This window comes from Cherax quadricarinatus, chromosome 62 (genome assembly GCF_038502225.1).
Source record: "Cherax quadricarinatus isolate ZL_2023a chromosome 62, ASM3850222v1, whole genome shotgun sequence".
NCBI lineage: Eukaryota > Metazoa > Arthropoda > Malacostraca > Decapoda > Parastacidae > Cherax > Cherax quadricarinatus.
In genome coordinates, this window is record NC_091353.1 from 9,945,389 (window position 1) to 10,233,746 (window position 288,358).

Sequence of the window (288,358 nt, forward strand, 5' to 3'; positions counted from 1 at the left end):
ATGACACTCTTCAGGTCACTTGTTCTATCTAGGCTGGAATATTGCTGCACACTAACAGCACCTTTCAAGGCAGGTGAAATTGCCGACCTAGAAAATGTACAGAGAACTTTCACGGCACGCATAACGGAGATAAAACACCTCAATTACTGGGAGCGCTTGAGGTTCCTAAACCTGTATTCCCTGGAACGCAGGAGGGAGAGATACATGATTATATACACCTGGAAAATCCTAGAGGGACTAGTACCGAACTTGCACACGAAAATCACTCACTACGAAAGCAAAAGACTTGGCAGACGATGCACCATCCCCCCCAATGAAAAGCAGGGGTGTCACTAGCACGTTAAGAGACCATACAATAAGTGTCAGGGGCCCGAGACTGTTCAACTGCCTCCCAGCACACATAAGGGGGATTACCAACAGACCCCTGGCAGTCTTCAAGCTGGCACTGGACAAGCACCTAAAGTCAGTTCCTGATCAGCCGGGCTGTGGCTCGTACGTTGGTTTGCGTGCAGCCAGCAGCAACAGCCTGGTTGATCAGGCGCTGATCCACCAGGAGGCCTGGTCACAGACCGGGCCGCGGGGGCGTTGACCCCCGGAACTCTCTCCAGGTAAACTCCAGGTAATATATATATATATATATATATATATATATATATATATATATATATATATGTGTGTGTGTGTGTGTATATATATATATATATATATATATATATATATATATATATATATATATATATATATATATATATATATATATATATATATATATATATATATGGTAGTAGGTTGGTAGACAGCAACCACCCAGGGAGGTACTACCGTCCTGCCAAGTGAGTGTAAAACGAAATCCTGTAATTGTTTTACATGATGGTAGGATTGCTGGTGTCCTGTTTTTCTGTCTCATAAATATGCAAGATTACAGGTACGTCTTGCTACTTCTACTTACACTTAGGTCACACTACACATACATGTACACATTTATTTATACACACTCATCTGTGTTTTCTTTGATTTTATCTTAATAGTTCTTGGTCTTATTACTTTTCCTTTTATATCCATGGGGAAGTGGAATAAGAATCTTTCCTCCGTAAACCATGCGAGTTGTAAAAGTCAACTAAAATGCCGGGAACAATGGGCTAGTAACCCCTTTTCCTGTAACAGTTACTAAAAAGAATAAGAAAATTGTCAAAGTGGGAAGTCTGAATGTGCCTGGATGTTGTGCGAATGGGGTAATATTCCATGGAGCGGAGAAGTGCCGCTGTTGCCTTACTTGACATAGATCATGTATCTGATTCATGCGGAGGTCGGTTCCAGTTTTTTTCGATCCATCTAGAGGAGTGTTCACCAGTGCTGAGGAAAGTTTGGAGGGCTTCTGTGCAGGGGTTTGAATGAGCTTGCCTGAGCATATTAACCCCAATTAGGATATTTCTTTCAGTAACACGATCTCTGATGCTTGGAATATCAAGTTCTTTTTGCATATTTAAAATTTTGGCAGTACGAGGGCATCCTAAAATGATCCTCATTGCTTCGTTCTGCAGTTTTTCCAGCCCTCCAAGCTTCCAGTCAGACACAAGAGCAAGTAGTGGCGCAGCATAATCAACCAATGATCTAATATAAGCAAGATACATCATTTTCACAATTTTAACATTAGCACCATACCTGGGGTGAAACCCTGCCACAACTCTAAGTGCTCTTAGTCGTTCTTTGTATTGGCGACAAAGTCTTGTTACAACAGGTCCAAGTAGTGGAACCTCAAAGCCTAGATACCTGTATCTGCTTACATATTCTAGAAGAGACCCATCATGCAATTGGATCTGACGAACTGTGCCTCTCTGTCGAGGAGGACGCCTATTGAGTATCTTTGTTTTATCAGTAGAGATTATCAACCCCAGGTCCTGACATGAGGCTAGTACATGATTAAGAATGTTTTGGGTGTTGGAGAATCCGGTGGTGTGAATCATTATATCATCAGCAAAACTAATCACATAATGATGGGGCTGACTAGGCATAGCATTAAGTAATGCATTAATTAGAATATTGAACAGTGTGGGACTGAGCACACCTCCCTGTGGGGTTCCTAATTCAAAGTCTTTAGTTACACTTCTATGTCCCTGGAACAACACAGACGATTTTCTGTTTGATAGGTAGCCTTTAATCCAGCGGAGAAGCCATCCTCCAACATCCATTCTGGCAAGTTCACTAATGATTACATGTCGGTTGGCTACATCGAAAGCGGATTTAAGGTCAAGGAAGGTAGTGTATGAGCTGTCAGTGTGCAGGGTGAGAAAGGTGGCTATGCAATGATGCACGCTCCTTCCATGCATGAAACCATGTAACCGGGGAGACAAAAAATGTTTGATTCTGTACATGAGACGATTAAGAATCATTCTCTCAAATGTTTTACACAAGCAGCTAGTAAGAGATATTGGGCGAAATGCATTTTGTTGATTGGGCTTAGGAATTGGAATGATGAGGCTGTTGGTCCATGATTGAGGGAGCTCCCCAGTTACATAGCTCATGTTATATAATTCAAGTAATGGATTACCTGGTACTCGACACAGCAATTTGAGTATGTTGTATTCCAAACTACCATTCCTCCATTTCCCCCCAAACTACTTCTTAAATCACAACCAAAATTTCGCCTTGAAGCCTTAAGCTGTATTGATAACTTAGTCACACAGCACACACTCTCGCAGATTATTTACGCTGATGGTTCTGTTCACCAATCCACTGGTGCAGCTGGTAGTGCTGCTGTTGTCGTACAGAGTGATGGCTCTCTTAAAGAAATTGGAGCACGCATCAATAATTGGGCCTCTACCCTTCAGACAGAACTGTTTGCCATACTCCTTGAATTGAAATGCATCTATGTATCAAAGATTGACAGTTTAATTGTAACTGATTCTCTGTCATCCATAAATGCTCTCAACTCATTAAGCATAAATTGTGGCATGCTTGTGTCAGAAGCCAGACACAGGTATGGTAGGATTGTGGACAGTGGAGTCAGAGTGCACATGCTGTGGATTCCATCTCACATTGGTCTTCAGATGCATGATAGAACTGATAAATTGGCTAAGCTGTATGCTTTCAAAGAGGGAGTAGATTACAATCTTGGGTTGTCAGGTAGTAGTTTGAGAACAATAATACGAAAAGAACTTCAACTGAATTTTATGGACTTAAGGCTCAGAGAGATTGACACCAGTGAGTCCATCTATCATCACTCTATCATGCAGGAGGAGCCACATGTCTATGGTGCATCCAACAAAATAAGCAGACTCTTGGATGTCACTACTGCCCGGCTCCGGCTGGGTTACAAGTATCTTTGGCAGGTTAAATCACCACCACCAGATGTAGACCAAACGAAATGTAAACTTTGCCAGATGGACTATTGTCACACCTTGCGTCATTATGTACTGGAGTGTGATAAAATTAATGAATTTAGAAACAACTCACTCAGAAATGTTCAAGAAATGGCAAAGTATTTTATCCACAGTGGTATATTGCAGACCATTCTGGAGAAATACCCTGACTTTGCTAGCTGTAAATAAAGCATTACCACATGTGTGCATGTGTGTGTGTGTGTGTGTGTGTGTGTGTGTGTGTGTGTGTGTGTGTGTGTGTGTGTGTGTGTGTGTGTGTGTGTGTTTGTGTGTGAGTGTGTATGTGTATGAGTGTGTGTGTGTGTTTACCTGGAGTTTACCTGGAGAGAGTTTCGGGGGTCAACGCCCCCGCGGCCCGGTCTGTGACCAGGCCTCCTGGTGGATCAGCGCCTGATCAACCAGGCTGTTGCTGCTGGCTGCACGCAATTGCTGCTGGCTGCAGTGTATGAGTGTGTGTGTGTGTGTGTATGAGTGTGTGTGCGTGTGTGTATGAGTTTGTGTATGTGTGTGTGTGTGTGTGTGTGTGTGTGTGTGTGTGTGTGTGTGTGTGTGTGTGTGTGTGTGTGTGTGTGTGTGTGTGTGTGTGTGTGTATGTGTGTGTGTGTGTGTATGAATTTGTATGTGTGTGTGTGTGTGTGTGTGTGTGTGTGTGTGTGTGTGTGTGTGTGTGTCAACAATCAATATTTGCACCAATAACTCACTACAGTTGTGACCGGGTGTGGAAGTGTGAATTGCTCATTACACTATAATTTGTTCATGATTGTAGCCATGTATAAACGTAAGTAACCATTCTTACAGTATTCATTACCTTTGTAACTTGTGAGTTCATTACCTTGTACCTAGTTCAGCCATCCAAACTTTGGGAGCCCAGTCCCTGGATCCATTACGTACCTCTGTAATCTGTAAATACCTTTGTAACTTGTCATGATTTTGACTAGACCTACCTGGAGTTCATTACCTTTGTAAATTGTGAGTTCATTACCTTTGTAAATTGTGAATTCATTACCTCTGTAACTTGCTCAGCTATAAAAACTTTGGAGTCCAGTCCCTGGACCAATTATGTACCTCTGTAATCTTTTGACTACCGCCCACAGGATGGGTATGGGGTGCATAATAAACATATTAAACTAAAACTGTTGTGCGAATGATAAGAAAGAGATGATTGTGGATGTTATGAATGAGAAGAAACTAGATGTCCTGGCTTTAAGTGAAACAAAGCTGAAGGGGGTGGGAGAGTTTCAGTGGAGAGGAATAAATGGGATTAGGTCAGGGGGTTTCTAATAGAGTTAGAGCTAAAGAAGGAGTAGCAATAATGTTGAAGGATAAGTTATGGCAGGAAAAGAGGGACTATAAATGTGTTAATTCAAGGATTATGTGGAGTAAAATAAAGGTTGGATGTGAAAAGTGGGTTATAATAAGCGTGTATGCACCTGGAGAAGAGAGAAGTGTAGAGGAGAGAGAGAGATTTTGGGAAATGTTGAGTGAATGCGTGGGAAGTTTTGAATCTAGTGTGAGAGTAATGGTGGTTGGGGATTTCAATACTAAAGTGGGCAAAAATAGTATTAGGTAAATTTGGGGTGCCAGGGGTAAATGTAAATGGGGAGCCTTTAATTGAGCTATGTGTAGAAAGAGGTTTGGTAATAAGTAATATATATTTTATGAAAAAGAGGATAAATAAATATACAAGGTATGATATAGCAAGTAATGAAAGTAGTTTGTTAGGTTATGTATTGGTGGATAAAAGGTTGATGGGTAGGCTCCAGGATGTACATGTTTATAGAGGGGCAACTGATATATCGGATCATTATTTAGTTGTAGCTACAGTTAGAGTAAGAGGTAGATGGGACAAGAGGAAAATGGCAACAACAAGTAAGAGGGAGGTGAAAGTGTATAAACTAAGGGAGGAGGTAATTCGGGTGAAATATAAGCAACTATTGGCAGAAAGGTGGACTGGTGCAAGTATGAGTAGTGGCGGGGTTGAAGAGGGTTGGAATAGGTTTAAAAAATGCAGTATTAGAATGTGGGGCAGAAGTTTGTGGTTATAGGAGGGTGGGTGCAGGAGGAAAGAGGAGTGATTGGTGGAATGATGAAGTAAAGGGTGTGATAAAAGAGAAAAAGGTAGCTTACGAGAGGTTTTTACAAAGCAGAAGTGTTATAAGAAGAGTAGAGTATATGGAGAGTAAAAGAAAGGTGAAGAGAGTGGTGAGAGAGTGCAAAAGGAGAGCAGATGATAGAGTGGGAGAGGCACTGTCAAGAAATTTTAATGAAAATAAGAAAAAATTTTGGAGTGAGATAAACAAGTTAAGAAAGCCTAGAGAATGAATGATTTGTCAGTTAAAAATAGAGTAGAGGAGTTAGTAGATGAGGAGATGGAGGTATTGGGTAGATGGCGAGAATATTTTGAGGAACTTTTAAATGTCGACGAAGAAAGGGAGGCGGTAATTTCATGCACTGGCCAGGGAGGTATACCATCTTTTAGGAGTGAAGAAGAGCAGGATGTGAGTGTGGTGGAGGTACGTGAGGCATTACGTAGAATGAAAGGAGGTAAAACAGCTGGAACTGACGGGATCATGACAGAAATGTTAAAAGCAGGGGGGGATATAGTGTTGGAATGGTTGGTATTTTTGCTTAATAAATGTATGAAAGAGGGGAAGGTACCTAGGGATTGGCAGACAGCGTGTATAGTCCCTTTATATAAAGGGAAGGGGGACAAAAGAGATTGTAAAAATTATAGAGGAATAAGTTTACTGAGTATACCAGGAAAAGTGTACGGTAGGGTTATAATTGGAAGAATTAGAGGTAAGACAGAATGTAGGATTGCGGATGAGCAAGGAGGCTTCAGAGTGGGTAGAGGATGTGTAGATCAAGTGTTTACATTGAAGCATATATGTGAACAGTATTTAGATAAAGGTAGGGAAGTTTTTATTGCATTTATGGATTTAGAAAAGACATATGATAGAGTGGATAGAGGAGCTATGTGGCAGATGTTACAAGTTTATGGAATAGGTGGTAAGTTACTAAATGCTGTAAAGAGTTTTTATGAGGATAGTGAGGCTCAGGTTAGGGTGTGTAGAGGGGAGGGAGACTACTTCCCGGTAAAAGTAGGTCTTAGACACAGATGTGTAATGTCACCATGGTTGTTTAATATATTTATAGATGGGGTTGTAAAAAAAGTAAATGCTAGGGTGTTCGGGAGAGGGGTGGGATTTAATTATGGGGAATCAAATACAAAATGGGAATTGAAACAGTTACTTTTTGCTGATGATACTGTGCTTATGGGAGATTCTAAAGAAAATTTGCATAGGTTAGTGGACGAGTTTGGGAGTGTGTTTAAAGGTAGAAAGTTGAAAGTGGACACAGAAAAGAGTAAGGTGATGAGGATATCAAATGATTTAGATGAAGAAAAATTGGATATCAAACTGGGGAAGAATATGGAAGAAGTGAATGTTTTCAGATACTTGGGAGTTGACGTGTCAGCGGATGGATTTATGAAGGATGAGGTTAATCATAGAACTGATGAAGGAAAAAAGGCGAGTGGTGCATTGAGGTATATGTGGAGTCAAAAAACGTTATCTATGGAGGCAAAGAAGGGAATGTATGAAAGTATAGTAGTACCAATACTCTTATATGGGTGTGAAGCTTGGGTTGTGAATGCTGCAGCGAGGAGACGGTTGGAGGCAGTGGAGATGTCCTGTCTAAGGGCAATGTGTGGTGTAAATATTATGCACAAAATTCGGAGTGTGGAAATTAGGAGGTGTGGAGTTACTAAAAGTATTAGTCAGAGGGCTGAAGAGGGGTTGTTGAGGTGGTTTGGTCATTTAGAGAGAATAGATCAAAGCAGAATGACATGGAGAGCGTATAAATATGTAGGGGAAGGAAGGCGGGGTAGGGGTTGTCCTCAAAAAGGTTGAAGGGAGGGGGTAAATGAGGTTTTGTGGGCGAGGGGCTTGGACTTCCAGCAATCATCACACTCACAGAAACCTGGCTTAAGCCTGATATAACAGGTTTCTATACCATTCCTGGCTACAAGGGCATACACAACTGTAGAACAGACCAATTCGAATGCATCAATAAATCTTGCACAAGGGACGAACATGGAGAATAGTATATCATAGCCAAATTTAAATCAAAAGACCTGCAAAAATCCCTCAGAGTTATAAACATCTACAGAGTACCACAGTCAAACATTTATCACTTTAGTGAAAAACTAGGAAACATGATTACTGATGCACACATGAATAAAGACCACCTATTACTGGAGTTTACCTGGAGAGAGTTTCGGGGGTCAACGCCCCCGCGGCCCGGTCTGTGACCAGGCCTCCTGGTGGATCAGCGCCTGATCAACCAGGCTGTTGCTGCTGGCTGCACGCAAACCAACGTACGAGCCACAGCCCGGCTGATCAGGAACTGACTTTAGGTGCTTGTCCAGTGCCAGCTTGAAGACTGCCAGGGGTCTGTTGGTAATCCCCCTTATGTGTGCTGGGAGGCAGTTGAACAGTCTCGGGCCCCTGACACTTATTGTATGGTCTCTTAACGAGCTAGTGACACCCCTGCTTTTCATTGGGGGGATGGTGCATCGTCTGCCAAGTCTTTTGCTTTCGTAGTGAGTGATTTTCGTGTGCAAGTTCGGTACTAGTCCCTCTAGGATTTTCCAGGCGTATATAATCATGTATCTCTCCCTCCTGCGTTCCAGGGAATACAGGTTTAGGAACCTCAAGCGCTCCCAGTAATTGAGGTGTTTTATCTCCGTTATGCGCGCCGTGAAAGTTCTCTGTACATTTTCTAGGTCGGCAATTTCACCTGCCTTGAAAGGTGCTGTTAGAGTGCAGCAATATTCCAGCCTAGATAGAACAAGTGACCTGAAGAGTGTCATCATGGGCTTGGCCTCCCTAGTTTTGAAGGTTCTCATTATCCATCCTGTCATTTTTCTAGCAGATGCGATTGATACAATGTTATGGTCCTTGAAGGTGAGATCCTCCGACATAATCACTCCCAGGTCTTTGACGTTGGTGTTTCGCTCTATTTTGTGGCCAGAATTTGTTTTGTACTCTGATGAAGATTTAATTTCCTCATGTTTACCATATCTGAGTAATTGAAATTTCTCATCGTTGAACTTCATATTGTTTTCTGCAGCCCACTGAAAGATTTGGTTGATGTCCGCCTGGAGCCTTGCAGTGTCTGCAATGGAAGACACTGTCATGCAGATTCGGGTGTCATCTGCAAAGGAAGACACGGTGCTGTGGCTGACATCCTTGTCTATGTCGGATATGAGGATGAGGAACAAGATGGGAGCTAGTACTGTGCCTTGTGGAACAGAGCTTTTCACCGTAGCTGCCTCGGACTTTACTCTGTTGACGACTACTCTCTGTGTTCTGTTAGTGAGGAAATTATAGATCCATCGACCGACTTTTCCTGTTATTCCTTTAGCGCGCATTTTGTGCGCTATTACACCATGGTCACACTTGTCGAAGGCTTTTGCAAAGTCTGTATATATTACATCTGCATTCTTTTTGTCTTCTAGTGCATTTAGGACCTTGTCGTAGTGATCCAGTAGTTGAGACAGACAGGAGCGACCTGTTCTAAACCCATGTTGCCCTGGGTTGTGTAACTGATGGGTTTCTAGATGGGTGGTGATCTTGCTTCTTAGGACCCTTTCAAAGATTTTTATGATATGGGATGTTAGTGCTATTGGTCTGTAGTTCTTTGCTGTTGCTTTACTGCCCCCTTTGTGGAGTGGGGCTATGTCTGTTGTTTTTAGTAACTGAGGGACGACCCCCGTGTCCATGCTCCCTCTCCATAGGATGGAAAAGGCTCGTGATAGGGGCTTCTTGCAGTTCTTGATGAACACAGAGTTCCATGAGTCTGGCCCTGGGGCAGAGTGCATGGGCATGTCATTTATCGCCTGTTCGAAGTCATTTGGCGTCAGGATAACATCGGATAGGCTTGTGTTAATCAAATTTTGTGGCTCTCTCATAAAAAATTCATTTTGATCTTCGACTCTCAGTCTGGTTAGCGGCTTGCTAAAAACTGAGTCATATTGGGACTTGAGTAGCTCACTCATTTCCTTGCTGTCATCTGTGTAGGACCCATCTTGTTTAAGTAGAGGCCCAATACTGGGCGTTGTTCTCGATTTTGATTTGGCATAGGAGAAGAAATACTTTGGGTTTCTTTCGATTTCATTTATAGCTTTTAGTTCTTCCCGCGATTCCTGACTCCTAAAGGATTCTTTTAGCTTAAGTTCGATTCTTGCTATTTCTCTGACCAGTGTCTCCCTGCGCATTTCAGATATATTGACCTCTTTTAGCCGCTCTGTTATTCTTTTCCGTCGCCTGTAAAGGGAGCGCCTGTCTCTTTCTATTTTACATCTACTCCTCCTTTTTCTTAGAAGAATAAGCCTTGTGCATACATCGAGTGCCACCGAGTTAATCTGTTCTAGGCATAAGTTTGGGTCTGTGTTGCTTAGTATATCTTCCCAGCTTATATCGGTTAGGACTTGGTTTACTTGGTCCCACTTTATGTTTTTGTTATTGAAGTTGAATTTGGTGAATGCTCCCTCGTGACTAGTCTCATTTTGTCGGTCTGGGGCTCCACGCATACATGTCTGAACCTCAATTATGTTGTGATCTGAGTATATTGTTTTTGATATGGTGACATTTCTTATCAGATCATCATTGTTAGTGAATATGAGGTCTAGTGTATTCTCCAGTCTAGTAGGCTCTATTATTTGCTGGTTTAAATTTAATTTTGTGCAGAGATTTAAAAGCTCGTGTGAGTGTGAGTTTTCATCAGAGCTGCCTCCTGGTGTTATTACTGCAACAATATTATTTGCTATATTCCTCCATTTTAGGTGCCTTAACAGGTGATTTCAACATAAACATACTACACGACCAGGACCCACAAGTAACCGCATTCACAAACACAATGAGTAACTGCCTGTTGCTACCAACAATATCTAAACCTACAAGAATCACCGAGACAAGCATCTCCTTAATAGACCACATCTGGACAAACACAATATCCCCTTTAAATCAGGCATAATCACAGACAACACTACAGACCACTACCCAACCTTTCTCATAACTAATCTGGGCAAACTACCACAAGACATTACTAAAGTAACCTTCAGACTACGTAACGAGACAGCAGTTAACAACTTTATAGCAGCTATGAATAACATCGATTGGGAAAATGAGCTCGAAACATATACAGATATGAATGAATGTATAAACAATTTTCTAAGAAAAAGCCCAAAGCCTCTATAACAGACATTGCCCCAGAAAAACTAAACAGATCACAGCAAAGAGACTGAATAATCCCTGACTAACACCAAGCATCCTTAAATCCATTAACACAAAGCACAAATATGAAAAACAGTATAGAATGGGTCAGATAACTAGAGAACAGTCTAAGCGTTACTTGTCAGCACTTACCAGCCTGATAAGAAGGTCTATAAAATTGTATTATGAAAATAGATTACATAAATCAAAGGTGATATGAAAAAAACCTGGAAAAAACTATCTGAAATTCTTAGAACTAAAAAGTTATCCAAAAACAAAGCAAACTAACAAAATCAGATGAACCACTACTCACTCCAACTGAAACAGCGAACAGACTTAATGTTTTCTTCTCCACCATAGGAAAAAATCTAATAAACAAAATACCAAGCGCAAACACCCGTCCATCAGACTACCTCACAGGTACCTACCCAAATACGCTATTCCTAGCTCCAACCAACCCCATTGAAGTTACACCCATCATAAACACCCTTAAAAACAAGGCAGGAGACATAAACAACTTGCCTGCTTTTATGTACAAAAAAGCTTCTCAAGTATTGTCACCAATTACTGCAACGCTCTTTAACAAATCCATTGAATCATCTACCTTCCCAACAATCCTCAAAATAGTGAGGGTCACCCCGATCCATAAAGGAGGTGACCAAGCTGACTTGAATAACTATAGACCAATATCTAACTTACCACTGCTCTCTAAAATCTTTGAAAAATTAATTCATAGACGGATCTATTCCTACCTCGTTTCACACAACATATTAAACCCTTGTCAGTTTGGATTCAGGAATAATAAAAGCACAAATGATGCTATCATACACATGCTAGAACTAATATATACCACACTTGAAGAGAAAGAAGTCCCGCTGGGCATTTTCATTGATTTACGTAAAGCTCTCGATACAGTCGACCATGAACTGCTGTACTCCAAATTAATGCACTATGGTATCAGAGGCCACTTCCTCAACTACCTAAAGTCATACCTTAGTAACAGAACTCAATATGTGTATGCAAATGGTGCAAACTCTTCCACCCAACCAATCACAGTAGGAGTCCCACAAGGAAGCGTCCTTGGACCACTCCTCTTTCTCATCTACATCAATGATCTACCGAATGCATCACAGCTACTCAAATCCATATTATTTGCAGATGACACTACATAGGTCTTCTCCCACCCAAACCCAGTCATACTAGCAAACACAGTCAATGCTGAATTGCAGAAAATATCTGCCTGGATGATGACTAACAAACTTACCTTGAATACTGTTAAAAGCTATTTCATTCAGTTTGGAAACAAAGCTGCAAATGATCCAATTAACATAACGCTAAATGGATCATCAGTCACAAGACTCACAGAGGGAAAATTCCTAGGTATCCACCTTGACAGTAGCCTTAAGTTCCGAACACACATACAACAAATCACCAAGAAAATCTCCAAGACTGTAGGCATACTATCAAAGATAAGGTACTGTGTTCCACAATCAGCTCTCCTGGCACTGTACCATTCACTCATATACCCTTATCTTACATATGGAATTTGTGCATGGGGATCAACAACATCCAATCACCTAAAACCCCTAATAACCCAGCAAAAGGCAGCAGTAAGAATGATAACAAATTCCCACTCCTGCCAGCATACTCCACCAATTTTCAAAAGTCTGAATCTGCTCACCATTAAGAACATTCATACTTATTCATGTACCTACTACATACACAGAACAATACACACAAATATAAACTCTCCACTCAAACTTTTCCTCACCAACCTAAACAGGACACATGACCACAACACAAGACACAGATCTCTTTTTGATATACCTCGTGTCCATATCACACTGTGTAAAAACTGTAAGCACATAAAGGGCCCCAAAATATGGAATTCATTACCAGAAGATATTAAAGTAACCCAGTCTGAAATTCAATTTAAGACTCTTCTCAAAAGCCACTTAATCACCCTAGACTAAATACTAAATACTCAGTACACACTTACTCACTTATGTTCTCCCACATCATAACTTCAACAATCACATTGAACATTTCATCCATTGTTGACACGAATATAATTGAATCATTGTTTTCACAAAAAGTATTTTCGAATATATAAATATATCTTTTGTCTTATACAAATTAGATTCACTTATAATTACTATTCTACTGTACAACCATGATATAATTAATATCCTACTGTACAACTATGATATAATTAATAATCTACTGTATAACTATGATATAATTAATATCCTACTGTACAACTATGATATAATTAATAATCTACTGTATAACTATGATATAATTAATATCCTACTGTACAACTATGATATAATTAATGTTCTACTGTATAACTATGATATAATTAATATCCTACTGTACAACTATGATATAATTAATGTTCTACTGTACAACTATGATATAATTAATGTTCTACTGTATAACTATGATATAATTAATATCCTACTGTACAACTATGATATAATTAATGTTCTACTGTACAACTATGATATAATTAATATCCTACTGTACAACTATGATATAATTAATGTTCTACTGTACAACTATGATATAATTAATATCCTACTGTATAACTATGATATAATTAATAATCTACTGTACAACTATGATATAATTAATAATCTACTGTACAACTATGATATAATTAATGTTCTACTGTACAACTATGATATAATTAATAATCTACTGTACAACTATGATATAATTAATAATCTACTGTACAACTATGATATAATTAATAATCTACTGTATAACTATGATATAATTAATAATCTACTGTACAACTATGATATAATTAATAATCTACTGTACAACTATGATATAATTAATAATCTACTGTACAACTATGATATAATTAATAATCTACTGTACAACTATGATATAATTAATAATCTACTGTACAACTATGATATAATTAATAATCTACTGTACAACTATGATATAATTAATAATCTACTGTATAACTATGATATAATTAATAATCTACTGTATAACTATGACATAATTCTTAGTGTTAAGTAGACTGTAAGTCAATAATGTTAAGTTGGACCATAATACCTAGGCATAATAGAGGCTCTTTACATTACAACCCACTATTGTATATACACAATCTCAATGTACTGTTTGCAAAGACATAAAATAAATAAATAAATAAATAAAGCGTGCAAGAGCGTGTTAGATAGGAGTGAATGGAGACGAATGGTATTTGGGACCTGACGAGCTGTTGGAGTGTGAGCAGGGTAATATTTAGTGAAGGGATTCAGGGAAACCGGTTATTTTTATATAGCCAGACTTGAGTCCTGGAAATGGGAAGTACAATGTCTGCACTTTAAAGGAAGGGTTTGGGATATTGGCAGTTTGGAGGGATATATTGTGTATCTTTATATGTATATGCTTCTAAACTGTTGTATTCTGAGCACCTCTGCAAAAACAGTGATTATGTGTGAGTGAGATGAAAGTGTTGAATGATGATGAAAGTATTTTTGGGGATTTTCTTTCTCTTTGGGTCACCCTGCCTCGGTGGGAGACGGCCGACTTGTTAAATATATATATATATATATATATATATATATATATATATATATATATATATATATATATATATATATATATATATATATATATATATATATATATATATATATATATATATATATATATATATATATATATATATATATATACATAATACTATATGATCACTCTGCAGCATTTATTTTGCATGCACTGAGATAGATGAGGCTGGGCTTGTGGAACCCCGGGATACCTTCCTCAGCTCTCATTATAACAGACATTTGCTTATTTGTTTATCCACTTACAATGTTGTTAGTAAGGCAAATAAGTGAAGCTTATTTTTTAGGTATCAAAGTATTCTTGACTAGTGGTAAAGAGGTGACACGCAGCCTCATGACCCTCTGAGTAGTTGACAGGATTGAAACCCAGTTACTTATCCATGACATGTCACTCATGTGAAGTGAGTCCATGTCCATATAAATGTCCATGAATGGATGTCGGAAATGAGATAGACCTGCCTAGCATGGGCCAGTAGCCCTACTGCAGTGCTCCTCCTATCTGCTTTGTTGTCATATCATAGCGCAGCGATAGCGTCTCCGGCTCACAGCCGCAAGCACCAGGTTCGAATCCTGGGCAGGGAGACGTAAACGGTATAACCTCTTAAACAACTGCTAAACTTTGATCACCTAGTAGTAAATAGTCCCTGGACCTATTATGTACAAATGTAATGTTGAGGTACAGTCCCTGAACCTATTATGTATCTGTATAATGTTGAGGTACAGTCCCTGGACCTATTATGTACCTTTGTTATGTTGAGGTAGTCCCTGGACACATTATGTACCTCTGTAATGTGCCCCCTGGCCTGGTGGCTATAGCTCTCTCTTCACACGCTGATTGTCCGGGCACGATTCCCGACAAGGATAGAAACATTGGGCGTGCTTCCTTACACCGGTTATCTATGTTTACCCATCAGTAATAATGAGTACCTGGGTGTTAGTGGACTGGTGTGGGTCGCATCCTGGGTGTTAGTGGACTGGTGTGGGTCGCATCCTGGGTGTTAGTGGACTGGTGTGGGTCGCATCCTGGGTGTTAGTGGACTGGTGTGGGTCGCATCCTGGGTGTTAGTGGACTGGTGTGGGTCGCATCCTGGGTGTTAGTGGACTGGTGTGGGTCGCATCCTGGGTGTTAGTGGACTGGTGTGGGTCGCATCCTGGGTGTTAGTGGACTGGTGTGGGTCGCATCCTGGGTGTTAGTGGACTGGTGTGGGTCGCATCCTGGGTGTTAGTGGACTGGTGTGGGTCGCATCCTGGGTGTTAGTGGACTGGTGTGGGTCGCATCCTGGGTGTTAGTGGACTGGTGTGGGTCGCATCCTGGGTGTTAGTGGACTGGTGTGGGTAGCATCCTGGGTGTTAGTGGACTGGTGTGGGTCGCATCCTGGGTGTTAGTGGACTGGTGTGTGTCGCATCCTGGGTGTTAGTGGACTGGTGTGGGTCGCATCCTGGGACAAAACTGACCGAATTTGTGGGGAATGCTCAACATAACAAGCCACTTTCTATATAGTAGTATGTCATTGATGTCAGCTATGGTCTGTATACCTTGTACATGTACTTGTAGTAAATAAAGATTATTATTAACTACGACAACCTGTAATGTGTTCCGCATTATAAAACTGTTTCCCTTAGAGTAAAGTAATAGAAAACGAAGTTACATAGATAAGAGAAAACTATTAATTTAGGTGTAACTATATTTTTTAACTCGACTAATTCTGGAGTCCCCCACTTTTTTTTTTTTTTAATATCACCACTGTATCGCCTTGTTAACAGCCTCACTCACTACAAAGACCATTTGCTTATAACCTCGCTCTTCATGGTACTCTGCCTTAACAAAAAAAAAAAAACTGAAAGATAGGCTACAAATCATCCAGAACAAATAAAAAAAGGCACAATACCGTGACTGAAACAATACACAAATAACCCACACATATGAGACAGGAGCTTACGACGTTTCGGTCCAACTTAGACCATTTACAAAGTCACACTAACAAAAGGGGAGAAGGAGTAAATCAACTGAAGCTAAATTAAGTTTATAAAATTGCTCACAACCAGTGCCCCCAGTATCTTACTAACAACTTTGTTAAGGCCGGGAACCAATGCAATTATAGAACTGAGTAAGGGAGAACAACTTTGTAGTACCCACAGTCAGTGGTCAGGCTTCAGACATTTTATTGTACAGCAATAAAGGAGTGGAACGGACTGCCTGCACATGTCAAAGCCTGTCATAGCATGAGCCAGTTACACAGAACCCACAGGCACAACACCAGACACAAACATCTCTACGACATTCCCCGTGTCCGACTAAACCTTTACAAAAATTCAATGTATGTCAAAGGCCCTAAAATCTGGAACACCCTACCTGAGAACTCTAGAACTGCAGACACATTCATCACCTTCAAAACTACCATTAGAAAACATCTTATCTCCCTGATACACCCCATCAACTAACTACACGAATACCACCTGGTGGTTCACACTTACACTCACTCACCCATTTGACCATAAACAGAAATATTAATCTCAGTCTTAAAATAATGAATCCTGTGATACTCCAATACTGAAACTATGTACTGTGCCAAAACAAAAGCATTCACATTGCTAAACTCACAAACAAGTATTTAGTCACTTAGCCATAATACCAACTTACCTCATAATTTGTAATATTTTAAAATTAAGAATTAAACTAAGTCTGCCCGAAATGCCTAGCCATGCTAGGTGTTCTAGTGGTACACTCTGTAATCATTATTTTACTACATGTAAACCACACAATAACCAAATTCTGTAAACTCAGCATTGTAATCCTTATAGAGAATAAAGTTTTTAATTTGAATTTGAATTTAGAAGAAAGGAGCTTACGACGACGTTTCGGTCCGACTTGGACCCAAACGGGTTATTTGTGTATCGTTCTAGTCATGGTATTGTGCCTGTTTTGTTATTTATGAGCCAGTTCATCAAGACATCTAAAATGTGTCTCATGAATGTGGCCACAGAAAGAGAGGAGAGTGATTTCTTGTATATCTAACACAGGCGTCGCTAGGGTTGGTGTCACCCGGGGTGGCATCTTTGATGCTACCCGGGGTGGCATCTTTGGTGCTACCCGGGGTGGCATCTTTGATGCTACCCGGGGTGGCATCTTTGGTGCTACCCGGGGTGGCATCTTTGGTGTCACCCGGGGTGGCATCTTTGGTGTCACCTGGGGTGGCATCTTTGGTGTCACCCGGGGCAGCATCTTCGGTGTCACCCGGGGTGGCATCTTTGGTGTCACCCGGGGTGGCATCCTTGGTGTAACCCGGGGTGGCATCTTTGGTGTCACCCCGATTTGACCTTGAGTACAGGTAACATCTTAATGAATCTGATCTAACATTTCCTTGCCTTCAATCCTGCAAAATCATCTATCACATCATCAAAATCAATGATTTTCCCTATATAGGCCTATTTGTACTCTAATTCTATAATAGGCTATATAGAAACGAAGGATTTTTTCTCTTATGTTGCTGCAGCACGGTTTTGGTCATTAGTGTTACCTTCTATAGAGGCTTCATGGTGTCACCCCCTTAATGGTGTCACCCGGGGGGCCCCCCCCTTACGACGCTACTGATTGTAACATACATGTACAGTGATCTGATAACATCTTTATTATTATTATTATTATTCTTATTATTATTATTATTATTATTATTATTATTATTATTATTATTATTATTATTATTATTATGTAAGCAAATCACCTGCAGGAGGCTTACACGGCCTTGCCTAAATTATTACCTGCAAGTAATTTTTGTGAGGTAAGTGGGACTTAGTATGTCACTGAACTATCACTCCTTCGACTGCCCACTTTACCACTCTCACGAAAAGTTAGACCTGACATTAAATTAATTATTATAATATTAAAACCAGCTACTCTGGTAGTTAAGGTTATGTAGACTGTATGTTATTTTGGTTTACTTGCTGGGTACACAAAATATTCATATTAACACTTGCGATTTAATTACTGCAGATGGATCACACTACAACACCTGCCTAACATCTATACCCTACATTGGCCAGCTAGTGATCTAAATGCATAGGTTAATGGTGCACTTCCCTGTGAGTGATGTCTACATTTATTTTCCGCCATACACACGTAGTTCTTGAGGTCCGCAAATTACCTGGCCTAATTCTTCAGTAGGGAACATTAACACTGGTTCCTATTACAAATCCAGGCCAAAACACCTCATTATGACCTCAATAATGCCGGATTATTAGACGATTGTAACAATCAGTATACACACATTAAATTCAATATGGCGTCTCCCCCCCCCCAGCATCACTTAGCAGCTGCTCTCCACCCCCCCTCACTCGAAATTTCTCGAAAGGTTCAAATCAGCATCACATTTTATTCCACAATTATTATTATACTCAAATTTACCCATGCTGAATTTAGGAAAATCCAAAATTTTCCACAGTATCTTATTTTACCTTACCCCTAGTATATCTTCTTTCATTGTAACTACTTTTAACATAGTTAAGACAGTTTTAAACATAATTAATACTTATGACAAGGACCCCAATGGAAATAAGTGTCACTGACTTTTTTTAGGGGTTATCCTTGTGGATAATCTACACATACATGTAGGTATGTATGATAATCTACGCAACTGTATTTATGTGTACCTGTACTTGAATAAACTTACTGTGATTTTTGGAGTGAAGTTCTAGAGTGTAAGCAACAGTAAATTGTAATTTTGGAGTGTAAGCGACTCACCATTGAAGTTCTAGAATGTAAGCAATTGTTCAGTGTGGTTCTGGAGTGTAAGCGACCCAACACCAGTTAGGTTCTGGAGTGTAAGCGACCCTACTAGTATGGTTCAGGAATGTAAATGACCCACAAGTGTGGTTCTGGAGTGTAAGCGACCCACCACCGGTGAGGTTCTGGAGAGAAAGTTACATACCAGTGAGGTTCTGGAGTATAAGCGACCCACCACTGAGGTTCTGGAATGCAAGTGACCCATCACTGGAGTTCTGGAGTGCAAGCAACCCATCACTGAGGTTCTGGAGTGTAAGCGACCCTACTAGTATGATTCAGGAATGTAAATGACCCACAAGTGTGGTTCTGGAGTGTAAGCGACCCAACACCAGTTAGGTTCTGGAGTGTAAGCGACCCAACACCAGTTAGGTTCTGGAGTGTAAGCGACCCTACTAGTATGGTTCAGGAATGTAAATGACCCACAAGTGTGGTTCTGGAGTGTAAGCGACCCAACACCAGTTAGGTTCTGGAGTGTAAACGACCCACCACCAGTGAGGTTCTGGAGTGTAACATACCAGTGAGGTTCTGGAGTATAAGCGACCCACCACTGAGGTTCTGGAATGCAAGCGACCCATCACTGGAGTTCTGGAGTGTAAGCAACCCATCACTGAGGTTCTGGAGTGTAAGCGACCCATCACTGAGGTTCTGGAGCGTAAGCAACCCATCACTGAGGTTCTGGAGCGTAAGTGACCCATCACTGAGGTTCTGGAGTGTTAGCAACCCATCACTGAGGTTCTGGAGTGTAAGCGACCCATCACTGGGGTTCTGGAGTGTAAACGACCCATCACAGGTTCTGGAGTGTAAGCGACCCATCACTGAGGTTCTGGAGTGTAAGGGACCCATTACTGGGGTTCTGGAGAGTAAGCGACCCATCACTGAGGTTCTGGAGTGTAAGCAACCCATCACTGAGATTCTGGACTGTAAGCGACCCATCACTGAGGTTCTGGAGTGTAAGCGACCGATCACTGAGGTTCTGGAGTGTAAACGACCCATCACTGAGGTTCTGGAGTGTAAGCGACCCATCACTGAGGTTCTGGAGTGTAAGCGACCCATCACTGAGGTTCTGGAGTGTAAGCGACCCATCACTGAGGTTCTGGAGTGTAAGCGACCCATCACGGGTTTTGGAGTGTAAGCGACCCATCACTGAGGTTCTGGAGTGTAAGCGACCCATCACTGAGGTTCTGGAGTGTAAGCGACCCATCACTGAGGTTCTGGAGTGTAAGCAACCCATCACTGAGGTTCTGGAGTGTAAGCGACCCATCACTGAGGTTCTGGAGTGTAAGCGACCCATCACTGAGGTTCTGGAGTGTAAGCGACCCATCACAGAGGTTCTGGAGTGTAAGCGACCCATCACTAAGGTTCTGGAGTGTAAGCGACCCATCACTGAGGTTCTGGAGTGTAAGCAACCCATCACTGAGGTTCTGGAGTGTAAGCGACCCATCACTGAGGTTCTGGAGTGTAAGCGAGCCATCACTGAGCTTCTGGAGTGTAAGCGTCCCATCAGTGAGGTTCTGGCGTGTAAGCGACCCATCACTGAGGTTCTGGAGTGTAAGCGACCCATCACTGGGGTTCTGGAGTGTAAGTGACCCATCACTGGGGTTCTGAAGTGTAAGCGACCCATCAGTGAGGTTCTGGAGTGTAAGCGATCCATCACTGAGGTTCTGTAGTGTAAGCAACCCATCACTGAGGTTCTGGAGTGTAAGCGAGCCATCCCTGAGGATCTGGAGTGTAAGCGAAACATCACTGAGGATCTGGAGTGTAAGCGACCCATCATTGTGGTTCTCGAGTGTAAGCGACCCATCACTGAGGTTCTGGAGTGTAAGCGACCAATCACTGAGGTTCTGGAGTGTAAGCGACCCATCACTGAGGCTCTGGAGTGTAAGCGACCCACCACTCAGGTTCTGGAGTGTAAGCAACCCATCACTGAGGTTCTGGAGTGTAAGTGACCCATCACTGAGGTTCTGGAGTGTAAGTGACCCATCACTGAGGTTCTGGAGTGTAAGCGACCCATCACTGAGGTTCTGGAGTGTAATCGACCCATCACTGAGGTTCTGGAGTGTAAGCGACCCATCACTGAGGTTCTGGAGTGTAAGTGACCCATCACTGAGGTTCTGGAGGGTAAGCGAGCCATCACTGAGGTTCTGGAGTGTAAGCGACCCATCACTGAGGTTCTGGAGTGTAAGCGACCCATCACTGAGGTTCTGGAGTGTAAGCGACCCATCACTGAGGTTCTGGAGTATAAGCGACCCATCACTGAGGTTCTGGAGTGTAAGTGACCCATCAATGAGGTTCTGGAGTGTAAGCGACCCATCACTGGGGTTTTGGAGTGTAAGCGACCCATCACTGAGGTTCTGGAGTGTAAGCGACCCATCACTGAGGTTCTGGAGTGTAAGCGACCCATCACTGAGGTTCTGGAGTGTAAGCGACCCATCACTGAGGTTCTGGAGTGTAAGCGACCCATCACTGAGGTTCTGGAGTGTAAGCGACCCATCACTGAGGTTCTGGAGTGTAAGCGAGCCATCACTGAGGTTCTGGAGTGTAAGCGAGCCATCACTGAGATTCTGGAGTGTAAGCGACCCATCACTGAGGTTCTGGAGTGTAAGCGACCCATCACTGAGGTTCTGGAGTGTAAGCGACCCATCACTGAGGTTCTGGAGTGTAAGTGACCCATCACTGAGGTTCTGGAGTGTAAGAGACCCATCACTGAGGTTCTGGAGTGTAAGCGACCCATCACTGAGGTTCTGGAGTGTAAGCGACCCATCACTGAGGTTCTGGAGTGTAAGCGACCCATCACTGAGGTTCTGGAGTGTAAGCGACCCATCACTGAGGTTCTGGAGTGTAAGCGACCCATCACTGAGGTTCTGGAGTGTAAGCGACCCATCACTGAGGTTCTGGAGTGTAAGCGAGCCATCACTGGGGTTCTGGAGTGTAAGCGAGCCATCAGTGAGGTTCTGGAGTGTAAGCGACCCATCACTGGGGTTCTGGAGTGTAAGCGACCCATCACTGAGGTTCTGGAGTGTAAGCGACCCATCACTGGGGTTCTGGAGTGTAAGCGAGCCATCACTGAGGTTCTGGAGTGTAAGCGACCCATCACTGAGGGTCTGGAGTGTAAGCTACCCATCACTGAGGTTCTGGAGTGTAAGCGACCCATCACTGGGGTTCTGGAGTGTAAGCGAGCCATCACTGAGGTTCTGGAGTGTAAGCGACCCATCACTGGGGTTCTGGAGTTTAAGCGACCCATCACTGAGGTTCTGGAGTGTAAGCGAGCCATCACTGAGGTTCTGGAGTGTAAGCGACCCATCACTGGGGTTCTGGAGTGTAAGTGACCCATCACTGAGGTTCTGGAGTGTAAGCGAGCCATCACTGAGGTTCTGGAGTGTAAGCGACCCATCACTGAGGTTCTGGAGTGTAAGTGACCCATCACTGAGGTTCTGGAGTGTAAGCGACCCATCACTGAGGTTCTGAAGTGTAAGCGACCCATCACTGAGGTTCTGGAGTGTAAGCGACCCATCACTGAGGTTTTGGAGTGTAAGCGACCCATCACTGAGGTTCTGGAGTGTAAGCGACCCATCACTGAGGTTCTGGAGTGTAAGCGACCCATCACTGAGGTTCTGGAGTGTAAGCGACCCATCACTGAGGTTCTGGAGTGTAAGCGAACTATCACTGAGGTTCTGGAGTGTAAGCGACCCATCACTGAGGTTCTGGAGTGTAAGCGACCCATCACTGAGGTTCTGGAGTGTAAGCGAACTATCACTGAGGTTCTGTAGTGTAAGCAACCCATCACTGAGGTTCTGGAGTGTAAGCGAGCCATCCCTGAGGATCTGGAGTGTAAGCGACCCATCACTGAGGATCTGGAGTGTAAGCAACCCATCATTGTGGTTCTGGAGTGTAAGCGACCCATCACTGAGGTTCTGGAGTGTAAGCAACCCATCACTGAGGTTCTGGAGTGTAAGCGACCCATCACTGAGGTTCTGGAGTGCAAGCGAGCCATCACTGAGGTTCTGGAGTGTAAGCGACCCATCACTGAGGATATGGATTGTAAGCGACCCATCAATGAGGTTCTGGAGTGTAAGCGACCAATCACTGAGGTTCTGGAGTGTAAGCGACCCATCACTGAGGTTCTGGAGTGTAAGCGACCCACCACTGAGGTTCTGGAGTGTAAGCAACCCGTCACTGAGGTTCTGGAGTGTAAGTGACCCATCACTGAGGTTCTGGAGTGTAAGTGACCCATCACTGAGGTTCTGGAGTGTAAGCGACCCATCACTGAGGTTCTGGAGTGTAAGTGTCCCATCAGTGAGGTTCTGGAGTGTAAGCGACCCATCACTGAGGTTTTGGAGTGTAAGCGACCCATCACTGAGGTTCTGGAGTGTAAGCGACCCATCACTGAGGTTCTGGAGTGTAAGCGACCCATCACTGAGGTTCTGGAGTGTAAGCGACCCATCACTGAGGTTCTGGAGTGTAAGTGACCCATCACTGAGGTTCTGGAGTGTAAGCGACCCATCACTGAGGTTCTGGAGTGTAAGCGACCCATCACTGAGGTTCTGGAGTGTAAGCGACCCATCACTGAGGTTCTGGAGTGTAAGCGACCCATCACTGAGGTTCTGGAGTGTAAGCGACCCATCACTGAGGTTCTGGAGTGTAAGCGACCCATCACTGAGGTTCTGGAGTGTAAGTGACCCATCACTGAGGTTCTGGAGTGTAAGCGACCCATCACTGGGGTTTTGGAGTGTAAGCGACCCATCACTGGGGTTCTGGAGTGTAAGCGACCCATCACTGAGGTTCTGGAGTGTAAGCGACCCATCACTGAGGTTCTGGAGTGTAAGCGACCCATCACTGAGGTTCTGGAGTGTAAGCGACCCATCACTGAGGTTCTGGAGTGTAAGCGACCCATCACTGAGGTTCTGGTGTGTAAGCGACCCATCACTGAGGTTCTGGAGTGTAAGCGACCCATCACTGAGGTTCTGGAGTGTAAGCGAGCCATCACTGAGATTCTGGAGTGTAAGCGACCCATCACTGAGGTTCTGGAGTGTAAGCGACCCATCACTGAGGTTCTGGAGTGTAAGCGACCCATCACTGAGGTTCTGGAGTGTAAGCGACCCATCACTGAGGTTCTGGAGTGTAAGCGAGCCATCAGTGAGGTTCTGGAGTGTAAGCGACCCATCACTGAGGTTCTGGAGTGTAAGTGACCCATCACTGAGGTTCTGGAGTGTAAGCAAGCCATCAGTGAGGTTCTGGAGTGTAAGTGACCCATCACTGAGGTTCTGGAGTGTAAGCGACCCATCACTGAGGTTCTGGATTGTAAGCGACCTATCACTGAGGTTCTGGAGTGTAAGCAACCCATCACTGAGGTTCTGGAGTGTAAGCGACCCATCACTGAGGTTCTGGAGTGTAAGCGACCCATCACTGAGGTTCTGGAGTGTAAGCGACCCATCACTGAGGTTCTGGAGTGTAAGCGACCCATCGCTGAGGTTCTGGAGTGTAAGCGATCCATCACTGAGGTTCTGGAGTGTAAGCGACCCATCACTGAGGTTCTGGAGTGTAAGCGACCCATCACTGAGGTTCTGGAGTGTAAGCGACCCATCACTGAGGTTCTGGAGTGTAAGCGACCCATCACTGAGGTTCTGGAGTGTAAGCGACCCATCACTGAGGTTCTGGAGTGTAAGCAACCCATCACTGAGGTTCTGGAGTGTAAGCGACCCATCACTGAGGTTCTGGAGTGTAAGCGACCCATCACTGAGGTTCTGGAGTGTAAGCGAGCCATCACTGAGGTTCTGGAGTGTAAGCGACCCATCACTGAGGTTCTGGAGTGTAAGCGAGCCATCACTGAGGTTCTGGAGTGTAAGCGACCCATCACTGAGGTTCTGGAGTGTAAGCGACCTATCACTGAGGTTCTGGAGTGTAAGCAACCCATCACTGAGGTTCTGGAGTGTAAGCGACCCATCACTGAGGTTCTGGAGTGTAAGCGAGCCATCACTGAGGTTCTGGAGTGTAAGCGACCCATCACTGAGGTTCTGGAGTGTAAGCGACCCATCACTGAGGTTCTGGAGTGTAAGTGATCCATCACTGAGGTTCTGGAGTGTAAGCGACCCATCACTGAGCCCATCACTGAGGTTCTGGAGTGTAAGCGACCCATCACTGAGGTTCTGGAGTGTAAGCGACCCATCACTGAGGTTCTGGAGTGTAAGCGACCCATCACTGAGGTTCTGGAGTGTAAGCGACCCATCACTGAGGTTCTGGAGTGTAAGCGACCCATCACTGAGGTTCTGGAGTGTAAGCGACCCATCACTGAGGTTCTGGAGTGTAAGCGACCCATCACTGAGGTTCTGGAGTGTAAGCGACCCATCACTGAGGTTCTGGAGTGTAAGCGACCCATCACTGAGGTTCTGGAGTGTAAGCGACCCATCACTGAGGTTTTGGAGTGTAAGCGACCCATCACTGAGGTTCTGGAGTGTAAGCGACCCATCACTGAGGTTCTGGAGTGTAAGCGACCCATCACTGAGGTTTTGGAGTGTAAGCGACCCATCGCTGAGGTTCTGGAGTGTAAGCGACCCATCACTGAGGTTCTGGAGTGTAAGCGACCCATCACTGAGGTTTTGGAGTGTAAGCGACCCATCACTGAGGCTCTGGAGTGTAAGCGACCCATCACTGAGGTTCTGGAGTGTAAGCGAGCCATCAGTGTGTGTGACGGAGCTGCCGCCACTCTCACCAGTTATGTCGTGAGTTTTAAGTTTTAAGGTGAGTTTTGGTGTATATTGTGTATGGTGGGGTGGTGAGTGAACCTCCGGGAGGGGGTTCAGGGCGGGGTTCAGGGTGGTTGGGGTTCGGTTAGGGTTGTTAGGGCTCTATCAGGGGTTTGTTTTTGTATCATATTGACTTTTTTCGACAGGTGGGTTATTGGTGATTGAGGTTGATATTGCTGGACAGGTTGTGTAATGGGGTTATTATGGGGGTGGTGGGGTGTGTGGGGTAGCGGTGGGGTTTTACCCTTACCTGGTAGGGGTTTATGGGGGGTGGTAGGGGGTTATGGGGTATTATAAGGTCCCCAGTGGCAGTAAGTCACCAGAACTGACCTTTGTCTTGGGTTATTATACACGGGGATATGTATGTATGTTCCCGTGTATGATAATTATACGCATGTTTACCTAGGCCTAAATATACCTCCATACTTATTAGACTAGGTTGACTAGGCCTACCTCCGAAATCCGTCACTTGGACTGACCTTTTTATTGGGTTATTATATACGGGGATATATATGTATGTTCACGTGTATAGTTATTGTACATATGACTACCTGGACCTAAATATACCTAAATATTAAGTTGACTAGAGCTACAGTGGAGGTATGTCACTTGGGCTGACCATTTTTTGGTTATCCAGGGTAATTAACATATATGTTTCTGTGTATGATAATTGTACTTATGTGTCCTGTACCTAAATAAACTTACATACTTATTAGGCTAAGTTGACTAGGCCTACAGTGGAAATAAGTCACATTTTACTTTTTTTGGGTTATCCTGGTGGATGATTTACAGACATATTAAACTATGTATGATAATTGTACTAATGTTGCTGTAGGTAAGTATATTGTATAATATATGAACCACACATTGTTAAGTCTTGCAAGGAAATAATTTTTTTTTTCCACGTACATACTTGCTAGGTTAAGTTGACAAGGCCTATGGTGGAATTAAGTCAAATTGTTTGACTCTTTTTTGGGTTATCCCAAGTAAGTTTATTTAAGCACAGGTATACATAAATACAATAATAATACATAGTATAAATCACTCACCATAACCCAGTAGGCGTGCATGTGTGTGTTAGGAGTGAATGGAGACAAATGATTTTTATGACTTAACGTGCTGTTGGAGTGTGAGCAGGGTAATACTTATGAAGGGAACGTGCTGTTGGAGTGTGAGCAGGGTAATACTTATGAAGGGATTCAGTGGAACCGGCAGGCCGGACTTGAGTCCTGGAGATGGGAAGTGCAGTGTCTGCACTCTGAAGGAGTGGTGTTAATGTTGCAGTTTTATAACTGTAGTGTAAGTGCACCTCAGGCGAGACAGTGATGGAGTGAATGATAATAATAATAATATAATAATAACTTTATTTACTACCAGTACATGTACAAGGTGTACAGACCATAGTTGACATCAGTGACATACTACTATATAGAAAGTCACTTGTTATGCTGAGCATTTCCCACAAATTAGGTCAATTTTGCCCCAGGATGCGACCCACACCAGTCCACTAACACCCAGGATGCGACCCACACCAGTCCACTAACACCCAGGATGCGACCCACACCAGTCCACTAACACCCAAGATGCGACCCACACCAGTCCACTAACACCCAGGTACCTATTATACTCATGGGTGAACATAGACAACTGATGTAAGGAAACACGTCCAATGTTTCTACACTTGCCAGGAATCGAACCCCTGACACTCAGTGTGTGAAGTGAGAGCTTTAGCCACCAGACCAGGGGGCACCACGATGGTGAAAGTGTTTCTTCTTTTTTGGGTCACTCTGCCTTGGTGGGTAACAGTCAATGTGCTAATAAAAAAAGGTCAGACAAAGTGACTTATTCCCCTGTAGAAACAGACATGATATTAAAATTAAGCACATTACCAGCTAGATGACCTCTGTATTGTGATGAGATTTTGAGAAACTTAATTTTTTTTTTTTTTTGGGGTGGGGGGATGATATATTTTTGCTTATATTTTCAGATGATTTAGTTAAGAGTAGCAAAGTTTGAGTGAGTGAATGAGTGAGGTGTTTAAGTGGATGGATGACAGAGTTGTGAGGATAGAGGAGTGTGAGAGATAATATATGTAAGGATAGATTAACTACTGTGGTATAATGTCCATCTCCTTGTAATGATTGAATTTATTGTTTATATGCCCTTAATATTGTAATATACAGGCGGGCACCACTTACGCAGCAGGAGGTTAGGTTCCGGGCTACTGTGGGGTCCTGCTCTTACAACAGCTATTGCTGTAAATCAGAAATCACTGTAAATTGATACATGGCCTTTATTTTTTTTTTTAATTTCAAATGCATATAAAAGCCTCATAACAGGTTCACAGTATCATATATTGAGTGAGCAATAGAGCTAAGCCTTAAAAAATGCATATCCAGTACACACTGTTTATGATCCTGTATAAGCAGTTAATAGTTATTGCTACTGTAGTCTTAAATTTGTCTTTAACTTGCCCAAAATACTCTTCATAACTATGGACTCTTTGTGTGAACAGTTAAATGTTACCCTTCTCTGTTACAAACATTGTCTCGTGCTGCAATAGGTAAATAAATAAATCTTTAATATTAACGGATTCTACTAAATGTTTTATTGCCTTTCAGAATGGAAGAGCGCCGTGTGGCAGAATATTTTGTGGTGGCAGGACTGCCATCCAAGCTACTGCCACTCGCAGACTTCTCATGTGATGGTGCCACGCTCAAATCCACACACAATCTTCCACCCATCACTGATATTTCTGTCATCAACCGCTCTCTAGGAGAAATTGTGCCAGATGGTAAATCCGAAGTTTTTTTTTGTCTTGCTTTAAGATATGATTTTGTTTGGATTTTTAACCCCGAAGGGTTAGCCACCCAGGATGACTCAGGAGAGGCAGTGCATCATCAAGGACTGTCTGTCTTATTTCCATTGTGGTCCTTCAATCTTGTCCCCCAGGATGCCACTCACACTAGTCCACTAACAACCAGGTACCTATTTTCTGCTTGATGAACAGGGACAGCAGGTGTCTTAAGGAAACACGTCTTAATGTCTCCACCCGTACTGAGGGTGGAGACAGTGTGGGAACTGAGTGCGCTTGTGAACTTTCAGTGACCACCACCAGCTGTTTTTGAATTTGTATGATTTGTATTCATTAGGTGATTAAGAATCCCAAGTTTAACATGGTCTTCCTTACCTCTGAAAGTTCTAGAGCAAAAGTTAAAATTACCCTGCAATTTTTGACCCTTTCACTTTTGTATTTTATGAAGTATCGAAACTGTGTCAGGCGTTCAACACAATAATAATAATAATCTTTATTTTTACAAGTACTTGCGAGCGCATCCATGTTTGAGTTTTTCCAAATACGAGCAGTCGATGGGTCAATTTTTTGCTCCCATACGCGAGCAAACTTTCCATAAGCGAGCAGACCTCAAGGCAGGTGCCTTGACGCTGGTGAGGGGCTCTTGTTCTTGATCTAGGGAACTGTATTTCATTTGTTTGTTGGACTATCTTATTGAAACTTGGGCAATGTATGATGGAAAGATGCTTCTTAATGTAATAATAATAATAATAATAATACAGTGGTCCCTCAATTATCGTCCATAATCCGTTCCTGGAAGTGGGACTATTATTGAAATAGACAATTTTCGAATCAATTTTCCCCATAAGAAATAATGTAAATACAATTAATCTGTTCCTGACACCCAGAAGTATTAAAACAAAATTTTTTTTACATGAAATATAGATGTAGTACATAAACAAAACAATGGCACATGATGAATGAAACATTAACAGCATAACACTTACCTTTATTGGCGATTCTTCTTAGTGTATGGAAGACTGGAGAAGGAGACAGATTGAATTACTGTTTGGAAGGGGAATCCCCTTCCATCAACACCTCAGGTACCAAGTACTTTTCTGGGGTTACTTCTCTTCTCTGTTTCTTAATGCCACTAGGACCAGCTTGAGAGTCACTGGAGTCCTGTCTCGCAAAAAAACTGTCCAGAGAGCTCTGTTTCTGGTGTCTCTTTAAAACTTCCCTAAAATGGGCCAAGACCCTGTCACTGTACAAGTTGCCGATATGGCTTGCAACATCCTTCTCAGGGTGATGTTTCTCCATAAATCTTTCCATCTTACCCCATATTTCAAAAATCTCCTTAATTTCTGAAAAAGGCACCTTCTTCCATCTCTCTTCCTCCTCCTCTGCAGCAAGATTCTGAGCTGCAATCTGTTGCTCTTCCTGCTGAAGCTCTTGCAGCTCCTCAGTGGTTAGCTCTTCGTTGTGGTCCTCCACCAACTCTTCCACATCCTCCAAACTCACATTCAACCCCATGGAACTCCCCAATGCCACAATAGATTTCACAACTCATATAGGCTCATCAGGGTCAGCCACAAACCCTTCAAAATCCCTCTTGTGGACACAATCTGGCCACAATTTTCTCCAAGCAACAACAGCTTCCTTGATTTCCTTTTTCTTTGCCACAATGGAAGATATGGTTGTATGGGGTTTGTTATACATCCTGGCCAGTTCGGCCACACGTACGCCACATTCATATTGTTCAGTGATGTTTTTCTTAAATTCAGTTGTATTTCTCACCTTCTTTACCAAAGGCTTGGCACTAGGAGCTTTCTTTGGAGCCATGGTAGCTTATTTAGCACTTGCAAGCACTAAAATGAATGGAATACAGTGGACCCCCGCATAACAATCACCTCCGAATGCGACCAATTATGTAAGTGTATTTATGTAAGTGCGTTTGTACGTGTATGTTTGGGGGTCTGAAATGGACTAATCTACTTCACAATATTCCTTATGGGAACAAATTCGGTCAGTGCTGGCACCTGAACATACTTCTGGAGTGAAAAAATATCGTTAACCGGGGGTCCACTGTATTATGAAATATTTCGTATGAACACGTGAGGAGACCGTCGCTCACTGGTAAACAATGGTACACTGGCTGGGAAGGGATGCCGAGGCTGCTCAGAGCCGTGAGTACGTGTCCCGTATGAAAGACGATTAGCGAATTAACGTACCATTTGCGAGCCAATGTTTAGACGAAATAACGGGACTATTTCCGAAATGGACGACTTTCACGCTGGACGATTATTGAGGGACCACTGTATGTATAATAATAATACATCTTCTTTCTTTCTTTCAACACACCGGCCGTATCCCACCGAGGCGGGGTGGCCCAAAAGGAAAAACAAAAGCTTCTCCTTTTAAATTTAGTAATATATACAGGAGAAGGGGTTACTAGACCCTTGCTCCTGGCATTTTAGTCGCCTCTTACAACACGCATGGCTTACGGAGGAAGAATTCTGTTCCACTTCCCCATGGAGGAATAATAATACATATAATAATAATACTACATATATAATAATGTACTATAATAATAATTATAATAATAGACGACTTCAAAAGGCCCTCACTAGATGGCAGTGTTTACCACAACAAAGAGGGAGAGGTTGTGGCCGCCTCTACCTGTTACATTATGACATAATTTATGCATTCTGGGGTATATATCAGGTTTCTATGTTATTTATATTGTTTATTATTTCATATTAGATGAACTTTGATAGATGAATAAGCCTTACAGTTGATAGCAAAATATTCAAGGAGTATTTTGTCCTGTCTCCAGACAAACTCTCGTCGGCCGCCGCCGCTGCCACATATATAATGAAATATTTTATTCATTCTAGAGTATATATCAGGTTTCTATGTTATTTATATTGTTTGTTATGTCATAATAGATGAACTGTGATAGATAAATAAGCCCTAGAGTTGATATTAGCAAAATTATTGAAGTACAGAATTCCACTGGAACGGATTAATTGCATTTCAATTAATTTAAATTAGGAAAATTGATTCTTCAAATGAGCAAATTCAGTTGTGAGCAAGGTCATGGAACGGATTAAACTCGCAAGTAGAGGTTCCACTGTACGTGATACAACTTATACAGAGTGCCAGAGGCTCAATACTTCTTGCACTCGCCATAATTCTTTAAAGGAGGAGGATTTGTAAGTCTTTCCAAACCACAGATTGCTACAGCAGTCAGGTAGTGCAAGTGATAATATAACATGCAGAGTTTATTCGCAGTAGCTGTCTATGGTTTGGAAAGATTTACGGTAATTCTTTGCTAAGGAATTGCTGGATTTTTTAAAATGCAGCATTATAGCAAGATTTCCTTGTATCTTTTTTTATTGTAGTTTATTGCAACTTGGTGCTGGCGATGTTGAAATAGAATCCTTTATGCTGTTTTATTGACATCGTTTTGTTAGACTTTAAAATGTTAATGCACTCTATTCTTTTATAGGATACACGTGTATAGAGTTAACACCAAGTGGTCTGCTGGCGAACCTCAATCATGGAGCTTTACGTGCCCCGGAGATGTTCCTCTGTTACAGAAGAGGGCGTGACAAACAGCCTCTGGTGGACATAGGGTAAGCTGTATGAGAGGCTGTACAACACACAAATAACCCGCACATAGGAGAGAGAAGCTTATGATGACTTCAGTTCGACTTGGACCATTTACAAAGTTACACTTTGTAAATGGTCCAAGTTGGGCAAAATGTCATCATAAACTTCTCTCTCTCCTGTGTGTAGGTTATTTGTGTGTTGTTCCAGTCACAGCATTGTGCCTTTTTGTTCTTTAGAGTCTGTACAAGATAAACAGCAGTAAGATAAGGTTTTATTTGAATTTTTTAACCCTGGATTTAAGTGCCATATGACCCTTGTGGGTTTAGTGCTTATCTATTACTGTAATAATAATAATAATTATCCCTGGAGGATTAGTCACCTGGATTAACCCAAGACAGTCGGCATGTCACCTCCATGGGGAAGTGGAACAGAATTCTTCCTCCGTAAGCCATGCGTGTTGTAAGAGGCGACTAAAATGCCGGGAGCAAGGGGCTAGTAACCCCTTCTCCTGTATATATTACTAAATTTAAAAAGAGAAACTTTAGTTTTTTCTTTTGGGCCACCCTGCCTCGGTGGGATACGGCTGGTATGTTGAAAGAAAGAAAGAAGTCGGCATGTCATCAAGGACTGTTTGTCTTATTTCCATTGTGGTCCTTCAGTATTGTCCCCCAGGATGCCACCCCACACCAGTCGACAAATTCCCAGGTACCTACTTGCTTGCTGGGTGAACGGGGACAGCAGGTGTAAGGAAACACGCCCAATGTTTCCACCCAGCTGGGGATTGAACCACAGACACTGAGTGTCCGTGATTCAATCCCAGTGTCAGGCACACTCATCTTGTGCCTGGTAGGCACACGATGGCTGTAGGATTACGTGATCTTAAAGAAAGAGGAGCCTGTTTAAATCAACAGTGATTAGCATGCATGGAAATGATACTCTTGTTATCTTTTTCACCAGAATCCTCATTGTATCTTTTCTTTGTAATACATGTACTAAATACACAAACAACCAGAACATAGAAAGAATCCTTAAGATGACATTTCGATTCAACTAGTCACACTAAAACATGAAGGCAAGAAAGCCATCGCTGCCCTCTTCTCCTCGCAAGGGAGGTTCCTTGACACTGGTGAGGGGCTCTTGATCTAGGGAATTGGATCTGTGCTCCAGTTCCCCGAATTAAGCCTGAATACCTTCTTTCTCCCCCCCACATGCGCTCTATAATCCTACAGGTTTAGAGCTCCCCCATAATTATAATATCTCCCCTCTTCTCATATGTACCGGCTCCATTACCTTCGTGTGTTAGTGTAAATAGTTAATGGTCCGAGTTGGACCAAAAAGTTGTCGTAAAATTTCTTTCTCCTACGTGCAAGTTGTTTGTGTGTTGTTCCAGTTATGGTACTGTGCTTTTGTGTTCTTTATGTGATAATAATGTTTTTTGTTTTGCTTACTGATTCATCTTGATGTTGCTACGTTCCTGGAGGGAAATGGTGACTTGAGTTTGACCAGTCATGTAATATGCATATACGTACGTACTTATGATGGACCATTGACAGGATTTGAGGATTGTTTCTGCCTTCTAAGCCTGGCTTGAGGCCAAGCTCTTTTGTTGCTTTCCTGTTTAACCAGGCTGTTGCTGTTGGCAGCCAGAAGTTTGATAAGTAACAAAACAGTGCATGCACTGTTTTATTACCTATGAAGTCTGGATAACTCGTAATGTAATATTCTTAATTATGAAAATTTGAGGAGTGCACTCTGCTGTTTTGGGGTGAATGATGATGACAGTGTTTCTTCTTTTTTGGGTCATCCTACCCTGGTGGGAGACAGCCTATTTGTTGGAAAAAAAAAATAGTACAGTGGTACTTCGAATTTCAGCTGAAATTCGTTCCAGAAGACTGTTCGAGTGCCATTACTGAACTAATTTGTTCCCATAAGGAATAATGTAAATTAGATTAGTCCATTTCAGACCCCCAAAAATACACTTATAAAAGCACTTACAAAAATACACTTACATAATTGTTATAGTTGGGAGCTGTTTGAAATTTGAAGTACTACTGTATTTTGGTTTAAATTGTTTTAAATACCACTGCCTTCATTTTTCAGTGTGTTGTATGAGGGCCGGGAACGTGTAATGGCAGACTCACAGGTTGTGGAGTTTACACATGGGGGACGCAGTGCAAATATCAACCCTTCCGGCCAAACTACGTACATGACTTACAGGTATTATGGGGATATCTCTGGCAAGACAGTGATGGAGTGAGCGATGATGAAAGTTTTTTGTTTTTGGGGGGGTGTCACCCTACCTTGGTGGGAAATAGGCCATGTGTTAATGCTTAAACTGTCCAAAAGTAGATCTACGTTCACATGCGTAGCGCTCCGACCTTGATTTTCCCCATTTGAAAGAGTGTAAAAAAAAACGTAGATCTACGTTTGGACAGTTTAAGGGCTATTAAAAAAAAAAAATCTTGGCCACTCCCTGCCATCCAGGTCATATGCAAGTCTGTATGTGTATACATGTACAGGTGCTAATTGACTTACGGTGGGGGTTACATTCCGACAAATCCATCATCAGTCAAAAATGTAAGTCAAAAATATTGTAAGTTGAATGTGATTATGATATGCTAAATAATAAGTAAATAATTACTGTCACTGAATAAATAAATAAACAAATAATTAATGTAACTAATATCAGCATTGAAAAGTAAATAAAAGAATATAAGTTATGGACTTTCCATCTTCATGTTGGGTAATTATCTTAAGTTTCATCTCCAAAGTACTTTTGCACCATTGTAAAGTTGAATCATCATAAGTTGAACCATCGTAAGTTGAATCATCGTAAGTTGAACCATCGTAAGTTGAACCATCGTAAGTTGAACCATCGTAAGTTGAACCATCGTAAGTTGAACCATCGTAAGTCGAACCATTGTAAGTCGAACCATCAAAAAGTCGAACCATTGTAAAGTTGAACCATCATAAGTCGAACCTTTGTAAGTTGAACCATCCTAAGTTGAACCATCGTAAGTTGAACCACCGTAAGTTGAACCATAATAAGTCGAACCATCGTAAAGTTGAACCATCGTAAAGTCGAACCGTTGTAAGTCAAACCATCATAAAGTTGAACCGTTGTAAAGTTGAACCATCTTAGAGTCGAACCATCGTAAAGTTGAACCATCATAGAGTCAAACCATCGTAAAGTCGAACCATCGTAAAGTCGAACCATCGTAAAGTCAAACCATCATAAAGTTGAACCATTGTAAAATTGAACCATCGTAAGTTGAACCATTGTAAGATGAACCATTGTAAGTCGAACCATCGTAAAGTCAAACCATCGTAAAGTCAAACCATCGTAAAGTCGAACCATTGTAAGTCGAACCATCGTAAAGTCAAACCATCGTAAAGTCAAACCATCGTAAAGTCGAACCATCGTAAAGTCGAATCATCGTAAAGTCGAACCAGCGTAAAGTCGAACCATCGTAAAGTCAAACCAGCATAAAGTTGAACCATTGTAAAGTCAAACCAGCATAAAGTCAAACCATCTCTGTCTGACAAAAATATATACATCTGTTTTTACCTGTGTTTCAATATTTTGTAGAAATAGCTTTTCACTTTACACTGATCAGAGTTGATGATAGTATCTTAATCCAAGAATATAGTGCATAGCTATAATTCTGGAGGTTTATTTCTGTAGCCATTAAGGTGTAAGGTCAGAATTAAGTTTTTCATTAAGGTGTAAAGTCAGAATTAAATTTTTCATTGAAGCGTAAGGTCAGAATTAAATTTTTCATTGAAGCGTGAGGTCAGAATTAAATTTTTCATTGAAGTGTAAAGTCAGAATTAAATTTTTCATTAAAGGTTAGTCAGCATCATTGATACAACAAGGAAATTTTCAGTGACAATCTTGGCTAACTTTTTGAATGTAGGTGTGAATGCCACCGTAATGGAACATTATGCTTACATTACTTTTAAAGAGCTTTTGGTTTGATATATATTGTTGCACTCTTAGTTGTCTGTGGCAAGAGTTTATCATCTCAGGACACAGTGCCCCTCAAGCACATATATCATTGTTGAATAATCATCTCACTTCGCACAGACGGGCAAGTGACAACGCAGCGTGCAATGAACTGGTGGTGTCTGATGTGTGTGTTGTCATGACTAACCGGGGCGACCAAGCACCTCACTCGTACTGCACTATTGACCGCAACCTCAATAAAGGAACTATGGTCAGTATGGCATAGTTGTCCTCTTGTTAATCTGCATGCAATTTTCAACTGCACAAAGGATTAGGGTTTTGCAATGTATGTGTCAGGTGTTATACTGGAGAAATGTATGCAGGTATCAGGCCCTTACTTTACTGAGTTAGGTAGCACCTCATTGGATGGTCTGTCACCTTCTCTGAGTGAGGTGTCACCTCTCTGTATAACATTTAAAATGTGCTTCTCTTGCCTCTTCTTCCTATTCTCCTGAAAATGTGTGTGTAGAAGCACATGAAAGCACTCAGGTTTTATTTCCTATTTTCACTCTGGTATTTTTACATATCTGTGGTCAGCGTTGTATTGTGATTTCTTTCAAAATATGTACAATAATAAATGCAGGATAGGGAATATTTAAAGGTGAACAATGGGATATAATTGAAATTTATTTTGAATAAAAAGGCACAATACCGTGACTGTAACAACACACAAATAACCTGCACATAGGGTAATGATACTTACGCCGACATTTCGTAACTAGCTAACCCTTAAGCCGTCCAAATGTAGATCTACGTTGACGTGCGTAGCACTCCGATCATAGATCTACTTTTTTTTTACATAAAGCATGTAAAATCAGACGTAGATCTACGTCTGGAACACTACGCACGTAACCTTAGATCTATGTTTGGATAGTTTAGGGGTTAATGGTCGAAGTTGGACCGAAACATTGTCATGTCATTCTCCTACATGCGGGTTATATTTGTAATGCAATTTATTCTGAGTGTTTTTTAATTTATAACAAAAGGACTGAATACTACCAAGTTTAGAAAGGAGAATAAATAACAGTGATTAACTAAAGTGAAATACATACATGTATAATTTGCAAACATGAAGTGAAGTTATCTTTAACTTAAGGAAATCAAAATACAATTGTAAACAAACCATGGAACAGGTGGAGTTTGAACCCTAGAGTTTTACAACTCGCTCCCTCTGGGTGCAAACTCTGTCCGTTACTGGTTTGTCATCTTTATTTAGTGGAGGCAGACCATTAAGTCCATGCTAAGACTTTTAAATGGATGAAAATATAGTGTGCAAGTTTCTAGAGAGATTCACTTCTTTGAAATTCATGTATCTCAGTTATTTGATAGACAATTGCAAAAACTGATAAGTGGAAATAAAGATAGCAGTAGCAGAGAATTCTTTTTAATGTTTCACCCCAGGTTGGGCTTTATTAAGCCATGGGCAAAACATTGTATTAGAAGTTTCTCTGTTATGAGTGTCTTTAGTTCATCTGAAGTATTTGTTAAAGCTACTCTGTATTATTGACATTAGCAACTGTAATCTTCTGTATTCCAGGTTGGGTCAGACATCTATGTGTGCTACAAGAAGTCTATGAATCGATTAAACTACATAGCTTACATGGCTGGTGTGCTTGACTACTATCCATTTCACCATCGTCCTGGCTTCCCCATCCCCACTGACCTGGCACTCTTCTGCCTTCCCATGGGTGCCACACTAGAGTCATGGCCTGAACTGGCCATCAAGCCTCAGCCCGTCTTCTCCACCTTCGTGCTGACCGTCACAGCTGGAGAAGGCAACACGGAGGCCGTGGAAAAAGTTTACGGGGCAGCTGTGACCTTTTATGAGAGATACCCCCATAGCGCCCTGACTCAGGAGCAGAGGGAAACCCTTAAATTGAATGAGCACTTTGGCAGACACAATGTAGTCCACACCAACAAGTGCATATGCATCCTTTCCCGCTGGCCTTTCTTCGATACTTTTGACAAATTTTTAAGATATCTTCATACTATGGCCAACTCAGGACCCCACACTGTACCCATTGAAAGGTGAGTTTCTTCAAGAATCCTTCCTCGGTAAGCCACTAACGTAAAATGCCAGGAGCAACGGGTTGGTAGCCCCTTCTCCTGTGTACATTACTTAATTTAAAAAGAAAGACTTGAATTTTTCTTGTTAGGTCACCTTGCCACGGTGGGATGCTGCCAGAATGTTGAAAAAAATATTCTTTAATAAAAAGAAAGGCACAATGCTATGCAGTAGCGGCTCGTAGTGACAGTAATACCTATACAGTGGACCCCCGCATAACGATCACCTCCCAATGCGACCAATTATGTAAGTGTATTTATGTAAGTGCGTTTGTACGTGTATGTTTGGGGGTCTGAAATGGACTAATCTACTTCACAATATTCCTTATGGGAACAAATTCGGTCAGTACTGGCACCTGAACATACTTCTGGAATGAAAAAATATCGTTAACCGGGGGTCCACTGTACTATCGTACCGTATCAAGCTTCTATTTTTAATAATTTTTTTTATCTCGTTTCAACAAAAAAAATAAAAATTCAGTTATAAATACATTGCAAACAACATACAACAGATTTTTCCTTTAATATACAGTACGCATTTGCCAGTTGGAAATTATTTTACTGTAAGGTTGATGAAGTCATATGTCTGGCAGTGAGCATCTTGGGGGACTGCAGCTCTGCAGCTCCTGTGGACGAGCCGCCACTGATGCTATAACTGAAACCGTACACAAATAACCCTTACATAGGAGAGAGAAACTTGCGACAACATTTTTGTCCAACTTGGACCGAGTCAAACCAAAATGTCATAATAAGTTCCTCTCTCCTATGTGGCTCTATTTTTGTGTGTTGATCTTTATTGTATATTGGGATTAAGTCTCTCAAAAAGCTGTCTTGGAGGGATTGCCCTGATGCAGGTGAAGAGCTCTTGATCCAAGAAATTGGAACTCCTTTATTTTATGAAACCCCTCAAGGGAAGGTTCTTGACACTGGTGAGGGGCTCTTGATCTAGGGAATTGGATCTGAGCTCCAGCTCCCTAAATTAAGCCTGAATGCCTTCCATCCCCCCCTCCCCACAGGCTCTGTATAATCCTATAGGTTTAGTGCTTCCCATGATTATAATATGTAATATTTTATGCAACTCAAACCTAATTACCCTTCATTCTACAGGCACTACAACCCTCATGGGTTTAGTACTGCCTCGCAATGATGAAAATCTATTAAGAATGTTCATTCCATACAACCATATTGCTTGGTCACTTGTTATACAGTCAGTTGTCTTATATAGTGCATCTAAATACAAGCGGGCCCTGCTTATACAGAAGGTTAGATTCTGGGCTACTGCTGTTATGTGAAACATAGCCTGATAACATGATAATACTATCATATATTAAGTGAGCAATAGAGCTAGGCCTAAAAATTGCATATACAGTACACTACTTTTTTTATTATTAACACATTGGCTGTCTCCCACCGAGGCAGGGTGGCCCAAAAAAGAAACTTTTACCATCATTCACTCCATCACTGTGTTGCCAGAGGCGCACTTACTCTACAGTTAAAAAACTGCAACGTTAACACCCCTCCTTTACACACACTACTTACCATAAAATATTTTCATTCTTAGCTTATAGTGAGTAGTGAATATATTGTAGGAAGTTTGAATAAATGAAGAATGGGTAAAGCACTGTAAAGTGAAGTGGTGTAAAGCAGGGCCCTCCTGTAGAGTCAGCTCTTGGATAAAGCTCCTGTATATACAGTCAGCTCTTTTATAAAGCTCCTTTACATTCAGTCAGCTTTTGAATAAAGCTCTTCTGTATACAGTCAGCTGTCTTGTATACCTCCTCTATATCCTGTAATTTTTTGTAAATTCCGTTGAAAAAGTACGTCCAGAATTAAATACTATGAGAGTTCTTCCATATGGTGTACTATGAGAGTTCTTCCACATGGTGTACTATGAGAGTTCTTCCACATGGTGTACTATGAGAGTTCTTTCACATGGTGTACTATGAGAGTTCTTCCACATGGTGTACTATGAGAGTTCTTCCACATGGTGTACTATGAGAGTTCTTCCACATGGTGTACTATGCTAGTTCTTCCACATGGTAAACTAGGACAGTTCTTCCACATGGTGTACTATGAGAGTTCTTCCACATGGTGTACCATAACATTGTATCAATCGCATCTACTAGAAAAATGACAGGATGGATAATGAGAACCTTCAAAACTAGGGATGCCAAGCCCATGATGACACTCTTCAAGTCACTTGTTCTCTCTAGGCTGGAATATTGCTGCACACTAACAGCACCTTTCAAGGCAGGTGAAATTGCTGACCTAGAAAAATGCACAGAGAACCTTCACGGCACGCAGAACGGAGATAAAACACCTCAGTTACTGGGAGCGCTTGTAGTTCCTGAACCTGTACTCCCTGGAACACAGGCGGGAGAGATACATGATTATATACACCGGGAAAATCCTAGAGGGACTAGTACCGAACTTGCACACGAAAATCACTCACAACGAAAGCAAAAGACTCGGGAGAAGATGCAACATCCCCCAATGAAAAGCAGGGGTGTCACTAGCACGTTAAGAGACAATACAATAAGTGTCAGGGGCCTGAGACTGTTCAACTGCCTCCCAGCATACATAAGGGGGATTACCAATAGACCCCTGGCTGTCTTCAAGCAGGCACTGGACAAGCACCTGACCAGCTGGGCTGTGGCTCATATGTTGGATTGTGTGCAGCCAGCAGTAACAGCCTGGTTATTACAAAAAAAGTAATTTTTTGAGTAGCAGTTTACTAATTTTGTAATACAGAGTTCGGGATATATATACACACAAAATAATTTATCATTTTACTAGCATATAAAACAATCTTTGGTCTAGGGGTATATATATATATATATATATATATATATATATATATATATATATATATATATATATATATATATATATATATATATATATATATATATATATATATATATATATATATATATATATATATATATATATATATATATATATATATATATATATATATATATATATATATATATATATATATATATATATATATATATATATATATATATATATATATATATATATATATATATATATACACATATATATACACATATATACACATATACACACACACACACACACACACACACACACACACACACACACACACACACACACACACACACACACACACACACACACACACACACACAATGGATCAGAGAATACCTGACAGGGAGGCAACAACGAGTCATGGTACGTGACGAGGTGTCAGAGTGGGCGCTTGTGACAAGCGGGGTTCCACAGGGGTCAGTCCTAGGACCTGTGCTGTTCTTGGTATATGTGAACGACATAACGGAAGGGATAGACTCAGAAGTGTCCTTGTTTGCAGATGATGTGAAGTTAATGAGAAGAATCAAATCAGATGAGGATCAGGCAGGACTACAAAGAGACCTGGACAGGCTGCAAGCCTGGTCCAGCAACTGGCTCCTTGAGTTTAACCCTGCCAAATGCAAAGTCATGAAGATTGGGGAAGGGCAAAGAAGACCGCAGACACAATATAGTTTAGATGGCCAAAGACTGCAAACCTCACTCAAGGAAAAAGATCTGGGGGTGAGTATAACACCGAGCATATCTCCTGAGGCGCACATAAATCAGATAACTGCTGCAGCATATGGGCGCCTGGCAAACCTACGGATAGCGTTCCGATACCTCAGTAAGGAGTCGTTAAAGACCCTGTATACCATTTACGTCAGGCCCATACTGGAGTATGCAGCACCAGTTTGGAATCCACACCTAGTCAAGCACGTCAAGAAATTAGAGAAAGTGCAAAGGTTTGCAACAAGACTAGTCCCAGAGCTACGGGGATTGTCCTACGAAGAAAGGTTGAGGGAAATCGGCCTGACGACACTGGAGGCCAGGAGAGTCAGGGGAGACATGATAACGACATATAAAATACTGCGCGGAATAGACAAGGTGGACAAAGACAGGATGTTCCAGAGATGGGACACAGACACAAGAGGTCACAATTGGAAGTTGAAGACTCAGATGAATCGAAGGGATGTTAGGAAGTATTTCTTCAGTCATAGAGTAGTCAAGTCATGGAATAGTCTAGAAAGTGAAGTAGTGGAGGCGGGAACCATACATAGTTTTCAGGCGAGGTATGATAAAGCTCATGTAGCAGGGAGAGAGAGGACCTAGTAGCAATCAGTGAAGAGGCGGGGCCAGGAGCTATGACTCGACCCCTGCAACCACAAATAGGTGAGTACACACACACACACACACACACGAGTTCTATGACATGGTGACAGCAGTAAGACAAGAGAGAGAGGGGTGGGTGGATTGCATTTTCTTGGACTGCAAGAAGGCTTTTGACACAGTACCACACAAGAGATTAGTGCAAAAACTGGAGGACCAAGCAGGGATAACAGGGAAGGCACTGCAATGGATCAGGGAATACTTGTCAGGAAGACAGCAGCGAGTAATGGTACGTGGCGAGGTGTCAGAGTGGGCACCTGTGACCAGTGGGGTCCCACAGGGGTCAGTCCTAGGACCAGTGCTGTTTCTGGTATTTGTGAACGACATGACGGAAGGAATAAACTCCGAGGTGTCCCTGTTTGCAGATGACGTGAAGTTGATGAGAAGAGTTCATTCGATCGAAGACCAGGCAGAACTACAAAGGGATCTGGACAGGCTGCAGAACTGGTCCAGCAACTGGCTCCTGGAGTTCAATCCCACCAAGTGCAAAGTCATGAGGATTGGGGAAGGGCAAAGAAGACCGCAGACGGAGTACAGTCTAAGGGGCCAGAGACTACAAACATCACTCAAGGAAAAAGATCTTGGGGTGAGTATAACACCAGGCACATCTCCTGAAGCGCACATCAACCAAATAACTGCCGCAGCATATGGGCACCTGGCAAACCTCAGAACAGCATTCCGACATCTTAATAAGGAGTCGTTCAGGACCCTGTACACCGTGTACGTTAGGCCCATATTAGAGTATGCGGCACCAGTTTGGAACCCATACCTAGCCAAGCATGTAAAGAAACTAGAGAAAGTGCAAAGGTTTGCAACAAGACTAGTCCCAGGGTTAAGAGGTATGTCCTATGAGGAGAGGTTAAGGGAAATCAACCTGACAACACTGGAGGACAGGAGAGATAGGGGGGACATGATAATGACTTACAAAATACTGAGAGGAATTGACAAGGTGGACAAAGACAGGATGTTCCAGAGACTGGACACAGCAACACGGGGACACAGTTGGAAGCTGAAGACACAGATGAATCAAAGGGATGTTAGGAAGTATTTCTTCAGCCACAGAGTAGTCAGGAAGTGGAATAGTTTGGGAAGCGATGTAGTGGAGGCAGGATCCATACATAGCTTTAAGCAGAGGTACGATAAAGCTCATGGTTCAGGGAGAGTGACCTAGTAGCGACCAGTGAAGAGGCGGGGCCAGGAGCTTGGACTCGACCCCTGCAACCTCAACTAGGTGAGTACAACTAGGTGAGTACACACACACACACACACACACACACACACACACACACACACACACACACACACACACACACACACACACACACACACACACACACACACACACACACACACACACACAGTGGACCCCCGGTTTACGATATTATTTCATTCCAGAAGTATGTTCAGGTGCCAGTACTGAACGAATTTGTTCCCGTAAGGAATATTGTGAATTAGATTAGTCCATTTCAGACCCCCAAACATACACGTACAAACGCACTTACATAAATACACTTACATAATTGGTCGCATTGAGAGGTGATCGTAAAACGGGGGTCCACTTTATAATTACCTTTGTACATCTATAAATCTTAAAATAATAAATTATAATTTCATTGAACATTAAAATGGTATGAAATACCGACAGATTGTTAGGTAAGACACATATGCAACAGTTAGGTATCTTTATTTCGAAACGTTTCGCCTACACAGTAGGCTTCTTCAGTCGAGTACAGAAAGGTTGATAGAAGCAGAAGATACTTGAAGACGATGTAATCAGTCCATCACCCTTAAAGTTTTGAGGTGGTCAGTCCCTCAGTCTGGAGAAGAGCATTGTTCCGTTGTCTGAAACAATATGAAGTTGAAGTGACAGAATGGGGCCTTTATATAGTGCCAGGAGGTGAGACGTAGGTTGCTTTGGGAGGGCAGGTCCTTCTCAAACCCAGCCGTTCTCACTAGTAGAGGTTGTCGAAGTGGTCTGTACCAAGATACCCTTGTGTTGCAGTGTCTGACAGAATGAACATTAAAATGGTATGAAATACCGACAGATTGTTAGGTAAGACACATATGCAACAGTTAGGTATCTTTATTTCGAAACGTTTCGCCTACACAGTAGGCTTCTTCAGTCGAGTACAGAAAGGTTGATAGAAGCAGAAGATACTTGAAGACGATGTAATCAGTCCATCACCCTTAAAGTTTTGAGGTGGTCAGTCCCTCAGTCTGGAGAAGAGCATTGTTCCGTTGTCTGAAACAATATGAAGTTGAAGTGACAGAATGGGGCCTTTATATAGTGCCAGGAGGTGAGACGTAGGTTGCTTTGGGAGGGCAGGTCCTTCTCAAACCCAGCCGTTCTCACTAGTAGAGGTTGTCGAAGTGGTCTGTACCAAGATACCCTTGTGTTGCAGTGTCTGACAGAATGAACATTAAAATGGTATGAAATACCGACAGATTGTTAGGTAAGACACATATGCAACAGTTAGGTATCTTTATTTCGAAACGTTTCGCCTACACAGTAGGCTTCTTCAGTCGAGTACAGAAAGGTTGATAGAAGCAGAAGATACTTGAAGACGATGTAATCAGTCCATCACCCTTAAAGTTTTGAGGTGGTCAGTCCCTCAGTCTGGAGAAGAGCATTGTTCCGTTGTCTGAAACAATATGAAGTTGAAGTGACAGAATGGGGCCTTTATATAGTGCCAGGAGGTGAGACGTAGGTTGCTTTGGGAGGGCAGGTCCTTCTCAAACCCAGCCGTTCTCACTAGTAGAGGTTGTCGAAGTGGTCTGTACCAAGATACCCTTGTGTTGCAGTGTCTGACAGAATGAACATTAAAATGGTATGAAATACCGACAGATTGTTAGGTAAGACACATATGCAACAGTTAGGTATCTTAGGGTATCTTGGTACAGACCACTTCGACAACCTCTACTAGTGAGAACGGCTGGGTTTGAGAAGGACCTGCCCTCCCAAAGCAACCTACGTCTCACCTCCTGGCACTATATAAAGGCCCCATTCTGTCACTTCAACTTCATATTGTTTCAGACAACGGAACAATGCTCTTCTCCAGACTGAGGGACTGACCACCTCAAAACTTTAAGGGTGATGGACTGATTACATCGTCTTCAAGTATCTTCTGCTTCTATCAACCTTTCTGTACTCGACTGAAGAAGCCTACTGTGTAGGCGAAACGTTTCGAAATAAAGATACCTAACTGTTGCATATGTGTCTTACCTAACAATCTGTCGGTATTTCATACCATTTTAATGTTCATTCTGTCAGACACTGCAACACAAGGGTATCTTGGTACAGACCACTTCGACAACCTCTACTAGTGAGAACGGCTGGGTTTGAGAAGGACCTGCCCTCCCAAAGCAACCTACGTCTCACCTCCTGGCACTATATAAAGGCCCTATTCTGTCACTTCAACTTCATATTGTTTCAGACAACGGAACAATGCTCTTCTCCAGACTGAGGGACTGACCACCTCAAAACTTTAAGGGTGATGGACTGATTACATCGTCTTCAAGTATCTTCTACTTCTATCAACCTTTCTGTACTCGACTGAAGAAGCCTACTGTGTAGGCGAAACGTTTCGAAATAAAGATACCTAACTGTTGCATATGTGTCTTACCTAACAATCTGTCGGTATTTCATACCATTTTAATGTTCATTCTGTCAGACACTCCAACACAAGGGTATCTTGGTACAGACCACTTCGACAACCTCTACTAGTGAGAACGGCTGGGTTTGAGAAGGACCTGCCCTCCCAAAGCAACCTACGTCTCACCTCCTGGCACTATATAAAGGCCCCATTCTGTCACTTCAACTTCATATTGTTTCAGACAACGGAACAATGCTCTTCTCCAGACTGAGGGACTGACCACCTCAAAACTTTAAGGGTGATGGACTGATTACATCGTCTTCAAGTATCTTCTGCTTCTATCAACCTTTCTGTACTCGACTGAAGAAGCCTACTGTGTAGGCGAAACGTTTCGAAATAAAGATACCTAACTGTTGCATATGTGTCTTACCTATAATTTCATTCATGACCCTACCATAAACAGTGTACATTCCTGACACCACTGTGTCACAGTAATTGATAAAATAATAAATTATAAGTAACATCTCTATACATATACATCATACACTGGATCACACGACACTTCATCCTACCACACAGGGTACAGTCCTTCTTCAGTATCACCCCTGTGTCTTTCTCTCTATACATATACATTACATGGCAGTTCATCCTACCACACAGGGTACAGTCCTTCTTCAGTATCACCCCTGTGTCTTTCTCTCTATACATATACATTACATGGCAGTTCATCCTACCACACAGGGTACAGTCCTTCCTCAGTATCATCCCTGCGTCTTTCTCTCTATACATATACATTACATGGCAGTTCATCCTACCACACAGGGTACAGTCCTTCTTCAGTATCACCCCTGTGTCTTTCTCTCTATACATATACATTACATGGCAGTTCATCCTACCACACAGGGTACAGTCCTTCTTCAGTATCACCCCTGCGTCTTTCTCTCTATACATATACATTACACGGCAGTTCATCCTACCACACAGGGTACAGTCCTTCCTCAGTATCATCCCTGCGTCTTTCTCTCTATACATATACATTACATGGCACTTCATCCTACCACACAGGGTACAGTCCTTCTTCAGTATCACCCCTGTGTCTTTCTCTCTATACATATACAGTACATTACACGGCAGTTCATCGTACCACACAGGGTACAGTCCTTCCTCAGTATCATCCCTGTGTTTCTCCTCAGAAACCAACAAGTCACTGACACCCAGTGTCACACGACACTACAGTCTCTCAGTGTTACACTACGCCCTTTTCTTACATTAGTGCCACACTCTGCCTCTTCCTCCAGTGTCACACTACGATCCCATCCTTTCTTCAGTGTCACACTCCGACCCTATCTTCTTTTAGTGTCACACTGCTCCGTCACGACTTGCTGCAGGTGGTCAGGTGAATACTGTCTCTTGCCAGTATACCGTAAAATGGTCAAATAAGTACCATCCACTGCCAGTAGATCTGTACCATAAGGTGGTCAGGTAAGTACTACTAAAGACCAGTAGGTATACACCGTAAGATGGTCAGGCGAATACTGTTTCCACTACCAGTAGTTCAGACCAGTAGGTATATACCGTAAGATGGTCAGGCGAATGCTGTTTCCACTGCCAGTAGATCCAAGACCAGTAGGTATACACCATCAGATGGTCAGGCGAATACTGGCTACTGCCTCAGACCAGTTGGTATACACCGTAAGGTGGTCTGGTGAATACTGCTTCCAAGGCCGGCTCAGCAGTCCCCACATTGGGTCTGATGACGTACCCAGTGGTACTGCCAGCCGGCAGGTTAACAATCCAACCACTTGTTTGGCAGGGGCCATCACACTGGTTGATCAGGCTCTGATCCACCAGGAGGCCTGGTCACAGACCGGGCTGCAGGGACGTTGACCCCCGGAACTCTCTCCAGGTAAACTCCAGGTAAACTATGACAGTTCTTCCACATGGCGTTCAATTTTTAATGTATTTTTTCAACTACATTTATAAAACTCAAATTGTATAGGGAAGTTTTACAAGTGAGCTGACTATATGATCGAGGTGTATAAATGGAAAACAGGAATAAATAAAGGGGATGTAAATAGCGTGCTGAAAATTTCCAGCCAAGACAGGACTCGCAACAATGGTTTCAAGTTGGAAAAATTCAGATTCAGAAAGGATATAGGAAAGCACTGGTTTGGTAATAGAGTTGTGGATGAGTGGAACAAACTCCCGAGTACAGTTATTCAGGCTAAAACGTTGTGTAGTTTTAAAAATAGGTTAGATAAATACATGAGTGGGTGTGGGTGAGTGTGAGTTGGACCTGACTAACTTGTGCTGCTGGGTCTGGTACAGTGCTCCATCCTTGAGTGGAGATGATCAGACTGGGTGGCTCATTGGGCTAATCCGGGGGTGGGTCATTGGTCTAATCTGGGGGGGGGGGACATGGACCTGCTCCGCATGGGTCAGTGGACCTGTTGCAGTGTTCCTTCTTTCTTATGTTCTTATATAAGGGAGCTTTATAAGTAAGCTGACTATATAGGGAAGCTTTATAGGCTGACTATATAGGGGAGCTTTATAAGTAAGTTGACTATATAGGGGAGCTTTATAAGTAAGCTGATTATGTAGGGGAGCTTTATAAGTTGACTATATAGGGGAGCTTTATAAGTAAGCATACTATATGGGAAGCTTTATAAGTGAGCTGACTATATAGAGCTTTATAAGTGTGCTGAATATATAGGGGAGCTTTATAAGTGAGCTGAATATATAGGGGAGCTTTATAAGTGAGCTTACTATGTAGGGGAGCTTTATATGTGAGCTGACTACATAAGGGAGCTTTGTAAGTAAGCTGACTGTATAGCAGAATTTTATAAGTAAGCTGACTGTATAGAGGAGCTTTTTAAGTAAGCTGACTATATAGAGGAGCTTTATAAGCTGACTATATAGGGGAGCTCTATAAGTAAACTGACTATATAGGGGAGCTTTATAAGTAAGCTAACGCTTGCTAATACGTCACATTGTTTTCAGATACATCTACCACTTCTTGGAGTGTGTTCCATTTCCCAGTGCTCGGAGACCCAGAATCCTCATCCAGCTGGACGCCAAAGAACGTATATCTCTGGCACAGCCCGAAGATTCTCCCATATGCTTAAGGTAGTGTGCCGAGTCATCTGTTCGTCCTCTCACTGCTGCTCTGCGGAGGACCTGTTGCATAATCTGTGGCATACAGGGGTCTCCCTCACTCTGTGTGAAATGGTTTTTTCAGAATTTTCATTGATGTAAATCCCCATTTCATCTGCAGGGTCATGTGCAATCAGTATTGTTTGTAAAAGATTTTGAAAATTCTTATTATGCAGAATTGTGTGTTGATGGCTGGAAATAACTTACTGTATTTTCTGGCATATAAGGCACATTTTTTCATCACATAAAGTCTTGGAAAATCAGCCTGCACCTTATATGCTCAAGGTCAGAGTCAAGGGTAGACTTTGGGTTATGCTTTCAAAAATGAAAATTTTTATTTCCTTGCGAAGCTTACAGTGTGTGGTTTACATATTATAAAATATTAATTACAAAGAAGGCCACTAGCATGCCTAGGCATTTTGGGCAGACTAATCCTAATTCTTACTCTATACTGACACAAGTTCTTGAGCAGTACACTTTAATATAAATTATTGCATGCTGATATAAAAGTTAGGTAACTGAAGTGATTAACATTAATTAGAGTGATAATAGTGAGGTAGTACAGAACATAATAATATTAGAATTAGTAAATTTAGTAATGACTATGTGCTCATATGTCAGAAAATATAGTATCATTGGTGCCATGGGCCCAGTATATACTGGCTCTCCTCACTTAATGACCAAGTTTCATTATTAAGTGACAGAACTCAGAATACACCAGCTAACCCCTTTACAGTGAACTTCTATTGTACTTTTTCTGTTCTTTCCTCCTCCTCCTCTTCTTCCTCTTCCAAGTGCTGGTGCACTTCCAAGTCTGTAAAATCTTCATTGGTTAGCTCTCCCTCGACCAAAGTTCTTGTACAGTGTACCATAGTGACTGGTCAGAGAGCTGGTCGTAATTCCATGCTGTGGTTAAACAGGTAGGTCATTAAGTGAGGAGTGTCTGTATCTACTGCACAATACTGAGGATGCCTGTATCTTGTTGTAATAATGTTGTGTGATGGGTGAGTAACTTAAGCATGGTTCTTTACACCTGTTACCCCAGTTCAAATAGCAGTAAATAGGTACCTGGGTGTTACCCACCTTACACCTGTTGTCCCAGTTCAAATAGTAAATAGGTACTTGGGTGTTAGTCAACTTGTGGATGATATTCCTGTGGGGAGGAGAGATAATATTCTTTAAGTAAAGCTTAGGTTGTAAATGAGTTGAGGCAGACTAGCAGTTTGTAGTCTGTAAATGCAACGTTGATTTTTTACAATACTATATATAAAATGAATGACTTCGAGAGTGTATAAATCTGTAGTGGAGGGAAGATAGGGTAGGGGTCGGCCTAGGAAAGGTTGGAGGGTAAAGAAGGTTTTGTGTGCAAGGGGCTTGGACTTCCAGCAAGCAAGTGTGAGAGTGTTAGATAGGAGCGAATGGAGACAAATGGTTTTGAGGATTTGACATGCTGTTGGAGTGTGAGCAAGGTAACATTTATGAAGGGATTCAGGGAAACCGGCAGGCCAGACTTGAGTCCTGGAGATGGGAAGTACAGTGTCTACACTGAAGGAGGGGTGTTAACCCCTTGACTGTCACAACCCCCAATCCTAAGGTGTCTCCTGGTGTCGCAAAATTTAACCCTCTGACTGTCGCGGCCGTATATATACGTCTTACGAGGTACTGTGTTTGACGTATATATACTCATAAATTCTAGCGGCTTCAAATCAAGCAGGAGAAAGCTGGTAGGCCCACATGTGAGAGAATGGGTCTGTGTGGTCAGTGTGCACCATTTAAAAAAAAAAATCCTGGAGCACGCAGTGCATAATGAGAAAAAAAAAACTCCGACCGTTTTTTTTTAATTAAAATGCCGACTTTGTGGTCTATTTTCATATAGTATTTATGGCTGTATTCTCGTTTTCTTGGTCTCATTTGATAGAATGGGAAACATATTATAGAAATAGAGGTGATTTTGATTGATTTTACTATAAAAAGAACCTAGAAATGGAGCTCAAAGTAGGGGAAATGTTTGATTTTTGCCAATGTTCAAAAGTAAACAAATGATGCCATTGTCCAATAAATGTCCAACTAGCCATTCTAATATGCAGTCATGAATGGGTTGATGTTATTTATACAATTATTACAGTATTGCAGTAGTCTGCATAATAGTAAGTCTTCTATTTTTTGTTTGAATAAAAATTCAAAATAGAAAGCAAGAGTAATATCAGAGGGGCCTGGAGATATGACTGATGAACAAAGAAAATGTTATTTTAGAGCCAGGAATGTCTGCATTGTTCGTTCTGGACCTTATTTTGAAATTGTCATATTTTTTAGTTTTTGTGAAATTGGCCAAATTGCAAATTTCTGACCACATTATTAGGTAGTTGAAATCGGTAAATGGGCAGTTTCTTGTACTCAATCGATAGAACAAATGGGGTTCTAAAGAAATAGCTATGAGTTTGGGTGACTGGAACAATGGAATTAGCCGAAAATAGGGCTCAAAGTGGGCGAAATCGCCGATTTGTAAACAGCGCCGAGGTCGCTAACTTCGCGAGAGCGTAATTCCATCAGTTTTCCATCAAATTTCGTTTTTTTTGGTGTCATTACAATCGGGAAAAGATTCTCTATCATTTCAAAAGAAAAAATGATTTTTTTTTTAAATTTTGCGACACCAGGAGACACCTCAGGATTGGGGGTTGCGACAGTCAAAGGGTTAATTAAAAAAAACGGTCGGAGTTTTTTTTTTCTCATGCACTACGTGCTCCAGGATTTTTTTTATATGGTGCACACTGACCAAACAGACCCATTCTCTCACATGTGGACCTACCAGCTTTCTCCTGCTTGATTTGAAGCCGCTAGAATTTATGAGTATATATACGTCAAACACTGTACCTCGTAAGACATATATATACGGCTGCGACAGTCAAAGGGTTAATGTTGCAGTTTTATAACTGTAGTGTAAAGCACCCTTCTGGCAAGACAGTGATGGAGTGAATGATGGTGAAAGTTTTTCTTTTTCGGGTCACCCTGCCTTGGTGGGCCACCCTGCCTTGGTGGGCCACCCTGCCTTGGTGGGCCACCCTGCTTTGGTGGGCCACCCTGCCTTGGTGGGCTGCCCTGCCTTGGTGGGCCGCCCTGCCTTGGTGGGCCACCCTGCCTTGGTGGGTCACCCTGCCTTGGTGGACCACCCTGCCTTGGTGGACCACCCTGCCTTGGTGGGCCACCCTGCCTTGGTGGGCCACCCTGCCTTGGTGGGCCACCCTGCCTTGGTGGGCCACCCTGCCTTGGTGGGCCACCCTGCCTTGGTGGACCACTCTGCCTTGGTGGACCACCCTGCCTTGGTGGACCACTCTGCCTTGGTGGGCCACCCTGCCTTGGTGGGCCACCCTGCCTTGGTGGGCCACCCTGCCTTGGTGGACCACCCTACCTTGGTGGACCACCCTGCCTTGGTGGACCACCCTGCCTTGGTGGGCCACCCTGCTTTGGTGGGCCACCCTGCTTTGGTGGGCCACCCTGCCTTGGTGGGCCACCCTGCCTTGGTGGGCCACCCTGCCTTGGTGGGCCACCCTGCCTTGGTGGGCCACCCTGCCTTGGTGGGATGCCCTGCCTTGGTGGGCCACCCTGCCTTGGTGGGCCACCCTGTCTTGGTGGGCCACCCTGCCTTGGTGGGCCACCCTGCCTTGGTGGGCCACCCTGCCTTGGTGGGCCACCCTGCCTTGGTGGGCCACCCTGCCTTGGTGGACCACCCTGCCTTGGTGGGCCACCCTGCCTTGGTGGACCACCCTGCCTTGGTGGGCCACCCTGCCTTGGTGGGCCACCCTGCCTTGGTGGACCACCCTGCCTTGGTGGACCACCCTGCCTTGGTGGGCCACCCTGCCTAGGTTGGCCACCCTGCCTTGGTGGGCCACCCTGCCTTGGTGGGCCACCCTGCCTTGGTGGGCCACCCTGCCTTGGTGGGCCACCCTGCCTTGGTGGACCACCCTGCCTTGGTGGACCACCCTGCCTTGGTGGGCCACCCTGCCTTGGTGGGCCACCCTGCCTTGGTGGGCCACCCTGCCTTGGTGGGCCACCCTGCCTTGGTGGACCACCCTGCCTTGGTGGGCCACCCTGCCTTGGTGGGCCACCCTGCCTTGGTGGGCCACCCTGCCTTGGTGGGCCACCCTGCCTTGGTGGGCCACCCTGCCTTGGTGGACCACCCTGCCTTGGTGGACCACCCTGCCTTGGTGGACCACCCTGCCTTGGTGGACCACCCTGCCTTGGTGGGCCACCCTGCCTTGGTGGACCACCCTGCCTTGGTGGGCCACCCTGCCTTGGTGGACCACCCTGCCTTGGTGGACCACCCTGCCTTGGTGGACCACCCTGCCTTGGTGGACCACCCTGCCTTGGTGGGCCACCCTGCCTTGGTGGGCCACCCTGCCTTGGTGGGCCACCCTGCCTTGGTGGACCACCCTGCCTTGGTGGACCACCCTGCCTTGGTGGACCACCCTGCCTTGGTGGACCACCCTGCCTTGGTGGGCCACCCTGCCTTGGTGGACCACCCTGCCTTTTTGGACCACCCTGCCTTGGTGGGCCACCCTGCCTTGGTGGGCCACCCTGCCTTGGTGGGAGATGGCAGATGTGTTAATAGTAAAATAAAAAATATAAAATGACAGGCCTTTTAATTAGTGAGACTTGATTTATGAAGTACCACCAGCACCTACATCAAGGGAATCCCCCTTGATGTAGGTGAAAGGCTCTTGATCCAAGGGATTTAGGTTATCCTTCTCTTACTCAGGTCAGACTTGATTATCTTCAGTCCCTAGAGCTCTGTGATCCTTAGGGGTTTAGTGCTTCCTCATGAATATGCTGTAATAGTATAATTTAATGTAATAATGTATACTATAATGGGCAAAATAACCACTGTGAAAAAATAGTGAAACTAAGAAGTACTTTTGTGATTTCTCACATTATCAGTGTGAGAAATCACAAAAGCACTTGGAAATTTACTATTGTTTCACAGTGGTTATTTTGTATTGTGATATCACCTGTTTACTGTGATCCTGTTGTATATTATGTGTAATGCATATATATAATTGTACTGTAATATTCACAGCGGAGCCAAGTTCCACCAGTTAGTGATGAACCTGCGTCCAGAGGGCTGTCTGACAGTGCTGCTCTTTGCTCTCACCGAACAGAAAATCCTCTTGCATTCTCTCAGACCAGACGTTCTCACTGCAGTCTCTGAGGCCATCAGTATGGTGCGTACCTCACTCACTCACCCTGGCCGCTGTTCTTCCCAGCTGAGCTGGCGATAATTAGTGCCACTTGTAGATTGCTGATGTTATTAATGTGTCTTCCAGGGGAAGAAAATCGGGTGATGTGAGTCTTGACCATTACATGACCCACTGAGTGAGTTGTTAAGTGTGTTTTAATATTGTGTAATTGCTGGTGTGTAACCATGACTCAAGGAACACTTGTGCCTGTGACAGAACACTTGGTTCTCCTCACTGCTGGTGTGTAACCATGACTCAAGGAACACTTGTGCCTGTGACAGAACACTTGGTTCTCCTCGCTGCTGGTGTGTAACCTTGACTCAAGGAACACTTGTGCCTGTGACAGAACACTTGGTTCTCCTCACTGCTGGTGTGTAACCATGACTCAAGGAACACTTGTGCCTGTGACAGAGCACTTGGTTCTCCTCGCTGCTGGTGTGTAACCTTGACTCAAGGAACACTTGTGCCTGTGACAGAGCACTTGGTTCTCCTCACTGCTGGTGTGTAACCATGACTCAAGGAACACTTGTGCCTGTGACAGAACACTTGGTTCTCCTCGCTGCTGGTGTGTAACCATGACTCAAGGAACACTTGTGCCTGTGACAGAACACTTGGTTCTCCTCACTGCTGGTGTGTAACCATGACTCAAGGAACACTTGTGCCTGTGACAGAACACTTGGTTCTCCTCACTGCTGGTGTGTAACCATGACTCAAGGAACACTTGTGCCTGTGACAGAACACTTGGTTCTCCTCACTGCTGGTGTGTAACCATGACTCAAGGAACACTTGTGCCTGTGACAGAACACTTGGTTCTCCTCGCTGCTGGTGTGTAACCATGACTCAAGGAACACTTGTGCCTGTGACAGAACACTTGGTTCTCCTCGCTGCTGGTGTGTAACCATGACTCAAGGAACACTTGTGCCTGTGACAGAACACTTGGTTCTCCTCACTGCTGGTGTGTAACCATGACTCAAGGAACACTTGTGCCTGTGACAGAACACTTGGTTCTCCTCGCTGCTGGTGTGTAACCATGACTCAAGGAACACTTGTGCCTGTGACAGAACACTTGGTTCTCCTCGCTGCTGGTGTGTAACCATGACTCAAGAAATACACTCGTAGCTTGGAAGGTAGGAAGGAAGATACACTCTTACCTTGCCTATTTTGAACAGTTTCTCTCATTATTTGAAGGCATTGTTAGACTGCCTGTGCTTCAGCACTTCACAGCTTTAATGACTGTTCCATTTCTTTTATCCTAAATGTAAAATAGATTACAAATAGGCCCTTCAAGGGAGTGCCTTAATGCTGGTGAAGGGCTCTTGATTCAAGGAATTGGAGCTGACCTTCTGGATTAAGCCTCATGACCTTCCACTCTTCAGATATTACAAATTTAACAGTTCTTCATGACTATAATAATTCTAGATAGTAATAATGGTAGAATTACCAACAAAATGTTAGGTAAATGTTAAATATGCAATTAATGTGACATATTATTGTGGCAACATTTTGCTCTCCAGGAGCTTTATCAAGCTGTAACAGCTTGACAGATCTCCTGGAGAGTGAAACGTTCTCACAATAAAATATCGTATTACAGTCTCTCCTCACTTAACGACGGAGTTCTGTTCTTAAGACCATTCCGGTAAACTAATTTGTCACTAAGTAAGCAGCATACTATAATGGTAGTGGGTTTGTGTCAACCATCTTTGATGTTGTTTTAATGTCACCTTTGCACCATATATAACATTTTTAGTATATTTTTAAATGATTATATAGTAGTGTACTGTATATTGTAATAAACAGAATAGAGGAAATCAGCTCAAATATACATTATTTAGGTATTAATAATGGTCAGAGAGCCTGTTGTAAGTCCAAGTCGTCGATAAACGAGTACGTTGCTAAGTGAGGAGAGGCTGTAGTTGCATGTGTCCATTTACCTTAACAATAATTATACTGTTCTGTAGTTTATTGTATAAGTTGCTGAAGCTTTGTAAATTACAGTTAACTTTGCTATTTGTTGTTTTGTTTTCTTTCCAGATAATCTTCCCGTTCCACTGGCAGTGCCCATACATCCCACTGTGTCCGCTGGGCCTCTCAGACTTCCTCAATGCCCCCATACCTTTCCTCCTGGGTCTGGACTCCAGATTCTTCGACCTTTATGACCCTCCCCCAGACGTGATTTGCATAGATCTTGACACGGGAGCCATGTCTGTGTGAGTCATTCACTGTCGTTCATATCTTACTCTAATAAGAACCTTCCAGGAGAGAGAGAGGTTGGAAGTCAAATATTTCCTAACATGTGTCCCAGTGTGGTAGGGTCAATAATTTATCCTATTATAATAGAATTCTTAACATTTTTAATAACTTTTTAATAAATTCTCGTTCCATCACTATCTTGCCAGAGGTATGCAGAACTATAGTTCAAAAACTGTAACATATATCCACCTCTCCTTCAGAGTGCAGGCACTGTACTTCCCACCTCCAGGACTCTTAAGTCCAGCTGACTAGACATATGCTATCAGATCTTTAGAAGAGCACATACACATTCAACAGTTAATAATAAAAATAATGTATTTACAATAAATTGGAGCTTAATGTTTGTCGTAGGCATATGATTGAATTTATTATGCGATGTAATATTTACAATAAATTAGTTCCTGTGTTTGTCATGGGCATATGAATGAATTTATGTTTACCTTGTACAGACCTGATGACAAAAAGCACCTTGTCACCAAGATCCTTCCCAATCGTGCGGCTCGTATCCTCCGAGCATCACTAGAGAGCCTCTGCGAGAGAATCATCAAGTTTGAGAAATTACGACAGCAACATTTAAAGTCACAAAAAATTGAGCCGGACAGCAGTATCGATTCGGATTTCAAAATGAAGAGAAAAGAGGTACTGTTTAAAAAAAAAATGAGTACATTAAGTTCTTGTTAAAGTTCACTGTTACAGTTATTCCTTGATTAAACCATGGTTCGATTTACTATATTTCAACTCTGTAATGGGGCAATAGCAATTACAGTAGGACCCCAGTATCCGTGGGTCCGGTATCCATGGTTTCAGTTATCCGCGGTGTACCGTGGCCCACAAATAACCCTTAATTTTGCTTAATAATGGTTTCAAAGTAGTGACGAAAATTCTTCAAAGACTAAGAGAAGCTGTAACATGCTTCACATCAGTGAAAAAATGATAATTCTCCACTTATTGTGCACAATTTATCAATTAAACTTAATAATAGGTATGTACAGGACTTAATATCTGCAGTTTTGGTATCCACGGTAGGTCCTTGGACCATATCCCCCGTAGATACAGGGGTCCTACTGTACTTTGAAGGTCAAACTTAAGATAATTACCCAGCATGAAGGCAACAAGTCCATAACTTTTATTCGTTTATTAACTTTTCAGTACTGATATTGAGTTTATTTACTTACTCAGTGACAGTAGTTATTGATTTGCTTATTTATTTAGCATATTCATATTCTTTTTTTTTTTTTTTTTTTTTTCAACAAGTCGGCCGTCTCCCACCGAGGCAGGGTGACCCAAAAAAGAAAGAAAATCCCCAAAAATAAAATACTTTCATCATCATTCAACACTTTCACCACACTCGCACATTATCACTGTTTTTGCAGAGGTGCTCAGAATACAACAGTTTAGAAGCATACACATATAAAGATACACAACATATCCCTCCAAACTGCCAATATCCCAAACCCCTCCTTTAAAGTGCAGGCATTGTACTTCCCATTTCCAGGACTCAAGTCCGACTATATGAAAATAACCAGTTTCCCTGAATCCCTTCACTAAATATTACCTTGCTCACACTCCAACAGATCGTCAGGTCCCAAGTACCATTCGTCTCCATTCACTCCTATCTAACATGCTCACGCACGCTTGCTGGAAGTCCAAGCCCCTTGCCCACAAAACCTCCTTTACCCCCTCTCTCCAACCCTTTCGAGGACGACCCCTACCCCGCCTTCCTTCCCATATAGATTTATATGCTTTCCATGTCATTCTACTTTGATCCATTCTCTCTAAATGACCAAACCACCTCAACAACTCCTCTTCTGCACTCTGACTAATACTTTTATTAACTCCACACCTTTTCCTAATTTCCACACTCCGAATTTTCTGCATAATATTTACACCACACATTGCCCTTAAACAGGACATCTCCACTGCCTCCAACCGTCTCCTCGCTGCTGCATTTACCACCCAAGCTTCACACCCATATAAGAGTGTTGGTACTACTATACTTTCATACATTCCCTTCTTTGCCTCCATAGATAACATTTTTTGACTCCACATATACCTCAACGCACCACTCACCTTTTTTCCCTCATCAATTCTATGATTAACCTCATCCTTCATAAATCCATCCGCCGACATGTCAACTCCCAAGTATCTGAAAACATTCACTTCTTCCATACTACTCCTCCCCAATTTGATATCCAATTTTTCTTTATCTAAATCATTTGACACCCTCATCACCTTACTCTTTTCTATGTTCACTTTCAACTTTCTACCTTTACACACATTCCCAAACTCATCCACTAACCTTTGCAATTTTTCTTTAGAATCTCCCATAAGCACAGTATCACCAGCAAAAAGTAACTGTGTCAATTCCCATTTTGAATTTGATTCCCCAAAATTTAATCCCACCCCTCTCCCGAACACCCTAGCATTTACTTCTTTTACAACCCCATCTATAAATATATTAAACAACCATGGTGACATTACACATCCTTGTGTAAGACCTACTTTTACCGGGAAGTATTCTCCCTCTCTTCTACACACCCTAACCTGAGCCTCACTATCCTCATAAAAACTCTTTACAGCATTTAATAACTTACCACCTATTCCATATACTTGCAACATCTGCCACATTGCTCCTCTATCCACTCTATCATATTCATATTCATATTCGACTTACAATATTTTTGACTTACAATGGATTCGTCAAACGTAGCTCCTTCATAAGTCGAGGATCACTTGTAGTTCTGAGGGAGTATATATTTAAAAAGTCATCTATAACATAACTGGTAAACCATTTAATGTGCATAGTATATTTTACACAAGCAACTTATGACAACGTTTTGCTCTGACTTGGACCATTGATTAGTTAATGGTCCACGTCAGACAGAAACGTCGCCATGAGTTTTTTCTTCTATGTGCGGGTTATTTGTGTTTTGTTCCAGTCACGGTGTTGTGCCTTTTATTGTTCTTCAATATGATATACCCATGCTGGCTACCATCATACTTCTTGTGGCTGGTGAAGGGCTCTTGATTGAAATAATTGGAGCTACTTGCCCATTCCTTGGATGAAATCTGATTACCTTTGATTTCTTAGGTACAGTGTGATACTACAGATTGAACACTTCCCAAGAATATAATAATAATGTCTTCTATATGCTTTTGACTTTCTCCATCAACTTTTCCTTATTATATATTGTACATTTTTGACTATTTTTGTCTGTTTTTGAAAGTTTAATACATTATAAATTAGACACATTGACTCTAGGCTGAGGGACTGATTACCTCAAACTCCTTTTAATCTTCAACTATTCTCTGTATTGGACTGATGAAGCCACTGTGTGGCAAAACATTTCCACAATAAAGATACCCAAGTGTTGTATGTGTGTCTAATCTATCAGCTTGTCAGTTCTCCGAACCATTTATCTACATTCACTACTTTATAGTTATTCTTCTGGGTCTGTATCTTCTTATTTTGCCAGTGGATTTTCACTTCACTGTCAATCATATATGATTAAATACTCATCTCTTCTGGTGGCAATATAACAGTCACTTCCATGTAGGTCCTTATCGTACTCACATTGTATAACTTTCACCTCACTTTTTGCCTATATATACTGTGTTTTTAAACACTGTGTGTTAGAAGTGATCAAGGTCCCAGGACCAAAACTTTTCTAATAAATATGTCCTAGTGTTTGTTTGTGTGCCTTGCTGAACTAACTTGTCAGTAACTACTACCAAGATTTATACCAATTCTCCAGGGTCTTTCTTCACTCAGGTTTACTGGTTGATTTCTTTTAAGCATATCTAAAGTTTATCCAGCTTTTATCACTGAGGCTTCACTATATGTATTTCACTTGCCTCACAACCCTTCTGTTTAAAGTCATACACTGTAAAAGACTCTGTGGGAATTGGCTCTTACCATAGAAAATGGGAAAATTGTTTATTAACCTCAATGGAAATAAGTCACTGACTTTTTTGGGTTATCCCAGGTTCTCTACACATGCTGCTATGTATGATAATCTATGTAACTGTATTTGTGTATACCTAAATAAACTTACTAAAGAAGTGTGGGTAATGGTTGTGAACCTTGTTGCAGCAACAACTTGATGTGGAGATCCAGGAAGCATTCCTGCGCTTCACTGCTACAATCTTGAAGGGCTACAGTGCATACTTACTGCCAATCGTCTCTGCTAAAGCTGGCGCTGCATGCGATACTTCCTCATTATTTGATCTTGATGGTAAGGAAGATGCTGCTTTTGTTTCAGCACCCTTCAGTGAGGAGGGGTTGGAGGCTGATGAGAGGCTCTTGATCCAAGGAACTAGAGCTACCCTCTCTTGGATCAAAGCTGATTACCTCCCATTACCCCTAGTTCTATATGACCATTATAGTATTTTGTGCTTCCCATTCAATGTAAATCACTCAGTAATTTAGTAACAGTCATGATACTTTTTCTCTTGTGGATGCTTCCCATCCTAGAGGTTATACATCTGCTGTACTTTATCTCCACTTGTTTCATATTAGGACAGTATTCCACAAATTAGCTAGACTATTGAGAATTTATGCCATTCCATGTTTAAGGTAATGAGCACAAACTAACCCACTTGCCCTTATGAATTTGAATTTAATGTACTCTAAAAAAATCTTTGATCTCTGTTTCAGCTTTAAGACAAGTCCCTTCAACTCTCTCTCTCCTCCCTTCCTAATCTATAATTGGGTTGGGTAGCATTGAAAATGAGTTGGGTAGCACCAGCAATGGGTTGGTGATGGGAAGTACAGTGCTGGCACTCTGAAGGGGGGTGTTAATGTTGCAGTTTTATAACTGTAGTGTAAGCATGCCTCTTGCAAGACAGTGATGGAGCGAATGATTAAAATTAAAATTAAAATTCTTAATTTCTCTATTGGTATTATAAAATATTATTGCATATTATAAATTATTTATTACAAGGAAGGCCACTATTATGCCTAGGTATTTCGGGCAGAATAATACTATTTCTTACTCTATATTGACACAGGTTATGGATCATACTGGTATTAAGGTGAAGTTGCTGTAGTGATTAACTAGATTTACAAAAGTGAGGTAGTTCAAAACAGTTAAAAAGTTAATAATTAGTTTATCAATTAATGGGAATGTTCTGGTCTTGGGATGATACAGTTTCTATAATGGAGTGTCTTAGACCGACTTGTGACTAGCTTAAGAATTATGTAGCAAAAGCTATATTCAGAATTTTATGTTAACTGTCATTAGTGTAAATTAGGGGGAGTCACAGATATCAAATAAGCGTATTTTGTTTGGGATATGTGCAAGCTATGGTAGTTTTCATGTGGTTAGCTACCAGTGGGGTGTGTTAGCTACTGGTGGGGTGTGTTAGCTACTGGTGGGGTGTGTTAGCTACTGGTGGGGTGTGTTAGCTACTGGTGGGGTGTGTTAGCTACTGGTGGGGTGTGTTAGCTACTGGTGGGGTGTGTTAGCTACCGGTGGGGTGTGTTAGCTACCGGTGGGGTGTGTTAGCTACCGGTGGGGTGTGTTAGCTACCGGTGGGGTGTGTTAGCTAACGGTGGTGTGTATTAGCTACCTGTGGGGTGTGTATTAGCTACCTGTGGGGTGTGTTAGCTACCTGTGGGGTGTGTTAGCTACCGGTGGGGTGTGTTAGCTACCGGTGGGGTGTATTAGCTACCGGTGGGGTGTGTTAGCTACCGGTGGAGTGTGTTAGCTACCGGTGGGGTGTATTAGCTACCGGTGGGGTGTGTTAGGAAGATAAGGTGTTTTTTAACATTGCTTTTGACAATGGTGGTTGAGTCAGCAGTTCTAAAGTTTTCAGGCAGGGAGTTCCAGATTTTAGGCCCTTTTATGTATGTACATTGAATTTTTGTATAAATTTAGCCAGACACGGGGAATGTCATAGAGATGTTTGTGTCTAGTATAATGCCTATTGGTCTTGTCACAACTATCAAGAAAGTGTTTTAGTTCAGGGTTAATATTGGAATTTATAGTTGTGTAAATGTAGATTGCAGAATAGTAAGTGTGGATGTTCTGAACAGTGAGTAAGTTTAGGTCTTTGGAGAGTGGGGGGGGGGGGTTGCCTAGCATTGGATTGTGTGATAATTCTTACTGCGGCTTTTTGTTGGGTTATTATTGGCTTTAAGTGGGTAATTACTGTTGATCCCCAAGCACAAATGGTATATGTGAGGTAGAGATAGATGTGTGAATAGTAGTAGTGCTGATTGTGGTACGTAGTAACGTATCTTAGAGAGGATCCCAACAGTTTTGGATACTTTTTTTTATGTGTTGGATATGGGTGCTGAAATTCAGGGTGCTGTCTAGGTGTAGGCCCAGGAATTTGTCCTCATTATGCTTAGCAGTAGGGGCACTGTCAGTCTTAATGTTGAGTTGTGCAACACCTGCTCTGTTACCAAACAGAATATAGAAGGTTTTGTCAGTGTTAAGTGTAAGCTTATTGGCAGTCATCCAGGTTGATATTTTCAGGAGCTCTTCATTAACTATGGTGTTGAGTGAGGCAAGATTTGGGTGGGAGATGACATAAGTTGTGTCGTCATCAAAGATAATTGGTTTCAGGTGTTGTGATATGTTGGGAAGATCACTGATGTATAAGAGGAAGATCAGGGGACCAAGGACACTTACCTGAGGTACTCCAGTATCAAGTGGCCATGATGATGAGGTTGTGTCCTTAATGGAGACGTTGATAAATTAGACACGTGCAACTCTCGGGTATCTTTATTGAGAAAACGTTTCACCACACAGTGGCTTCATCAGTCCATACAAAGGAGAAACGTGAAGAACAAGAGGAGAATGAGGTAATCAGTCCCTCACCCTTGAGTCAATGTGGTCAGTCCATCAATCTTAAATAGAATACAGCATATGTGCAGAGAGTAGCTTGTATACCGTAGGCAGGAGAGGTGCAGCAGTCATAGGTGGTGTCACATTTGTCCAATGTGGAAGTAGGTCGTGCCCATTCATCTACAATCCTGTCAGATACTGCAACTTCTTGGGATCTTAATACTTGGGAATTCTTCGCTTGCCTAACCCTTGGGCACGACCTACTTCCACATTGGACAAATGTGACACCACCTATGACTGCTGCACCTCTCCTGCCTACGGTATATAAGCTACTTCTCCGCACATATGCTGTAGTCTATTCAAGATTGATGGACTGACCACATCGACTCAAGGTTGAGGGACTGATTACCTCATTCTCCTCCTGTTCTTCACGTTTCTCCTTTGTATGGACTGATGAAGCCACTGTGGCGTGAAACGTTTCTTCAGTAAAGATAGCCGAGAGTTGCACATGTCTAATTTATCAACGTGTCGGTTCTCTGAACCATTCATCTTAATGGCGATGTATTGATGCCTGTTAGTAAGGTAGGATTTGAAATGTGTAAGTGCATGGCCTCTTATACCATAATGGTCAAGTTTGTGGAGTAGGATGCTGTGGTCTACTGTGTCAAAAGCTTTTCTTAGGTCAATAAACAGTCCTAATAGATATTCCTTATTTTCTAGTGCAGTGTAGAGCAGGTCTAGCATTTTTACTATTGCATCATTTGTGCTTTTGTTTTTCCTGAAGCCAAATTGGAAGGGGTTGAGTATGCTTTGTGCTGTTATAAATGAATAGTCTCTTGTGCACTAGTTTCTCGAAGATTTTGGATAGTAACAGCAAGTTTGATATTGGCTTGTAGTTATTTACATCTCTGGGGTCACCTTCCACCTAGTGTCGGGAAGGTGCTAGTTTCTTGGGATTTGTTAAAAAGTAATGAAATAGCAGGCGAAAGGGCATGAGCTGCTCACTTGTACAATAATGGTGGGACTTGAGATAGATTCCCTGATTTATTTTTAAGTGACTTGATAATCAAAGTGACTTTGGTGGGTTTGGTATGTGTAAGATAGACAGAGGATGGGAAATTTCCATTTAAGTAGTCACTTGCTCGGGCATTGGTACCTGGGATTTTACTGGCAAGGTTTGATCCTATGGTTGAGAAGAAGTCATTTATCTTGTTGACTGTATCAATAGGCTGTAATTGTGATTTATTTGATTTAGTTAGAACAGTATCCCTGTTTTTTTTTCAGTTTGTGGTTGCCTAGAATCTGAGAGAGTGTTTTCCAGGTCTTTATGTCTCCTCTTGTATTAGTGAATCTGCTGGAATAGAGTAATTGCTTGGCCTTTCTTATCAGTTTGGTGAGAACTGGTGCATAGTGTTTAACAATATCTTTGTGTATTAAACCCTTCCTATATTGCTTTTCATACTGATGTTTCTTATCATTATAGACCTTAGTTTGCTGTTAGTTAGCCATGGGCATCCTGGCCGTTTATTCGTAATCTGTTTTATTTTTATAGGACAATGTTTGTTATATAGTCTAAGTAATTTTTTAAGAAATTTGTCAATCCAGTCATCGATACCATTGGCATTGGAGAATTCTGTAAGCCAGCCAACTGTCTGTAGCTCTATTGTGAAGTTACTTATTGAGGCCTCATCATGAAGTCTAAAAGAAATTTTGTTGTATTCAAGCAGTTGTTTACCAATGTTTGTTAAGAGGAAGGTGGGGCAAAGGCGTCGCTAGAGTTGGTGTCACCTGGGGCGGAATCTCTGGTGTCACCCCCATGAAATTCAAGGGTGGGGGGATGGGGGGGTTAAACTCCAGTTATGTCACTACTGTATGACCAGTGACAAACGTTTAACAATGAGAACGTTTAACCCTTTCAGGGTCGAAAGGCCCTCTCCCAGACTTGTTCTCAGGGTCGCCAAATTTTCAAAAGAAAAAAAAATTATTTTTTCTTATGAAAAGATAGAGAATCTTTTCCCAATCATAATGACACCGAAAATATGAAATTTGATGGAAAACTTATGGAATTATGCTCTCGCAAAGGTAGCGGTCTCGACGATGTTTACGCATCGACGATTTTGCCCACTTTGAGCCCTATTTTCGGCCAATTCCAGTGTACTAGTCGAAAAAAATCATAACTATTTCGCTAGAACTCCATTTTTTTTCTATTGAATGTGTACAAGAAACCACCCATTTACTGATTTCAACTATCCAATAAAGTGGTCAGAATTTAGCAATTTTGCCAATTTCACACAAATTTCAAAAGATGCCAATTTCCAAATAGGGTCCAGAATAAACAAGAAAGACATTCCTGGCACTAAAATAACATTTCCTCTGTTCATTAGTCACGTCCCCAGGCCCCTCTTACATTCTTTTGCTTTCCACTTTGAATTTTTATTCTCACAAAAAATAGAAGATTTACTGTGATGCAGACTACTGCATTAGTGTAGAAATGGTATAAATAATATCAGCGCACTTGTGAAAGAATATTAGACTCACCAGTTGACGTGTATTGGACGCGTAGCATGATTTGTTTACTTTTGAACTTTGGCAAAAATTGAAGATTTCTGCTTCTTTGAGCTCAATTTCAAGGTACTTTTCATTGTAAACCCAATCAAAATCATGTCAATTTCTGTAATATGTTTCCCATTCTATAAAATGAGACCAGGAAAACTAGAATACCATCATAAATACCATACAAAAATACAGTGCAAAGTCGCTGTTTTAAACCAAAAACACTGTCAAAGTTTTTTTTTTTCTCATTACGCACTGTGTGCTGCAGGATTTTTTTATACTGCACACACTGACCACATAGACCCATTCTTTCATATGTAGGCCTACCATCTTTCTCTCGCTAGATTTGAGGGCGCTAGAATTTAGGCGTACTAGTACATCAATAACCCTGGTGTGTAAGTCGTACTGGTACGTCAGAAACTCTGAAAGGGTTAAGGGCAATAAACTGAACAGGAGAATATTTCTGAACTTTATTAATGATGAAATAAATAATCGTAATAATATTGAGGAAACATAAACTCAAATACCACTTTGGGTACAGGTAACAGATCGTACATTTATTCATCTTCAACAATGCAAAAAAAAAAAAAAATAAAAAAACTTGAAAAATAAAGAAAAACATTGCAATATCAGAGAAACACTAGTTCCGATTTGACCTCAAGTGCAGATAACATCTCAGTGAATCTGATCTTACATTTGACCTTGAGTACAGGTATTATCTCAGTGAATCTGATCTTACATTTGACCTTGAGTACAGGTAACATCTTGGTGAATCTGATCTTACATTTGACCTTGAGTACAGGTAACATCTTGGTGAATCTGATCTTACATTTGATCTTGAGTACAGGTAGTATCTCAGTGAATCTGATCTTACATTTCCTTGTCTTCAATTATACAAAATTATCTATCACATCATCAAAATCGATGATTTTCCCTATATAGGCTTGTTTGTGCTATGTTAATATATAATAGGCTATATAAAAACGAAGGCTTCTTCTCTTATGTTGGTGCAGCACTGTTTTGGGCATTAGTGTCACCTTTTTTAGAGGCTCTATTGTGTCACCCCCTAAATGGTGTCACCCGGGGTGGCCCGCCCCCCCGCCCCCTCCTTACGACGCCTCTGAGGTGGGGTAGTGGTCAGTAGTGCTGTCTGTGATTATTCCTGATTTAAGGGGGGATAGTATATTGGTCTATATATGGTCAGTTATGGTTGCAGTTGTCTCTGTCAGCCTGGTTGGTTTAGTTGTAGATGGTATGAGGAGTGTGCTGTTCATATTGTTGATGAAATCTGTTACTGGTTGGTTATGTTAGGCCAAGGTTGATGTTGAAGTCTCCAGCTAAGAGTAGGTGGTGCTTGTTCAGTTGGTTGTTTATTATTAGTGTCTTTAATTTATCACTAAAATTTGGGATGTTTGTATGTGGCATCTGGTAAATGGTACCTACTAGGGATGTATCAGATGTGAAAATTTAAGATATCCGTGGATGCGGATGTGTATTAGGATGTCTTGCTTACTTATTCTGCGGATGCGGATATCTGCTTATACTAAGATGTGGATGCAGATTGTGGATGTCACATCTTGACATCCGTGCGAAATGTGGATGCAGATGCGGATTTTGCAAGGTAGTCATAAAACACCAGATTTTGTTTTTTTACCATATGGCAAATATTTTTATTACATAATGCTCGTGCATATCATTGCATATCAATGAGGAATAAAAGTTTCGCTGCTTTATCCTGTATTGTGGAGCAGCTTCAGCCATCAGTCTCATGAATCCAATGTCCTCAACATGGCTGAAGGGTAAATCATCCATAACTAGTATTTCTGTGACACATTTATCCAGTTTCTTTGATTTAGGGTTGGAAGCATCCCACAGTTTTGCACTCTGGAAATATTCTCCCACATTCCTTTGCTTTAAGTCTGCCTTTACTTTTTGCATAGGAGTCTTTTCTGTCTTTGGTTTCTCCTTTGACTGCCTTTTTTCTTCTGCTTCTAATTCTTCAAACTGTTCTTTATGTATTGATGTTAAATGGTTCTTCAAAGATGTTCCACATCCCTTTCGTGAATAATCTTTTTTGCACAAAAGACACTGCACCACATCATTTGATTGTTGCAGGAAACAGTTCCACACTTTACTAGTTTTTGAAGCCATTGTATATTACTTGTAGACAAAGAGAGGAGCTTACGACGACGTTTACAAAGTCACACTAACAAAAAAAGAGAGTAGGAGCGACTATATATAGGCCAGCAGACAGGGACGGGAGCAAGAGAGGTAGTAGTGGAGGTAGTAGTAGTGGTAGTAGTAGTAGTAGAGTCAGTCAAATACTAAGAAAGAGGAGCACTGCAAATAAGCATGAGAATAGTAGTGATGTCGTCATCACTACTATTCTCATGCTTATTTGTATTTAACACTATTTCAGCAATTTCACCATCACTCAAGGAATGCACAACAGGTGGAGTTATGATAAATGGTTTTGAAAACCAACAAGTTGAAGAATTAAGACACTAGTGCAACATATGGGAATCTTTATTGAAGAAACATTTCGCCACACAGTAGCTTCATCAGTCCAGTACAATGAAGTCACTGTGTGGCAAAACGTTTCTTCAATAAAGATTCCCACATGATGCACAGGTGGAGTTATGAAGAGATGACTGACGCTCCACACATAGGAAAGAAGGAACACTGCAGCAGGCCTACCAACCCATGCAAGGCAGGTCCAATTCTCCCACCTTGGGTAGTTTCAAATTTAGGTTGGATTAATACACGAGTGAGAGGGGTTGGATTTGAGTGGGACTTGCACGTGAGTAAATAGAAAGAAGAAACACTGCATCAGGCCTGTTGGCCCATACTATGTAGGTCCTTCACAGTCCATCCCACTAACAGAATATTTGCCCAACCCAATTTTCAGTGCTACCCAAGCAATAAGCTTTGATAATTCTACTCATGTACAAGTCCCACTCAAATCCAACCCCTCTCACTCATGTGTTCATCCAACCTAATATGTTTATCAAACACTATTTACCCCCCCTTTTATTAATTCCTGTTCTCCATTTATACACCTCCACAGTGTGTGTGACTGTGTGTTACTCTGTGTGTGAGTCTCACACACACAGTCGCACATGGCACACATGGCACATGGAAATAGGGTAGTTGACGAGTGGGACAGTCTGCCTAGTAGGGCTAAAGCCTTGGGTAGTTTCAAATTTAGGATGGATAAATACATGAGTGAGAGATGTTGGATTTGAGTGGGACTTGCACATGAGTAAATAGAATTATCAAAGCTTATTTCTTGGGTAGCATTGAAAATTGGGTTGGGCAAATATTCTATTAGTGGTATGGATTCTGAAGGACCTGCCTAGTATGGGCCAACAGGCCTAGTGCAGTGTTCCTCCTTTCTTATGTCCTCTCTCTCTGCACAGGTCATTAAGTTATAAGATTTGAAGCTAGCAATATAAATTTGTGAAGCTTAGCATAAGAACAAGTATGTTGGAAATAAACATGCAAGCTCTGTAATTTAGGTTATAATATCCGACACATACTCTTTGTTTGGGGCGGATGCAGATGCAGATGCAGATGTTTATTTAATCGTGATTCCGGATGCGAATATCTCGTTTAGAAACATGGGGATGCGGATGTAAGAAATTGTGCAGATGTTCCGCGGATGTGGATACGGATATCCGATACATCCCTTGTACCTACTGTAATAGGAGTCTTAAGGTTTTTTGCAGTAAAATTTGAAAAAATATATTCTCCGTATTCATCACTAAAGCAAGTGGTGTTATAACAAGATAGTTCGTTAGAGTAATAGATTGCAATACCTCCCCCAACTTGGTGTAGTCTGCAGTTATGGATTGCTGTGTATCCCGGTAGTGGTGATGAAAGCTTTTCTTTTTTGGGCCGCCCTGCCTTGGTGGGAAATAGCTGATGTGTTAATAAAAAAATAAAGCATTAACCCTTTCAGGGTCAAGAGGCTCTCTCCTAAACCTGTTCTCAGGGTCAAAAATTTTTCAGAAAAAAAAATGATTTTTCTTATGAAAAGATAGAGAATGTTTTCCTGATCATAATGACACCAAAAGTATGAAATTTGGTGGAAAACTTAGGGAATTATGCTCTCGCGAAGTTAGCGGTCTCGACGATGTTTACGCATTGGCGATTTCGCCCACTTTGAGCCCTATTTTCAGTCAATTCCAATGTACTAGTCGACAAAAATCATAGCTATTTTGCTTGAACTCCATTTTCTCTATCGAATGAGTAAAAGAAACCACCCATTTACCAATTTCAACTATCCTATAAGGTGGTCAGAAATTAGCAATTTTGCCAATTTCACACAAGTTTCAAAAGATGCCAATTTCCAAATAGGGTCCAGAATAAACAAGACAGACATTCCTGGCACTAAAATAACATTTTCTCTGTTCATTAATCATGTTCCCATGCCCCTCTTACATTTCTTTTGCTTTCCACTTTGAATTTTTATTCTCACAAAAAATAAAAATGTTATGCAGACCACTGCATTAGTGTAGAAATGGTATAAATAATATCAGCGCACTTGTGAAAGAATATTAGACTCGCCAGTTGACGCTTATTGGACGCGTGGCATAATTTGTTCACTTTTGAACTTTGGCAAAAATCGAACATTTCTGCTACTTTGAGCTCAATTTCAAGGTACTTTTTATTGTGAAACCAATCAAAATCATCTCAATTTCTGTAATATGTCTTCCATTCTATAAAATGAGACCCGGAAAACTGGAATACAACCATAAATACTATATGAAAATACAGTGGACCCCCCGTTAACGATTTTAATCCGTGCAAGAGGGGTAATTGTTATGCGAAATAATCGCTATGTGAATGAATTTTCCCCATAAGAAATAATGGAAATCAAATTAATCCGTGCAAGACACCCAAAAGTATGAAAAAAAAAATTTTACCACATGAAATATACATTTTCCCACACACAAAGAGAAGGATACATGCACAATAGTAGAGTAGTACATGCACAGTATATATTGTGCATGTACTAGTCTACTAAATGAAGAATAAATGACACTTACCTTTATTGAAGATGCAGCAATGACTGATGAGACACTGTGTCCTGGGAGTGCCTTTTCCTCCTGAGTACTGTAGGTCCTGTTTGGCATTTTCTTCCAGAACAGGCCTTATCACACTGTGTATGCCACTACGATTCTTAAATCTCTCAAACCAACCTTTGCTGGCTTTAAATTCACCAATATGAGCACTAGTTCCAGGCATTTTTCCCTGTTCACCTGGGTGTTAGTCGACTTGTGTGGGTTGCATCCTGGGAGACAAGATTAAGGACCCCAATGGAAATAAGTTAGACAGTCTTCGATGACACTGACTTTTTTGGGTTATCCTGCGTGGCAAATCCTCTGGGGTTAATTGTTTCTTGGTATTCTCAATAAGCCACACCAACAACGGTGCTACAGCAGCAGCAGCAGCAGCAGCTGACAGTGCAGCAGCAGCAGCAGCTGTACCACCAATAGTAGCGATGGTTGATTGGGGTTTATTATACAACCTGGCCAGCTCGGAGACATGCACTCCACTTTCATACTTATCAATGATCTTTTTCTTCATCTCTATTGTAATTCTCACCCTTATTGCTGTAGGGTTGGCACTAGAAGCTTTCTTGGGGCCCATGGTCACTTATTTTCCAGAAAAAGCACCGAAAACACTGTAATAATACGAAATATTCCGATTGTATGCTTGGATGTTACCGCGGAGGCTGGCTGGTAAACAATGCCACCGGCGGAACATGTGAGCGTGGCTCAGGCCGCGTCTCGGACGAAAATCGGTAAGCGGGTTTTTAAGCGGTATGTGAGGCAAAATTTTTGCGATTAAAGTAAGCGGTATGCGAAATAATCGCTATGTGATGCCATCGTTATGCGGGGGTCCACTGTACAGTGCAAAGTCGCTGTTTTAAACCAAAAACACTGTCAAAGTTTTTTTTTTCTCATTACGTACTGTGTGCTGCAGGATTTTTTTATACTGCACACACTGACCACATAGACCCATTCTTTCATATGTAGGCCTACCATCTTTCTCTCGCTAGATTTGAGGGCGCTAGAATTTAGGCGTACTAGTACGTCAATAACCCTGGTGTGTAAGTCGTACTGGTACGTCAGAAACTCTGAAAGGGTTAAGGGCCATAAACTGAACAGGAGAATATTTCTGAACTTTATTAATGATAAAATAAATAATCGTAGTAATATTGAGGAAACATAAACTCAGATACCACTTTGGGTACAGGTAACAGATCGTACATTTATTCATCTTCAACAATGCAAAAAAAAAAAAAAATAAAAAAAATAAACTTGAAAAATAAAGAAAAACATTGCAATATCAGAGAAACACTAGTTCCGATTTGACCTCAAGTGCAGATAACATCTCAGTGAATCTGATCTTACATTTGACCTTGAGTACAGGTATTATCTCAGTGAATCTGATCTTACATTTGACCTTGAGTACAGGTAACATCTTGGTGAGTCTGATCTTACATTTGACCTTGAGTACAGGTAACATCTCACGGAAACCCTGAAAGAGTTAAAAATGGCTTGAGTGACGTTAAAAGTAGATTGGGCAAATATTTTTATAAGTGGGTTTGAGTTTGAGAAGGACTTACCCAGTATGGGCCAGTAGGCTTGATGCAATGTTCCTCCATTCTTATGTTCTTATGTTTTTAAAAGAAGACAGAGAAGCTTTTCTATAATTTGGGAAGAGGGAACTGTAAACCACATTTCAGTCCATCTTAGACCATTATCAAGCCTAGGATGAACCCGAATGCAAGCTTAATTTTTTATTATCAAATTTTAGGCCAGGTGTAAGTTGTACTAGCCATTATATTGTGACTTCTATTCCTCATACACAGTAATACCTTGCTGTATGTGGGGTTGTTGTGAGCTAGTTTATGCTTTCACGTGATGACCCGGTTTCAGTCAGTGTTCCGTGTTTGTTTTATATTGGCTCCTGTGTGATCAGTGCAATTTGGAACACGTGAGTATGAGGCAATACAGTACACTTTGAGATTACTGCAGCTTCTGATGTAGGAGGGCCCTGCTTATACAGTAGGTTAGATTCCAGGTTAATGCTTTAAAGTGAAAATTGGTGTAAAGTGAAACAGCTTTTATCACTTTCAAATGCATATAAAAGCCTGATAAGATATATTAAGTGAGTAATAGAGCTAGGCCTAAAAATTGCATATACACTACACACATTACTTACCTTAAAATATTTTCATCCTTAGCTTATAGTTAGTGGTGAATATATTTATTGTAGGAAGTCTGAATAAATGAATAGATATAACTAAAAACCACAGTATAGCAAAGTGCTGTAAAATGGGGCCCTCCTCTATATACACCATTCTCCTGGAATCCATCTATTGTATAAAGTGAGAGGGATACCCATTGTGGAATAGGGAGCAGGAATTATTGTTGTGTAGTGGTATTTTGTTATGCAATGGCAAAAACTTAACCAGTGTTATTTTGTAAATTATATTCTAATCTATAGTGATTTTTCTTAGTGTTTTCATAATGCAATTAAAAATATTTTTGTACTGCAATTAAAAATATTTTTGTTTTGCAGCTTTTGTAAAATCCAGAGACAAGAAGTACCACAAATTTTATCAGCTGTTGGTGAATACACAGATGTTCAGCAAGTTTATAGAAGAACGCTCGTTTGTGTCGGATAAGGATGCATCCCTGGCATTCTTCGATGACTGTGCCGAGAAGGTTAGGGACGAGGGTACAGAAAGTCACCAACTTAAAAGCACATTAAGGACCTCCTAAATGGTGTATAATATTCATAATAGAGGAAGTCTTCAACTTACAAACACGTTGAGGACCTTCTGTATTGTGTATAATAATGATGATATACACCATAATGATATAATGGTATTGTACACATTACAAAAGATTCTCAACATACACAAATAACTTGCACATAGGAGAGAGGAGCTAACAACGATGTTTCAGTCCGACTTGGACCATTTACAAAGTCATGCTAACAAAAAGAAGAGAGGGAGGGAATATACACAGGCCAGCAGACAGGGATGGGAGAAGAGAGGCAGTAGGTAGTGCAGGTTATTTGTGTATTGTTCCAGTCATGGTATTGCGCATTTTTGTTATTCTAAACATGTTTGGAAGTTGAGGACTTACTGTACTTTAACCCTTAAACTGTCCAAACGTAGATCTATGTTCACTCGAGTAGTGCTCCAAATGTAGATCTACGTTCACTCGAGTAGTGCTCCAAATGTAGATCTTCATTCCATTTAACATGCAATCATATGTAAAAGAATAGTAGATCTACGTTCAGACCAGAATGCGAGTGAACATAGATCTACGTTTGGACAGTTTAAGGGTTAATTGCTGAAATACGTTTCTGTTGCACATTTCTTTCATCACAGATCATATATAGGGTGAACAGAAACAAGTTTTTATCACTTTATCACACTTCTTTCATCACAGATCATAGACTAGGTAGACAAAGATAACTAACCTTTAATCCAGAGATGCAACAATAACAAGGGGCATGGATGGAAATAACACATCCATAACAATAAATGTTGATAATCATAACCATAATTTTCAAAGTGGTGGAGTGGTAAGCCAGTGGAAGGCCTCAGTCAGATGACCAAAAGCTCCAGCTGCAGGTCATAAAATGACTTAAGACCAGCATCAGGAAACACTTGTCCTGTTTCTTGACAAACCTTACCTAACCTAACCTAACATGTGCACATGAGCCAGAGGATTACTAGAGAGTATTTCTTCAGTGTAAATGAGGTAAATAAGTGGAATTGGTTATACAGTGGCAAAGTGGTAGCAAACTCCATAAGAGAGATTCAAAAACTATGATAAGACTTGACGACTTCAGTTAGTCGGAAGTTTGGAATTAAGTAAGTTTTTATTCAGATACAGGTACACATAAATACATAGATTATCATACATAGCAGCATGTGTGTAGATTATCTAGGATAACCCAAAAAAAGTCAGACCAGAAGCTGGAGCTTATCCCCATCCCCTGAATACTTAAATTAGCAGCTAGATAAATACAGGTACACATCATATATTCGTTACACAGCGCTCACTTTAGAGCATTTCGCTAATATGGCGCTTTTCAATTATATTTGCATTTATTATTTTTGGTGCTTGCTTTGCTCTTAAGATGGTTTTTGGCAATTTTAAAAATTTTTGGATTAATTGTTTTTTCTTTTGTATATTTTTTTATTCCTTGTGCTATTGCACACTTAGTAAATGATAGTGTAAACAATATTTTTAAGTTTTAAAAAGACAGATTTGCATTAATGTGACAGTCTGGAACCTTTTATTTTTTTTTTTTTTTTTTTCTTTTTTCAACAAGTCGGCCGTCTCCCACCGAGGCAGGGTGACCCAAAAAAGAAAGAAAATCCCCAGAAAGAAAATACTTTCATCATCATTCAACACTTTCACCACACTCACACATTATCACTGCTTTTGCAGAGGTGCTCAGAATACAACAGCTTAGAAGCATATACGTATAAAGATACACAACATATCCCTCCAAACTGCCAATATCCCAAACCCCTCCTTTAAAGTGCAGACATTGTACTTCCCATTTCCAGGACTCAAGTCCGACTATATGAACATAACCGGTTTCCCTGAATCCCTTCACTAAATATTACCCTGCTCACACTCCAACAGATCGTCAGGTCCCAAGTATCATTCGCCTCCATTCACTCCTATCTAACACGCTCATGCACGCTTGCTGGAAATCCAAGCCCCTAGCCCACAAAACATCCTTTACCCCCTCTTTCCAACCCTTTCGAGGACGACCCCTACCCCTCCTTCCTTTCCCTATAGATTTATATGCTTTCCATGTCATTCTACTTTGATCCATTCTCTCTAAATGACCAAACCACCTCAACAACCCCTCTTCTGCCCTCTGACTAATGCTTTTATTAACTCCACACCTTCTCCTAATTTCCATACTCCGAATTTTCTGCATAATATTTACACCACACATTGCCCTTAGACAGGACATCTCCACTGCCTCCAACCGTCTCCTCGCTGCTGCATTTACCACCCAAGCTTCACATCCATATAAGAGTGTTGGTACTACTATACTTTCATACATTCCCTTCTTTGCCTCTATAGATAACGTTTTTTGACTCCACATATACCTCAACGCACCACTCGCCTTTTTTCCCTCATCAATTCTATGATTAACCTCATCCTTCATAAATCCATCCGCCGACACGTCAACTCCCAAGTATCTTAAAACATTCACTTCTTCCATACTCCTCCTCCCCAATTTGATATCCAATTTTTCTTTATCTAAATCATTTGATACCCTCATCACCTTACTCTTTTCTATGTTCACTTTCAACTTTCTACCTTTACACACATTCTCAAACTCATCCACTAACCTTTGCAATTTTTCTTTAGAATCTCCCATAAGCACAGTATCATCAGCAAAAAGCAACTGTCAATTCCCATTTTGAATTTGATTCCCCATAATTTAATCCCACCCCTCTCCCAAACACCCTAGCATTTACTTCCTACCTTTATCTAAATACTGTTCACATATATGCTTCAATGTAAACACTTGATCTACACATCCCCTACCCACTCTGAAGCCTCCCTGCTCATCCGCAATCCTACATTCTGTCTTACCTCTAATTCTTTCAATTATAACCCTACCATATACTTTTCCTGGTATACTCAGTAAACTTATTCCTCTATAATTTTTACAATCTCTTTTGTCCCTTTTCCCTTTATATAAAGGGACTATACATGCTCTCCACCAATCCCTAGGTACCTTCCCCTCTTTCATACATTTATTAAACAAAAGTACCAACCACTCCAACACTATATCCCCCCCTGCTTTTAACATTTCTGTCATGATCCCATCAGTTGCAGCTGCTTTACCCCCTTTCATTCTACGTAATGCCTCACGTACCTCCACCACACTTACATTCTGCTCTTCTTCACTCCTAAAAGATGGTATACCTCCCTGGCCAGTGCATGAAATTACTGCCTCCCTTTCTTCCTCAACATTTAAAAGTTCTTCAAAATATTCTCTCCATCTACCTAATACCTCCCTCTCCCCATCTACTAACTCCCCTACTCTGTTTTTGACTGACAAATCCATACTTTCCCTAGGCTTTCTTAACTTGTTTAACTCACTCCAAAATTTTTTCTTATTTTCATTAAAATTTCTTGACAGTGCCTCTCCCACTCTTTCATCTGCTCTCCTTTTGCATTCTCTCACCACTCTCTTCACCTTTCTTTTACTCTTCATATACTCTGCTCTTCTTATAACACTTATGCTTTGTAAAAACCTCTCGTAAGCTACGTTTTTCTCTTTTATCACACCCTTTACTTCATCATTCCACCAATCACTCCTCTTTCCTCCTGCCCCCACCCTCCTATAACCACAAACTTCTGCCCCACATTCTAATACTGCATTTTTAAAACTATTCCAACCCTCTTCAACCCCCCCACTACTCATCTTTGCACTAGCCCACCTTTCTGCCAATAGTCGCTTATATCTCGCCCGAACTTCCTCCTCCCTTAGTTTATACACTTTCACCTCCCTCTTACTTGTTGTTGCCACCTTCCTCTTTTCCCATCTACCTCTTACTCTAACTGTAGCTACAACTAAATAATGATCCGATATATCAGTTGCCCCTCTATAAACATGTACATCCTGGAGCCTACCCATCAACCTTTTATCCACCAATACATAATCTAACAAACTACTTTCATTACGTGCTACATCATACCTTGTATATTTATTTATCTTCTTTTTCATAAAATATGTATTACTTATTACCAAATTTCTTTCTACACATAGCTCAATTAAAGGCTCCCCATTTACATTTACCCCTGGCACCCCAAATTTACCTACTACTCCCTCTATAACATTTTTACCCACTTTAGCATTGAAATCCCCAACCACCATTACTCTCACACTTGATTCAAAACTCCCCACGCATTCACTCAACATTTCCCAGAATCTCTCTCTCTCCTCTACACTTCTCTCTTCTCCAGGTCTGGAACCTAACCCACCATATTAGTGAGGTATGCCTGTAATAATAATATTAATAATAATAATAAATATTGTGATGCTCACATGGAGTGTTTGCTTTCAAATTTTATTATTCACTAGCATCTTGGTAGGCAAACAATGCTACTAAATTTCTGCCATATTTGATATCTATAGTGAACAAATGTAAACAGTTGAAACAGAGTGCTTGGGATTTAAACGCAGAGTTCAAATCCATCCTGAGCGATGGACTAGCTCTCTGAGGATGCCTAAACAGTGATTCAAAACCTAAGCACTTGATTTGATTGTTGGAATAGCTAGTAAATGTTTGAATATGTGAATTAGAAATCTCCATCTTTTTAGCTATATTAATCGTGTGTGTACTCCAAGAGGTGTGTATCTCTGTGTGGATATATTCTGAGATGTGTGTTTCTCAGTATATACAGTAGGGCCCCACTTATACGGCGGGTTAGGTTCCAGGCTGTCGCCGGAAAGCAGACATCACCGGAAGGCAGAACTCCATTTTTTTCCATTTATAAATGCATATAAATGCCAGACAACAAGTTTACACTAAATTATATTAAGTTAGTAATAGAACCAGGCATTAAAAACACACAAAGTAAAATACAGTCACAGTAAATTCATTACTTATCTTAAAGTATTTGTAATCTTAATGTAGGGAGAGAGGTGAGTAGTACTTATTTGTAGGAAGTCAGGTGCAGGTAGCCCAGGTGTAGGTACCACTGGCTCCCCGTCTCATACTTAATATACGATATTTAAAACATCCCAGTGAGGTAAAATGCACATACAGTACACTCATTATTTACCTTAAAATATGTGTAGTCTTAATATAGGAAGAGAGGTGAGTAGTATTTATTTGTATAAAGTCAGTGTAGGTAGCCGGTAGGTGTAGCCCGCCTGGGCTACACCTACCGGCTACCTACACTGTGGCCCAGAGCCATATTATTAATAGCGACATGCCTTGTTCACTGAATTTAATCATTTCTAACAGCTACCTTTAGATGCCATCATAAACGAAGGTAGAAGTAATGAATAATTCATGCCGAAAATTGTAAACAAAAGCGGAGTGAGGGAGTGGCTGGGCCAAACGCAGATTCATGCACGTTTTCTCTGATGGCTGAACAGAGAAAACGTAATGTTGTCCCTCCATCCGGCTACCACACAGCTCCACAAGTATTATTATCAGAGCACACATAAAATATGCAATAAATGCCTGGTGGCCTGGTGGTTAACGCTCTCGCTTCACACGGTGAGGGCCTTGGTTCGATTCCCAGCCAGAGTAGAAACATTGGACGTGTTTCTTTCCACCTGTTGTCTATGTTCCCCATCAGTAAAATGGGTACCTGGTGTTAGTCGACTGGTGTGGGGGTGACATCCTGGGACACTGAGATACTGACCTAAGGAGGCCTGGTCACAGACCGGGCCGCGGGGGCGTTGACCCCCGGAACTCTCTCCAGGTAAACTCCAGGTAAACAACAAGTTTACACTAATATTAAGTTAGCAATAGAAATAGGCATTAAAAACACAATAAAAGGTAAGATACACACAGAGTACACTTATTACTTACCTTAAAATATTAATATTAATGTGTGAGAGGTGAGTGGCAGGGTGTTTATTGAATAAAATCAGAATGGCACACCATCATCCTCTAACTTGGCACTTAAAACAAGAGGCTTACAACTTCTCTTTTTATCACAGCTAACCTTAGACGCCATCGTCAATAAGAGGCAACTAGTTAACGAAAGAGTAAACGAGAGAGAGAACGAGATACAGAGTTGAGACAGTGTAAGAACACAAACTGAACAGGTAGTGGACGATCACTTGGTCAGGCAAAATAAATGCGTATTAATATGTGTCTACTTTTAGTTCATTCACGTCCATTTGTAAGAGTTTGTAAAACATTTACCTCAATAATTTTTTTTTTTATAATAATAATTACCTCACAATACAAATACTCTTACATTGTGTACAAGTTGTACAAGTTAGTTCAGAATAAACAAACAGCAACACACCATTTTTAGAGTGAATGAAGATAATAATATTAATAATAATAATAATAATATTATTATTATTATTAATATTAATAATAATATTGTTATTGTTTGGAGGGATATGTTGTTTATCTTTTTACGTATATGCTTCTAAGCTGTTGTATTCTGAGCACCTCTGCAAAAGCAGTGATAATGTGTGTGGTGAAAGTGTTGAATGATGATGAAAGTATTTTCTTTTTGGGGATTTTCTTTCTTTTTTGGGTCACCCTGCCTCGGTGGGAGACGACCGACTTGTTGAAAAAAAAAAAAAAAAAAAAAATAATAATAATAATTATTATTATTATTTATTATAAAAAGCACTAAACCCAGAAGGGTCGTGAATTGCTATACATAGAGTAAAGGCATATGAAAAGAATATTTTTCTACAGTTACCCCCCAGTGTTTGACTAGAGAAAACATAATTCTTCCGACACTACCTACACAGCTGCTTTGTAAACAAATCTCATATTTACATCAATTTTTATTCTGAGTGTATGTATCATGTTTATATGCTATGTAATGGGTTTCATATATAATTTTGAGGAAAATATCATAGATGGATTAATGAAAATGCCTATATTGATGTAAAATAAGACATTTAGTGTGCCCAAGAGTGATTATTATTACGTAGTATTGGCGTCATGAGTAGAGAGAGACTTAGCGATTTTAATGTGTACCTGCACACCAGCACAGTGTGTAAGTATATTTAGGTACAGGTACACATAAGTATAATTATCAGAGTACATATAAAATATGCAGTAACTTTAAAACACTTGAAATTTTGGAAAGTTTCCTAACATAATAGATGTGGTCACGGAAAATGTAAACAAACCGGGTGGGGGCGCCGTATTTGAAAGACCGCTTGCTGTATAGCAAATTTTGGTCACAATTTGACATCGCCGTATTAGCGGAACGCCGTAAGGCGAAACGCCGTAAAGCGGGGCCTTACTGTATAAGTCAAAGAGTTTTCTTCAGTCCCAATTTTAGGGTTTAAAGTATGTTTTTGGTTGGTTGTGCACAAGTGGTAGTGATCCTTGATGACTGTCATGTAATCACTTGGTTTTAAACCCAGTAATCTTCTCAGGTTGTTGATGATGACACCAGCGTGCGTTTGCTGGAGGTGGAATTGGCCCAGAGTGAGCACACACTGTTTCTCCCACCACCAGAACCTCTCTACCTTCCTGAAGGCATCACCTACACCTACTCTGTAAGAATATAATAATGGTGTACAATACTGACAAGTTGATCAGTTAGACACATGTGCAACAGTTAGGTATCTTTATTCCAAAATTTTTCAGAATAAAGGTACCTAACTGTTGCCAACTTGTCTTGCATTTGTCTGTTACCTGCAACTGTAGTTGCGTTCCCACACATGAGCACAAGATGCTTAGTAACCAGACAAAATTAAATGATAATAAAAGGGAAAATGATGAGGCAAAAGCCTAAAAAAAATTTGTCTTGTAATGACAGATGGAGTAATTTAAAAAAATGACAAGAGAAACCTAATACAGTGGACCCCCGGTTAACGATTTTTTTTCACTCCAGAAGTATGTTCAGGTGCCAGTACTGACCGAATTTGTTCCCATAAGAAATATTGTGAAGTAGATTAGTCCATTTCAGACCCCCAAACATACACGTACAAACGCACTTACATAAATACACTTACATAATTGGTCGCATTCGGAGGTAATCGTTATGCGGGGGTCCACTGTACACTCGTGTCTAATTGAAATTAAACTGGTAAACCATATTTTGACTGAGATATTTGATGGGAACTACAATACAAACTTAAGAAATTAATATTCAAGAGACAACAGTAAAAATTCATAATATTCAAAAGAAGAACGTTATGGTAGTCCATGCATGCAATCCATTATTCAAGTCAACTCTTAGTTTTGGAATTACAAATACAAATTTCTTTTTTGCAGTATACAGGTAATGTAGTTTACATGTAATAAAATATTGGTAAGAACAAAAGAAAACCATTAGCATGCAGTGCATTTTGGGCAGACTAATAAAAAATTGGGTTTCAAGACTTTATTTAACCCTTAAACTGTCCAGCCGTAGATCTACGTTCACGTGCGTAGTACTCCGACCTTTATTTTCTCCATTTGAAAGCATGTAAAAAAAGTAGATCTATGTTCGGAGCACTACGCACGTAAACATAGATCTACGTTTGGACAGTTTAAGGGTTAAATGCTGAGTTTTTGATAGGCAATTACAGCTATATTATTTTACTAGTTTTTTTGGTTCAGTGTTTTTGTGCTGATTTTTTGTTTTTATTTTACCTAATTTTTCAGGGTTTCCCCAAGCTTAAACCCGAGTTATTTCCCATGGGTGAACCCAAGCCTGTGCTGCCCCCTCAGGTTAAAGCCCCACAGATGACCCCGGCCTCTCCTCTGGCACGTCGCACCAAGCAAGAGGTCAAGACAGATCAGAGACTGGCCTCCAGATATTCACAGACACCCATCCTGTGGGCCAAGTGTTTGCTCTCCACCTGTTACAGGTGAGTACTTAAGGTTTTTATTTTTTGAAATAGCAGCAGTCTCCTACCAAGGCTGGGTGACCCCAAAAGAAGAAACACTTTCATGAGGTTTTTCTTCCTTTTACATTTAGCAATTTATGCAGGAGAAGGGGTTACTAGCCCTCTTGTTCTTGGGAGAAGGGGTTACTAGCCCTCTTGTTCTTGGGTGAAGGGGTTACTAGCCCTCTTGTTCTTGGGTGAAGGGGTTACTAGCCCTCTTGTTCTTGGGAGAAGGGGTTACTAGCCCTCTTGTTCTTGGGAGAAGGGGTTACTAGCCCTCTTGTTCTTGGGAGAAGGGGTTACTAGCCCTCTTGTTCTTGGGAGAAGGGGTTACTAGCCCTTTTGTTCTTGGGAGAAGGGGTTACTAGCCCTCTTGTTCTTGGGAGAAGGGGTTACTAGCCCTCTTGTTCTTGGGAGAAGGGGTTACTAGCCCTCTTGTTCTTGGGAGAAGGGGTTACTAGCCCTCTTGTTCTTGGGAGAAGGGGTTACTAGCCCTCTTGTTCTTGGGAGAAAGGGTTACTAGCCCTCTTGTTCTTGGGAGAAGGGGTTACTAGCCCTCTTGTTCTTGGGAGAAGGGGTTACTAGCCCTCTTGTTCTTGGGAGAAGGGGTTACTAGCCCTCTTGTTCTTGGGAGAAGGGGTTACTAGCCCTCTTGTTCTTGGGAGAAGGGGTTACTAGCCCTCTTGTTCTTGGGTGAAGGGGTTACTAGCCCTCTTGTTCTTGGGAGAAGGGATTACTAGCTCTCTTGTTCTTGGAAGAAGGGATTACTAGCCCTCTTGTTCTTGGGAGAAGGGGTTACTAGCCCTCTTGTTCTTGGGAGAAGGGGTTACTAGCCCTCTTGTTCTTGGGTGAAGGGGTTACTAGCCCTCTTGTTCTTGGGAGAAAGGGTTACTAGCCCTCTTGTTTTTGGGAGAAAGGGTTACTAGCCCTCTTGTTCTTGGGTGAAGGGGTTACTTACCCTCTTGTTCTTGGGAGAAGAAACCATATCACAGGCAGGGTTAGAACCTGCGATCAGAGAGTCTCAAAACTCCAGACAGACACTTTAGCCACTGGGCCAGCTAGCCACAATAAGATTCATCCAACTAGGCATATTTATACACTGTAGGAAGGTTAGCATAGGCACCATTGTGACCACAAATGCAAGTTTTTACAGACAAATTTCCAACTAGCGTGGCCATGACGAACTCTAGCTCAAATCCCCCTCAAAGCCATCAACATGCCAACCTTCCTATGGTGTATAAATATACCTAGTTAGATGAATCTTATTGTGGCTAGCTGGCCCAGTGGGTAATTCGTCGGTCTTGAGTTTTGAGACTCTGGTCCTGGGTTCTAACTCCGCCTGTGGTGTGGTTTGTTTGCAATTGTGTCATTACAATTTCATGAGTCTTGGGAGAAGAGGTTACTAGCTCTCTTTTTCTTGAGAAGAGTTACTAGCCCTCTTGTTCTTGGGAGAAGGGGTTACTAGCCCTCTTGTTTTTGGGAGAAGGGGTTACTAGCCCTCTTGTTCTTGGGAAAAGGGGTTACTAGCCCTCTTGTTCTTGGGAGAAAGGGTTACTAGCCCTCTTGTTCTTGGGAGAATGGGTTACTAGCCCTCTTGTTCTTGATTACTAGCCCCCATGTTCCTCGGAGAAGGAGTTATTAGCCCCCTTGTTCCTGGGAGAAGAGATTGCTAGCCCCTTGTTCTTGGGAGATGGGGGTTACTAGCCCCAATGTTCCTGTGAGAAGGGGTTGCTAGCCCTCTTGCTCCTGGGAGAAAGGGTTACTAGCCCCCTTGCTCCTGGTAGAAGAGGTTACTAGCCCCCTTGCTCCTGGGAGAAAGGGTTACTACCCCTCTTGTTTTTGAGTGAAGGGGATAATAGCCCCCTTGTTCCTGGGAGAAGGGGTTACTAGCCCCCTTGCTCCTGGGAGAAGGGGTTACTAGCCCTCTTGTTCTTGGGTGAAGGGGTTAATAGCCCCCTTGTTCCTGGAAGGAGGGGTTACCAGCTGTTGCTCCCAGCATTTTAGTCACCTCTTACAATGCATATGGCTTATAGAGGAGAGCAAGAAATCTCTAGTTTAGAAAACCAACAAGCTGAAGAATGAGGCACTTGCACAACATTTGGGAATCTTTATTGAGGAAACATTTCATCCAATACAGAGAAGAACAGTGGAAGATGTAGAGAAGTTTGGGGGTAATCAGTCAGATAATTCAGTCCATCAATCTCAAGAAATGTACATTTTTCAAGAAATATATATACGGGTTAATTCTACTGTAAATAGAGTAACATACTTTTAAGATTATTATTATTATTATAATTATTATTTTTTTTTCAACAAACTGGCCGTATCCCACCAAGGCAGGGTGACCCAAAAAGAAAAATGAAAGTTTCTCTTTTTAAAATTTTAGTATTTCGTACAGAAGAAGGGGTCACTAGCCCCCTTGCTCCCGGCATTTTAGTCACCTCTTACAACACGCATGGCTTACGGAGGAAGAATTCTGTTCCACTTCCCCATGGAGATTAGAGGAAATAAACAAGAACAAGAACTAGAAAGAAAATAGAAGAAAACCCAGAGGGGTGTGTATATATATGCTTGTACATGTGTGTGTAGTGTGACCTAAGTGTAAGTAGAAGTAGCAAGATGTGCCTGAAATCTTGCATGTTTATGAGACAGAAAAAAGACACCAGCAATCCTACCATCATGTAAAACAATTACAGGCTTTCGTTTTACACTCACTTGGCAGGATGGTAGTACCTCCCTGGGTGGTTGCTGTCTACCAACCTACTACCTACAGTTATTGTTATTCTTTCTTCTTTCAACACACCGGCCGTATCCCACTGAGGCGGGGTGGCCCAAAAGGAAAAACGAAAGTTTCTCCTTTTACATTTAGTAATATATACAGGAGAAGAGGTTACTAGCCCCTTGCTTCCGGCATTTTAGTCACCTCTCACAACACGCATGACTTACGGAGGAAGACTTCTGTTCCACTTCCCCATGGAGATTAGAGGAAATAAACAAGAACAAGAACTAGAAAGAAAATAGAAGAAAACCCAGAGGGGTGTGTATATATGTGCTTGTACATGTATGTGTAGTGTGACCTAAGTGTAAGTAGAAGTAGCAATACGTACCTGAAATCTTGCATGTTCATGAGACAGAAAAAAGGACACCAGCAATCCTACCATCATGTAAAACAATTACAGGCTTTCGTTGTACATTCACTTGGCAGGATGGTAGTACCTCCCTGGGCGGTTGCTGTCTACCAACCTACTACCTGTAATTATTATTATTATTATTATTATTATTATTATTATTGTTTTGTTGAGAAGAGCTAAATCCATAAAGGTGGTGTAGTGCACTGAGCCTGGAAGGTAGTGATGCATAGAAGGGAAGGTTAGCTCAAAATTCCTTGAAGCAAGAGCACCTCACCAGTATCAAAGGACCCTCTTGAAAGGACACTTGTGAAGGATTGTAAGAGGCAAGCATAGATTGTGGGAGGTGTACAGGAACACTTATATGGCATTGGGTGTTTGCTGGGCTGTACCTTATTGTCTGTCTCAAGACTAGCAAACAGAGAATTGAGTCTCTTGTCTCTCCTTGCACTGAATATCATGCAGGGATGGAGGATCAAGCCTCCACTTTTCCTTACTGGATAACTTACACACATTTACTGGCTCACATAAAATATTTTAATTACCTGCAATATTTAAAATAGATCATAAGAGTTATTTTCCAGTTCTTGTGTGTAAGAGTAGCAGAATAATGGTGGAGGTTTGTGAGTTGCTTTTGAGACATTTTCTCTTGACACTGCTAGTGGTGGACCTACAATTTTGGGGCCCTAAAGCTTGAACTGTCAGCTTTTGGGGCCCCTCCAGGATTAGGGACCCTGAAGCTAAGTTTCATTAGTTTCATAGTAGATCCATCTCTGGACACTATGTACTTCTTTCAACAAACCTACCATCTTCCACCAAGGTAGGGTGACCCAAAAAGAAGAAGACACTTTCACCATCACTCCACAGTCTTTCCAGAGGGGTACCAATACCACAGTTCAAAGCTACGAATATCCCTGCCCCTCTCTCTCTAGACACAAACACAAATATCTGTCTTGTGGGTAAAAGTGAGAAAGACAAACTATACCACGGGCAGGGATATAACCCGCGATCAGAGAGTCATAAAACTCCAGACTGATTCATTTTATGACTTCGATTGCGGGTTCTATCCCCGCCCAATGGTATGGTTTATTTGCAGTTGTGTCATTACAATTTCATGAGTCACAGTGAGTAAGACATGGAGGTAGTAGCCTCCTGTCATATGGGTGTGAACTTTGCACCTTGGCAGGATTGCTGTTTTCTTCCTGTCTCATGGATAGATAAGATGACAGGTGGATCTTACAATCTACGTATACTGTACTTGTGCCTCAGTTCATAGGGTTATCAAGGCTTATTCCTTGGGTAATATTGATAATATTGTAAAAGTAATAGTGTAAAAGTCAACTAAAATGCCGGGAACAATGGGCTAGTAACCCCTTTTCCTGTAAAGATTACTAAAAAGAATAAGAAGAAGAAAATTGTCAAAGTGGGAAGTCTGAATGTGCGTGGATGTTGTGCAAATGATAAGAAAGAGATGACTGTAGATGTTATGAATGAGAAGAAACTGGATGTCCTGGCTCTAAGTGAAACAAAGCTGAAGGGGGTGGGAGAGTTTCAATGGAGAGGAATAAATGGGATTAGGTCAGGGGTTTCAAATAGAGTTAGAGCTAAAGAAGGAGTAGCAATAATGTTGAAGGATAAGCTATGGCAGGAAAAGAGGGACTACAAATGCATAAATTCAAGGATTATGTGGAGTAAAATAAAGATTGGATGTGAAAAGTGGGTTATAGTAAGCGTGTATGCACCTGGAGAAGAGAGAAGTGTAGAGGAGAGAGAGAGATTCTGGGAAATGTTGAGTGAATGCATGGGGAGTTTTGAATCAAGTGTGAGAGTAATGGTGGTTGGGGATTTCAATGCTAAAGTGGGTAAAAATGTTATGGAGGGAGTAGTAGGTAAATTTGGGGTGCCAGGGGTAAATGTAAATGGGGAGCCTTTAATTGAGCTATGTGTAGAAAGAGGTTTGGTAATAAGTAATACATACTTTATGAAAAAGAGGATGAATAAATATACAAGGTATGATATAGCAAGTAATGAAAGTAGTTTGTTAGATTATGTATTGGTGGATAAAAGGTTGATGGGTAGGCTCCAGGATGTACATGTTTATAGAGGGGCAACTGATATATCAGATCATTATTTAGTTGTAACTACAGTTAGAGTAAGAGGTAGATGGGAAAAGAGGAAGGTGGCAACAACAAGTAAGAGGGAGGTGAAAGTGTATAAACTAAGGGAGGAGGAAGTTCGGGCAAGATTTTTTTTTATTATCACACTGGCCGATTCCCACCAAGGCAGGGTGGCCCGAAAAAGAAAAACTCACCATCATTCACTCCATCACTGTCTTGCCAGAAGGGTGCTTTACACTACAGTTTTTAAACTGCAACATTAACACCCCTCCTTCAGAGTGCAGGCACTGTACTTCCCATCTCCAGGACTCAAGTCCAGCCTGCCGGTTTCCCTGAACCCCTTCATAAATGTTACTTTGCTCACACTCCAACAGCACGTCAAGTATTAAAAACCATTTGTCTCCATTCACTCCTATCAAACACGCTCATGCATACCTGCTGGAAGTCCAAGCCCCTCGCACACAAAACCTCCTTTACCCCCTCTCTCCAACCTTTCCTAGGCCGACCCCTACCCCGCCTTCCTTCCACTACAGACTGATACACTCTTGAAGTCATTCTGTTTCGCTCCATTCTCTCTACATGTCCGAACCACCTCAACAACCCTTCCTCAGCCCTCTGGACAACAGTTTTGGTAATCCCGCACCTCCTCCTAACTTCCAAACTACGAATTCTCTGCATTATATTCACACCACACATTGCCCTCAGACATGACATCTCCACTGCCTCCAGCCTTCTCCTCGCTGCAACATTCATCACCCACGCTTCACACCCATATAAGAGCGTTGGTAAAACTATACTCTCATACATTCCCCTCTTTGCCTCCAAGGACAAAGTTCTTTGTCTCCACAGACTCCTAAGTGCACCACTCACTCTTTTTCCCTCATCATTTCTATGATTCACCTCATCTTTCATAGACCCATCCGCTGACAAGTCCACTCCCAAATATCTGAATACATTCACCTTCTCCATACTCTCTCCCTCCAATCTGATATTCAATCTTTCATCACCTAATCTTTTTGTTATCCTCATAACCTTACTCTTTCCTGTATTCACCTTTAATTTTCTTCTTTTGCACACCCTACCAAATTCATCCACCAATCTCTGCAACTTCTCTTCAGAATCTCCCAAGAGCACAGTGTCATCAGCAAAGAGCAGCTGTGACAACTCCCACTTTGTGTGTGATTCTTTATCTTTTAACTCCACGCCTCTTGTCAAGACCCTCGCATTTACTTCTCTTACAACCCCATCTATAAATATATTAAACAACCACGGTGACATCACACATCCTTGTCTAAGGCCTACTTTCACTGGGAAATAATTTCCCTCTTTCCTACATACTCTAACTTGAGCCTCACTATCCTCGTAAAAACTCTTCACTGCTTTCAGTAACCTACCTCCTACACCATACACTTGCAACATCTGCCACATTGCCCCCCTATCCACCCTGTCATACGCCTTTTCCAAATCCATAAATGCCACAAAGACCTCTTTAGCCTTATCTAAATACTGTTCACTTATATGTTTCACTGTAAACACCTGGTCCACACACCCCCTACCTTTCCTAAAGCCTCCTTGTTCATCTGCTATCCTATTCTCCGTCTTACTCTTAATTCTTTCAATTATAACTCTACCATACACTTTACCAGGTATACTCAGCAGACTTATCCCCCTATAATTTTTGCACTCTCTTTTATCCCCTTTGCCTTTATACAAAGGAACTATGCATGCTCTCTGCCAATCCCTAGGTACCTTACCCTCTTCCATACATTTATTAAATAATTGCACCAACCACTCCAAAACTATATCCCCACATGCTTTTAACATTTCTATCTTTATCCCATCAATCCCGGCTGCCTTACCCCCTTTCATTTTACCTACTGCCTCACGAACTTCCCCCACACTCACAACTGGCTCTTCCTCACTCCTACAAGATGTTATTCCTCCTGGCCCTATACACGAAATCACAGCTTCCCTATCTTCATCAACATTTAGCAATTCCTCAAAATATTCCCTCCATCTTCCCAATACCTCTAACTCTCCATTCGGGCGAGATATAAGCGACTATTGGCAGAAAGGTGGGCTAGTGCAAAGATGAGTAGTGGGGGGGTTGAAGAGGGTTGGAATACAGTGGACCCCCGGTTAACGATATTTTTTCACTCCAGAAGTATGTTCAGGTGCCAGTACTGACCGAATTTGTTCCCATAAGAAATATTGTGAAGTAGATTAGTCCATTTCAGACCCCCAAACATACACATACAAACGCACTTACATAAATACACTTACATAATTGGTCGCATTCGGAGGTAATCGTTATGCGGGGGTCCACTGTAGTTTTAAAAATGCAGTATTAGAATGTGGGGCAGAAGTTTGTGGTTATAGGAGGGTGGGGACAGGAGGAAAGAGGAGTGATTGATGGAATGACGAAGTAAAGGGTGTGATAAAAGAGAAAAAGGTAGCTTACGAGAGGTTTTTACAAAGCAGAAGTGTTATAAGAAGAGCAGAGTATATGGAGAGTAAAAGAAAGGTGAAGAGAGTGGTGAGAGAGTGCAAAAGGAGAGGAGATGAAAGAGTGGGAGAGGCACTGTCAAGAAATTTTGATGAAAATAAGAAAAAATTTTGGAGTGAGTTAAACAAGTTAAGAAAGCCTAGGGAAAGTATGGATTTGTAAGTTAAAAACAGAGTAGGGGAGTTAGTAGATGGGGAGAGGGAGGTATTAGGTAGATGGCAAGAATATTTTGAGGAACTTTTAAATGTTGAGGAAGAAAGGGAGGCGGTAATTTCATGCACTGGCCAGGGAGGTATACCATCTTTTAGGAGTGAAGAAGAGCAGAATGTAAGTGTGGTGGAGGTACGTGAGGCATTACGTAGAATGAAAGGGGGTAAAGCAGCTGGAACTGATGGGATCATGACAGAAATGTTAAAAGCAGGGGGGGATATAGTGTTGGAGTGGTTGGTACTTTTGTTTAATAAATGTATGAAAGAGGGGAAGGTACCTAGGGATTGGCGGAGAGCATGTATAGTCCCTTTATATAAAGGGAAAGGGGACAAAAGAGATTGTAAAAATTATAGAGGAATAAGTTTACTGAGTATACCAGGAAAAGTATACGGTAGGGTTATAATTGAAAGAATTAGAGGTAAGACAGAATGTAGAATTGGGGATGAGCAAGGAGGCTTCAGAGTGGGTAGGGGATGTGTAGATCAAGTGTTTACATTGAAGCATATATGTGAACAGTATTTAGATAAAGGTAGGGAAGTTTTTATTGCATTTATGGATTTAGAAAGGGTATATGATAGAGTGGATAGAGGAGCAATGTGGCAGATGTTGCAAGTTTATGGAATAGGTGGTAAGTTACTAAATGCTGTAAAGAGCTTTTATGAGGATAGTGAGGCTCAGGTTAGGGTGTGTAGAAGAGAGGGAGAATACTTCCTGGTAAAAGTAGGTCTTAAACAGGGATGTGTAATGTCACCATGGTTGTTTAATATATTTATAGATGGGGTTGTAAAAGAAGTAAATGCTAGGGTGTTCGGGAGAGGGGTGGGATTAAATTATGGGGAATCAAATTCAAAATGGGAATTGACACAGTTACTTTTTGCTGATGATACTGTGCTTATGGGAGATTCTAAAGAAAAATTGCAAAGGTTAGTGGATGAGTTTGAGAATGTGTGTAAAGGTAGAAAGTTGAAAGTGAACATAGAAAGGAGTAAGGTGATGAGGGTATCAAATGATTTAGATAAAGAAAAATTGGATATCAAATTGGGGAGGAGGAGTATGGAAGAAGTGAATGTTTTCAGATACTTGGGAGTTGACGTGTCGGCGGATGGATTTATGAAGGATGAGTTTAATCATAGAATTGATGAGGGAAAAAAGGTGAGTGGTGCGTTGAGGTATATGTGGAGTCAAAAAACGTTATCTATGGAGGCAAAGAAGGGAATGTATGAAAGTATAGTAGTACCAACACTCTTATATGGATGTGAAGCTTGGGTGGTAAATGCAGCAGCGAGGAGATGGTTGGAGGCAGTGGAGATGTCCTGTCTAAGGGCAATGTGTGGTGTAAATATTATGCAGAAAATTCGGAGTGTGGAAATTAGGAGAAGGTGTGGAGTTAATAAAAGCATTAGTCAGAGGGCAGAAGAGGGGTTGTTGAGGTGGTTTGTTCATTTAGAGAGAATGGATCAAAGTAGAATGACATGGAAAGCATATAAATCTATAGGGGAAGGAAGGAGGGGTAGGGGTCGTCCTCGAAAGGGTTGGAAAGAGGGGGTAAAGGAGGTTTTGTGGGCGAGGGGCTTGGACTTCCAGCAAGCGTGCATGAGCGTGTTAGATAGGAGTGAATGGAGACGAATGATACTTGGGACCTGACGATCTGTTGGAGTGTGAGCAGGGTAATATTTAGTGAAGGGATTCAGGGAAACCAGTTATTTTCATATAGTCGGACTTGAGTCCTGGAAATGGGAAGTACAATGCCTGCACTTTAAAGGAGTGGTTTGGGATATTGGCAGTTTGGAGGGATATGTTGTGTATCTTTATACGTATATGCTTCTAAACTGTTGTATTCTGAGCACCTCTGCAAAAGTAGTGATAATGTATGAGTGTGGTGAAAGTGTTGAATGATGATGAAAGTATTTTCTTTTTGGGGATTTTCTTTCTTTTTTGGGTCACCCTGCCTCGGTGGGAGACGACCGACTTGTTGAAAAAAAAAAAAAAAATATTGATAATGGGTTGGGCGAATATTTTTTAGTGGGTTTAGGTTTGACAAGGACCTGCCAGGTATGGGCAGGTAGGCCTGCTGCAACATTCCTCCTTTCTTATGTTCTTAGTCACTGCATGCTGATCCTTTTTTTTCCTGTGCATTCTGTAATGGTTCTTCTTCTGTTACAGTACATCCTTTTCAGCTTTTGAGGCTTCATGTGAAAGATTATTTGAGCAGTTATCCTCTGAAACATTAACATATATCTTGTAGTAGCATTATAATTTGTGGGTGTTCTAGTGGTATTTTATTGCAGAAAATCAGGCAAATACATCTGCCATCCTACTTTCAACCTGCTCGACATACGACCACTCGTACTTACGACCGTACTGTTTACAGCTTACCTTAAATTATTTTGTTCTTTTCTGTTCATGCATATGAATGTTTTCCTATGTTTTCATTTATACGAATATTTTGTATGCAAATAAATAACTGTTTGTGTTGTTTGACTTGCATCCATTTTGACTTATGATTGGTTGGTTGCCACCAAGCTCAGTTTTAAGTCGGATGGTAGGTGTATTTACTAATAAAGTACCTGTAACAAGTTCATTACATGTGAGAGAGTTTTTTAATCATTGTTGATCATCTGATTTATTTGTTCCTCAACATATTCCAATTTTTTCACATTTTTTTAACTGTTTTGTCAGTGCACCTCTGGCAAGACAGCGAAGGAGTGATGATGAAAGTGTTTCTTCTTTTTTGGGTCACCTTGCCTTGGTGGGAAATGACAAATATGTTAATAAAAAAGTCAATACAGTTTCTTTTATTTACAACTATTGTCACTTGCTCCACAGTTGTTGAATTGAAAGAAAATAAAATATGTATTCACAGTTAAATTTAATGTAGGAATCCACATAAATATGAAATATTGAGGGTTAATTTTTACATTTTAATTAAAGAGTGTCTACTGTTTTTATTTGGGAAAGGGTGTATAGGTGTGGCTAGTTGTGACTGTCAGCCACCAGTAAATAAAGGCTTTTACAAGAATAAAAATGCACAATACAGTGATTGGAACAATACACAAATAACTCGCATATTGGGGAAAGAAACCTTTGGCATCGTTTTGGTCCGACTCGGTCCAAGTCGTCATCATAAGTTTCTTTCTCCTATGTGTGGGTTATTTGTGTAAAGAATTGTACATTATGCAGCTAAAGCATTGTTTCATCTCTTCAGCTTGTGGTTCACGCAGCTGCCGGCATTTGCTCTGACACAGCACCACAAGGCTCGCTTCCTACAGCTGGCCTTCAAGATCCTCACCAACATGCAGAAACTTCACCTCTCACAAGCTGATGAAGTGAGTAACTTTGTGCCGCACGAAATTGTGACAACACGGTCGCAAATAAATCACGGAACAGATGGGGTTTAAACCCAGGGCAAATTTTAGGACTCTCTTGCCATGGGCTCTAACCCCACAAATTCCACAATTTGAATAATTTTGATTTCACCTGCATGAACATACAAATTTTGTCTCCCCTTAAAATGCTGAGTTTGTTAAGAAACTCTCAGATGTTCATTTAGTATATTATGATGTATAAAAGGCAAACAAAAGGGTACAAAAGAGAGTGCAAAAATTATAGGGGGATAAGTCTGCTGAGTATACCTGGTAAAGTGTATGGTAGAGTTATTATTGAAAGATTTAAGAGTAAGACGGAGAATAGGATAACAGATGAACAAGGAGGCTTTAGGAAAGGTAGGGGGTGTGTGGACCAGGTGTTTACAGTGAAACATATAAGTGAACAGTATTTGGATAAGGCTAAAGAGGTTTTTGTGGCATTTATGGATTTAGAAAAGGCACATGACAGGGTGGATAGGGGGGCAATGTGGCAGATGTTGCAGGTGTATGGTATAGGAGGTAGGTTACTGAAAGCAGTGAAGAGTTTTTACAAGGATAGTGAGGCTCAAGTTAGAGTATGTAGGAAAGAGGGAGATTATTTCCCAGTAAAAGTAGGCCTTGGACAAGGATGTTTGATGTCACCGTGGTTGTTTAATATATTTATAGATGGGGTAGTAAGAGAAGTAAATGCGAGGGTCTTGGCAAGAGGCGTGGAGTTAAAAGATAAAGAATCACACATAAAGTGGGAGTTGTCACAGTTGCTCTTTGCTGATGACACTGTGCTCTTGGGAGATTCTGAAGAGAAGTTGCAGAGGTTGGTGGATGAATTTGGTAGTGTATGTAAATGAAGAAAATTAAAAGTGAATACAGGAAAGAGTAAGGTTATGAGGATAACAAAAAGATTAGGTGATGAAAGATTGGATATCAGATTGGAGGGAGAGAGTATGGAGGAGGTGAATGTATTCAGATATTTTGGAGTGGATGTGTCAGCGGATGGGTCTATGAAAGATGAGGTGAATCATAGAATTGATGAGGGGAAAAGGGTGAGCGGTGCACTTAGGAGTCTGTGGAGACAAAGAACTTTGTCCTTGCAAGCAAAGAGGGGAATGTATGAGAGTATAGTTTTACCAACGCTCTTATATGGGTGTGAAGCATGGGTGATGAATGTTGCAGCGAGGAGAAGGCTGGAGGCAGTGGAGATGTCATGTCTGAGAGCAATGTGTAATGTGAATGTAATGCAGAGAATTCGTAGTTTGGAAGTTAGGAGGAGGTGCGCAATTGCCAAAACTGTTGTCCAGAGGGCTGAGGAAGGGTTGTTGAGGTGGTTCGGACACGTAGAGAGAATGGAGTGAAACAGAATGACTTCAAGAGTGTATCAGTCTGTAGTGGAAGGAAGGCGGGGTAGGGGTCGGCCTAGGAAAGGTTGGAGGGAGGGGGTAAAGGAGGTTTTGTGTGCGAGGGGCTTGGACTTCCAGCGGGCATGCGAGTGTGTGTTTGATAGGAGTGAATGGAGACAAATGATTTTTAATACTTGACGTGCTGTTGGAGTGTGAACAAAGTAACATTTATGAAGGGATTCAGGGAAACCGGCAGGCCGGACTTGAGTCCTGGAGATGGGAAGTACAGTGCCTGCACTCTGAAGGAGGGGTGTTAATGTTACAGTTTAAAAACTGTAGTGTAAAGCACCCTTCTGGCAAGACAGTGATGGAGTGAATGATGGTGAAAGTTTTTCTTTTTTCAGGCCACCCTGCCTTGGTGGGAATCAGCCAGTGTGCTAATAAAAAATAATATATAAAAAAAGGCAAGACTTGTATACTTGTCAGTAGCATATGTCAGACAATATCTACACATACTGTGTACTAGTATGTGCAAGTCTATTAGAGCAGATTAGAGATATGAGTCTCTTGGAGGTTTGATGTGCTGTTGGAGTGTGAGCAAGGTAACTTTTAGGAAGGGATTCAGTAAAATTAGCTGGAGAAGTTGGAAGTATAATACTTTCACTCTGAAGGATGAGTGGGGAAGGTGAGGTTTAAAGAACCATTGAAAGATGAGTGGGGAAGGTGTAGTTTAAAGAACCATTGCAGGATGAGTGGGGAAGGTGAGGTTTGAAGAACTATTGAAGGATGAGTGGGGAGAGTGTAGTTTAAAGAACCATTGAAGGGTGGGTGGGGAAGCAGCAGGTCAGAGGGCCATTTAAATTGTAATGCCCACTCACTTCTATCAGTATAACTGTTGAATGCATGGTGGTAAATATCTTCTATGGCTTGCTCTACCTTGTCAGGAAAATGTTAATAAAGAACGTGTATGGTCACAACATTAACCTTGGTAATACTTCTGCCATACTTTTCCAAAATCTTAATTGTGTGCATGAATGTCAGGATTACTCCAGAATTAAATCTTATTTGATATCTCTTGTTGCTATGAAACTGCAGATCATGATAAGAAAGAAAGGAGGAACACTGCAGGAGCCCTACTGGCCCATACTTGGTCTTTTGTTTTATAAACATTTAGATGCCAGTTAATTCTTTCCACATAATACATTAACGACAGAATATAGTATAGTAAGTACTAGTTCTGAATCTTCCCTATAATCTGTTATTGCCTTATTAATCTTAAGTTAATTTTAAATTTGCCCGAAATGTTCGGCATACAAGGGGCTTTTGGCATGTACACTTAACTATTATAGTTCATTGTACAACCATGTATCATGTCAAAATAGTTTTTTTTTTTTCAACAAGTCGGCAGTCTCCCACCGAGGCAGGGTGACCCAAAAAGAAAGAAAATCCCCAAAAAGAAAATACTTTCGTCATCATTCAACTCTTTCATCTCACTCACACATAATCACTGTTTTTGCAGAGGTGGCCAGAATACAACAGTTTAGAAGTATATACGTATAAAAATACACAATATATCCCTCCACACCCCCAATATCCCAAACCCCTCCTTTAGAGTGCAGGCATTGTACTTCCCATTTCCAGGACTTAAGTCTGGTTATATAAAATAACTGGTTTCCCAGAATCACTTCACTAAATATTACCCTGCTCACACTCCAACAGCTCGTCAGGTCCCAAATACCATTTGTCTCCATTCACTCCTATCTAACACGCTCACGCATGCTCGCTGAAAGTCCAAACCCCTCGCCCACAACACCTCCTTTACCCCCTCCCTCCAACCTTTTCGAGGACGACCCCTACCCCTGGAATGAAATAATATCGTAAACCGGGGGTCCATTGTATCTGTAAACATTCACTGCTTCCTAACTTCGTCTACCCAATTTGATATCCAATTTTTCTTTATCTTATTCATTTGATACTCTCATCACCTTACTCTTTTCTATGTTCACTTTCAACTTTCTACCTTTACACACGCTCCCAAATTCGTCCACTAACCTTTGCAATTTTTCTTTAGAATCTCCCATAAGCACAGTATCATCAGCAAAAAGTAACTGTGTCACTTCCCATTTTGTATTTAATTCCCCATAATTTAATCCCACCCCTCTCCCGAACACTTTAGCATTTACTTCTTTTACAACCCATCTATAAATATATTAAACAACCATGGTGACATTACACATCCCTGTCTAAGACCTACTTTTACCGGGAAGTAGTCTCCCTCTTCTACACACCCTAACCTGAGCCTCACTATCCTCATAAAAACTCTTTACAGCATTTAGTAACTTACCACCTATTCCATATACTTGCAACATCTGCCACATTGCTTCCCTATCCACTCTATCATATGCCTTTTCTAAATCCATAAATGCAATAAAAACTTCCCTACCTTTATCTAAATACTGCTCACATATATGCTTCAATGTAAACACTTGATCTACACATCCCCTACCCACTCTAAAACCTCCTTGCTCATCCGCAATTCTACATTCTGTCTTACCTCTAATTCTTTCAATAATAATCCTACCGTACACTTTTCCTGGTATACTCAGTAAACTTATTCCTCTATAATTTTTACAATCTCTTTTGTCCCCCTTCCCTTTATATAAAGGGACTATACATGCTCTCCGCCAGTCTCTAGGTACCTTCCCCTCTTTCATACATTTATTAAACAAAAATACCAACCACTCCAACACTATATCCCCCCCTGCTTTTAACATTTCTGTCATGATCCCGTCAGTTCCAGCTGCTTTACCTCCTTTCATTCTACGTAATGCCTCACGTACCTCCACCACACTCACATCCTGCTCTTCTTCACTCCTAAAAGATGGTATACCTCCCTGGCCAGTGCATAAAATTACCGCCTCCCTTTCTTCGTCGACATTTAAAAGTTCCTCAAAATATTCTCGCCATCTACCCAAAACCTCCATCTCCCCATCTACTAACTCCCCTACTCTGTTTTTAACTTACAAATCCATTCGTTCCCTAGGCTCTCTTAACTTGTTTAACTCCAAAAATTTTTCTTATTTTCATTAAAATTTCTTGACAGTACCTCTCCCACTCTATCATCCGCTCTCCTTTTGCACTCTCTCACCACTCTCTTCACCTTTCTTTTACTCTCCATATACTCTACTCTTCTTATAACACTTCTGCTTTGTAAATACCTCTCATAAGCTAACTTTTTCTCTTTTATCACAACTTTTACTTCATCATTCCACCAATCACTCCTCTTTCCTCCTGCACCCACCCTCCTATAACCATAAACTTCTGCCCCACATTCTAATACTGCATTTTTAAAACTATTCCAACCCTCTTAAACCCCTCCCCTCATTACTCATGCTTGCACCAGCCCACCTTTCTGCCAATAGTTGCTTATACATGTATTTCACCTGAATTTCCTCCTCACTTAGTTTATACACTTTCACCTCCCTCTTGTTGTTGCCATTTTCCTCTTATCCCATCTACCTCTTACTCTAACTGTAGCTACAACTAGATAATGATCTGATATATCAGTTGCCCCTCTATAAACATGTACATCCTGGAGCCTACCCATCAACCTTTTATCCACCAATACATAATCTAACAAACTACTTTCATTATGTGCTACATCATACCTTGTATATTTATTTATCCTTTTTTCATAAAATATGTATTACTTATTACCAAACCTCTTTCTACACATAGCTCAATTAACCCTTTCAGGTTCGCCAGGCCCTCTCAAAGACTTGTTCTCAGGGTAGCCCAAATTTAAAAAAAAAATAGTTTTTTCTTATGAAAAGATAGAGAATCTTTTCCCAGTCATAATGACACCAAAAGTATGAAATTTGATGGAAAACTTACGGAATTATGCTCTCGCAAAGTTAGCGGTCTCGACGGCGTTTACGCATCGGCGATTTTGCCCACTTTGAGCCCTATTTTCGGCCAATTCCAGTGTACTAGTCGACAAAAATCATAACTATTTCGCTAGAACTCCGTTTTTTCTATCGAATGAGTATAAGAAACCACCCATTTACCGATTTCAACTATCCATTACAGTGGTCAGAATTTAGCAATTTTGCCAATTTCACACAAATTTCAAAAGATGCCAATTTCCGAAAAGGGTCCAGAATAAACAAGAAAGACGTTTCTGGCACTAAAATAACAGTTCTTCTGTTCATTAGTCATGTTCCCACACCCCTCTTACATTCTTTTGCTTTCCACTTTGAATTTTTATTCTCACAAAAAAATAGAAGATTTACTGTTATGCAGACTACTGCATTAGTGTATAAATGGTATAAATAATATCAGCGCACTTGTGAAAGAATATTAGACTCACCAGTTGACGTATATTGGACGCATAGCATGATTTGTTTACTTTTGAACTTTGGTAAAAATCGAACATTTCTGCTACTTTGAGCTCAATTTCAAGGTACTTTCCATCGTAAAACCAGTCAAAATCATCTCAATTTCTGTAACATGTCTTCCATTCTATAAAATGAGACCAGGAAAACTAGAATACGACAATAAATACCATACGAAAATACAGTGCAAAGTCGCTGTTTTAATCCAAGAACATGGTCAAAGTTTTTTTTTCTCATTACGCACTGTGTGCTGCAGGATTTTTTTTATACCGCGCACACTGACCAGATTTGAGGGCACTAGAATTTAGGCGTACTAGTACATCAAAAACCCTGGTGTGTAAGCCGTACTAGTACGGCCGAAACCCTGAAAGGGTTGAAGGTTCCCCATTTTCATTTACCCCTGGCACCCCAAATTTACCTACTACTCCCTCCACAACATTTTTACCCACTTTAGCATTAAAATCCCCAATCACAAGTACTCTCACACTTTTTTCAAAACTCCCCACGCATTCACTCAACATTTCCCAAAATCTCTCTCTCTCCTCTATACTTCTCTCTTCCCCAGGTCCATATACGCTTACTATAACCCACTTCTCACATCCAACCTTTATTTTACTCCACATATTCATTGAAAATTATTATTATTATTATTATTATTATTATTATTATTATTATTATTATTATTATTATAGAAGTCTGGTAGCCAGTGTGGTAGAACAATGAACCCAACAAATTTTGGACCATGATCTGAGCGTCTTGTCCATCCTTCAGTTTATTCATTGACAGTTGTTTATTACAACTTAATCTGAGTTCGTATATACTCGTCTTTAATTTCACTTGTAATTCTTATTAGTTGCTATTCCCGCTGTATTTCCTTTTCAATTTTCAAGTCCCTGTCTTGAGATCAGTACATAGCTGATAATCCCTGAAGCCATTGACAGATGTAACAGTTATAGGGAAAGTGAGAAAGAATCTAAAATATTGACCTCAGGGACAATACCCACATACAATAAGTCCTTGACTTACAAACACATTGAGAATCTTCTGTATGTGTATAATAAACTAGTGTAAGCGTACCTCTGGCAAAACAGTGATGGAGTGAATGATGATGAAAGTTTTTCTTTTTCAGGCTACCCTGAGTGTTTGTAAGTCAAGGGCTTACTGCACTAATAGACAAATAACCCACACATAAGAGAAAGAAACTTACAACAACTTTCAAATCGGACTGAAATATCATTGTGATTTTCTCTCCTGTGTGTGCGTTATTTGTGTATTCCAGTCATGGTATTGTACCTTTTTATTCTTTATACTATCTAATAGAGCTCTTAATTTCTCCTGTTACTTTGCAATGAATGTCAGTTGCTGTAAGCCTGACCTGCTGTGCTTATCAGGTAAGTTACCGTGTGATGATGCAGCTGTGCGGGCTCTACTCGCAGCCCATCCTGGCTGTCAAGGTGCTGTGCGAGATGCGGCAACATGGCATCACTCCCAATGCCATCACTTATGGTTATTACAACCGTGCTGTTATGGAAAACAAGTGGACTCACTCAAATCTATTTTGGAATAAACTCAGGTAAAACTTTTCCAGGGAGGAACAGGGCTTGTAGCCCCTTCTCCTGGGAGCAAGGGGGACTAGGAACCCCATCTCTCAGGAGCAAGGGCTAGTAACCCCTTCTCCTGGGAGCAAGGGGGACTAGGAACCCCATCTCTCAGGAGCAAGGGCTAGTAACCCCTTCTCCTGGGAGCATGGGGGCTAGGAACTTCTTCTCCTGGGAGAAAGAGGCTTGTAGCCCCTTCTTTCAGAGCAAGGGAGCTAGTAACCCCTTCTCCTGTATAAATTACTAAATGAAAAAGGAATGAAAGCTTTATGAAAGCACTTCTCCTCCTCCTCCAGGTCACCCCACTTTGGTGGGAGACGACCGCTGTGCTTCAAAAAAGACTTTCCAGATATAACATTATCTGTTATCTTATTCTTTTTGAAATATCAAATTATCAAAAGGGGCTTTGTTAATTTTATTTAGTTGCTTTGAAGTTAAGAGTAGGAACAAAAGATCAGCTACTCTTGGTTAGATTTTAGCCACCAGTAATGAAAAATCACTAGCTTTTGATCCCACTGTGTAACTGTCTTATATACCAGGGTCTATATAATAGTACTCATTTTTATTAAATGAATAAAACGTGTTACTCTATAACAGGGGTTGCCAGCCTGGAGTGTACACACCCCCATGGCATTTCAGGGGGTGCTAGATGGCATTTCAACAGGTGCTAAATGGCATATTTCAGGGGGTGCTAGGTGCCATTTCAAGGGGTGCTAGATGGCATATTTCAGGTGGTGCTAGATGGCATTTCAGGGGGTGTGACAAAGAGTAATAATGAAAAGCACAATTCTGTTTATTTTACCAAAAACTTTTCTAATTGCTCAATTTATATTTGCATTTTATGCAAATGTGACATTACTTTTGTACGGGATGCAACATTAGTTAAACATTTGGTAGGGATGTGGTGCATAGAAAGGGTTATGAACTCCTGTTCTTGAAGATTGTTAGATAATAATTTTGATTTTGTACTAATGTTGGTAGAATTGCCGACAATATGTTACGGACACAAGTGCAACTAATGTGACATTTTATTGTGGCAATGTTTTGCTCTCCTCGAGCTTTGACAAAGTTTCTGGAGCTTGCCACAATAAAATGTCACATTAGTTGCACTTGTATCCTTTTACCTAACAATTCTGATTTTGTTAGTGATTTACATGTTCTTGGTGGCCTGTTAACTTTTTTGAAAAGATATCCATGTCTGAGCCCATTCTCCTGTATGAATTACTAAATTTAAAAAAGAAACAAAATTTAGTTTTTCTTTTTTAGGTCATCCTGCCTTGGTGGGATATAGCCAGTTCACTGAAAAAAAAAAATCCTTGTCTAGGTTGGCAATGGAGTCAGGGGAGTAAAAAATAATGCTATTTAAGACAGACTGATTAAAGTATGTAATGCCACCTTAATAGTGATGTTACCTCCTCAGGAATGTGGTTATTGGTGTGTCTGCATTTAAGCATTCTGGCTTGGAACGTGCACAGAGAAGAAAACTTTCCCTCACCCTGGATGTGGTTGATAAGTGCCTAGCAGGTGAGACACACTACAAGTGAGGCAGTCTGTAACAACATTCTCTTCACCTTCGTAGCTTCTGTAGATACTGATACTACACTATAATATTGTAACACAAGTATTACTCAACAAATAGTTAGAACAATGCATGTCAAGGCTTTAGGGTGTTAATGCACTTACATTTTTTTAATTTTTGGAAGTACAGTGCCTGCACTATGAAGGAGAGGTAGAGATATGTTGCAGTTTTTGAACTGTAGTATAAGCATGCCTCAGGCAAGACAGTGATGGAGTGAGTGATGATGAAAGTGTTTCTTCTTTTTTGAGTCACCTTGTTTTGGTGGGAAATGGCCAGTGTGATAAAAAAAAAGAAAAATGGAGGCGTGAGGATGTTGCAGTTTGGAAGATCAATTTGACTGTGATGTTTGTACACTTCTGCCAAGAATTTTTTCAATAAATGATGGTGTATTTACTTCTGGTTGGCCAGATTTGAGTCCAGGAGGTGGGAAATACAATGCCTGCTCTTTAACCCTTTGATTGTTTTGGTCATATATACATGTCTTACGAGCCAGTGTGTTTCATGTATTTTTTTTTTTATTTTTTTTAACAAGTCGGCCGTCTCCCACCGAGGCAGGGTGACCCAAAAAGAAAGAAAATCCCTCCCAAAAAATACTCTCATCATCATTTAACACTTTCACCTCACTCACACATAATCACTGTTTTTGCAGAGGTGCTCAGAATACAACAGTTTAGCAGCATATACGTATAAAGATACACAACATATCCTAAAACCCCTCCTTTGGAGTGCAGGCATTGTACTTCCCATTTCCAGGACTCAAGTCCGGCTATATAAAAATAACCGGTTTCCCTGAATCCCTTCACTAAATATTACCCTGCTCACACTCCAACAGATCGTCAGGTCCCAAATACCATTCGTCTCCATTCACTCCTATCGAATACGCTCATGCACGCCTGCTGGAAGTCCAAACCCCTCGCCCACAAAACCTCCCTTACCCCTTCCTTCCAACCTTTTCGAGGATGACCCCTACCCCGCCTTCCTTCTCCTACAGATTTAAATGCTCTCCATGTCATTCTACTTTGACCCATTCTCTCTAAATGACCAAACCACCTCAACAACCCCTCTTCAGCCCTCTGACTAACACTTTTATTAACTCCACACCTTCTCCTAATTTCCACACTCCGAATTTTCTGCATAATATTTACACCACACATTGCCCTTAGACAGGACATCTCTACTGCCTCCAACCGCCTCCTCACTGCTGCATTCACAACCCAAGCTTCACATCCATATAAGAGTGTTGGTACTACTATACTTTCATACATTCCCTTCTTTGCCTCCATAGATAACGTTTTTTGACTCCACATATACCTCAACGCACCACTCACCTTTTTTCCTTCATCAGTTCTATGATTAACCTCATCCTTCATAAATCCATCCGCTGACACGTCAACTCCCAAGTATCTGAAAACATTCACTTCTTCCATACTCCTCCTCCCCAATTTGATATCCAATTTTTCTTTATCTAAATCATTTGATACCCTCATCACCTTACTCTTCTCTGTGTTCACTTTCAACTTTCTACCTCAAAAATTCTAGTGGCTTTGAATCAAGCAGGAGAAATCTGGTAGGCCCACATGTGAGAGAACGGGTCTGTGTTGTCAGTGTGCACAGTATAAAAATAATCCTGCAGCACACACAGTGCATAATGAGAAAAAAAAATACGACTGTGTTCTTTAATTAAAATGCCGAATTTGAGGTGTATTTTCCTATAGTATTTATGGTTGTATTCTTGTTTTCTTGGTCTCATTTGATAGAATGGAAAGCATATTATAGAAATAGAAGTGATTTTGATTGGTTTTACTGCGAAAAGAACCTGGAAATGGAGCTCAAATTAGCAGAAATGTTCGATTTTTGCCGATGTTCAAGAGTAAACAAGTGACATCATTGTCCAATAAATGTCAAACTAGCCATTCTAATATGCAGTCACGAATGGGTTGATGTTATTTATACAATTATTACAATATTGCAGTAGTCTGCATAACAGTAAATCTTCTATTTTTTGTTTGAATAAAAATTCAAAATAGAAAGCAAGAGTATTATAATAGGTGCCTGGAGACAAGACTGATGAACAGAGAAAATGTTATTTTAGTGCCAGGAATGTCTGCATTGTTCATTCTGGACCCTGTTTTGAAATTGACATATTTTTTAATTTGCATGAAATTGGGCACTTTATTGGGTAGTTGAAATTGGTAAATGGGCAGTTTCTTGTACTCAATTGATAGAACAAATGGAGTTCTAAAGAAATAGTTATGAGTTTGGTGGACTAGAACAATGGAATTAACCAAAAATAGGGCTCAAAGTGGGTGAAATCGCCGATGCATAAATGTTGCTGAGGTTGCTAACTTCACGAGAGCGTAATTCCGTAAGTTTTCCATCAAATTTTGTACTTTTGGTGTCATTATCACCAGGAAAAGATTATCATTTCACAAGATTTTTTTTTTTTTTTTTTTTTTTTTTTTTTTTTTTTTTTTTTTTTTTTTTTCCGAATATTCTGCAACACCAGGAGACACTTCAGGATTTGGGGTTGCAACAGTCAAAGGGTTAGAGGAGGAGTTTGGGATATTAACTGTTTGCAGTGACATCTAAACTGTCATATCTCGGCACCTCCTCCAAGACAGTGATTGTGTGTGATTGATGATGAAAATGTTTCTTTTTTTTTTTTTCAGTCAGGCTGCCTCAGCGGGAGACCGCCAGTGTGTTGAAAAGAAAGAAAGAAGTATTTCCTCTTCTCTTTTTTTTTGTATTTTGGCTTTGTGGGTCTCAATTTATTTTTTATGGCAGAAACTGGGAAAAATTGAAATAATGATTATCATGGGTAGAAACATTAGGCTTGTTTCTTTACACCGGTTATCTATGTCACTCATCAGTAATAATGGGTATCTGGGAGTTAGTCGACTGGTGTGGGTCGCATCCTGGCACAAAACTGACCTAATTTGCCTGAAATGCTCTGCATAACAAGCGGCTTTCTATGTAGTAGTATGTCATTGATGTCAGCTAGGCCTTTATACCTTGTACATGTACTTGTAGAAATAAAGATATTATTATTATTATTATTATTATTATTATTATTATTATTATTATTGTTGTTGTGTACAGTACTAACAGTACACACCTTAGCTTTTATATTTAACTTGAAATTAATCCCTTTTGGCACAGATGCAGACAGCTCCTCAAGAATGTCGCTGGAGAGTGGCACCTCCTTGGATTCCCAGCCTCCTGCACCTCACACCAAGACTGACACACTAAGCTCCGGTGAGAACCTCATATTGGCAGGTAGTGTGTGTGTGTGGGTGTGTGTTTTATTTATTTGTTTATTTATTTATTTACTTATTTATATATTCTCCATGGGGAAGTGGGACAGAATTCTTCCTCCGTAAGTCATGTGTGTCATAAGAGGCGACTAAAATGCCAGTAGCAGGGGGCTAGTAACCCCTTCTCCTGTATATATTTCTAAATATAAAAGGAGAAACTTTCATTTTTCCTTTTGGGCCACCCCACCTCAGTGGGATATGGCCGGTGCATTGAAAGAAAGATACTATTTATATACGTACAGTAGGGCCCCACTTTTAACCCTTTGACTGTTTCCGACGTATAAATACGTCTTACGAGCCAATGTTTCTGACGTATTTATACGCACAAATTCTAGCGGCTTCAAATCAAGCGCCAAAGGCCTGGTAGGCCTACACGAGAGAGAATGGGTCTCAGTGGTCGGTGTGCACCCTGTGAAAAAAATCTGGGACCCAGCGGTGCATTGCAGGAACGCCATGTTGTTAGTCCATTTTCACCATGCCTCTCGGTAAGAAGTTCCTCACTCCTCGGCGGATTGGAGGTCTTTTGTTCCCAAGTGATAGCTCTAACAGCGATGAAAATGTCAGTGACAGTGAATTCCAGGGTTTTGAAGTGAGTGTTACCGGAAAAAGTGCCCAGGATAACGTAATTAGTGATGAAAACCCAGATGACCCACAACCTTCCACCTCTGGTGCTGTGCCGGCTTGTTCACGTTCACGTTCGCCTGTACCAGGACGAAAGAGGAAACTATTTGGTCATGTACAACACCCAGATGATAGCAGTTCTAGTGACAGTGAGAGTGAATATTCCCCAGTGAAGCGGCAGTATGTACGACGTAGCATGCGGTCTGGTAGTGTTTCATATGTTGTTCCAAGGGGAAGGAGAAACTCTGGGAGCACATCCCGTGGCCCTACACCATGACCTGATAGTGAAGATGACGATATTGTAACGATGGGTATGAATGGTGACAGTGAGGGAGGAGGCAGTGGTGGTGATAGTGAGGGTGGCACGGCCCATGTGGCACCATCAGCGGGCCACGCTACTACCCACGCTGCTGACGCAGCACAACAACCAGCCTCACCCTACCCCACACTCCCACAACCTGCACCACCACAACCTGCACAACCACAACCTGCACAACCACAACCACGGTACAATATCCAGACCCCACCAGCAGACCGCATCTGGGATTGGCAGGATGGTGACGAGTTTGTTCCCAGTCCCCATGACTTTGATGAAACACAAAGTGGAATAAAGCCATCTTGTCCACTTGAGAACAATGCCAGTGAACTGGACTGCTTTGAGTTATTCTTCGATGAACCCCTGATGGACATCATTGTCAGGGAAACAAACACATACTGTGATTACACCATGGCAAATACAATTCTCTCACCAAAATCACGGCTACACAAGTGGAAGGAGACAACTGTGGCAGAGATGTACCTGTTTTTTGCCACAATAATGCTTATGCCACATGTGTATAAGCACACTGTCACCACATACTGGGCAACAGAACGCCTGATTTCAACTCCAGGTTTTAGTGACATTATAGGTGTCAATCGTTTCCTGATACTGTTACGTATGTTACACTTTTCAGACAAAACCAGGCCTGACAGAAGCGACAGGTTATGTAAGACAAGAAATGTGTTTATGTACCTGAAACAAAAGTGCTGCATGTATTTTTATCCCTTCAGGAAGCTTGTTATTGATGAGTCCTTGATTTTATTCAAAGGAAGACTCTCATTCAAGCAATATATACCAAGCAAGAGGAAACGCTTTGGTATAAAGCTATTTGTACTGTGTGATTGCAGAAGTGGTCTAGTTTTGGATATCATTGTGTACACTGGCAGTAATACTTTGAGAGATACCATGAAGTTATTGGGTATCTCTGGTGATGTGGTTCGAACAATGATGGAATCATATCTTGGTAAGGGGCATATGTTATTTACTGATAACTGGTACACAAGCCCCTTACTCAGTGATTTCTTGTGAGTGAACTTGACAGACGTGTGTGGCACAGTGCGTGGTAATCGTAAACATATGCCAAGGTTCAACGCTGGCACTCGCAGAGGTGAGGTGCAAGCCTTTGCTGCCAATGACATCATGGCATTTCGGTGGCATGACAAACGTGATGTCACATTGTTGACATCAGTTCACAGAAACGAAATGGTACCCAGTGGGAGGGACAACAGAGAGACCAATGAACCCATTCTGAAGCCTGCAGCTGTTATGGACTACAACCTCAATATGCGCTTAGTGGACAAATGTGACATGCAGATTGGGTTTGCAGACTGTGTACGCAAGAGTTATAAGTGGTATATAAAACTTTTTTCCATCTTGTTGATATCTCTATGCTAAATGCTTATAACATATACAAGTTGAAGACCAACAAAACACCAAAATATGGTGAATTTTGCCTGTCAGTAATCAGACAAATAATTGCAAAGTACCAAGGAGCAACTCCTGCAGTAGACCAGCGCCCACAGACGTCATCTCGTTTGAGGCCTGGTGATCACTACCCCATACAACTGCCTCCTACTACTGCCAAGAAAAATGCTCAGAAGAGGTGTTATGTATGTATGCATACCACAAAACGCCCACAAACACGCAGAGACACTCGTTTTATGTGTGAGGAGTGTGAAGTGCCCCTCTGCATATACCCATGTTTCAAAGAGTTCCACAAGCTGCAGCAGTTCTAGGAACGTGTTTAGTGACTGTACATTCTTCTTCTTTCTTTCAACAAACCGGCCGTATCCCACCAAGGCAGGGTGGCCCAAAAAGAAAAACAAAAGTTTCTCTTTTCAAATTTAGTAATATATACAGGAGAAGGGGTTACTAGCCCCTTGCTCCCGGCATTTTAGTTGCCTCTTACAACACGCATGGCTTACGAAGGAAGAATTCTGTTCCACTTCCTCATGGATATGTATATATATTATGGAACAATAGTAATAAACATTGTTTTGTATTGTTTGTTTGTGTAAACAAGGTGAATACACAAATTAATAGTGATAAAGTTTGTTCTGTTATTGTGTTGTTAACAATGAGTGTATATTTGAAGAATGCACCTTACATTGGTCTCACAGGCCACATAAGTTACCTGGAACAGAAAAATATTGAAAAATGCAAGAAACCTTTGAATTAGAGTAAATAAAAGAATACCGGGTGGGCGGCGGTCGCCGCTGTTGCCGTACGCACGTCACTTTCTGCAAACTTTGCGGCTCTATATCTCGGTAAGTACTGATGGCAAAAAATTTTTTTTAGGCTTAAAACACTACTAAAAATATTCCTAACATTTTCATAAGAAAAAATAATTTTTTTTTTGAATATTTGGCGACATAGAATGACAGTTTCAGAGAGGGCCCTGAAACAGTCAAAGGGTTAAGGCAGGTTAGGTTCCAGGCTACTTCCGTAAAGTGGAACGCCTTTTTCTCCACTTATGAATGCATATAAATACTAGACAGCAAGTTTACACTAACATATTAATTTAACAATAGAACTAGGCATTAAAAAAAAAAGTAAAATACTCATATAGTACACTCATTACTTGAAAATTGAAACACTTATGCAACATATGGAAATCTTTATTAAGGAAACGTTTTGCCACACAGTGGCTTCATCAGTCCACACAGTGGACTGATGAAGACCTACTTAGACTAGTGGATGGTTACTCTATGACCCCGCCTCCTCCTGCTTCGCCTCACCTGACTACAGTATATAAGCCAAGTCTACGGCCCTATGCTGTACATTCTACAAGATTGATGGACTGAACACATCGACTCCAGGCTGAGGGACTGATTACCTCAACTCCTCCTCTCCTTACACCTTTCTGCTTTGTATTGGACTGATGAAGCCACTGTGTGGCAAAAAGTTTCCTCAATAAAGATTCCCATATGTTGCATAGGTGTCTCAATCTTCAACTTGTCGGTTCTCAAAACCATTCATCACACTCATTACCTACCTTAAAATATTTGTAGTCTTAATCTAGGGTGAAATAAGTAGCATTTATTGTAAGAAATTAAGTATGGTATGCTGTAAAGAGTTTTTATGAGGATAGTGAGGCTCAGGTTAGGGTGTGTAGAAGAGAGGGAGAATACTTCCCGGTAAAAGTAGGTCTTAGACAGGGATGTGTAATGTCACCATGGTTGTTTAATATATTTATAGATGGGGTTGTAAATGAAGTAAATGCTAGGGTGTTCGGGAGAGGGGTGAGATTAAATTTTGGGGAACCAAATTCATAATGGGAATTGACACAGTTACTTTTTGCTGATGATACTGTGCTTATGGGAGATTGTAAAGGAAAATTGCAAAGGTTAGTGGATGAGTTTGCGGATGTGTGTAAAGGTAGAAAGTTGAAAGTGAACATAGAAAAGAGTAAGGTGATGAGGGTGTCAAATGATTTAGATAAAGAAAAATTGGATATCAAATTGGGGAGGAGGAGTATGGAAGAAGTGAGTGTTTTCAGATACTTGGGAGTTGACGTGTCAGCGGATGGATTTATGAAGGATGAGGTTAATCATAGAATTGATGAGGGAAAAAAGGTGAGTGGTGCATTGAGGTATATGTGGAGTCAAAAAACGTTATCTATGGAGGCAAAGAAGGGAATGTATGAAAGTATAGTAGTACCAACACTCTTATATGGGTGTGAAGCTTGGGTGGTAAATGCAGCAGCGAGGAGACGGTTGGAGGCAGTGGAGATGTCCTGTTTAAGGGCAATGTGTGGTGTAAATATTATGCAGAAAATTCGGAGTGTGGAAATTAGGAAAAGGTGTGGAGTTAATAAAAGTATTAGTCAGAGGGCAGAAGAGGGGTTGTTCAGGTGGTTTGGTCATTTAGAGAGAATGGATCAAAGTAGAATGACATGGAAAGCATATAAATCTATAGGGGAAGGAATGCGGGGTAGGGGTCGTCCTCAAAAGGGTTGGAGAGAGGGGGTAAAGGAGGTTTTGTGGGCAAGGGGCTTGAACTTCCAGCAAGCGTGCGTGAGCGTGTTAGATAGGAGTGAATGGAGACGAATGGTACTTGGGACCTGACAATCTGTTGGAGTGTGAGCAGGGTAATATTTAGTGAAGGGATTTCAGGGAAACCGGTTATTTTCATATAGTCAGACTTGAGTCCTGGAAATGGGAAGTACAATGCCTGCACTTTAAAGGAGGGATTTGGGATATTGGCAGTTTGGAGGGATACGCTGTGTATCTTTATATGTGTATGCTTCTAAACTGTTGTATTCTGAGCACCTTTGCAAAAACAGTGATAATGTGCGAGTGTGGTGAAAGTGTTGAATGATGATGAAAGTATTTTCTTTTTGGGGATTTTCTTTCTTTTTTGGGTCACCCTGCCTCGGTGGGAGACGGCCGACTTGTTAAAAAAAAAAAATGTATAGTAGCCAGCGAGGCTAACATACGAGGCCAACCCATCCACACAATATTCTATGACATTTAAGCATCCCAGAGCGATAAAATGCATATACAGTTCACTCATTACTTACCTTAAAATATTTGTAGTCTTAATGTTGGGTTAGAGGTAAATGAGATGAAATGAGTAAAAGAGAGAGAGAATGAGTACATGAGAGAGGACACTGGCAGAGTTATGTAAACAAACCAGGCAAATGCCAGTTTTGTAAACAAGCCAAGCAAACACATCTGGTTTGTGTACAAGTTACTTTGTGTACAAGTTGTCTCTACATTGATACGGTAGAATAAATAAAGAGGAACACTCCCATTCTCATGTAACACCATTTTTTAGAAGAAATGATGCTCTGAGTGAAGGCATAAGAAAGGAATAATTTTCCACAGTTACTCCCAGTAACATATTTTCTCTTATGTTGGACTAGAGAAAACGTTATTCTTGCCGTCACTCATACAAGTTGTCTGGCTACCACATCTCTGTGGGGTGTGTTTATCATCTTTATATGTTATGTATAGTGTTTATTATATAATTTTGAAAAAATGTCATAGATGGATTAGTGAAAATGTGTATAATGTAATATACAACTTCTAATGAGACTTTGTGATTCTTCTTCTTCATTCAACAAACTGGCCATATCCCACCAGGGCGGGGTGGCCCAAAAGGAAAAACGAAAGTTTCTCCTTTACATTTATTAATATATACAGGAGAAGGGGTTACTAGCCCCCTTGCTCCCGGCATTTTAGTCGTCTCTTACGACACGCATGGCTTACGGAGGAAGAATTCTGTTCCACTTCCCCATGGAGATAAGAGGAAATAAACAAGAACAAGAACTAGAAAGAAAATAGAAGAAAACCCAGAGGGGTATGTATGTATATATATGCTTGTACATGTATGTGCAGTGTGACCTAAGTGTAAGTAGAAGTAGCAAGACGTACCTGAAACCTTGCATGTTCATGAGACAGAAAAATAGACACCAGCAATCCTACCATCATGTAAAACAATTACAGGCTTTCGTTTTACACTCACTTGGCAGGACGGTAGTCCCTCCCTGGGTGGACTTTGTGATTATTATCATTACAATTCTTACTGATTTTAATGTGTATCTGCACACCAGCACAGTGTGTAAGTTTATTTAGGTACAGGTATACATAAGTATAATTATCAGAGTATATATATGGGTTGGTAGACAGCAGCCGCCCAGGGAGGTACTACTGTCCTGCCAAGTGAGTGTAAAACGGAAGCCTGTAATTGTTTTACATGATGGTAGGATTGCTGGTGTCCTTTTTTCTGTCTCATAAACATGCAAGATTTCAGGTACATCTTGCTACTTCTACTTACACTTAGGTCACACTACACATACATGTACAAACATGTATATACACACCCCTCTTGGTTTTCTTTTATTTTCTTTCTAGTTCTTATTCTTGTTTATTTCCTCTTACCTCCATGGGGAAGTGGAACAGAATTCTTCCTCCGTAAGCTATGCGTGTTGTAAGAGGCGACTAAAATGCCGGGAGCCAGGGGCTAGTAACCTCTTCTCCTGTATATATTACTAAATGTAAAAGGAGAAACTTTCATTTTTCCTTTTGGGCCACCCCTCCTCAGTGGGATATGGCCGGTTTGTTGAAAGAAGAAGATATATAAAATATGAAATAACTTAAAAACACTTGAAATTTTGGAGTTTCCACACATAATGGAGAGACGTATTGCTTACAGAGCTCATGGAGAATGTAAACAAGTTGGGTGGGACGCGGTGACCATATTAGAAAGTCAGGTGGGGGAGCCGTATAGCAAGTTTTGGTCACAATTTGAAATGTCAATATTAGCGGAATGCCGTAAAGCGAAACGCCGTAAAGTGGGGCCCTACTGTATACATGTATGTAGTTCTTTTATAACTCAGGTCAGAACCTCATATAGGCAGGTAGTGGGTATACAGTGGAACCTGGGTTTTTGTATGCCCTAGTCTGCATGTAAAACTATAGTTTTTTTTTTTTTTTTTTTAACAAGTCGGCCATCTCCCACCGAGGCAGGGTGACCCAAAAAGAAAGAAAATCCCCAAAAAGAAAATACTTTCATTATCGTTCAACTCTTTCACCTCACTCACACATAATCACTGTTTTTGCAGAGGTGCTCAGAACACAACAGCTTAGACGCATATACGTATAAAGATACACAACATATCCCTCCAAACTGTCAATATCCCAAACCCATCCTTTAGAGTGCAGGTATTGTACTTCCCATTTCCAGGACTCAAGTCCGACTATATAAAAATAACCGGTTTCCCTGAATCCCTTCACTAAATATTACCCTGCTCACACTCCAACAGATCGTCAGGTCCCAAATACCATTCGTCTCCATTCACTCCTATCAAACACGCTCACGCACGCCTACTGGAAGTCCAAACCCCTCACCCACAAAACCTCCCTTACCCCTTCCTTCCAACCTTTTCGAGGATGACCCCTACCCCGCCTTCCTTCCCCTACAGATTTAAATGCTTTCTATGTCATTCTACTTTGATCCATTCTCTCTAAATGACCAAACCACCCCAACAACCCCTCTTCAGCCCTCTGACTAATACTTTTATTAACTCCACACCTCCTAATTTCCACACTCTGAATTTTCTGCATAATATTTACACCACACATTGCCCTTAGACAGGACATCTCCACTGCCTCCAACCACGTCCTTGCTGCTGCATTCACAACCCAAGCTTCACACCCATATAAGAGTGTTGGTACTACTATACTTTCATACATTCCCTTCTTTGCCTCCATAGGTAATGTTTTTTTGTCTCCACATATACCTCAATGAACCACTCACCTTTTTTCTCTCATCAGCTCTATGATTAACCTCATCCTTCATAAATCCATCCGCTGACATGTCAACTCCCAAGTATCTGAAAACTTTCACTTCTTCCATAATCCTCCTCCCCAATTTGATATCCAATTTTTCTTTATCTAAATCATTTGATACCCTCATCACCTTATTCTTTTCTATGTTCACTTTCAACTTTCTACCTTTACACACACTCCCAAACTCAGTCCACTAACCTTTGCAATTTTTCTTTAGAATCTCCCATAAGCGCAGTATCATCAGCAAAAAGCAACTGTGTCAATTCCCATTTTGTATTTGATTCCCCATAATTTAATCCCACCCCTCTCCTGAACACCCTAGCATTTGCTTCTTTTACAACCCCATCTATAAATATATTAAACAACTATGGTGACATTACACATCCCTGTCTAAGACCTACTTTTACCGGGAAGTATTCTCCTTCTCTTCTACACACCCTAACCTGAGCCTCACTTTCCTCATAAAAACTCTTTACAGCATTTAGTAACTTACCACCTATTCCATATACTTGCAACATCTGCCACATTGCTTCCCTATCCACTCTATCATATTTATTATTTTTATTATCACACTGGCCGATTCCCACCAAGGCAGGGTGGCCCGAAAAAGAAAAACTTTCACCATCATTCACTCCATCACTGTCTTGCCAGAAGGGTGCTTTACACTACAGTTTTTAAACTGCAACATTAACACCCCTCCTTCAGAGTGCAGGCACTGTACTTCCCATCTCCAGGACTCAAGTCCGGCCTGCCGGTTTCCCTGAATCCCTTCATAAATGTTACTTTGCTCACACTCCAACAGCACGTCAAGTATTAAAAACCATTTGTCTCCATTCACTCCTATCAAACACGCTCACGCATGCCTGCTGGAAGTCCAAGCCCCTCGCACACAAAACCTCCTTTACCCCCTCCCTCCAACCCTTCCTAGGCCGACCCCTACCCCGCCTTCCTTCCACTACAGACTGATACACTCTTGAAGTTATTCTGTTTCGCTCCATTCTCTCTACATGTCCGAACCACCTCAACAACCCTTCCTCAGCCCTCTGGACAACAGTTTTGGTAATCCCGCACCTCCTCCTAACTTCCAAACTACGAATTCTCTGCATTATATTCACACCACACATTGCCCTCAGACATGACATCTCCACTGCCTCCAGCCTTCTCCTCGCTGCAACATTCATCACCCATGCTTCACACCCATATAAGAGCGTTGGTAAAACTATACTCTCATACATTCCCCTCTTTGCCTCCAAGGACAAAGTTCTCTGTCTCCACAGACTCCTAAGTGCACCACTCACTCTTTTTCCCTCATCAATTCTATGATTCACCTCATCTTTCATAGACCCATCCGCTGACACGTCCACTCCCAAATATCTGAATACGTTCACCTCCTCCATACTCTCTCCCTCCAATCTGATATTCAATCTTTCATCACCTAATCTTTTTGTTATCCTCATAACCTTACTCTTTCCTGTATTCACCTTTAATTTTCTTCTTTTGCACACCCTACCAAATTCATCCACCAATCTCTGCAGCTTCTCTTCAGAATCTCCCAAGAGCACAGTGTCATCAGCAAAGAGCAGCTGTGACAACTCCCACCCTGTGTGTGATTCTTTATCTTTTAACTCCACGCCTCTTGCCAAGACCCTCGCATTTACTTCTCTTACAACCCCATCTATAAATATATTAAACAACCACGGTGACATCACACATCCTTGTCTAAGGCCTACTTTTACTGGGAAAAAATTTCCCTCTTTTCTACATACTCTAACTTGAGCCTCACTATCCTCGTAAAAACTCTTCACTGCTTTCAGTAACCTACCTCCTACACCATACACTTGCAACATCTGCCACATTGCCCCCCTATCCACCCTGTCATACGCCTTTTCCAAATCCATAAATGCCACAAAGACCTCTTTAGCCTTATCTAAATACTGTTCACTTATATGTTTCACTGTAAACACCTGGTCCACACACCCCCTACCTTTCCTAAAGCCTCCTTGTTCATCTGCTATCCTATTCTCCGTCTTACTCTTAATTCTTTCAATTATAACTCTACCATACACTTTACCAGGTACACTCAACAGACTTATCCCCCTATAATTTTTGCACTCTCTTTTATCCCCTTTGCCTTTATACAAAGGAACTATGCATGCTCTCTGCCAATCCCTAGGTACCTTACCCTCTTCCATACATTTATTAAATAATTGCACCAACCACTCCAAAACTATATCCCCACCTGCTTTTAACATTTCTATCTTTATCCCATCAATCCCAGCTGCCTTACCCCCTTTCATTTTACCTACTGCCTCACGAACTTCCCCCACACTCACAACTGGCTCTTCCTCACTCCTACAAGATGTTATTCCTCCTTGCCCTATACACGAAATCACAGCTTCCCTATCTTCATCAACATTTAACAATTCCTCAAAATATTCCCTCCATCTTCCCAATACCTCTAACTCTCCATTTAATAACTCTCCTCTCCTATTTTTAACTGACAAATCCATTTGTTCTCTAGGCTTCCTTAACTTGTTAATCTCACTCCAAAACTTTTTCTTATTTTCAACAAAATTTGTTGATAACAGCTCACCCACTCTCTCATTTGCTCTCTTTTTACATTGCTTCACCACTCTCTTAACCTCTCTCTTTTTCTCCATATACTCTTCCCTCCTTGCATCACTTCTACTTTGTAAAAACTTCTCATATGCTAACTTTTTCTCCCTTACTACTCTCTTTACATCATCATTCCACCAATCGCTCCTCTTCCCTCCTGCACCCACTTTCCTGTAACCACAAACTTCTGCTGAACACTCTAACACTACATTTTTAAACCTACCCCATTCCTCTTCGACCCCATTGCCTATGCTCTCATTAGCCCATCTATCCTCCAATAGCTGTTTATATCTTACCCTAACTGCCTCCTCTTTTAGTTTATAAACCTTCACCTCTCTCTTCCCTGATGCTTCTATTCTCCTTGTATCCCATCTACCTTTTACTCTCAGTGTAGCTACAACTAGAAAGTGATCTGATATATCTGTGGCCCCTCGATAAACATGTACATCCTGAAGTCTACTCAACAGTCTTTTATCTACCAATACATAATCCAACAAACTACTGTCATTTCGCCCTACATCATATCGTGTATACTTATTTATCCTCTTTTTCTTAAAATATGTATTACCTATAACTAAACCCCTTTCTATACAAAGTTCAATCAAAGGGCTCCCATTATCATTTACACCTGGCACCCCAAACTTACCTACCACACCCTCTCTAAAAGTTTCTCCTACTTTAGCATTCAGGTCCCCTACCACAATTACTCTCTCACTTGGTTCAAAGGCTCCTATACATTCACTTAACATCTCCCAAAATCTCTCTCTCTCCTCTGCATTCCTCTCTTCTCCAGGTGCATACACGCTTATTATGACCCACTTCTCGCATCCAACCTTTACTTTAATCCACATAATTCTTGAATTTACACATTCATATTCTCTTTTCTCCTTCCATAACTGATCATTTAACATTACTGCTACCCCTTCCTTTGCTCTAACTCTCTCAGATACTCCAGATTTAATCCCATTTATTTCCCCCCACTGAAACTCTCCTACCCCCTTCAGCTTTGTTTCGCTTAGAGCCAGGACATCCAACTTCTTTTCATTCATAACATCAGCAATCATGTGTTTCTTGTCATCCGCACTACATCCACGCACATTTAAACAACCCAGTTTTATAAAGTTTTTCTTCTTCTCTTTTTTAGTAAATGTATACAGGAGAAGGGGTTACTAGCCCATTGCTCCCGGCATTTTAGTCGCCTCATACGACACGCATGGCTTACGAAGGAAAGATTCTTTTCCACTTCCCCATGGACAATAGAAGAAATAAAAAAGAACAAGAGCTATTTAGAATAAGGAGAAAAACCTAGATGTATGTATATATATATATGCATGTGCGTGTCTGTGAAGTGTGACCAAAGTGTAAGTAGGAGTAGCAAGATATCCCTGTTATCTAGCGTGTTTATGAGACAGAAAAAGAAAACCAGCAATCCTACCATCATGCAAAACAGTTACAGGTTTTTGTTTCACAGTCATCTGGCAGGACGGTAGTACTTCCCTGGGTGGTTGCTGTCTACCAACCTACTACTCTATCATATGTCTTTTCTAAATCCATAAATGCAATAAAAACTTCCCTAACTTTATCTAAATACTGTTCACCTATATGCTTCAATGTAAACACTTGATCTACACAGCCCCTACCCACTCTAAAACCTCCTTGCTCATCTGCACTCCTACATTCTGTCTTACCTCTAATTCTTTCAATAATAACCCTACCGTACACTTTTCCTGGTATACTCAGTAAACTTATTCCTCTATAATTTTTACAGTCTCTCTTGTCCCCCTTCCCTTTATATAAAGGGACTATACATGCTCTCTGCCAGTCTCTAGGTACCTTCCCCTCTTTCATACATTTATTAAACAAAAATACCAACCACTCCAACACTGTATCCCCCCCTGCTTTTAACATTTCTGTCATGATCCTGTCAGTTCCAGCTGCTTTACCCTCTTTCATTCTACGTAATGCCTCACACACCTCCCCTACATTCACATCCTGTTCTTCTTCACTCCTAAAAGATGGTATACCTCCCTGTCCAGTGCATGAAATTTCCACCTCCCTTTCTTCGTCGACATTGAAAAGTTCCTCAAAATATTCTCGCCATCTACCCAAAACCTCCATCTCCCCATCTACTAACTCCCCTACTCTGTTTTTAACTTGCAAATCCATTCGTTCCCTAGGCTTTCTTAACTTGTTTTACTCACTCCAAAATTTTTTCTTACCTTCATTAAAATTTCTTGACAGTGCCTCTCCCACTCTATAAAATGTATTTTTTGTTAGTAATTTTTGGGTGTTTGGAATGGTTTAATTGGATTTACATTATTTCTTATGGGAAATATTAACAAAAAGTACATTTTATAGAGAATAACTATAGTTTTACATACAGACTAGGGCAGACAAAAACCCAGGTTCCACTGTACATAGTTTGTTCTTTTGTTGATGAGGCTCTTCTCTAATATTTTGTGTGCCTATTTAAAACAAATTGAGTACTGTAAAAGAAAACAAACACATGAATAACTGCAGTTAAGCTTCAATAATTGATCTTGCCTCACACCACTCATCTACAATGTTTGATTTGTACTTTGTTATAGATCCAGGCTACTGTTCTGTGAGTGAGACGAGCGAGAGCGTCAGTTCCCCAGGAGCACCACCGACGGCTGGTGAGTTGGTCTTCAGCTACCCTGGTACAACTCAACATCAGTGGGAAAAGACACTACTAGATTCAGGAAAAATTTAAAATTGGCTTGTGATGATTGTTTTAAGGGGATACCTGTATTATTGACCAGTGTTTAGTATGCTGCTACTATCATTAACTAAACTAACTTTAAGAATGGAAAAAAATATAATTGTGACCTATGTTGATTCTTGAGTGGGATACTTGTATTAGATATTCTCAAAATTAGCTTAGGATATGATGGTAGTCGCACAAACGCTGGTCATTAGTAACACACACCCATTATGGAGATGAAAGGAAACATGGGAGAAGAGAATAGGTACTGTGTTTCTACCTCTAAATGAGGCCCTCTGCAGAAGGTAAAATACAAAGGAGGAAAATTCAAAATGAGAGACCATCCACTTCAGTGATGTGCAAACTCATATATTTACCTTTTTTCTCTCTGTGCTTTCCCTGCTGAAGAGGACCTCAGAGGTTGGAATCTACAGCTCCCACTTCACTCTGTGTCAGTTTTTGTTTGCATGTGGGTGAGCGTGCATTAGTTTGCAGAGATTCTGTAATGCTAAATATTTGTCAAGAAATGTCACCTAGCCTAATGGTTAGCTCATCCTACACATTACTAATAGATAATAGATATAATGGATAATAGAAGTATGATGGAGTTAGATAATATTTACCTTGTGTAATAAGAGAGACCATGATATTCTTCTGCGGGTCATGCTGATGAAGGGCTTCAGATCCAAGGAATCTGAGCTGTATATCTCTTGGAACAAACCCAGTTACCACCTTCTCCCCAAGCACTGGATGACCTCCTACTGGTTTAGCACTTCTTTATTAATGTAAAAATAATAGTTCAAGTGTGTGGTATATTGGTAATAAAGAAGTCACAATATTGTGACTAACAATTCACAAGTGACCCATAAATTGACAACAGACTTGAGATGATGTTTTGGTCCGCCACGAGCGTCCCACAATTTGGTAATGATTGAGAACGAACCAAAATGTTGTCTAGAAACTGATCTCCAATTTGTAGGTTGAGAGTTGTTGCTAATAAACTCAGATTAAGTCTCGATGACCATTGGTGAATACATGAACGGATGAACGGGAGGCTTGTACCACGGGCCTGTCAATTGATGGACCATAGTTCAAGCCTTTCGTCCATCCTTCCATTTATTCATTGCTAATTTTTAGTGTTTGGGGAGAATAAAGAGTCTGTCTGACCCACCAGGACCCAAGTGCACCCATTAACATCTTCTAAGAGTGCTTACCGTATTGTGCACACAATTATAATAGACTTGCACTAACTTCTCTAGGATCATTTTGTTATTAAAATAACCAATGACATTGGATCATGTTTATCTAGCCAGTGAAGGATTTTAGAAGTTCAGAAACTTATAACATTGTATTAGTGTTTTAAGTATTACGAGGGCATGTGCTGAAGAAGAGCTTTATTTGAATGAAGTCTGACCTACTTGAGACTGTATTAAATACATGAAGGTGAAACATCGTTCTAATAAAGGTCTCCCTTTACTGCATGTACCCTTAGACCATTTGTTGGCTATGCACAGTGCTTTTCAACCAGGGTGACTAGTCACCCTGGGGTAATCCAGGCAAGGGCTCGGGGTGACCTGGCTGTCATGGGTGACCCAGGTGAGGACTAGAGGATGGCCCAGCTGGCATAGGTGACCCAGGGGTGACCCAGCTCGGTACAGTGATATGGGGGCAGTGCTATATACCTTCTCCGTTTGCTCATCTCTCTTCCCAACCTTCCCAAGTTGGTATTAGTAACTTGGGATATGGGAAGGTGTAGGTGTTTAAGATAAAACCATCATTAACAGAGCTGTTTCAAAGACTTGAACTTTGTTCATCTGAGAATGAATCAATTCCACAAATGGTAAAAGTGAGAGAAAACTTCTTCAGATCTCGTCAGAAATAATGAGTTGAAGAATGAGACATTTGTGCAACACTTGGGAATTGTTATTGTGGAGATGTTTCACTAGCCAGTGGCTTCTTCAGTCCAATATAGAAAAGAACAGTGGAAGATGAGGAGGAGTCTGAGGGAATCAGTCCCTCAGCCTGGAGTCTGTATGTTCAGTTCATCAATCTCAAGATTGATGGACTGGACTGACAATAAAGATTCCCAAGTATTGCACAAGTGAATCATTCTTTATCTTGTAGGTTTTTCTAAACCGCCTGCACCACAAAAATAAGAAGACCCATCAATGCACTTTGCCTCTTTCTTAGAGGAAACCCCAGAATTGCATTTTTCCGGAGAACAGATGAAGTTCCTGGAGGATTCCAAGTGGATAACGGATCCTTTGTCGATGCAGCACTTTCAATCACCTCATGTGCAAAACAAGGAAGTTCTCGATTCAAGTGTAGATTTTTGACGTCATGTCTGTCTTTGCTAAAACATCCTACTGTGGAGATTTCTGGGTGTTAGGTAAAAGGACATGTGCAACTGATATGACATTTTATTGTGGTTATGTTTCATTCTCCAGGAGCTTTGTCAAAGCTCCTGGAGAGTGAAACGTTGCTGCAATAAAATGTCACATTAGTTGCACTTGTGTCCTTTTACCTAACATATTGTCGGTAATTCTACCAATATTATTACAATTTCTGAGCATGTCTCCTGAAAGTTCCCAATCACCTGACTGGCCAAGGAAGCCTCGACCGTCCTTGTGCATGTGCCAAGCACATACTCGTTGGAAAATAATTTTCAGCTCATGTGATGTCAAAATAAAAAAAAGGAAGCTGCTTTTTGCATGCCGAGACTAGTGAAAGACACTCTTAAAAAAAGACATCACTCCTTTTTCTAAATAAGTTGAATCATGAACTACAACTGCTAAAAAAAAAGTCGTTAACTGGATCACGAACTCTCGTGTGTCAGTTGAATTTGTTTTTATTTTGTTAAGCATGATTGATCTTAATTTGATAGTGCGAATGATGGTGAAAGCGTTTCTTTTTCAGGTCACCCTGCCTCGGTGAGGGACAGTGTTAAAAAATAATTAAAAAAATATATATAATAAAGTTGCTAAGCACAAGTGATTCTTATAAATGTATTTATTATTTTTTATTTGATCTGATACCTGTGTATTGCATGCTTGGCTGGCCTTGTAACAGGGTGCCCCAGTTTAAGAGAGAGCTTTCCAAGGGTGACCACTCTGGAAAAAGTTGAAAAGCACTGGGCTATGCTGTATTTCAACTTTTGTGTTATGTCCATGAGCAGTGTAAGATGTTTTCTGTAAGCATTTATGCTTATTTTGTTTAAGTTCAAGGAAATGTATGTCTACCTTGAATGAGCAGGTATTATCTGACTAGATCTAACATGAGCTGTGTTAGGGCTGAAATTGTCACATGAAGAATAATAAATCAAACTGCAAAATGGGTAGGATTTAAACCTATGGCCATGGGTTTAAACCCCACCCATTCCACGGTTTGTTTGCAATTGTGTTATGATGATTTTATGAATAATAATAATGTCACAATAATGTGGCTAGAACGACTCACAGCCATCCGGCAAATTGAAGACGAGCCATAAAATTGATTTTCAATTTGTAGGTTAGTAGTGAGAGGCTAGATAAACTTAACATATAGTATTGTGTGGTTGTACTCTAACATACAGCTTTACTTACCTCTGTTTACATGGCTGGTGCTGTTCTCCTGGCTATCCTGACGCTGTGCCGCTCACTTGACTGCTCCGTCACGCAATTGACCTCTGCGTTCGTTCAATTAAACACTGCTGTGGCTCTTTCAAACTTACTGATGTTTCTGCCATGGACAGTGCCGGTCACCAGGGGCACTGCCACAACTAGTGCTTCATCTTTTCCCTTCTCAGTGCCATCTTGTAATGATCCTAATGCCCCTGCTCATTCACAGTCCTCTTCCTCATCTGTCGCTAATAAAACACTAAGTATTTCATCTGTGTCTACCATTTCACCAGCCTCAGTTCTGAAACCTACTTCTGTCCTTGAGTCTGTAACAGCTGTTTCAAGTTCTCTGCCTCCAGCTTCTGTCAATGCCACACCTGCCCCATCTCTTTCACACCCTGAAAGCAGAGGAGCGTCGTTCCTGCCTGTCGGCATCACCACATCGTCCAGTTATAGGAAGAGAGTTGCATCTCTCTCTGTAAGCACGGTCATTACCTACTCTACAACCACTACCACCATCACCACCACTACATGCACCAGTACCTCATCAAGTATTCCTTCCACCACAAGTTCTGTAAACACAGCAGCAACTCCCTCCACCATCTCTCTTACTTCGCCACTGTCCTCACTTGCCACCATAGCTCCTTTGAGCGCTGTCATCACTAAAGAGTCATCGTCATTGTCATTATCATCCACACCTCTACCCAACCTGCCTCTCATTGGTCCCACTTGCTCATCGGTAAATTTAGTTCCATCCACGTCCTCTTTGCTCACTACAATGGCCCCGTCCTCTTCACTGGCTTCCACTTCCTTTGTTTCCTCCTTGGCCACAAGTCGTGTGCTAGACTTCTCTGAATCAGACGTACTGCGCGCAAGACTGGGCAGCATAGTGAGATCGTCAGCGGCTAGTCTTGCCAGCGGTGCCAACCTTCTTGTGATTGAGTACAATGTGGCGTGTAAGTGTTTAGTTCAGTAATACGCATGATTTAGACACTAGTACTTATTGCAAGATGGTGTGTAAGAGTTAAGCTCAGTAGTGCATGTTTTAAGCAATAGTGTCTTATCACAAGGTGTCACTGGCCTCAAGTTTTCGAGTTTGCAGTTTTTTTTATTGTTGACTTAGTGGGCTGGGATTTCCGGTGGTATAGCTAGGGGGTTGGTGCATGGGGGGTAATGGTCTCTCCCTTTACTCACATCAGATGCCTCTTTGCTCTGCCTTTTTTAGTTGATGTAGCTTTCCTAATTTTATTTCCAATGGTGTCAAATATAGCATGATCTTTGAAGTCGCCTTGACTTTAGCACTGTGAATATCAACCAGTTTTATGCTCTTTTAAAAAATTATAGAATTGTTAACTATTAGTTGTAATTGCATTTTGGCATCCGAAAGTGTAATAATCTAAATACTACCAATAACATACAAAATTCAAAGCCATGTTTAAGGTAATATTAAGTATTAGGGAGTACTTTTTGTTTTTTAAGCTTTCTTCCACCTAACATTAGAACCTCACTACTCTACTGATGGTTTCTATATATTCCATATCTTTTGGTCTTATGTGGTAATCACATCACTCCACTTCCCTCCAGTAAAAGTTTCTCCTCTTCACAGCACTGTCCTATTTTGTCTTGGTATATTATACACACCATCTTTTTCTTTTTTTTTCATATCCAAGATGGGAAGCATTGATACTCTCCCATCGCACTCTAAACTAGAATAATGATAATAATAATAATATACCCTACCTTTGATATACCTTTGGAGAGTTTCAAGCATTTCATTACTTTCGGAGCCCACCCATGGGCCAGGGTTGACTGGTGCTTGCCTGGTCAACCAGGCTGTTGCTGCTCGAGGCAGTAATAAATCTTTGATATAATATAGCAATAGAGGCTGGTAATGGTATTAATGGTAGATAGAGCTGAGATTATTTTGCCTTTATATAGTAACAATAAAGATAATTATGTGGACACCAGACATTGTCCACTGGTTGTGAATCAAGCAACCCAGGCAGATTTTGTGCTGCGTTTCCAAACTCCATTTTGTAGGGGCCCATTATGTCCAGGGTTGACGTAAACGCTACGAGAGTGAGTGAACAGTACATTATACCTTCAACTTAACAGACATCCATTAACTTGACCATGCTCAGATATACAGAACAAAATCCACTGGGTCGGCAGTGGATTTTTATTGTTGCAGTCACTACAAAACTATCATCTGTACATACCACAGTCACTATTGCTGGCCATTCACTCCCATTTTTGAGTGAATGCGTGGGGAGTTTTGAACCAAGTGTGAGAGTACTTGTGGTTGGGAATTTCAATGCTAAAGTGGGTAAAAATGTTGTGGAGGGATTAGTAGGTAAATTTGGGGTGCCAGGGGTAAATGAAAATGGGGAGCCTTTAATTGAGCTATGTGTAGAAAGAGGTTTGGTAATAAGTAATACATATTTTATGAAAAAGAGGATAAATGTGCAAGGTATGATATAGAACGTAATGAAAGTAGTTAGATTATGTATTGGTGGATAAAAGGTTGATGGGTGGGCTCCAGGATGTACACGTTTATAGAGGGGCAACTGATATATCAGATCATTATTTAGTTGTAGCTACAGTTAGAGTAAGAGGTAGATGGGAAAAGAGGAAAATGGCAACAACAAGTAAGAGGGAGGTGAAAGTGTATAAACTAAGGGAGGAGGAAGTTCGAGTGAGATGTAAGCAACTATTGGCAGAAAGGTGGGCTGGTGCAAGTATAAGTAGTGGCATTGACAGTTTTAAAAATGCAGTACAGTATTAGAATGTGGGGCAGAAGTTTGTGGTTATAGGAGGGTGGGTGCAGGAGGAAAGAGGAGTGATTGGTGGAATGATGAAGTAAAGGGTGTGATAAAAGAGAAAAAGTTAGCTTATGAGAAGTTTTTACAAAGCAGAAGTGTTATAAGAAGAGCAGAGTATATGAAGAGTAAAAGAAAGGTGAAGAGAGTGGTGAGAGAGTGCAAAAGGAGAGCAGATGATAGAGTGGGAGAGGCACTGTCAAGAAATTTTAATGAAAATAAGAAAAAATTTTGGAGCGAGTTAAACAATTTAAGAAAGCCTAGGGAACGGATGGATTTGTTAGTTAAAAACAGAGTAGGGGAGTTAGTAGATGGGGAGGTGGAGGTATTGGGTAGGTGGTGAGAATATTTTCAGGAACTTTTAAATGTCGACAGAGAAAGGGAGGCGGTAATTTTATGCACTGGCTAGGGAGGTATACCATCTTTCAGGAGTGAAGAAGAGCAGGATGTGAGTGTGGGGGAGGTGCGTGAGGCATTACATAGAATGAAAGGGGGTAAAGCAGCTGGAACTGACGGGATCATGACAGAAATGTTAAAAGCAGGGGGGATATAGTGTTAGAGTGGTTGGTATTTTTGTTTAAATGTATGGAAAAGGGGAAGGTACCTAGGGATTGGCAGAGAGCATGTATAGTCCCTTTATGTAAAGGGAAGGGGGACAAAAGAGATTGTAAAAATTATAGAGGAATAAGTTTACTGAGTATACCAGAAAAAGTGTATGGTAGGGTTATTATTGAAAGAATTAGAAGTAAGACAGAATGTAGGATTTCAGATGAGCAAGGAGGTTTTAAAGTGGGTTGGGGATGTGTAGATCAAGTGTTTACATTGAAGCATATATGTGAACAGTATTTAGATAAAGGTAGGGAAGTTTTTATTGCATTTATGGATTTAGAAAAGGCATATGATAGAGTGGATAGGGAAGTAATGTGGCAGGTGATGAGGGTATCAAATGATTTAGATAAAGAAAAATTGGATATCAAATTGGGGAGGTGTATGGAAGAAGTGAATGTTTCCAGATATTTGGGAGTTGATGTGTCAGTGGATGGATTTATGAAGAATGAGGTTAATCATAGAATTGATGAAGGGAAAAAGGCGAGTGGTGTGTCGAGTTATATGTGGAGACAAAAAACGTTATCTATGGAGGCAAAGAAGGGAATGTATGAAAGGATAGTAGTACCAACACTCTTATATGTGTGTGAAGCTTGGGTTGTAAATACTGCAGCGAGGAGGCGGTTGGAGGCAGTGGAGATGTCCTGCCTAAGGGCACTGTGTGGTGTAAATATTATGCAGAAAATTCGGAGTGTGGAAATTAGGAGAAGGTGTGGAGTTACTAAAAGTATTAGTCAGAGGGCTGAAGAGGGGTTGTTGAGGTGGTTTGGTCATTTAGAGAGAATGGATCAAAGTAGAATGACATGGAGAGCGTATAAATCTGTAGGGGAAGGAGGGCAGGATAGGGGTCGTCCTCGAAAAGGTTGGAGGGAGGGGGTAAAGGAGGTTTTGTGGGCGAGGGCTTGGACTTCCAGCAAGTGCGCTTGAGTGTGTTAGGAGTGAATGTAGACGAATGGTGTTTGGGATCTGACTAGCTGTTGGAGTGTGAGCAGGGTAATATTTAGTGAAGGGATTCAGGGAAACCGGTTATTTTTATATAGTCGGACTTGAGTCCTGGAAATGGGAGGTACAGTGCCTGCACTTTAAAGGAGGGGTTTGGAATAGTGGCACTTTGGAGGGATATGTTGTGTATCTTTATATGTATATGCTTCTAAACTGTTGTGTTCTGAGCACCTCTGCAAAAACAGTGATTATGTGTGAGTGAGGTGAAAGTGTTGAATGATGATGAAAATATTTTCTTTTTGGGGATTTTCTTTCTTTTTGGGTCACCCTGCCTCGGTGGGAGACGACCGACTTGTTAATCCTTTAACGGTCCAAACGTATATATACGTTCACGTGCGTAGCACCCCAAACGTATATATACGTTTTCTTTGTCATTCATTCAACATTGCCACAATAAACCTGAGTCACCTAGACATGAGAGAATGGGTGTGTGCACTCACTGTGTTCCATATTAAAATAATTGGAGATGCCTGGGTACCATATGCTCTTTTTTCCTTTTAAAAGAAAAGATTTCTTTTTTCCTCAAAAAATTTGGGGCGCTACACGAGTGAACGTATATATACGTTTGGACCGTTTAAGGGTTAAAAAAAAAATTTTGAGTAGCTTTAACTGAGAGTAAGCTTAACATCTTAAGTTGTATACTAAATATGGGAATATTTACATCATAATATACAAGTTGTGTGTAAATATAATAATTATTTAGTTTGGGAATATTTGCTGTTTAGAGGACCATGTGAACTGTCGTACCTATGTGCCTCCGGCAAGACAGTGATAGTGTGAATGATGGTGAAAGCGTTTCTTATTCTTTTTTGGGTTATCCTGCCTTGGTGGGAAATGGCCAGCATGTTAGAAAAAATCTAAGCAGCAGCAGATCTGTATGTGTAGATAGTCGAGTAATAATAATTGTAATAATGATTATATAATAATGATATAATAATAATAATAATCATAATAATTTGGGATTTTATTCTTAAGCATCTATTGTTTCAAGAAATTTACAAGTGCTCACACCTTAAACCACAAATACAGCAACGACAGAGTTAAAATCTTTGTTTACATTTCAGAGAGACATGATAATCATCAGGATCGTTAATTCTAGAAAGCATTACAGAATAATTAGCGTCATTAGACTGATAGCTATTATTATTATAATTATGGGAAGTGATAAAGCTGTCACCATATACAACACCTGGGAGGTAATTTGATTTGATGCGAGGGAGGGGAGGATAGCATCAGTTGCTCCAGTCAAGATCCTTTCAGTGGTATCAAGGCGCTTCACCATCATCTTTGAAGACATCATGAAGTTCAGCAGCATTGTATAAGCTTCAAATCCAAGCGTTGTAAATTCCCAGTTAATAGGAGAATGATAATGATGATAATAATAATAATAATAATGATGGTGAATGTGTTCTCTTGGGGTCATGCCGCCTTGACAGGAGACACTTGAGGTAAAATAATAATTATACTAATATACATACTGTAAATAATAATAATGATAATAATTCTCCATGGGGAAGTGGAGAAGAATCCTTCCTCCATAAACCATGCATGTCATAAGAGGCGACTAAAATGCCGGGAGCAAGGGACTAGTAACCCCTTCTCCTGTATAAATTACTAAATATAATAAAAAAAGAAAAGTTTTGTCTCCTCTTCTTTGGGTCATCCTGCCTCGGTGGGAGACTGCCAGTGTGTCAAAAATAAATACAGTGAACCCCCGGATTAAGACGTCATCGGAATAAGTAATGTTTTTGCATCAAAATATTGACTTGGTGAACGTCACTGAACTTGGTATAAGTCATTCGTGTCGGGGCCTGAGCTACCCAGTGTGCCATTGTTTACCAGCCAGTGAGGAGGATCCCACAGGTTCATACGATACATTTTGTATTATTCCATTCTTTTTAGTGCTTGTAACTGGTAAATAAGCCACCATAGGCCCAAAGAAAGCTTCTAGTGCCAGCCAGCCCTTTGGTAAAGGGCTGAGAGAGAGGGGAGAATGTGCCTTTTTCTGTGATTCTGCAATATGTATGATACTAAAGCAGCAGGAGTCTATAAAGGCTATAGCGCCAGCCAGCAATAAAGTGTAGCATTAACTGTAGCAAGTAAGTTAAGCGATTAATCGATAGAAAAAGGAGAGCATGAACCTAACTCCTCTAATGTTGTTGAAGTTATATAGGGCGACTGACAACACCACTGCCTCTGCTACTGCCTCCACCACCACTATGTATGGCTTATGCTCTCAGTGGCCCTTATACACCCAAGAACAACAACTCGGTAACACTCGTGACCTACTTAATGACGTATTTTATTCATTCTAGAGTATATATCATGTTTCTATGTCATTAACCCTTTCAGGGTCCGTCCCGTAGATCTACGGCTTTACGGTGAGTGTCCAAACCGTAGATCTACGCCATGAGCTCAGCTCACTCTGATAAACTGTGAGTGGTACATTTGGGCCTAGATATGAGAGAATACATCTATGTGGTATGTGTGCACCACATAAAACAGATCCTGCAGCACACTGTGTATAATGAGAGAAAAAAACTGAAATCATGATTTTTCGATTAAAACAGCAACTTTGCAGTGTTTTTTCGCATGTTTTTTATAGTTGTATTTGCGATTTCTTGGTCTCATTTGATAGAATGGAAGACATATTACAGAAATAGAAATGATTTTGATTGGTTTTAGCACTGGAAATGGCTTGAAACTGAGCTCAAAGTAGCGGAAATGTTAAATTTTTGCCGATATTCAAGAGTAAACAAACGACCTCACACGTCTAATACACATCAGCTGGTGGGTCTAATATACATTCACAAATATGGTGATGATATTTATACAATTATTACAGTATTGCATAACAGTAAATCTTCTATTTTTTGGTGTGAATAAAAATTCATTATGTGAATAAAACATCAAAATGGAATTTATTTGTAAAGCCTCAAAATATAACTAATGAACAGAGGAAATGTTAGTTTAGTGCCAGGAATGCCTACATTGTTTATTCTGGACCCTATTTTGAAATTGGAATATTTTGAACTTTGTGTTAAATTGGCCAAATTAACAATTTCCGATCACTTTATTTTGTAGTTGAAACAGTTGACTTGGCGATTTCTTGTGCTCAATCGATAGAATAGAAGTAATACTAGTGAAATAGCTAAGAATTTGGTTGATTGGAATAATGTAATTGGCCTAAAATGGGAGTCAAAGTCGGCAAAATCGCCGATTCGTAAATATCGCTGACACATCAAAATTCGCGAGAGCATAATTTCGTCAATTTTCCACCAAATTTCGTACTTTTTGTTTTATTACCTTCACAAAAAGATTCTCTACGATTTCATAAGAAAAAATAACAAATTTTTTTTTTGAAAATTCTTGGACACTGGTGCGTGACTCCAGATTTGGGCCTTGGACCCTGAAAGGGTTAACCCTTTCAGGGTTGAGAGGCCCTCTCCTAAACTCGTTCTCAGGATCGAAAATTTTTTGGAAAATTTTTTTTTTTATGAAATGATAGAGAATCTTTTCCCGATCATAATGACGCCAAAAGTATGAAATTTGATGGAAAACTTACGGAATTATGCTCTCGCAAAGTTAGCAGTCTCGACGATGTTCACGCATTGGCGATTTCACCCACTTTGAGCCCTATTTTCGGCCACTTCCTGTGTACTAGTCGACAAAAATCATATTTATTTCGCTAGAACTCCATTTTCTCTATTGAATGAGTGCAAGAAACCACCCATTTACCAGTTTCAACTGTCCAATAAAGTGGCTAGAAATTGGCAATTTTGCCAGTTTCACACAAATTTCAGAAGATGCCAATTTCCAAATAGGGTCCAGAATAAACAAGACAGACATTCCTGGCACTAAAATAACAAATTCTCTGTTCGTTAGTCATGTCCCCAGGCCCCTCTTACATTTCTTTTGCTTTCCACTTTGAATTTTTATTCTCACAAAAAATAAAAGATTTACTGTTATGCAGACTACTGCATTAGTGTAGAAATGGTATAAATAATATCGGCGCACTTGTGAAAGAATATTAGACTCACCAGTTGATGTTTATTGGACGACTGGCATGATTTGTTTAATTTTGAACTTTGGTAAAAATCAAACATTTCTGCTATTTTGAGCTCAATTTCAAGGTACTTTTCATTGTGAAACCAATCAAAATCATCTCAATTTCTGTAATATGTCTTCCATTCTATAAAGTGAGGCCAGGAAAACTAAAATACAACCATAAATACCATACGAAAATACAGTGCAAAGTCGCTGTTTTAATCCAAAAACACAAAGTTTTTTTTTTTCTCATTACGCACTGTGTGCTGCAGGATTTTTTTTATACTGCCCACACTGACCATATAGACCCATTCTTTCATATGTAGGCCTACCAGCTTTCTCTCGCTAGATTTGAAGGCGCTGGAATATAGGCGCTCTAGTATGTTAATAACCCTGGTGCGTAAGCTGTACTATTATTATTTTTTGTTATTATCACACTGGCCGATTCCCACCAAGGCAGCGTGGCCCGAAAAAGAAAAACTTTCACCATCATTCACTCCATCACTGTCTTGCCAGAAGGGTACTTTACACTACAGTTTTTAAACTGCAACTTTAACACCCCTCTTTCAGAGTACTAGTACAGTGGACCCCCGCATAACGATCACCTCCGAATGCGACCAATTATGTAAGTGTATTTATGTAAGTGCGTTTGTACGTGTATGTTTGGGGGTCTGAAATGGACTAATCTACTTCACAATATTCCTTATGGGAACAAATTCGGTCAGTACTGGCACCTGAACATACTTCTGGAGTGAAAAAATATCGTTAACCGGGGGTCCACTGTACTTCAGAAACCCTGAAAGGGTTAATATTGTTTATTATGTCATATTAGACGAATTGTGCTAGCTAAATAAGCTGGGGAGCTGATATTAGTGTCATATTGAAGGACTGTCTTGTCCTGTCTCCCAACACAATTCCTAACATATGCCAGAAACAGACCTCTCTGGAATACTTTTTTGAGTGACAGGGGTCCAGTGACTCTCAAGCTGGTCCTAGTGGCATTAAAAAACAAAAGTGGGAAGTAACCTAGGATAAGGATTTGGTACCTGAAGTCTTTATGGAGCAGGATTCACCTTCCAAACAGTTGTAAACTCCTCTATCCTCTCCCCTCCTCCCATCCTCCATACATCACCATGTCTTCATTAAAGGTAAGTGTGATGTTATTATTGTTTTATTCTTCATGTATTATTGTTTTCTGGGTAGGTAAATATATATTTCATGTAGAAAACATTTTTTTAATACTTTTGGGTGTCTGAAACGGATTAATTGGATTTCTATTATTTATTATGGGGAAAATTAATTCGGAGTAAGTCGGATTCAGGATAAGTCACTCTCTCTGGAACATATTAATTTCATAATCTGGGGGTCCACTGTAATAATAAGCAGTCTTGACTAAGAATTCTTCTTCTTTCAACAAACCGGCTGTATCCCACTGAGGCAGAGTGGCCCAAAAGGAAAAGCGAAAGTTTCTCCTTTTAAATTTAGTAATACAGTAGACCATCATTTAACACAGGAGTTATGTTCCTGAAAATGCCGTGCTAGGTAAAATTGTGTTAGATGAACTGAAGAACTTATGGGAAAAATAGGGTTATGTTCCTGGGAGCCCCCCAAAAACCAAGCAACTTTTTATTAGACCAACAGATCTTACAAAAATAAAAGTGAATATGTAATTGTAGTTCATTGTCATGATGTATTACTGCTTAAGACTACAAATGCAATAGAAATAATAGTATTTCTTACCTTAAATTGTGGGTAACGGCATTTGTGGATGATTGTGAAGAGAATGGATATGCATGGTGTGGCCCTACTGGGCTGAGATGGGAGGTTGTTGGTTGTCGCCAGAAGTGGATGGTTGAAGTTCTGGTACTGAAGTCGATGGTTGTATTGGAGTGTGCATAAATTCTGTAATGGATCTCTGGGCTCTTTTACCCTGCAGTACATTATAAAGCTGATGGTAAAGCATCATCAGCTGGTCTAGACCCCATTTCAAAGCACTGCTTCTAGATTTGTCAGAGTTTTCTTCACTGAGAAAGTCTGCAACTTGACCAATAATATGGAACTGCTCACGTAACTGCTGCAGTGTTAACTGTTTTTCTTCAGGTTCTTCATCTTCTTCTGTTATCTCCCTCCCTTGTATCTGTGCATCGAATTCTGCCAACATTTCCTCTGGACTCCTGTCTTCATCATCATTATCTTATAAGAGCTCACATCTTCTTCATTCATATCTTCAAAACCATCACTTGGTAATCTCCTTGCCAGCTGAACAATTTCTTGAACCTGACTCTCAAGCAAGGGAAAACCAGTCTAAGAATTATCTACAGAAGGCCATAACTTTTCCCAGCCTGCATTTAATGTTGATTGGGGCACTTCATTCCATTCACTTCTAGCAGTGGTTTAATTACAGATGTTGTATTTGGAGGTAAAATTACAACTTTTACATGTGGGGTCACATCCAGCAAAGCTTGTGGATGAGTATGGGATTTATCAAGAATGTAGAGAGCCTTGAATGCAAGGTTCTTACTGTGCAGATAAAACTTGGCTTCAGGAATAAAGTGATGCTTAAACCAGTCAATCCATGCTGACTGATTTGCCCTCCAAATTACTGGTAAGATGTTTTTATCTACACCTTTCAGAGCATGAGGATTCTTAGAGTGGTAAATATCCATGGGCTTACACTTGAAATCACCTGATGCATTACCGCAAAGGTGCACGATGAAGCGATCCTTTGCTGCCCTGAAGCCCGGTGCACTTTTCTCTTGCTGACTGATATAAGTTTGTGTTGGCATTTTCTTCCAAATAACACTTGTCTCATCAGCATTAAACACTTGATGTGGCTCATAACCTCCCTCAGAAATAATTTCCTGCAATTCAGCAGGGAAATTACTTGCTGCTGTATGATCAGCTGAAACACTTTCACCAGGAAACTTAATATTATGTAACTTATTATGCAATTTAAAGTTTTGGAACCAGCCTGTGCTAAACATACACTCGTTTTCAGGCCTTCCTTCCTTATCACACACTGCTTTAAACAACTGTAAGGACTTTTCCCTAATTAAGTTGAAATTAAGTGGTGCACCTTTCTTTGTCTTTTGTTCAGTCCACTCAAGCAACAAGTTTTCTGTTTTATTTACTTGTTGTGATCTACGTGTCATTCTTTTCACGAGATGACATCTTGGGTTATTCATTACACAAGCTCATATATTCACCTCGTTCTTTCTAATTGTATGAACTGATGCTTCATTAAGGCCATAGGCCCTCACTATATCCACCACACATGAGCCACTCTTAAGCTTATCAAATATCTCGATTTTCTTCGTAATTCCTAGACTTACACTCTTTCAGAAATGCTCGTAAGCCTACTAGGCGCCATGATTGCTTGGCAGATTTAAGATATGGCAATTGAAATAAGTATCTAAACAAACACAGCAAGCTCCCAAAAGATCGTCCTACACGAGTATGAACCGAGCTGCAGGCTGGGAGGGTGGTGAGGGTGGGTGTGGGAGACTCAGGGTGGCGGGGTTGGCAGTAGGCCTCCCCCATTGACTCAGTGGTGTAGCACACAGCCAATCCCACGGTGACTGCGGGCTAAAAAAATTTTCCTCTCCTGCAAACTGAACCATGTTAAATTAATTTTAAGAAAATGTTAAATAATATTGTGCCCCAATTCTTCAATCGTGCTGTATCCGAATCTTGCCAAATAAACTTGTGCTAAATGACGGTCTACTGTATATACAGGAGAAGGGGTTACTAGCCCCTTGCTCCTGGTATTTTAATTGCCTCTTATGACACGCATGACTTACAGAGGAAGAATTCTGTTCTACTTCCCCCATGGAGATGACTAAGTTATGGATTAAAAATGATTACAAGGAAAAAAATTATGTTTTTACCTTATTTTTTATATTCGAATTCAGATTTTTTATTTCAGCATGTTACAGTGTTTGTATAGAGATGAGTGACATTTAGGTGTGCATGCAGAAAGCCCCTTAGTATTCAGAGTATTTTTTTATTGATACAAGAGGTCTACTGCTGAAAAATTTATGCAGTTGGAGAAGCTTAGTTGAGAGCTGGAAGGGTGTGCTATAACCCTTCAAGGAGGAGGGTGCCTGGAAGTTAGTTAGAGGCTCTTGATTTCAGGAATTCGAGCTACCAGCCCTTTCTCTACATCAAATCTGATCGTCTCTCATTCCCCAGGTGCTGTATGACCCCCTTGTGTGTTAAGCATCTTCTTGTGAGTGTTCATAAGATCTGATGAGGGTTGTAGGGAGAGCAGAAACTAGAATATACTATCAGGAGGTATATACACACTCATTTTAATATTTTGCCACATGATAATGCATACGTTTCAACTAATGCACGTGTTTAAATGTGCACATGTTTGTGCATGTGTCACAAACATTAGCTCTGCTCCTCTAGTTATACATATACATATTAGATGTCAAAAAATTGTGTATTAAGTTTTAAATGTTCGGAATGTAGTCCAATTTTTCCCATACATTCAATCTGCATTGTGTCATTCTTTTTCTTTTTTTTACAAATATGCTAACTGATTTTCAAGTATTTGACCTACAGTTATAGCCTGTGTTGAAGATGGTATAAAATACCGACAAGTTAAAGATTAAGACACACGTGCAACAGTTGGGTATCTTTATTGATGAAATGTTTTGCCTACACAGTAGACTTCTTTAGTCCAATACAGAATCAGCAGGTGCAGTGGTGAAATAAAGATGATATAATCAGTCCATCATCTTTGGAAAAATAGTATTTGAGGTGGTCAGTCCCTCAGCCATGGATCTGAACTCTTTGCCAGGCTGAGGGACTGGCCATCTCAAATACTATTTCTCCAAGGTTAATGGACTGATTACATCATCTTTATTTCACTACTACACCTGCTGTGTCTGTATTTGACTGAAGAAGCCTATTGTGTAGGCAAAATGTTCAACAATAAAGATACCCAACTGTTGCTTGTGTCTTAATCATCAGTTATAGTCTAGTCTACTGTAATCATAAATGGAGAATTGAAACTTATTGAAGGAAGGAAGTTGAAGATGTTAATGGGGAAGTTTATCCCACTTTGAAAATAGAACAGTGAGCAATAACTTGACTTGAGAGAGAAGCTTGGGTCAGACAAGTTACACATGCCAGCACACACCAGAGACAAGTTAGGATCGTTACATGTACCAGACAGTACGTGTCAGAGCATCAGAATTTTAACAGACATATAGACATAATGAAATTCTAAAATATAGCATATAATAGAGAGGTGTACACTATTACTAAATTCAAGAAACTACACTGATGATGATGACTTTCAAGGAACTGTGACACACTCTCAAGATCAAGAATAGTCACAATACCGTGACTGGAACAGTACACAAATAACCCTCACGTAATTTCATTCTCCCATGCACGGGTTATTTGTGTGTGTCTCAAGATATTACATTTTACCAGCAGAGTGACTGGTCAGAGACCAGGATATGATGAATGTAGGGGGATTGAATTTCCACCAGTGCTTGCTCTCAGTGACCCGCATAGGTTGAGCACTTGATGAAATATGGTACAGTTTACCAACAAGATTTAATATAGCATCTGCAGATTGCTGAATAAGTCATCACTTACACAACCCATACATAGGAGAAAGAACTTATGATGATATTTTGGTCCAGCTGAATCATTAACTAGTCACACATTAACACACGAAGGTAAGAGAGCCAGTGTATATATGATAGGAGGGCAGGGACAGGAAAAAGAGAAGTAGAAAAATAAAATAAGGAAGTGGAGATAGTAGTGGAAGAAGTAATAATAGTTATAGTGGATAGGGAGAGAAGTGGCAGGTAGTGGCACAAGAGTCAAAAAATAGTGAATAATTTTCCATCAAGACAGTGTGAACCAAAGAAGAAATATATTGACCATCAATCATTCCCTAGCTGTATTTTAGTGATCACTAACAGCTTGACTGGTAAGAGACCAGGCCTCTCCTCCTGACAACACAGAACACACTTGTGCAACAAACAGCACACCTGTGCAACAAATGATACACTCATGCAATAATCTAGCTGGATTTCCGGAAGTGCACAAACAAATTATATTCTCAAATGTATAACAACATATGTAATATATTGCTTTTTCTTTGTCCCTCCTTTAGTACTGTAACAACCCTATCATTGCAAGCTGCAACTGCATATTCTTATACTTATGTGTTGGATTCTTTACTAGCATGCATGAAAACTTGTACATTCTGTTCAATATACAGTAGAACCCCCTCATATCCACGGATCCAGTTTCCACTGTTTCAGCTATCCACAGTTTACCGCAGCCCAAAAATAACCCTCAGTTTTGCTTAACAGTGGCCCCAAAGTGCAAAAATAGTGATGCTGCAGTTCTTCAAAGCCTAAGATAAGCCATGAAGTACAGCCTCTCCTCACTAAACGACGGAGTTCTGTTTCTAAGACCACGTCATTAAATGAATTTGTCACTAAGTGAGGAGCATACTATATTGGTAGTTGGTTTGTGTCCACCATCTTTGATATTGTTTTAATGTCACCTTTGTACCATTTATAACATTTCTGGTACAATTTTAAATGTTTATACAGTAGTGTGCTGTATATTGAAATTAACAGAATAGAGGAAATCAGCTCTAATATTCATTATTTAGGTATAAATACTCATCAGAATGCCCGTTGTAAGTTTGTGGCATCAGTAAACGAGTACGTCACTATGTGAGGAGAGGCTGTTCTTCCTATCAGTTAAAAAGTGCTAACTCTTGTCATACCTATGATAAAGTTTAATCTATCAATAAAACTTTATCGTACGTATGTATGTAAATGACAAATGACTTATACAGTGGACCCTCAACCAACGCTGGCATCGTCTAACGGATAAAATCGCCTAACGATGCATTTCTGCATTAAAATATTGGCTTGACCAACAGTGAAAAACTCGGGTAACAACATTCGTCCCGAGTGCCTCAGTGCCTGAGTGCCTCAGCTGCCCTGCCTTCAGCTAGTGTGCCATTGTTTACAAGCCAAGGCAGACAGTTCCACAAATACATGCGATACATTCTGTATTATTCCATTGTTTTTAGTGCTTGTAACTGCTAAATAAGCCACCATGGGCCCAAAGAAAGCTTCTAGTGGAAAACCTGTGGTAAAAAGGGTGAGAAATACTATTGAAATACTATCGTACCACCATCAGCTGCTGCTGCACCACCGTCAGCTGCTGCTGCACCACCGTCGGCTGCTGCTGCACCACCGTCAGCTGCTGCTGCACCACTGTCAGCTGTTGTTGCACCACCGTCAGCTGCTGCTGCACCACCGTCAGCTGCTGCTGCACCACTGTCAGCTGTTGCTGCACCACTGTCAGCTGCTGCTACACCACTGTCAGCTGTTGCTGCACCAATGTCAGCTGTTGCTGCACCACCGTCAGCTGCTGCTGCACCACTGTCAGCTGCTGCTGCACCACCGTCAGCTGCTGCTGCACCACTGTCAGCTGCTGCTGCTGCTGCACCACCGTCAGCTGTTGCTGCACCACCGTCAGTTGCTGCTGCACCATCAGCTGCTGCTGTACCACGGTCAGCAGCTGCTGCTGCTGCAACACCATCAGCTGTACTACTCAAAGATGTGGAGAGAGTGTTGTTGGTGTGACTTAACGAGAAACAATTAACCCCAGAGGGTTAGCCATCCAGGATAACCCAAGAAAGTCAGTGCGTCATTGAGGACTGTCTAACTTATTTCCATTGGGGTCCTTAATCTTGTCCCCCAGGATGCAACCCACACCAGTCGACTAACACCCAGGTGAACAGGAAAAAATGCCTGGTACTAGTGCTCATATTGATGAATTTAAGGCCAGCAAAGGTTGGTTTGAGAGATTTAAGAATCATAATGGAATACACAGTGCGATAAGGCATGGCGAAGCTGAAAAATTCCAACCCCAACAAGTGTTCAATTGTGACGAAACAGGCCTGTTCTGGAAGAAAATGCCAAACAGGACCTACATTACTCAGGAGGAAAAGGCACTCCCAGGACACAAGCCTATGAAAGACAGGCTAACTTATGTTTTGTTGTAATGTTAGTGGGGATTGTAAAGTGAAGCCTTTACTCATGTATCACTGAAAATCCCAGAGTGTTCAAGAAAAAGTGTCTCATCACTCATCATTACTCTTCAATAAAGGTAAGTGTCATTTTAGTATTTATTTATATAGTTATTGTGCATGTCTCATTGTTTTCTTTGTAGGGAAATGTATGTTTCATGAGAAATTTTTTTTTTTTTTAATACTTTTGGCTGTCTGGAATGGATTAATTGGATTTCCATTATTTCTTATGGGGAAAATTAATTTGGCTAATGGCAAATTCAGCTAAGGACAAGCTCTCTGGAACGGGTTAACCCTTTGACTGTTTTGGTCATGTATATACGTCTTACAAGCCACCATGTGTGACATATATACAGTTGACCCTCGACCAACGATGGCATCGATTAACGATAAATCTGACTAGCGATACATTTTAACGCAAAAATTTTGCCTCGACTAGCGCTAAAAAACTCGACCAACACTATTCGTTCCGTCTGAGAGGCGTCCACTTCTGGCCAGTGTTTACAAGCCAGCCAGCCACCGCGGTCGCTTCCAAGCATACAATCGGAACATTTCATATTATCACACCCTTTTTAGTGATTGCACCTGCAAAATAAGTCACCATGGGCCCCAAGAAAGCTTCTAGTGCCAACCCTACAGCAAAAAGGGTGAGAATTACTATGGATATGAAGAAAGAGATCATTGCTAAGTATGAAAGTGGAGTGCGTGTCTACGAGCTGGCCAGGTTGTACACAAAACCCCAATCAACCATCGCTACTATTGTGGGCAAGAAAACGGCAATCAAGGAAGCTGTTCTTGCCAAAGGTGCAACTATGTTTTCAAAACTGAGATCGCAAGTGATAGAAGATATTGAGAGAATGTTATTGGTGTGGATAAACGAAAAACAGATAGCAGGAGATAGCATCTCTCAAGCGATCATATGTGAAAAGGCTAGGAAGTTGCATGAGGATTTAACTAAAAAAAAATGCCAGCAACTAGTGGTGATGTGAGTGAATTTAAGGCCAGCAAAGGTTGGTTTGAGAGATTTAAAGGGAAGGGAAGTAACCCCGGAAAAGGACTTGCCACCTCAAGTCCTAATGGAAGGGGATTCCCCTTCTAAACACTAAGACCATCAACACTCTCCCCTCCTCCTATCCTATCAATCATCACCAGATCTTCAATAAAGGTAAGTGTCATGTAACTGTGCATGTCTTCTTCAGTTTGTGTGTATTAAAATTAATATTTCATGTGGTAAAACAATTTTTTTTCATACTTTTGGGTGTCCTACACGGATTAATTTGATTTCCATTATTTCTTATGGGGAAAATTAACTTGACTAACGATAATTTTGACTAACGATGAGCTCTCAGGAACGGATTAATAGCGTTAGTCGAGGGTCTGCTGTATAATCAAAAATTCTAGCGGCTTCAAATCAAGCAGGAGAAAGCTGGTAGGCCCACATGTGAGAGAATGGGTCTGTGTGGTCAGTGTGCACCATATGAAAAAATCCTGCAACACGCAGTGCATAATGAGAATAAAAAAATTCTGCCCTTTGTTTTGGATTAAAACGCCGACTTTGTGGTGTATTTTCGTATGGTATTTATGGTTGTATTTGATTGGTTTTACTATGAAAAGAACCTTGAAATGGACCTCAAAGTAGGGGAAATGTTTGATTTTTGCCCATGTTCAAAAGTAAACAAATGATGTCATTGTCCAGTAAATGTCCAACTAGCCACTCTAATATGCAGTCACGAATGGGTTGATATTATTTATACAGTTATTACAGTATTGTAGTAGCGTGCATAACAGTAAATCTTCTATTTTTTGTTTGAATAAAAATTCAAAATAGAAAGCAAGAGTAATATCAGAGGGGCCTGGAGATGTGACTGATGAACAAAGAAAATGGTATTTTAGAGTCAGGAATGTCTGCATTGTTCATTCTGGACCCTATTTTGAAATTGGCATATTTTTTAATTTGTGTGAAATTGGCCAAATTGCAAATTTCTGACCACATTATTGGGTAATTGAAATCGGTAAATGGGCAGTTTCTTGTACTCAGTCAATAGAACAAATGGCGTTCTAAAGAAATAGCTATGAGTTTGGTCAATTGGAGCAATGGAATTAGCCCAAAATAGGGCTCAAAGTGGGTGAAATCGCCGATTCGTAAATATCACCAAAGTCGCTAACTTCGCGAGAACATAATTCCGTAAGTTTCCCATCAAATTTCATTCTTTTGATGTCATTACCATCGGGAAAAGATTCTCTAACATTTCATAAGAATTTTTTTTTTTCGGAAAATTTTTGACACCAGGAGACACTTCAGGATTTGGGGTTTCGACAGGCAAAGGGTTAATGTCATTTGTCAAGGGTCCACTGTATTTATATATATATAATTTATTTTTCATTTACATGCATACCTACAATAAAGTTTTATTGATGAATTAAACTTTATCATGGGTATGACAAGAGTTAGCACTTTTTAACTGATGGGAAGTACAACCTCTCCTCACTTAGTGACGTACTTGTTTACTGACGCCTCAGACTTACGACGGGCACTCTGACCAGTGTATATATATATATATATATGGTGGACCCTTGACTTACAATATTAATCCATTCCAGAGAGCTCATCGTTAGATGAAATTATCGTAAGTTGAATTAATTTCCCCATGAGAAATAATGGAAATCCAGTTAATCCTTTCCAGACACCCAAAAGTATGAAAAAAAAAATTTTACCACATGAAATATACATTTTCCTACACACAAAACGAAGGATACATGTACAATATACTGTACTAAATGAAGAATAAATGACACTTACTTTTATTGAAGATATAGTGATGAGTGATGAGACTGTTTTTCTTGAATACTCTGGGATTTTCAGTGATACATGAGTAAAGGCTTCACTTTACAATCCCCACTAACATTACAACAAAACATGAGTTAGCCTGTCTTTCATAGGCTTGTGTCCTGGGAGTGCCTTTTCCTCCTGAGTAATGTAGGTCCTGTTTGGCATTTTCTTCCAGAACAGGCCTGTTTTGTCACAACTGAACACTTGTTGGGGTTGGAATTTTTCAGCTTCGCCATGCCTTATTGCACTGTGTATGCCACTATGATTCTTAAATCTCTCAAACCAACCTTTGCTGGCCTTAAATTCACCAATGTGAGCACTACTTCCAGGCATTTTTTCCTGTTCACCTGGGTGTTAGTCAACTAGTGTGGATCGCATCCTGAGGGACAAGATTATGGACCCCAATGGAAATAAGTTAGACAGTCCTCAATGATGCAATGACTTTCTTGGGTTATCCTGGGTGGCTAACCCTCTGGGGTTAATTGTTTCTTGTTAAGCCACACCAACAACACACACTCCACATCTTTAAGTAGTACAGCTGATGGTGTTGCAGCAGCAGCAGCTGACTGTTGTACAGCAGCAGCTGACAGTGGTGCAGCAGCAACTGACGGTGGTGCAGCAACAGCTGATGGTGATACAGCAGCAGCTGACCGTGGTACAGCAGCAGCAGCAGCTGGCCGTGGTACAGCAGCAGCAGCTGACTGTGGTACAGCAACAGCAGCTGACTGTGGTACAGCAGCAGCAGCAGCTGACCGTGGTACAGCAGCAGCTGACCATGGTGCACCAGCAGCAGCTGACCATGGTACAGCAGCAGCAGCAGCTGACCATGGTACAGCAGTAGCAGCAGCTGACTGTGGTACAGCAGCAGCAGCAGCTGACCATGGTACAGCAGCAGCAGCTGACCATGGTACAGCAGCAGCAGCAGGTGACCATAGTACAGCAGTAGCAGTAGCTGACCATGGTACAGCAGCAGCAGCAGCAGTAGCTGACCATGGTACAGCAGCAGCAGCTGACCATGGTACAGCAGCAGCAGCAGCTGACCATGGTACAACAGCAGCAGCAGCTGACCGTGGTACGGTAGTATTTCTCACCCTTTTTACCACAGGGTTGGCACTAGAAGCTTTCTTTGGGCCCATGGTGGCTTATTTAGCAGTTAAAAGCGCTAAAAACAATGGAATAATACAAAATTTATTGAATGTATGCGTGCAACCGTCCACCCTGGCTTGTAAACAATGGCACTAGCTGAGCTGAGGCGCTCTGGCCAGATGGTCCGCGTTCGGGATGAATGATGTAAGTTGAGTATTTTTTCGTAGGTCGGGGAAAAAATTTTCACTGAAATGTTTCGTAAGTCGATTTTGTTGTAAGACGAGGCCTTTGTAAGTCGGGGGTTCACTGTATATGTTCAACTTACATCCATTTCGACTCAAGACCGGTTGATCGGAACCAAGCTCGGTTGTAAGTTGGATGGTACATGTACAGTGGACCCCTGCTAAACGATCACCTCCCAATGCGACCAATTATGTAAGTGTATTTATGTAAGTGCGTTTGTACGTGTATGTTTGGGGGTCTGAAATGGACTAATCTACTTCACAATGTTCCTTATGGGAACAAATTCGGTCTGTACTGGCACCTGAACATACTTCTGGAATGAAAAAATATCGTAAACCGGGGGTCCACTGTATACAGTGGACCCCCGCATAGCGAACGCCTTGCATAGCGAACAATCCGCATAGCGGACACTTTGTTCGCTAAAATTTTGCCCCGCATAGTGGACAAAAACCCGCTCAGCGGCCTTCGTCCGAGACGCGTCCAATGTGCGCCCTCAGCCAGCCTCACATGTGCCGCCCGTGCCATTGTTTACCAGCCAGCCTCCGCGGTAACATTCAAGCATACACTCGGAATATTTCGTATTATTACAGTGTTTTCGGTGCTGTTTCTGGAAAATAAGTGACCATGGGCCCCAAGAAAGCTTCTAGTGCCAACCCTACACCTCAAAGGGTAAGAATACCCATTGAAATGAAGAAAGAGATCATTGATAAGTATGAAAGTGGAGTACGTATCACCGACCTGGTCAGGTTGTACAAGAAACCAAAATCAACGATCGCTTCTATTGTGGGCAAGAAAACGGCAATCAAGGAAGCTGTTGTTGCCAAAGGTTTAACTGTGTTTTCGAAACAAAGATCGCAAGTGATGGAAGATGTTGAGAGACTCTTATTGGTGTGGATAAATGAAAAACAGCTAGCAGGAGATAGCGTCTCTCAAGCGATCATATGTGAAAAGGCTAGGAAGTTGCATGACGATTTAATTAAAAAAATGCCTGCAACTAGTGATGATGTGAGTGAATTTAAGGCCAGCAAAGGTTGGTTTGAGAGATTTAAGAAGCGTAGTGGCATCCATAGTGTGATACGGCATGGTGAGGCTGCCAGTTCGGACCACAAAGCGGCTGAAAAATATGTGCATGAATTCAAGGAGTACATAGAAACTGAAGGACTGGAACCTGAACAAGTGTTTAATTGTGATGAAACAGGCCTGTTCTGGAAGAAAATGCCAAGCAGGACCTACATTACTCAGGAGGAAAAGGCACTCCCAGGACATAAGCCTATGAAAGACAGGCTTACTTTGTTGATGTGTGCCAATGCTAGTGGTGATTGCAAAGTTAAGCCTTTATTAGTGTATCACTCTGAAACTCCCAGAGCGTTCAGGCAAAAGAATGTCCTCAAGGATAATTTGTGTGTGCTGTGGAGGGCAAACAGTAAGGCATGGGTCACTAGGGAATTTTTCTATAACTGGTTACACCATGCATTTGCCCCCAATGTGAAAGATTACCTAACTGAAAAGAAATTAGACCTTAAGTGCCTCCTGGTGTTAGACAATGCCCCTGGTCATCCTACAGACGTGGCAGAGCGACTTTATGGGGACATGAGCTTCATTAAGGTGAAGTTTTTGCCTCCTAATACCACTCCTCTCCTGCAGCCCATGGACCAGCAGGTCATTTCCAACTTCAAGAAACTGTACACAAAAGCTCTGTTTCAAAAGTGCTTTGAAGTGACCACAGACACTCGATTGACTCTAAAAGAGTTTTGGAAGGATCACTTTAATATCCTCAATTGTGTAAACCTTATAGGTAAGGCTTGGGAGGGAGTGACTAAGAGAACCTTGAACTCTGCTTGGAAGAAACTGTGGCCAGAATGTGTAGACAAAAGGGATTTTGAAGGGTTTGAGGCTAACCCTGAGAGGAGTAGTATACCAGTTGAGGAATCAATTGTGGAATTGGGGAAGTCCTTGGGGTTGGAGGTTAGTGGGGAGGATGTGGAAGAGTTGGTGGAGGGGGACAATGAAGAACTAACCACTGATGAGCTGATAGATCAACTTCAAGAGCAAGAGGCCAGACCTGGGGAAACTGGTTCAAAGGAGGGGAGAGAGAAATTGAAGGAATTGCCTACTTCAAAGATTAAGGAAATGTGTGCAAAATGGCTTGAAGTGCAAACCTTTTTTGATGAAAATCACCCTCACACAGCTATTGCAAGCCGTGCTGGTGACTGTTACAATGACACTGTTGTGAACCACTTTAGACAAATCATAAAGGAACGAGAGGTACAGGCCACTATGGACAGATATGTTGTGCGAAAGAAGTCCAGTGACTCTGAAGCTGGTCCTAGTGGCATTAAAAGAAGAAGGGAAGTAACCCCAGAAAAGGACTTGCTACCTCAAGTCCTAATGGAAGGGGATTCCCCTTCTAAACACTAACACTCTCTCTCCCCTCCTCCCATCCCATCAATCATCACCAGATCTTCAATAAAAGTAAGTGTCATGTAATTGTGCATGCCTTTTTCAGTTTGTGTGTACTAAAATTAACATTTTTTTGTGGTAAAAAAAATTTTTTTTCATACTTTTGGGTGTCTTGCACGGATTAATTTTATTTCCATTATTTCTTATGGGGAAAATTAATTCGCATAGCGAACATTTCGCATAACGGCCAGCCCTCTTGCACGGATTAAGTTCGCTATGCGGGGGTCCACTGTATACATTATTTCTTAGGGAAATATTGCTTCGAGTTTAGGCCTAGCTCCTGGAACGGATTACAGCTGAAACTCGGGATTCCACTGTATAGGGTTTGCTACTATCTACGGTAGGTCTTCGAATATATACCCCATGGATACAGGGGGGCTACTGTATTTGTATTAATATCTTAATTATCATAAGATTAATTTAATGCAGCCAACCTTAATAGAAATTCTGTGGTGATTTAGATTGGATCAGGTACTGCAGTTATCTAAATTCTAATAATTTTTTAGTGATTGAAATAAATATTCTTATTTTTTTTATAATTAGAAGGTTTCTTGTTTTTGAGAAGATAGTCACATGTTTGGGCTTTCTTGGCATATTGTAACTCTCATAAACTTCTGCTGGTATTTTCTCAGGAGACATGGAAAAAATTTTCTTTCATAGATCTTAGTAATGTGATGATTTGCTCTGTCAGAGTCAAAGATTGATTTCCACATGATACAATGTTTATACAGAGATGAGCGACATTTAGGTGTGCATGCAGAAAGCCCCTTAACCCTTTCAGGGTCAACAGGCCCTCTCAGAGACTTGTTCTCAGGGTCGGCCAAATTTAAAAAAAAAAAAAATTATTTTTTCTTATGAAAAGATAGAGAATCTTTTCCCGATCATAATGACACCAAAAGTATGAAATTTGATGGAAAACTTACGGAATTATGCTCTCACGAAGTTAGCGATCTCGACGATGTTTATGCATCGGCGATTTTGCCCACTTTGTGCCCTATTTTTGGCCAATTCTAGTGTACTTGTCGACAAAAATCATAACTATTTCACTAGAACTCCATTTTTTCTATCGAATGAGTACAAGAAACCACCCATTTACTGATTTCAACTATCCAATACAGTGGTCAGAATTTAGCAATTTTGCCAATTTCACACAAATTTCAAAAGATGCCAATTTCCGAATAGGGTCCAGAATAAACAAGAAAAGCATTCCTGGCTCTAAAATAACATTTCCTCTGTTCATTAGTCATGTCCCCCGGCCCCTCTTACATTCTTTTGCTTTCCACTTTGAATTTTTATTCTCACAAAAAAATAGAAGATTTACTGTTATGCAGACTACTGCATTAGTGTAGAAATGGTATAAATATTATCAGCGCACTTGTGGAAGAATATTAGACTCGCCAGTTGACGTGTATTGGACGCATAGCATGATTTGTTTACTTTTGAACTTTGGTAAAAATCGAACATTTCTGCTACTTTGAGCTCAATTTCAAGGTACTTTCCATTGTAAAACCTGTCAAAATCATCTCAATTTCTGTAATATGTCTTCCATTCCATAAAATGAGACCAGGAAAACTAGAATACAACCGTAAATACCATACAAAAATATAGTGCAATGTCGCTGTTTTAATCCAAAAACAGGGTCAAAGTTTTTTCTTTCTCATTATGCACTGTGTGCTGCAGGATTTTTTTTATACCGCTGGCACTGAACAAGCACCTAAAGTCGGTACCTGACCAGCTGGGCTGTGGCTCGTGCATGGGATTGCATGCAGCCAGCAGTAACAGCCTGGTTGATCAGGCTCTGATCCACCAGGAGGCCTGGTCACAGACCGGGCCGCGGGGGCATTGACCCCCGGAGCTCTCTCCAGGTAAACTTCAGGTAAACACTGACCACATAGACCCATTCTTTCATATGTAGGCCTACCAGCTTTCTCTCACTAGATTTGAGGGCGCTAGAATTTAGGCATACTAGTACATCAAAAACCCTGGTGCGTAAGCCGTACTAGTACGGCCGAAACCCTGAAAGGGTTAATATGCAGAGTATTTCTGGCAAACTTAAGCCTAACTTAAGACTACAATGACAATAATTATTACAGTGGTACCTCAAATTTCGAACAGCTCCCAACTTGAACAGTTATGTAAGTGCTTTTGCAAGTACATTTTTGGGGGTCTGAAACGGACTAATCTAATTTTCATTATTCCTTATGGGAATAAATTTGTTCTGTAACGGCTCTCGAACAGCCTTCTGGAACAAATTATGGTCAAAATTCTAGGTCCACTGTAATTACTTATACAGTGGAAAGTTGGCATTCAAACTTCATTAGTTCCAGAAGGTTGCTCTAGTGCTGATCTGTTCAAGTACAGAACGAATTTTTCCCAATCAATTTTCTTTTTGGTTGGCTGTTATCACTAACCGTCTTAGGCCCCATGGTGACTTGTTTATACGAATAATATAAAAAAAAACAAAAAATGCGAAGAAACACGTAAAAGTTTGCATCAAAGTTCTGGCAGGTTGTGTTTGTTTGGTCAGGTGCCAAGCAAACGGTTGACTACCGAGCAGTTTGTTTACCAAAGCATTCAAATACAGAATTGTTGGAGTACGGAGCTGTTCGAGTACCGAGGTTCCACTGTAAATGCAAACATTCTCTCTCAGTCTGCAGGACATTGAAGGTATACAAACATAAATTTAGGTAGTGCAAACAGAACAAACAAGTGATAACTATTTATTTAAATTTAGTTAGAAAAGAGAATTAATTAAGACAGTTTTAACAGTAATAATAATATAGTAGAACCCCTGTATCTGTGGTTCAGTTATCCACGGTTTACCATGGATCAAAAATGTCCCTTAATCTTGCTTAATAATGGCCCCAGAGTCCAAAAGTAGTGATTCTGGCAGTTCTTCAAAGCCTAAGAGAGCCCATGAAGTGCTTCCCATCAGTGAAAAATGTGCTAATTATTGTGTGGAAGTTATCAATTAAAGTTTGTCATAGGTATGTATGTAAAAAAAAATGAATTATACATGGGGTTTGCTACTATCCACAGTTTTGGGCATCCACAGTAGGTCTTGGAATATATCCCCCGTGGATACAGGGGGACTACTGTACTTTATTATTACATGATAAATAGTTTTTTTTACAAAATTGGTAACATTTAATAGTGCACATGGAAATGCAATGGTTTTGCTAAGAATTTCAGGCAGGCTGAAATCTCCCACAACTTCAGTTATAGATTCATTAAGCTGACAGTTTATTCATCAAATTGTGGTTGCAGGGGTCAAGTCATAGTTCCTGGCCCCCCTATATGTGTTATTCTGTCATGTGCCTCATGAGGAGGTTACACTATTTCTTCTTTTGTTTCAGTCAACAGTAGTGCAGGTTTGTTGATGTCAAGTGCCCTGGACAACACTGTGTTTGATGACACCTCTAGAAGCCGGCCCAGACCCACCGACCTAGCGGATGCTCTCTCCCCTACATTAGATCAGTAAGTGTTCCAAGCTCTTGCTGAGCCCTTCTTGGGCACTGCCTTAATACTGCTGAAGAGCTTTTGATCCATGGAATCTAGAGTTAAACTCCACTGCTTTGGATCAAATTTGATAACCTTACATTCTCCTTTTACTCAGTAATTTTATGGACTTATTGCTCCTCCATGAGTATATTGTTTATTTTTATTTTTAACACATCACCGATTTCCCACCAAGGCAGGGTGGCCCAAAAAAGAAAAACTTTCATCATCATTCACTCCATCACCATCTTCCCAGAGGTGTGCTCACACTACAGTTATAAAACTACAACATTAACACCCCTCCTTCAGAGTGCAGACACTGTACTTCCCATCTCCAGGACTCAAGTCTGGCCTGCCGGTTTCCCTGAATCCCTTCATAAATGTTACCCTGCTCACACTCCAACTTGCTGAAAGTCCAATCCCCTCGCACAGAAAACTTCCTTTACCCCCTCCCTCCAACCCTTCCTAGGCCGACCCCTACCCTGCCTTCCCTCCACTACAGTGAAGGCAGGGTATAATACTACCATAAAAGAACACACAGAAGTATTTTTCAGTGTATCCAAAATAAGCGAAACACAAACAACCCACACACAAAAGGAAGAAACTCAGGACAATGTTTTGGACCAACTTCGATGATTTACTAGCCACACACCAAGTTGGACAAAAACGTCATCATAAGTCTCTTTCTCCTATGTGCTGGTTATTTGTGTATTGTTCCTGTCAATGTATTGTGACTTTTTATTCTTTATAAGAAGTGTGGACTGTGATCTCGCCAGGTACGACAAGATGAGCGAGGCAACAGCCGTGAGGGCATCACCTGAGGTGCCCATCACGGCAGCGCAAGACAAGATGGTGCCGGAGTACCTCAGGTTAGTTACCTACTACACACACACTGTATCAGCCTACCATCCCTCTGGCACTCTCTGCTTGAAGAAAATCTGTGTCATTCTCCTGGCCATCTGACAGTTGTACTTCATTTTCTCTCTGTTTTTGAAGAAACTACTAGATATCAAGAATAATAATGAGTAACTTGTATATAATTTCTCCTCTGAGTATAGTTGCTCATTTTGAATTAATCATTTAATATATTGATCATTTTTTATATTACAATAACAGATACTACTTTTTATCTTTAAGTGTGTATTTCATATCTCAAAATTTATTTGTGATGTATCACTACCATTGGTAAGTACAGTGGTAGAGTACTTTCAAAATTTTGTTTCAGAAAAAATTTAATTTTCCTGATAACACAGAATTTTCTTTGAACATGACAAGATAGTATTGTATCCCCCTGTGTTCACTTTCCTTTGATCCCTCTTGTGGGGGCCTGAAGACCATTACTGCTGCATACTTGTGAGTAGTACACCTCGGGTGGTTGACAGTGTATGCGCACCCTGGGTGGCTGACAGTATATGTGCACCTGGTGTATGCTATATATTGTGTACACCTCACTACTTCTAAGCTTGTGCTAGTCACAGAGAGCAGACACTACTGCCTGCTAGAACGTTGCCTTTAACTACCCTCCCCTTTTTTGCCCTCTCTTATTTCTGTTTCTCATTTTTTTTTCATTGCTTGTGATGCATGAGACAGGTGTTATGGCATGTCACACTCCCTGTTTTTTTTCTTCTTCTTTTTTTATAGATTTTATTTTTTTTACTTTTTTTTTTTTTTTTGAAATGTGTAGCCAAAATAGCACGACGTGTGATCAGTCTGAGGATTGTTCTACCCTCACTCTCTGATGCCAAGTTTCTTTGTTAGCTGCCTGGTCCACCTGACTCTTGGTGCTAGTGGCCTGCAAACCCACACGGCGTTCACGACATATGAATCAAATTTATTTTCCTGCGCACTTACAAAGCTATGCTATCATTGGATAATGGATAGTGCTGACCCAGGTCACACAGTTAACTAAGCTATACTATCACTGGATAATGGATAGTGTTGACCCAGGTCACACAATTAACTAAGCTATACCATCATGATAATGGATAGTGCTGACCCAGGTCACACAATTAACTAAGCTATACCATCACGATAATGGATAGTGCTGACCCAGGTCACACAATTAACTAAGCTATACCATCATGATAATGGATAGTGCTGACCCAGGTCACACAAATAATTAATCTATACCATCACAACAATGAATAATGCTGATCCAGGTCACACAATTAACTAAACTATACCATCACAATAATGGATAGTGCTGACCCAGGTCACACAATTAACTAAGCTATACTATCACTGGATAATGGATAGTGCTGACCCAGGTCACACAATTAACTAAGCTATACCATCACAATAATGGATAGTGCTGACCCAGGTCACACAATTAACTAAGCTATACTATCACTGGATAATGGATAGTGCTGACCCAGGTCACACAATTAACTAAGCTATACTATCACTGGATAATGGATAGTGCTGACCCAGGTCACACAATTAACTAAGCTATACTATCACTGGATAATGGATAGTGCTGACCCAGGTCACACAATTAACTAAGCTATACCATCACAATAATGGATAGTGCTGACCCAGGTCACACAATTAACTAAGCTATACTATCACTGGATAATGGATAGTGCTGACCCAGGTCACACAATTAACTAAGCTATACCATCACAATAATGGATAGTGCTGACTCAGGTCACACAATTAACAATCTTTAAAATCACATTCAATCTCTACCAGAATTTTGAATCCTGAGTTTTATAATGTTTAAAAATAATTGCCATATTAAGTTAGTGTGGTGGAGATAATTTGGATTTTGGTAAAAGCGTTTTAACGTGTCCACTACATGAAACTCAACACGTCCGTCACTTAGTGCTCAGCATCTTGAGTGGTACTATTAGCCAAGTGTTCCAGTGGTGCTTACTGCTCTAGTGGGAAAATTGGTGTATAGAAAACTAGAAAATAAGAGTCATGCCAAGAATTTTATTGATACATAGAAAACTAGAAAATAAGACAAAATCATGCCTAGAAAATGAGGCAAAAATCATGCCTAGAAAATAAAACAAAATCATGCCTTAGAAAATAAGAAAATCATGCCTAGAAAATAAAACAAAATCATGCCTAGAAAATAAAACAAAATCATGCCTTAGAAAATAAGAAAATCATGCCTAGAAAATAAAACAAAATCATGCCTAGAAAATAAGAAAAAAATGCCTAGAAAATAAAACAAAATCATGCCTAGAAAATAAGAAAATCATGCCTAGAAAATATGACAAACTCATGCCTAGAAAATAAAATCATGCATATAACTTTGTAAAATGGAAGAACATCACATTCTGTTGTGACAGTCACTGAACAGCAAATGACTGTATGAAGCAGACTTACAGTGAGAATTACACAATAGCAATACAGGGAATCTCTTGAGAGCATAGCAACACACTCTGGAGGAATATACATAAGGAGGAATGTTCACACTTGTCAAGGAGTTACATTTCCAGTGGTTCGACTTACTGACAAGTTGTGTGTAATCTGCAACCTGTTTTTCTGTAGAAAACCATATGTAATAATGACTGTTGTGTATCAATACAAGTTTATTCTTGATACATTTTTTGGACTCATTTGTAAGTACACATTGTAATTCTGGCATTCATGCACATAACAGAATTGACATTGTATTGCACAGGAACACAGTCATATATTTTAATCACACTGATCAGCATTTAAGTGAAAATTTACAGAAAACGCACAGAAATTTATATGTAAAAGCCCCCCTCCCTATATGGTTAGCCTTTCCTAGAGATTAAAAATGCTTGTAAATGAAGACTTGTAAATATTGGAAGAATAAAGTGATAGCTTCCCTATACACTGTGTCTTTATCTGTGTTTTATGCAGTTTGGTGTTATAATACATACAGATTACAGTGGACCCCCGCATAACGATTACCTCCGAATGCGACCAATTATGTAAGTGTATTTATGTAAGTGCGTTTGTACGTATATGTTTGGGGGTCTGAAATGGACTAATCTACTTCACAATGTTTCTTATGGGAACAAATTCGGTCAGTACTGGCACCTGAACATACTTCTGGAGTGAAAAAATATCGTTAACCGGGGGTCCACTGTATTAGTTTAGTGAGCTTCAGTATACAGTAATTTTGTGTCATAATTCATGGGGGATTTTTAGGCATAACTCATGAAATCCTGATAACAAGATTGGAACAAGCCATGGAACAGGTGTGGGGTTTGAACTCATGATGGATGAGTGGTAAATCTCCATGGCAGTGTGCAAGCTACTGGGCCAGTTGGTTACAATAAGATTAATATGACTAGGTATATTTATACAACATAGGGAAGTTAGTGTGCCCATGCTAACCTCCCTATGGTGTATACATATATAGTGGTACCCTGAGTTTTGGCCATAATTCATTCCAGAAGGCTGTTCAAGTGTCTTTACTGAACGAATTTGTTCCCATAAGGAATAATGTAAATTAAATTAGTCTGTTTCAGACCCCTAAAAATACACTTACAAAAGCACTTACATATTTGTTCGAATTGGGAGCTGTTTGAAACTCGGGGTACCACTGTACCTAGTTGGATGGATCTTATTGTAGCCAGGTGGCCCAGTGGTTAACACACTGGCCTCGAGTTTTACGACTCACTTCAAACCCCACCCATTCCATAGCTTTTTTGAGGGGGGGACATATGAAGAACATTTTGTATTATAATTTAATGTGATTTCAAGTTGTCAGTAATGTAATGAAGCAGATACAGTGAATTATTAATTATCCAGCTGTCAGTTATTTGACTTCCATCGTAATATTGCAGTGTTGCTTGGTTGGTTACCTAAACGTGTGACATGTAAAAGGAATATGCAGATCAAATGAACTATGGAAATTTGTGATCATAAAGTGTTGCTGAAGACCCAGTGCAGCCTCTCCCATTCCTTAGGGGACAGTGTGTGTTCAGTGATCTACTGTAGTAACATTAAACCCGCCAATTTTTAGGTCAAACCACTGAATGTTTTTAAAACAGCTCAAAGTACACTAAATCCTTGATATAATGGAGCTCAGTATAGTAGACTTTTGAAAAGAACAAGACAAATATCCACTGGGTAAATTGTACTTATAACTCCGATATTTTCAATATTTACTGTGGTAGATTTAATATAGCGCTATATCTGCAATTTATAAGTACAGTAGGGCCCCATTTTACGGCGTTTTGCCTTACGGCATTCCACTAATATGGCAATTTCAAATTATGATCAAAATTTGCTATACAGCAAGCGGTCTTTCAAATACGGCACGCCCCACCCAATTTTTTTACATTCTCCGTAAGCACATCTGTTATGTCTGGAAACTTTCCAAAATTTCAAGTGTTTTAAAGTTATTGCGTATTTTATATGTACTTGATAATTATGCTTATGTGTACCTGTACCTAAATACGTATACGTACTTACACACTGTGCTGGCATGTAGGTACACATTAAAATCACTAAGAGTCTCTCTACTCATGATGCCATAGTAATACGCACTACGTAATAATAATCTCTCTTGGGCACATTAAATGTCTTATTTTACGTTAATATAGACATTTTCGTTAATCCATCTATGATATTTTCTTAAAAATTATGTAAGAAACATGTTACATAGCATATAAACATTATACATACACCCACATAGTAAAAATTGACATAAATATGAGATTTGTTTACAAAGCGACTCTGTAGGAGTGTTGGAAGAATTACATTTTCTCTAGTCAAACACTGGGGGATAACCATAGATAAATATTCCTTTCGTATGCCTTCACTCTATATATAGCAATTCACAATCCTTGTGGGTTTAGTGCTTCTTTATTATGATTATAATAATAATAACTTGCAGTAATAATAACTTGTAATAATAATAACTTGTAATAATAATAATTTGCCATAATAATTTGTAATGATAATAATAATAATAATAATAATAATAATAATAATAATAATAATAATAATAATAATAACTTGTCAGAGCATCATTCTTTCTAAAAAATACATGAGAATGGAAGTGTTGGTCTTTATTTATTCTACTGTACCACTGTGGAGACAACTTGCACACAATGTAAAGTGTTTGTATGAATGTTTATGAACCATAACCAGATGCATCATCTGTTTGTTTACATAGTGGGTGGGGTGGCCAGGCAGGCTTCCCTACACTACCCTACCTACCACACCACTTTCTACAAATAAATACATTTCACCTTTCACCCTACATTAAGACTACAAATATTTTAAGGTGAGTAATGAGTGTACTGTATATGCATTTTATCACTCTATGGAGCTTTAAGCATCGTCATAGTATATTATGTGTGGGTGGGGGTGGCCAGGAGGGCTACCACACCTAATTTCTTATAGTAAATACTACTCACCTTTTGCCCTACATTAAGATTACAAATATTTTGAGGTAAATAATGAGTGTACTGTGTGTGTATTTTACTTTTTAATGCCTAGTTCTATTGCTAACTTAATATATGTTAGTGTAAACTTGTTATCTGGCATTTATATGCATTTATAAGTGGAGAAAATGGCGTTCTGCTTTCCAGTAGTAGCCTGGAACCTAACCTGCCATATAAGTAGGTACAGGTACTCCTCAGTTTACAATGAGGTTACATTCCGATGAGCCCATTGTAAGTTGAAAATATAATCAGTCAAATATGAATTATTATTATTATTATCACACTGGCCGATTCCCACCAAGGCAGGGTGGCCCGAAAAAGAAAAACTTTCACCATCATTCACTCCATCACTGTCTTGCCAGAAGGGTGCTTTACACTACAGTTTTTAAACTGCAACATTAACACCCCTCCTTCAGAGTGCAGGCACTGTACTTCCCATCTCCAGGACTCAAGTCCGGCCTGCCGGTTTCCCTGAATCCCTTCATAAATGTTACTTTGCTCACACTCCAACAGCACGTCAAGTATTAAAAACCATTTGTCTCCATTCACTCCTATCAAACACGCTCATGCATGCCTGCTGGAAGTCTAAGCCCCTCGCACACAAAACCTCCTTTACCCCCTCCCTCCAACCTTTCCTAGGCCGACCCCTACCCCGCCTTCCTTCCACTACAGACTGATACACTCTTGAAGTCATTCTGTTTCGCTCCATTCTCTCTACATGTCCGAACCACCTCAACAACCCTTCCTCAGCCCTCTGGACAACAGTTTTGGTAATCCCGCACCTCCTCCTAACTTCCAAACTACGAATTCTCTGCATTATATTCACACCACACATTGCCCTCAGACATGACATCTCCACTGCCTCCAGCCTTCTCCTCGCTGCAACATTCATCACCCACGCTTCACACCCATATAAGAGCGTTGGTAAAACTATACTCTCATACATTCCCCTCTTTGCCTCCAAGGACAAAGTTCTTTGTCTCCACAGACTCCTAAGTGCACCACTCACTCTTTTTCCCTCATCAATTCTATGATTCACCTCATCTTTCATAGACCCATCCGCTGACACGTCCACTCCCAAATATCTGAATACGTTCACCTCCTCCATACTCTCTCCCTCCAATCTGATATCCAATCTTTCATCACCTAATCTTTTTATCCTCATAACCTTACTCTTTCCTGTATTCACCTTTAATTTTCTTCTTTTGCACACCCTACCAAATTCATCCACCAATCTCTGCAACTTCTCTTCAGAATCTCCCAAGAGCACAGTGTCATCAGCAAAGAGCAGCTGTGACAACTCCCACCCTGTGTGTGATTCTTTATCTTTTAACTCCACGCCTCTTGCCAAGACCCTCACATTTACTTCTCTTACAACCCCATCTATAAATATATTAAACAACCACGGTGACATCACACATCCTTGTTTAAGGCCTACTTTTACTGGGAAAAAATTTCCCTCTTTCCTACATACTCTAACTTGAGCCTCACTATCCTCGTAAAAACTCTTCACTGCTTTCAGTAACCTACCTCCTACACCATACACTTGCAACATCTGCCACATTGCCCCCCTATCCACCCTGTCATATGCCTTTTCCAAATCCATGAATGCCACAAAGACCTCTTTAGCCTTATCTAAATACTGTTCACTTATATGTTTCACTGTAAACACCTGGTCCACACACCCTCTACCTTTCCTAAAGCCTCCTTGTTCATCTGCTATCCTATTCTCCATCTTACTCTTAATTCTTTCAATTATAACTCTACCATACACTTTACTAGGTATACTCAACAGACTTATCCCCCTATAATTTTTGCACTCTCTTTTATCCCCTTTGCCTTTATACAAAGGAACTATGCATGCTCTCTGCCAATCCCTAGGTACCTTACCCTCTTCCATACATTTATTAAATAATTGCACCAACCACTCCAAAACTATATCCCCACCTGCTTTTAACATTTCTATCTTTATCCCATCAATCCCGGCTGCCTTACCCCCTTTCATTTTACCTACTGCTTCACGAACTTCCCCCACACTCACAACTGGCTCTTCCTCACTCCTACAAGATGTTATTCCTCCTTGCCCTATACACGAAATCACAGCTTCCCTATCTTCATCAACATTTAACAATTCCTCAAAATATTCCCTCCATCTTCCCAATACCTCTAACTCTCCATTTAATAACTCTCCTCTCCTATTTTTAACTGACAAATCCATTTGTTCTCTAGGCTTTCTTAACTTGTTAATCTCACTCCAAAACTTTAACTTATTTTCAACAAAATTTGTTGATAACATCTCACCCACTCTCTCATTTGCTCTCTTTTTACATTGCTTCACCACTCTCTTAACCTCTCTCTTTTTCTCCATATACTCTTCCCTCCTTGCATCACTTCTACTTTGTAAAAACTTCTCATATGCTAACTTTTTCTCCCTTACTACTCTCTTTACATCATCATTCCACCAATCGCTCTTCTTCCCTCCTGCACCCACTTTCCTGTAACCACAAACTTCTGCTGAACACTCTAACACTACATTTTTAAACCTACCCCATACCTCTTCGACCCCATTGCCTATGCTCTCAGTAGCCCATCTATCCTCCAATAGCTGTTTATATCTTACCCTAACTGCCTCCTCTTTTAGTTTATAAACCTTCACCTCTCTCTTCCCTGATGCTTCTATTCTCCTTGTATCCCATCTACCTTTTACTCTCAGTGTAGCTACAACTAGAAAGTGATCTGATATATCTGTGGCCCCTCTATAAACATGTACATCCTGAAGTCTACTCAACAGTCTTTTATCTACCAATACATAATCCAACAAACTACTGTCATTTCGTCCTACATCATATCTTGTATACTTATTTATCCTCTTTTTCTTAAAATATGTATTACCTATAACTAAACCCCTTTCTATACAAAGTTCAATCAAAGGGCTCCCATTATCATTTACACCTGGCACCCCAAACTTACCTACCACACCCTCTCTAAAAGTTTCTCCTACTTTAGCATTCAGGTCCCCTACCACAATTACTCTCTCACTTGGTTCAAAGGCTCCTATACATTCACTTAACATCTCCCAAAATCTCTCTCTCTCTCCTCTGCATTCCTCTCTTCTCCAGGTGCATACACGCTTATTATGACCCACTTCTCGCATCCAACCTTTACTTTAATCCACATAATTCTTGAATTTACACATTCATATTCTCTTTTCTCCTTCCATAACTGATCATTTAACATTACTGCTACCCCTTCCTTTGCTCTAACTCTCTCAGATACTCCAGATTTAATCCCATTTATTTCCTCCCACTGAAACTCTCCTACCCCCTTCAGCTTTGTTTCGCTTAGGGCCAGGACATCCAACTTCTTTTCATTCATAACATCAGCAATCATCTGTTTTTTGTCATCCGCACTACATCCACGCACATTTAAGCATCCCAGTTTTATAAAGTTTTTCTTCTTCTCTTTTTTTAGTAAATGTCTACAGGAGAAGGGGTTACTAGCCCATTGCTCCCGGCATTTTAGTCGCCTCATACGACACGCATGGCTTACGGAGGAAAGATTCTTTTCCACTTCCCCATGGACAATAGAAGAAATAAAGAAGAACAAGAGCTATTTAGAAAAAAGAGAAAAACCTAGATGTATGTATATATATATATATGCATGTGCGTGTCTGTGAAGTGTGACCAAAGTGTAAGTAGGAGAAGCAAGATATCCCTGTTATCTTAGCGTGTTTATGAGACAGAAAAAGAAACCAGCAATCCTACCATCATGCAAAACAGTTACAGGTTTTTGTTTCACAGTCATCTGGCAGGACGGTAGTACTTGAATGATTTGCTAAATAAATAAATAAATAAATAACTACTGTCATTGAATAAGTAATTATCTTAAGTTTCTTCTCCTAAGTAATTGGTTTTGAACCATCGTAAAGTTGAAATATAATTTGAGGGGCATCTGTATTAGCTGTTCAACATTTACACAATAGTTACCTACTATATTGGTATTTACAGGCTTTTTTCCTATTTTTTTAACATTCTACCTCACTGGACACTCAGACAGTACCCCCCTATTAGTCATTCTGATTTATTGGACACTCAGACAACCCCCATAATAGTATTTCTAATTAACAGGACACTCGGACAATTCCCCATATTAGTCCATTATATCAATGGTTTATTGGGTGAAGAAAATAAAATGGAAGGTAAAAGGAGGACTGTGTATATTTCTGCCTGACATTGAGCTGCTTTCCAACTCACTCCTGCATGAGGGGGGTTGGGTTGTCTTTATTAAGTGGCTCTTGGTCCAAGGAAATGATATCTTTCCCTTCCTTAGATCAAGTCTTATTACTTATCATTGGCCAGGTGCTGTAGGATTGATATACATATACCGTGATATACAATACTGTGACTGGAATAATACACAAATAGCCCACAGGAGTATACTAATACTCTTCAGCAGAGTGACTGAAGAGAGTCTCAGTGTGAAGGTGAAATAAACATTACTGTATCTGGTACTCCATTTATCTCTTGTTTGATATTCTCCTTGTGGTGTAAACAGAAGTTTTTACCATTCGTCAGTGAAGAAGACACAAGTTAGAGAGCAAGCTTTTATTGGGTCAACTTTGCTCACCATAGAGCTTGATTGTGACTTGATAAAGTCACAAAAACTTGATAAAAGTGGACTTGAGAAAAGCTTGTTCTCCAGTGTCTCCATCTTCAATGTTTATCATCAGTATACCACATCATCATCCACCACTGACCCATGTTTATTATATCTCTGTATCTCTATTTTCAATGTTTATTTGTTGTATATTTGTATTTTTCAATTTTCTCAGTGTGTTATGTTTAAAATCCATAATGTTTTGTATGGTTCTTTTACATATTTGTTAAATATTTTTCTCTTTGTAAATTGCAAGAATTTTTGTTCTGTTGTGAAGCTGAATACTAAGATGCTCATTGACCTACGATGGGGTTACATTTCAATGCACTCATTGTAAGTTGAAAATATTGTAAGTCGAATGTGATTTTTTTTTATTAACATGTCGGCCTTCTCCCACCAAGGCAGGGTGACCTAAAAAGAAAGAAAATCCCCCCAAAAAATAGAAAATCCTCAAAAAGAAAATACTCTCATCATTTAACACTTTCACCTCACTCACACACAATCACTGTAAGCTAATGGTTGGTAATGGAACTGTGAACATGAATATGTGAATATGATATGATAAGTAAATAAATAACTACTCTCACTGAAAAAGTAAATAAAGAAATAATTACAGCCTCTCCTCACTTAGCGATGTACAGTGGACCCCCGGTTAACGATATTTTTTCACTCCAGAAGTATGTTCAGGTGCCAGTACTGACCAAATTTGTTCCCATAAGAAATATTGTGAAGTAGATTAGTCCATTTCAGACCCCCAAACATACACGTACAAACGCACTTACATAAATACACTTACATAATTGGTCGCATTCGGAGGTAATCGTTATGCGGGGGTCCACTGTACTTGTTTACCGACACCTTGGACTTGCGACGGGCTCTCTGACCAGTATTCATACCTAAATGTATATTAGAGCTGATTTCCTCTGTTCTGGTTATTTCAATATACAGTACACTATTGTATAAACATTTAAAAATATACCAGAAATGTTATAATGGTGCAAAGGTGACATTAAAACAATATCAAAAATGGTTGACACAAACTCACTACCATTATAGTATTTTCCTCATTTAGTGATGAATTCGTTTAACGACATGGTCTTAGGAACAGAACTCCGTTGTTAAGTGAGGAGAGGCTGTACTGTAACTAACTAAATACCAGTATTGAAAAGTAAAAAATAAATATAAGTTATGGACCTGCCTCCTTCATGCTGGGTAATTATCTTTAGTTTCATAAATAATGTAATTGCTTTTGCACCATCGTAAAATCAAGCCATCATAAGTCAAACCATTGTAAATCAAACCATCGTAAGTCGAGCCATCTTAAAGTCAAGGCACCGTAAGTCAAGCCACCGTAAGTCGAGCCACCATAAGTTGAGCTACCGCAAGTCGAGCCACCATAACTTGAACCACCATAAGTCGAACCACCATAAGTCAAACCACCATAAGTTGTACCACTGTAAGTTGAGGAGCACCTGTACAGTATTATGATAAGTGAAGATGTTACAGTAGTGAGTATTGCTCTACAGTATTTATTATGACAGTTGCATAATATTGCTGAAAATTGAAGAACATTATTTGAGATATAAAAAAAATCTTGCCAAGGTAAATGAAATTTGTACTTGAATGGTATACAACACTGACAAGATAAAGAATTAGACACATGTACAACATCTGGGTATCTTTATTTGTAAACATTTTGCCATCCATTGGCTTTATTGATGCAGATTCAAAGGCACAGTGTGAAGACTGTAGAATTGTATACAAAGAAAGTGGTAATCAGTCCCTCAGCTGAGGGACTAATTACCATTTACAGATGACCCAAAACTAATCGACTACAAGTTGCATTTTACTGAAGGTGGAAGAAGCAGTAGAGGTAACAGAAGCATGTCAGGATTTCTTGTCATCTTTCTGCATTGTACTGACTCTTCAGCATTGGCATGGTGTTGAGAATAAAGTATTTGTCATATTTGTGAGCATGGGACTGACATGATATCTGAAAATTTGACTGCTGAAAAAAAACTGCAAGTATTGGGTTGTGTACATGCGGGTATTTATGTACTACTACATCAGTATTTACAGACATTTTTGCTATTTTTATCATTTTTATTTACTGGACAGTCAGACAATCCCCCTATTAGTCATTCTGATTTACTGGACACTCAGACACTCCCCCTATTAGTCAGACTGCTGCCGTAAAGCAGAGATTGCCTTAAAAAGATTCACAGCCTTTTATTCACTTGCCAGTGCATACAAAAGCCTAAAAACATGTTTACACTATCATTTATTACATGCACAATAGCACTAGGCCTATAACAGGATTCAAAAGTAAAAATAATAAATTAAATGTTCATCACCATCAAAAACCATTTTAAGAACAATGAATATAATTGAAATATAATTGAATATAATTAAATATAATTGAGTATAATTGAAAAGCTCTGTATTAGCAAAGCACTCTAAAGCAAAGCTCCTTAAAGCATGGTATGCCTATAAAAACATTTCAGTATGTGGAATATTTCAGGAGAGTGATTAAGGTTCAAACGTGATGTAACAGTCCTGAGACTGCCAAGTCGTCGCTCTACCACTGCACCACAGTGGGGTTGAGGTAGAGCAACTGGCAGTTGCATAGCTGCCAGATCAGTGGGTACACTGCTTGTTTTCTCTACTGAACGGTTGCATTCGTTTATTATGAATTTTCGGCGAGCGTGGAATGCTAATTCGTTTTAAGTATTTTTATATATGCTGTACCTATTCAAAGCACATTATAGATATAAAAAAAAAGTTGCTGGAATATCATAATGATACAATGTTTGATGTAGCTTACTGTAGCCTGTGTGTTAAATGACCATCACTCCAAGAAATGTGATAATACAGTAAACCCTTATATAATTCACTTTTAAAACAATGAGTAAATTCCACTGTATATTATACTTTTAAATTCAGTGTTCACTGCAGTACATCTGTAAGTTGTGTGTATAGTATTACATGTACAGCCTCTCCTCACTTAGTGACGGAGTTCCGTTCCTAAAACCATGTCGGTAAACAAATTCGCCGCTAAGCAAGGAGCATACTATAATGGTAGTGAGTTTGTGTCAGCCATCTATGATATTGTTTTAATGTTACCTTTGCACCATTTAAAACATTTTTAGTATAATTTTAAATGTTTATGTAGTAGTATACTGTATATTGCAATAAATTGTCGTAAATCTGAGTCGTCGGTAAATGAGTATGTAACTAAGTGAAGAGAGGCTGTACTGTAGAGTACTTGAGTACTTTTTAACATTATTCTGATTTAACAAACATTGGACACTGGAAATCGTAGAGTGGGTGAGTCTTGAACCCATAGCAATCCTGTTAGTGTAATTTTGTGAATCACTTAGACACTCACCCCTATTAGTATGTTATATGGAGGATGAACTGTATCTGTGATGTGACTGTGACCAGGTTTATAGGGTTCTTCCCTCACAGCCTGACCTGACTGTGACCAGGTTTATAGGGTTCTTCCCTCACAGCCTGACCTGACTGACCAGGTTTATAGGGTTCTTCCCTCACAGCCTGACCTGACTGACCAGGTTTATAGGGTTCTTCCCTCACAGCCTGACCTGACTGTGACCAGGTTTATAGGGTTCTTCCCTTGCAGCCTGACCTGACTGGGACCAGGCTTATAGGGTTCTTCCCTTGCAGCCTGACCTGACTGGGACCAGGCTTATAGGGTTCTTCTCTTGCAGCCTGACCTGACTGGGACCAGGCTTATAGGGTTCTTCCCTTGCAGCCTGACCTGACTGTGACCAGGTTTATAGGGTTCTTCCCTCATAGCTGACCTGAGAACAACACTTCCCTCTTGAGAGCCCAGTGAAGCAAGTTCTTGCTGGGGGAGACACACTGGTGCTCCTCCACTTATGCTGGGGTTACGTTCCGACAAACCCATCGTAAGTCAAAAATGTAGTAAGTCGAATACGAATATATGCTAAGACAAGTAACTATTGTCACTGGATAAGTAAATAAACAAATAATTACTGTAACTAAATACCAGCATTGAAAAATAAATAAATAAATATAAGTTACAGACTTGCTGCCTTCATGCTGGGTAATTATCATAAGTTTCCTCCAAAGTACTACAATGTTTCCCAGCTTACAAGACGCAGCTTATAAAACTTGTTTTAGTTTCAATGGCTTGGCGTCAGACGTAACTGGGAGAGCTACAGCCCACCCCACACCCCAAACTTATAGCTCCTCTCACTGACCTTCAGTTTATAGGATGCAGGGTGTTTTTTTTTGGAGTCATTTTATGGAGAAAAAATGCATCTAATAAGCCGCGAAATACAGTACATAATTGCTTTTGCACCATCGTAAAGTTGAAATATTGTAAGTTGAACCATCGTAAGTCAAGGAGCACCTGCATAGCAAAAAGCAAAAGAGACCTTTACTTTTTTAACGTTTCACCTTCATGAGGCTCTTATAAAGTGCAGGCATATCTCACTAATACAACAAGTTAGCTTCCTGACCATTGCCTTTTTTTTCACTTGCCAGTGCATATAAATGCTTAAAAACATGCTTATACTATCATTTATTAAGTGCACAATAGCACTAGGCTTAAAAAATAAATAAAAGTTGAAAATTACCAAAAACTACCTTAAGAGCAATGGAAATGCTGAAAATAATAAACAGAAATATAAATGAAAAGCACCGTAAAGTGAACACTGTGTTAACAAGGTATGTCTGTACAGTGGACCCCCGCATAGCGACCTTAATCCGTGCAAGAGGGCTGGCTGTTATGCGAAATGTTCGCTATGTGAATGAATTTTCCCCATAAGAAATAATGGAAATCAAATTAATCCGTGCAAGACACCCAAAAGTTTGAAAAAAAAATTTTTACCACATGAAATATACATTTTCCCACACACAAAGAGAAGGATACATGCACAATAGTAGAGTAGTACATGCACAATATATATTGTGCATGTACTACTCTACTAAATGAAGAATAAATGACACTTACCTTTATTGAAGATGCAGCAATGACTGATGAGACACTGTGTCCTGGGAGTGCCTTTTCCTCCTGAGTACTGTAGGTCCTGTTTGGTATTTTCTTCCAGAACAGGCCTTATCACACTGTGTATGTCACTACGATTCTTAAATCTCTCAAACCAACCTTTGCTGGCTCTAAATTCACCAATATGAGCACTAGTTCCAGGCATTTTCCCTGTTCACCTGGGTGTTAGTCGACTGGTGTGGGTTGCATCCTGGGAGACAAGATTAAGGACCCCAATGGAAATAAGTTAGACAGTCTTCGATGACACTGACTTTTTTGGGCTATCCTGGGTGGCAAATCCTCTGGGGTTAATTGTTTCTTGGTATTCTCAATAAGCCACACCAACAACGGTGCTACAGCAGCAGCAGCAGCAGCTGACGATGTTACAGCAGCAGCAGACGATGCTACAGCAGCAGCAGCAGCAGACGATGCTACAGCAGCAACAGACGATGCTACAGCAGCAGCAGACGATGCTACAGCAGCAACTGACGATGTTACAGCAGCAGCAGACGATGCTACAGCAGCAGCAACAGCAGACGATGCTACAGCAGCAGCAGCAGCTGACGGTGGTACAGCAGCAACAGACGATGCTACAGCAGCAACAGACGATGCTACAGCAGCAGCAGACGATGCTACAGCAGCAGCAGATGATGCTACAGCAGCAGCAGACGGTACTACAGCAGCAGGAGCAGCTGACGGTGGTACAGCAGCAGCAGCTGACAGTGCAGCAGCAGCTGACGGTGATACAGCAGCAGCAGCAGCTGTACCACCAATAGTAGCGATGGTTGATTGGGGTTTATTATACAACCTGGCCAGCTCGGAGACACGCACTCCACTTTCATACTTATCAATGATCTTTTTCTTCATCTCCATAGTAATTCTCACCCTTATTGCTGTAGGGTTGGCACTAGAAGCTTTCTTGGGGCCCATGGTCACTTATTTTCCAGAAAAAAATCACCAAAAACACTGTAATAATACAAAATGTTCCGATTGTATGCTTGGATGTTACCGCGGAGGCTGGCTGGTAAACAATGCCACCCGCGGAACATGTGAGCGTGGCTCAGGCCGCACATTGGACGCGTCTCGGACGAAGGCCGCTGAGCGGGTTTTTGGGCGCTATGCGGGGCAAAATTTTAGCGATCAAAGCGTCCGCTATGCGGATTGTCCGCTATGCAAGGCGTCCGTTATGCGGGGGTCCACTGTACTTGATAAACCCTCGTGTAGATGAAACATTATGCTAATAATAGTCTTCTTGTGCTGTATGAATCTTGACCACCTGTTGACCATGCCATACTTCAGCCAGGCTGTTGGTGCCAGCACACCATAGGCTTACATAGCTCTAAAGATGCAGATGTACAGTAAACTTCCCATCATCATGTTAATAATGTTAATACCATTTTTGCACAGTTCCATAACCAAAAATATCAGTTTAAACATCAGTTTGTATCCACAAAAAAAAAGTGTTTTATAGGTTGGTGGTAAAAAATTGAAGACAGTACATGTGTATTTAGTAAATTAATATTTAACAAATACTCTACATGGTATACAGGGATCCTAACTTATGAACAAGTTGCATTCTCGGTATTTCAAGTTACAAATAAATTGTTTATAACCTTGAAACTAGATACATGGTCCAGAGAACCAAGTTGATAAAATAGTCACATGTGAAGCACTTGGGTGTCTTCAATAGAGATACCCAAGTGTTGCACATGTTTCTAATTTATCAACCTTGAAATTGTTGTCCTTTAGAAAACGATGATGCAAATGATGATTGTGTTCACACATGTTCATAACAGATCGGCATTCAAAACATTATTTATTCAAAAGTGTCTTTTGCACGTTCTTAATCATGCATCATTGTAACGCAGGTGTTTGTAAGTCAGCACCCCTGTGTGTGTCAGGTGTTTTCTAGGTTTGAAAATGCCATTTCCTCATTTATTTTGTAAGGTGTGACTAGTATATTTATTTCCTCTTCATAAAGTGTCAGCCACCCAATGTGCTCTTTCAAGAAATATTGATAAATAAATGTTGAGTGTATTGAAAAATTCACATGAAGTAATCCCATTGGAAGAGAGACTGTAAGTGCCAGTTATCTTAGTCTTCAATCAGAGTAAACTTTATTTCATGTGTCACGAAATCGTAATTAACACGATTGCATTCAAACCACTGTTCAGGTGGGGTTAGAACCCATGGTAAGTGGGTGGTAAAACTCCAGGCCACTATGTAAGCTACTGGGCCAGCTGGCTACAGTAAGATTCATCCAACTGGCTGAGTGGCTTACGCACTGGTCAGCTGGAATTTTACGACTCGCCATGGGCTCAGATCCCACCCGTTCCATGGTTTGTTTCATGTAGAATGGTCTTCAGGAGAGTGTCGCCAAACTGAAGCTTGTTTGACAGTGGCAAAAATGTACATGGCTTGCTTATAATTGTTTTAAATATTTCAATTTTGGAAGCATAAAATTAATCAGACTCTTTTGTTTTTATAATTTCCAAGCTGTAGCTTCATCTAAGCTTAGATGGCAAGTATATATATCTAGGCGTGAGATCTTGTGTGAGTGTTGGGTTTGTTAACACACCAGCTAGAAGTCACCTCTACCTTCCCCCTCAGATCTGAGAGCTACGGCAGCGATGCTAAGATCATTACCAACCTTCTGCGTCTGACCAAGGTTGAGATAGAGCCACTGGCTCAAGTTGGCCAGTTTAAAGCTGGCAGTGACACTGCGCAAAACAAAACAAATGCAGCTTCCATTACTTCGTCGGAGCGAGATTCTTCCTCCCGTGATGATGGGGGGGGTTCTGACCCTCTGTCTCGCAGTAATGATAGTCTCAGTGACATCTCTGAAGAGGAGGCTGGGCCTAAGACTGGTCTTGTGCAGGGATTCTTTTCTCGAAATACTCCAGAAAGGTTATCTAGTCTGTTTAAGCGGAGCGTGGACACTGCCGACGAAAAACTGCGAGGATTCTGGAAAAGAAGTGGCAGTGTGAGCCGGTCCAGCAGTAAAGACTCTGTCAATTTAGAACAGGGTGTTGCAGATTATATTGATGGCATAAGGGAAGGTTCTGTCAGTAATAGTAGTGAGAGTAAGAGTAGTGCAGATAGAAGCAGTGAGGAGAAAACACCGGAGCCCCCGGAAGCCAGTAATTTAGACAGCACAAATGTTAAGAGTAATTGTTTAGCAGCTAAGGAACCACAAACACTGCTGATCCCTCCAAGATCTCCTAATATTAATATTGCCAAGTCTTCCAACTCTCTTCCCATGCCATCTAGTCCCAAGCGTACTCCTGTCACTGAAAATGATCCTCTTGGTGCATTTAGGGTTTCTCAGACGAGTGATGATACACCACCGTCTCCCACTAGTGTGGCTGCCTCTCAGGTCTCTCAGTCTCTGTCCAGTACTCATGACACCCCTCCAAAGCAGAGTGCCACGAGTGACGAATTAGAGACGTCTTTAACCAACTCTGGATGCAGTGTCCCTCCACGTAGGTTGTCGCGTCGAGTTTCACGCAGCGCCACATTCACCGGCCGTAGTGGCCAGGAGACCATGAAACAGCGTGGTGTACAACGATCATCTAACTCGCTCTGGACACTCTCTCCCTCACCTAGTCCAACTCACACCAACACATCTCACCCAAACCGTGCACGTTCCTCAGAGCGTGCAGCATTTGATGACCCTGCCCACATGGCTTTGATGGCTTCTACGCCCACTTGGCCATCCCTTAAGCTCTCCTTCAGGTAACAAGTTTCTTAACTGCAATGATTTTTAACCTCTATTAATTTCCTCTTCCTGGAATGGTGTATGAACTAACGGATCTCTAGCACTTCTTCACCAAAGTACCTTAATCACTCACAAACATTGTTTACCAGAAATTATTTAGGAATTCATTGCTTATTGCCAGCATTTTATATCTGATAAATCTGAAGACTCAGAAAATGGGTCAAGACAATAATATTAATAATGTAAGTGTTAGATTTTTGGAAGAAACCATAAGAGTCATAGCATTTATGTTAGACATTTATTATTTTGAGTCACCCTTAAAAACATTTCATGTTATGGATGACAGAGTTTGTTATATTATCCTTGATTTACATCATTACTCATTATGTAAAAGTACATTTAACATTAGCATTTACAGATTTCATTAATTTTAACAGTAACAGTAAATTATGCTATAAAGACTAACTGACATATAGTAGTGAGGATTCGATAGCACTGAAGGGCGTACCTGAGAAGGGAACTGTCTCAATATTGATGGAAAACTCTATTCAGGTTACTGAGGTTCCCTCCCCTTCCTTGGATCATACCATATTATCTCCCATTCCCCAGGTGCTGTATGACCCCAAATAGTTTTAGCACTTCCTTCATAAATATAATAATAAGAATGAGTGTTATTCTCGATCACTGTTCTTACAAGAAATTCACAAGCAGTCACACTCCCAGCTGTAAATACAACAACAACAGTTGTTTATATTCGAGAGTGAGAGTGTCATCAACATACTCATAATCTCCAGAAAGAGATATGCTTTCAAGTGACGCTTGAAAGCATGGAGAGATTCTTGACTTTTAGTATTAATACATAATAATAGCGGCATAGCACAGAATTTCCTAAATCATTTTCTTCATAGTTGGAGCTAGCTACATGCTTGCGTCTTGGACTTGCTCAGGATATTCTGTATATGCTCTGTAATATGCTGTGTGATGCATTATATGTTTGTTGCAACAGTCAAGTCATGACTCCTCTTAATAAAGATAAAAGATAGTGGTTATTATTGCTGTTTGTATATCTTGATATAGAAAAGATTATTTTAACTTTATTAATCACTAGTTTCTCTGTTTTATTTTGAATTTAAAGTATTCAATTCATCTTGAATTATTATTATTTTGTTATTAGTTTTCTGTGTTTGCTGTATAAGTATTTAGTTGTATTTTGTATTATTTGAAGCACATAATATGCTTATAGATATTGTTTTAGTGCCTCACCGATGCATGTTTCATTAGCCCGTGCCACTTGGATACAGCCTAGTATAGACACATGGCTATCATCACATAACATGTGTCCAGGATACTTGCTCTGATAGAAGCTCTGTATATCTAGTGGGGCACCATTGTCAACATTGTAACACTATAGGGGGAGGTACCTTAATGGTGGTGAAAATAGGGATGCTGTAGTCACCATTCTAACACTTAAGGGGAGGTATCTTGATGGTGGTGAAAATAAGGACACTGTAGTCACCATTCTAACACTTTAGGGGGAGGTACCTTGATGCTGGTAAAGATAGGGACACTATAGTCACCATCATAACACTTTAGGGGGAGGTACCTTGATGCTGAAGTGCTCTTGAGTCAAGGCATTGAAGCTTCCCTCCCTTTCTCAGATAAAACTTGATACCTCTCGTTCCTCAGATGTTGTATGATCCCTGCAGGCTTAGCACTTTCCCATGAATGATAATTCAGAGAATATGACTGAAAGCCCAGACGACTCACAATACATGAAACTGGACAGTAATGTAGATTTTTGCTGCTCTGGACCTAGGGAACAGGCTCTTAAAAATATTGATTAATTGACTTACAATTTTCTAAGCAGTTTGTATGTATATATAATGTGTTTATATTAAATATTATGTACTATGAATAAAGTGTAATGAACACTTGTGAGTGCTCAGTATTAACCCATATGGAGACAGTAATTCAGGAGATTGCTTGATCTGTATATATATTTCGATCCCCTTCTGGGATCCTCTTCATCTGCTGAAGAGGATCCCAGGAGGAGGTCAAAATATACAGATCAATTAATCTTCTGAGTTTCTGTCTCTGTGTGGGTTATTATTGAGCATTGTGCACTATATTTCAGTGACTATAATGGATCTTCTTTAAAATTTCCATGATTATCTCCCATTTCCCAAATGTTACATGATCTCTATGAATTATGGCCCTCCAAATTGTAAATTTTTCATATATTAAAACTACAGCAGTCTCTCAATTAATTTTTTATTTTAATAACTATAGCAATAATTCAGAGAAGTTTGCTTGATATAAAGTGAAGATAGCCTATGTAACAGTGAGTATTGTAGCCATTAGTGTGAATCATGTGGTTTTAGAGGCTGTAACGGTGAGGCTAACACAGTGTAATTGTAGTCAGTGTTGTGGTAGTCATAAGTACAGCATGTGGTGTTGCAGTAACAGTAGCAGTCGTCTGGGCCTGGCTTCCAACATGGCCTCGGTGGGTCTACGGCAAGCCTCTAAGCAAATAGAGCAGCTGCGAACACAGTACATCGACCCGGCCATGGCCGATCTGGGCTACTACAGGTAAGTTGACACCCGTGCCATGAATGGACAGACAGTCGCCACATTTCACAAGGACTAGACAGCTTTTTTTATTTTTTATATTTTGAAATGAGCTGTATTAGCTGCTTGGCATGCACTGTCATGCTTCTAATGCAGCATTTATATAGGGATTGTTTATTTTCTTTTTAACAACACACCAACTGTCTCCCACCAAGGTAGGGTGGCACCCCCCTCCCCCCAAAACATTTAATCACTGTCCTGCCAGAACTGTACCAATATTATACTTCATATGGCCCTCTGAACTGCAACATCCTCACAGCCTCCTTTTCCATGGGGGCCAGATAATCAGTTATCTTTATCTTGTATGACAGAGGCAAACGTGCCGGAGCAATACGGTGAATATTATAAGTAATGTTGGATAGAATTGATCAAATAAAAAGCATAAATCTTATGGTGGGGATAAGGTGAAGCAACGTCTTTGAGGATGAGGGGAGGAAATGTCTTCGAGGATGAGGGGAGGAGATGTCTTCGAGGATGAGGGGAGGAGATGTCTTCGAGGATGAGGGGAGGAGATGTCTTCGAGGATGAGGGGAAACAACATACAGTGGTACCTCGAGTTATGAATCTAATTCATTCCAGAAGGCTGATCAAGTGCTGATACTGAACGAATGTGTTCCCATAAGGAATAATGTATATTAGATTAGTCCTTTTCAGATCCCCAAAAATACACTTACAAAAGCACTTACAAAAATACGCTTACATAGTTGTTCGAGTTGGGAGCTGTTCAAAGCTCGAGGTGCCACTGTACTTGTAAAGCATTGAGAATGTTGGTTGGAAAAGCACATGATGAGAGAGAGAGAGAGAGAATGAGAATGAGTAAGTAAAAGATGGGAAAGTTCTCAAGTATTTGGTAAGGTTTTTCCCATGACTTAACAAAAAGTCTCCTTAGAGTGAAGTGTTGCCACACTATAGTTCACCTTAGAATGAACAGTCCCAATATAGTTTACTTTAGAATGAACATTCACAATATAGTTTACCTTAGAATGAACAGTCCCAATATAGTTTACTTTAGAATGAACAGTCCCAATATAGTTCACCTTAAAATGAACAGTCCCAATATAGTTCACCTTAGAATGAACAGTCCCAATATAGTTTACTTTAGAATGAACAGTCCCAATATAGTTTATCTTAGAATGAACAGTCACAATATAGTTCACCTTAGAATGAACAGTCCCAATATAGTTTATCTTAGAATGAACAGTCCCAGTATAGTTTACCTTAGAATGAACAGTCACAGTATAGTTTACTTTAGAATGAACAGTCCCAATATAGTTTATCTTAGAATGAACAGTCACAATATAGTTCACCTTAGAATGAACAGTCCCAATATAGTTTACTTTAGAATGAACAGTCACACTATAGTTTACCTTAGAATGAACAGTCACAATACAGTGGACCCCCGCCTTATGATATTAATCCGTTCCTGAGAGCTCATCGTATGCCGAAATTATCATAAGGCGAATTAATTTTCCCCATAAGAAATAATGTAAATCAAATTAATCCATGCAAGACACCCAAAAGTATGAAAAAAAAATTTACTACATAAAATATTAATTTTAATACACACAAACTGAAGAAGACATGCACAGTTAATACTCTACTAAGAATAGAATACATGACACTTATCTTTATTGAAGATCTGGTGATGACTGATGGGATGGGAGGAGGGGAGAGTGTGGAAGTTGTTATTGTTTAGAAGGGGAATCCCCTTCCATTAGGACTTGAGGTATCAAGTCCTTTTCTGGGGTTACTTCCCGTCTTCTTTTAATGCCACTAGAACCAGCTTGAGAGTCACTGGACCTCTGTCGCACAACATATCTGTCCATAGAGCTCTGTACCTCTCGTTCCTTTAAGATTTGTCTAAAGTGGTTCACAACATTGTCATTGTAATAGTCACCAGCACGGCTTGCAATAGCTGTGTGAGGGTGATTTTCATCCATAAAGGTTTGCACTTCAACCCACTTTGCACACATATCCTTAATCTCTTTTTTCAATTCCATGCTAATTCTTGCCCTTTTTACCACAGGGATGGCACTAGAAGCTTTCTTGGGATCCATGGTGACTTGTTTTGCAGTTACAAGCACTATAAACACTGGGATAATGTGAAATGTACCAAATGTATGCGTAGATGCGACCGCACTGGCAGGCTTGTAAACACTGGCGCTGAGGCCATGCGTGGGACGCATCCCAGACGAATCGCGTGAGGCGAGGTTTTTAGCGTGAGACGAGGCAAAATTTTTACGTTCAAATGTATCGTATGGCGGATTTAATGTAACGCGATGCCATCGTAAGGCGGGGGTTCACTGTATAGCTCTTCTTAGAATGGACAATCACAATATACAGTGGACCCCCGCCTTACGATGGCATCGCGTTACGTTAAATCCACCATACGATACATTTTAAAGCAAAAATTTTGCCTCGCCTCATGCTAAAAAACTCGCCTTATGTGATTTGTCCAGCACGCGTCCCACGTGTGGCCTCATCACCAGTGTTTACAAGCCAGCCAGTTCGGTCGCATCTATGCATACATTCGGTACATTTCACATTATCCCAGTGTTTTTAGTGCTTGTAACTGCAAAATAAGTCACCATGGACCCCAAGGAAGCTTCTAGTGCCATCCCTGTGGTAAAAAGGGTGAGAATTAGTATGGAATTGAAAAAAGAGATTAAGGAAATGTGTGCAAAGTGGGTTGAAGTGCAAACCTTTATGGATGAAAATCACCCTCACACAGCTATTGCAAGCCATGCTGGTGACTATTACAATGACAATGTTGTGAACCACTTTAGACAAATCTTAAAATAACGAGAGGTACAGAGCTCTATGGACAGATATGTTGTGCGACAGAGGTCCAGTGACTCTCAAGCTGGTTCTAGTGGCATTAAAAGAAGAAGGGAAGTAACCCCAGAAAAGGACTTGATACCTCAAGTCCTAATGGAAGGGGATTCCCCTTCTAAACAATAACAACTTCCACACTCTCCCCTCCTCCCATCCTATCAATCACCAGATCTTCAATAAAGGTAAGTGTCATGTATTCTATTCTTAGTAGAGTATTAACTGTGTATGTCTTCTTCAGTTTGTGTGTATTAAAATTAATATTTCATGTGGTAAAATTTTTTTTTTTCATACTTTTGGGTGTCTTGCACGGATTAATTTGATTTCCATTATTTCTTATGGGGAAAATTAATTCGCCTTACGATAATTTCGTCATACGATGAGCTCTCAGGAACGGATTAATATCGTAGTTCACCTTTTTCTCCTGCATCTTAACCCTTAAACTGTCCAAATGTAGATCTACGTTCACGTGCGGGAGCTCCGAACGTAGATCTATGTTTTTTTACATGCTCTCAAATGGGGAAAATAGAGGTTGAAGCGCTATGCACGTGAATGTAGATCTACGTTTGGACAGTTTAAGGGTTAAGAAGGCACACTAAGAGATTGTTTAGGTTAGATTGTAATTGCTGATTGTAGTTTTTCAATGGATTAGTGGGATTTGAACCCAGGGTCTAACATGTGAAATCTTAACATGTAAGGTCTAACGTGAGAGGCCTAATATGTGAGGTCTAACATGAGATTTAACATGTCCAAGTATAGGATTAGCTCATGTAAATCTTATGTTAATCCTGTCTGTTCCTTAACCCTTTCAAGGGTTCTGACATTCTAGTATGGTTTACGCACCAGGGTTATTGACATACTAGTAAGCGTAAATTCTAGCTCCTTCAAATCTAGCGAGAGAAAGCTGGTAGGCCTACATATGAAAGAATTGGTCTATGTGGTCAGTGTGCACAGTATAAAAAAAAGTCCTGCAGCACACAGTGTGTAATGAGAAAAAAAAAAACTTTGACCGTGTTTTTGGTTTAAAACAGCGACTTTGCACTGTATTTTCGTATGGTATTTACGGTTGTATTCTAGTTTTCCTGGTCTCATTTTATGGAATGGAAGACATATTACAGAAATTGAGATGATTTTGACTGGTTTTACAATGGAAAGTACCTTGAAATTGAGCTCAAAGTAGCAGAAATGTTCGATTTTTACCAAAGTTCAAAAGTAAACAAATCATGCTATGCGTCCAATACACGTCAACTGGCGAGTCTAATATTCTTCCACAAGTGCGCTGATAATATTTATACCATTTCTACACTAATGCAGTAGTCTGCATAACAGTAAATCTTCTATTTTTTTCTGAGAATAAAAATTCAAAGTGGAAAGCAAAAGAAATGTAAGAGGGGCCTGGGGACGTGACTAATAAACAGAGGAAATGTTATTTTAGTGCCAGGAATGTCTGTCTTGTTTATTCTGGACCCTATTTGGAAATTGGCATCTTTTGAAATTTGTGTGAATTTTTGCTAATTTATGACCACTTTATTGGATAGTTAAAATCGGTAAATGGGTGCTTTCTTGTACTCATTCGATAGAAAGAATGGAGTTCTAGCAAAATAGTTATGACTTTTGTCAACTAGTACACTGTAATTGGCTGAAAATAGGGCTCAAAGTGGGTGAAATCGCCTATGCATCAACATCGTCGAGACCGCTAACTTCTTGAGAGCATAATTCCGTATGTTTTTCATCAAATTTCATACTTTTGGTGTCATGATCGGGAAAAGGTTCTCTATCTTTTCCTAAGAAAAAATAATTTTGCTTGTTTTTTTTTTCCCGAAAAATTTTCGACCCTGAGAACAAGTTTAGGAGAGGGCCTCTCGACCCTGAAAGGGTTAAAAAAAAAATACTAAGATGTGTTTCATCAAGTCCAGCAGGCCAGACTTGATTCCTGGAGATGAGAAGTACAGTGCCAGCACTCTGAAGGTGGGGTGTTAACCCTTTGACTGTCGCGGCCATATATATACGTCTTACGAGGTACCGTGTTTGACGTATATATACTCATAAATTCTAGCGGCTTCAAATCAAGCAGGAGAAAGCTGGGAGGCCCACATGTGAGAGAATGGGTCTGTGTGGTCAGTGTGCACCATATAAAAAAAAATCCTGGAGCACGCAGTGCATAATGAGAAAAAAAAAACTCTGACCGTTTTTTTTTAATTAAAATGCCGACTTTGTGGTCTATTTTCGTATAGTATTTAAGGTTGTATTCTCGTTTTCTTGGTCTCATTTGATAGAATGGAAAACATATTATAGAAATAGAGGTGATTTTGATTGATTTTACTATAAAAAGAACCTGGAAATGGAGCTCAAAGTAGGGGAAATGTTTGATTTTTGCCAATGTTCAAAAGTAAACAAATGATGTCATTGTCCAATAAATGTCCAACTAGCCATTCTAATATGCAGTCATGAATGGGTTGATGTTATTTATACAATTATTACAGTATTGCAGTAGTCTGCATAATAGTAAGTCTTCTATTTTTTGATAGAATAAAAATTCAAAATAGAAAGCAACAGTAATATCAGAGGGGCCTGGAGACATGACTGATGAACAAAGAAAATGTTATTTTAGAGCCAGGAATGTCTGCATTGTTCATTCTGGACCTTATTTTGAAATTGTCATATTTTTTAGTTTTCGTGAAATTGGCCAAATTGCAAATTTCTGACCACATTATTAGGTAGTTGAAATCGGTAAATGGGCAGTTTCTTGTACTCAATCGATAGAACAAATGGAGTTCTAAAGAAATAGCTATGAGTTTGGGCGACTGGAACAATGGAATTAGCCGAAAATAGGGCTCAAAGTGGGCAAAATCGCCGATTTGTAAACAGCGTCGAGGTCGCTAACTTCGCAAGAGCATAATTCCATCAGTTTTCCATCAAATTTCGTTTTTTTGGTGTCATTACAATCAGGAAAAGATTCTCTATCATTTCATAAGAATTTTTTTTTTTTTTTTTTAACCCTTTCAGGGTCCAAGGCCCAAATCTGGAGTCACGCACCAGTGTCCAAGAATTTAAAAAAAAAAATTTGTTATTTTTTCTTATGAAATCGTAGAGAATCTTTTTGTGAAGGTAATAAAACAAAAAGTACGAAATTTGGTGGAAAATTGACGAAATTATGCTCTCGCGAATTTTGATGTGTCAGCGATATTTACGAATCGGCAATTTTGCCGACTTTGACTCCCATTTTAGGCCAATTACATTATTCCAATCAACCAAATTCTTAGCTATTTCACTAGTATTACTTCTATTCTATCGATTGAGCACAAGAAATCGCCAAGTCAACTGTTTCAACTACAAAATAAAGTGATCGGAAATTGTTAATTTAGCCAATTTAACACAAAGTTCAAAATATTCCAATTTCAAAATAGGGTCCAGAATGAACAATGTAGGCATTCCTGGCACTAAACTAACATTTCCTCTGTTCATTAGTTATGTTTTGAGGCTTTACAAATAAATTCCATTTTGATTTTTTATTCACATAATGAATTTTTATTCACACCAAAAAATAGAAGATTTACTGTTATGCAATACTGTAATAATTGTATAAATATCATCACCATATTTGTGAATGTATATTAGACCCACCAGCTGACGTGTATTAGACGTGTGAGGTCGTTTGTTTACTCTTGAATATCGGCAAAAATTTAACATTTCTGCTACTTTGAGCTCAGTTTCAAGCCATTTCCAATGCTAAAACCAATCAAAATCATCTCTATTTCTGTAATATGTCTTCCATTCTATCAAATGAGACCAAGAAATCGCAAATACAACTATAAAAAACATACGAAAAAACACTGCAAAGTTGCTGTTTTAATCGAAAAATCATGATTTCATTTTTTTTCTCTCATTATACACAGTGTGCTGCAGGATGTGTTTTATGTGGTGCACACATACCACATAGATGTATTCTCTCATATCTAGGCCCAAATGTACCACTCACAGTTTATCAGAGTGAGCTGAGCTCATGGCGTAGATCTACAGTTTGGACCCTGAACGTAAAGCCGTAGATCTACGGGACGGACCCTGAAAGGGTTAAATTTTGCGACACCAGGAGACACCTCAGGATTGGGGGTTGCGACAGTCAAAGGGTTAATGTTGCAGTTTAATAACTAGTGTAAGCATGCCTCTGGCAAGACAGTGATGGAGTGAATGATGATGAAAGTTTTTCTTTTTCAGGCCGCCCTACCTTGATGGGAAATGGCTGATGTGTTAATAAAAATAAATAACGCTTTGGCAATTAAGTAAACCTTCAATATAATGAACTGGTTGGAGGAAGAGAGTGGCTAGTAATGGTGATTGTGGTGGAGAGAGATGAGATTGTTTGCTTGTGATTGTAACAATAATGAATAGTTCTGTAATCAAGGACTTTGTTTCTAAATATGTTGAGCCAGCAGATTTTTTTTCCATATTTCCAGAGTTTGCTAAATAGAAGATTTACTGTAGATACATTAATTCATGTTATGCATGATTACATACTAGTCAGCCACTGCAGGAGCATACAAGTATGATGATAAAACTCAGGTCATGGTTGACAATTCATTTGGCTGTGTGTGCTTTGCTTGTAAAGCATTGCCTTGTAGAATGCCCTTACCTCCAGTGAGTGCAAATCACCAGATGGAAATTAGATGCTGGTAAGATTATGTTGTATACAGGTGTGTGTAGCTGTATGTCCCATGATGCCTGTACTAGCTTTGGTCAGGCCGTCAGCATTTAATTCTACTTAATGAGAATCATCGGCATGCTTTGTGAGCTGCAATGATCACGCACACTTATTTTATATTTCTTATATGAAATTACCAATAGAAGTGGGACAGAGCGTTTTAGCGAATTCACCTGAAGGAAACTCGTACTAAAAGCTTCTGGGAACCTTTGTGATAGTGAGGTGTATAAGCCTGGTAATTATCTCAGTGGAATAGGTAATGAGAGTACACAAGTAACCCGCACATAGGAGAAAGAAACGTACGATGGTGTTCGGTTCAACTTGGTTGTCATCATAAATTTCTTTCTCCTTTGCACGGGTTATTTGTGTATTGTTCCAGTCACGATATTGTGCCTTTTTATTCTTTAGGTAATGAGAGATAACTTATATATCCCTTCAAGGGGCAGGGAGGGGGTACCTTGATGCTGATGAAAGACTGTTGATTACAAAAATTGGTGCTATCCTCCCCTTCCCTAGGCATTGTATGACCCTTACCAGTATGTATTGTGCACTTTCCCATGGGTATGATAGTAATCAACTTGTGCATCAATATATAACAACTTCCTTGACAGTAAGTCATTCTTATATTCAACTACTGTAGGTGAAGTAGAATAAAGACTAACTATAGTGTTTGTAGATATCCATAGTACTAACCAGCTTTAGTGAGTGTAATGTAACTCTGCCAGTGGGACTAGCCATGAGGGGATTACAAATTGTAGAGTACTAACTTCCACACAGTAAGAACATCCACTAATGTGCTAAAAAAAAATCCTTTACCTCAATGCCATTACAAAGTTAGCACAGGTAATTTCTAACACTAACTAGTGCCAAATATTATACTTGCAAACGTTATGACACTAGTTAGTGTTAGAGATTACTTGTGCTAGCTTTGTGATGTCTTTTGGGCAAAAGATTTTTTTATCACATTAATGGACGTTCTTTTTCTTACTAGTATAAAAAACATAAATACATTTGCCAATGTGTGAGTCATGACATTGCATGGTTCAGATACACTACTGTTTATCTTATTTATTCAGCAATATTGTAGTTGTTATTGACTGATTCGTTTATTACTAGAACAACTATTCATGGTGAGTAATATTGATATTTGAACCTCTGCATGATCCATTTTGTTTCACCTTTGAAATAATGCGAAGTAAGGTATCTAGTCGTTCTTGTCGAATTTTCGTTGGCCAGAGATGACACATTTTAACATTTCTAGCCTGCTGTTTTTTTCTTTCTTGGCAACGACCTTGCTGAATTTTGCATTAATTTCTGATTTATTGCAACATTCCCTGCCTGTTGTCACTCCATCGCTTCCCAACGATCTTGTCAAATTTGGCCTAAGTCTGAGATGTTGCATTACACTATTCCGTGCCTGCTATTTTTTTCATTATGCAGCGAGCAAGGTTACCCTTGAGCATGATACTCTTCTTGAATGGGATTTAATGCTCAAAATTTGTATGCAGGTGCTCTTTGATTTATGATAGGGTTACATTCTAATGAACCCATCATGAGTTGAAAATGTAAGTTGAATATGAATATTGATAAATAAATAAATACGTAACTATAATTATTAAATAAGTAAATTAACAAATAATTACTGTAACTAAATATGTACCATTATTGAAAAGTAAAGAAATGAATGCCGGCTTATCCTATCAATAAAAGTACAGTATAACACTGAACATGATTCACTATCACACCATTGTAAAGTCAAAATATCGGAGGTCAAACTATCGTAAAGCGAGGAGCACCTGTGCTCTAAGGTCATTCAGACTGAGGTTCCTGACTCTCAAAGTCAGACCTGTTTTATAAACTTATCAATGTTCCATCTTGCTTTTTATTTAAAAGATATTTATTTTATATTTTTGATGGGGAATGAAGGCATTTAGGAATTAAATTATTACAAAAATATCCCTGACCCATGATTAATTGGCCCTTTCAGTGGTCATCACATAGAACTGCATCACTGAGGTCAGGGTCTCTCCCATAGTTCTGTGTTGAAGATTGAGGCACTCATGCAACATATGGTAATCTTTATTAAGGAAATGTTTCACCACACATTGGCTTCTTCAGTCCAGTACAAAGCATAGAGGGGTAAGGAGAGGAGGAGTGTCTCAATCTTCAACTTGTCAGTTTTCAAACTATTTATCGCATAGTTCTATGTTGTTTGGGCCAGGGTCTCTCACGTAGTTCTATGTTGCGAGCTCAGCTCACTCAGCTAAGCTGTGAGTGGCCTGGTCTCAGACCAAGTCGTGGGGGCGTTGACCCCCAAAACCCTCTCCAGGTATGAGAGAATGGGTTTTCATGGTTAGTGTGCACAGTATAAAAAAAAAATCTGCCCCACGCTGTGCATGATGGAAAAAGCAAAACTTTAGGATGGTAAATGGTTATTTACTTTAGGATGGTTTTTATAGTTTTATTGGATGCTTTTTCGTATCATTTGATAGAATGACAGACATATTGAAATAGAGATTATTTTGATTGGTTTCAAGACAAAGTAGCTTGAAATTGGGCTTAGAGTAGCAGAGCTGTTCAATTTTTGCCAATTTTCCTGAGAAAATTAGGATGGGTTTTTATTAAGTCTGATTCAGTTATTGGGATAGCAATCATTCATGGTTATATTTCATTATCCAACGAATAGTGTATGATTATGAATTCAAAATAGAAGGCAAGTATAATGTAGGAGAGGCCTGGGATATGGTTAATGAACAGAGGACATGTTTTTCTGCTAGGAAAGTATGCCTTTTATTTTGCAAACACTTTAAATTGGTATTTTTTTAATTGTGTAAAATTGGCTGAATCACCAACTTGTGTGTATTTTATAGGGTAGTTGTAATACTTAAATTGGTGGTTTCTTGTGCTTAACCCTTTGACTGTTTTGGTCGTATATACATGTATACGTCTTACGAGCCAGTGTTTCAGACATATATATACTCAATAATTCTAGCGGCTTCAAATCAAGCAGGAGAAAGCTGGTAGGCCCACATGTGAGAGAATGGGTCTGTGTGGTCAGTGTGCACCACATAAAAAAAATCCTGCAGCACGCAGTGCATAATGAGAAAAAAAACTGACCGTTTTTTTTTTTTATTAAAACGCCGACTTTGAGGTGTATTTTTGTATAGTATTTATGGTTGTATTCTCGTTTTCATGGTCTTACGTGATAAAATGGAAAACATATTGCAGAAATAGAGATGATTTTGATTATTTTCACTATAAAAACGACCTTGAAATTGAGCTCAAAATAGCAGAAATGTTCGATTTTTACCAATGTTCAAGAGTAAGCAAATCACACCACACGTCCAATACACGTCAACTGGGAAGTCAATAATCACTAGTGCACTGATATTATTTATACCATTTTTACAGTAATGCAGTAGTCTGCATAACAGTAAATTTTGTATTTTTTTGCATGAATAAAAAATCAAAATAGGGGCCTAGAGACGTGAGTAATGAACAGAGGATATGTTATTTTAGTGCCAAGAATGTCTACATTGTTTATTCTGGACCCTATTTTGAAATTGGCATCTTTTTTTAACCCTTTCAGGGTTTTCGACGAACTAGTACGGCTTACGCACCAGGGTTATTGACATACTAGAATGCCTAAATTCTAGAGCTTTCAAATCTAGCGAGAGAAAGCTGGTAGGCCTACATATGAAAGAATGGGTCTGTGTGGTCAATGTGCGCAGTATAAAAAAATCCTGCAGGACACAGCGCGTAATGAGAAAAAAAAAAAACTTTGACCGTGTTTTTGGATTAAAACAGCGACTTTGTACTGTATTTTCGTATGGTATTTATGGTTGTATTCTAGTTTTCCTGGTCTAATTCTATAGAATGGAAGACATATTCCAGAAATTGAGATGATTTTGGTTGGTTTCACAATGAAAAGTACCTTGAAATTGAGCTCAAAATAGTAGAAATGTTCAATTTTTACCAAAGTTCAAAAGTAAACAAATCATGCCAAGCGTCCAATATACATCAACTGGTGAGTCTAATATTCTTTCACAAGTGCTCTGATATTATTTATACCATTTCTACACTAATGCAGTAGTCTGCATAACAGTAAATCTTTTTTTGTGAGGATAAAAATTCAAAGTGGAGAGCAAAAAGAAATGTAAGAGGGGCCTGGGGACGTGACCAACAAACAGAGAACTTGTTATTTTAGTGCCAGGAATGTCTGTCTTGTTTATTCTGGATCATATTTGGAAATTGGCATCTTCTGAAATTTGTGTGATATTGGCAAAATTGCCAATTTCTAACCACTTTATTGGATTGTTGAAACTGGTAAATGGGTGGTTTCTTATACTCATTCAATAGAAAAAATGGAGTTCTAGCGAGAAAAATATGATTTTTGTCGACTAGTACAGAGGAAATGGCCGAAAATAGGGCTCAAAGTGGGCGAAATCGCCGATGTGAGATTGCTAACTTCACAAGAGCATAATTCCATAAGTTTTCCATCAAATTTCATACTTTTGGTGTCATTATGATCAGGAAAAGAATCTCTATCATTTCATAAGAAAAATTTTTTTTTTTCCGAAAAATTTTCGACCCTGAGAACAAGTTTAGGAGAGGGCCTCTCGACCCTGAAAGGGTTAATTTTGGGGCTCTTGACAGTGAAAGGGTTAAGATTTTGAGATGACTTTTTTCCAGGTATATGTAAAATCTTCATCTTTCAACAAACTGGCTGTATCCTACCAAGGCAGGGTGGCCCAAAAAGAAAAAAAGTTTCTCTTTATAAATTTAGTAATTTATACAGGAGAAGGGGTTACTAGCCTCTTGCTCCCAGCATTTTAGTCACCCCTTACAACATGCATGGCTTACAGAGGAAGAATTCTGTTCCATTTCCCCATGGAGATATATATAAAATATCAAAATTTTATAAATTGTGATTCAGTAATCTGTAAATTGTTGTTCAGTAAGAGGAATTAACTTGCATGAAAGAAGAACAAGTAGGATAATTATATTCTGGCCCCTAACTAAAGTTCTCATCTGTAGATGCATCTGCTGAAAATGACCTTTGTTGGAGTTGGAGGTCAAAATATACAGCTGTTCTTCTCGGATTTTGTCTCTGGATTATTTTGTCCCAGTGATGGGTAATTTGTAAACTACGGTTCAGTAAGACTTTTTGCTAAGAGTTTCGAGTCATTAGTAGCCAGTGTAGTCACAAGGCTGTGTGGTGCTTCTCTCATGGTTCATCTCAATGCTCTTCTAGCTTGTTTTCAATATAAACAGAGAATAGAATATTAATTAATAATTTATTTCTGTAATGTATACATAATTGTAAAAAATATTTGAAAGGCTATAGGATGTAAAACATTTTGGACAGACTTAAAATGGGACTAATACTGTTGAGTTGAAAATGTATTGTGTTAGGTAAAAGGACACAAGTGTAACTAATGTGACATTTTATTGTGGAGAGCAAAACATTGCCACAATAAGATGTCACATTAGTTGCACTTGTGTCCGTTTACCTAACATTGTCGATAATGCTACTAAGATTAACCCTTAAATGGTCCAAATGTATATATATGTTCACTTGCGCAGCGCCCTGAATATTTTGAAAAAAAAATCGTTTTTTTTTTATATAGAAAAAAAGAGCACCTTTTTCTAAGTGTTATAGAATAAAAAAAAGTTTTTTAGGGTCAGTACTTACGGAGATATGAGGCCGAGAAGTTGGCACTGGATGCTCGTGTGCCAGCGAGTCGTGCCACTTGCAGAAGTGTTGCCAATATACCTTTTTTTTTATTTTTCATATTATTTTATGGAATTTTTATGTTCTGATAATTACAATTTATAGTAGTTCTTGTCATTTCATAACCAATCTTTGTTCTGACACTAGTATTAGGTACTGAAATTGTACTCAAATTGTCACAAACACACTGACAGGTGGACATTTACACCTGCCTTGGTCATTTACTATTGTCTTGGAATATATACAAAGTATTTATATGTCCCAGCAATGTTTTGGATATGTGGAAGTATATAATAATAATGAGGAAGAGGAGAAGGAGAAGGAGGAGGAGGAGGAGAAGGAGGAGGAGAAGGAGGAGAAGGAGAAGGAGGAGAAGGAGAAGGAGGAGGAGGAGGAGAAGGAGGAGAAGGAGAAGGAGGAGAAGGAGAAGGAGGAGAAGGAGAAGGAGTAATGATGGAGAAGGAGGAAGAGAGAGAAGAGAAGGATGAGGAAGAGAAGAGATAAGATGAGGAATGATGAGGAATGGAGAATGGATGAGAATGGATGAGAAGAGAATGGAGATAATGAATGAAGGAAGAGAATGATGAATGGATGAGGAGGAATGGAGGAATGAGGAGAATGATGGAGAGGAATGATGAGGAAGATGGAGGAAGAGGAAGGATGAGGAATGAATGAGGAGAGAATGATGAGGAGAAGGACAATGATGAGAATGAGAATGATGATAATGAGAAATGACAATGATGATGATGATGAGAATGAGAGGAATGATGGAGAATGACAGGCTGATGATGAATGAGGAATGATGATGAGATATAAATGATGAATGATGAGGAATGAATGATAATGAATGATGGAGTGATGGAGAATAATGATGAAGAATGAGGAATGATGATATGATAATGAGGAAATGATGACAATGAGGAAGATGAGGTAATGATGGAAGATGAAGGAGATGAATGATGAGCTGGATGAAGATGATGGAATGATAATGATGAATGGATGAGGCAATGATGAATGAGGAATAGGAAATGATGAAATGAGCAATGAGAGAATGATGAGAGAATGATGATAAATGGAGAATGAATGAATAATGGATGATAATGGATGAGGAATGGATAGAAGGAAAGAGGATAATGAGAGAATGATAGAGAAGATGAGATGAATGAGAATGACAATGATGATAATGATGAGGAATGATAATGATGGAGAATGACAATGATGATAATGACAATGATGATAAATGAGAATGATGATAATGATGATAATGATAATGATGATAATGAGCAATGATAATGATGAGAATGATAATGATGACATGAGAATGATGAGAATGATAATGATGATAGATGAAGGAGAATGAATGATAGATGATGAACAATGATGATAAGAGGCAATGACAGAAATGATGATAATGATATGAATGAGATGACAATGATGACAATGATGAGAATGACAATGATGACAATGAGAATGATGATATGAGGAATGATGAGAATGATGGAATGAATGATAATGATGATGAATGAATGATAAATGACAATGAGAGAATGATAATGATGATAATGGACAATGATAATGATGATAATGATGAATAGAATGATGAGAATGACAATGATGATAATGAGATAATGATAATGATAATGATGATAATGATGAGAATGTAATGATAATGATGAGAATGATAATGATGAGAATGAGAATGATGAGGAATGATAATGAGATGAATGAGATGATGAGAATGATGAATGATGATGGAGAATGATGATAATGAGAAGAGGAATGATAAAGAATGAGGAATGAGAATGATGAGAATGATGATGAGAATGATAATGATGAATAATGATGATGAATGAATGATGAGAATGAGAATGATGAGAATGATAATGATAATGAGGAATGAATGATAATGATAATGATGATAATGATAATGGATGAGAATGATAATGATGAATGAATAAGAGAATGAGGAATGATGGAGAATGGATAGATGAGAAGATGATGAGGAATGATAAGGAGAAGATGAAGGAAGAGAATGATGAGAATGAGGAAGGAGAATGAGAATGATGAATGATAGTGATGATAAGTAGATAATGATGAGGGGAAGGTGATGAGGAATGAGAAGTGATGGAGAATGAGATAATGAGGAAGATGAGAATTGAGGAGAAGGAGGAAGGAGAAGATGGATAAGGAGAAGAGGAGAATGGATGGATAATGGAGAAGGAGAGAATGAGAATGGATGGAGAGGAGAATGGATGGAGAATGATAGAGCTGAGAGGAGAGATAATGATGAGGAGGATGAGGAGAGGAGAGAAGAGGAAGATGGATGAGAATGAGAAGAGGAGATGAGAATGAGAAGAATAGAAGAAGATGAGAGGAATGATGAGAATGGACAATGAGAGATGATAATGACAATGATGACAATGATAATGATGATGACAATGAAGATGATAATGATGATGATGATAATGTAGAAGATATAATGATAATGATATGAATGAGAATGATAATGATAATAGATAATGATAAATGATAATGGAGAATGATGAGGAATGATGATGAGAATGATGATGATGGAGAATGATGATAAAGATGATGATGACAAATGATGATGATGATGAGAATGATGATGAGAATGATGATGACTATAGATAAATGATGATGACATGAGAAATATGATGAGTAATGAGAATGATGATGATAGGATGACAAATGATGATGATGATGATAATGATGATAAATGATGATAAATGATGATGATGATGATGATGATGATGATGATGATGATGATCAATGAAGATGATAATGATATGATGATGATGCAGTGATGATAATGATGATGAATGATGATGACGGATGATGATGCAATGATGATGATGATGATAATGATGATGATGATGATAATGATGATGATGATGATAATGATGATGATGACAATGATGATGATGACAAATGATGATGGACAAATGATGATGACATGACAATGATGATGATGATGATGAGCAATGATAATGATGATGATGATGGATGAGCAATGATGATGATGATGACAAATGATGATGATGGAGCAATGAGGAGAAGATGATGATGATAATGATGATGATGGATGATGAGGCAATGATGATGATGATGATGATGACAAATGATGATGATGAGAAGATGATATGATAGATGATGATAAATGATGATGATGAGGAATGATGATGATGAGAATGATGAGATGATGAGAATGAGGAGGAGATGAACATAAAGGATGAGAAGAATGAGAATGAGATGAGGAGATGGAGGAGGAATGATGGATGATGAGCAATGATGGATGGAGGAAATGGATGATGGATGAGGATGATGATGGATGGATGGATGATGGATAGGAGGAAGGATGGAGAGGAATAAGGAGAAGAGGAGGAGAAGGAGGAGGAGAAGGAGAAGGAGGAGGAGGAAGGAGGAGGAGGAGGAGGAGGAGGAGGAGGAGGAGGAGGAGGAGGAGGAGGAGGGAGGAGGAGGAGGAGGAGGAGAAGGAGGAGGAGGAAGGAGGAGGAGGAGGAGGAGGAGGAGGAGGAGGAGGAGGAGGAGGAGGAGGAGGAGGAGGAGAGGAGGAGAAGGAGGAGGAGGAGGAAGAATAATAAGTAAGTACACAACACAATACATAATAATAATAATAATAATAATATGTAAAAATATGTTCCCTTGAAGCATGAAAAACAAAGTCCACTCCTGACAGTGACATGATAAGGGGAGATAACACCTGATAAGAGCTGACATTTGATAAACAAGGGTGGGGGAGGGTGCAGCTGATAAGAAAAGATTAGATGACCATCGCCCTCCCTTTGTTTTTGCTGGTACACAAACATTTCTGTCTGTCTATTTGTCTGTCTGTCAAGCTCCCTGTCTATCTGTCTGTCCATCTAGCTCTCTGTCTCAGAGAGAGCCACAAGACTGCATCATCACCTTTACTCACATCTTCAAGCAGAGTATAGCACTTTGTCTGGATTTTTGGGTTATCCTAGGTAATTTATACTACATATACAGTGGTCCCTCGTCGTGAATTAACTCCGTCCTGGAGCCAAGCATTATAAAACGAAATTTACGATTTGCGAATCAATTTTCCCCATAAGAAATAATGTAAATACAGTTAATCCGTTCCTGACACCCAGAAGTATTAAAACAAAAAAATTTTTTACATGAAATATACATATAGTACATAAACAATACAATGGGAAATGATGAATGAAACATTAACAGCATAACACTTACCTTTATTGGAGATTCTTCTTAGTGTATGGGAGACTGGAGGAGGAGAGAGATTGGATTGTTTACAGTTTGGAAGGGGAATCCCCTTCCAGCAACACCTCAGGTACCAATTGCTTCTCTGGGGTTGCTTCTCTTCTCTGTTTCTTAATGCCACTAGGACCACCTTGAGAGTCACTCTAGTCCTGTCTCACAAAGTAACTGTGGAGAGAGCTCTGTTTCTGGCGTCTCTTTAACACTTCCCGAAAATGGCCCAAGACTTTGTCACTGTACATATTTCTCACCTTCTTTACCACAGGCTTGGCACTAGGAGCTTTCTTTGGAGCCATGGTAGCTTATTTAGTAATTGCAAGCACTAAAATGAATGGAATATTATGAAATATTTCGTAGGAGCACTTGAGGGGACCTTCACTCACTGGTAAACAATGCCAGACTGTGCAAGAATGGTATATAATACCGACAAGATGAAATTTGTATTGATAAAGCCACTGGATGGCGAAACGTGTACAATAAAGATACCCAGATGTTGCACATGTCTCTTAATTTCACAATGCCAGACTGGCTGGGTAGGGACGCCGCCCGGGCTTACACTGTGCGTACGCGTCCCAGACGAACTACTATTCGCGAGTCAACCTATGAAAAGCGAGTCCATGTTTATACGAAAATACCCCTATGATTGGTGAAATTTACGATTGCCGAGAACTACGAAAAGCGAGGGACCACTGTACTTGTATTTATGTGTACCTGTGAGACAGAGATAGACAAAGTCAGATTGAAAGAGATAGACAGAGACAGATAGACAAAGCCAGAGACAGATACAGACACAGACAGAGACAGATAGAGATAGACAAAGACAGAGACAGATAGAGATAGACAAAGACAGAGACAGATACAGACACAGATAGAGACAGATAGATAGAGATAGACAGAGACAGATAGACAGAGACAGATTGACAAAGACAGATAGAGATAGACAAAGACAGAGACAGAGACAGATAGAGATAGAGACAGAGACAGATAGACAGAGATAGACAAAGATAGACAGAGATTGACAGACCCTAAACTTGGGGTTAACATCACTTTCCTCTTAAAAGAGAAGTGTTAATATGACATTACATCAGTGAATCCTTGGTGTTTGCCTCACTGTTTGCTCTAGCTGGCACTCAATTTAACTGGCGCTCCCACAAGGTACTAAGTGGTCCAAGATTTTTTTAATACTGCACACACACTGAGTGTTAAGACCAGTTCTGTGCTGACCAGGCATCTCAGGCCAATCGTGCCAAATTTGGAGGCAGGAAAAATAAAACGTATGTATACATTTGGGGCGCTATGCATGTGAACATATATACGTTTGGACCGTTTAAGGGTTAATACAAGATGTATAGTATTTTTTTATTGAACTTTCTGCTGCAGGCAGAGCTTTGACAGAGCTCCACGCACAGTGTAACGGCATTAAATATAAAGCTTACTCTATCCCTGTGTCTGATTCAGTATTTGCCAGCCTATGCACAAGTTGTATAGATTGAAGCAGTAAATAGCTTCAGCATAAGTTACATAGGTTGGGGCAATAAACATGTGTGGAAATGTGAATGACATCTGTTAGTACCACAAATGCTGTTTAGCACAGCTGCAGTACTAATATATTGTCATACAAGGGTTCACTGTCTAAATATTACCAGTAATATTTCAGCCCAGGAAACTTCAATTACCGCAAGAACGAACTGATATCAGGTGGCCTCAGTAGCATGAAGTCGGCGGTAACATCACTATCCAAGAAGTATAATGAAATCCGTGAAGCAATCACCGCAACGAACACTCCTGTTAGAGGGGGAATGCACAGGTGAGAATCCATCGTTATAACCTCTCTTTCCTTCATGGGGGTGCTTGATGCTAGTGAAAGACTTTTGATTCAAGGAATTGGATCCAACTTTCCTTCCTCATGCCAAGGTTTTCCTAACCTTTACTAGTTTAATGCTTGTCCATGAATACTACTATAATAATAATAATAATAATAATAATAATAATACCCTCCCTTACACTCAAGCATGTTTAATCAGAAAATAAATCTATACAATAATAATCTTACAGGGTTGAAATTGATTCCACTTGAATCAGAATTCTTGTTTTTATACAAATAAAGTTTGCTTGAAATTAATCCTCCACTTGTAGAAAAACTTTCGTAAATTTCTTTGCCTTCAGCATAAACTTAATTAAACACCCAAACCATTGGGATTGTTTTACAGCATTTAATGTGCCACATTTTGAAGGTAATAGGTTTTTGTTTTCAACTTGTATTGGCTCACAGGTTATGCTAAACTTTCCAGCTTCAGCAGGAGCAGTATTATACCGGCGACCATCTTCTTTGATAATTATTTTCGGTAAATCTCACTGTAGACTTGAGCAGTGTTAGTGAGCTAAATAGTGTTCGGTGTGGACCGTGACTTAGTAAGACTTAACATAGGTGACTGGGGCAAGAAGCCAATAAGTTGGCATAAATGCACACAATACAGTGCAAGTCATTTTAGATGATGTTTCACGCAGAATTGACTTTTATCAAGTATTGACAAAGACTTGATATTGCCATCTGCAACTAAGTCTTACAAATTTTGATACCTGATAACTCATAATAATATGACTACAAAGAAACCACAGCACAGGTGGAGTTAGAACCCATGACTAGTGAGTGGTAAAACTCCAGGTCAGTGAATAAGCCACTGGGCCAGCTGGCTACAACGAGATTTATCCAGTTAAGTGTATACACCATAAGGAGGTTAGCGTGGGCACTTAATTGGATGAATTTTATCGTAGGCAGCTAGCCCAGCGGCTTACACACTGGCGTGGTAAATCTCCAAGCCATGGGTTCTAACCCCACCCATTCTGTGTTTTCTTCTAAGGTACATTTGCAACAGTCAGTCCTGGATGCATCAGCTACAGTAAGTCTTCAACTTACAAACATGTTAGGGACCTGAATTGTGTGTAATAATGATACACAATAATGATATTATACACAATACAAAAAATTCTCAGCGTGTTTGTAAGTCGAGGACTCATTGTACTTATCAACTTGTACGTCATTCTTTGCTGTTGTTAACTAGTATAGCGATGTAACTCTTAATAACAAGTTAAAATGAATGTTTAATATTTAGCATAGACTTTGTGTACACTACACATTTCTATCATAATGCTACTAATATTTGTGATGTGAACTCTGTGTATTAAGTCCAGTGTCAGTATATGAGATAATGAAACTCTCTCATATACTATCTGCAAATTCTCAGTGACTTTAAAAGCTCCAAGTTGATCACATCTTCCCTTTCAACCATCTTTTGCACTTCATCTCTTAAGAAGTTATAATCCTGGATACAACTTCTCTAAGAAGTTATAATCCTGGATACAACTTCTCTAAGAAGTTATAATCCTGGATAGAATTGTATCGTCCTTACCAGTTTGGTAATTTTTGTGTGTGTGTATATATAACAGTTCTCTCCCACAATATGCATCTAATTCCATTTTCCATTAAGTTTCTTTCTCGACTTACATATATCTACTTTATTTTTTATTTAGTATTCCTATTTATTCTATTTCCTGATTAGCCTGGTCTTTGAGGCATGTTAACAGGTTTCAGTAGTTAGTAAGTAAATGTTATATTGGTGAATACATGTACAATAAATGTAGTATTATAATCACATATGGCATAATATCAGTTAGACAAATATTCAGGTAATATTCAAGCAGTGATTTTGTGGTTTTAACCCTTAAACTGTCCAAACGTAGATCTACATTCAGAGCGCTACGCGAGCGAACGTAGATCTATGTTCAGAGCACTACATGAGCGAACGTAGATCTACGTTCAGAACACTACGCGAGCGAACGTAGATCTACGTTCAGAGCACTACGCGAGCGAACGTAGATCTACGTTCAGAGCACTACGCGAGCGAATGTAGATCTACGTTTAGAGCACTATGTGAGCAAACGTAGATCTACGTTCAGAGCACTACGCGAGCGAATGTAGATTTAAGTTCAGAACACTACGCGAGCGAACGTAGATCTACGTTCAGAGCACTACGCGAGCGAACGTAGATCTATGTTCAGAGCACTATGCGAGCGAACGTAGATCTACGTTCAGAGCACTACGCGAGCGAATGTAGATCTACGTTCAGAGCACTATGCGAGCGAACATAGATCTACATTCAGAGCACTACGCGAGCAAACGTAGATCTACGTTCAGAGCACTACGCGAGCGAACGTAGATCTACGTTCAGAGCACTACGTGAGCGAACGTAGATCTATGTTCAGAGCACTATGCAAGCGAACGTAGATCTACGTTCAGAGCACTACGCGAGCGAATGTAGATCTACGTTCAGAGCACTATGCGAGCGAACATAGATCTACATTCAGAGCACTACGCGAGCAAACGTAGATCTACGTTCAGAGCACTACGCGAGCGAACGTAGATCTACGTTCAGAGCACTATGCGAGTGAACGTAGATCTACGTTCAGAGCACTATGCGAGCGAACGTAGATCTACATTCAGAGCACTACGCGAGCGAACGTAGATCTACGTTCCGAGTGCTACACGAGCGAACATAGATCTACATTCAGAGCGCTACGCGAGCGAACATAGATCTACGTTTGGACAGTTTAAGGGTTAAATTACCTTGTTTCTATTTTAACCAATGGACTTTTTTTATTTTTTTTTACCAAAACAAGAGTAAATTAAAAATCTTCAAAATGTTCTTTAAATCCTCAAAATGTTCTTTTAGCAAACTTTGATCTTAGAGTGCAGTATCTCAAGTTCCATTCACTGCTACTTTTGGATTTATTTGAAGAATTTAAGTGAGATTGTGAGATGAACACCTACATTTTGAGAAGCTTTGTACAGGCATTACAAAAATTGATGCAAAAATCAACAGAAAGTAATACAGTACAGTGGAAACTCGTTTTTCGGCCACTGTATTTATCGGCCAATTCATATTTTGGCCAGTTTTTCAGCAGAAATTTCCCTCCATACTTTGGCCTCTGCATCTATCAGCCGGTTCATACTTAGGCCAGTTTTTCGGTGGAAATTTTCCTCTGTATTTCGGCCGTTGCCTCATATATCGGCTGTATTAGACACATCAACCCGAGATGCCACACATAGGTGAGTCAGGCTCCCTTCGTCTGTCGGCGAGTGAGCATATACTCTGCGCATTCATCCAAACATTTCTTTAAAATCCATTGTTTTAGGTGGTTTTTTTATTAGTGCAACTGTAAACTAAGTCACTATGGGATGTATGACAAAAACAAATCAGGCACATGGAATAGGAGGAGAAATTTTTTCCTGGGTAGAGGCATGGTTGACAAATAGGCAGCAGAGAGTTTGCATAAATGGGGAGAAATCAGAATGGAGGCACGTCACAAGCGGTGTTCATCAGGGGTCAGTGTTGGGCCCGTTGTTGTTCACGATTTACATAAACGACATAGATGAGGGAATAAATAGCGACATAAGCAAATTTGCTGATGACACCAAAATGGGCCATCCAATTCATTCTAATGAGGGCATTAGAACACTCCAGAATGATTTGAATAGACTGATGCAATGGTCAGAGAAGTGGCAGATGCAGTTTAATATAGACAAATGCAAAGTTCTAAATGTTGGACAGGAAAATAACAATGCCACATATAAACTAAATAATGTAGATCTTAATATTACTGATTGCAAAAAGGATTTAGGAGTTCTGGTTAGCAGTATGTAATCCAAAACCAAGACAACAGTGCATAAGTGTTAGCAATAAAGCTAACAGAATTCTTGGCTTTATAGCAAGAAGTATAAATAATAGAAGTCCTCAGGTTGTGCTTCAACTCTATATATTGTTGGTTAGGCCTCATTTAGATTATGCTGCTCAGTTCTGGTCACCGTATTACAGAATGGATATAAATGGTCTGGAAAACGTACAAAGGAGGATGACAAAGTTGATCCCGTGTATCAAACATCTACCCTATGGGGACAGACTGAGGCCCTGAATCTGCACTCTCTAGAAAGGCATAGAATTAGGGGGGATATGATCGAGGTGTATAAATGGGAAACAGGAATAAATAAAGAGGATGTAAATAGCATGCAAAAAAATATCTAGCCTAGACAGGACTCGCAGCAATGGTTTCAAGTTGGAAATATTTAGATTCAGGAAGGATATAGGAAAGCACTGGTTTAGTAATAGAGTTGTGGATGAGTGGAACAAAGTCCCGGGTACCGTCATAGAAGCAAAAATGTTGTGTAGTTTTAAAAATATGTTAGATAAATACATGAGTGGATGTGAGTGGGTGTGAGTTTGACCTGACTAGCTTGTGCTACTGGGTCTGATGCTGTGCTCCTTCCTTAAGTGGAAGTGACCTGACTAGGTGGGTCATTGGTCTAAGCCAGGGGTTGACATGGACCTGCTTCACATGGGTCACTAGGCCTGCTGCGGTGTTCCTTCTTTCTTATGTTCTTATCACTTCCATCCTGGCAAAGAAACAACAAATCAAGGAAGCTGATGTGGCTTGTTTATTAAGTGTGACTGTGAAATAAGCCACCATCGGCAGGGAGTGTAGCAGGCAGGCAGGGAGTGTAGCAGGCAGGCATGGAGTGTAGCAGGGAGTAAGGGAGTGTAGCAGGCAGGCAGAGAGTGTAGCAGGCAGTCATGGAGTGTAGCAGGGAGTAAGGGAGTGTAGCAGGCAGGCAGGGAGTGTAGCAGGCAGTCATGGAGTGTAGCAGGCAGTCATGGAGTGTAGCAGGGAGTAAGGGAGTGTAGCAGGCAGGCAGAGAGTGTAGCAGGCAGTCATGGAGTGTAGCAGGGAGTAAGGGAGTGTAGCAGGCAGGCAGAGAGTGTAGCAGGCAGTCATGGAGTGTAGCAGGGAGTAAGGGAGTGTAGCAGGCAGGCAGAGAGTGTAGCAGGCAGTCAGGGAGTGTAGCAGGCAGGCAGAGAGTGTAGCAGGCAGTCAGGGAGTGTAGCAGGGAGTAAGGGAGTGTAGCAGGCAGGCAGAGAGTGTAGCAGGCAGTCATGGAGTGTAGCAGGGAGTAAGGGAGTGTAGCAGGCAGGCAGAGAGTGTAGCAGGCAGTCAGGGAGTGTAGCAGGCAGGCAGAGAGTGTAGCAGGCAGTCAGGGAGTGTAGCAGGGAGTAAGGGAGTGTAGCAGGCAGGCAGAGAGTGTAGCAGGCAGTCATGGAGTGTAGCAGGGAGTAAGGGAGTGTAGCAGGCAGGCAGAGAGTGTAGCAGGCAGTCATGGAGTGTAGCAGGGAGTAAGGGAGTGTAGCAGGCAGGCAGAGAGTGTAGCAGGCAGTCAGGGAGTGTAGCAGGCAGGCAGAGAGTGTAGCAGGCAGTCAGGGAGTGTAGCAGGCAGGCAGAGAGTGTAGCAGGCAGTCAGGGAGTGTAGCAGGGAGTAAGGGAGTGTAGCAGGCAGGCAGAGAGTGTAGCAGGCAGTCAGGGAGTGTAGCAGGCAGGCAGAGAGTGTAGCAGGCAGTCAGGGAGTGTAGCAGGGAGTAAGGGAGTGTAGCAGGCAGGCAGAGAGTGTAGCAGGCAGTCATGGAGTGTAGCAGGGAGTAAGGGAGTGTAGCAGGCAGGCAGAGAGTGTAGCAGGCAGTCAGGGAGTGTAGCAGGCAGGCAGAGAGTGTAGCAGGCAGTCAGGGAGTGTAGCAGGGAGTAAGGGAGTGTAGCAGGCAGGCAGAGAGTGTAGCAGGCAGTCAGGGAGTGTAGCAGGCAGGCAGAGAGTGTAGCAGGCAGTCAGGGAGTGTAGCAGGGAGTAAGGGAGTGTAGCAGGCAGGCAGAGAGTGTAGCAGGCAGTCAGGGAGTGTAGCAGGGAGTAAGGGAGTGTAGCAGGCAGGCAGAGAGTGTAGCAGGCAGTCAGGGAGTGTAGCAGGCAGGCAGAGAGTGTAGCAGGCAGTCAGGGAGTGTAGCAGGGAGTAAGGGAGTGTAGCAGGCAGGCAGAGAGTGTAGCAGGCAGTCAGGGAGTGTAGCAGGGAGTAAGGGAGTGTAGCAGGCAGTCATGGAGTGTAGCAGGGAGTAAGGGAGTGTAGCAGGCAGGCAGAGAGTGTAGCAGGCAGTCAGGGAGTGTAGCAGGCAGTCATGGAGTGTAGCAGGGAGTAAGGGAGTGTAGCAGGCAGGCAGAGAGTGTAGCAGGCAGTCATGGAGTGTATCAGGGAGTAAGGGAGTGTAGCAGGCAGGCAGAGAGTGTAGCAGGCAGTCAGGGAGTGTAGCAGGGAGTAAGGGAGTGTAGCAGGCAGGCAGAGAGTGTAGCAGGCAGTCAGGGAGTGTAGCAGGCAGGCAGAGAGTGTAGCAGGCAGTCAGGGAGTGTAGCAGGGAGTAAGGGAGTGTAGCAGGCAGGCAGAGAGTGTAGCAGGCAGTCAGGGAGTGTAGCAGGGAGTAAGGGAGTGTAGCAGGCAGTCAGAGAGTGTAGCAGGCAGTCAGGGAGTGTAGCAGGGAGTAAGGGAGTGTAGCAGGCAGGCAGAGAGTGTAGCAGGCAGGCAGAGAGTGTAGCAGGCAGTCAGGGAGTGTAGCAGGGGGTAAGGGAGTGTAGCAGGCAGGCAGAGAGTGTAGCAGGCAGTCAGGGAGTGTAGCAGGGAGTAAGGGAGTGTAGCAGGCAGTCATGGAGTATAGCAGGGAGTAAGGGAGTGTAGCAGGCAGGCAGAGAGTGTAGCAGGCAGTCAGGGAGTGTAGCAGGGAGTAAGGGAGTGTAGCGGGCAGGCAGAGAGTGTAGCAGGCAGTCAGGGAGTGTAGCAGGGAGTAAGGGAGTGTAGCAGGCAGGCAGAGAGTGTAGCAGGCAGTCATGGAGTGTAGCAGGGAGTAAGGGAGTGTAGCAGGCAGGCAGAGAGTGTAGCAGGCAGTCATGGAGTGTAGCAGGGAGTAAGGGAGTGTAGCAGGCAGGCAGAGAGTGTAGCAGGCAGTCAGGGAGTGTAGCAGGGAGAAAGGGAGTGTAGCAGGGAGTAAGGGAGTGTAGCAGGCAGGCAGAGAGTGTAGCAGGCAGTCAGGGAGTGTAGCAGGCAGTCAGGGAGTGTAGCAGGGAGTAAGGGAGTGTAGCAGGCAGGCAGAGAGTGTAGCAGGCAGTCATGGAGTGTAGCAGGGAGTAAGGGAGTGTAGCAGGCAGGCAGAGAGTGTAGCAGGCAGTCAGGGAGTGTAGCAGGGAGTAAGGGAGTGTAGCAGGCAGGCAGAGAGTGTAGCAGGCAGTCAGGGAGTGTAGCAGGCAGGCAGAGAGTGTAGCAGGAAGTAAGGGAGTGTAGCAGGCAGGCAGAGAGTGTAGCAGGCAGTCAGGGAGTGTAGCAGGGAGTAAGGGAGTGTAGCAGGCAGGCAGAGAGTGTAGCATGCAGTCAGGGAGTGTAGCAGGCAGGCAGAGAGTGTAGCAGGCAGTCAGGGAGTGTAGCAGGGAGTAAGGGAGTGTAGCAGGCAGGCAGAGAGTGTAGCAGGCAGTCAGGGAGTGTAGCAGGGAGTAAGGGAGTGTAGCAGGCAGTCATGGAGTGTAGCAGGGAGTAAGGGAGTGTAGCAGGCAGGCAGAGAGTGTAGCATGCAGTCAGGGAGTGTAGCAGGCAGGCAGAGAGTGTAGCAGGCAGTCAGGGAGTGTAGCAGGGAGTAAGGGAGTGTAGAAGGCAGGCAGAGAGTGTAGCAGGCAGTCAGGGAGTGTAGCAGGGAGTAAGGGAGTGTAGCAGGCAGGCAGAGAGTGTAGCAGGCATTCAAGGAGTGTAGCAGGGAGTAAGGGAGTGTAGCAGGCAGGCAGAGAGTGTAGCAGGCAGTCATGGAGTGTAGCAGGGAGTAAGGGAGTGTAGCAGGCAGGCAGAGAGTGTAGCAGGCAGTCAGGGAGTGTAGCAGGGAGTAAGGGAGTGTAGCAGGCAGGCAGAGAGTGTAGCAGGCAGTCAGGGAGTGTAGCAGGGAGTAAGGGAGTGTAGCAGACAGGCAGAGAGTGTAGCAGGGAGTAAGGGAGTGTAGCAGGCAGGCAGGGAGTGTAGCAGGCAGGCAGGGAGTGTAGCAGGCAGGCAGGGAGTGTAGCAGGCAGGCAGGGAGTGTAGCAGGCAGGCAGGGAGTGTAGCAGGCAGGCAGGCAGGGAGTGTAGCAGGCAGGCAGGCAGGGAGTGTAGCAGGCAGGCAGGGAGTGTAGCAGGCAGGCAGGCAGAGAGTGTAGCAGGCAGGGAGTCTAGAAGTCAGGCAGGCAGGCAGGGAGTCTAGCAGTCAGGCAGGCAGGGAGTGTAGCAAGCAGTCACAGAGTGTAGCAGGCAGGCAGGGAGTCTAGCAGGCAGGCAGGGAATCTAGCAGGCAGGCAGGGAGTCTAGCAGGCAGGCAGGGAGTCTAGCAGGCAGGCAGGGAGTCTAGCAGGCAGGCAGGGAGTCTAGAAAGCAGTCATGGAGTCTAGCAGGCAGTCAGGGAGTAGCAGGCAGGCAGAGAGTCTAGCAGGCAGGCAGGGAGTGTAGCAGGCAGGCAGGGAGTGTAGCACACAAGCAGGGAGTGTAGCAGGCAGGCAGGGAGTGTAGCAGGCAGGCAGGGAGTGTAGCACACAAGCAGGGAGTGTAGCAGGCATGCAGGGAGTGTAGCAGACATGCAGGAAGTATACCAGGCAGGCAGGGAGTGCAACAGGCAGGCAGGGAGTGTAACAGGCAGGCAGGGAGTCTAGCAGGCAGGCAGAGATTCTAGCAGGCAGGCAGGGAGTCTAGCAGGCAGGCAGAGAGTCTAGCAGGCAGGCAGGGAGTGTAGCAGGCAGGCAGGGAGTCTAGCAGGCAGGCAGGGAGTGTAGCAGGCAGGCAGAGAGTCTAGCAGGCAGGCAGGGAGTGTAGCAGGCAGGCAGGGAGTGTAGCAGGCGGGCAGGGAGTGTAGCACACAAGCAGGGAGTGTAGCAGGCAGGCAGGGAGTGTAGCAGACATGCAAGAAGTATAGCAGGCAGGCAGGGAGTGCAACAGGCAGGCAGGGAGTCCAACAGGAACACAGGGAGTGTAGCAGGCCAGGCAGGGAGTGTAGCAGGTAGGCAGGGAGTGTAACAGGCAGGCACGGAATCTAGCAGGCAGTTAGGGAGTCTAGCAGGCAGGCAGAGAGTGTAGCAGGCAGGCAGGGACTGTAGCAGGCAGGCACGGAGTGTAGCAGGCAGGCAGGGAGTGTAGCAGGCAGGCAGAGAGTCTAGCAGGCAGGCAGGGAGTCTAGCAGGCAGGCAGAGAGTCTAGCAGGCAGGCAGGGAGTCTAGCAGGCAGGCAGGGAGTCTAGCACACAGGCAGGGAGTCTAGCACGCAAGCAGGGAGTCTAGCACGCATGCATGAAGTGTAGCAGGGAGTGCAACAGGCAGGCAGGGAGTGTAACAGGCCAGGCAGGGAGTGTAGCAGGCAGGCAGGGAGTGTAGCAGGCAGACAGGGAGTGTAGCAGGCAGGCAGGGAGTGTAGCAGGCAGTCAGGGAGTCTAGCAGGCAGGCAGATAGTCTAGCAGGCAGGCAGGGAGTGTAGCAGGCAGGCAGGGAGTGTAGCAGGCAGGCAGGGAGTCTAGCAGGCAGGCAGGGAGTCCAGCACGCAAGCAGGGAGTCTAGCACGCATGCAGGAAGTGTAGCAGGGAGTGCAACAAGCAGGCAGGAAGTGTAGCAGGCCAGGCAGGGAGTGTAGCAGGCAGGTAGGGAGTGTAGCAGGCAGGCAGGGAGTGTAGCAGGCAGACAGGGAGTGTAGCAGGCATGCAGGGAGTGTAGCAGGCAGGCAGGGAGTGTAACAGGCAGGCAGGGAGTCTAGCAGGCAGGCAGAGTGTCTAGCAGGCAGGCAGGGAGTCTAGCAGGCAGGCAGGGAGTGTAGCAGGTAGGCAGGGAGTGTAGCAGGCATTCAGGGAGTCTAGCAGGCAGGCAGAGAGTCTAGCAGGCAGGCAGGGAGTCTAGCAGGCAGGCAGGGAGTCTAGCACACAGGCAGGGAGTCTAGCATGCAAGCAGGGAGTCTAGCACGCATGCAGGAAGTGTAGCAGGGAGTGCAACAGGCAGGCAGGGAGTGTAGCAGGCAGGCAGGGAGTGTAGCAGGCAGGCAGGGAGTGTAGCAGGCCAGGCAGGGAGTGTAGCAGGCAGGCAGGGAATGTAGCAGGCAGTCAGGGAGTGTAGCAGGCAGGCAGGGAGTGCAGCAGGCAGTCAGGGAGTGTAACAGGCAGGCAGGGAGTGTAGCAGGCCAGGCAGGGAGTGTAGCAGGCAGGCAGGGAATGTAGCAGGCAGTCAGGGAGTGTAGCAGGCAGGCAGGGAGTGCAGCAGGCAGTCAGGGAGTGTAACAGGCAGGCAGGGAGTGTAGCAGGCCAGGCAGGGAATGTAGCAGGCAGGCAGGGAGTGTAGCAGGCAGGCAGGGAGTGTAGCAGGCAGGCAGGGAATGTAGCAGGCAGGGAGTGTCCATAAGGACTTCAGGTCCTCCATAAGGACCTGAAGTCCTTATGGAGAGGGATTTCCCTTCCAAACAATAATCAGTCTCCCTCTCTTCATAAGTCATAAGTCAAACAATAATCAGTCTCCCTCTCTTCATAAGTCATAAGTCAAACAATAATCAGTCTCCCTCTCTCCATAAGCCATAAGTCAAACAATAATCAGTCTCCCTCTCTCCATAAGCCATAAGTCAAACAATAATCAGTCTCCCTCTCTCCATAAGCCATAAGTCAAACAATAATCAGTCTCCCTCTCACCATAAGCCATAAGTCAAACAATAATCAGTCTCCCTCTCTCCATAAGCCATAAGTCAAACAATAATCAGTCTCCCTCTCTCCATAAGCCATAAGTCAAACAATAATCAGTCTCCCTCTCTCCATAAGCCATAAGTCAACCAGAGTCTTCAATAAAGGTATGTAGTTGTGATTTAAATGTTTATTTAGTTTATTTAATTCTCATTGTTTTGTATATATAAAACTAAAATTAATCTTTAAAAAATTTATTTTTTTGTGAATATTTTTTGGCGTTTGGAACGGATTAATTGTATTTACATTAATTCTTATGGGAAATATTGTTTCAAGTTTAGGCCTTTTCGAATTTAGGCCGACCTTCAGGAACGGATTACGGCCGAAAAACAAGGTTCCACTGTATGCAAAAGTATCACTGGGAAGAGAAAGTTGCTTTACAAAGATATATTGAAGCCTGTTATACCATATGGAAATATGTATAAGCAAAATTAGTCTTCAACACTGTATATGTCTTATGTGAAGTGCAATCCTGATTTTGAGTTAGGTTCTAAAAAAAAAAATTTATTGGCACTACCACACCACTCAACACCAGTGGGCGTATGGGTGACGGCGATGGCGATGAGGACAGCCTCGATGGTTTCTGGAGTAGACGAGAGTCAACAGATGTGCAGGGCATGGCGCCGGTGGATGACCCAGGAGGCATCCTGCTTGGAGGTATAGTACTTGTCTACTTGCAAAGAAATACTTGAAAATAGAGTAAGGCCTTCTGGTCCATACTAGGTAGGCCCTTCTCGAACTCAACTCCTCTCGCTCATGTATTAATCTAATTTATTTTTTAATCTACCCTAGAAGGTAATTTTAATCACTGTACATGACATGTTGTCCCACTCATTTACAGCTGTTATTTTCAAACCTGTACATTCCTATTACCTTTCTGTATCTGATTTTATCCAACTTAAATCAGTTGTTTTGAGTTCTCTCTTGGGTTGATATCTTCAGTACCTAATTATATATCCTTTATTTATACCTGTTTTCCACTTGTATACTTAAGTCCTCATTCTATCAAGAGTGCTGGTTCAGGGCTCTTACTTTATCTTCTTATGAAAGATTCCTCATACAGTGAAGGAATTTTGTCATCCTTCTCTCTCTGTTTCCCAATTCATTTTTATTTTTTTTTTTTTTTTTTGCCAACAAGCTGGCCATATCCCACAGAGGCAGGGTGACCTAAAAAGAAAAATGAAAGTTTCTCTTTTTAACTTTAGTAATGTATACAGTAGAAGGGGTTACTAGCTCCTTGCTCCTGGCATTTTAGTCACCTCTTATGACACGCATGGCTTATGGAGGAAGAATTCTGTTCCACTTCCCCCGTGTATACATTCTGCAGTGTGGAGACCAGAGCTGTGCCATGTAATCTAAACAAGTCCTTACTAATGATGTGTAGAGCTGTAGAATATTTATACTTACCTATATACCATATTTTGCAGCTTATAAGACTTCTTTTAGTTTCATTGGCTTGGCATCAGACTTAACTGAGAGAGCTACAGCCCACCCCACACCCCAAACTTATAGTTCCCCTCACTGACCTTCAGTTTATAGGACGCAGGGTGGTTTTTGGAGACATCTTATGGAAAAAAATGTGTCTGATAAGCCGTGAAATATGGTAAGCTTCAGGAGCAAAGCTATCCTCATGGTGTTCCATCATCAACAAAAAATTGAAGGCCTCTGCAGTAAGTAATGTCTTTGAAAAGTGAATAGATCACATCTAAGAGTCTAAACAGCCCCTGGCTAACTATAGCATTCTCAGATACATTGGCAGAACGTAGAACTATGAAAAAAATTGAGTAAAAACAATAATCGACAACACTAACCTGGCCAGTATAAATACAGCAAGTCCTCGACTTACAGACACATTGGGGATCTCCTGAATGTGTATAATATTCATAATACAGGAAATCTTCAACTGTTAAACACGTTGGGGACCTGTATTGTGTATAATAATGATATTATACACAATAATGACTCAGATCACAAATATGACAGGATAGATAACGAGAACCTTCAAAACTAGGGATGCCAGACCCATAATGACACTCTTCAGATTGCTTGTTCTATCTAGGCTGGAATATTGCTGCACACTAACTGCACCTTTAAAGGCAGGTGAAATTGCTGACCTAGAAAATGTACAGAGAACCTTCACATGCACAACTGAGATAAAACACCTCAGTAACTGGGAACACTTGAAGTTCCTAAACCTGTACTCCCTAGAATGCAGGCGGGGGAGATACATGATCATATACACTTGGAAAATCCTGAAAGGATTAGTACGAAACTTGCACATGAAAAATCACTCCCTATGAAAGCAAAAGACTCGGCAAATGATACAACATTCCCCCAATGAAAAGCAGGGGTGCCACTAGCATGATAAAAGACAACACAGTAAGTGTCAGGGGCCCCAAGACTGTTCAACTGCCTCCCAGCATACATAAGGGGGATTACCAATAGACCCCTGGCAGTCTTCAGGCAGGCACTAGACAAGCACATAATGTCAGTACCTGACCAGCCGGGCTGTGGTTCGTACGTCAGTTTGTGAGCAGCCAACAGTTACAGCCTGGTTGATCAGGCCCCTGACCCACCATGAGGCCTGGTCACAGACCAGGCCGCAGGGGCGTTGACCCCTAGAACACTCTCCAGGTATACTCCAGGTAATGATATTTTACACAAAACACAAGAGCCTTAACATGTTTATAAATCAAAGACTTACTACTATATCTCAAAAAACTCTCCTGTGCTCCACATGTTAGTGGCTTTCTTTTGTGCTTAACAATATTTTATTACATATAGATTACATTATCAGTATACCACAGAAAAGAAGTAAATTATTCGTATTTTGTAAAACAGTGATATAAAAAATGACCTTGAGAAAACTTCTAATATTTTGTTAAAGTTGGTAAAATAATTCATAGTAAATGAACCTTCTGTCCCAATTACTGAAACAGTAAATAAACCAACTTTTTCCTTGACTGTGGGATCCAACCTAGCCAGAAAAATCCCAAAGTGCCGAGCTCACCTTTGATGGTGAAAGTGTTTCTTTTTTTTGGATCACTCTGCCTTGGTGGGAGACGGCCGACATGTTGAAAAAAAAATTTACCCAAGTTACTCTTCTATCTGTGTGCCTCTGGCAAGACAGTGTTAGTGTGAATGATGATGTTTCGTTTTTGGTTCACCCTGCCTTCATGGAAGACAGCCAGCATGTTAAAATAAAAAATTATCTGAGTTCTCGAGATCTATCACCACCTACTCCCTCAAACAATCTCAATCATAAATTTACTGTACAACGCCAGGAAATAAAACTTTCATACCTTTGTTCATATATAAGAAAGCTGTACATCTGCCATCACCAACTACCTTACCATTTTAATCAATACTACACTCACTTTAAATGTAATTACAATACTATTTTAATATCGAATTTGTATATGTTCAATTTACACTTTAGAATTTCTATTCTGTTTAATAGTCATTGTCTCCATACCTGTACTCTTATTAAATAAACTACATAAGTTTCAAGAAAGCACGTTGATGCTGGTGAAAGGTTCTTGATTCAAGGAATTAGTGCTACCCTCTTTCTTGAGTCAAACCTGATTGTTTCCTGTCTCTCCCAGGTTCTGTATGAACCTCATACACTTGGCCCTTGACATGAATATACTAATGTGCAAGTATGGGTATACAGGAGTGGGCGGTGCAGCAGGAGGCGAGGGTGAAGGCGTATCAGTGCAGCACGACCTCTTCCCTCCCTTGGGTTGGGACCCTTCTGGTCCATTCTGTCTAGGTCTTTGGCTCACCTCCTGTACACGCTGCCATAATTGTGCTGCGCTCCTCTACGATGAAGAAATCATGGCCGGCTGGAGACCCGACGACTCTAATCTCAACACCAAGTGAGTTTCTGTTATTCTCTCAGTGGATATTTGATAAACATAAACATTAGAGCAAGTGATGACTTATATTACATTGTTTATTGTATAGTGAAGAGCACTGCTGATTAAATTCACACAGTATACATTAGTTACACAGGTATTTCATTCTTTCTTCAGTAGGTGTGACTTGGACCTGACTAGCATGGGCCAGTAGGCCTGCTGCAGTGCTGCTGCTTCTTATGCTCTTATATCTTCACACATGCCTCACATATATTGCCATTTTTAACATAATGTTACTCTCTTTTAAAAGTACTTCACTGGCTTATGCTCTCTCGTATCATTTACAAATTAAGACTTGTGAAATTGTAATAACATGATTGCAAACAAACCATGGAACAGGTGAGGTTTGAACCCATGGCACTGGCCTGAGTTTTAGAACTCACTTGCCATGGCTTCACACTCCACCCATTCTGTGGTTTATTTACAAATTATTTTGCCAAAAAGCTGTGAGGTTTTTTTTCCACAGATGTACATTTTGTGAAAAGATGACTGTGCCGCTGCTTACTATCACAATATATGATCTTCGGCAAGAACCGAGACCATGTAAAGAAGGAGAAGACTCTTCAGAGTCTGGCAAACCAACACCAGGTAGTGTCATAGACTTTCCTTCGTGAATAAAAGTTTTGCATGTAAACGTTAAGTGAGCAACTACTTATACTGAAAAATATAATGGAGGGCTGTGTATTTCAGTTTCAGTCAGGGATCCTCTTCAACACATCTCTTGACTGAGGTTTCTGTTGAAGAGTTTGAGTCACTTTACATTGATCACTTGTTTGTCACTTTAACCCTTTGACTGTCGCGGCCGTATATATACGTCTTACGAGGTACCGTGTCTGACGTATATATACTCATAAATTCTAGCGGCTTCAAATCAAGCAGGAGAAAGCTGGTAGGCCCACATGTGAGAGAATGGGTCTGTGTGGTCAGTGTGCACCATATAAAAAAAATCCTGGAGCACGCAGTGCATAATGAGAAAAAAAAAACTCTGACCTTTTTTTTAATTAAAATGCCAACTTTGTGGTCTATTTTCATATAGTATTTATGGTTGTATTCTCATTTTCTTGGTCTCATTTGATAGAATGGAAAACATATTATAGAAGTAGAGGTGATTTTGATTGATTTTACTATAAAAAAAACTTGGAAATGGAGCTCAAAGTAGGGAAAATGTTTGATTTTTGCCAATGTTCAAAAGTAAACAAATGATGTCATTGTCCAATAAATGTCCAACTAGCCATTCTAATATGCAGTCATGAATGGGTTGATGTTATTTATACAATTATTACAGTATTGCAGTAGTCTGCATAATAGTAAGTCTTCTATTTTTTGTTTGAATAAAAATTCAAAATAGAAAGCAAGAGTAATATCAGAGGGGCCTGGAGACATGACTGATGAACAAAGAAAATGTTATTTTAGAGCCAGGAATGTCTGCATTGTTCGTTCTGGACCTTATTTTGAAATTGTCATATTTTTTAATTTTCGTGAAATTGGCCAAATTGCAAATTTCTGATCACATTATTGGGTAGTTGAAATCGGTAAATGGGCAGTTTCTTGTACTCATTCAATAGAAAAAAATGGAGTTCTAAAGAAATAGCTATGAGTTTGGTCGACTGGAACAATGGAATTAGCCGAAAATAGGGCTCAAAGTGGGCGAAATTGCCGATTTGTAAATATCGCCGAGGTCGCTAACTTCGCAAGAGCATAATTCCGTCAGTTTTCCATCAAATTTCGTTTTTGTTGGTGTCATTACAATCGGGAAAAGATTCTCTATCATTTCATAAGAAAAAATATTTTTTTTTTTTAAATTTTGCGACACCAAGAGACACCTCAGGATTGGGGGTTGTGACAGTCAAAGGGTTAATCTAAGCATGTCAAAAGCTCTTGAAGGAGAGGTTAAAGTGCTGTAAGCTGACTTGACTACATAGGGTGTTAATCCTCTGATAAATATGACAGCAACTTTGTCATATATGTGACTAAAGAATCATAACAAAATTAACATGGCCTTCAAATTGTTTACCAAAAACTTAAATATTTGCTAAAATATCACCAAGGCCTTCCCAGATTTCTAATTTACCACATGTGATTATTTTCCAGCTCCCACTGGAGGTACAGGTGACGCTTCTGAGCGAAGCTGTCATCCAGGTGACTCCTCAAAGGATGACTGGAAGCCATACTGTCAGTTAAAAGATCAAATAGGATCTCAACTGCAAAAAAATGTAAGCATAACACAGACAGATATTTTATGGATTTTTTCAACCTGTTGGCTGTCTCCCACCTAGGCAGTGTGACCTGAGAAAGAAGAAAACTATAAAGTTTATTTTTCTACATTTAGTAATTTACACAGAAGGGGTTATAATTCAATTCAATTCAAATTCAAATATTTATTTCCTTGTAAAGCTTACAATGTGTGGTTTACATGTTATAAGATTTTAATTACAAATTCAATTCAATTCAATTCAAGTTTATTCTCTATAAGGGTTACAATGTGGGGTTTACAGGTTTGGGTATTGTGTGGTTTACATGTTATAAAATACTAATTACAGAGGGGGCCACTAGGACACCTAGCATGGCTAGGCATTTCGGGCAGACTTAGATTAATTTTTAACATTAAATCCTTACAGATTATGGTATTAAGGCTAAGTGACTACATCATAATTTGTGAGTTTAGCAATGTGAATGCTTTTGTTTTGGCACAATACAAAGTGTCTATATTGGAGTATCATAGGCAAACTTATGACTGGTTAGGATTTATTATTTCAAGATTAAGATTAGTATTTCTGGGTTTATAGTCAGTGGGTGAGTGAGTGTAATTGTGAACCACCAGATGGTTATCATGTAGTTAGTTGTCAGGGTGGATCAGGGAGATAAGATGTTTTCTAACTGTAGTTTTGAAAGTGATGAATGTGTCTGCAGTTCTAGAGTTTTCAGGTAGAGTGTTCTGGATTTTAGGTCCTTTGAAATACATTGAATTTTTGTAAAGGTTTAGTCGAACATGGGGAATGTCATAGAGATGTTTGTGTCTGGTGTTATGCCTGTGGATCCTGTCACAACTATCAAGAAAGCATTTTAGGTCAAGGTTAATATTGGAATTTAAGGCACTTAGGCAGACTAATACCCATTCTTATGCTATATTGATTTAGGTTGTTTGAGCAGTTCATTTGAACATATTAGTAGATTCTTCTTTCAACAAACCGGCTGTATCCCACCAAGGCAGGGTGGCCCAAAAAGAAAAACGAAAGTTTCTCTTTTTAAATTTAGTAATTTATACAGGAGAAGGGGTTACTAGCCCCTTGCTCCCGGCATTTCAGTCGCCTCTTACAATACGCATGGCTTACGGAGGAAGAATTCTGTTCCATTTCCCCATGGAGATAAGAGGAAATAAACAAGAATAAGAACTAGAAAGAAAATAGAAGAAAACCCAGAGGGGTGTGTATATATATATGCTTGTACATGTATGTGTAGTGTGACCTAAGTGTAAGTAGAAGTAGCAAGACGTACCTGAAATCTTGCATGTTCATGAGACATAAAAAAGGACACCAGCAATCCTACCATCATGTAAAACAATTACAGGCTTTCGTTTTACACTCACTTGACAGGACGGTAGTACCTCCCTGGGCGGTTACTGTCTACCAACCTACTACCTAGGATTAGTAGATACGTAATTATATAATACAGTGGTACCTCGAATTTCGAACAGCTCCCAACTTGAACAATTATGTAAGTGTATTTTGGGGGGGATCTGAAACAGACTAATTTACATTATTCCTTATGGGAACAAATTCGTTCGGTATTGGCACTCGAACAGCCTTCTGGAACGAATTAAGTTCATAACTCGAGGTACCACTATATGTGCAATCTTAGTCACTTTATTTGTAATGCATGCAAATAAGATAGGAATGATCTGAACCTTGGTGGCATTCTCAAGTGACTAGTCATTCATATTTAATACTGGACTGATTATGAATGGTTCCAGCCACAGTACAGTAGGGCCCCGCTTTACGGCATTTCACTTCACGGCGTTCTGCTAATACTACGGTCATTTCAAGTTATGACCAAAACTCGCTATACTGCTCCCCCCACCTGACTTTCTAATATGGTCACCGCTCTCCACCCAGTTTGTTTGCATTCTCTGTGAGATCCGTAAGCACTAAGTCTCTCCATTATGTCTGGTAACTCCAAAATTTCAAGTGTTTTTAAAAGTTATTTCATATTTTATATATACTCTGATAATTATACTTATGTATACCTGTACCTAAATAAACTTACACACTGTGCTGGCATGCAGGTACACATTAAAATCAGTAAGAGTGTTTTATGTCTCGAAACGCCATATTAGTATAATAATAATCACCGAGTCTCATTTAAATGTCGTATATTATGTTAATATACACATTTTCATTAATGCATCTATGATATTTTTTCAAAATTATATAATAAATACGATGCATAACATATAAAGATGATTAATACACTCCACAGTAGAATAAATAAACATAAATATGAGATGTGGTAGCCAGACAACTGGCACAAATGACGCCATATTAGAAATAATAATAATAATAATAATCACCGAGTCTCATTAAATGTTGAATATTACGTTAATATGCACATTTTCATTAATCCATCCATGATTTTTTTTTTCAAAATTATATAATAAGCACGATACATAACATATAAAGATGATAAATACACTCCACAATAGAATAAATGGTGGCCCGGTGGCCTGGTGGCTAAAGGTCCCGCTTCACACATGGAGGGCCCGGGTTCGATTCCCGGCGGGTGGAAACATTTCGACACGTTTCCTTACACCTGTTGTCCTGTTCACCTAGCAGCAAATAGGTACCTGGGTGTTAGTCGACTGGTGTGGGTCGCATCCTGGGGGACAAGATTAAGGACCCCAATGGAAATAAGTTAGACAGTCCTCGATGACGCACTGACTTTCTTGGGTTATCCTGGGTGGCTAACCCTCCGGGGTTAAAAATCCGAACGAAATCTTATCTTAATCTTATCTTATCTCTTAAACATAAATATGAGATGTGGTAGCCAGATAACTTGTACAAGTGACAGCAAGAATAACATTTTCTCTAGTCTGACATAAGAGAAAATGTGTTATTGGGGGTAACTGTAGAAAATTATTCCTTTCGTATGTATGTAAGTAAATTTATTCAGGTATACACAAATACAGTTACATAGATTATCATACATAACAGCATATGTGTAGAGAACCTGGCATAACCCAAAAAAGTCAGAGTGACTTATTTCCATTGACTTCACTTAGAGCTTCATTTCTTCTAAAAATGGTGTTACATGAGAATGGGAGTGTTCTTCTTTATTTATTCTACCATATCAATGTAGAGACAACTTGTACACAATGTCACCTGTACACAAACCAGCCATGTAGACTTTGTTTGTTTACAAAACTTGCGTTCGCCTGGTTTGTTTATATAACTCTGAGCCTGTCCTCTGTCATGTACTCATTCTCTCTCTCTCTCTCTCTCTCTCTCTCTCTCATTTATTCATTTTATCTCGTTTACTCACCTCTGACCCTACATTAAGACTACAAATATTTTAAGATAAGTAATGAGTGAACTGTATATGCATTTTATCATTCTGGGATGCTTAAATATCATAGAATAATATGTGTGGGTGGGGTGGTCTGGCTGACTACCATACATACCACACTTGATTTCTTACAATAAATACTACTCGTCTCACCCTAGATTAAGACTACAAATATTTTAAGGTAGTAGGTTGGTGGACAGCAACCACCCAGGGAGGTACTACCGTCATGCCAAGTGAGTGTAAAACGAAAGCCTGTAATTGTTTTACATGATGGTAGGATTGCTGGTGTCTTTTGTCTGTCTCATAAATATGCAAGATTACAGGTCACACTACACATACATGTACACATTTATTTGTACACACTCATCTGAGTTTTCTTTGATTTTATCTTAATAGTTCTTGGTCTTATTACTTTTCCTTTTATATCCATGGGGAAGTGGAATAAGAATCTTTCCTCCGTAAGCCATGCGTGTTGTAAAAGTCAACTAAAATGCCGGGAACAATGGGCTAGTAACCCCTTTTCCTGTAAAGATTACTAAAAAGAATAAGAAGAAGAAAATTGTCAAAGTGGGAAGTATGAATGTGCGTGGATGTTGTGCAAATGATAAGAAAGAGATGATTGTGGATGTTATAAATGAGAAGAAACTGGATGTCCTGGCTTTAAGTGAAACAAAGCTGAAGGGGGTGGGAGAGTTTCAATGGAGAGGAATAAATGGGATTAGGTCAGGGGTTTCAAATAGAGTTAGAGCTAAAGAAGGAGTAGCAATAATGTTGAAGGATAAGCTATGGCAGGAAAAGAGGGACTACAAATGTATTAATTCAAGGATTATGTGGAGTAAAATAAAGATTGGATGTGAAAAGTGGGTTATAGTAAGCACGTATGCACCTGGAGAAGAGAAAAGTGTAGAGGAGAGAGAGAGATTTTGGGAAATGTTGAGTGAATGCGTGGGGAGTTTTGAATCAAGTGTGAGAGTATTGGTGGTTGGGGATTTCAATGCTAAAGTGGGTAAAAATGTTATGGAGGGAGTAGTAGGTAAATTTGGGGTGCCAGGGGTAAATGTAAATGGGGAGCCTTTAATTGAGCTATGTGTAGAAAGAAATTTGGTAATAAGTAATACATATTTCATGAAAAAGAGGATAAATAAATATACAATGTATGATGTAGCACGTAATGAAAGTAGTTTGTTAGATTATGTATTGGTGGATAAAAGGTTGATGGGTAGGCTCCAGGATGTACATGTTTATAGAGGGGCAACTGATATATCGGATCATTATTTAGTTGCAGCTACAGTTAGAGTAAGAGATAGATGGAAAAAGAGGAAGGTGGCAACAGCAAGTAAGAGGGAGGTGAAAGTGTATAAACTGAGGGAGGAGGAAGTTCGGGTGAGATATAAGCGGCTATTGGCAGAAAGGTGGGCTAGTGCAAAGATGAGTAGTGGGGGGGGGGGGTTGAAGAGGGTTGGAATAGTTTTAAAAATGCAGTATTAGAATGTGGGGCAGAAGCTTGTGGTTATAGGAGGGTGGGGGCAGGAGGAAAGAGGAGTGATTGGTGGAATGATGAAGTAAAGGGTTTGATAAAAGAGATAAAGGTAGCTTATGAGAGGTTTTTACAAAGCAGAAGTGTTATAAGAAGAGCAGAGTATATGGAGAGTAAAAGAAAGGTGAAGAGAGTGCAAAAGGAGAGCAGATGATAGAGTGGGAGAGGCACTGTCAAGAAATTTTAATGAAAATAAGAAAAAATTTTGGAGTGAGTTAAACAAGTTAAGAAAGCCTAGGGAAAGTATGGATTCGTCAGTTAAAAACAGAGTAGGGGAGTTAGTAGATGGGGAGAGGGAGGTATTAGGTAGATGGCGAGAATATTTTGAGGAACTTTTAAATTTTGAGGAAGAAAGGGAGGCGGTAATTTCATGCACTGGCCAGGGAGGTATACCATCTTTTAGGAGTGAAGAAGAGCAGAATGTAAGTGTGGTGGAGGTATGTGAGGCATTACGTAGAATGAAAGGGGGTAAAGCAGCTGGAACTGATGGGATCATGACAGAAATGTTAAAAGCAGGGGGGGATATAGTGTTGGAGTGGTTGGTACTTTTGTTTAATAAATGTATGAAAGAGGGGAAGGTACCTAGGGATTGGCGGAGAGCATGTATAATCCCTTTATATAAAGGGAAAAGGGACAAAAGAGATTGTAAAAATTATAGAGGAATAAGTTTACTGAGTATACCAGGAAAAGTATACGGTAGGGTTATAATTGAAAGAATTAGAGGTAAGACAGAATGTAGGATTGCGGATGAGCAGGGAGGCTTCAGAGTGGGTAGGGGATGTGTAGATCAAGTGTTTACATTGAAGCATATATGTGAACAGTATTTAGATAAAGGTAGGGAAGTTTTTATTGCATTTATGGATTTAGAAAAGGCATATGATAGAGTGGATAGAGGAGCAATGTGGCAGATGTTACAAGTATATGGAATAGGTGGTAAGTTACTAAATGCTGTAAAGAGTTTTTATGAGGATAGTGAGGCTCAGGTTAGGGTGTGTAGAAGAGAGGGAGAATGCTTCCCGGTAAAAGTAGGTCTTAGACAGGGATGTGTAATGTCACCATGGTTGTTTAATATATTTATAGATGGGGTTGTAAAAGAAGTAAATGCTAGGGTGTTCGGGAGAGGGGTAGAATTAAATTATGGGGAATCAAATTCAAAATGGGAATTGGCACAGTTACTTTTTGCTGATGATACTGTGCTTATGGGAGATTCTAAAGAAAAATTGCAAAGGTTAGTGGATGAGTTTGGGAATGTGTGTAAAGGTAGAAAGTTGAAAGTGAACATAGAAAAGAGTAAGGTGATGAGGGTATCAAATGATTTCGATAAAGAAAAATTGGATATCAAATTGGGGAGGAGTGTGGAAGAAGTGAATGTTTTCAGATACTTGGGAGTTGACGTGTTGGCGGATGGATTTATGAAGGATGAGGTTAATCATAGAATTGATGAGGGAAAAAAGGTGAGTGGTGTGTTGAGGTATATGTGGAGTCAAAAAACGCTATCTATGGAGGCAGAGAAGGGAATGTATGAAAGTATAATGGTACCAACACTCTTATATGGATGTGAAGCTTGGGTGGTAAATGCAGCAGCGAGGAGACGGTTGGAGGCAGTGGAGATGTCCTGTCTAAGGGCAATGTGTGGTGTAAATATTATGCAGAAAATTCGGAGTGTGGAAATTAGGAGAAGGTGTGGAGTTAATAAAAGCATTAGTCAGAGGGCAGAAGAGGGGTTGTTGAGGTGGTTTGGTCATTTAGAGAGAATGGATCAAAGTAGAATAACATGGAAAGCATATAAATCTATAGGGGAAGGAAGGAGGGGTACGGGTCGTCCTCGAAAGGGTTGGAGAGAGGGGGTAAAGGAGGTTCTGTGGGCGAGGGGCTTGGACTTCCAGCAAGCGTGCGTGAGCGTGTTAGGTAGGAGTGAATGGAGACGAATGATACTTTGGACCGGACGATCTGTTGGAGTGTGAGCAGGGTAATATTTAGTGAAGGGATTCAGGGAAACCGGTTATTTTCATATAGTCGGACTTGAGTCCTGGAAATGGGAAGTACAATGCCTGCACTTTAAAGGAGGGGTTTGGGATATTGGCAGTTTGGAGGGATATGTTGTGTATCTTATACGTATATGCTTCTAAACTGAGCACCTCTGCAAAAACAGTGATGTGTGAGTGTGGTGAAAGTGTTGAATGATAATGAAAGTATTTTCTTTTTGGGGATTTTCTTTCTTTTTTGGGCCACCCTTCCTCGGTGGGAGACGGCTGACTTGTTAAAAAAAAAAAAAAGGTAATGAATGAACTGTATATACATTTTTTCACTCTGGGATGCTTAAATGTAATAGACTATTATGTGTAGGCGGGGTGGCCTGGTATGGTAGCCCAGCTGACTACCATACATACCACACTTGATTTCTTACAATAAATACTACTTGTCTCACCCTAGATTAAGACTATAAATATTTTAAGGTAAGTAATGAGTGCACTATGTGTGTATTGTACTTTTTTATTGTTTTTTGATGCCTGGTTCTATTGTTGACTTAATATATGTTAGTGTAAACTTGTTACCTAGTATTTGTACGCATTTGTAAGGGGAAAAAAGGGTGTTCCACTTTACGGCGATTTCCGCTTTACGGTGGTAGCCTGGAACCTAACCTGCCGTATAAGTGGGGCCCTACTGTATTAAGGTGTTTATTCTCTAGAAAATTTTTGTAAGCATTCACGAAAAAATTATAGATACCCCTCAAAGGAATTTTTCTTTTGTGAGGTTATGGAGCTCATGATGTAAATAGTGATGATACATTTACGTAATAGTAGGTAGTAGGTTGGTAGACAGCAACCGCCCAGGGAGGTACTACCGTCCTGCCAAGTGAGTGTAAAACGAAAGCCTGTAATTGTTTTACATGATGGTAGGATTGCTGGTGTCATTTTTTCTGTCTCATAAACATGCAAGGTTTCAGGTACGTCTTGCTACTTCTACTTACACTTAGGTCACACTACACATACATGTACAAGCATATATATACACACCCCTCTGGGTTTTCTTCTACAGTGGACCCCCGGTTTGCGATATTAATCCATTCCTGAGAGCTCATCGTAAACCAAAATTATCGAAAAACGAATCAGTTTTCCCCATAAGAAATAATAGAAATCAAATTAATCCGTGCAAGACACCCAAAAGTATGAAAAAAAAATTTTACCACATGAAATATTAAGTTTAATGCACACAAACTGAAGAAGACATGCACAGTTTGTAGTACTCTACTAACAGTAGAATACATGACACTTACCTTTAATGAAGATCTGGTGATGATTGTTGGGATGGGAGGAGGGGAGTGTGTCGAACTTATTGTTTAGAAGGGGAATCCCCTTCCAATAGGACTTGAGGTAGCAAGTCCTTTTCTGGGGTTACTTCTCTTCTTCTTTTAATGCCACTAGGACCAGCTTGAGAGTCACTGGCAGCCTCACCATGCCTAATCACACTATGTATGCCACTACGATTCTTAAATCTTTCAAACCAACCTTTGCTGGCCTTAAATTCACTCACATCACCACTAGTTGGAGGCAATTTCTTTACCAAATCGTCATGCAACTGCCTAGCCTTTTCACAAATGATCACTTGAGAGATGCTATCTCCTGCTGTCTGTTTTTTATTTATCCACGCCAATAACAGTCTCTCAACATCTTCTAACACTTGCGGTCGCTGTTTTGTAATCACAGTTGCACCTTTTGCAACAACAGCTTCCTTGATTGCCATTTTCCTGGTCACTGTAGTAGAGATGGTTGATTGGGGTTTTGTATACAACCTGGCCAGCTCCGACACGTGCACTCCACTTTCATACTTTGCAATTATCTCTTTCTTCATTTCAATAGTCATTAGCACCCTTTTTCTCGAAGGGTTGGCACTAGAAGCTTTCTTGGGGCCCATGGTGACTTATTTTGCAGAAACAAGCACCAAAAGCACTGTGATAATATGGAATGTACCGAATGTATCCTTAGATGCGAGCACACTGGCTGGCTTGTAAACACTGGCACACACGTGGACATGTCTCGGACGAATCGTATAACGGATTTTTTAATGAACTGAAGCAAAAATTTTGCGTTAAAATGTATCGAATACCAGATTTATCGGATACTGATGGCATCGCAAACCGGGGGTCCACTGTATTTTCTTTCTAGTTCTTATTCTTGTTTATTTCCTCTTATCTCCATGGGGAAGTGGAACAGAATTCTTCCTCCGTAAGCCATGTGTGTTGTAAGAGGCGACTAAAATGCCGGGAGCAAGGGGCTAGTAGCCTCTTCTCCTGTATATATTACTAAATGTAAAAGGAGAAACTTTCGTTTTTCCTTTTGGGCCACCCCGCCTTGGTGGGATACGGCCAGTGTGTTGAAAGAAAGAAACATTTACGTAATGTTCAGAAATGTATTTTAATACTTGTATGTTAGAGTTGATCATTGTCATAGGTGATTCATCATGGATGATCACATGAATTGATTCATCTACACTGTGTTGAGGGTTTAATTGTTAGCATATTATTAACTACATAATAGAGAGAGAACCCTTCATGAGGGGGTTCCTAAATACTGCTCAAGGAATTGTGGCTACCCTGTTGGTCCTCCAGTGAGACCCAATTGTCTCCTGTTACCCCAGGCACTGTATGTCCCTTATGGGGTTAGTGCTTCCCCATGAATATACAGTGGAACCTCTACTTGCGAGTTTAATCCATTCCATGACCTTGCTCGCAACTGGATTTGCTCGTTTGCAGAGTCAATTTTCCTCATTTAAATTTATTGAAATGCAATTTATCTGTTCCATTGGAATTCTGTACTTCAATTATTTCACTAATATCAAATCTATGGCTTATTTATCCATTCTATCAAATGAGACCAAAAAAAAGAGAATACAACCATAAAAACCATTCAAAATTACCACTAAGGGGTGGCCTATTTGCTGAGAAGTGAACTCCATTATTTATGCTTAGATTTCTTTCTTTTTTGGTGTATGTTAAGAAGCATCTTTCCATCATACATTGCCCAAGTTTCAATAAGATAGTCCAACAAACAAATGAGATACAATTCCCGAGATCAAGAGCAAGAGCCCCTCACCAGTGTCAAGGAACCTGCCTTGAGGTTTGCTCGCTTGTGGAAATTTTGCTCACCTATGGAAGCAAAAAATCGACCCATCGACTGATCGTATTTGGAAAAACTCGCACGTGGACACGCTCGCAAGTAGAGGTTCCACTGTACTAATAATTTTGGAGAGAGAAGTAGAGACATAGGTAGGGTTCATTAACAGCTAAGTAAGGACACATGTTTTCTGGTATACTGTATCCTTTTATTCATAAAATTTGATTTTGAAGGTGATTCTGTAAACCTGGTAGCTCTGAAATGAATACTTTGCATTAGGTTTAAAAAATCACAGTGCCGTAGATGGAACAATTCGCAAATAACGTGCACTTAAGATAGGAAACTTGGAATGACAATTTGGTTCCTTCTGGACCACTGTCAGTGTGATCTGACAGTGGTTAAGGAGGAACTGAAATGTTGTTATGAGTCTTCTCTCCTAAGTGTGGGCTGTTTTTCAACATTTTGCAGATTGCAAATAATTTGCCAAGTGTTTGTGAGGCAAATTGGTTTAAGTATTTTTCTGTATGACTCAAAAAGTTTGTTAAAGCCAAGTTGAACATTTCTTGGCAGGGTGTGCACTGTGAGCCAATAACTGTGCCGTACCTGAGTCCTCTAGTACTACGCAAGGAGCTGGAGACGGTGCTGGGTCATGAGGGTGACACTTGCCTTACTGATGCAGCCTTCACTGACCACCACCCCATCCTCTACTGGAACCTGGTCAGTCACTCACCCACTTCATGCATCCAAATTCACCTTTTAAATGAGGGGTGCCTTGATGCCAGTGAAGGACTCTTTATCTAAAGAATTGGACCTAGCCTTCCCTTTCTTGGTCCATACCTTATTGCTTCCCATCGCCTAGGCATTATATGACCTTTAAGTGTTTCACTCTTCAAGTGACTATAATAATAATTAGAATAATTATGTAATAATGTGTATTTTCATGGGTAAACAGAAAAATAATGGGAAGCACAAACCACAGCTTGTAAATTGACAGTCCGACTCTCTACTGTCTGCACCACCAGGCTTACGAGAGGAAGGAGTCAGAACTAGTACTTACAGTACTGTATTCCGTCAGAGTTCAGTTTGGTCACAGGTAGTGCCTCTGACAAAATATAGTAATGTAAGTACTAGTTCTGACTTCTTCCTCTAAGCTTGGTGGTGAGGACGGTAGGGTGTCGGACTGTCAATTTACAAGCTGCAGACCTTACCCCAACCACCCAGTCCATCTTTCTGTTTATTCACTGATAGTTTGTGTATTGCAACTTAATCTTTATGTATTTTCATGTATATATCTGTATAACTGTCACACTGGGTGACCCTTTCAAGAGGAATACCTTGATAATAATAGAGAACTTTTGATCTAAGGAATTATAGCAAATCTTCCCTTCCTTGGATAAGAATTAATAACCTCTCATTCCTAGACATTGTATGACCTTACATGTACATTCACTACTTTTCTTATCATGCTTCCTCTGACAAGAAAAGTGTTCTTATCTCCCTCTTTCTCCGTGCTCTCCGTATATGTGATCCTCAGTTCCTTCAATCAGAAATTTCCACTCTTCATAATTCATTTTCCCGTCTTGGCTACCCTTCCCATTTCATAGACTCTGCCTTCTCACGTGCTAAATGTAATTTCTTCTCTCCCAAACTCTCTACTCCTGGGAACTCTTCTATCCGGTCTTTCTAATCTCAACAACTGTCTCCATTCCTTAGACATCAAACTTACTTTCCGCCAGACTAACACTCTTCGTACTAATCTCGTTCATACCTCTCCTCCCTCTACAGATGCTCCTGGTGTCTACTCTATTTCTTGTTCCTCCTGTCCTCTTCAGTACTTTGGAGAAACTTGCTGATCTCTTTCTGACAGACTTAGGGAGCACAAAAATAGTGTTAGGCTTGCCGACACTAACAATGCTCTTTTCTGTCACGTCAGAGATCACAGCCATCCTATTGACTGATCTTCTGCTAAAACTGTCTTTCTTACTTCCAACTTTAATAGTCACTGTCTGGTTGAATCCTCCCTAATACACAACTTTCCTTGTATGAATCTTAGTCCTGGCTTCGTCTCTGTAGATGCCTTCCTCTCCCACTACATTGTAAAATGCTCCAAACTTCAGAACACTCGTGACTTAACCTGATTCCTCCTTTTTTCTTCTTTCCTCTTCCCCTTTGCTCTTTCCTTTTTCTCCTTTGGGTTTTCTTTCTTCTGCCCTGTGTATTTGTTCCTTCTTTGTTTATTTATTTATTTTATGTTTCCCCCCCCCCCCTTGATGTTCTTGCTCTTACCCTCTGTGAGCATCTAGCTGCCTTGCAGTGCTCCTCTTTCTTAGTATTTGACTGGCGGCGGCTGCTGCTGCTGCTGCCGCTGCCGCTGCCGCTGCCGCTGCCGCTGCCGCTGCCGCCGCCGCCGCCGCCGCCGCCGCCGCCGCCGCCGCCGCCGCCGCCGCCGCCGCCGCCGCCTCCTTTTCGTTAGTGTGACTTTGTAAATGGTCCAAGTCGGACTGAAATGTCGTCATAAGCTCCTCTCTTCTATGTGTGGGTTATTTGTGTATTCCCCATGAATATAATTACAACAACTTTTCCTTCACGCACATTGGTGGCAGCTGTGGTACTTCTGCCGACTGAGGGTTCCCAGTCACCTGCCAGGCCTGTGTCTCAGCTCCAGCACTGTCACCAGAGACCGTTTACCACACCCGTCATGGGAATCTGCAGACTGGCAGAATGTCTACATCAGGTGTTTGTGGGATAACACCAAGTATCATGAAGAGGTTAGTCTTACTTTCTCCACTCTCCCTTAAGATACTTAGCTAAAACCTTGGGTACCTTTAAAAAGGGATTAAACAGATATATAAGGCAGAAGGGCTGGGTTTGATTAGTACCTGATATATTGAAGCAGATTCTTGGGTAGCTTTGGGGAAAGGTTGGACAAGTAGGTGGGTGGGAAGGGTTGGTTTTGAGAAGGACCTGCCTTGTATGGGCCAGTAGGCCTGCTGCAGTTCTTTCACTAAATTTTGTGACTACATGATGTTCAACAACAGCCTGGATGATCAAAGACCAGATTGTGCTTAGTGCATGGAGGATCAAACCTCCACCACTTATGGCACTAAACAACCCATACGGGTTTAGTGCTTCATGAAATTTCTCTTCAAGGAGGCTCCTTTGATGTTGGTGAAGGACTCTTTGTTTCAGGTAACTGGAGCTACCCTCCCTTTCCATGGATCAAATCTAATTGTTCCCCATTTCCCAGGAGCTGTATAAACCTTACAACTTAATGTTTTTTTAAGTATAATAATAATATCCTTTGTGCTACCACATGAATTCAGATATTAAAAAAAAAACAACTTTTGATATGTAAAGTAAAAGGACACAAGTGCAACTAATGTGACATTTATTGTGGCAACGTTTCGCTCTCCAGGAGCTTTATCATGGCTTGATAAAGCTCCTGGAGAGCGAAACGTTGCCACAATAAATGTCACATTAGTTGCACTTGTGTCCTTTTACTTTACATATTGTCGGTAATTCTACCAACTTTATTACAACTTTTGATATGTATATTTTTGATTCATTGTTTTTCAGTTGGGTCAACCAATGTACATCCAGTGGCAACAAAACAAAAAGCCGTCCCCCTTAGTGTCGGCCCTGGTGAAGGAGCGCAGCAAAGTACCCAGAGAGTAAGTTCATAACTTTTTTTTGTTCAATGCACCGGCTGCATCTTACTGTGGCAGGGTGACCTAAACAGTCAAATGAAAGTTTTTCTTTCTAACCCTTTGAGGGTCCAAGAATTTTCAAAAAAAAAAAAAATTTATTTTTTCTTATGAAATGGTCGAGAATCTTTTTCTGAAGGTTATAAAAGAAAAAGTTTGAAATTTGATGAAACTAGACTATCATTAATTTTACTGCATCTGATATTTATGCATTAGCAATTTTGCCCTTTTTGACTCCTATTTTAGGCTTATTACATTATTCCAGTCTACCAGATTCTTAGCTATTTTACTATTATTACTTCTATTTTATTGATTGAGCACAATAAACTGCCCAATCAACTATTTCAACTACCCAATAAAGTAATCAGAAATTGGTAATTTGGCCAATTTCACATAAAGTTCAAAATATTCCCATTTCAAAATAGGGTTCAGAATAAACAATGCAGACATTCCTGGCACTAATATAATATTTCCTCTGTTAATTAGTTACATTTCCAGGCTTTACAGATGAATTCCATTTTCATTTTTTACTTTCTTAAAGAATTTTTATCCACAACAAAAAATAGAAGATTTACTGTTATGCAATATTGTAATAATTGTATAAATGATATCAGCACATCCGTGAACTTATATTAGACCCACCAGTTGATGTGTATTGGATGCGTGACGTCATTTGTTTACTCTTGAACATCGGCAAACATCAAACATTTCTGCTACTTTGAGCTCAATTTCAAGTTATTTTCAGTACAAAATCCAATCAAAATCATCTCTATTTCTGTAATATATCTTCCATTCTATTAAATGCGACCAAGAAACCCAAAATACAACCATAAAAACCATAAGAAAATGTAATGCAAATTTGGTGTTTTAATCCAAAAAACACGATTGCATTTTTTTTCTCATTATGCACTGCGTGCTGCAGGATTTGTTTTATATGCTGCACACTTATCACATAGATGCACTCTCTTATATCTATGCCCAAATTTACCACTCACAGCTTATCTGAGTCAGCTGAGCTCATGATGTAGATCTACGGCTTGGACCCTCAACGAGCTAAATTTAGTAATTTATATAGGAGAAGGGGCTACTAGCCTCCCCCCCCCCCTAATGACTTGTCATATTAAATAAGGTTTGGTGGAATATTGTGTAAAAAATAAGGAATGAAAGATATAATTCAGAGAGCAAAAAAATGAGTAGTTGAGATAGTGTGAGTTCGTGGAAAGAATGAATCATATATGGTAGATTTAGGGGATGGATAGAAGGTGTAGGGAAAGTCCCAGGAAAAACTAAGAGGAAGGTATTAATGAGGTGTTGATAGGTAGGAGCTTAAGTTGTGGATTATTATTATTATTATTATTATAATCAAGGGAGAAGCGCTAAACCCGTAGGATTATACAGTGCTTGTGGGGGGATGTGGAAGGTATTCAGGTTTAATTCAGGGAACTGGAGCACAGATCTAATTCCCTCGATCAAGAGCCCTTCACCACCATCAAGGAACCTTCCTTAAGGGCTTAAGTTGTGGTAAAAGATATTTATGTTGTTCAGGACATTTATTAAAGTAAACATTTCCTCTATTAAATGTCCTGAACTGTATATAAATGTCTTTTTCCACATCTTGTTGTTGCCACCAAACTATTTTTCAAGAACTTAAGTATCCAGCAGTCATGTATGTATGTGTGTGCATTAAGTCAGAGTGAGCAGATGCAAGTTGTCTTTGGTATTTAAGGTGAACTTGTCAGTATCATTAAAGTAATACAGGAACCAGCTAGCTAAACATTGAGGTCTGGAGATGGTAAGTAGTACCTTTACTCTAAACGTCAAATGGGAAAGGTTGCAGTAACCTAGGTCAACATTGGACTGTAATATTTGTCAATGTGTTGTGTTCCTTCTTTCAGGTCATACTACTTTGGTGAGAAATGGCCATTGTGTTTAATAAACATGAGTTTAGCAAAACATTGATGAGGTATTTTATTCATTTTATTGTAAAGCAGAGGAAATATGTCTTTGGCATGTTCTATCTTCTTTCATTCATACAGTGTGATACAGAGTGTGATAACAGCCATTCACATTGATGATCTGACGACGGCCATGAAGCTTGTTCTGCAGGAACTTCGCAAGAGACCTTCCCTGCTGAAGAAGAACCACTTTCCCATATATCGAGACCTCCTCTTTCTCGCGTCGTCCTGTATCCCGCCCACCCAGCTTAATCTCAGTGAGTTGTCACATCATTGTACTAGAAATCTAGCAGATGGCTACAAGACTATTTCATGGTGGCCATGTTTCTAATGTCGTCCTTGTTCATGGTGGTCTTCCTTCTGATGTCCTCTTTGGATCAAGTCTTATTACCTCCCATTCCCCACCCATGTAATGTGAACCACTGTGGGTTTAGAGCATCCTCTGATATTCACCTCACTCCATATCTGTAATTTTTTTTTTTTTAAAGACTAGCACTTCCTCAACCTTCCTGAGGGGAATGCCTTCATGCTGGTGAAGGGCTCTTGATCCAAAGAATTAAAACTAAAGTACATTTAACTTCCTCATATAAAATCTGATTACCTCTCATTTCCCGATGAATGAAGCACTTCTTATTAAATAGTGTACTCTTAATAAGTCAAGTACATAGTTAACCACTGCTAAACAACCATCCAACGTAAACCATACCATGGGCGGGGATAGAACCCGCGATCAGAGAGTCTCAAAACTCCAGACCATCGCGTTAGCCACTGGAGTTTTGAGACTCTGATCGCGGGTTCTATCCCTGCCCGTGGTATGGTTTGTTTGCAATCGTTTCATTACGATTTCATGAGTCATGTTAACCATCCAACATGTTATGACCTCTACTAAAATAACCCTTTTCTTTCTTTGTGCATTTTTAAAATTGTTAAACTATGTAAGTGTTCATGGCTTCATGCAGTATATGTACTACAGGCCCATGGCACATGTACTAAGCTCAATCAGGCTATCAACTCATAATTCCACATAATTGTAACATTGTGTACATTTTACATGCAGTGTACATAAAGAGATTCTGTTTAGCACATGAAATTACTAAACAAAATGGGACATAACATATAATTATAATAAAATTCTTCCTCCTGTTGTAAGAGGTGACTAAAATGCTGGGAGCAAGAGGCTAGTAATGCCTTCACTTGTATAAATTACTAAATTTAAAAAGAGAAATTATCATTTTTCTTTTTGGGCCACCCTACTTTGGTGGGATACGGCCGGTTTGTTGAAAAAAAATTATAATCACATTAAGTGTAAACCCACAAGGGTTATACAGTGCTGGGACATGACATGGTAGCAAAGCTACATAAGGCCAGGGAAACCTGTGTTAAGACACCTTCTCCATTAAGATTTCTTCATCTAGATCATATCAGTATTCTCAAGAAGTGTGTTTTGGTGTACACAGTGGCACTTTTCTGTACTGCTAATTGATTCATCTCTTGATCCAAGTAATTGGATCAAGAGATGATTTGACTGTGATTATATGACAATTATTTGTATTAATACCACTTTAGAAGCAGATGTTTTAATGTGTGTGAATCACTTCCAGCATCATTTGACCGTGAGTACCGTCGTGCATACGAGCGTAATGAACAGTCATATGGAAAGTTGCTGATGCGCTCTGACACTCCTCCTCCCATTGCTGCCGTCTTCTGCCGCCGATACTTTAGTCAGCTGAGCCTGTGATACCTGACTCCCTGCCCTGCACCTGGGACCTGCAATTTTCACTCAGGACCTGCCCATGGTACTCCAGGTCCCAGATATGGGACACGGATCCCTCTGGTAGCATCCGGGACCCACTCTTAGCATGTGTAACTTCAGAGCATACATAAAAAAGTTCTGTTGCATCTATTAAATCTTCAGATGACAACCGCTGTAAAAATAATTGCTTCAAGACAAAACACTGCATATATTATAGTTTGAGGTATCATGGGTTTGGGTTGCTGGGTTCGTTTCTGAAGTCAACATCAGCGTCCATTCCTTGCAAGTGGTGGTGACTTCACTAGTTTATACCTGACAGGCTGTTTGTTCCCACTGACTGTGAGGATATAAGCATGGCCTTAAAAGTGTTCTTATGTTTTAGTCAAAGGAATGGCTGCAGTATTTGGTAGGAACTATAGTTATCTGCCTCAAGGTTGACCTAAAGGTTATTCCAGGGTAATACTGACAGGAATGTACAGGATTTTTCAATTGGGTATTGGAGAATGGGACAAATATTCTAGAAAAGTGTAAATAAAAGTATTACTGGATATTTTGGATTTGGGGGAGGGGAAAAGATTTTTTTAAGGCTTATGAAGTAGAGTTTGCTTGTTTCCTCTTGTTTGCATATGTATATAAAAAAATCCTGAGGTGTATTTGTGTGTCGCTTACATGTGATCATATACGAAGGCCAAACAGAGCCACTTTTATATCTGTCTGCAGATCGTCCATTATAATCAACAAATGAACAGCATACCCGTGACCTTTTTTTTTTTTTTAATGTAACTTACAATAACTTGTGCCTGATGTGGTAATGAATTAATACTGTTGAGTGATGAGTGGTGGCAGTGCTTTCACATTACAGCAGTTAGATGTATCATGCATGTTACACTCCCAGGCAGAACCAGCAAGAAAAGACAAAAATATTGCTTTCTGCATAACTTCACATGTACTTTTATCTGTAAATCCAAAATTATCAAACACTATTCTTTCTTTTCTCGGACAGTTCTGCATTTCATTTTTAATTCTTAAGATTTTTTTTATATTGTAGTGCTCTGCAATATTGGCTGATAAGGTGAATTACATAAGGAATTACTCGATACATTTATCAAATTTTTTTACTGTACATTATAGTGTGCCTTAGTTAGCCAGCTGCAGCAGGCATTGGGTTGCAGATGTGTGTTTACAACTTTATTGTTACTCTCTATGTTCTGTATATGCCACAGAAAATATTGTAGTAAGCTGGACAACAGAATCAGCAGTTGAAGAGTGAGACACTTGTGTAACATTTGAGAATCTTTATTGAGGAAAGATTGTCCAATACAGAGAAGTTTGAGGTAATCAGTCCCTCAGCCCTCATGCTGAGGGACTGATTACCTCAAACTTCTCATCTTTCTCCATTCTCTGTATTGGACTAAAGAAGCTACTGGCTGGCAAAACATTTCTTCAGTGAAGATTCCCAAATGTCTCATTCTTCAACTTGTCAGTTTTCTGAACCATTTACATCACAAAATCAACAGTATCTGCATCACTTGTTAAAAGGTTACATGAGGAGCTGAGGTAGTTTAAAGCAGCCACTCTGGAGGGGCTCATTTTTTCCGTCGTAATAAACTATAATATTTTTGATGAAATTCCTGCCTGAAAAGTTGTAAATTTTCTTCCATTACTTCCTCCCCATTTTTAAACTGCAGGGAATATTACAAATAATGGCAGCTTATGATCACAAGTGAAACATTCACCCCATAGTTAGTTTGTTCTGAGCCATACAGCAACAGCAGTGCCTGACTTGAAACTAACACTTGTCTCCCACTCCATTTGAAGTAACAAAGTGTTTATTGTGAAAGATTAGCTGTATTTGGGGTCTTGAGGTAACAGTGTGACTAAGTGTATACCACAAAATAAATTACTCTCCTGTTAAACAGGATTGACCATGGGTACAGACTGTCCTCATTCATCACTAGTCTAGATCACTGTTATTTGTACTTGGATTAATTTTAGGATAATGGTATCAAGTTGTAAGGTGCTTTACATACAGTGGTTAACAGACAGTGTTGAGGAGCCAGCCTTTATCAGCCTTTATCATTACTCAGTATTAAGTCCAACACTAAATCTTCAGACTAATTTCACCATTGACTGGAAATTTTGCTCTAATGGCATGGATGATAATATTCAGGTTTTGGTTCTCTAATTGAAACTCGTACACTAATGACAATTGATCATTTTTCAGGTTGCACATTAGTTTTGCAAATAATAAAAGCCCATAGTTTATTGCAGACCACATCTTGTGTGCTGCTCAGTGTGCAATTATTTACAGACATCTTTTAAGTTTAAACACATCCCAGTGTGCAATTAACTGTGATTATGTACCTACATATGTGTGTGTGAGAGTGAGTGAGCAGGGTCTGGTGTGAGTGGGTGGGACATTTGGGTATATCACCAATCATTGCCCATAGAATGCCACATCTGTCTTAGATTACTTTATGATTTGACTGTGATTACATGTAAACTATTTCTCTGTATTACCTAGTCGTATAGATTCCCATCTGCTACTTTTTTATAGGAATTTTGTGTGTGTAGTTTAGTTTTGGTCTTACATTAAAATCATGTTATTCCTGATTTATCTTGGAGCATTATTCTCTTCAAGATTTACTTCTTGGCTTAATTTGAAAATAAAATAATGGCTAAAATTATTTATTCTCTCATAATAAAGTTTTGAGTTAACTCCGTTTCTTCAAGAGTGGTCCCTTGCCATAGTTATTTTGTTTCCACAATCTTCAATATCCTCATACACAATAATCACAATTGTTGTTAAATTAGACACGTGCAACTCTTGCGTATCTTTATTGAGGAAACATTTCGCCACATTGTGGCGAAATGTTTCCTCAATAAAGATATGCAAGAGTTGCACATGTGTCTAATTTAACAACATGTCGGTTCTTTGAACCATTCATCTACAATCACAATTGTTGATGAGGTTAAATTAATCATCGACCCCCATTTATTATGGCCCTTTAATCTTGCATTCAAATGCTGGCAGTTTGACTCAAGGTTCCAGCACTTCTCCTTTGCTGCTCTATATTCCAATCCTGAAAGCCAATATATCTGCTGCAAACTCACATTCACTCTAAGCTTGAACACTGTCAGTCACTTTTTCATGCAGTGGCAGTGTACATTGATAGTTTCAAATCCTCAGATGGAGTAGGGTATGCAGCTTTTTTTTTTTTTTTTTTCAGAACATTTATTAAAGTCTGCCAGTTTTGTCTTAGAAATTACATGCACTACTTGTTGCTATTGTTCACACTGCAGTTATGTCCACCTCGATTTGTTTCTCACTCTTCAGAGTGCATTACAAGCCCTCCATTATTGCATATTTCATATGCAACAATGTTAGAGTTTTTAAACAAGTTGTGTTTTGATGGGTCCCTGGACATGTAGACTCAGCTGCTCAATCTGCTATTCCCAATCTGCTGATTTCTTGCAGGAGTGCCTTCTTTTTTTTTTTTTTTTTCTTCCTACCTTTCCAGTATTGCACTAAAGATTCTGAAACTGCTGGCAATAGCATTGATCCTAAATTAGAAGACATTGTTTTTTTTCATCAAACTACAATTAGGCTTTTGGCCATCTTTCCATTGATGTTAAACATGGAATAAATAAGTTTATTCAGATATACAAAAATAGTTACATAGAGTTATCATAAATAGCAGAATATGTGTAGAGAACCCAGGATAACCCCAAAAAAGTCAGACAAATTGACTTATTTCCATTGGAAAGACCATGTTCTCAAATTGATGTGACACATGACTAGCACACCAACACCTTATAGAAAGACACCTGGTGCCTCTGCACAAACTGCCAGGTAGCGCTAACATTTCACCAAATGTAGTCTTATCTGAGAGCATGCAGAGTTAATTTCAGTTATTATCAATATTCTGATGTACTCTCTTACTGCTCTTCTCAGTGAGTCTTACCTTTGACATTGACTACTAATGTGACTTTTTAAACAAATCAGTCTATTGCACTATGATATTAATTTTACACCTTCATTAATCCTCAATTTCACAAGCCTTACTGTTTAAACCATTTTGCACTGTTGGACCCATAAAGGTTTGGTGGCTTTGTTTTGATGATTAACATAGGTGCTTGTCTCATGGTCCTATCTTCTTACGTTACAACTGTCTACTATGCCAAAGTTTATCATCACAACTGATGTGAGTTCTATTCCATGGTTAATGCATTAATATGAAATGAAAATTTTCCTTTAAAATATGTGCTAAGTAGGAGGATAAACTTGTAGGAACCATTGCTAGGACATAAGACACACCAGTATTAATTAAGGGTTACTCGAAATAGATATACATTTAATATCCTCACAAACTAGGTTCCAGAGCAGCAAAGTTTAGGTACATCACAAGAGTCATATACATGCAGGAATTAAATATATACATGGCTTAAGTTTTATGTTATCAATAACTATTTCTCATTTCTTATACATATGGTAAGTGTGTGTGTGATTGTTAGAGCTGCAAATTTGTGTGTGTATTTGCAGTTAGAAGTGTGCACCTGCAGATATAAGTGGCCATTGTTGACAATGTCCAGTATATTGTGGTTTTGTTATTACTACTTTCTTGCTACTCTTTCTTTTTTTTTGTTTCCTACGAAGTCTTGTGAAACCTTTGGAAAATCTTTATACTTTTGCTTGACTGTCAGGTTTAGTGCTTTTTTTTTTTCTTTTTTTTTTAAATCTATAGATAAACTGAATAGGATTATCATTAGATACAATTTGGAAAATCCTTACCAACAGAAATTTAAGTAAGTTTATCATAATGTAAGTCCTTTTCTTGTTTTGGACAGCTAACAGATAGAGAGCAAGATAAAGAAAAATTGTTGATCCCAAAAATTCCACTCTTAAATAGCACTTGTTTTTCCCTACACAAAAGAGGCACGCTGCTCTGTGACGACTTCTGGGTACTTATAACAATTCACAATGTATTAATAAACTGTCCCCTCTATAAGAGACCATACAGAATTCAGTTTTTGACATCTGTAATGTCCTCATGCAGTCACAGTAACTCTCTAACTGCCATCTTTGACAAACTCCCTCTGACTTAATAAATTGATTGAAGCAGCTGTATGCTAATTTTACACCTTCACTATCCATTACAACTTAACCACCTCTATGCTAAAAGACCCATACATATTTGGCACTTGTTTTAAATATACAGTACTGTAAATAATAATGCCATCTTGTGCTTTTTCTCAAGATGTTCCAATCTGATTTGCTAATTTCAACTGAAATGTTATCAGTGTTGCACATGATACTGGAGACTGCACAGTAGCAACGGTTTTGATGTGAAGTGTTGCCTGTTGGAAAACTTTCTTTATTTTAAAGTTATTTGATGGTAGTGTGTGAACTATGTTGTCTATTATATACTCTACTGCTAACAAAATTCAATTTGTGAAACTATTTTGTCAGTATCATTACATCATTAGTCTTATATGTAATTAAGAACATGAGTATACACATTGTAAGCTTACAAAATGAATCACATCAGTAATTACTTATGTATTTTGGATAACCCAAGTACTCAGTGATAAAAGATATTCTGTATGGCAAAAGTTATTTATCAAGATTATGTGCAGTCTATCTGTTTTGGTTTAGTATAAGGAAGCAAGCAAGAGCACCTATTCCAGCCTTTAGTCACAACTTATTAATTTACTACCACTACTAATCTGAACCTCTTCAAGGGGGGCTCCTTGGCGTGGTGAAGAGGCTCTTGGTCTGAGGAATTAGACCTGTCGGTCTTCTTCCTCAGACCGAACCTAATTACCCCCCAATCTCCCCTCCCCTATCCCATCCTCCCCTTTTTCCTTTCCTCCTCCTCCTCCCCACCCCTCCCTTTTGCCCTTCCTCTTTTTGGCCTTTGGGATTTCTCCCACAGGCGCGCTAGGGGAAAGGATACCGGGGTCTATCCCATTCCGTTGAGGTTCTTGGCGGTGGCGTAGTTTGCCGTGGAATCTGGATCGCCTGGGGATGTCCCGATCCCTCTCCGGTATCCCAGAGTAGCTTTGGGTGCCTTTCGGGCGACGGGTGTATCTCTGGTAGCCACCTTTTGGATTCCGGGGGTGGTGGCCGAAGGAGGTATGCTTTGTGGCGGATATCCGGCCGCCCTCTCTTTTGTCCACCGAGGTAGCTCGGCAGATGTGAGGTTGCTATCCCGGATTGTTAGTTTACTAGCATGATGGGTAGGGTATGGCACGGGTTCCATGCTGCATCTGCGCTACTTGCGGTGCTGAGGTTCTCTTGGGCGCGGAGGGAGATTTCTGGCCCTTTCATTCCTCCTAGGAACTATCCCTCCCCGGTCCCCCCTTTTTTTTTATTTTTTTTTTATTTTTATTTTCTTTTCTTCTTTCTTTTTTTTCTTAAAAATAAAAAGAAAGAAGTAACCTAACCATGGCAGCCCTAGTCCATGAACCTACTACCCCCGGGCCCCTTCTTGATACCGCACCCCGTTCTGACCCCGCCTCGTCTTTGGACCACTCTTCAGACACTCCTCATGCCTCTGTACCAATTGCCGGTGCTGTTTCCTCACCCGCTTCAGGTACTGAGGCCTCGACTGACTCCTTCGATTTATCAGACCTTCGCTCTCCTCTGACTATGCTTCCGGCCTCTCCCTCTATGGTGCGGCAATTTTCAAATCGCCGACCCGTTCCACGTCGGACCAACTCTGGTCCCACGCCTAAACGCCAACGACAATTACCTGCTGATGATACTTCTCCACCTTCTCGTTCTTCTCAGAAACGATCGACACGTCCTTCACTACCTTTCCACGCTCAGTTTCAGACTGAACAATGGACTAAATTCTTCACTTTACGACCGACTTCCTCTACTGCCTATCTTTCTGACCATAGTATTGGCAAGGCACTCCTACGCCATGTTGGTAAAGATATTTCTTTTCATGCTCTTAAGAGCGGTACGCACATCATTACCGTACAGAATGCTACCCAGGCTCATGAGCTCTCTCGTCTTTCCCATATCGATACTGTTCCTGTCACTCTTGAAAAACATCGTTCCCTCAATTCTTGTAGTGGTACCGTCATTCTGCCCCATACCATAGTTCAACAAAATTTCCAGACATGTGGCACTGACATTCTTGAACAGCTGGAACTCCAAGATCTCCCAATCCTCAAGGTAGACACTTACGTTCTTCCTGCCCGCGGGCGGAGACGATACCCTAGCAATGTGGCTCGTTTAACTTTTGACAGCCGAGAACTCCCATCCTCAGTTTATATAGCAGGACATCGGTTACAAGTTCGAAAGGTGATCCCTACACCACAACAGTGTAGAAATTGCTGGCGATTTGGCCATCCAGCGAAATATTACAGATCTATCGCCGAATGCCCAGTCTGTGGTGCCGATGACCATTCTAATACGTCTTGCAATCCATCTCCCTCTTGCCTTAACTGTCATGAGGCTCACCCTTCATACTCTCGCCGTTGTCAAGTCTATTTAAATGAGCGGGAAATCCGTTACCTCAAAGAGACAGAAGGTCTCCCTTATGCCATGGCAGTTTCTCATCTCCGCCTCCAAGGGAGACTCCCACGTGTTTCTTATTCCCGTGTTTCAAAACGTCCCCCCACTTCTGGTATCCCATCTTCTACACCCACCTCTGTGGTTACCTCTCCCATAGTCAATCCTGTATCTAATCCTTTTGCTGTCCTCGGCTCAGACGTCCCTACTTCAACGCCTCAGTCTAATCTCGCTTCTTCGAGTTCTCTCTCACAAGCCTCAGTATCGACGAGACCTCGTACGACACCTCCTCCCAATCATCCCTCTACTTCTCCAAAGTCAAAAAAAGGTCCGTTAACACCTCCTACCCATCTTCCACCTCCTCATTTTACCCTCCCTGTCTCTGTCCCTGGTTCTTCCCCTCTCACTGGCTCAGTTACAAGTGTAGAGGTTCACCCTCCTCCTCGTACTGTACCTTCCTCCCCTGTTCCCTCCCAAGTTTCTTCCTCTTCTGCCACCTCCCAGGTTCCTGCCTCTTCTGTCCCCTGCCACGCTTCTCCAGTTCCCTCCACCCTTTCGCCCCCCCCCCTACCTTGGTACAGTCCAATACAGTTCCAATCTTTACTCATCCTCCCCCTACCATTTCCAATATTGTCTCCCATACGACGTCTCTGAATTCCGAAACACTTGAAGCAATCTCTGAATATATTGCAGAGACCAAACCATCAATGGACACTGATCCACCTTCCGCTCTTTCTCTCTCCTCTGCTCCATCTGCGCAACTCCTTTCTTCACAGTGCACCGTTGCTTTGCTGCTTGAACGTTTTCCACTGCCTCCGCATGTGGACTTTTCTAACCCCTCTAGTCCGTAGGAACCCTTACCTGCGGATTTCAAGTATCTTTATCATTGCCAATCATGGCCTATTTACAGTGGAATATACGCGGCCTCAGGGGTAATCGGGGTGAGCTTCAGATGTTACTCTCCCAGTTTGCCCCTGTTGGTGTTTGCTTACAGGAACCAAAATTACACTTTGCTGTTATATCTCACATCTCAGGCTATAATTTATTGTATTCTTCAGATCCTTTTCCTAATGGGACCTTTAATGAAAGTGCCCTTCTTCTACGCACTGATATTCCGTACCATCAGCTATTTGTTCATACTTCGCTGCATTACACAGCAGCCCGTATCCACTTACATAGGTGGTATACGCTCTGTTCTTTATATCTCTCTCCTTCTCGTGCATTATCTATTCCGGATATTGCCTTCCTTGTTTCGTCATTACCGCCACCGATTCTGTTACTTGGTGATTTTAATGCCCACCATTTCCTCTGGGGGGGGTCTCACTGTGATTCCCGTGGAATTCAGTTGGAGGCTTTTCTTGCCACCCACCCCCTCCATGTTTTAAATACAGGTACTCACACCCATTTTGATCCTCGGACTCATACTCTCTCTTGCATCGATCTCTCAGTCTGCTCTTCCTCCGCCGCATTAGACTTCACTTGGTCTGTTCTCCCGGACTTACATGACAGTGATCATTTCCCAATCATTCTTACTTCCCCTTCATATTCGCCACCTCTTCGCACCCCACGCTGGCAATTTAATCGGGCAAATTGGAACCTTTACTCACACCTAACTGTTTTTAAAGAGGTTCCTTCTTCGTCCTCCATCGATGAGCTTTTACATCTCTTCTCGTCCTCCGTTTTCACCGCAGCTTCTCATTCTATACCCCAAACTTCGGGCAGGCATTCTCAGAAATGCGTGCCCTGGTGGTCTCCTGCTTGTGCTCGTGCAGTACGTTTGAAACGCGCTGCATGGGGCAGGTACCGGTACAATAGAACCACAGAGAGACTCCTTGATTTTAAACAGAAGCGTGCGATCACTCGCCGTGTCATCCGTGATGCTAAACGCACTTGCTGGCGAGATTATGTCTCCACCATCACCTCCGCTTCCTCTATGAGTGCAGTCTGGAAAAAAGTACGAAAACTGAGTGGTAAATATTCTCCTGACCCGGCTCCTGTTCTGCGGGTTGCTGGTGTTGATATAGCAAACCCACTAGATGTTGCCAATGAAATTGGCAATCATCTGGTCCGTATTTCTCAGGGACTCAATCTATGCCCCTCATTTCTTTCCTCAAAGTCTGCCAGAGAGTTAGCACCCTTGGACTTTTCTTCTCTCAGAGAAGAACAGTATAATGTGCCTTTTACACTTCAAGAACTGGAGGCAACACTCTCAGCTTGTCGATCATCGGCAGCTGGGCCCGACGACATTCATATTCGTATGCTACAACATTTACATCAGTCAGCCCTTGCAGTCCTATTACGCCTTTACAATCTTATTTGGTCACAGGGAGTTCTTCCACAGCTGTGGAAATCCGCCATTGTTCTCCCTTTCCGCAAACCAGGCACTACGGGACATGAAACCTCCCACTATCGTCCCATTGCTCTTACCAGTGCAGTTTGCAAAGTAATGGAACGCCTAGTAAATAGACGTTTAGTGTGGTATTTAGAGACACACAACAGTCTCTCCACTCGTCAATATGGCTTTCGTAAGGGACGTTCTACCATAGAACCCTTACTACGCTTGGATACGTATGTTCGTAATGCCTTTGCGAATAACCACTCAGTTACTGCCATATTTTTTGACCTTGAGAAGGCATATGACACAACTTGGAGGTATAATATTTTAGCCCAAGCCCACTCCTTAGGCCTTCGAGGGAATCTACCATCCTTCCTTAAGAACTTTTTAACTGACAGGCATTTCCGTGTTCGGGTTAATAATGTGCTCTCCCCGGACTTTATCCAAGCTGAAGGTGTCCCCCAGGGATGTGTTCTGAGCACAACACTTTTTCTCCTTGCTATTAATGATTTGGCCTCTAGTCTTCCATCAAATATTTGGTCATCACTCTATGTTGATGACTTCGCTATTGCCTGTGCAGGCGCTGACTGTCACCTCATTACAGTTTCTCTCCAACATGCAGTCGACCGTGTTTCCAATTGAGCCACCACACGTGGGTTTAAATTTTCCAGCACTAAAACCCACCAAATTACTTTCACTAGACGCTCTGTCATCTCCGATCATCCTTTGTACCTCTATGGCTCCCGTATCCCTGAACGTGATACAGTCAAGTTTCTGGGCCTCCTCTTTGATCGTAGGTTATCCTGGAAACCTCACATTACCTCTCTGAAGGCAACTTGTCACAGCCGGCTGAACCTTCTTAAAACCCTTGCTCATCTTTCATGGGGAGCTGATCGTCGAACTCTCCTTCGCCTACATTCCACCCTTATTTTATCGAAACTTGATTATGGTGACCAGATCTATTCAGCGGCATCTCCTGCTACTCTCTCTAGCCTTAACCCCATTCATCACCAAGGATTACGTTTATGCCTTGGTGCTTTTCGCTCTTCCCCTGTCGAGAGCCTCTATGCAGAAGCGAACGTTCCATCCTTATCCGATCACCGTGATGCCCATTGCCTGCGCTACTATGTACGCTCTCATGATCTCCGCAATCCTTCCATTTATAGAATGGTCACTGATATTAGTAGACATTCTTTATTTGTTCGCCGCCCCTGTTTACTCCGTCCCTTGTCTCTTCGCCTTCATTCGCTCTTGTCTTCTCTTCAATTACCACCTTTCTATGTACATGTAGCATCTCACTTTTCCCTACCCCCCTGGGAAGTTCCAGCTGTTCGAGTCTGTTCTTTCTCCCTCCCTTGCTCGAAAGCCCAACTGTCTACGGTCGCTTCCCGCTCTCTTTTTCTTGACCACTTTCACTCTCATTCTCATGCCATTGCTGTGTACACAGATGGCTCTAAGTCTTCTGACGGCGTAGGATTCGCAGCAGTGTTTCCGGACAGCGTCGTACAAGGGCATTTACTATCTTCGGCTAGTATTTTTACTGCTGAATTATATGCCATCCTTACAGCACTTATCCGTATTGCATCTGTGCCTGTGTCATCATTTGTGGTTGTCTCAGACTCCCTTAGTGCTTTACAGGCTATACAAAAATTTGATACACCTCACCCCTTAGTCCTCCGTATCCAACTTTGGCTACGCCGCATCTTTACCAAGCATAAAGATATTGTTTTTTGTTGGGTCCCTGGTCATGTTGACGTACAGGGCAATGAACAAGCAGACACTGCTGCGCGGTCAGCAGTACATGACCTACCAGTTTCTTATAGAGGTATTCCATTTACGGACTATTTTGCTGCAATATCTTCCCACCTTCACACCCGTTGGCAACAACGTTGGTCTACTATGCTCGGCAACAAACTCCAATCTATTAAACCGAGTATAGGTTACTGGCCGTCTTCTTATCACCAGTGTCGAGGTTGGGAGACTACTCTCTCCCGTCTTCGCATTGGCCATACTCGTCTTACTCATGGATATCTCATGGAGAGGCGTCTTGCTCCTCTCTGTGAGAATTGCCAAGCTCCATTATCAGTCAGCCACATTCTGTTGGACTGCCCACTTTATCAACGAGCACGCAGAATTTACCTCTGTCGTCGTCTTCGCTCCGCTGCTCTCTCTTTACCTTCCCTTCTCGCTGATGGACCCACCTTTCATCCGGACTCTCTCATTGACTTTTTGACAACAACTGACTTACTTCACAAATTCTGATACCTTCAGCCCTTTCTACTTCAATCTCTTGCTACCCTCTACCCCTGTACTATCCCCTGCCCCGCTGTTTTCTGTAACCTGCTGATCATCCCTCCTCCCTTCTGCCATCCAATACCCTCGCTTCCTTCCCTACCCTGCAGCGCTGTATAGCCCTTGTGGCTTAGCGCTTCTTTTTGATTATAATAATAATACTAATCTGAATTGTTATTTGGTATAATCACCACCAGACCTGTCTTCTGACTCTCATAACTACTACTGGCCTGTCTGTTTGCTCCTAGGTACATCTTTCACACCAGTAGCCATGCAGTGCTTTATGACCACAAGTTTGGCACATTTTTGTTAATAATTCTGATCTTAGTTTTCCCTTCTTATTTCACTTGGTTGTTACTGGTCCAGAATGGACCAAAACATTTTAACATTTCCTTTCTGAAGTGGGTGTTAACAGTGAAGTATTCCAGTCAAAGTATTGTAACACATTCTTCACAAGATTTCCTATCCACACCAATGTCCATCTCTACCCTATAAACTTAATACTCTAAGGTGATGCCTACACATTTGTCTATAAACACCCTGACCATTGCATTGTTCCTCTAAGTGTATACAGCCTCTCCTCACTTACCGACGACTCAAGACGAGCTGTCTGACCAGTATGTATACCTAATTAATGTATATTTGAGCTGATTTCCTCTATTGTTTATTACAATATAAACATTTAAAAATATACGAGAAATGGTATAAATGGTGCAAAGGTGACATTAAAACTATATCAAAGATGGTCGATACAAACCCGCTACCATTATATTATGTTCCTTACTTAGCAACAAATTCATGTATCGACATGGTCTTAGGAACGGAACTCCATCATTAAGTGAGGAGAGGCTGTACTGTCTGTTCAAGATCCATGGGTGAAGCACTTTCCCTGATCATTATGATGTTATGCACCACCCATGAGCTCTTGTTACACCACTGAACAGTTACTTATAAAGCTCTTAAGATGAAGTCTAATAATAATTTATTTCTATGCCTCACCAGCTGAAGTTTCTTTTCGGGGATTATAAATCCTCCTGATTTATTTGTTAACTACAGTGATTGTTGTGCTGTGTTAGTAATTCGTTTTCCAAGTTGTGCTAATTTATCAGTTTTTTTTTTATATAAATTTTCCGTAATTTACTTTTGTGCATATTGTTTTTTCAGTATCAGAAATTTTGTTTAAATATATTTAAAATTGTTGATAAAATCTCTATTTCTCTCAAGATTATATATATTAACTTTTGTTATGTATTAACTAGGTTCTGTGAGTTATGTTGCTCTGGGTAATGAGCAGATGGTTGAAACAGATCAGACATGGAGGAATTGACAACTAATCCACAATTTGGCAAAGAACCTTCAGATGTCGTCTAAAGTTTCCTCTCCAAATTGTTGGGTATTGGTGAATTGTTCCCGTCAAAGCATTGTAACAGTCTTATTTACAATGAGTAAGGTTAGAGAAGATTCTATAGGATATAGCTAAGTTTATATTTTTCATTTGACAGCTTTAGAACGTGGCTATTGTTTGAAGCTGGTCTCAGATAAATTAAGCGAAGAAAATGTTGCATATCTTTTATGTTGTGTTAATATATGGAGTGCAGGCCATAACCACTGACAGTGATACAGATAAAAGTAATGGTCATGCTCAATTGTTTATTATTAAATTTGCTTCTCACTGCTGTTGAATTGAAACATTTTATATGGGAAATCTATTTGCTGTACATATTAATAAAGAGGCAAAGAGAAAGGTATTACTTGTATCACTTACCATTTTTGTCACATCAGCCATGATCACCTCCCATCTTCCAAATGCTCCATGACCCCATGAATTACAGAACTGTTTTCACCTAATTGTTAGGCATGTTCTCAATTTAGGGGACTGCCTTAATTGATGCCAGTAAAGAGATCTCTATTAGAGCTGCCCTCCCCATTATCAGATCAAACATGATTATCCCTAAGATTCATCTGGGTTTAATGGTTCCTGCAGCACCTGGTAAGCCAAACTGAAATGGCAAGTGTGCCAGTGGGCTGCTAGCAGCAACAGCCTGATTGATTAGACAAGAACATAACTGGCTTCAGAGGAGGCTGCCTGGGTAGAAGAGCCTTCAAAACTGCAGGTAGGCATGGAGACCTGTGAAAAAGAGAAAAAAAAGTTGAACCACATAAAATCACCTGAATGATCTTCATTGACTAGGGGTGTCATTTCACAGGGAAAGGAGGTGCTCTGATGCCTGAGAAGAGCTCTTGATTTGAGGCAGTAGAGTTGACCCTCTTAGATCAAACCCAACTACCTCCCAGCCCTAGGTCCTTCATGATCTACATGGGTTAAAAAAATTTAACTCGGTAATAATCCTACTTAAATTCTTTTTGTCGGTGCATATACAAAGTGGCATTGTAGTAGGTCCTCCGGTACTCTCCCAGCCTGGGTCTTTTCCAGATGATCCGGTGTAGAAAGTGGTGTGTATCCATTAAATATACACTGAGACTCAAGTACAAAGAATCCATTACAGAGGAACACTATGTTTAGTTCACATGTAGTGAAGTTAATCTAGGTTCATAGATAAATGGTTCAGAGAACCGACACATTGATAAATTAGACACATGTGCACCTCTTGGGTATCTTTATTGAGGAAACATTTTGCCACACAGTGGCTTCATCAGTCCATACAAAGGAGAATCGTGAAGAACAGGAGAATTAGGTAATCGGTCCCTCAACCTTGAGTCGATGTGGTCAGTCCATCAATCTTGAATAGAATACAGCATATGTGCGGAGAAGTAGCTTATATACTGTAGGCAGGAGAGGTGCAGCAGACGGAGGTGGTGTCACATTTGTTCAGTGTGGAAGTAGATCATGCCCAAGGGTTAGGCATGTGTCTAATTTATCAAAGTGTCAGTTCTCTGAACCATTCATCTACAATCCTGTCAGACACTGCACCTTCTTGGGATCTTAATACTTGGGAATTCTTCGCTTGCCTCCCCTCAAGGAAGGTTCCTTGATGTTGGTGAGGGGCTCTTGATTTAGGGAATTGGATCTGTGCTCCAGTTCCCCGAATTAAGCCTGAATGCCTTCCACATCCCCCCCCACAGGCGCTGTATAATCCTCCAGGTTTAGCGCTTCCCCCTTGATTATAATAATAATTCGCTTGCCTAACCCTTGGGCACGACTTACTTCCACATTGAACAAATGTGACACCACTTCCGTCTGCTGCACCTCTCCTGCCTACAGTATATAAGCTACTTCTCTGCACATATGCTGTATTCTATTCAAGATTGATGGACTGACCACATCGACTCAAGGTTGAGGGACCGATTACCTCATTCTCCTGTTCTTCACGATTCTCCTTTGTATGGACTGATGAAGCCACTGTGTGGCAAAACATTTCCTCAATAAAGATACCCAAGAGTTGCACGTGTCTAATTTATCATAATCTTGGTTCACCCATCGAGGGAGTAATTTCTTAGTTAAGCCTCATACATACATAATGTGAAACATGTAAAATGGTTTTATATGGTAAAGTATAGCTCAAGATAAACTAGTAAGAGTCTGACTATTCCCAACTCCATGCCCTTGATCCAAGGAATTGGTTCTATCCTCCTTTTCCTTGGATCAAACCTGATTGCTTCCCATTTCCCAAGCACTGCATGATCCCTACAGGTTTTGTGATCTCCCGCTCTGGTGTCCCATAGCTTGATTGCTAGCGCATTCAACTCACACACTGTGGGCCAGGGGTCGATCCCTGGTACGGCTGGAAAACATTAGGACGTGTTTCCATAATAACACCTGCTATTCATGTTCGCCCATCAGTAAAGTGGGTACCTGGGTGTTAGTGGACTGGTGTGGGTTGCATCCTGGGACAAAACTGACCTAATTTGCAGGAAATGCTCTGCATAACAAGGGGCTTTCTATATAGTAGTACATATGTCACTGATGTCAGCTATGGTCTATATACCTTGTACATGTACTTATAGAAATAAAGATATTATTATTATTATTACTGGTGTTTTATAAAATAGTTACTGATCACTACATAGTTTTCTGTCATCGTCCTGAAAGAATGGGAACCTGAAATAAATAGCTGCTATAACTTCAGGCTAAAAATGGTCCTTTGATTTAAGAGAAAGTTTATTTAGGCACAGGTTCACATAAGTATAATAAGATTTTATCTTATCTTAGACATTATAATGATAATTATAATAAGCTTTATTTCTATAAGTACAGTGGTCCCTCAATAATCGTCCGGCCCGAAAGTCGTCCATTTTGGAAATAGTTCCGTTATTTCGTCTAAACATTGGCTCGCAAATGGTCCGTTAACTCGCTAATCGTCCTTCGTCTGTGATGGGTACTCACGCTCTGAGCCGCCTGGGCCTGCCTTCCCAGCCAGTGTGCCATTGTTTACCAGTGAGCGACGGTCCCCTCACATGCTCCTACGAAATATTTCATAATATTCCACTGATTTTAGTACTTGCAATTGCTAAATAAGCTACCATGGCTCCAAAGAAATCTTCTAGTGCCAGCCCTTTGGTAAAGAATGTGAGAAACACGTAATTTATGAAAAAGTTTGTAGAAAAATACAAAGGTGGTGGTGGTAGAGTGGAAGCAGTTGTTATAGTGGTTGATGGTGGTAGTGATGGTGGTAGAAGGTAGTAGTGATGGTGGTAACAGTTGTAATAGTGGTAGAAGGTCGTAGTGATGGTGGTAGAGGGTTCCTTCTTTAGTGATTCAGCGATTCTACCAACTTCTCCAATGTTGTTGGCGCTATATAGAGCTACAGAAAACACCGCCACCTCAGCTGCTGCTTCACCACCATTATGGACGGCTTACACTCAGTGGCCCTTATATACCAAACACCAACACAACACCTCTCGTGACATACGTAATGACTTATTTTATTCATTCTAAAGTATATTCCATTTTTCTATGTTATTAATATTGTTTATTATGTCATATTAGTTGAATTGTGATAGATAAATAAGCCATAGAGCTGATATTAGTGTCATATTCTCCAACAATAAACTTGCCATCCCTCTCTCACACAAACAAATCTCCAACAAGAACATAAGAAAGGAGGAACACTGCAGTAGGCCTGCTGGCCCATACTAGGCAGGTCCTTTACAATCCTTCCCCAGCTGTATAATCCCCCGGGTTTAGCGCTTCCCCCTTGATTATAATAATAATAATAATACAATCCTTCCCACTAAGAACATAACAATGGAAGAACACTGCAGGTCTATTGGTCCATACAAGGCAGGTCCTTATCAAAATGACCACTACCCAAAGCTACCCAAGAATTTACTCCCATACCCAATGACACAAATCAAACTCAGCTCCTCCAACTCATATATTTGTCCAATCTCTTCTTAAAGCTACCCAAGGTCCTAGCCTCGATCACCCTACTGGTAAGTGTGATGTTAAATAAGAACATAAGAAAGTAGGAACACGACAACAGGCCTGCTGGCCCATATTAGGCTGGTCCTTCACAAATCCAACCCACTAACAGAACAAATGCTACCCAAGCAATAAGCTCAGGTGCAAGTCCAACTCAAATCCAACCCCTCTCACTCATGTATTTATCCAACCTAAATTTGAAACTACCCAATGTTTTAGCTTCGATCATCCTACTAGGCAGACCGTTCCACTCATCAACTACCCCTATTACCAATGTTCATTTATACATTTTATTAGTGCTTTACATTTATTTGGCATTTTTTTCTGCATGTAAATCTATATTTATGCTAGGGAAGTGACCCCTGAAGTGACCTAAAGTCCTTATGGAGGGGGATTCCCCTTCCAAACAATAACCTCTCTTCCCTCTCTCCTCCTCCCTGTCTTCCATTCATCAACAACAGCCTTCAATAAAGGTAACTGTCATGTTGAATGTTCATTCTTTTGTGCATGTAAATCTATCTTTTAGGTAAAAAAAAAAAAAATTTTGTTGATACTTCTGGGTGTCTGGAACGAATTAATTGGATTTACATTATTTCTTATGGGGAAAATTGATTCGAAAATCGTCTATTTCGATAATAGTCCCACTTGTATGACCCCCCCCCATACGAGTATAGTTCCCCCTAACCCAGTAAATGTAATAAGAATGCTTACTGCTGCGAGTAAGTTGTAAGGAAACAGCGTTTCCACTCGTCCTGAGATCGAACCTCGGTATCTTCAGTTGTGAGCTGAAGGCGCTACCACTTGAGCCACGAGCCTGGGGAATGAGGTAATCTGGCTTAATGTGAGGAAGGCAATGATTATATTTGTATAATTATAGGAAGATGATGCCAAACCTGTGAGGGGCCATGATCAATGACAGCAACAGTGCCCACAAACTTTACTGACAGAAAGTGCCCACAGTGGACAATTCAACAGTATAGTTCCTTCAAAGGTGAGAATACAACTTGACCTGGAGTTTACCTGGAGAGAGTTCTGGGGGTCAACGCCCCCGCGGCCCGGTCTGTGACCAGGCCTCCTGGTGGATCAGAGCCTGATCAACCAGGCTGTTACTGCTGGCTGCACACAAACCAACGTACGAGCCACAGCCCGGCTGGTCAGGAACCGACTTTAGGTGCTTGTCCAGTGCCAGCTTGAAGACTGCCAGGGGTCTGTTGGTAATCCCCCTTATGTATGCTGGGAGGCAGTTGAACAGTCTCGGGCCCCTGACACTTATTGTATGGTCTCTTAACGTGCTAGTAACACCCCTGTTTTTCATTGGGGGGATGTTGCATCGTCTGCCAAGTCTTTTGCTTTCATAGTGAGTGATTTTCGTGTGCAAGTTCGGTACTAGTCCCTCTAGGATTTTCCAGGTGTATATAATCATGTATCTCTCCTGCCTGCGTTCCAGGGAATACAGGTTTAGGAACCTCAAGCGCTCCCAGTAATTGAGGTGTTCTATCTCTGTTATGCGCACCGTGAAGGTTCTCTGTACATTTTCTAGGTCGGCAATTTCACCTGCCTTGAAAGGTGCTGTTAGTGTGCAGCAATATTCCAGCCTAGATAGAACAAGTGACCTGAAGAGTGTCATCATGGGCTTGGCCTCCCTAGTTTTGAAGGTTCTCATTATCCATCCTGTCATTTTTCTAGCAGATGCGATTGATACAATGTTATGGTCCTTGAAGGTGAGATCCTCCGACATGATCACTCCCAGGTCTTTGACGTTGGTGTTTCGCTCTATTTTGTGGCCAGAATTTGTTTTGTACTCTGATGAAGATTTAATTTCCTCATGTTTACCATATCTGAGTAATTGAAATTTCTCATCGTTGAACTTCATATTGTTTTCTGCAGCCCACTGAAAGATTTGGTTGATGTCTGCCTGGAGCCTTGCAGTGTCTGCAATGGAAGACACTGTCATGCAGATTCGGGTGTCATCTGCAAAGGAAGACACGGTGCTGTGGCTGACATCCTTGTCTATGTCGGATATGAGGATGAGGAACAAGATGGGAGCAAGTACTGTGCCTTGTGGAACAGAGCTTTTCACCGTAGCTGCCTCGGACTTTACTCTGTTGACGACTACTCTCTGTGTTCTGTTAGTGAGGAAATTATAGATCTATCGACCGACTTTTCCTCTTATTCCTTTAGCACGCATTTTGATCCGGATTAGTAACCCCAAAAGATTAACATCCCAGGATAAGCCCAGAGTTAATACCCCAAAATAACTCAAGGTGTCCCAGAGCTCTATTGGTAGTGCACTCAGCTCACACAGTAAGTTCCGTGGTTCGATCTCAGGTACAGGTGGAAACATTAGGACGTGTTTCCTGAAGACACCTGCTGTTCCTGTTTACCAATCAGTAAAATTGGTACCTGGGTGTTAGTCTACTGCTGTGGGTCGCATCATGGAAACAAAATTCACCTAACACAACGGTCTGGAGTTCTGAGACTCTCTGACCACAGGTTCAAACCCCACCTGTGGTATGGTTTGTTTGCAATCTTGTCATTACGATTTCGTGAGCCATTTACCTAATTTGCCTGAAATGCTCTGCATAACAAGCTGATGTCAGTTATGGTCTGTATACCTTGTACGTGTACTTATAGAAATAAAGCAACGTGGCTCATTTCCTTTGCATTCTAAGGATGCAGGGGAGGGTGGGGGGCACCAGGGGGAGGCTTCACCCCCCCGAAATAATAATAAAAACTGAATCAAAACTAGTCTCCTAGCCCCCCTCCCCTCCCTTCCTATGGCCACATCTATCCCCCACCTCCCAGTAAAGAAATTCTGGCTCCCCCGCCAGGATGCCAATCAAATCAGTTACTACTAATAATAATTATATCTTTATTTACTACATGTACAAGGTATACTGGCCTATCTGATATTAATGACATACTACTATATAGAAAGCCCCTTGTTATGCAGAGCATTTCCAGCAAATTAGGTCAGTTTTGTCCCAGGATACGACCCGCACCAGTCCACTAACACCCAGGTACCCATTTTATTAATGGGTGAACACAGACAACCGGTGTAAGGAAACACGTCCAATGTTTTCACCCCTTCGCCAGGAATCGAACCCCGGACCCTCACCATGTGAAACAAGAGCTCTTGCCACCAGGCCATGGGGCACCATGGCTCTTACCACCAGGTACCTCCTTACTGCTTGGTGACCAGGAGTCAGTTTAATATCTTTCTTATGCACCCTATACCCATCCTGTGGGCAGTAGTCAAAAGATTACAGAGGTACATAATAGGTCTAGGGACTGGGTAGGAGCAACAGGTGTTTGAATTCCCCATACGTCTCATGTGAGGGTTCAACCATACCTGGAGTATACCTGGAGAGGGTTCCGGGGGTCAATGCCCCTGTGGCCCAGTCCGTGACCAGGCCTCATGGTGGATCAGGGCCTGATCAACCAGGCTGTTACTGTTGGCCGCACATAAACCGACGTATGAACCACAGCCCGGCTGGTCAGGTAATGACTTTAGGTGCTTGTCCAGTGCCTTCTTGAAGGCAGCCAGGGTCTATTGGTAATCCTCCTTATGTACCAGGTGGCACTTGAACAGTCTTGGGCTCCTGACACTTGTGTTGTCTCTTATCATGCTAGTGGTAACACTGCTTTACATTGGGGGGACGTTGCATCGTCTGCTTTCACAGGGAGTGATTTTCATATGTAAATTTGGTACTAATTCCTCTAGGATTTTCCAAGTGGATATAAACATGTGAACAGTTCATCACCACTGTAACTTGTTTTGCTATCAGAACTTTGTAGGCCAGTCCCTGGACCCATTATGTACCTCTGTAATGTTGAGGTACAGTCCCTGGACCCATTATGTACCTCTGTAATGTTGAGGTACAGTCCCTGGACTCATTATGTACTTCTGTAATGTTGAGGTACAGTCCCTGGACCCATTATGTACCTCTGTAATGTTGAGGTACAGTCCCTGGACCCATTATGTACTTCTGTAATGTTGAGGTACAGTCCCTGGACCCATTATGTACCTCTGTAATGTTGAGGTACAGTCCCTGGACCCATTATGTACCTCTGTAATGTTGAGGTACAGTCCCTGGACTCATTATGTACTTCTGTAATGTTGAGGTACAGTCCCTGGACCCATTATGTACCTCTGTAATGTTGAGGTACAGTCCCTGGACCCATTATGTACTTCTGTAATGTTGAGGTACAGTCCCTGGACCCATTATGTACTTCTGTAATGTTGAGGTACAGTCCCTGGACCCATTATGTACCTCTGTAATGTTGAGGTACAGTCCCTGGACCCATTATGTACTTCTGTAATGTTGAGGTACAGTCCCTGGACCCATTATGTACCTCTAATGTTGAGGTACAGTCCCTGGACCCATTATGTACCTCTGTAATGTTGAGGTACAGTCCCTGGACCGATTATGTACCTCTGTAATGTTGAGGTACAGTCCCTGGACCCATTATGTACCTCTGTAATGTTGAGGTACAGTCCCTGGACCCATTATGTACTTCTGTAATGTTGAGGTACAGTCCCTGGACCCATTATGTACCTCTGTAATGTTGAGGTACAGTCCCTGGACCCATTATGTACTTCTGTAATGTTCAGGTACAGTCCCTGGACCCATTATGTACCTCTGTAATGTTGAGGTACAGTCCCTGGACCCATTATGTACCTCTGTAATGTTGAGGTACAGTCCCTGGACCGATTATGTACCTCTGTAATGTTGAGGTACAGTCCCTGGACCCATTATGTACCTCTGTAATGTTGAGGTACAGTCCCTGGACCCATTATGTACTTCTGTAATGTTGAGGTACAGTCCCTGGACCCATTATGTACTTCTGTAATGTTGAGGTACAGTCCCTGGACCCATTATGTACTTCTGTAATGTTGAGGTACAGTCCCTGGACCCATTATGTACCTCTGTAATGTTGAGGAACAGTCCCTGGACCCATTATGTACTTCTGTAATGTTGAGGTACAGTCCCTGGACCCATTATGTACTTCTGTAATGTTGAGGTACAGTCCCTGGACCCATTATGTACTTCTGTAATGTTGAGGTACAGTCCCTGGACCCATTATGTACCTCTGTAATGTTGAGGTACAGTCCCTGGACCCATTATGTACCTCTGTAATGTTGAGGTACAGTCCCTGGACCCATTATGTACCTCTGTAATGTTGAGGTACAGTCCCTGGACCCATTATGTACCTCTGTAATGTTGAGGTACAGTCCCTGGACCCATTATGTACTTCTGTAATGTTGAGGTACAGTCCCTGGACCCATTATGTACTTCTGTAATGTTGAGGTACAGTCCCTGGACCCATTATGTACTTCTGTAATGTTGAGCTACAGTCCCTGGATCCATTATGTACTTCTGTAATGTTGAGCTACAGTCCCTGGACCCATTATGTACCTCTGTAATGTTGAGGTACAGTCCCTGGGCCCATTATGCACTTCTGTAATGTTGAGGTATAGTCCCTGGACCCATTATGTACCTCTGTAATGTTCAGGTACAGTCCCTGGACCCATTATGTACCTCTGTAATGTTGAGGTACAGTCCCTGGACCCATTATGTACCTCTGTAATGTTGAGGTACAGTCCCTGGACCCATTATGTACTTCTGTAATGTTGAGGTACAGTCCCTGGACCCATTATGTACTTCTGAAATGTTGAGGTACAGTCCCTGGACCCATTATGTACTTCTGTAATGTTGAGGTACAGTCCCTGGACCCATTATGTACTTCTGTAATGTTGAGGTACAGTCCCTGGACCCATTATGTATTTCTGTAATGTTGAGGTACAGTCCCTGGACCCATTATGTACTTCTGTAATGTTGAGGTACAGTCCCTGGACCCATTATGTATTTCTGTAATGTTGAGGTACAGTCCCTGGACCCATTATGTACTTCTGTAATGTTGAGGTACAGTCCCTGGACCCATTATGTACTTCTGTAATGTTGAGGTACAGCCCCTGGACCCATTATGTACTTCTGTAATGTTGAGGTACAGTCCCTGGACCCATTATGTACTTCTGTAATGTTGAGGTACAGTCCCTGGACCCATTATGTACCTCTGTAATGTTGAGGTACAGTCCCTGGACCCATTATGTACTTCTGTAATGTTGAGGTACAGTCCCTGGACCCATTATGTACTTCTGTAATGTTGAGCTACAGTCCCTGGACCCATTATGTACTTCTGTAATGTTGAGGTACAGTCCCTGGACCCATTATGTACTTCTGTAATGTTGAGGTACAGTCCCTGGACCGATTATGTACTTCTGTAATGTTGAGGTACAGTCCCTGGACCCATTATGTACCTCTGTAATGTTGAGGTACAGTCCCTGGACCCATTATGTACTTCTGTAATGTTGAGGTATAGTCCCTGGACCCATTATGTACTTCTGTAATGTTGAGGTATAGTCCCTGGACCCATTATGTACTTCTGTAATGTTGAGGTATAGTCCCTGGACCCATTATGTTCCTCTGTAATGTTGATGTGGAAATTAAATAACTGGAATGTACCTCAGCATTACAGTCATAGAAGTAATATCATGTAAGGTGACAACCATATATTGTTTACAGTAGTTACCCCGTGTAGACGTGTGAGAAAACTTAAGCCACCCCTGGTTGCTGCAGGTGGCCCTGTGGAAATTCTTTAATTTCCGAAGCTATAGTGCCTAATAAGTGTTTAATGTGTTGATTTGGGTCAAAATGTATTTGTATTTTGAATGGAACCAACTGGGTTCCCGCTGCGCCTGCGCAGATGTGCGGGGGGGGGGTATAGGTCGAGCTGGTGCACAGGGTGGCAGCAGTGTTTTAAATGTAGTGAGGAGGCTGGGAAACATGGGATCAGGAAATTGGCGTTCACGGCGGCCTAAGGATTAATATAGGCCTCACTTCCTAATAGGAAGTGTCGTAATTGTTCCTGGTGAAGAGTGAGGGAACAAGATTTACGTGACCACCGTGATAAAGTGGTAAAATAAGTGCATAATAGTAGGACCGGGGGTGACGGGTGTGCCGCCATGGAATGTGTCCAGGGGAAATTACCCGTGAGTTAATCCTCACTCATCGGTCTCAGATCTTAATGGAGTGACCTCTAATGTGTATAATAATTATGAGACGTTAAATCGTCTTGTGAATGGTAATGTAATCAGTGATAATAACATTAAGTTAAGAGAATGCGGGAAGTGAAATAAATCGCCCTGCTCCGAGTGAACGCGTGGTTCTCGTCCCGAGGATAGCGAAGTTTTATGGAATCACGACTTCTAAACCGGGACAAGCCAACGGATACCTCGTCCTGCTGGAATAAGAACCGTGTCGGTGTAGCAGGACATCGAAAAGAGATGGTGAATGGAGGAAATAAGGAGCATCAATCACCCACAGTTAAGTAACCTTTCTAGTTATGGCAGACTGATACTGGCCAGTTAGGTATGTTTTAATTGGATAGGTTATGGGTGATCCAGCCACATCAAGTGACCACCAGAGAATATCTGGTAAGTGGTGAGATTATGTACAAGTGTTTTTTCCTTGATGGGTATATCCATGTGTAACCTACCCCCCCCCCTCATTCAGTTAAACTAATATAATCTATACAGTCCACAATTAATTAGTAGCGCCGTACTTGAGGGTGCTACCCAATTTATACTGGTCTCGGATAGATATGGATAAGATTGTGAGGGTCGAGGGGCCACCTGCAGTGACCAGAGGTGGTTAAGTTTTCTCACATGTCTACATGGGTGACTACGGTAAACAATATCGTTGTTGTCTCCCAAGGAGATTACTTGTATGCATGTAATGTTGAGGTATGTACACGTAATCACTCCTATAAAATTTTCTATAGGCCCCTTCGACCTCACAAATCTTATCCACATCCATCCTAGACCAGTACCGTAGAATAAGGTTGGATAACACCAATAGGCATGGCATTACAAATAAGTTGTGGACTGTATGTACATGTATAGGGGAGGGAAGGGATACACGTGAACATAACGAGACTACCACTTACCAGATTTCCTCTGGTGGTCACTTGATGTAGCTGGATCACCCACAATGTTATCATATTATAACATACCTAACTGGCCAGTATCAGTTTGCTATAACTAGAAAGGTTACTTAACTGTGGGTCTGTGGGTGCTTGATGCTCCTTATTTCCTCCATCCACCATCTCATTTCAATGTCCTACTACACCAATACGGTTCTTATTCCAGCAGGACGAGGTAAATGTTGGTTTGTCCCGGTTTAGGAGCCGTGACTTCGTAAAACCTTCATGATCCTCGGGACCAGAATCACGAGGTTAACATGTGCTCACTCACTCGGGGAATGGCGGCTCATATCACTTCAACCATTCCTTAACTTAGTGCTATTAACACTGATTTCACTACAATTCACAAGACTTAACGTTTTATGAATTTTACACACATTAGAGGTCGCTCCATTAAGATCTGAGCTCAATGAGTGTCGATTAAATAGTCTGGTAACCTTCCCCCGAACACTCGTCATGGCGTGCCCCGTCATACCTGGCTTGGCGTCCCTCACTATTTACTAATTTTACCACCTGGTTATAGTGGTCCAGCATATTACGTTCCTTCACTCTTCATTAGGAAAAGTTACGACACTTCTTATTATGAAATGGGACCAGTAATCATATTTCGACCATCAGAACCGCCAATTTCCTGGTTCCATGTTAACTAGCACACTCTCCCAGGCTTATACCCTCAACAAGACCCCCGATGCCCACCTCAGCCTCCCCTCTGCCCATCAGCGCAGGCGCAGAGGTTCCCTGTTGGTTCTCTTCTATTTTCAAATACATTTTTTGACCAACATCAACACATTAAACACCTATTAGGCACTATAATTCAGATAGAAAATTAAATATTTTACATAGTTGAGGTACAGTCCCTGGACCTATTGTGTACCTCTATAATGTTGAGGTACAGTCTCTGGACCCATTATGTACCTCTGTAATGTTAAGGTACAGTCCCTGGACCCATTATGTACTTCTGTGATGTTGAGGTACAGTCCCTGGACCCATTATGTACCTCTGTAATGTTGAGATACAGTCCCTGGACCCATTATGTACCTCTGTAATGTTGAGGTACAGTCCCTGGACCCATTATGTACCTCTGTAATGTTGAGATACAGTCCCTGGACCCATTATGTACCTCTGTAATGTTGAGGTACAGTCCCTGGACCCATTATGTACCTCTGTAATGTTGAGATACAGTCCCTGGACCCATTATGTACCTCTGTAATGTTGAGATACAGTCCCTGGACCCATTATGTGCCTGTGAAATATGCTAATTAACACCCATAGGATGGATGTGGGTGCATAATAAAGATATTAAAGAAACGCTTAGTGGTGAAAGGCTGGTTGTATGAAGTAACCTTCACCAGCATCACGTACATATATATGGACCTGCTATCCCACATTCCTTCTAGATATCTGCTCTGGTCAGGGCCATGACACGCACGTGACCACTGCTTTTCTGGAGGTATTTCGTTTATAAGGTCACACAGTCATGAATAAACAATATATCCTGTGGGAATAAACTTGAATTTGAACTGAATTTAAATTTGTAACAAACACTACACCCCCCAATAAATGATAAAACTGAAAAATGTTGTCTCACCCGAAATAGGTACCTGAGTCTCCTGCGATACCTATTTTCTTCCTTGACTCAAGCATAATTACCTGTTTCCCAAGGCGGTGTATTAATCTGAGAAGCTTTGTGTGGATATATTTTTAATTTCCAGTGACTTGAACAACGATAAATGAATATTGTTGAAATTATTTTGAGGCGCTAAGATGAAGGGATTATATACATTGCTTGGTTATGGTAGCACGAGGAGATCAACCTGACGACACTGGAGGACAGGAGAGAGAGGGGGGACATGATAACGACATATAAAATACTGAGATGAATTGACAAGGTGGACAAAGACATATTCAAGAGATGTGACACAGCAACACGGGGACACAGTTGGAAGCTGAAGACAGATGAATCACAGGGATGTTAGGAAGTATTTCTTCAGCCACAGAGTAGTCAGGAAGTGGAATAGTTTGGGAAGCGATGTAGTGGAGGCAGGATCCATACATAGCTTTAAGCAGAGGTATGATAAAGCTCATGGTTCAGGGAGAGTAAACCAGTAGCGACCAGTGAAGAGGCGGGGGCCAGAAGCTGTGACTCGACCCCTGCAACCACAACTAGGTGAGTACAGCAGTGGAGGGAATAGATAAGAAGAGGCGTTGGTGCAATATCCGGTCAGAGGAGTTACCACTGTTACTGGTCAGACATATACAAATGTGTTCATCACTGATGTCCACACACACTTCCTGCCTCAACACAGACTATATATACCACCAGCATCACTGTCCACCTCGACAGTGTCACCGAGATACCTGGATTCAGTATCGTCTTGATGTGAAGCTGCCAGTATAATGTAACAGTGTTGCAGTAGTGGGTTATGAGACGTGGAGTTGAACAGTTTATGCAGCAGGTGACCAGGCTGTGGCTAGGCTGACGGCTACCTACTACCACGAGGTGACCAGGCTGTGGCTAGGCTGACGGCTACATACTACCACGAGGTGACCAGGCTGTTGCTAGGCTGACAGCTACATACTACCACGAGGTGACCAGGCTGTTGCTAGGCTGACGGCTACCTACTACCACGAGGTGACCAGGCTGTTGCTAGACTGACGGCTACATACTACCACGAGGTGACCAGGCTGTTGCTAGGCTGACGGCTACATACTACCACGAGGTGACCAGGCTGTTGCTAGACTGACGGCTACCTACTACCACGAGGTGACCAGGCTGTGGCTAGGCTGACGGCTACCTACTACCACGAGGTGACCAGGCTGTTGCTAGACTGACGGCTACCTACTACCACGAGGTGACCAGGCTGTGGCTAGGCTGACGGCTACCTACTACCACGAGGTGACCAGGCTGTGGCTAGGCTGACGGCTACCTACTACCACGAGGTGACCAGGCTGTGGCTAGGCTGACGGCTACCTACTACCACGAGGTGACCAGGCTGTGGCTAGGCTGACGGCCACCTACTACCACGAGGTGACCAGGCTGTGGCTAGGCTGACGGCTACCTACTACCACGAGGTGATCAGGCTGCTGCTAGGCTGACGGCTACCTACTACCACGAGGTGGCCAGGCAGTGGCTAGGCTGACAGCTACCTACTACCCACGAGGCGACCAGGCTGTGGCTAGGCTGACAGCTACCTACTACCCACGAGGTGACCAGGCTGTGGCTAGGCTGACAGCTACCTACTATCCAAGAGGTGACCAGGCTGTGGCTAGGCTGACAGCTACCTACTATCCAAGAGGTGACCAGGCTGTGGCTAGGCTGACAGCTACCTACTACCCACGAAGCTGTGGTTAGGCTGACATCCACCTATCATGGACGAAGGCGAGTATTCCACTAACACTGTAATCAAATTAAGCGCTAATCCCGAAAGGGTGATAGAGAGTTGAGTATTGCATGAGCTCCTGACGACGCACAAGAGCGCGAAAGATCTTGAGCTATAGATTTCCAACCTCCACCTGGGTTCTTGAGCATTAAGATCTGTTTGCGACTGTACTGAGCACACGCGCGTACACACACACACACACACACACACACACACACACACACACACACACACACACACACACACACACACTTGTCGGGGCCAGGAGCTGAGTCTCGACCCCTGCAACCACAATTAGGTGAGTACACTTGTGTAAAATCAAATTTAGAATAAACACCAAATAGTGAGAAATAAATGGAGAAAGGGAGAATGCGTGCACTTACCTATGTGGTTGAAGAGGTCGAGTCACAGCTCCTGGCCTCGCCTCTTCGCTGGTCGCTGCTAGGTCACTCTCTCCCTGCTCCATGAGGTATGTGTGGATCCTGCCTCCACTACATTACTCTCCAGATTGTTCCACTTCCTAACAACTCTTAAGTGTACTTTCCTGTTTGTGATTTGCAAGGGTCGATTCACAGCTCCTGGCCTCGCCTCTTCCCTGGTATGTGTGTGTGTGTGTGTGTGTGTGTGTGTGTGTGTGTGTGTGTGTGTGTGTGTGTGTGTGTGTGTGTGTGTGTGTGTGTGTGTGCGTGTGTGTGTGTGTGGGTGTGTGTACTCACCTATTTCTCACCTATTTGTGGTTGCAGGGGTCGAGTCACAGCTCCTGGCCCCGCCTCTTCGCTGATTGCTGCTAGGTCCTCTCTCTCCCTGCCCCATGAGCTCTATCATACCTCGCCTTAAAACTATGTATGGTTCCCGCCTCCACTACGTCACTTTCTAGGCTATTCCACGGCCTGACTACTCTATGACTGAAGAAATACTTCCTAACATCCCTTTGATTCATCTGAGTCTTCAACTTCCAATTGTGACCTCTTGTGTCTGTGTCCCATCTCTGGAACATCCCGTCTTTGTCCACCTTGTCTATTCCGCGCAGTATTTTATATGTCGTTATCATGTCTCCCCTGACCCTCCTGTCCTCCAGTGTCGTCAGGCCGATTTCCCTCAACCTTTCTTCGTAGGACAATCCCCGTAGCTCTGGGACTAGTCTTGTTGCAAACCTTTGCACTTTCTCTAATTTCTTGACGTGCTTGACTAGGTGTGGATTCCAAACTGGTGCTGCATACTCCAGTATGGGCCTGACGTAAATGGTATACAGAGTCTTAAACGAATCCTTACTGAGGTATCGGAACGCTATCCGTAGGTTTGCCAGGCGCCCGTATGCTGCAGCAGTTATCTGATTGATGTGCGCCTCAGGAGATATGCTCGGTGTTATACTCACCCCCAGATCTTTTTCCTTGAGTGAGGTTTGCAGTCTTTGGCCATCTAAACTATATTGTGTCTGCGGTCTTCTTTGCCCTTCCCCAATCTTCATGACTTTGCATTTGGCAGGGTTAAATTCAAGGAGCCAGTTGCTGGACCAGGCTTGTAGCCTGTCCAGGTCTCTTTGTAGTCCTGCCTGATCCTCATCCGATTTGATTCTTCTCATTAACTTCGCATCATCTGCAAACAAGGACACTTCTGAGTCTATCCCTTCCGTTATGTCGTTCACATATACCAAGAACAGCACAGGTCCTAGGACTGACCCCTGTGGAACCCCGCTTGTCACAGGCGCCCACTCTGACACCTCGTCGCGTACCATGACTCGTTGTTGCCTCCCTGTCAGGTATTCTCTGATCCATTGCAGTGCCTTTCCTGTTATGTGTGCCTGATCCTCTAGCTTTTGCAGTAACCTCTTGTGAGGAACTGTGTCGAAGGCCTTCTTGCAGTCCAAAAATATGCAGTCGATCCACCCCTCTCTCTCTTGTCTTACTTCTGTCACCTTGTCATAAAACTCTAGTAGGTTTGTGACACAGGATTTTCCTTCCCTGAAACCGTGCTGGTTGTCAATTATACACTTGTTTCTTTCCAGGTGCCCCACCACTCTCCTCCTGATGATCTTCTCCATGACCTTGCATACTATACACGTTAGTGATACAGGTCTGTAGTTTAGTGCCTCATGTCTGTCTCCCTTTTTAAAAATTGGGACTACATTTGCCATTTTCCATACCTCAGGGAGTTGCCCAGTTTCAAATGATGTGTTGAAGATCTTTGTTAATGGCTCACACAATATCTCTGCTCCCTCTTTAAGGACCCATGGAGAGATGTTGTCTGGTCCCACCGCCTTTGAGGTGTCAAGTTCGCATAGCAGCTTCTTCACCTCCTCCTTGGTTATATGTACCTCATCCAGCACTTGCTGGTGTGCCCCCCTGTTCTGATTTCCTGGAGTCCTACTGGTTTCCACTGTAAATACCTCTTTAAATCTTGTGTTGAGCTCCTGACATACCTCTTGGTCGTTTCTTGTGAATTCCCCATCACCCTTCCTCAGTCTGATTACCTGGTCCTTGACTGTTGTTTTCCTCCTGATGTGGCTGTACAACAGCTTCGGGTCAGTCTTTACTTTTGATGCTATGTCATTTTCATATTGTCTCTGAGCCTCCCTTCTTATCTGTGCATATTCGTTTCTGGCTCTTCGGCTGATTTCTTTATTTTCCTGAGTTCTCTGTCTTCTGTACCTTTTCCATTCTCTAGTACACCTAGTTTTTGCCTCCCTACACCTTTGGGTGAACCAAGGACTCGTTCTGTTCTTCCCATTATTTCTGTTTCCCTTGGGAACAAACCTCTCCTCTGCCTCCTTGCATTTTGTTGCTACATAGTCCATCATTTCTTGTACTGGTTTTCCTGTCAGTTCCCTCTCCCACTGAATGTCTTGAAGGAAGTTCCTCATGCCTGAGTAGTTCCCCCTTTTGTAGTTTGGTTTTTCCCAGCCTATTCCTGCTACTCTCTCCACTTGGAGCTCAACTATGTAGTCGAAGCACAGAACCACATGATCACTAGCTCCCAGGGGCCTTTCATACATGATACCCTCGATGTCCGAACTACTCATGGTGAATACAAGGTCCAGCCTTGCTGGTTCATCCTCTCCTCTCTCTCTGGTAGTGTCTCTAACATGTTGATGCATGAGGTTTTCCAGTACCACATCCATCATCTTGGCTCTCCATGTTTCGGGACCCCCATGGGGCTCCAGGTTTTCCCAGTCAATCTCCTTGTGATTGAAATCACCCATAACTAGTAACTTTGCTCCCCCCATGTGTGCTCTCCTGGCCACCTCGGCTAGTGTGTCGATCATTGCTCTGTTGCTCTCATCGTATTCTTCTCTTGGCCTCCTGCAGTTCTGTGGTGGGTTGTACATTACTGCAATTATCACCTTATGTCCCTCAGACTGGATTGTTCCTACTAAGTAGTCCCTTTCGCCCATGCCATCCATTCCTTCCATTTTCTCAAAATCCCACTGGTTTTTAATGAGCAGTGCAACTCCTCCTCCCCCTCTCCTCCCTCTGTCTTTCCTGAGGATTTGGTATCCGGATGGAAAGATTGAATCTGTTATTATTCTGGTGAGTTTTGTTTCTGTGAGTGCTATTATGTCTGGGGATGTCTCTTTGATTCTTTCGTGCCACTCCTCATACTTGTTTGTTATTCCATCTGCATTTGTATACCACACCTTCAACTTCTTTTCTAAGACTGTGGTCTGGGAGGTATATTGGGGTTGGGGAAGTGGGAGACCTGGTAAGGAACTATGGGTTGTTGCTGTGGGGGTGGAGTTTGTAATGTAGTGGGTGGGGGCATTGGATGTGGCATGGGTGTTTTGATTTAGAGTGTTTGGTTGCACTGGGGTTGACCTGGTTGGGAGGCTTCTATAGGAAGTTGTGAGGGAGGCTGTATTTGATCTTCTTCCTGGGTCTGGGATCTCCTGTCTGTCTTCTCCATCCCCTCTCTTTCCTCCTTTCGCCTTTGTACCATCTCTCTCAGTTTCTGCCTTTCTTCTTGTGTTCTGTCGCGGTCGAGATACACCTTCCTGTATGCCGGCATGTCCCTTAATCGTGCTTTCTCCTGCAGGATCCTGGTCCGAGTCGCTTCTGCCTTGAAGGTCACTTTCACTGGCCGGGTTCTTTTTTTTTACAAACCCCCCTATTCTCCGAAAATTTTCCAGCTGGGTCATGTCGTCTTCTCCTATTGCTTTCATGATGCTTTCAATTGCTTTTTTTCCCCTTGTTTTCTTGCTTCATATGTTTCCCCTTCAACTTCCTGGAGCCCATACACAAAGACTGACCTCACCCTTTCATTCTCCCACTGCGTATCCCTGTGTATCCCCTCATTTAATTTGGTTTCCTGCACTGCAGCTTTCCTTTCTTCAGTTTCACTGGCTAATGTACTTGGGCTCAGTGGCCTGTCATTTTCCCTTCTCGGCTTTCCTTGGGCTCTGTTGTTGTCTGTTAGGGCCTCCACATAAAGCTTAGCTCTTTCATTTACTACAGTCTCCTCTGATAGAGCTTCCCCATGCAGTTGTGCCCCTTCTTTCCCTACAGTCCCCTTATTTGTGGCTGAGGTAGCAGTCTCTGTTGTCAATCCCAAAATGTTCTTTAGTTCTTTAGGCTGTTTCAGATTTTTCAGTTCCTCTTCTAAACTCTGTATCCTAGCCTCTGCTGCTTTGACATGCACCTCCCACTTCCTGCTTTCCATATCTATCCTCTCTTCCATTCTCATGCTAAGTTCTTCTAGTTTCTTTTCCCATTCATGATCTCTTTTTATGAGCTCTGCTGCCCAATCTTCCTTTGCAGCTTCCTCCTCCTGTCCCTTGGTTTTTCTTGTTGCTCTCTGACAACCCATTTTTGTTTTATCCTGATTGCCTCAGAGTGGGAAACCTATTAGTTCTGTATGTTAGGTTAGTAGTGTGTATGTCAGAGTGTGGGGGGGAGGTAGTGGAGGAACTGTGGCTATGTGGGAGAGGAGTGGGGAGGGGTGGGGAGGGGGAGGGTGAACGGGGGAGGGGAGGGTGAACGAGGGAGGGGAGGGATCAGGGGAAGAAGTGAGATGTCGGTGGTGAGGGGGGGGAGTGTATGTGTGAGTCTGGATATGTACTCACCTATTTGTACTCACCTATTTGTGGTTGCAGGGGTCGAGTCACAGCTCCTGGCCCCGCCTCTTCGCTGTGTGTGTGTGTGTGTGTAATTTTGTGTGGAATTATGTGTGGGTTTATTATGTACTGAAAGGTAGGTGGCTTGTGCGTTGTAATGTAGTCTCAGTGGTCCTTTGCTGCCCACAACTTCTTGTGACCTGACCCCCAACCTCCTGGGGCTTGACCGGCACGTACTTACAGTGTGTGTGTGTGTGTGTGTGTGTGTGTGTGTGTGTGTGTGTGTGTGTGTGTGTGTGTGTGTGTGTGTGTGTGTGTGTGTGTGTGTGTGTGTGTGTGTGTGTATGTGTGTGTGTGTGTGTATGTGTGTGTGTGTATGTGTGTGTATGTGTGTGTGTATGTGTGTTTGTATGTGTGTGTATGTGTGTGTGTGTGTATGTGTGTATGTGTATGTGTGTGTGTGTGTGCGTGTGTACTCACCTAGTTGTACTCACCTAATTGTGGTTGCAGGGGTCGAGACTCAGCTCCTGGCCCCGCCTCTTCACTGATCGCTACTGGATCCTCTCTCTCTCTGCTTCCTGAGCTTTATCATACCTCTTCTTAAAACTATGTATGGTTCCTGCCTCCACTACTTCACTTGCTAGGCTATTCCACTTGCTGACAACTCTATGACTGAAGAAATACTTCCTAACGTCCCTGTGACTCGTCTGAGTCTTCAGCTTCCAGTTGTGACCCCTTGTCCCTGTGTCCCCTCTCTGGAACATCCTATCTCTGTCCACCTTGTCTATTCCCGCAGTATCTTGTATGTCGTTATCATGTCTCCCCTGACCCTTCTGTCCTCCAGTGTCGTCAGTCCGATTTCCCTTAACCTTTCCTCGTACGACATTCCCTTGAGCTCTGGGACTAGCCTTGTTGCAAACCTTTGTACTTTCTCTAACTTCTTGACGTGCTTGACCAGGTGTGGGTTCCAGACTGGTGCTGCATACTCCAGTATGGGCCTAACATACACAGTGTACAGTGTCTTGAACGATTCCTTATTAAGGTATCGGAACGCTATTCTCAGGTTTGCCAGGCGCCCGTATGCTGCAGCGGTTATTTGGTTGATGTGTGCCTCCGGTGATGTACTCGGTGTTATGGTCACCCCAAGGTCTTTCTCCCTGAGTGAGGTCTGTAGTCTTTGTCCACCTAGCCTATACTCTGTCTGCGGTCTTCTTTGCCCCTCCCCAATCTTCATGACTTTGCATTTGGCTGGATTGAATTCGAGGAGCCAGTTGCTGGACCACATGTCCAGCCTGTCCACGTCTCTTTGCAGTCCTGCCTCATCCTCGTCCGATTTAATTCTTCTCATCAACTTCACGTCATCTGCGAACAGGGACACTTCAGAGTCTATTCCTTCCATCATGTCGTTCACATATATCAAAAATAGCACTGGTCCTAGAACTGACCCCTGTGGGACCCCGCTCGTAACAGGCGCCCACTGTGATACCTCTTCACGTACCATGACTCGTTGCTGCCTCCCTGTCAGGTATTCCCTTATCCATTGCAGTGCCCTTCCTTTTATGTGTGCCTGATCCTCCAGCTTCTGCACTAATCTCTTGTGGGGAACTGTGTCAAAGGCCTTCCTGCAGTCTAGGAAAACGCAATCTACCCAACCCTCTCTCTCGTGTCTTACTTCTGTTACCTTGTCATAAAACTCCAGGAGGTTTGTGATACAAGATTTGCCTTCCATGAACCCATGCTGGTTTTCATTTATAATCTTGTTCCTTTCCAGGTGTTCGACCACTCTCCTCCTGATAATCTTCTCCATGACTTTGCACACAATACATGTCAGAGACACAGGTCTGTAGTTTAGTGCCTCGTTTCTGTTTCCTTTCTTAAATATGGGGACTACATTAGCTGTCTTCCATTTCTCAGGTAGTTGCCCAGTTTCAAGGGATGTGTTGAAGATTGTGGTTAGAGGCACACACAGCATCTCTGCTCCTTCTCTAAGGACCCATGGGGAGATGTTGTCCGGTCCCATCGCCTTTGAGGTGTCAAGGTCACTTAAGAGCTTCTTCACCTCCTCCTCAGTTGTTCGTATGTCATCCAACACTTGTTGGTATATTCCCTCTTGATGTTCCCTTCTGTGCTGTCTTCCCACAGCCCTTCCTGTCTCTACTGTAACAACTTCCTTAAATCTCCTGTTCAGCTCCTCACATACCTCCTGATCATTTCTTGTGAGTTCTCCACCTTCTGTCCTTAATCTGATCACCTGGTCTTTGACTGTTGTCTTCCTCCTGATGTGGCTATACAACAGTTTCGGGTCAGTCTTGATTCTCGATGCTATGTCATTTTCATACTGTCGCTGGGCCTCCCTCCTTACCTGTGCGTACTCATTCCTGGCTCTGCGACTGATCTCCCTATGACTGTGTGTGTGTGTGTGTGTGTGTGTGTGTGTGTGTGTGTGTGTTTGTGTATGTGTGTGTATATATGTGTATGTGTACTCACCTATTTGTGGTTGCAGGGGTCGAGTCTTAGCTCCTGGCCCCGCCTCTTCACCGGTTGCTACTGGGCCCTCTCTCTCCCCGCTCCATGAGCTTTTATCAAACCTCGTCTTAAAACTGTGTATGGTTCCTGCCTCCACTACGTATATATGTGTATATGTGTGTGTGTGTGTGTGTGTGTGTGTGTGTGTGTGTGTGTGTGTGTGTGTGTGTGTGTGTGTATGTGTGTGTATGTGTGTGTGTGTATGTATGTGTGTGTATGTGTGTGTGTGTATGTATGTGTGTGTATGTATGTGTGTGTATGTGTGTGTGTATGTGTATGTGTGTATGTATGTGTGTATGTGTGTATGTGTGTGTGTGTATGTGTGTGTATGTGTGTATGTGTGTGTGTGTGTATGTGTGTGTGTGTATGTGTATGTGTGTATGTGTGTATGTGTGTATGTGTGTATGTGTGTGTGTGTGTATAGGGGAGGTATGCAGGGAGATACTGTTAATACATACCAGTAATTCTGGGTTATAAAAAGCGATAATTGCTACTAGGGTCTAAAGCTTCAATAAGTGTCTGCCCTTGTGTGTGTGTGTGAGGGAGGGATGGTTGGGGGGGGGGGTAGATCCGTTATACCTCTCTGTTCTGTCTTTCCTAGAAATGCTACACTCTTCGCTTATTGTCCTTTCTGGATTTAAGTATCAATTATTGCTGTTATTATCCTATTCCTTGTTCACGTTTAGAGAGGACTTCCTAGCTTCCTAAGTGTTCTTACTACTAATACCTACTGTAATAGCTTGCAGGAGTGAGTGACCAGTATCTAACAGTGATGCAAGGCCAAGCCAAGCCAAGCCTGCGACATGCAAACCACAATATAGGTGATACTTGCGCTGGCAACGGTCGTGCCAAGTTGCCAGATGCTGATGACGTAGTCGTCGTACATAGCCTAAATCCCTATTTTGGAGATCTTTTATCCGTGATGATTATAACCACATGTGCTCATACATCCCTCGTTCATCACGCGATTTCACTTTTCACTTATGATAGTATACACTTCACATTACATACACTTCACTTGATATGTATAATGGCACACAACTTGTCGTGACATCACTGCTTCAGGCCTACCGCTGCCTAGTAGACCAAAACGCTTGGATAATTTTGGATAATGGATAATTTCAGGCTTTCTCACAACTTTTTCTAACTAAAAACTTTAGTTATCACTCATATTATTGCTCACTGACGATGTCACTACCACTGATTACTGTTAGCAGTCACTGCACCCTTAAAAACACTAGGATTCTCGGAGCCTTGTGTGCCCACGTCTGCACCCATGGACCCATGCGGTGTATGTGTATGTGTGTGTGTGTGTGTGTGTGTGTGTGTGTGTGTGTGTGTGTGTGTGTGTGTGTGTGTGTGTGTGTGTACTCACTCACCTATTTGTACTCACCTATTTGTGGTTGCAGGGGTCGAGTCCCAGCTCCTGGCCCTGCCTCTTCACCGGTTGCTACTAGGCCCTCTCTCTCCCCGCTCCATGAGCTTTATCAAACCTCGTCTTAAAACTGTGTATGGTTCCTGCCTCCACTACGTCATTTTCTAGGCTATTCCACTGCCTTACAACTCTATGACTGAAGAAATACTTCCTACTATCTCTCTGACTCATTTGTGTCTTCAACTTCCAATTGTGGCCTCTTGTTTCTGTGTCCCCTCCCTGGAACATCCTGTCTTTGTCCACCTTGTCTATTCCACGCAGTATTTTATATGTCGTTATCATGTCTCCCCTGACCCTCCTGTCCTCCAGTGTGGTCAGGCCGATTTCCCTTAATCTTTCTTCATAGGACATTCCCCTTAGCTCTGGAACTAACCTTGTCGCAAACCTTTGTACTTTCTCTAGTTTCTTGACGTGCTTTATCAAGTGCGGGTTCCAAACAGGTGCTGCATACTCCAGTATGGGCCTGACATACACGGTGTACAGTGTCTTGAATGATTCCTTACTAAGGTATCGGAATGCTGTTCTCAGGTTTGCCAGGCGCCCATATGCTGCAGCAGTTATCTGATTGATGTGTGCTTCCGGAGACATGCTCGGTGTTATACTCACCCCAAGATCTTTCTCCTTGAGTGAGGTTTGCAGTCTTTGGCCACCTAGCCTATACTCTGTCTGTGGTCTTCTGTGCCCTTCCCCTATCTTCATGACTTTGCATTTGGCAGGATTAAATTCGAGAAGCCATTTGCTGGACCAGGTGTCCAGTCTGTCCAGGTCTCTTTGAAGTCCTGCCTGGTCCTCGTCAGATTTAATTCTCCTCATTAACTTCACATCATCTGCAAACAGGGACACTTCTGAGTCTAACCCTTCCGTCATGTCGTTCACATATACCAAAAATAGCACTGGTCCTAGGACCGACCCCTGTGGGACCCCGCTCGTCACAGGTGCCCACTGTGATACATCATTACGTACCATGACTCGTTGTTGCCTCCCTGTCAGGTATTCTCTGATCCATTGCAGTGCCCTTCCTGTTATATGCGCCTGATGCTCTAGCTTCTGCACTAATCTCTTGTGAGGAACTGTGTCAAAGGCCTTCTTGCAGTCCAAGAAGATGCAATCAACCCACCCCTCTCTCTCTTGTCTTACTTCTGTTATTTTATCATAAAACTCCAGAAGGTTTGTGACACAGGATTTTGTGTGTGTGTGTGTACTCACCTATTTGTGGTTGCAGGGGTCGAGTCTTAGCTCCTGGCCCCGGAGTGTGTGTGTGTTTGTGTATGTGTGTGTGTATATATGTGTGTGTGTGTGTGTGTGTGTGTGTGTGTGTGTGTGTGTGTGTACTCACCTAGTTGTACTCACCTAGTTGAGGTTGCGGGGGTCGAGTCCGAGCTCCTGGCCCCGCCTCTTCACTGATCGCTACTAGGTCACTCTCCCTGAGCCGTGAGCTTTATCATACCTCTGCTTAAAGCTATGTATGGATCCTGCCTCCACTACATCGCTTCCCAAACTATTCCACTTACTGACTACTCTGTGGCTGAAGAAATACTTCCTAACATCCCTGTGATTCATCTGTGTCTTCAGCTTCCAACTGTGTCCCCTTGTTACTGTGTCCAATCTCTGGAACATCCTGTCTTTGTCCACCTTGTCAATTCCTCTCAGTATTTTGTATGTCGTTATCATGTCCCCCTATCTCTCCTGTCCTCCAGTGTCGTCAGGTTGATTTCCCTTAACCTCTCCTCGTAGGACATACCTCTTAGCTCTGGGACTAGTCTTGTTGCAAACCTTTGCACTTTCTCTAGTTTCTTCACGTGCTTGGCTAGGTGTGGGTTCCAAACTGGTGCCGCATACTCCAATATGGGCCTAACATACACGGTGTACAGGGTCCTGAATGATTCCTTATTAAGATGTCGGAATGCTGTTCTGAGGTTTGCTAGGCGCCCATATGCTGCAGCAGTTATTTGGTTGATGTGCGCTTCAGGAGATGTGCCTGGTGTTATACTCACCCCAATTATTATTATTATAATCAAGGGGGAAGCGCTAAACCCGGAGGATTATACAGCGCCTGGGGGGGGGATATGTGGAAGGCATTCAGGCTTAATTCGGGGAACTGGAGCACAGATCCAATTCCCTAAATCAAGAGCCCCTCACCAACATCAAGGAACCTTCCTTGAGGGGCGTGTGTGTGTAATAATACACAGTAGAGCACACCTGTGGAGACGTTGTCATCTTACCTTGAGTCTACACACCTGTCATCCACGTAATCTGTAGGCGTTTCTTCCATTACTGTTATTATTATTATTATTATTTTCCCTTCACAAAACACACTAAACCCGCGTGGATCAGTCTATGCAAAGTATTGTAACATCACACCATCGCAGGACCTGTATTATACCGCGGGAGTTTAAACCAGAGTTGATGGGTAAGTTGTGTAAACAATAGCAGAGCTACAAGGTGTGTGATTATGAACTTGACTGTTACCCGTAGCTAGATCACTAGTGCACTCAGCTCACACTCTGAGGTCCGGAGTTCGAATCCCCGGTACGACTGGAAAACATTAAGGACTTGTTTCCGTAAGACACCTGTTGACCTGCTGTTCCTGTTCACCCATCAGTATAACATGGGTACCTGGGTGTTAGTGGACTGGTGTGGGTCACATCCTGGGTGTTAGTGGACTGGTGTGGGTCACATCCTGGGTGTTAGTGGACTGGTGTGGGTCACATCCTGGGTGTTAGTGGACTGGTGTGGGTCACATCCTGGGTGTTGGTGGACAGGAGTGGGCCACATCCTGGGTGTTGGTGGACTGGTGTGGGTTGCATCCTGGGTGTTAGTAGACTGGTGTGGGTCACATCCTGGTTGTTAGTGGACTGGTGTGGGTCACATCCTGGGTGTTAGTGGACTGGTGTGGGTCGCATCCTGGTTGTTAGTGGACTGGTGTGGGTCACATCTTGGGTGTTAGTGAACTGGTGTGGGTCACATCCTGGGTGTTAGTGGACTGGTGTGGGTCGCATCCTGGGACAAAACTGACCTAATTTGCGGGAAATGCTCAACATAACAAGCCACTTTCTATATAGTAGTATGTCAGTGATGTCAGCTATGGTCTGTATACCTTGTACTTGTACTGGTATTATTTATATCACTTTTTATCTATACAGACAACTGGTATGGAAGTTGGAAATAAGTCACTCTGACTTTTTGGGTTATCCCAGGTTCTCTACACACATGCTGCTATGTATGATAATCTATATAATTGTATTTGTGTATACACGAATAAACTTGGTAACACTAGTAACACTGCTGGTTCATAATTTTGGGTCCTGTGTAAGCAGTTCGCCCACTGGTCACCAATGAACGATTCATTACCTTTGTACCTTGGTCATGATTGTGACCAGATCTACCTGGAGTTCATTACCTTTGTACCTTGTTCAGGTATCAAAACTTGGGGGTCCAGCCCCTGGACCCATTATGTACCTCTGTAATGTTGAGGTACAGTCCCTAGACCCATTGTGTACCTCTGTAATGTTGAGGTACAGTCCCTAGACCCATTGTGTACCTCTGTAATGTTGAGGTACAGTCCCTAGACCCATTGTGTACCTCTGTAATGTTGAGGTACAGTCCCTGGACCCATTATGTACCTCTGTAATGTTGAGGTACAGTCCCTGGACCCATTATGTACTTCTGTAATGTTGAGGTACAGTCCCTGGACCCATTATGTACTTCTGTAATGTTGAGGTACAGTCCCTGGACCCATTATGTACCTCTGTAATGTTGAGGTACAGTCCCTGGACCCATTATGTACCTCTGTAATGTTGAGGTACAGTCCCTAGACCCATTGTGTACCTCTGTAATGGAAATAAATGGTATAAAATACCGACACAATGGAAATATAAACACAAATGCAGTATAATATGATCCTTTATTGACTACGTTTCGCCCACACAGTGGGCTTTTTCAAGTCACTGTGTGGGCGAGACGTAGTCAATAAAGGATCACATTATACTGCATTTGTGTTTATATTACCTCTGTAATGTTGAGGTACAGCCCCTAGACCCATTATGTACCTCTAATGTTGAGGTACAGTCCATAGACCCATTATGTACTAATGTAATGTTAAGGTACAGTCCCTGGACCCATTATGTACTTCTGTAATGTTGAGGTACAGTCCCTGGACCCATTATGTACCTCTGTAATGTTGAGGTACAGTCCCTGGACCCATTATGTACTTCTGTAATGTTAAGGTACAGTCCCTGGACCCATTATGTACTTCTGTAATGTTGAGGTACAGTCCCTGCCCCCATTATGTACTTCTGTAATGTTGAGGTACAGTCCCTGGACCCACTATGTACTTCTGTAATGTTGAGGTACAGTCCCTGGACCCATCATGTACTTCTGTAATGTTGAGGTACAGTCCCTGGACCCACTATGTACTTCTGTAATGTTGAGGTACAGTCCCTGGACCCATTATGTACTTCTGTAATGTTGAGGTACAGTCCCTGGACCCATTATATACTTCTGTAATGTTGAGGTACAGTCCCTGGACCCATTATGTACCTCTTTGCCAAAACATCATTCCAAGTATCTACCTCCACAACCACGACCATCAAGGACATCACCAGTAGTAGACAGGACAAGCCTCCATCCTCTGCAGGGGTATACATAATCCCTTGTAATGACTGCAACAAATTATATGTGGGCGAAACATCAAGAGACCTCCAAACACGTATTTCAGAACACCAATATGCAAGCAGGACTGACGATACAAGGAATGCCTGTGTACAACATCGCAATTCACACAACCATTTAATTAACTACAGAAACTCAAGACTTATAGCCACAGAAGACAACACTCAGTACAGAAGAATCCTGGAATCATCGTTTATCTCTATAACCAACAATTTCAACCAGAGCAATGGCTTCTATAACATAGCTGAACCACTCGCCAAGAAACTTCTTCATCGCTATCCCACATAAGAACATAGAACACTGCAGAAGGTCTACTCACAACTTGTCCAATACCCCTGCCTAGCTACCCAAGACTCTATAACCCCACCCGGTAGATCATCAGATGCAGCATTCTCCACCTGACCTCAACATTCTGAACTATAAATACTCCCGTACCTTCCAACCCCAGGTAGATCCGTGTGTGACTTGAGAAAGCCCACTGTGTGGGTGAAACGTTGTCAATAAAGGATCACATTATACTGCATTTGTGTTTATATTTCCACCTCTGTAATGTTGAGGTACAGTCCCTGGACCCATTATGTACTTCTGTAATGTTGAGGTACAGTCCCTGGACCCATCATGTACTTCTGTAATGTTGAGGTACAGTCCCTGGACCCATTATGTACTTCTGTAATGTTGAGGTACAGTCCCTGGACCCATTATGTACTTCTGTAATGTTGAGGTACAGTCCCTGGACCCATTATGTACCTCTGTAATGTTGAGGTACAGTCCCTGGACCCATTATGTACCTCTGTAATGTTGAGGTACAGTCCCTGGACCCATTATGTACCTCTGTAATGTTGAGATACAGTCCCTGGACCCATTATGTACCTCTGTAATGTTGAGGTACAGTCCCTGGACCCATTATGTACCTCTGTAATGTTGAGGTACAGTCCCAGGACCCATTATGTACCTCTGTAATGTTGAGGTACAGTCCCTGGACCCATTATGTACCTCTGTAATGTTGAGGTACAGTCCCTGGACCCATTATGTACCTCTGTAATGTTCAGGTACAGTCCCAGGACCCATTATGTACCTCTGTAATGTTGAGGTACAGTCCCTGGACCCAATATGTACTTCTGTAATGTTAAGGTACAGTCCCTGGACCCATTATGTACTTCTGTAATGTTAAGGTACAGTCCCTGGACCCATTATCTGTAATGTTAAGGTACAGTCCCTGGACCCATTATGTACCTCTGTAATGTTAAGGTACAGTCCCTGGACCCATTATGTACTTCTGTAATGTTGAGGTACAGTCCCTGGACCCATTATTTACTTCTGTAATGTTGAGGTACAGTCCCTGGACCCATTATGTACTTCTGTAATGTTAAGGTACAGTCCCTGGACCCATTATGTACTTCTGTAATGTTAAGGTACAGTCCCTGGACCCATTATGTACTTCTGTAATGTTAAGGTACAGTCCCTGGACCCATTATGTACTTCTGTAATGTTGAGGTACAGTCCCTGGACCCATTATGTACTTCTGTAATGTTAAGGTACAGTCCCTGGACCCATTATGTACTTCTGTAATGTTGAGGTACAGTCCCTGGACCCATTATGTACCTCTGTAATGTTGAGGTACAGTCCCTGGACCCATTATGTACCTCTGTAATGTTGAGGTACAGTCCCTGGACCCATTATGTACTTCTGTAATGTTAAGGTACAGTCCCTGGACCCATTATGTACTTCTGTAATGTTGAGGTACAGTCCCTGGACCCATTATGTACTTCTGTAATGTTAAGGTACAGTCCCTGGACCCATTATGTACTTCTGTAATGTTGAGGTACAGTCCCTGGACCCATTATGTACCTCTGTAATGTTGAGGTACAGTCCCTGGACCCATTATGTACTTCTGTAATGTTGAGGTACAGTCCCTGGACCCATTATGTACTTCTGTAATGTTGATTATTATTATTATTATAATCAAAAAGAAGCGCTAAGCCACAAGGGCTATACAGCGCTGCAGGGTAGGGAAGGAAGCAAGGGAATTGGATGGCAGGAGGGAGGGGGGATGATCAGCAGGTTACAGAAAACAGCGGGGCAGGGGATAGTACGGGGGTAGAGGGTAGCAAGAGATACAAGTAGAAAGGGCTGAAAGTATCAGAATTTGTGAAGTAAGTCAGTCGTTGTCAAAAAGTCAATAAGAGAGTCCGGATGAAAGGTGGGTCCATCAGCGAGAAGGGAAGGTAGAGAGAGAGCAGCGGGGCGAAGACGACGACAGAGGTAAATTCTGCGTGCTCGTTGATAAAGTGGGCAGTCCAACAGAATGTGGCTGACTGATAATGGAGCTTGGCAATTCTCACAGAGAGGAGCAAGTCGCCTCTCCATGAGATATCCATGAGTAAGACGAGTATGGCCAATGCGAAGACGGGAGAGAGTAGTCTCCCAACCTCGACACTGGTGATAAGAAGACGGCCAGTAACCTATACTCGGTTTAATAGACTGAAGTTTGTTGCCGAGCATAGTAGACCAACGTTGTTGCCAACGGGTGTGAAGGTGGGAAGATATTACAGCAAAATAGTCCGTACATGGAATACCTCTATAAGAAACTGGTAGGTCATGTACTGCTGACCGCGCAGCAGTGTCTGCCTGTTCATTGCCCTGTACGTCAACATGACCAGGGACCCAACAAAAAACAATATCTTTATGCTTAGTAAAGATGCGGAGTAGCCAAAGTTGGATACGGAGGACTAAGGGGTGAGGTGTATCAAATTTTTGTATAGCCTGTAAAGCACTAAGGGAGTCTGAGACAACCACAAATGATGACACAGGCATAGATGCAATACGGATAAGTGCTGTAAGGATGGCATATAATTCAGCAGTAAAAATACTAGCTGAAGATAGTAAATGCCCTTGTACGACGCTGTCCGGAAACACTGCTGCGAATCCTACGCCGTCAGAAGACTTAGAGCCATCTGTGTACACAGCAATGGCATGAGAATGAGAGTGAAAGTGGTCAAGAAAAAGAGAGCGGGAAGCGACCGTAGACAGTTGGGCTTTCGAGCAAGGGAGGGAGAAAGAACAGACTCGAACAGCTGGAACTTCCCAGGGGGGTAGGGAAAAGTGAGATGCTACATGTACATAGAAAGGTGGTAGTTGAAGAGAAGACAAGAGCGAATGAAGGCGAAGAGAGAAGGGACGGAGTAAGCAGGGGCGGCGAACAAATAAAGAATGTCTACTAATATCAGTGACCATTCTATAAATGGAAGGATTGCGGAGATCATGAGAGCGTACATAGTAGCGCAGGCAATGGGCATCACGGCGATCGGATAAGGATGGAACGTTCGCTTCTGCATAGAGGCTTTCGACAGGGGAAGAGCGAAAAGCACCAAGGCATAAACGTAATCCTTGGTGATGAATGGGGTTAAGGCTAGAGAGAGTAGCAGGAGATGCCGCTGAATAGATCTGGTCACCATAATCAAGTTTCGATAAAATAAGGGTGGAATGTAGGTGAAGGAGGGTTCGACGATCAGCTCCCCACGAAAGATGAGCAAGGGTTTTAAGAAGGTTCAGCCGGCTGTGACAAGTTGCCTTCAGAGAGGTAATGTGAGGTTTCCAGGATAACCTACGATCAAAGAGGAGGCCCAGAAACTTGACTGTATCACGTTCATGGATACGTGAGCCATAGAGGTACAAAGGATGATCAGAGATGACAGAGCGTCTAGTGAAAGTGATTTGGTGGGTTTTAGTGCTGGAAAATTTAAACCCATGTGTGGTGGCCCAATTGGAAACACGGTCGACTGCATGCTGGAGAGAAACTGTAAGAAGGTGACAGTCAGCGCCTGCACAGGCAATAGCGAAGTCATCAACATAGAGTGATGACCAAATATTTGATGGAAGACTAGAGGCCAAATCATTAATAGCAAGGAGAAAAAGTGTTGTGCTCAGAACACATCCCTGGGGGACACCTTCAGCTTGGACAAAGTCCGGGGAGAGCACATTATTAACCCGAACACGGAAATGCCTGTCAGTTAAAAAGTTCTTAAGGAAGGATGGTAGATTGCCTCGAAGGCCTAAGGAGTGGGCTTGGGCTAAAATATTATACCTCCAAGTTGTGTCATATGCCTTCTCAAGGTCAAAAAATATGGCAATAACTGAGTGGTTATTCGCAAAGGCATTACGAACATACGTATCCAAGCGCAGTAAGGGGTCTATGGTAGAACGTCCCTTACGAAAGCCATATTGACGAGTGGAGAGACTGTTGTGTGTCTCTAAATACCACACTAAACGTCTATTTACTAGACGTTCCATTACTTTGCAAACTGCACTGGTAAGAGCAATGGGACGATAGTGGGAGGTTTCATGTCCCGTAGTGCCTGGTTTGCGGAAAGGGAGAACAATGGCGGATTTCCACGGCTGTGGAAGAACTCCTTGTGACCAAATAAGATTGTAAAGGCGTAATAGGACTGCAAGGGCTGACTGATGTAAATGTTGTAGCATACGAATATGAATGTCGACGGGCCCAGCTGCCGATGATCGACAAGCTGAGAGTGTTGCCTCCAGTTCTTGAAGTGTAAAAGGCACATTATACTGTTCTTCTCTGAGAGAAGAAAAGTCCAAGGGTGCTAACTCTCTGGCAGACTTTGAGGAAAGAAATGAGGGGCATAGATGGAGTCCCTGAGAAATACGGACCAGATGATTGCCAATTTCATTGGCAACATCTAGTGGGTTTGCTATATCAACACCGGCAACCCGCAGAACAGGAGCCGGGTCAGGAGAATATTTACCACTCAGTTTTCGGACTTTTTTCCAGACTGCACTCATAGAGGAAACAGAGGTGATGGTGGAGACATAATCTCGCCAGCAAGTGCGTTTAGCGTCACGGATGACACGGCGAGCGATCGCACGCTTCTGTTTAAAATCAAGGAGTCGCTCTGTGGTTCTATTGTACCGGTACCTGCCCCATGCAGCGCGTTTCAAACGTACTGCACGAGCACAAGCAGGAGACCACCAAGGCACGCATTTCTGAGAATGCCTGCCCGAAGTTTGGGGTATAGAATGAGAAGCTGCGGTGAAAACGGAGGACGAGAAGAGGTGTAAAAGCTCATCGATGGAGGACGAAGAAGGAACCTCTTTAAAAACAGTCAGGTGTGAGTAAAGGTTCCAATTTGCCCGATTAAATTGCCAGCGTGGGGTGCGAAGAGGTGGCGAATATGAAGGGGAAGTAAGAATGATTGGGAAATGATCACTGTCATGTAAGTCCGGGAGAACAGACCAAGTAAAGTCTAATGCGGCGGAGGAAGAACAAACTGAGAGATCGATGCAAGAGAGAGTATGAGTCCGAGGATCAAAATGGGTGTGAGTACCTGTATTTAAAACATGGAGGGGGTGGGTGGCAAGAAAAGCCTCTAACTGAATTCCACGGGAATCACAGTGAGACCCTCCCCAGAGGAAATGGTGGGCATTAAAATCACCAAGTAACAGAATCGGTGGCGGTAATGACGAAACAAGGAAGGCAAAATCCGGAATAGATAATGCCCGAGAAGGAGAGAGATATAAAGAACAGAGCGTATACCACCTATGTAAGTGGATACGGGCTGCTGTGTAATGCAGCGAAGTATGAACAAATAGCTGATGGTACGGAATATCAGTGCGGAGAAGAAGGGCACTTTCATTAAAGGTCCCATCAGGAAAAGGATCTGAAGAATACAATAAATTATAGCCTGAGATGTGAGAAATAACAGCAGAGTGTAATTTTGGTTCCTGTAAGCAAACACCAACAGGGGCAAACTGGGAGAGTAACATCTGAAGCTCACCCCGATTACCCCTGAGGCCGCGTATATTCCACTGTAAAAAGGCCATGATTGGCAATGATAAGGATACTTGAAATCCGCAGGTAAGGGTTCCTACGGACTAGAAGGGTTAGAAAAGTCCACATGCGGAGGCAGTGGAAAATGTTCAAGCAGCGAAGGAACGGTGCGCTGTGAAGAAAGGAGTTGCGCAGATGGAGCAGAGGAGAGAGGAAGAGCGGAAGGTGGATCAGTGTCCATTGATGGTTTGGTCTCTGCAATATATTCAGAGATTGCTTCAAGTGTTTCGGAATTCAGAGATGTCGTATGGGAGACAATATTGGGAATGGTAGGGGGAGGATGAGTAAAGATTGGAACTGTATTGGACTGTACCAAGGTAGGGGGGGGCGAAAGGGTGGAGGGAACTGGAGAAGTGTGGCAGGGGACAGAAGAGACAGGAACCTGGGAGGTGGCAGAAGAGGAAGAAACTTGGGAGGGAACAGGGGAGGAAGGTACATTACGAGGAGGAGGGTGAACCTCTGCACTTGTAACTGAGCCAGTGAGAAGGGAAGAACTAGGGACAGAGACAGGGAGGGTAAAATGAGGAGGTGGAAGATGGGTAGGAGGTGTTACCGGACCTTTTTTTGACTTTTGAGAAGTAGAGGGACGATTGGGAAGAGGTGTCGTACGAGGTCTCGTCGATACTGAGGCTTGTAAGAGAGAACTCGAAGAAGCGAGATTAGACTGAGGCGTTGAAGTAGGGACGTCTGAGCCGAGGACAGCAAAAGGATTAGATACAGGAGTGATTATGGGAGAGGTAACCACAGAGGTGGGTGTAGAAGATGGGATACCAGAAGTGGGGGGACGTTTTGAAACACGGGAATAAGAAACACGTGGGAGTCTCCCTTGGAGGCGGAGATGAGAAACTGCCATGGCATAAGGGAGACCTTCTGTCTCTTTGAGGTAACGGATTTCCCGCTCGTTTAAATAGACCTGACAACGGCGAGAGTACGAAGGGTGAGCCTCATGACAGTTAAGGCAAGAGGGAGATCGATTGCAAGACGTATTAGAATGGTCATCGGCACCACAGACTGGGCATTCGGCGATAGATCTGCAATATTTCGCTGGATGGCCAAATCGCCAGCAATTTCTACACTGTTGTGGTGTAGGGATCACCTTTCGAACTTGTAACCGATGTCCTGCTATATAAACGGAGGATGGGAGTTCTCGGCTGTCAAAAGTTAAACGAGCCACATTGCTAGGGTATCGTCTCCGCCCACGGGCAGGAAGAACGTAAGTGTCTACCTTGAGGATTGGGAGATCTTGGAGTTCCAGCTGTTCTAGAATGTCGGTGCCACATGTCTGGAAATTTTGTTGAACTATGGTATGGGGCAGAATAACGGTACCACTACAAGAATTGAGGGAATGATGTTTTTCAAGGGTGACAGGAACAGTATCTATATGGGAAAGACGAGAGAGCTCACGAGCCTGGGTAGCATTCTGTACGGTAATGATGCGCGTACCGCTCTTAAGAGCATGAAAAGAAATATCTTTACCAACATGGCGTAGGAGTGCCTTGCCAATACTATGGTCAGAAAGATAGGCAGTAGAGGAAGTTGGTCGTAAAGTGAAGAATTTAGTCCACTGTTCAGTCTGAAACTGAGCGTGGAAAGGTAGTGAAGGACGTGTCGATCGTTTCTGAGAAGAACGAGAAGGTGAAGGTGGAGAAGTATCATCAGCAGGTAATTGTCGTTGACGTTTAGGCGTGGGACCAGAGTTGGTCCGACGTGGAACGGGTCGGCGATTTGAAAATTGCCGCACCGTAGAGGGAGAGGCCGGAAGCATAGTCAGAGGAGAGCGAAGGTCTGATAAATCGAAGGAGTCAGTCGAGGCCTCAGTACCTGAAGCGGGTGAGGAAACAGCACCGGCAATAGGTACAGAGGCATGAGGAATGTCTGAAGAGTGGTCCAAAGACGAGGCGGGGTCAGAACGGGGTGCGGTATCAAGAAGGGGCCCGGGGGTACCAGGTTCATGGACTAGGGCTGCCATGGTTAGGTTACTTCTTTCTTTTTGTTTTTAAGAAAAAAAAAGAAAGAAGAAAAGAAAATAAAAATAAAAAAAAGAAAAAAAAAGGGGGGACCGGGGAGGGATAGTTCCTAGGAGGGATGAAAGGGCCAGAAATCTCCCTCCGCGCCCAAGAGGACTCGACACCGCTAGTAGCGCAGATGCAGCATGGAACCCGTGCCATACCCTACCCTTCATGCCAGTAAACCAGCAATCTGGGATAGCAACCTCACATCTGCCGAGCTACCTCGGTGGACAAAAGAGAGGGCGGCCGGATATCCGCCACAAAGCATACCTCCTTCAGCCACCACCCCCGGAATCCGAAAGGTGGCTTCCAGAGCTACACCCGTCGCCCAAAAGACACCCAAAGCTACTCTGGGATACCGGAGAGGGATCGGGACATCCCTAGGCAATCCAGATTCCACGGCAAACTACGCCACCGCCAAGAAACCTCAACGGAATGGGATGGACCCCGGTGTCCTTTCTCCTACCCAGGAACTAGCGCGCCTGTGGGAGAAATCCCAAAGGACAAAAAGAGGAAGGGCAAAAGGGAGGAGTGGGGAGGAGGAGGAGGAAAGGAAAAAGGGGAGGATGGGGAGGATGGGATAGGGGAGGGGAGATTGGGGGGTAATTAGGTTCGGTCTGAGGAAGAAGACCGATAGGTCTAATTCCTCAGACCAAGAGCCTCTTCACCACGCCAAGGAGCCCCCCTTGAAGAGGTCTGTAATGTTGAGGTACAGTCCCTGGACCCATTATGTACTTCTGTAATGTTAAGGTACAGTCCCTGGACCCATTATGTACTTCTGTAATGTTGAGGTACAGTCCCTGGACCCATTATGTACCTCTGTAATGTTGAGGTACAGTCCCTGGACCCATTATGTACCTCTGTAATGTTGAGGTACAGTCCCTGGACCCATTATGTACCTCTGTAATGTTGAGGTACAGTCCCTGGACCCATCATGTACTTCTGTAATGTTGAGGTACAGTCCCTGGACCCACTATGTACCTGTGTAAACCTTCAACTACAGCCCACGGTATGGTTATGGGCTGCATAATAATGATAAAAACACTGATCAAACTTTGTAAACTCGTTAACGTAATTTCCCAGAACTTCTTAATCAATGTCTTACTGTACCACCAGCCTTTTTTCACATTGTGGGCGCATATGTTACAGAGGGCGGTATGGGCGTGTGGGCGGCGGCCGGTATGGGCGTGTCACTGATCGGTGTGATGGTGGTGGTGACGGTGGTGGTGGTGAGGCGACTCAGGGCATCACACAAGGCACAACCATACAAGGGATACCAGGTGGTCACCACTCAGCCCGTGAGTTCAACCCTGTGTTCTGCCGTTTTGTCCACTGGGCGCTTCTAAACCCGTATGGATCGTACAGCACTCCCGGAGCGGGCCAGTAATCAGGTGTGTTCTGAGGAACGGAAAGGTACCTCTTAATTACTTGTGGCCAAGAGACCTCTCTTATGGGGATCACGGAAGTGAAGGTAAGAATCATCTTCCTCGAATCAAATGTGATTATCCCCAATTTCCCAGAAGCTGTATGATCCCCTACGAGTTTAGTTCTCACCCATTAATATTGTAATTAGATCTTACCAATGAATATTGTAATGTTTAGTTGTAGGTTTCTCTAAAGTTCTTAGTGTTTCCTCTTCCCTCCCTTCTTCCTCTCCTCTCTGCTGTTGTTACCCCCACACTCCCATAACCTCCCCAACACACTCACACCCTCCATCACTCCCCCACACTCCCATAACCTCCCCAACACACTCACACCCTCCATCACTCCCCCACACTCCCATAACCTCCCCAACACACTCACACCCTCCATCACTCCCCCACACTCCCATAACCTCCCCAACACACTCACACCCTCCATCACTCCCCCACACTCCCATAACCTCCCCAACACACTCACACCCTCCATCACTCCCCCACACTCCCATAACCTCCCCAACACACTCACACCCTCCATCACTCCCCCACACTCCCATAACCTCCCCAACACACTCACACCCTCCATCACTCCCCCACACTCCCATAACCTCCCCAAAACACTCACACCCTCCATCACTCCCCCACACTCCCATAACCTCCCCAACACACTCACACCCTCCATCACTCCCCCACACTCCCATAACCTCCCCAACACACTCACACCCTCCATCACTCCCCCACACTCCCATAACCTCCCCAACACACTCACACCCTCCATCACTCCCCCACACTCCCATAACCTCCCCAACACACTCACACCCTCCATCACTCCCCCACACTCCCATAACCTCCCCAACACACTCACACCCTCCATCACTCCCCCACACTCCCATAACCTCCCCAACACACTCACACCCTCCATCACTCCCCCACACTCCCATAACCTCCCCAACACACTCACACCCTCCATCACTCCCATAACCTCCCCAACACACTCACACCCTCCATCACTCCCATAACCTCCCCAACACACTCACACCCTCCATCACTCCCCCACACTCCCATAACCTCCCCAACACACTCACACCCTCCATCACTCCCCCACACTCCCATAACCTCCCCAACACACTCACACCCTCCATCACTCCCCCACACTCCCATAACCTCCCCAACACACTCACACCCTCCATCACTCCCCCACACTCCCATAACCTCCCCAACACACTCACACCCTCCATCACTCCCCCACACTCCCATAACCTCCCCAACACACTCACACCCTCCATCACTCCCCCACACTCCCATAACCTCCCCAACACACTCACACCCTCCATCACTCCCCCACACTCCCATAACCTCCCCAACACACTCACACCCTCCATCACTCCCCCACACTCCCATAACCTCCCCAACACACTCACACCCTCCATCACTCCCCCACACTCCCATAACCTCCCCAACACACTCACACCCTCCTTCACTCCCCCACACTCCCATAACCTCCCCAACACACTCACACCCTCCATCACTCCCCCACACTCCCATAACCTCCCCAACACACTCACACCCTCCATCACTCCCCCACACTCCCATAACCTCCCCAACACACTCACACCCTCCATCACTCCCCCACACTCCCATAACCTCCCCAACACACTCACACCCTCCATCACTCCCCCACACTCCCATAACCTCCCCAACACACTCACACCCTCCATCACTCCCCCACACTCCCATAACCTCCCCAACACACTCACACCCTCCATCACTCCCCCACACTCCCATAACCTCCCCAACACACTCACACCCTCCATCACTCCCCCACACTCCCATAACCTCCCCAACACACTCACACCCTCCATCACTCCCCCACACTCCCATAACCTCCCCAACACACTCACACCCTCCATCACTCCCCCACACTCCCATAACCTCCCCAACACACTCACACCCTCCATCACTCCCCCACACTCCCATAACCTCCCCAACACACTCACACCCTCCATCACTCCCCCACACTCCCATAACCTCCCCAACACACTCACACCCTCCATCACTCCCCCACACTCCCATAACCTCCCCAACACACTCACACCCTCCATCACTCCCCCACACTCCCATAACCTCCCCAACACACTCACACCCTCCATCACTCCCCCACACTCCCATAACCTCCCCAACACACTCACACCCTCCATCACTCCCCCACACTCCCATAACCTCCCCAACACACTCACACCCTCCATCACTCCCCCACACTCCCATAACCTCCCCAACACACTCACACCCTCCATCACTCCCCCACACTCCCATAACCTCCCCAACACACTCACACCCTCCATCACTCCCCCACACTCCCATAACCTCCCCAACACACTCACACCCTCCATCACTCCCCCACACTCCCATAACCTCCCCAACACACTCACACCCTCCATCACTCCCCCACACTCCCATAACCTCCCCAACACACTCACACCCTCCATCACTCCCCCACACTCCCATAACCTCCCCAACACACTCACACCCTCCATCACTCCCCCACACTCCCATAACCTCCCCAACACACTCACACCCTCCATCACTCCCCCACACTCCCATAACCTCCCCAACACACTCACACCCTCCATCACTCCCCCACACTCCCATAACCTCCCCAACACACTCACACCCTCCATCACTCCCCCACACTCCCATAACCTCCCCAACACACTCACACCCTCCATCACTCCCCCACACTCCCATAACCTCCCCAACACACTCACACCCTCCATCACTCCCCCACACTCCCATAACCTCCCCAACACACTCACACCCTCCATCACTCCCCCACACTCCCATAACCTCCCCAACACACTCACACCCTCCATCACTCCCCCACACTCCCATAACCTCCCCAACACACTCACACCCTCCATCACTCCCCCACACTCCCATAACCTCCCCAACACACTCACACCCTCCATCACTCCCCCACACTCCCATAACCTCCCCAACACACTCACACCCTCCATCACTCCCCCACACTCCCATAACCTCCCCAACACACTCACACCCTCCATCCTCACATCACTCCCCAACACACTCCCCATCACTCCCCCACACTCCCATAACCTCCCCAACACACTCACACCCTCCATCACTCCCCCACACTCCCATAACCTCCCCAACACACTCACACCCTCCATCACTCCCCCACACTCCCATAACCTCCCCAACACACTCACACCCTCCATCACTCCCCCACACTCCCATAACCTCCCCAACACACTCACACCCTCCATCACTCCCCCACACTCCCATAACCTCCCCAACACACTCACACCCTCCATCACTCCCCCACACTCCCATAACCTCCCCAACACACTCACACCCTCCATCACTCCCCCACACTCCCATAACCTCCCCAACACACTCACACCCTCCATCACTCCCCCACACTCCCATAACCTCCCCAACACACTCACACCCTCCATCACTCCCCCACACTCCCATAACCTCCCCAACACACTCACACCCTCCATCACTCCCCCACACTCCCATAACCTCCCCAACACACTCACACCCTCCATCACTCCCCCACACTCCCATAACCTCCCCAACACACTCACACCCTCCATCACTCCCCCACACTCCCATAACCTCCCCAACACACTCACACCCTCCATCACTCCCCCACACTCCCATAACCTCATCACTCCCCCCACTCCCATAACCTCCCCAACACACTCACACCCTCCATCACTCCCCCACACTCCCATAACCTCCCCAACACACTCACACCCTCCATCACTCCCCCACACTCCCATAACCTCCCCAACACACTCACACCCTCCATCACTCCCCCACACTCCCATAACCTCCCCAACACACTCACACCCTCCATCACTCCCCCACACTCCCATAACCTCCCCAACACACTCACACCCTCCATCACTCCCCCACACTCCCATAACCTCCCCAACACACTCACACCCTCCATCACTCCCCCACACTCCCATAACCTCCCCAACACACTCACACCCTCCATCACTCCCCCACACTCCCATAACCTCCCCAACACACTCACACCCTCCATCACTCCCCCACACTCCCATAACCTCCCCAACACACTCACACCCTCCATCACTCCCCCCCACACTCCCATAACCTCCCCAACACACTCACACCCTCCATCACTCCCCCACACTCCCATAACCTCCCCAACACACTCACACCCTCCATCACTCCCCCACACTCCCATAACCTCCCCAACACACTCACACCCTCCATCACTCCCCCACACTCCCATAACCTCCCCAACACACTCACACCCTCCATCACTCCCCCACACTCCCATAACCTCCCCAACACACTCACACCCTCCATCACTCCCCCACACTCCCATAACCTCCCCAACACACTCACACCCTCCATCACTCCCCCACACTCCCATAACCTCCCCAACACACTCACACCCTCCATCACTCCCCCACACTCCCATAACCTCCCCAACACACTCACACCCTCCATCACTCCCCCACACTCCCATAACCTCCCCAACACACTCACACCCTCCATCACTCCCCCACACTCCCATAACCTCCCCAACACACTCACACCCTCCATCACTCCCCCACACTCCCATAACCTCCCCAACACACTCACACCCTCCATCACTCCCCCACACTCCCATAACCTCCCCAACACACTCACACCCTCCATCACTCCCCCACACTCCCATAACCTCCCCAACACACTCACACCCTCCATCACTCCCCCACACTCCCATAACCTCCCCAACACACTCACACCCTCCATCACTCCCCCACACTCCCATAACCTCCCCAACACACTCACACCCTCCATCACTCCCCCACACTCCCATAACCTCACCCAACACACTCACACCCTCACCATCACTCCCCCACACTCCCATAACCTCCCCAACACACTCACACCCTCCATCACTCCCCCACACTCCCATAACCTCCCCAACACACTCACACCCTCCATCACTCCCCCACACTCCCATAACCTCCCCAACACACTCACACCCTCCATCACTCCCCCACACTCCCATAACCTCCCCAACACACTCACACCCTCCATCACTCCCCCACACTCCCATAACCTCCCCAACACACTCACACCCTCCATCACTCCCCCACACTCCCATAACCTCCCCAACACACTCACACCCTCCATCACTCCCCCACACTCCCATAACCTCCCCAACACACTCACACCCTCCATCACTCCCCCACACTCCCATAACCTCCCCAACACACTCACACCCTCCATCACTCCCCCACACTCCCATAACCTCCCCAACACACTCACACCCTCCATCACTCCCCCACACTCCCATAACCTCCCCAACACACTCACACCCTCCATCACTCCCCCACACTCCCATAACCTCCCCAACACACTCACACCCTCCATCACTCCCCCACACTCCCATAACCTCCCCAACACACTCACACCCTCCATCACTCCCCCACACTCCCATAACCTCCCCAACACACTCACACCCTCCATCACTCCCCCACACTCCCATAACCTCCCCAACACACTCACACCCTCCATCACTCCCCCACACTCCCATAACCTCCCCAACACACTCACACCCTCCATCACTCCCCCACACTCCCATAACCTCCCCAACACACTCACACCCTCCATCACTCCCCCACACTCCCATAACCTCCCCAACACACTCACACCCTCCATCACTCCCCCACACTCCCATAACCTCCCCAACACACTCACACCCTCCATCACTCCCCCACACTCCCATAACCTCCCCAACACACTCACACCCTCCATCACTCCCCCACACTCCCATAACCTCCCCAACACACTCACACCCTCCATCACTCCCCCACACTCCCATAACCTCCCCAACACACTCACACCCTCCATCACTCCCCCACACTCCCATAACCTCCCCAACACACTCACACCCTCCATCACTCCCCCACACTCCCATAACCTCCCCAACACACTCACACCCTCCATCACTCCCCCACACTCCCATAACCTCCCCAACACACTCACACCCTCCATCACTCCCCCACACTCCCATAACCTCCCCAACACACTCACACCCTCCATCACTCCCCCACACTCCCATAACCTCCCCAACACACTCACACCCTCCATCACTCCCATAACCTCCCCAACACACTCACACCCTCCCATACACTCCCATAACCTCCCCAACACACTCACACCCTCCATCACTCTTCCACACTCCCATAACCTCCCCAACACACTCACACCCTCCATCACTCCCCCACACTCCCATAACCTCCCCAACACACTCACACCCTCCATCACTCCCAAACACTCCCCATACACCTCCCCAACACACTCACACCCTCCCATCCCACTCCCCAACACACTCTCCATCACTCCCCCACACTCCCATAACCTCCCCAACACACTCACACCCTCCATCACTCCCCCACACTCCCATAACCTCCCTAACACACTCACACCCTCCTTCACTCCCCCACACTCCCATAACCTCCCCAACACACTCACACCCTCCATCACTCCCCCACACTCCCATAACCTCCCCAACACACTCACACCCTCCATCACTCCCCCACACTCCCATAAGCTCCCCAACACACTCACACCCTCCATCACTCCCCCACACTCCCATAACCTCCCCAACACACTCACACCCTCCATCACTCCCCCACACTCCCATAACCTCCCCAACACACTCACACCCTCCATCACTCCCCCACACTCCCATAACCTCCCCAACACACTCATACCCTCCATCATTCCCCCACACTCCCATAACCTCCCCAACACACTCACACCCTCCATCACTCCCCCACACTCCCATAACCTCCCCAACACACTCACACCCTCCATCACTCCCCCACACTTCCATAACCTCCCCAACACACTCACACCCTCCATCACTCCCCCACACTCCCATAACCTCCCCAACACACTCACACCCTCCATCACTCCCCCACACTCCCATAACCTCCCCAACACACTCACACCCTCCATCACTCCCCCACACTCCCATAACCTCCCCAACACACTCACACCCTCCATCACTCCCCCACACTCCCATAACTTCCCCAACACACTCACACCCTCCTTCACTCCCCCACACTCCCATAACTTCCCCAACACACTCACACCATCACTCCCCCCACACTCCCATAACCTCCCCAACACACTCACACCCTCCATCACACACACCACCACACCCCTACAGCCTCCCCTACACACTCACACCCTCCATCACACCAGCACACACACCACCACACTTCTACAGCCTCCCCTACACACTCACACCCTCCAGCACACACACCACCACACTTCTACAGCCTCCCCTACACTCACACCCAACATCACACCAGCACACACACCACCACACTCCTACAGCCTCCCCTACACACTCACACCCTCCATCACACCAGCACACACCACCACACTCCTACAGCCTCCCCTACACACTCACACCCTCCATCACACCAGCACACACACCACTCTTCTACAACCTCCCCTACACACTCACACCCTCCATCACACCAGCACACACACCACACTTCTACAACCTCCCCTACACACTCACACCCTCCATCACACCAGCACACACACCACTCTTCTACAACCTCCCCTACACACTCACACCCTCCATCACACCAGCACACACACCACTCTTCTACAACCTCCCCTACACACTCACACCCTCCATCACACCAGCACACACACCACACTTATACAGCCTCCCCTACACACTCACACCCTCCATCACACCAGCACACACACCACTCTTCTACAACCTCCCCTACACACTCACACCCTCCATCACACCAGCACACACACCACACTTCTACAACCTCCCCTACACACTCACACCCTCCATCACACCAGCACACACACCACTCTTCTACAACCTCCCCTACACACTCACACCCTCCATCACACCAGCACACACACCACACTTCTACAACCTCCCCTACACACTCACACCCTCCATCACACCAGCACACACACCACTCTTCTACAACCTCCCCTACACACTCACACCCTCCATCACACCAGCACACACACCACACTTCTACAACCTTCCCTGCACTCACCCCACACACTTCTTGCTCCAGCTGTACAAGAGGAAGCAGCAGGTGGTGGTACCAGCCCAGGTGGGCGTACACGGGCGTGTTCCAGGGGATGGCAGAGATGCAGATGACACTGAGGAGCTGTGTGGGCGTGGGCGTGCACTGTCAGCAGGGATGGTGAACACCAAGCTTGCTGTCTTCAGTCCTGTCAGCAAGTCTAAGTCAGTGGAGTGTCTGCAGTACTCGGTGAGTCGACTGTTAGGCTACCCTGTATGTGTGGCTACCCTGTATGTGTACTCACTTCTGTAGTTGCAAGGGTTGACTCTCAGCTCCTGGACCTGCTTCTCATGTGGCCACAACTGTAAGCACACTCCTGGCTTCATGACACCAATTATAGCCATGTATGGATCCTGCCTCTACCACTTTACCGTCCTGGTCATTCCACTTTCTGGCCAATCTACGGCTGAAGAAGTATTTCCTAACATCCTTGCAATTCATCTGTGTTTTTTAACTACCAACTGTGCCCTTGTGTACCCATTTCCCACCTTCCAAACAATCTGTCCTTGTCCCAGTCACATTCAATGTTCCCTACATCAGAATCACTTAGGGTGAATACAAAGTACAGTCCTGCTGGTTCATCTCCTTGCTCGCTCGCTCGCTCGCTCGCTCGCTCTCTCTCTCTCTCTCTCTCTCTCTCTCTCTCTCTCTCTCTCTCCCTCGATCACTTGCTCACTCACTCTGCTAGAATCCCTGACATCATGATACATGAGTGTCCCATCACTACCACACCTGCATGTATCATTATATTAATGGCATACATCAACAAGTCGACAAGACACATGTGCAACACCTGGCTATGATACATGTGCAACACCTGGCTATGATACATGTGCAACACCTGGCTATGATACATGTGCAACACCTGGCTATGATGTCGTAGGGGGTTCGGTAGGAGAATGATGGATAAGGTAAACTCACTTGTTGGATGGTAACGATATATATTGTCAGACTGTGATGAGAGGTGGGAGCCCAGGCCTGCCGTGTTCTGCCTGCTTCTGTGTCTATCCGTGGAGTGAGGACGAGGCAGCTCGTCTCACTGACTCAAGCTGTACCCCATGACATCATACAGTCACAGGCCTAGGGAGCTTCTATATAAAGCACATGGATGGTACTATGATACTCAGCTAATCTATATAACACATACAAGGGGATCAGCAACTATGCTGACAATGATACATGTGCAATACCTGGCTATGACACATATTACGAACATAAGAAAGAAGGAACACTGCAGCAGGCCTACTGGCCCATACGAGGCAAGTCCAAGGCTCCTACTGGATTAAACCAATGACCCAACCTGTCTATCATCAGTATGAAGGCATTCCGTCATACCAGTGACTTTAATTCAGTATAGAGATTAAACTCTGGAGACACCTGCATGCACGTGTACCCACCTACATTCTTATGACTGCAGGCATCGAGTCTCGGCTCTTGGCCCCCGCTTTTCAACTTGCCACCTGAGAGATTTACTCCCTCTTGACCTGGTAATCTGTTCTACCTACTTTGTTCTGCTCAAAACTCACTCACTCACTCTCACTCTCGATTTTTCCATAAACATTTTTAATCTCTATGCCCCAGCGAACCAGCTTCGACCTGATGCTTTACCAGATCGCATCAATAGTGAACCTACCATCATTCTTGGAGATTTTAATGCCAGACATAAGAATATTGGTGGGTCTATAACAAACACCAATGGAACTAAACTAGTGAGATTGCTAAATGAGCATGATAATGTTCGAATTGTGGGCACTACTGAGCCTACTCACATATATGGTGGCATACTAGATCTGTGTCTTGGATTTAATACATCATATACGATGCATGACTCTGTCATAGTTGATGATCTTCTATCTGATCACTTCCCAAGACTAACAACTGTCAATCTTGATCACATCTCCAGCAATCAAGGAGCTAAATACAGAAGGAGGAAACTTATTCTCAAACCAGAACACAGAGACAACTTTATTAACCACTTGGATCAATGGTATAAGAATTACGAGCCCATTGGCACACAAAAATTTAATGATGATTTTGATTACCACTATTGAGAGTGTTCTCACAGATCAAGTGGGCAGGAATAGGAAACAAAGACCCTCCACTATAAATAACAATAAAAACCAATGTA

At 41.9% G+C, this 288,358-nt stretch overlaps 3 protein-coding genes across 14 annotated transcripts in view; all 3 read left to right on the forward strand.

Annotated features, from left to right (window-relative positions):
* Positions 1-25,584: 25,584 nt before the first annotated feature.
* Crag (DENN domain-containing protein Crag) lies at positions 25,585-227,503 on the forward strand. 4 transcript variants are annotated; one of them, XM_070098409.1, is made up of 34 exons: positions 25,585-25,762; positions 28,389-28,561; positions 32,073-32,199; positions 34,277-34,393; positions 36,264-36,393; positions 37,720-38,210; positions 49,064-49,189; positions 54,288-54,432; positions 56,479-56,654; positions 57,147-57,336; positions 60,791-60,932; positions 73,641-73,786; positions 81,216-81,338; positions 82,432-82,637; positions 93,822-93,942; positions 101,104-101,285; positions 102,731-102,834; positions 106,049-106,144; positions 119,643-119,711; positions 123,510-124,331; positions 149,911-150,031; positions 150,829-150,921; positions 168,734-169,858; positions 172,302-172,430; positions 191,670-191,819; positions 203,174-203,295; positions 206,312-206,516; positions 207,022-207,143; positions 208,647-208,768; positions 219,336-219,482; positions 221,369-221,533; positions 222,342-222,436; positions 224,506-224,681; positions 226,026-227,503. In XM_070098409.1, the coding sequence occupies exons 2-34, from the start codon at positions 28,390-28,392 to the stop codon at positions 226,160-226,162; spliced, it is 6,594 nt and encodes a 2,197-aa protein (XP_069954510.1). In that variant the 5' UTR covers positions 25,585-25,762; position 28,389; the 3' UTR covers positions 226,163-227,503. The 4 variants fall into 4 exon arrangements, with proteins under 4 accessions (XP_069954510.1, XP_069954511.1, XP_069954513.1 ...); XM_070098410.1 differs by lacking the exon at positions 172,302-172,430; XM_070098412.1 differs by lacking the exon at positions 168,734-169,858 and having other exon boundaries at positions 25,586-25,762.
* On the forward strand, positions 112,264-167,390 carry LOC138854546 (zinc finger protein 853-like). The gene is made up of 2 exons (XM_070098425.1): positions 112,264-112,447; positions 165,805-167,390. Exon 2 carries the CDS (start codon positions 166,504-166,506, stop codon positions 166,897-166,899), a length of 396 nt encoding a protein of 131 aa, XP_069954526.1. The 5' UTR covers positions 112,264-112,447; positions 165,805-166,503; the 3' UTR covers positions 166,900-167,390.
* A 23,029-nt stretch (positions 227,504-250,532) lies between the features above and the next one.
* Positions 250,533-288,358, forward strand: part of LOC128687090 (synaptotagmin-11) — an 87,584-nt gene continuing 49,758 nt past the window's right edge. The window contains exons 1-4 of one of the 9 annotated variants that reach the window (XM_070098418.1): positions 250,533-250,652; positions 252,318-252,491; positions 277,824-277,972; positions 286,219-286,419. In XM_070098418.1, coding sequence (XP_069954519.1) covers positions 252,398-252,491; positions 277,824-277,972; positions 286,219-286,419 — 444 coding nt within the window. In that variant the 5' untranslated portion in view covers positions 250,533-250,652; positions 252,318-252,397. Of the gene's footprint in view, positions 250,692-251,938; positions 252,499-252,969; positions 255,138-277,823; positions 278,066-286,218; positions 286,420-288,358 lie in introns of those variants that run through there. The other 8 variants (XM_070098416.1, XM_070098417.1, XM_070098421.1 and 5 more) reach the window with 8 other exon arrangements.

What these genes read in the sequence shown, in the direction of transcription:
- LOC138854546 (XM_070098425.1), top strand. Translation starts at nt 166,504, where the DNA reads ATGTTACAGCAGCAGCAGACGATGCTACAGCAGCAGCAGCAGCAGACG.
- Crag (XM_070098409.1), top strand. Translation starts at nt 28,390, where the DNA reads ATGGAAGAGCGCCGTGTGGCAGAATATTTTGTGGTGGCAGGACTGCCA. An exon ending in TCTCTGAGGCCATCAGTATG is followed by an intron (nt 54,433 to 56,478) that starts GTGCGTACCTCA and finishes TTTTCTTTCCAG; the next exon opens with ATAATCTTCCCGTTCCACTG. An exon ending in CGCAGCAAAGTACCCAGAGA is followed by an intron (nt 222,437 to 224,505) that starts GTAAGTTCATAA and finishes TCATTCATACAG; the next exon opens with TGTGATACAGAGTGTGATAA.